The sequence below is a fragment of the Vanessa atalanta genome, chromosome 21, assembly GCF_905147765.1.
Source record: "Vanessa atalanta chromosome 21, ilVanAtal1.2, whole genome shotgun sequence".
Classification (NCBI taxonomy): domain Eukaryota; kingdom Metazoa; phylum Arthropoda; class Insecta; order Lepidoptera; family Nymphalidae; genus Vanessa; species Vanessa atalanta.
Window position 1 is genome coordinate 6,276,034 of NC_061891.1, and position 288,358 is coordinate 6,564,391.

Genomic DNA, 288,358 nt, shown 5'->3' on the forward strand with positions numbered 1-288,358 from the left:
CTTATATATATTTACTAAGGAATAATATGTAACCATTAGCAATTCCAATGAATTGTGATTAAAATCTTTAATCTAAAAATATATGTGGTGAGAAAACAATAAATAAAACTCCATTCACCCGTAGAGCGTTCGATTCAAACCTGCGACCACTCGTTGAGAGCCAGCGAGCGCAAAAAATAAGGAAAGGGTTATGATTGAAACAGTCATTGGATGCTCGTATGAAAATGTTTATTGATATCACAATCAAGTCTACATAACTACCGATACCCATTATATTCGTGTACGCGGCGAGTACAGATGATAAAATACAATAGCTCGTCACTCGTACACCATAAACACGGCGTGTTCGTCAACGTCCACGATTCAAACATTCGATACAAAATAAACTGACTAGGTACAATAATTGGAAATGCAAAAAATCCTGTGGCGTGCTATAAAAATTTGGTAATCTCTAAGCTAACATACCATGAGTCATGACATCAAACTACGTGTCCACAACAATTTTATCGTGTTAAAGTAAGACTATATTTTTGAATAGAAAACAGTCTACTACTAGTCAGTACAAATATATTCTGAAGTGTTAAAATTAAATTGACAAATACCGAACGAAAAAAATATAGTAAAATGTAGCTCATTACAAATTACAATGCAGTAAAAATTTAGACGCTTATGTAGATCAAAATTTAATTATATTCAAATGCATTAAGCAATTACACATCAGGGACTACAGTCAGTGGCGTACATTTTACAGACAGACAAAATTAACAATAATAATTGCTATCAATCTCAATAAAAATTAACACAGGTACTTAAACAGCGCGTTTTAAGAAGCACATTAGTCGTAATATTTTTGGTATTTTTCATACAGATGGATAGCCGTACAGATTATTGTAGTGGTTACTCTTGGCACTGTGTACGTCACCGACTGGAGCAAATGAGAAGTTATTGTCTTTAAAACACTTCTGAACCAACATGCAATAAACACGAAACATTATATATAGCTAACACGGCGTCGATCCGCTAATATTCAGTCCGAGGACTTGAAATAAATATAACTACTCATTATATTATATACATTTACAATAGAGTATTACACTTAGGCACATCAATTGTTATAAAATTACGATTTAATTCGAAAACGTGATCCTGTCACCGATATTCAACTATGCTACCACAAATCTAGTACATTTAAGTGATTAACAAATAATTTATAAATCGTGTGAGGTTAGGTTTTACAAATTTTTAAACATTTTATGTATCACTGAAATTTGCAAATTATAAAAATCGAAACTTTACGAGTTCATCTAATACGACATTTATTTAACATTCAAAACGATTTCAATGCAACGTCTTTATCTTATATATTACTAAGTATATAAGAAAAGAGCTTAAAGCGTTCGAGACTGGGGAACGATTGATAAATTTGTACTTTAATTTCCCCCCATCCTACATACAGTGCTAGTTCACAGCGTACGAATACCGACTTTATAATATTTGTGTTCCGAGATAAGTATATTTAAATTACCAGCTAATTTGGTCGGAGACCTACATTTACTGAATCTATTCTAGCATAAATAGGTGTAGGTAATTACGTTTGCGACGCGCTATTTCGCATCACAATAATTTTAGACACTGATAGACAAAATCTCACTGGACGCTAATAGGATATTCTTAAACGTATGTAATATAGAAGACAGCAAATATCGAATAATAATCTGGACATTTAAATCACATTTTACAGATATAATCCTTTTAGATATTCTATCTAGACTGGCGTCATCTAATAGCAAAGGCGACATGAAATCTTAAATTTGTTAAATATACAAATGTATCTAAATTAATGAGTAACTGTTAATTTTTTTTAAAACACTTTTAAGAAATATTTTATTAACAAATTTTAATAATGTTGATACAAAATTAACATACAGCCGTAGCCCTAACATTTAAGTATGTATTAGATTGGAAGAAAGTTTTATATTTCAAGATAATTTTTATGAGAAAGTTGAAAGGTGTCGACCGAATTACGAATGAAAATAATTTCGCCAGTGCTCACACTTTGCACTTGTTACGTGCTTGAAACATTAGATTCATATTTTTTGTAACTAAAATACCTGTTGTATATTCATATTCGAGTGAAAATTAATAAAACAACATTACATTATATATTAACCTATGCGTTCAACACTACACCCATAGCTTTTATAAATCTTTGATAAGTTAATTAAGACGAAAAGCCTCTACACTAACATCTCCCTGATATAATTTGGGTTCAGTGACTTGATTGCTGAGTCGTACGTACATGTATTAAATTTGCGAAAATGCGAACGTTGCAATATGGTGATTAACGCATTTTTTTTTACAGAAATCGGTCCTTATGTTTTTTAATGACTTCTTGCTGTTGATTACAAGTTTTAGTTATGATTAAATTGCGTTTAAAATTTGTTCAGAAAACTATATATATTACGTAATGTTTGCAAGGACATACTATACACGGGTACGACTCGACATTCAGTTCACAGCTTATTTTAATTCGACTACAGCCCTAAACCCTCTATAAGCTCTATATGAATATAAAATACTTAATCATATAATATAGAATTTTAAAAATCGGTTTGGTGTCGAAATATGAATTGTAATTCAAAATTAAATATGTTAAATAGTAAATAGAGCAGTCCAGCTGTCTGTCTGTCGTACGCGAAAAGGTACGAAACTTGGACGGCAAAATATTTTGGTAAGAACAGACTTGTGATACGATTTTGAACCTTAACGCTATTGGTATATATAAACACAGTGAAAAGCATTGGAAAAACTATTAACTTCATCGTGACGTATCGAGATATTGTAAACATGGAATTAAAAAACTTTTACATATCCCTAGTTTAGTTTACACATTAAATACCGGAGCGTAGCTTATTACTTACTGAAATTGAATTAGAGATATATCGACGAACTGGACCGCGCAATAATCTAAGACGTTACAATCTACAGACAAAATCACATTTATATTAATAGACAGTGTAAAAATAATATTTATAAACATTGGCCTATGAGATAAACATTAGAATTCATTGTACTTCATCTAGTTGAAAGCTTAACTTTATTATCACACATACCTATTAGGTAGATATAGAACGTCGAATATATAAAAGTTACAACTAGAATAGAGCTAGGATCCGCAGCGCACTACCTATCGAATACTACAACGTACCTGAGATCAGACTTGTGATTGCCAGAAATACCTTATTATATTGTGAACGACTTTCGTCCCCCTGTAAAACGATGCCTTTACTAAAACCGCAGGCGTTTTGATCTGTCTTTGATATTGTTTCTTTTATGCTAAAACTTTTCAAATATTATTTTAAAATCAATACAACACCATTTTGACCACATTATTCAGAAGTTATCGTGGTTCGGAGGCAGTCATAATCGTAATATTATACCTTTTATATCAGAAAAAGTGCACGTATTTAATGAATCGTAGAAAATCACTTCACTGAGCCTACTAATAAGTGCATACATCTAGTAAACGGTTTCTTAAAAAGCTGCTTCTAAGCACTTAGAGTAGGTAACATTCAGTCAATATTAAGGTACATCAATGATAAATAGTTTGTTATTAAATATCAAATTTAAATTCTAAAATGAACATTTATCAATAACTTACCAATCTCTCATTAAACTTATTTATAAATACTAACGAATAACTAAAATTTTACGATTTGTCACTAATACATTTATAATTTTTACACATATTAAATTGTAGTGAATATCATTCAAAATATGTATTATTTTAATGCAACCACTACTCATTTCACTTTTCATCCCGAATTAAAAGAAGTACATATTCTCACAATCGTAAGTGGTATTATTTATTTTTGTTCCATATATACGAAATGATTTTTACTCATACTTTTGTAGATTTTCCGCAACAAGAATGATGTAGTTTATGAATCGCTGAATATTCTAAACTTCTAGAATGTAGTTAACTATGTCACTAATAAGGGGCGAACGGAACTGACTACTAAGAGGCAAATAATAAGAATGATTATTGTCTGACACTGGGTTATTGTCGAGACAGCAGCTCAGGCGTCGCTCGCCACTATTGACTAGAGGGCCACGCGACTACGGACGCAGGCCAGGCGACCATGGCCTTTATAACAAATGTGTTAAGGTATAAATATGCGGCGCAATATTCAACTACTAGTATTTTATATGCAGTATTGGAGAGCGTGAAAGACCACAATGCTACAATCTGTGTAAAAATAAATAATTCTAGACAGGCCCAAATAATAAAGTAAAAAAAAAAACAAACGTAAATAAAGGAAAAGGAACAAAAAATAAAAGTAAAATAAAAAGGGGTATCTGGATGTTTATTTACAATAATTCTTTCATAATAACTATGTGATTATTAATGAAGAGAAACCTTAAGCAACATCAGTGCTAGCCCCTGATCACCAAATTTAAGTTATGTTAATGGTTCACCGCCTGCAAAGACACGAGCGCCTACAAACTAAAATTAAAACATAAAATACCCATTATTATATATAATTAGCTCTCAGCTCGTACCAACAGGTACGTATAGTTCAAAGGTTACATGAAATCATTTAAATAGCAAACGTAGCCTTAAATTAATTTATACGGAGAAGTGTAATTAAATATAAAAAATATTTTAGTAGTTTCATTAGAATCACAGTGAAATCAATAAAAAATAAAACACAAATGTGCGTTTGGGGGTGATGTACGAACTAAAGCAGTGATCGCGGTCCTCGCGCTTAAACATATTGAAAAAGAAATTAGTAAAACAACTTACAAATATGTCGTATTTGTACATCATGTCGGCCGTTACATTATTATTGTCAATAGTTTTAACATTACGGGGCGTACAGCTGAGGAAACAGACTACAACTAAATAATCATACAGTCGGGGCATGATTACGTCCAGCTATTAGCATTTAATTTGTTTTCAGTTAAAATTTATTGCAACAACCCAAATTTACAATAATCAAATTTTTCAAAGTACTACGATCGATAAAAATCACAGAAAAGACGGACTGATAGCATTTGTTTTATGTTTATAGATCGAATATGCCCCATGTAGACATACGCTTAACATTTAATTAATAAGGCAATAATAATTCACGATAAACGATAAAAGCTGGTCCTATACAAACTAGGAAAGAATACATTCAAATAAAGTTAACAATACATTTGTTAATACACTTAAAATAAACCCCAAAAATTCCGCAAATAAAACGTATTAATTAATAACAAATTAATGAAAATTAAATTAAAGGATATAAGACTATCAGAGTAACACATTTTTTTATATTCTTAAACCACAGATATAGGTACAGATTACATATAAAAGAAAAATAATAGCAAAATCGAAATATTAAATAGTTTAAAATAAATTGGACATATTATTTTATTATTTGTTATCATATGTTACTTTTGATAGTCGAATATCCTATTTCAATAATGCTGTGCTTATTGACGACTGTGGGGTTAAGTTTGTTGAAAGCCTTTAGGGCTCAGAGATCATTGATTTTGCGTGATCACCGATAACTACTCAAATTATATGACGCGTCTTGTAAATAATGTACACATTTTTTTTTAAATAAAATGCATATCATGTCACGTAACAATTGTTTTCTGCTATAATTCAAACTTTACATTTGTCACAGTTTAAATGCAAACTTTGTTAGATACTTGCGTTTCCTTGTAATGTATATTGATGTGTGTCATCATTTTTTATTCTTTGTAATACATTGATTATACAAAAAAAGACGCGTCACTAACAATAAGACAAGCATTGCACAAAATAGACGAAAAGTTTATAAGAGAGAATTTAAGTGATAAACGGAAAAAGAAAAAATAATAAAATTAAAAATGAAGTTAATAAATTTAAAAGTTCAGAATATATGTAATACCATTTGCGTATTCCGTACAATGCTCGAAAATATTTAAAATAATTAAATATAATTGTCTATAATAATATTACAGGGTGTATTAAACTATAAAGTTATTGTCAGGCAGCAAACCTAAAATACTAATATAAAGAAATGTGTGTTGTCATTTCGAAAACGTTTGGTAGGACATTACATCTGCATCGATTACATTATAATGAAATCCTAAATAGTACCACAATGGTCATTAATCATACAGGTTAAAACTCTTAAATAACTAATAAGAAAAAAACTATCGACAAACACTAAGTGTGAAGGAATTCAGGATAATTTTTATAATAAAATAATAGTATACTTCTAAACTTATATACAATAGCAAAATCAATAGTAAAAGAAATCTATAAGTAAACCAAAGTGAAATTATACAAATGATATGAACGATGTGGGCCTGTCGATATGGCTTCCAGTCATGTACCCAGGCTTAGAACAATGTTTGAAGCGAAATGTAACAGTTAGCATCTCAAAGTATCACTAAACACCAGAACAAAATAAGTATTAGCAATAAGTCTTCAATGACAAAGGATATTTAACAGTATTGTTCTATCTAACTTTAGCGTACATGCACATTAAACATGAAGTAATCTATAAATGTTTATTCCGTACTAAATATTTTATAAAACTCTTAAATAACCATTTTTTTTATTTTGTTTAATATTGAATCTAATTCTATACAAGTTATCCATCACCGCGCCCTACACACGTTACGATTATATCTACATAATTCCAGTTAATATGATTAAATAGGTAATAAACACAGCATGTTTGTTTGTTTGATTAAACAGACGGGCGTGGAGCCCACTACGCTACATGATATGAAACGTAACATAAAACATCGATAAATCTCATACCAAAGCGGATACGCTATTATACAATACAAATAAAATCTAGATGTAATTGACAAAATCAGTGTCACGTAAAAACTAAAATACCTACAAAAATTATACATATCGCGTTATATCTAGAAATAAAATCAACTCGTCAGTGCATTCGACGATCGCTTCTTCACGAGGCGCCGCTTTAATACATACAAACTCCCCAACTGTTTAAATGATTTGGTAGAAACGTTAAGTCTACGATAAAATATTAGTAAATGCAACCTACTCGCTTCGCTCTCGCAGCAAAATTACTTAAAAATTAATTTACAATCCATATACAAGTAAATAAAACTTTCGTCACTAAATCTAACGCATACATTGCGTATACATTTAGAAATAAACATTGTTTTTTTTTTAATTTAAAATTCTTGCAATTAACTAATTCACATCTAGAAAAGGAATACATTAAAACAACAAACACTCAATACTCACTCAAGCTAACGCGAATACGTATCGTAGGTCGCGTACAATGTGAATAATATAAATCACATCTAATTTGTACAGAAATTGATTAACTATAAACACAGAGCCTTAAGACAGGCCGCGGTACACAAGGAACTGTATTTAAAACACGCGCGCAAAACACACTAGTCACAGTTTTGAATTAAAAATTGCAGTGTGAATAGAAACGGTCGATTTTGTTCCTCGAGGGACACTCGACCGCCCTTATGGACAAAGGGGTCGATATATCCAACCATATATTTGACTCGTTCGTCAATAAGGGCAGCGAGCGTGTGCGTTACATTAAATTCTGTGCTCTTAAATCTATAAACGTCTTTAACACTTTCGTACTGATGCACTTTGTCAATATCACAATTCAACTCTTCTTTATCTTCCAATGTCGATTTTCGTTCCAAGTTTTGCTGTATCGATTCGCGTATACCGCCAGCAAGCGAGAATTTATTAATCGCCATCCGATTTTTTACGGTATTGGATTATTTATTATATTTTATGAAACTTGATCGCATTTTAGTTTCTTATTTGGAGATGACATAATCGTTCAACGAAAAGTCGATTATTCGATTACTCTCGCAACTCGATCGCTAATACCTTGACCCATATTTGGTCGATGACCCAGCGAGACGGTAGCTCGTCTACCCAAATTGATGATAAGGGTTTTGCATCGCTACATGGTCACCCCGGTCCAGCACGCCGGCAGATACTCAGTCGGTGTACCACAAGTGCTGCTGCGGGTGCTGCGGCACGAGGTAGGTGGGCGAGTAGGGCTGCAGGTAACCGGGCAGCCTCGCTCCACTGCCGTGGTGCGCGGGCGGCGGACCTGCCACTCCTCCCACGCCACCTACTCCTCCCACTCCGCTGACACCGCCACTGAAAATAAGTTGAGTTATATTTTAAAATTAAAAGTTTAACAAGATTAAAAATATATTGTAAAACAATAATGTTATATCATACAACATCTCAAATCATACACAAAATGAAGATACATTAAATAAGAGGTCGACTATGTAATATAGATGGTACTCACGTGTGGTAGTGGTAGGTGGGCACGTACAGCGGCGGCGGCAGGTAACCGGGGGACACGCCGCCCGGCGATAGCACGCCACCACCCGCTGCGCCTGCGCCGCTTCTTAAATGAAAAAAATACAAGCGTATTAAAAATTGTATTCAATAATAATATAATAATTTAAAATATAAGTAACGGGCCGTAAATAAGGCCGAAATAGTCAAGTCTATTCAAATCGAAGAAGGAATTAAAATTAACAAACCTCAGGTTTATTAATCTACGGATTTAGCATTGTGCATTTTTAATAATTACGCATACTAATTAATATTAACATGCACTATCAATGAGTTTATTCATCGATTACAGTCTTATGAGTCCCAATATACGTAGCTAGAGCATCCAGTGAGTCTAACTGCATATTAGGTAAAGCTCACAGCTCAGTGAACTATAGCGGGACGGGTCTCACTTGTAGTGCGGGTGCGGGTGGTGGTGCCACGCGTGCGGCGCGTGCTTGTGCGCGGCGGGCGGGCCCACGTTCACGCTCATTCCCATTCCGCTCACTCCGCTAACACCGGTTACTCCGCTGACACCGCTCACTCCGCTCACCGCACCGCTCACCGGTAGATATTCTCGACAGCCGCCGCTCTGAAATTTTATTATGTTTGTGATCACTACAAAAAATTCAACCTTATTTTTCGTAAACCAAAACATGGTATCCATGTAAAATATGTTGGGCAAGATATGTCATTTTTTAATAGCTCATGTCGGGTCCGATAAATGGCGGTGATTCAATATATCACCCTTCCGAGTCGCACTATGCGAGGTCAGGTATTCGCTACTGAGTTATAGTGTAAAAAAATAATTGTAAAGCTAATGATCAATGGTAAGCCCTTTAGTTCTTTTAGTATTTGCTTAGTAGTACAATTGCAGAGTAAGAGGTACTAACACATGAAATTGTTCAGTAAACATAAATCATGTTGTTTTCATAAAATATCTAATTTATGGCAGAATTGTTATAACTTACGCTATCCCTCTTATTGTGTTGCGTGGGAACATATTGATTACATTGATAGTCATTCGTCTGGCGTACCGTCGAACCGCTCTGTAATAAAATAAAAATAAAAACTATGAAATCATTCGATTGTCGATATCGATTAAGTATAATATATAGAAAATTGAAATAAGTAGCAAATGCTTACTTTGAGGATTAAAAATACAATTTTGCAATTTTTGCTTGTTTTTAATGTTGAGTGATAGGCTCTCGTTTTGCGCAGGTCTTATCGAGTCTGAACTAGATTTAAGTCACCTAATTGCTGGGAAATAAGCTCGCGCCTGTGTTTGTGTGAGTACTCACATTGTAGTGCGCGGCGGCGGTCGGCGGGTGGTCGTGGTGCGGCTCGAGCTTGGCCTGCGCCTCCTGCTGCGCGAGCGCCAGCAGGCGCTTTTTCTGGCTCTGCGGCGTGGCCTGCGGGGGCGCCGGCACGGCTTGGCGCTGCGGCGCTTGTTGTTGCTGCTGGGGCGGGGCCTGCTGCTGCTGTTGCTGTTGTTGTTGTTGAGGGGGAGGCTGTTGTTGCTGTTGTTGAGGTTGCTGCTGTTGCTGCTGCGGTTGTTGCTGTTGCTGAAAAACATACAAATCGTTTAGAGTTTGTTTCAAAATAATAGACTTAATTTTAATTTACAGATTTTTTTTATTGTATTTAGTTTTGGATATATAAGTAGCAGTTAGACATGTCGGCCTCACACGACTGACTATCATACAATTTTGACAATTCATAAAAATAATTAATATTTGATTTACCGAAAATTATCTAGTTTGAGGAATGTTTAATGTCTTAAAAGTTTAATAGCATTCTTACCGTGTGATGATGATGGCAGGGTTGATGGTGTGGCTCGTGCTTGACGTGCCGCTCGTCACGAGGCGTGCGCGCGCTACATATAACGCCACCGTTGCTGCTGACCGTCACGCCCGTTGCCGTAGTTGTTGTATTAGTGTTGCTGTTATTGCTGTTGTTCGCATTGTTGCTGCTAACGTGAGCATTTGGTGGGCACTCGCCACTACCTGTATGATAATAAAAGATATGAGTCCTGTTCTTTTTTAATTATTAAATTTTACGTTTAATTTTTGCACTACATGTACATAATATACAACTATTAATTTATTACGTGCTTGTATGACATTTGCGGTCGCGACTACAATTCGAGTGGTATTATTGTATTATTATAGCAGCTCCTCCTACCTCTATTGGTGCGTGGTTCCGCGTCGTCGTCGGAGTCAGAGATGGTGATGACTGAGACTGCAGGTGATGGCGTGTCTCGGATGGTGATGGTGTGCGCGCCACAGCCAGCCTCCCACGCGCCAGTACCGCCACTCGCTGCTGTTGTGCCGCCACGCACTCTACATTTGGAAATGTTTATGTGATTTACGAGATGCTAATTTACTAGTTAGTTCATGTTAGTGATATTAATTAGTATTGTATTTAAAAATTAAATAATATTCGTAATTAAAAATATGTACAAAACAAAGAAACTCGTTACCGATGGGTGTTTATTGCATATTTGTTTATTACGAAAAACAAGAAAAGTGGTACGAACGAAAAAGCGCTTTTTCCTACGCGAAATATGTATCATATTGAATAAATATCCAACGTACGTGTGATCATGATGTCTGTGTCGTGAAGGTGGAGTGCCCTCCTTGACTCGCTTCTTGACCGGCGACAGCTGAGTCGCCTCCTTCTTACCGCCACCGCTCGCCATGCTGAGTAACCAAAAATTGTTTTTAATTTCAACACAAAATTGTGTCACACTTTACATCAAAATTAAAGTCATCTCTTTTGAGCATCAGATCATAGTACCGTTATAAGCGTATTACCAGATTATATTGAATGTACCTATCTTTAAAAATGAAGACTCTTCTGAGAAGAACCGACAAAAAACGCAATATTAACATCTACTACTAAATAAAAAAGTACTAATTACACGCATTTTTATTATCTATCTAACATTATAGTTAGTAATATGCTTTATTTATAAATTTATTTACATGTGTTAATTTATGTTATGAGTAAAAATTAAAAATACCTTGATATTTTACAAATAAAATAAAACTCTCATGTTCTAAATATAGAGTCTTATTTTTAATAATAACCATGTAATCAAAGGTAATTTTATAATATAATATGCTAAAAGTATAAAGCATAATAAATAATGACTATTAACTTCAAAAGTTTACACTAAAATATACTAAAAATGTTATGTTTTTTTTTGTAAAATACTAGCGACCCGCCCAGACGCACGAGTGCTATTTATTCATAAAAATGATGATTGGATCATAAGTCCGGGAGATTAGTACCACTTTATAATTTTAGTATTGGTATATATACTTTTTTAAGTTTTTTATATTTCTCTTTATGTTTTCTTTTATAAATATAAAATATTAAAGATGTATATAGTATTATTGTATGTACCTGTACTGATGCGCTTGGTGATGCGGCTGATAATGCGGCACGGCACTCGTCTGCTGCTTTGTTGATCTGTCGACAATCGCTCATTTTTTTAGTCTATGAAATCATCATGCTACATCACTAGCGTTTTTTAAATAATTAAATATATTTACATTCTAAATGTATTTGTTTTTTTTTTTTTTAACATAATGTTCACGGTATCATTTTATTTCACGGTCTAGGTAATACGAAATCAGTACTTGAATATTGTTATCAATCAGTATACTCTAAATTAAGCTACTGACCTCTTGTGCGGATGGTGGTGATGTGCGTGGTGAGGGTGGTAATCCCACACGTCGGGCTCAGGCAGTGGCGCGGGCTCCACGATAAGCGGCGCACGCCACTCGCCCACGTCGCTGACTCCCACACCCACTCCCACGCCGTGCTGGTGGTGCGCTGCCGCGGCTGCAGCGGCGGCGGCGGCCAGCTGCTGCACCTGAGATAGATACGGAAAGGTTCATATATGACGGTCGTGATTGTTTGTAGATATTAAAAATAAATATGATCAATAATTAGTCTATTATTTTTACCATCAAAAAACGAGAATACTACAAATACCACGAATAACTACACTCGTACATTTGAACATTTAATAATAAACTATAGCATGAACATTAAAGTAAGCATAATGGATAGGCAGACGAACTATCCGATTGCCACTAATCGGCACAAATGTATGCAAAATTTGAGAACAATCCGTCGGTTCACGGTGCCAGAATCGAGGCGCACATAGGAAGAAAACGCATGAGGTACCTGGTAGGCGGGCTGGCACAGGATGGAGGACACGAACTGGTGCGGGAAGGGCTCGGCCGCGCGCGCCGCGTACTGCCGCGCGCCGCCCACCGCCACGCGCCCGCCGCCGTACAGCTGGTACTGCGCACGCCGCCACACGCGTTAGCACACGGGTAAAGGGGGCGATATTCACAGGCGTATCATTTTATTGTTGAAAAGTAAAGTCGAAATGTTAACAAAATATGACTTCCTACCAGGTTATCGTATGGCGCGGCTCGCAGCCTCTGCTGGTTGATGGTGAGAGCGAGGTGGTGCGCGGAGGGCGCGGCGGGGGCCACCACTCCGCCCACGTACTCGCCTCCTCCCACTCCCACTCCGACGCCCCCGACGCCGACACCCACGCCACCGACACCACCGACGCCTCCCACTCCGCCCACACCGCCCACGCCGCTGCCGGAGCGACGGCATACCTGGTGATGATTATAATTTAATAAAGAAATACAAAACGTATTTATTACTAACGCTGTTTAACTCGCCGTATTTTTTTTTTCTCTACACTATTATTTTCGTCTTCGCCGTCTTATATATAGTTACTTCTTTTTTCCCAAACAAAATATTTATATAACTATAAAAAATGTAAAAGTAACCTTAAAATTGGTTTATACCAAAAAAGACAATAAACAAAATAATTTTTAATGAAGGACGAATAAAAGTTTTGGGACCAAAATTACAGATTGTTTTATAACCTAGCGAGGAGTACAGTAATACACCCAATTGAAATAAGATTAATTTGTACAAACCAATATTATATGTATTATATATGTTATAACTAACTTTGTCTGAACTAAATAAACAGTTATTTTTCCAAAAATGATGCAAAATAAACAAATAAATCACCTCCATCATCTGTACGGAGGCCTTGACGTTGTTGCAGTGCGCGTAGTCCACGAGGTGAGCGAGCGTCACGAATGCGTGGTTGAGCGCTTCGCCCGGAGTTATCCTGCGTTCCTGAAAACAATAATGATAAAGTTGAGTATTTTTTGAACAATAATACTAGTAATATCCCTTTTTAAACAAATTACTTAAAACCCCTATTTTTTTTAGCTACGCATCTATCTTTTGCTTAATGGCCCGCGGTGGTAAATCCGTTGCACTGATAAAGCTACATAATATCTACGTCGAAATAGACACCGTAATGACAGATATAAATATAACATATAAGTATAACATTATTTCTCATTTTTAAAACAATATATTATGAGAAATATGTATGACACTACGTATAATCGCTAAGTAAGTAAGTTCTAAAAAAAGGTTCAAAATCCATAATTACATTATTATCATTCTGTCTGACTTTATATTTAAAGAAACTCGTTGTGCTAATTTTAATACCGTATAATATAATAGATAATTTTGTGTAGTATCAAAATTATTATTATATTTTATTAATATTATATATAGATATGTTGTCTGGGTATTTGTTAACTAAACTAAATATATGTCTAGATTTACCACAACAATTTCAAAATACAAAGAGACAGAATATTAGTTTTTCAAAATGATTAGTAAGTTATGTTCTTTTTTTATCTATTTCAATGAATCATAATATATAGTGTATTGTGACACGTATGAGACTGACACTCCAAGTGAATGGCTATGAAGTGCTTGCAGACTTGAGACGTAATAAAAAATTGTAACAACTCACTTGGTCCATTGTAAGCATTCTCTTCAGTAAATCAATGAATTCCCTTCTATCAGCTTTCTCGGCCAACAGTTGGCCGCCTTCAAGATCCGTTGGTACGTTTACCTGACGAAATAGCAATAAATATAATACACAATTAATTATTTGCTAAATTTAAACATATAATACTTTTGTATCAAACGCGTACGACGGATGGCTAAGGAAGTTCAGAAATAAGTATGAAACATCAAATATCCACTAAATTTATGCTGTATTTTAATTAAGTCTCTATCCGGCATTGTTATTAAAATTATTCACATGTTACTTAAAGAAATACTATTTAGGTTGCAGTCTGTGAACTGTTATTGTATATATTCTTTATACCAATTATTTTAACAATAAATAACCATAGTCAGAGCCAATTTTTTTTTTCTAAGAATATTAATAATGAGGTTAGTTATGTGTGTAACTCTTTTATATTAATCAAATAAACTTGATTTTTTTTAAACCATTTGCCTTTGATAACCTTCGTTAACTTATGTAGATGGTTTATTGTGAACAGGCAAATGGGTCACTGGATGTTTAGTGGTAACCACCAGACACTGACGCTGTAAGAAATATTAACCATTCGTTACACTGCCAATGCACCACCAAACTTGGGAACCGAGGTGTTATGTTCTTTGTGCCTGTAGTGAAACTGACTAACTCAACTTTAAAAATGAAACACAACAATACTAAAATTGTTGTATAAAGCCCTTTTTACTCAATTATGATAATTTTACAATACCTTATTATAATTTAGTTTCCGACTCAATAAATTCGTTTCTATTAAATAATTTGAATATTTTAAACTATGCTAATAATACATATAAATTTATTTTTAAAACTCAGTCACAAATAAGCATATAATGCAAGGTTATTTGAACTGAAGAGAAAATTGATCATATGTTTTGCCAAAATAGCATAAATTTATTTATTGTTCATGTCAAAGGCACAGGCATTCTTTTCAAAAACTTTTTAATTAAATAATTCAAATCTATGATACCTTCTTATTGTTTGATTAATATTATAAGTTTTTTTTTTCTAATAGTTGTTTGACGTTCTATTTAGAAATAGTACTGACTTGTCCAATGTCGTCGAGGCAGTTGAAGATGTACTTCCTAGCTTCCTTGCTCTTGATGCCGGTCTCCAGCTCGTGCTCCTCGGGTGTCTTGAGGCGCCAGAACGGATAAGTACTGTCCACGTCGCGGTAGAAGAACTTCGCTGTCTTCGACGCACTGGGTATTTCAGATATAATATAAAACAATTGCATATTGGTTTATTTCTTTGATTTGCTCGGATTAAAAAAATATAATATTATTAATGACTTAGCTTCTTTCGTTCATAATATTTTTTATTTATATATATAATATTTTAATATGTCGTAAAACCATTTATAAGTTACACTGTACCTGTTGAGCATGTGCTCGGTGGGCAGGCCCTGCGTCTGCGAGATGTACCGGATCTGATCGTACTCTGAGGAGCCGGGGTACAGCGGCCAGCCCAGGAACAGCTCGGCCACCACGCAACCCAGAGACCACATGTCGATCGCCTCGCAAAACGCTAAGCCAAGGATTATCTCCGGCGCCCTAAGTATGAAACAAAAATATGATTTAAAAATATTGTATCGCTTCTTTTAATTCGATTTCAACCATCTTGAATTATATTGAGTTAACAATCTTTTGTTGGCGGTTTTTTATATTTACCCTCGCTCTCTTTATTCGTCTTTGTCGCCACATATAGAATTTGGCTTTGTATATGTAATTTGTTTCTTTTAATATTGGTTTACTTGTTTGATAATAGGTCTTTTACAGGTTGTTGTTATTTGTTGTTAGCCATCGACGTAGAGCTCACTCGCTCACTTGTGGGCTTCGCCCTATTCTATTCTGGCTCCGACGCGGAGACGGAAGTTACGACCGCGGCGAAATGTAACCCGGGCAAGCTCAAGGACTTTCGAGCGTTCGCTTTGGAACAGGTTGTTTCGGAAGTCCGTAAGTAGTGATGGCCGTAAAAATGACTTGGACCCCTAGTTTTGCGCGGAAAAACTTCGGGTGATGGTCAATTTGTCAGGGCTCCCTCATCAGGGCCTCCCTCGAGAACCGTCTCGAATTGGTAAATGTTATTAAAGCTCCCTCATACCGATAGTATCTGCTCTGCAGGTACGTGTTGCAGACAGCTTTGCTGACATGCGAGGCGCTGCCGAAGTCGATGACCTTGACGCGGTAAGGTTGCCGCGCCGGTTCCACCAGCATGATGTTCTCCGGCTTCAGGTCCGCGTGGATCAGGCCCAGTTGCTACACAACCATCATAAGGGAACAATATAATAAACTATAAGAGCTGATGCAACACTTATATTGTTTTAATATATAAATTATATTATATTACATCTATATTTACTTTTTTTATTTGGATAGTTTACCAGCTTACCGTGTCACCATGATATGATAAAAAAAACTTTTCAAATCCGGTTTTGTGTTTAATCCTATGTAGAGGCATATAACAAACTATTGCGTCGTTTTTGACTTTATAAATATTTTGTAATTTTAAGAAAATAAATGTTAAATTCACCTTAAGTTTCAGCAGCGCCGTCAGAACCTGCTGCAATATCGGGCGGATATATTTGAGCGGCAGCGGCGAGAACTTGTTCTGTTTGAGGAAGTCGTAGAGGTTCTGCTCCAGCATCTCGAACACGAGACATGTGTGCGAGCGATGCTGGAAGCATTCGTAGGCGCGGACGAAGTTGAACTCGTCCGCTGACTCTTGAGACAAGCGAGAGAGGATGGACACCTGCCGGAGGAATCGATTATGTTTAAGTGTTACTATATTACATCTCTTTGAAACTTCATTCCTCATAAACACTAGCACATATTTTACGTGGTAGCCGCATGTGTTATATTTGTGTTTGCAATTAGAAGGATTATTGAACTTTTACGGCTGGCCACCTGTCAGACGCCGGACCTCTTTGGCGTTTCATTTTTATTATAATTGAGACATATGGGGAATATCGTGTATAAAAACCATTATGTAGGTATACGAACGGGCAACTATGTCACCTGATAAGTGGTCACTATCATATACATTGGCGCTATAAACAAAATTAACCTTTCCTCATGCCGCCAATGCGCCACCAACCTTGGGAATTATGATACAACAATATTACTGCTTGTTCATATCAACATATATTTCCAATTTCAATCGTTCTTAAAGGTTCTTACATATTTTTTGTCCGACAATATATTGTATCACATTTTTTGTAGATATATTTTTAATTTCATTGTAAATGTTTAATTAAATAAAAAGGTAAAACAAAAGTGTACGAGTACCATTAATTCCATTATATTAAAGGAATACCTAAATAATCACGAATTTACTTTTTATTTCGTCACCATTGAACATAATATTATTTTTGTTCAATCTGTGCAAATAAAATTGAGGACGGCGACTTATTGAGTTATGAAGCTGTTTCATCATATCTCAGCAATTCTGAAATGTTTCTACATATTTTTATATAACAGTGACATTGAAACGGTATCATTATTACCGTATTTTATGGAGTGAATATTAAATATAAGAACTGAATAGAAATAATGAAACTGAATCGAGAGTAATATAATATTTTTAAAACATTATTGTCATAAAGTTTATTCGTCTGTTTGTATTTGAAGATTTGATTACTCAATTATCGGGGCACGTTGGGATCTTCAAAGCGATTTATTTCGCGGCGAGAGCGCTTGGTCGAGTAAACACAAACATTCCGATATCTGGACCGTTGCCAAAAACAGCGGCTATGTGTAACGACGTATGTATAAAAAATAACGTTGCTTTTGAAAAACAACATACAATAACTGATACCTATACCTAAACTTTGAGATTTAAAACTAACAGCCACTAAGCTGTTATCACGTATTACTTCAGTACTAGTCTTTGTCAGTACAATCCGAATACAAATTTTGAGTCTATATTTTTTTTTATTCAGGCTGGAAAATGGGTCACCTAATAAAGAACCTCTCGGCAACTCGGATGTTATGTTCGTTAAACCTGTCGTTACACTGGCTTATTAACGCCTCAGGTCGGAATATAACAATAGTAAGTATTACTGTTCAGCGCTACAATATGTGACTGGGTGGTACACACCCAGATGGGATTGTGCAAAAGCCTGCCTCCGAGTAAAACTTACACTAATAGTCTGTGGAGGATTTGAATTGTGAGTGGATTTGAAGAGTAATTTACTTATTATCACAAGTATTTCATAAATTGAAGACAACATTAAAAGTATACGAATATTCCAGTTACCAGGGTAGCTACTGGATATACAAGTCATACTGATGATTCGTACCTCAATATCACTATCAGTGAGCGCAATTTAGAACTAATTGCTACCAAACTATTTAATGTTAAGGTTTATTGTAGTATTTATTTTTAATGTAAATCTCACCTCAATCTGCCCCTGACGAGCATAGCTGGGATGGTTCTTGAGGATCTTGATGGCAACTATCTCGTTGGTGCCCTTCTTCCAGCACTTCACCACCTGTCCGAAGGTGCCTCGCCCGAGGAACTCCAACACCTCGTACCTATAAGAAAAATTGTTTAAAAATAAATGCAATTAAGTTAATTACTAAAAGTGATGAAAAATCATAATACAGATACTATATATATATATATATATATATATATATATATATATCATAATACAGATACTATCTGTATTATGATTTTTCATCACTTTTAGTAATTATATGTGTTATTGATATTTATATTATTTAATTGTAATTCTATGCAGGACCTCGACAGGCAGCTGAACATTTAGAGAATGGTACATGGAATTGTAAAATGTCATAAAATGCGTCACAAGTTCGTATTACAAATTTCACATTTCACACCATCCCATATATATTATGTCGTTTATTTATAAGATCTTTTGGTTCAGCTGAAGCTCCAAGATTATAATAAATCTTGTTCCATATTATTTGAAAAGCAATTTAAAACGCTTTACTTTTACTGTTTTTTTAGTTGAGAAGTAGGACGAAAATACTGAAACGTCACTAGATAACAAATTAAAATAGTTAAGTTTCACGTTACTTAGTTTTACGAATACCATAATTTCCTGATATTGGTTTTTCTTAAAGTAAAATATACTTTGCTACAATAAAATTAAAAGATCATCAACTTACCTATTCGACGAGGAGTAGAGCACCTCGTGCTGCACCAGCTGGTAGTCGCCATCGCCACCGCAGCCGGAGCCTGTAGCGTTGTCGAATCGCATCGCAAGACATCGCGTGACATCGCATTAGTAGCGTCACGACGCCGCAAAGATACCGCACCCGCATGAAAACATAACGCAATAACATTAGCCCCAGGAATTATAAATAATAATAAATTATTGAATTATACAACTAATGGATGACCAGGTAATTTATACGATTACTATATTATTAATATAAATCTTTTATTTTCTTCTATCGCGTCATTGTAACAACCAAAAAGATTTATGTGATATTATTAAATCGCGAAAAATATAATAAAAAAATAAATAAACAAATAATGTTGCTTTATATTAGTGTATGCATTTAATTAATATTTATTACCAAGGTCATATGCAAGATTTGCGGTCAATTTAGTTTAAAATTATCCTTATTTGATCTTAAATTTAAATAATTTAAAAGATTAAATACATATATGTGTTTTGAATGTGAATCCTGCATTAATTTTACACTTTTAAACAACATCAGGTAGGGAGTAGTGCATTAAAATTCAATCAAGCTAGAGGTCCGACAACTGCTCAGAGCTGTTACCTCCTACTAGGTTGTTTGAAATTTATACAACTCTCCGCTATCCCTGCGCAGGCGCAGCACCTTATACGGATAACTTGTCTTCATTTTAGTATGACCTAAGACTTGTTTTTATTTTGAGTACATAATGAAGTTGTTGATTATATAGGTAAATGTAATGGCAAATGTCCTTGAAAATATTATGACTTCAAATAAACATTATCGGTCATGATGTGTATTATGTACTTAAGAATGTGTGTATTTTTTTTTTCATCAATAATAATTAATTACTATGATAAACGAATATGAAACTGTTTTTGATATGCGAAGTACTTTAATTACTTTTGAAAACTCACTAATATTCGTTATGTTATTGGAGGAATCGTTCGTTACGTCAAATATCTGCGTATAAATTAAACAAAATATCGTTTTGCGTCATACTCACGTGTTTATAAAAATATATATATATTTTTTTAATATTAATGAAGGCATTAACTATAGTGCCATATTAAAATTAAATAGATCTAAATACCACGACTAACGAGTGTACAAACACGTTCGAACTGAGGCTCTCTGAGTGTTCACAACTTTGCTAAAACATTTATTTTCTAAATAACTATTTTGAGGCTGAATGACGCTATACCTACCCCGCCTAAACCAGACATAGAAACTTGAATTTTGAATAAAACCTAATATACATTTGAAAGGAGACAATCAAACAGTTAAATGTGTCATTGTTTTTACACCAAGACATTTACAAAATGTAATAATATGCAAATATATTATTTTTTAATTCTTCGAGGAAAGCCGCGGTCGCCAGTCTTATATATCTTAAACGTTGAAATCATAAATGTACAGTTGTTGCCAATGTAATAGTGATTGGCACTTCTGACTTTTAAATTTATACCAAGGTTATCAATAACAACAATATATTATTTATGTACATATATCGTTTTAATTCATATCAACGCGCCATTTACTTTTATTTCAGCCAATTAATTTTTAAATGATTTTATCTGTCGTTTTTGCATAGTGGTTTCTTAATTCAAGGCATGCATGAGACAGCTTGCTGCCTTAATTAAGAAAGATTTGTGCCGTTATGACTACTATGTATGACAATCTTTTAGAAGACTTCTGATGTTGTTCTCTTATTCGGACTATTTATTTTCAATCGAATCTCTCTTCGCGTCATACATTGTTACCAGCAGTATATACATTCTTCATTATAAATATTCCTAATAGGTAATAATATATTTATATATTTAACTTCACATGGGCGAACTAGTTCTGACGTCGGGGGCGAAAATGAAAGTATTGTTCTCATGAATGTCGAATGTACTTATAAATTATTATATTCACAGCAATAACGATTTTTATGAAATATAATATTTCTTATACTGTGGACGATAATTAACAAAAATTATAATTGTGGCTATAAATACATTATCTCTTGTTCATAACCCTTATAAAATAAAAGTAGCAAATAAAAAAAATTAAGTCCCAAAAACCTGCGTCAATCATGTGTATTTCTTTTCTATGTTTTCTACGTTAATTTACTCAGAGAGATTTGGAATGTGATTATTAAAATTTTGTTGTGTTTATGCACATGTGTGTGTGTGTGTATAAATATAATAAAATGAGGTAACAACAATTGGGTGATCATACGTTTGTTACCTTGCGGCTGGGCCGGGTGGTTGGCCCCGCCCGCCGCCAGCTGCTTGCTGTGCGCCGTCGTCGTGCCGCCGTGCCCGCCCGTCCTGTGCCGCGCGCTGCCCGCCGCGCCTCCCGCCGCCGCCACCGCCTCGCGACGTGATCTGCTATCTCCCACACTGTGACAGACAATTATTATGTTTAGAATACCAGTGGTGGGACTAAGTGTAAGCTCGCCTGGGTGGGTAACATTCACTCAACAGTTATTCAACCGCAAAACATCAATACTTTAGCTTGCTGTGTTCCAGATCGAAGTGCGAGTGACCCAGTGTAATGACAAGGACAAGGGATAGAAACTTAGATCCCATGACTGCTGGCACATGTACTGAATTTCCAATAGGTTTTAGGTGTTGATAGACTTTAATAACATCTTATTAAAAAAATCGGATACCGCGAGGAATTTGAACTAAAATTGGCACTGATATATAATAGCTTACGAAATATCATGTGTCACACTGAAAAATAATAATGACTTATTCGTTACACATTAGGTACTTTTTACACAATCACGTGCATAGAATTTACACAAATATATATAATAATCGAATTAATTTTAAAATAGCTTACGTTATACCGAAAAAAAAACCACATTTTTTCCCCTTTAGCTGAACCCGATAAATTCGACGGAATATAATTTCATTAACTTCGACATTATAACCTCTTTCGTGTGACATTTGATTAATTCCATATCACGCATGTTGTATTGTGCAACAATAACAACTGTTACTGGTATAGAAAATTAATTATATTATAAGAAACGTCTGCTTTAATTCGCATCTTATTGTCGTAAGAATTACAATTTTAATAATAAATATAATTGTTTTATTGTTTGTGAAGCTATATTATAATTAACTCGTACAATAATTACATATGATTTAACACTGTACATGTCTGGGAAATGGGTATTTGAATTGACAATGTTATATACTCTCAAATAGTACAAAAGTGACTTAGTGACTCGTTAGACTGTTTGTCTGTAGAAGAAATCAATGTTGAAGTCACAATGCAATCCTATTATATTGAGATTCTTTTTTAAAATTATTGCACTTAATATCGCTTATTTATCTCAATATACATTGAAATTGCCATTGAATTTATCAAACGACAGAGGTTTTTTTTTTTAATTTCGTTTTAGATAAAAGAAGCAATAGCATTTTGATAGCAAGCTACATTTACATAAACGTAGGTCATAGGATATATTGTTTTGATTTGATGAACTACACAATTGCGACTACATAAAAAGAACGACCATACATATCATACCGCTGTACCTAAGCTCTTACTGAGGAGAAAATTTGGAGCTGATCCATCCATCCAGCTCCAATGGGAGCGGCAGATTCTAATCCGACACGTGTAGATTACCTTACAATGTTTTCCTTTACCGCTGAGCAAAAGGATGAATTATTAACACAAATTAAGAACATGAAATCTGTGGTGCTTACCCCGGGTGAACCCGTAATCGACTGACGTATGCCAACCACTGAGCATCTCAGTTTTATAAAGCGATAAGTTAAACTCGATAGATAACTGATTATGAATATTTATTTGTTGCACCAACGCGTCTTACATTTAATTTATCTTAAAATACATCTAGTTTATTCCTTCAAGTTGACATAGTAATGATGCAATTCAGTAACTTAGAAGCATAAGCAAATATGTCATCAAAAAAATCTTCGATAAGAAAACACGGAACTGCAATCAAAATCTAAAAACAATGCTTTACAAAATGATACTTTATTCATCCGATGTACTGACGCTACACTCCGTAACCGTGTCACTCCCAATTCCCAGGCCAATCTCGTTGGTGTCAACATATTATACCCCTGGCAAAAGTTCCTTTGAATTTCGCGAGCAATTTGTATTTTGGCTTTTATCTAGCTGGCGCTAACAACAAATTATGTTTTAAAAGGTCAATAAACGAGACACACTACCCTTCCGAATGTTACGCATAAACATATATTTGAAATCTATGTGAAACCGATTTCTGTACAGTTTACAAGCAAGAGGTGAAGTTAAAATCTTTTTGTTAATTTTTAATTTTTTAATTTGCATTAGCTGTATTTGGTCACTTGCAGTTGCAATCATTAAATACGTGTTTATATAATTTTTATTTTATATATAGGGTTTTGTTATTTAAAAGATTGACTTACGCTTCTTCGAGATTAAATTCGGCTTCAAAATAATCTTCAGCTTCAAACTTTATCCTAGGTATGGACAAATCCATTTTGAACACACACACACAACCTATCTACACTATATACATTTATAGGGTTACATTATAACCTAAGATCAAAAAATATTTTTAAATAAACTACACTGCACTCTATTCGTCTGCAACTTGTCGAGCTGCGCAGGCGCATATTCGAGGGTTGGGGGTAAAATGACGCCATTAAAGAGCTCCGGGGGTGGCAAGGGGAACGCTTAGAGTAAGCGGAGGGGGTACCAGGTAGCTAGGGGTCGCATAAATCCCGAATTCCTCGTATTATTTAGTTAGTAATAATAAAAAGAAATGCGTACGCGCAGTTAGCATTGCCGACGAGATTGTAAGGTAGTTAACTGTTTATTTCTACTTGTTTGTAAAGACGATTCAATGGAACAGTTTATATATTTTGTTGAATTGTTCTCTTTGCGCACAGTATAAACATTGTCGTAAATTACTTTTCTATATCGAAATATACATTTAATTTACATACTAGTATGACTTTACAAATACATAATTAAATAAATTAGACGTTTAAAACATATCATCGCTTGAATGTAACGTGCTCGAATCTTTTTATGTAGACAAACATGTGCATTTATAACAAAAATATATTTCACTGAAAGCAAAGTATTTCAAGCACTCGTAAGCATTAACGTTACCCTCATACTTATGTAACGGATTCCGTTATCTTTTCGATAGGGGTAAATGGTAGCTTATCAGTATACGATAACGGACGTACTGAAGTTTTATATATGCATGAGAAGCCGCTTCGAAAATTGATTTTATGAATAAAATAACACTCGGCTCGGATGGTATTATACTAATAGCCGATTCACATAGCACCGCTGTTAATTATCATTACTTGGCTTTCCATAGTTATGTTAATTAAAAGCGGCGTTAACTATTTCGCTACGCTCGGAGTTTCTCGGAAGGTCGCATCAAAAATGAGGTAATTCGAAAGGAAACTAAAGTAACCGGTACAGCTCAGCGAATTAAAAAGTTGAAGTGGCAATTGGCCGGTTATATCTGCCGGAGGACCGGTAGCCGATGGGGTAGACGAGTTCTTACTGGAGACCACGTCTTGGTATACATGAGAGGAAGTCCGCATACTAGCCGGTGGAATAACGATATCTATACGCAAAATGCGTTTAAAAATAAAAGCCGAAGCTCGTACCAACGTACCAAAAGAGAAACCTACGCCCATAGTTGGACGAACACAGGCTGATGATGAAGTTGAATTAACATCCCATTTTGATCGTATTCGCACAAATGTTGTCTATTATATTAATATTAAAATGAGTACAATGTGAACAAGGATGAACGAACTATTACTGATTTTGTGCGAATTCGTCAGACTATTGATCACTTCATCATTAGTTAGTCTACAACCCAAACGGCAATACTTTGCATTGTTTCAGTTTGAAATGTATGTCATATGATCATTGGTGTTATTACAGGGACATAACGTCATATTGCTCTCAATATATGCCGGGACATTGATATTTTTTATAGAATCTTTTGGTGGATGGTAAGTGGTCACCATCGCCCATAGACATTAGTGCCGTAAAATGTATTAACCTTTCTTTATAGCTTCCTTATACTTGAAACTTGGGGAACTAAGATGTTATGTCCCTTGTGCCTGTAGTTACACTAGCTCACTCATCCTTCAAAACGGGACACAACAATACCATTAGTATTGCTGCATGGTGGTAGAATTTGTGTGCGGGTGGTACCTACCCAGACGGACTTGAACAATGTGACGTGAAGAATAGTTGATTTTGTTTATAAGCTTGATGGCTATGTGGATTAGTGACTACTTACAATAACGAAATTGATTACAAGGAAATTGGATACCAAAAAAAAAAAATATAATCTTTTTTATTTTTTTAGTTTCACTAATAGCGTTCGTTAGCTAAAGACTTTCAGGTACAGCATTGACTAGTAGTTATATACAGAGAAAAGATAATAATAAAAAAATACTGTGGAATAGATTAGTATAAATTCTAATAAAAGAGAATAATTGAGGAATATCGAAAACAAGTTTTGATTTAGTTCAATTAAATTCTTAGTTTAATCGATTTTAATCGTGCTGTCAGTGCACAGATTATTTCGCCAATGTCACGTACGATGGAGAAGACACGAATGAGATCGATCGGTACGGTTTGATTTAGTTAGCAATTAATTAGTAGAACCGTCAATGTCAAATGCTCGAGCTCATTTCATTGTAAGATTTATATATATGAACGTTAATAAATACGGATAAAGGATACACAAAAAGATAAAATTAGTCTTGGTAAGGGCGCATTTAATTCGTATGTACTTGTACTGTGTGGGATTATCAAACTTACAAAAGTAAACGATTTTGCCAAACATAATATACTATTTAATTTCTTTCTGTTTACGTTCTACGGCCATTAGATAATGCGGCGTTTTTTATTGTCTTGAGTTGAATATACGAAAATCTCCGTGCGTTACAAACAGTAAATATAAATTATTATTGTTTTTGTTCGAGATTAATATTATTTTTATTATATATGTATATATATACAGCCGATACGCGACCTTTTTGTAAAATATATTTAATGGTGCACATAAAGCAGCAGGGGTTAACGGTGTGTACTTACATACAAACCAAACGAACGAAAATAATTCACTCAAAACTATTAAATTATAATAAAAAAAATACATAAGCACACAAAATCTCAGCTGGAAACTTAAATATACTTATATCATAAATTAGATGAGATTAATATAGTTATTGTTAACATCATGATATATAAACATGTACAAATGTATGGTTAGCGAAGGTCCGTTAATATCAGACATTTAACGTGGCAGAGATGTGTTTGGGTCCGTTCATATCTACAGACAATATCGTTTATTACATACATCGAAGCGTGAAGCGTGTGATGTGTCAATGTCTGTAGATATCAACGGATCTATTTCACTTGAAGCATTGGACGTGATATGATAAAGCAGGCAGTGAGATGAGATCGTGTAAGTATTAGCTATGCTACGAAATGTGAAATATAAGTAATGTGTTTATAATAAGGTTTAGCTCATTATTTTTTTGTAATAAAATATTAAGTGTTGTCATGTAAAAATCTTTATTTTTTTATTAGTGATCATTAGCTAACACACTGGGCTCTAACGACTCATTGATTATGTTTAAATAACGAAAATGGTTAAACAATTACGCTTATGTAAGTGTTATTATATTATAAATATGTCTACACCTAGACAAAAAAAAAACTATTCTCAAAGTGTGTCTAAACCTTGAATTCGAACAACATGGTGTCATGGTCGATCTAGCGACCATGCGAGTCGCCAACCGACCTTCTAACATTAAGCCATTGCGGGTATTTGCGTAATATGAACCATTTTGGTAAATATTTAATATATTTAACACGGTTTGTTCTAGTTTAATATTTAGTTACCGTGGTTTTAATGAAACGGAGCTAAATGGCTCTTGACAGTTGATTTAATAGATGATATAAAACGAAAAATAGAATAAGTATGGGTCTTTAAGTTCATGATGTCCTAACAAGAATAACCCATTACACAGAAGGTATTATGGTATTCAAGTGTGCCAAACACAGATGCACTCTTTATTTTATCACTCTAATAATCCGAAATTACGATAATCTGCCGCCACCGAAGACAGTTCAGGCGCAGGACCAATGGAATCCAGACAGCAGCCTAACGAGCATGCCATTAGACGGATGAGACAGTTCAGTGAGTTTTATTTAATATTAATAAGGCACTCAAAAATATTAACTAAACTATAATGTTTTTCAAGTATATTAATTATTAATCATTGGTTTTATTGGCATTTTTTTGTTTAATGGAACAATGCCGATCTAACCTCACAAGCAAAATTAAAAAGTTCTTTAAATTAATTTTAATGTTATGCAGTTTAAAATTAATTGACATTACAAAAGCTGATACTGAAAAGATAATTAATATTAGATATATTATCATGTAAAATAACGCACGTGTTAAAATGTTAAGTGCATAAATCCTAAACAAAGATAGATAATATAGTAACATGGATCATAGATTAGCTCACTAATGAGATTTTTTACATGTTTACAATTCCATGTCATTAGAAAGTGCGGCCTTTAAATTAACTTTAAAAACTTTACACATGACTCCCTATGATGTGAATTTATTTTTCGAAAAATAAAATACATACACACATTAATACAGCTATGACTATTAAAAATGAACCTTTAAACAATGAATTGCTAAACCCAATATAAACAAAACATCTTCCAAATCACATTACATAACGCCTCATATACAAGTCCTTTTATATTTAGTGGTCACATTACTATGATCTCCTCCCATTATTAGCATGACACGTGCACATCTCAAATGATCGTTTACAATGAATTGCCACGTTAAACGACAATGGATACAGTAACGAACCTTTACTGTATACTGACGTGTTGTCGCTAGCGCAGCAGGGCCTGGCGCAAGGCAGAGCGGGCGGGGGCTCGGGAGGCGACCGCTCCGCATCGCACGCGCGACTCGGCACGGCGGGCGCACAGCAACCCGCCCCGGCTGATGACCACCACGCGTCCTGGAATATACGATATTTGTTTACATTGGGAGTCATTCGTATGGATCACTTGGTAGTAAGTAGTTCCTTCGCCCCTACACACTGATGCGTGACATATAAATCACTTATGTTTGTTATTACATTGACATACACAATTGCTATTTGGAGAGAAATAGAAGCAATTTATTTTAATGAAGGTAATATATTTTACTTTAATCTAACAGGTACACATATATACCATATGTCATTTTTTTTTAAAAAATAGCCCCCAAGTAAAAAGTGGTTTTATATATAATTTTTCACATTGACCATTTGATATAACCGCATATGTAATATTTTTATTATTTCGTTGTAATAAGTTTAAATTTCGAAATTGAAAGATGATGTTCATCTAATATGTATTGAAACTATCCTATGGAGTTTCATTACAATTCGTCGAGTCATTTTAACATGATGACCACACGTATCCATATAACATTTCCAAATTGTTCTTTTATCGTGTGTCTATCACAATATATTTTTTTCAATAATATGTTAAGAATTTCAAATACTAGTTGTCCGTCTTGACCTTGTTCGGGTAAAAATCATAAAAAGTGACCCACTTCATGTTAAAATTTCCAAAAACCCTTTCTTTGTCTGCGTCTACGTCGCGTAAGGAATAGCTATGTTGATTTCAAGTCAATTGGACTTACATTTATAAAAAGACATTTTATTTATAAAAAGTAAAAACAGACATGGAAGTAAGACGTAAAAGCCCGTCTGGGTAGGTATCAACAACTCATCATAACATAGTCTAACTACTGGTACAAGTGACACATAAAATAATATATCTTTTCGTCATGGAGCTAGAGCTTCAGTTGCGTCCAAAAAAAAAATACACTATTGTATTCATATTAAAAATTGGATTCGCAAGTCGTCAAAAATTGAAAATTTTCCTATTATAAAAACAATATTTACTTACACATTAAGAATAAATCAAAATATATAAAACCGGTGGCAGACTATATACATGAAATAAAGAAATTTAACTCAAATGAATAATCAGAATGAAAGTCATTTTTCAAGAGAAGTTAGACCAGGTTCCCGAGGGAAATTCTAGAAAACACGGTGTTATTTATTAACATCATACAAGCTCAGTTCGCCAGGAAACAATAAAGTAATATTACAAAATATCATAATTGCCCTTTTATAAATCGAACTGTACTTATTCTGTAGGTTGATAGATATGTACCTATGTATTAAATTATATTTGTCTGTGACTGTTGTTGACTGTAATACACATTTAATCTAAGCAGTGCATGTAGATTTTCTGTAAGAACTCACTTCGTATCCCACTCGTGAAATTTTCAAAACTGACTTACGGTGATACGCTTTTTGAAATCCGTACATCCTTTAAATGTTATAATTAAAGCAGTTATTGATTAAACTAGTCCCTTAGTTAACTTAAAGCTAGTTAGTGTCGGAGTTAGCATCCGGTGGCAGTTTGTTTCGAATTTCGTGAAATCATAATGTATCTTTACCCTGAATGAATGGCCTGATACGAAAATTTAAATAACAATAACATTGTTTTAGCTGGGCTCTTTACATAGGCAAATATATGTATGAAAGTATAAGCAAATTTGACGTAATTAATAGCAATGATGTCTGATGTTATCAAGCAGGTTTTCGATAAAGGTATTAAGATAAAAATATATCAACTTTCATGATAAGGGTCAATCTAAAAAAATAAAAAGAAAGAAATTCAGTTTCAGCAATTGAACTGTTAGATGAAAAGAAAATAGTGGTACCTATTCACAGACGGTGTGACTAGGGTTCACCTAGCACATCTATGGGTGTGTTCGTTACACGAGGTATTTAGGTCCTACTGGGAAAGGTTGTCTTATATAACTTACGTATGTACGCCGTATTGTCATTAATATGGACATTGTAAGGCGTCCTCTACATATTATCACCGGAAGAGAAACACAAGTGTCATCAGGCACAAGTGGCGCTTTGCAGTGTCTTAGTCGGGAGCGGTCGGCATGCTTTCAGTTCAGTCGCTCGTTGAACGCAGGCCGTGACACAACCGCCTGGGAACGTCCCAGTGTTCAAACGCTTAGTATTTAGTGACTTTTGGGTATATTTGTTTTGATAATACCATCATTTTGTCGAAACGTTGTCTCGTTCATTTTGCACGATAGCCACGTACAACCACACAATGTCTTCTGAAAATGAAGGCTTTTATCCATTTCTGACCACATGTCATAATCCTTTGTACTTCGTAAGTGACCAAAGCCAGTTACAACTACGAGTTTAACGGTTTTTATTAAAAAAAATAACACTGTATGCGGTTAAAATTTTAACTGCAAACAGTTAGGTATAATATATAATCGAGTATAAATTATTAATCAAATTTTATTTTATGAATTTACTAATAGATGTTGCGTACAGAAACTGTGCTTCGGGGCGAGATTTTTAAGCGATGTCTCAAGCGATTATTATCGCAATCTTCCACTGCTTCAAACTGCGTACTAAAAATATATATAAGGCATGTTTTTATTTTGTATTTCTCCTAATATTGAAACACGTATATCACACCGCTGACGTCACATTGACCAAATGAGTAAATACAAGTTCATATCAAACCGACAGATAACCTTCCTATCTTTGTATTTAACTCGTTTACATATTGTAATAAAATATTAAGGTAAAAGCACTGTACATATTCGTACAAAAAAAACTTATTAAGAGTAAATTCAAACAATAATGTACCATATAATAATTATATAGTGACACTATCACCATAAATGTATACAAAATTGCAGCTCAATCGGATAAGGCCTGGTTTAAAATTCGACCTACACTTAATAGGATGAAGTAAAATAAAAGCTTGTAAAATAGTTAGTCGTATACAACATTTGTATCGTAGATTATTGAATAACACATAATGTATGCTTTCGATGCTTCAACAATGCGGCAGATTGAAAAGCTGAGAATAGTTGGTATAAATATCGTAATAATATTCGGTATAAGCAGAATATTTTCCTTTGAACTGACGATCCTACACTATGTATTCTCCCGTTCTATAAATTGAGCGATCTGGATTTGTGATATATAGAAACATCTTATTCAAATTTATGCGTATAAACAAAAATACATAACTCTATTATTCAGTTGCTTCACAAACTCCTTATTTTTATGATGTAAATGTTACAGTTTCAAGCGCCAATTTACTTTTAATGTTAATATACCGGGTAGGTATATATTGTCAATGGAAACCAACCTTAAGATATTCTACGTACGATAAAGTTTAAAACTCTATAACTATAATATTGTCCGTTATAAATATTATTTTCAAATATGTTTAAAATAATAACAGTAGACATACTTTGTCTACGTAACGTTTTTATATATTGGATAAAGAAAACGAACCAGTTGTACCAATATACGATTTCGTATCTCGTAATCTTACTCTAAAAGATAAGTGAAAGAAACCTTATTCGGAAAAAGCAAGTTTTCATCGACTATACATTCATTATACGGTATATAAGATTAACGGTCCGATGTCGTCGGTTCGAAGCCCGGCGAGCTGCGACGTGCGCGACAAGAAATGTTGCGATGCAATAATAGAGGTCAAAGTACTTTGTTACTAACTCTGTTATAAATCGAATGACACGCTGCGCATTACAATATCACATGAAACATGAACCCGTCTTGAACTATCTGCTCTTACTTCAATTTAAACAATGAATTTAAATTAATTTCTTATAGGTTTTGCAAGTATCGTTTTTTGTAGTGGTACCCGTGAGATTTCTGTCACTAAAATGATATGAATCTAAACGAATGTAATATTTCTGTTTAAAAGAAATAAAAGCGCTAGTCTAACACTATTAATGGAGATACATATTAAAATCTTATTTTTCGACGAAGCGTCGGAATCGCAGCAGTAGCTACCTACCCAGTACTCATTATAAGTTTGTATTTATTTAAGATTTACAAATGATAAAACCTTAGAAAAAAAAATCATAAACATATGTATGTGTTAGTCAAGTATAATTTGTAAAAGTATTTAATATATAAAATTCGTTATTATTCTATATTTCTAAAAGCGAAATAGCACTCACTGATTTTACATACAGGGTGTAGACATCCGTTTATTAACGTTAAGAAAGGATTCTACGAAACTGCACCCTTAAGGGCGTAAAACTCTACTATGTAAGCTCTTAAGATGGTGTGAAGGTACACTAATAATGTAACTTTAGAAATCAACAGGGGATGGTAGATTGTATGAAAGTCCAATGTCAATGAAGTTAAAGTAATTATGGCAGAAGTATTTTGAATGGTAAGTATAAGAATTATTGAAAACAACTACTTACTATATTATAAGGGGGGAAGTTTTATTATAACAATAAAAAGTATACTATCGTGGACCGTCCGGACCGAGTCGTCCATAATAATATTATAAATAAAGATTTGTTTGTTTGTAATATATAAAATCTGAATCTGTTGAACCGACTATCCAGCAATAACATTTTATTTTATTTCAAACGGAAGGTACTTTGAGGTAGTATAATATAAAAGGCTTCTATTATAATTTAACAAATAACAAGTTAATATTTTGTTAAAACGAGCTTTCTAGAAAGAACTAACGGTTAAACCGTGGTTCAATGTGTCGTGGCAAAAACATCATTAATCAAATATCGAGGACCGCATCAAGATCACGTATGATTTATTACATACCAACATATTTCTAGTAGCTATCACTCATTTTAATTTCTATCATACAATCTTTCTTTCAATCTGAATAAAAAATATTAGACGTTTTTAATTTCCAAACGTGAAAAGAGGGAGATACCTATTTATAAAATTTACATAAATATTTTAGAAAGAAGTACTAAATGTCGTCTGTACACAGTTTACTTGGTGGTAGGGCTTGGTAGGTACCAGCCACTCGTCTGATAATATACCAACAAACTGCATTATTGAGTATTGTTGTGTTACGGTTTGAAGGTTGAGTGAGCCAGTGTAACTACAGGCATAAGGGACATAACATCTTTGCTCACAAGGTTGGTGGGGGCGCGTTGGTGTGATGTAAGGAATAGATATTATTTCTTGCAACCCCAATGCCAATCAGCTGGTTCATTTGATCGTCTGCCTCTATATTACATAAAAAAAAACACAATTGGAAATAACTTTATTAACACTTTATGTGATATTAATGATACTACAAATATTGTAGTACATTAATATGAACGTCCGAAATCGATTTCGATACGTGGCGATACAAAAGTGTTTATACTTATATTATATATTTATAGTTAATATGAGACTAAAATAAACTCATGGAATTAACTTGGACAAGTGACGAAATTATTCATGTACGATTGTTTTTTATACGAAGCATAGACATATCTTTTTACAAAATAATAAATAATGAGGCATCACAATGCATGCCAGTTATAAAGCAATATATAAAGAAAACTGACAGTGTTGCGATAAATTACGAAAGAGTCGTACTACTCACCACTTCAATAAGTCGAATATTTCGAAGTTGTAATTCTAAATAAAATAAGGACAGAATATATTGAATTATCATTATTTGAATTTCATACCTCCGATGATATATTTGAACGTGACGTCAACGTATTGCTATATAATTACCTTGGACTTATGTCATAGAATATACTAGATTTTATGTTATACTAGCGACCCGCCCCGGCTTCGTACGGGTGAAATGCTGCCCCTAAATATACTACAGAATGTAGTATGTAGTATGTATGTAGTATATATGTATGTAGTAATGTATTCAGTCGTTATACAATACAAACCGATATGTCCCTTCGTTTTAAATCTGTAATATCTTCGAAAATATTCATTTAAATGACATAAACAGTAAAGGGTCATATTGATCTATATTAAATGCACAATCTATGTAGCGCAAAAATTTTGTTTATAAAATCTTTTTTAACCTCTAAAATTATCACTGTTTCTCTACTATATTGTGCATATATTATACATATAAACCTTTCTCTTGAATCATTCTATCTTTTACATCAATTAATAACAAACCACACCAAAATGTGTTGTGTAATTTTACAAATCTAAACATACATAGGGACAGACAGCGGTAAGCGACGTTGTTTTATACTATGTAATGATGATGTCCTATTTAACTGTGTTTGATACTAAGATAATTATAATAATATTATGAGGAAATAACAATATTACCTACTACAAGCCATATGTAAGTCACGATGTAAATATGCTATGTTTGTACATAATGAGTATAATATCATTAACTAATCAAATTAAAATCCCAAACTTAAAAATCTTAACTTTAACCTTTATACTCCGTACACTAAAGTATAAATTTGAGATTGAATTCGAATATAATAATAAATCCAGTATTGAATAATTTATAACACATATATCCATTTAATCATAAAACTTTTATCGGATCAAATTCAAAACTCCATCACGGGACATTACGTGAACCTGTTCAAATCATTGCCTGCCTTACTCTGCGTATTAAAATCATTATTTGCATTAATCTTTCAAAACCGTATATTCTGATTCGAAGTATCATTTATTCAAATATCCTTCGATGTTGAGTTAAAAAAAATAAAAGATATTAATTGAGTGTTCCGTCTCCGTGGCCTTAAACATTCATTGATTGTCTAAACAATCTATTTTTTTCTTTAAATCAATTGCTTTCGATTGTTATTATTAAAGCTAACCAATGAAGGTCAGTCGCACCACTTTATGTCGCGTCGATGTGCAGTCGCTACGTGTGTAGAGACTTTATATAAATTAACATCGACTGCGATAGTTATATGAAAAATAGTTTGATTCAATTCATTATTATGTCGCCATATTAAGACGACACGCGACTACGACTATTAATATATGAATACTGATACAAAAAACTGAATAAAAAAGGCACATTAAAAACATATTTCTGAACACAAAGTGAATATATGTTATAATTAATGTATTACGAAACCGAAAAGGGTTACGACCTGATGACTTAAACTAGCAATAATAACACTGTTGTTGTACGCGATGAAGGGAAAAAGAAACACAAAAATTAATACGTAAGTATCGATTGCATCTAGCAATACTAACAATCGCCTTGTGCCAGTTTTCAAGTTTGGACCTTGATTAAAATAATCATTACGAAATTACAAATAAATTACAATATAATTGATGTTATTTTTTACCGATCTCAGGGTACTGAACCAATCAAATGACTAGTTAACATATCAAAACTTTTTATTCGTTAAACTAACTGTTAAAATTCAATTTCAAAACACCTTTGACGCTCTTAGAAATCCTGTAAAATGAAACTAAATCAGGTATGTACAGTGTAAAATCTTCTATAAAAAAAAACATAAATACGGACACTTGTGTCCACTCACACAATTTTTACTGATTTAAAAATATATTACGTCAAATTTGACAATTACCTAAGTATCATCAATTGTATGAAAAGTACGAAATGTATTGCTTCTAACTTCGCTTAAAAAAATGTTCATAGAGGTCATATAGTCTAGTGATCATCGATCGTATTCTGCATTATAGATGTCATGAACTTCCACCACCTGTCCAAACAATTGACATAATAATCGGCCTTCAAGCTTAACTATTCAATATTACCAAGTTCTAAGGAAGTTCTAAAGAATGATACTGTTTACGATGAAATACGAAAACTACGAGTCCAATGTTACCACAATTAGTGTCTAGGACAGTAAAAATTCTCAGTAATGATATAACAACAACAGAATATTTTATTTTAATAAGTACAAGTATTTTTATTTGAAACTTTTTTTTTTCAATTTAACATTGATGCACTTTTGCGAATATAGTTTATTTAAACAAAAGAACTTGCATTAAAATTTAAAGTAAAAATATGTCCTGAAAATATATAAAAACAGTGGGTATAAAACTCACTGCCTATGTAAATATAATTTCAGTTATAATGTCGCGTCGTAGGAATCTGCCCCGCAGCGATAGACACTGCGGACAGCTAGTAATGACGCATATATGTTTTAGAAAAATAGCACACAATGAATAAGATGAAAACGGAAATGTAATTTCAAAAAAAAATACTAAATGTATAAAAGCATATACTTATGCACTGCCTATTCTAGAACTAAAAATAATGAAAAATTTTAACATACGTTTCGAGAACATCAAAATGTGATCTCTTATCCATATCTTATCGTCGAGAATCGAGGCGCGGATGAAGCAACACCAGTAGGTACTTTGAGAGAATATTGTAATTTAAGAAGTATCGATGGATTTAAAATATCTTGTACATTTTCATGAACGACATAAAGTAAGCAATTATAAAGAGATTATTCGAAGAATTCAAAAAAAAATTGTACACTATAATTAAAAGACTCGATGTTTATTTTAGAAAGTTACATAAAAAATGTTTTTAGATGTAAATCGCGATAAAGCGAAATTAGTCCGTGTATTACATGTCCCAACATTAAGTGTGAAAACAAAGTTTTTTCGAGCGTATTGTGCGACTGGCTCCCAAGCAAAACAATAGCGACTTGGCAGAGTACTAGTTTACCTACTGCGGGCTGCAGTTTCAAATAGACATCATTAAACCAACGTGCACAAAATGCAATGCTGCTCTATTTTTATTTTAATTATTTCTTCTTTTCTAGCAACATTGATATAAGACTCTAAGCAACGGAATAATTAAAGTCTAAAATATAAAACTCTAGTTATTGCAGCGGCTTTACTCGTTTTATGAGTTGCACGTCATTTGTTAGTTATAAAAAGTAGCGTATGTCCTTTCAAGGGGTTCAAGCTTGCTTCTTACGAAAATTTATCGAATTCGGTTCAGTGGTTTGGTAATGAAAGTGTAACAGACAGAAGGACATACCGAGTTAGTTTCACATTTATTATAGTAGTATAGATTGAAAGACTTTCCAGGTGATTATTTTTATGCAGATAACAATAGTACTATTATTTTTAACAAATGATTACTTGACATACATAGTATATTATTTAGATTTCTGTACAAGTAGAATCCCAATATTTTCATTTGATGTTTACAAATTTATTGTTTTGTTTAATGTGAAGAGGATGTCAGCGTGCTAAGAATTGTTGGCGCGCCAACCAGGTCGCCATTGACGGAATTTCAAGACTCGTCGTAAGAAACGGGTTCAACTATTTGACTTTACACGTCCTTAAACATCGATTTTAAATATATTTTATACCCTTCGCACATTATTCGAGTTTTGGTTGAATCATATGCAATTAAAAACTATAGTATAAGAATAATTTTCTAAATACAGTACAAGTGTGTTTAAGCACGGATATGATACTTGGGTAGAAATAGAACACAGTTAAATCGTTTCAGTTTTTCGTAATTTTCACCACAGTTACTTTGTAAGTGCAATGCTGAGTACGAGCGGAGATGCGGTGTTAGCGTGTCAAGGATCGCTCGCGTGCCATACAGGTCATTCCGAGTCAGCTCTAGACTAACCTTCCAATAGATACGTAAAGCCACGGAATGCTTTCCTATTTAATCTGCCTCACTCTCTCTCCCTCTCTCCCCCATATTTTGAATACACTTACCTTGCTTGCTTACACAGCAGCTTGGTGTCTCCATAAATTACCGGTCTAGGATTAGAAACGTTAACGCTTCGGAGCTGTGACTCCACTGGATGGCTAGTCTAAAAGGTCCGGTCATTCACCCGCCTGACCTCGTAAAACTTAGATAGTATGAATTTATCTATATAGCTTCACGTAGAGTCTAGACCCTTTGATCTAGATTAGGTGATTCTACTTTAAAAATAGACACTATATATTAATACGCGAACACCAAATATTGTAATTTATTACAGTATTATAAAATAAAACTAGTAATCATGACACATAAATAACTAAAATCATTTTTAGATGAAAAATAAGATCGCAAATATTACGTCTTGGGTGTATTTAAATAGCTATTGTCGTTTTGACAGCAAGTTGTTTGCACCTGCAGATGTATTATAATAAACCGGTTTAGAAATATTTAAAAAGACAACAGTGTATTTTAATTAAAATAATAATAATTTTGTGGATTTCAGTGAATTGACTGTGAATAATTTGTAAAAATAGCAAAAAGTATAAAATAGTTCCTGAATAAATAAATGCTCATCGATAAGCATCGTGCCAACAGTCCTTAAAGGAGATTGTCGGAAGTGAACCCCGAACCGCAAACAATCACAACTTTCTACGCGTGAGAGACTTGCGACACGACCTCATTTCTTTGTCTGCTTGCAGAATTGACTATAACCTTAATAATATTCGTATTCCAGTTCGCACATATGAATATACTTTATAGGACTTACTAAACTGTTTATATTAATAAATTATTTATAGACTAAAATAGACATTTTCAATCCATGCATATGTCTAGACTCGAACAAAGAGTTGAAGCTGTAAAACGAGTATTTTATTATTTCCGGCGCCGTCACAATTGTATACTCACAGCTTAATAAGGAAGTCGATGCGTTTTCTACGCTAATCAAATAATAGTTATAATGTTCAAACGGAATTGTATTAATTAATTAAAAAAAAAAAAAAGTAAATCGATATTCCAAAATCATCAACAATATTTTGAAGCCGACTGTACTTTGTATTAAAAGGTTGATTTGGAGAAACCGCAAATGGCTTTTGAGTAAACAAACGCTTGTTACAATGGATAAAACAATTTCCTGGATCCGCTACGTTTCGTTCATTTCAGTATAATAAACGCGAAAGTACGTAAGATATTTTAAAGCAGCATACTATTTATGAGTTTAATTTAAAAGCAAAAATATATGCAATTGCGAAAAGAATTAAAATTAAATTCATAAGATGCGAATCTGAACGTTGCCCATGCAAACAGGAAATGACTTGCATTTCTTTCGAATTAATGGCTTCTGTTTATCCTATTTTAAAACGGGACCAGGTATTTATTTATTTAGAATTTCAAAAAATTTTACAAGAAATATTTAAGCCACGGTGGTTGCATTTTCAATGCCAAATAATTCTTACACTATAATAATTTAAATGTGATCCGTACAAAAACGCTCAAAAATATTAATAAAATACGAAAGGTATTTTTTTATTGGAATTTAAATGCTGTTTATTGGTAAACTTCATCTTTTATGAAACTATAACAACACTGACCATTTAAAAAATTAAATTAGCATAGTGTCCAAGTCGCAATGATACACTTAATAAAGTGAAATTGAATACCAAACCTGATAACTAAATAAGGTATAGGAGATAATTTATCATTGGTTATCATTTCAAATCATTTAAATTATATTAATTTATAATCAATAAAAATAACTAATTAAATTGAATCAAGGATTCCAGTAGTGGCGTACGGACGCGGCATGCGCTGTCAACCTTGTGAATTGCAAACCTACAAACAATATCGTTATACATATATGAATTTTTATCAATATTACTTCCGTTACGTACAATTTAATAAAGTGACATTCCCATTGATATGACTAAACTTAATACCTAACGCGTTACAGATTTTGTACTTATATATCACCTTAAGCATGACAGTTCATTAATTTTAAATTGATCAACTGTATTTGATAATTTCGAAATGTATGCAAAATGAATTAATATTGTTATATTATTTAGAAATATATGCATTTAAAACTATTTATAAGGTAGGTATATTATATGTTTTATATTTATTTTAACTCCAGTTTGTACTAGGAGTTGAAAATGTACTTGTACTTAGTGGTAGGGCTTTATGAAAGCCCGCCTGGGTAGAATGCACTTATAACATCGGTATCGTATCCTTGATCCTTGCACATTTGCAACTTTTATTATTGGTCCTCAGAATAACTATACTTTTTTAAAATTAAATTACGCTAAATTTGTGTGTAAATTACAATTAAAAAAAAAATAGTTTTTATTTATTTTATATATAAAAAACCTTCTTTAAAATGTATTACGACGCTATAACGTGTTTGTAAAAGTGCATTACATACAGCAATTATTCGTCGCTTATAACAAATTACATCTTTATATAACAATTGCGTCGAAACATGAGTAACGGAGTATTGCCTAGCTCGGAAACTTCCTCCATAAAGACCTCGTTTCTTCACCGCAAATCATGATATGTCTTTTTTTTCTGTAACATTTAATATGGTGATTGAAGTTAAAATAACACTAGCATTTCTCAATGTATACGTAAGCTGGTCTGCATTATTAAACAAATATAAATTTGTGTCTTCGAAAGTCTTTTTAATTAATTCGAATAATGATCCGTCTTTGTTTGTGTTTATTTCAATTGACAATCATGTAACATTTATATTAATTACGATACACCGTTCAGTATAGGTTATCAAAAGCAGAGACAACCGTCAGAATCAGTGGCTGTCAGTTAAATATGATATTATTTACGGCTGCTTTGCGCTGTGGCTGACATTCTCAGAAAATAGTTTGACATTTATTAAATACAAGTATTAATACATATATTACGTAATCAAATAACTATGAGAAGATAAAGATTTATGTATCGTTCGATTGCAGTTTAACAAGCAGAAATAATGTCATTTCAAATGGATATGTTTTACAATATAATTCCCTACAAAGTTGATGTCACAATTTATCTTTCGTTACCAAAACATGATATATAAATATCATCCTGACTTTAAATGTAGTTTTGTTTGTGCGTCAGCCAGTCAAGATTATGTATAATTAAAACTTATAGATTAGAATTTATTTCTTAGTTTACGATAAACTTGAATGCTAATATTCAAGTTTATCGTAAAATATAATAATTTATAATAGCTAATCTATAATAGTACAATATTCGACTATGAAACTACAGATGAGTATTGTGTATAATATTAGTCTTTTAATAGACAATAAAGAAATTAATTGATCACCTTTTAGTGACTTGTCAACAAGCCAAATGAGTCACGGTATTGCAGATATAAGTCACTACAGACGTCTGCATACCGACGGACAGAGAATTGTCAAGGTAGGTGGCTAGATTAACATCTGAGATTGTTCACTTCTCATTATAGTAAATATTTTCTTATAAAACATGTCCTATATATTATGTATACAACGATCTATAACGTATCTACCGATGTATCAAGACACACCACATTACTTTATTAATACCGCTCATAGAGTCCTGTGACTCTATGCGACAAGCTCTATGTAACTCTCACTATATAGTGATCTATGTATATATAGGCACTAAAATATGCGATATTTAAGCTAAGTATTATTATCATGTTAAATGCTAATATGATGTCAAATGTGTCACCGGGGGACAAGTTCTATATTTGTCTGAGAGCATGTCTTAAATTAATATGCAGACTAAAAATACAATACAAAATTCGAACCAAGTTAACAATATGAAGTTTGAATGAAAAATATTAAAATGAAAATAATTGATTGAGACGCTTAAGTGTTAATAACGTTTGTGCTTTATTTTTTGTCACTCCGATGGCAACAGCGATTTGTTCAAGCCCGGCTTGTAGATACCACTGAAAACGCCACGGTAAAAAAGTCTCTATGACTTCTTTTACCGCCAAATAGCAATACAACGAACTATTATATTCCAACTAAAAGGGTTAGTTAGTCAGTCTTACTTACTAGTACGTTAATCAAAAGATGACGTTAAGAACGGACAACACGTGTGTGAATAAGTATGTGGATATTTAAGAGAAAAAAAAGTGTTTTTACATAATGTTGTCTTAGATTTTCGCGATTATTACACATTGAAATAAAACTAGTTTTTAACGGATTTAATCGCGTATATTAATTATTTTAACATCCCGACGTTTCGAGCACTTTGCAGTGTTCGTGGTCACGGGCAGACTAAGGTGACATTTGTCTGTTTGAATTAAAAAGAAATATTATTTATTATTTACAATTAAGAAATCGTTGGCGGTAGTTGTAAATAATATTTCTTTTTAATTCAAACAGACAAATGTCACCTTAGTCTGCCCGTGACCACGAACACTGCAAAGTGCTCGAAACGTCGGGATGTTAAAATAATTAATATACGCGATTAAATCCGTTAAAAACTAGTTTTATTTCAAAGTGTTTTTACATTGTAATAATGTTAGTTAAAAATATTCATTTTATAATATGATTGTCAATGTATATTTTTACGACTGTTTTAAGTTCGTTTACCTTTCATAAAAGTTATAACGAAATGGAATATAAGTGTCGCTGCCATAAGAGCTCTCGTACAAACTGAGCCAACGGTTATTTTTACGTGGGATTATTTCATCCCGACGTAGGCAGCGAATGATTCAACCATCTCACTCCCCGCCATCTGACACAAACTTAAAATACTTCAAACCAAGACATGTTTAAGTAACTTTCGTATTAAAATAACTAAAGGCCTTTAACGCGTCATCCTTCTCATTTTGATTGAGGAAATGTTTAAATTTTGATATTTATTATATTATCTGTGCCCTCAATCGTTTGCAATAAGATCCGTTTTATTTTTGATAATCACCTTCGTATGCTTATATGGAACACAGTGACATACAAACATGAGAAACATAAAATTATTATGCTATTAAAGTCTTAATTTATAATATATATGATGAGTATAATCATGGTTACGTGACGATTGTCGACGTGTAAACCACTGATTTGATCACTTGGATTATTGTCTACATCTCTAGCATAAATTTTACGTCTAAATAAATGGAAATAAAGAATTAGAAATTCCTAAAACTTTTATTTAATTGTTTTAGCTAAAAACGTATATCGATGAAACCAATGTATGAAAGAACAAAAATACCTGTACACAAATAAGTTACTCAACAATATTTCTAAAGTAACCTAAATAACTGAGTAATAATTTTTCATCATAACAGAAGTACAAATTCCACGCGAACGAGGTCGCGGTTAGCAGCTAGTTACAAGAATCAGTTTCAACTGGCGCAAAGGTTGACATGTAAAATTAAACTCGACGAGTGCCAAATATGGCTCGTGTAATCGAATACAGAGCGAAACATTCCTAAATCTAGTTTCATTTCGATGTATTAAAAACTATGTTATATACTGAATTATATAAAATCACTTGTATTTTCGTTTAGGATTGTGATGTCACTGTTTCGTTCCGCATACGAGATTAATAAATCCTAAATTATATAACAGCAGTTGCCAACGAACTTACTAGTGTCTCGCCTACTTCCCCCGTTATTCAGTGGCTTCTCCAGACCCCCGCATCGATGAGTCAGAACAGGAAAGCCCGACTTTATAACGTCATCGCTGAACAAAGTTTTTTTTTGTTTTCTTCGTTGGAACTCGTATAATTTAGTTGATAAGGCACTTTCATTTTCTTTATAGTCTAATTAGAACAAACACAAAAAACAAACTTGTTGACAATGACTATTGTTCTATTTCATTATAAAATATGAACAAGATAGGATTTGTAAGTTTGTTATTACATTTATTTTGAACTGCTCTTATATATTTGCACGAGGCACATCATATTATTTTATGTTAATTATGAAACTATCTTTGTTAGTCCATTTTGAAGCAATCGAAAGAAAATAGACAAAAATTAAATGAGATAAGTATTACTGATAATTTAAATATTAATATTAAAAGACCAGCCATATGCGCGATATTCCAGTGCACAAGTGAGTGCGTTAACACAGATGCACTATCTGTACCCTCACTCACATAGTCCGACGGGACGGAAATCCGAAACGACCGGAAAGTTCAGGCTCTGGACCAACGGCTTTACTTTTGAAAGGGATTGTAACATTGCCAACTTCCTAACACTGCACTGCTACTGAGATTTTCTTGACAAAAAACCAAGTAATTCTTTTATCGCCTCGAGCCGGGATTTGAATATCGTACCCATTGATATGCAACCTTTTAATTAACAAATAGGAAAACAAGACCTTTAGTAAATTGTAATATTTATCTGTAACTCGATAACTCAAATTACAGAACGTAGAAAAAATATACGTATTGAACTAAAATATTATTAAAGTTAGATTTAACTCTATTCTCAAAACTATGTTCGTTTAGTATTCATTCGTTTTATAATAATGACGCAATGCATGCGTTCTACATGTGATATGGTTTCTAAACATAATAATCGTACCGTACAAAAACGTGTGAATCAAAACCATCGATGTAAATTTTTCATAAGAAACATAGTCTTAAGTGAGTTCACGTGTATCTTTAGACATAATAGATATTATGTAATTAATGACGACAACCTACCAAAGAGACGTAAAGAAAGGCAGAAACAAGAATAACAACGTCATTACGTAGTCTTACTTGATTAAGCTTCGCATTATACCAAATATTAGGTTTTATATTAAGTGTTTAAAAACAAAATTTTCAGAAATGTTTTCATAACCCGAGCACAATGTTGATAGCAGCTGGACGGAGAACGTCAGCATGTTAATCATAATAACGTCACACCTCTTTAAACAAATCTGTCGGATTTATCTTTTAATTTGTACTTATTCCAACATTTTTGACGTAAATATATTTATTTACATAATGTATTAGAAATTCACACACGAATAAATGGAACGAGACAAAAAACATAATATTTTTATTTTGCCATTTAAAATAAATCTCTATAATTAAAATGTAAATAAAAAAATCTAAATCTAAAACAAATGACACAAACCTGTCATAACAATAGCCATTTATGTTATTCGACTAAACCTATTCTCCTAACCTTACTACTATATTCTGTTGCTGTCATTTCCAATTTACTATGACAAGTTTTCATTATGTTTATCGTACTTGCATTCCATCTCAGCTTCATATAATTCATTGAAAAAGTAGTACAAATTGGATTGAACCGGATTATGACAAATGAAACAAAAAGTTGAAGATAAATTTCAACCGCTAAGATTACCTCAGCAGTATTAGTTTATTCATCATCCACTCTCCATACATATTGGTCCGCTCGTAAAGCGTTCTAGCTCTGTTTATATCTGTAATAAACTCGCAAGTTTATCTTTTCTTTTTCAGAGGACATGCAGAGGTGGTTCGGAGGTCAACTTTACCGCAAGGATATTCAACATACCAATATATATATTGCGATATTTGAAAATAAGTATTGTTTAGACTTAATATTACCAGAGAACATGACCGGTTTCAAAAGATCGCTGACCCGACAAAAAATATATATTATTTAAGTTAATTTCGTTATTTGCCCCAATTAAGATTTCAATTATAAGAATGCGCTCTGTGTTATTCACAAAGGCGTGTAGCAATTCCAGTTAATTTACGTGCCTTAATGGTTTAACATTAACTAGGATTCTTTTTGAAAACAATATACAATAGTTGTAGATTCTGATGTACCGACACAACAATTTATTAAAAACGGCTAAAATATATTGCTATCTCTCGCGTGCGGATAAAATAAGACTAAGTATTGTGTCCAAGAGCATACGAACCATTTAATGTATTGCTTACGTGAACATATGAAAATCCACTTTAAAATTGTAAAACTGTACAAAGGTTGTTTAAATTATTTATATAAGGTAATGACACCAATTTCCATTCCCACGGATTAAAGTCATGCATTTATCGATCGACGAAACTCGAATTTTAATATGAGGACAGCTTGGACATTACAGCGAGGTTGAAATATGATACGAGAGTAATGAGTGTAACGCGAGTATATACATACATAAATTAATTTCTTAAATATAATAACAATAAATTGATTAAGAAAAAAAAACCTACTGAATAATTTAATTGATATTTATTACCTTTGCTTTTTTCGTTAATACTTATCCGTTACGACTCGCGCGTCTCATTTTGTACTTTTATGGTCGGGAAACTTTACACACGTCGTCAATATAATAACAACTGTACAAAGTTTAATTGAGTGAACGATACATCGTATATGTAGGTACAGATAGGTTACGTAAAAACAAGCAATATATTTTATATATTAGAAGATAAACAGACAAATATAATTTAACCACAAACGCTGGCAATGTTTAATCACAAACAAACTGATCAACATTTGTGTGATTAATAACATTTTATAATGACCAACTGACATACAAAGCACAGCCTAAAACAATGGGTTTAACACGATGAAATTTTGCACAAGAATTTAATTAAATATGGGATAAAAACAAATCTATGAAATTTCTTCGTATCCGGTGTTAGAATGTATGGGTATGTCGGATTCTATTAATGCGTTAAAATACATTTTAAAGTTTTTAATAAAAATGTATAACCCACAAGAGCGAGGAAGAAAGTTTGTATATAAGTTCTTAATTTATGATAGATAAAGGGATTCGATATTTACACTTGTGAGGAAAAATACAAATCCAGATTTTTTAAAAACATCATCTAATAAGGTGAAATAGGGTATTCAAGTTTATATTGAAGTTACAAACATGGAAATTAGTCATTTTATTTTCATTAGGACAACCAACAGTAGATACAATATTACATCCAAAATAAAAAATAAATTACATTTCAAAATGATCTAGGCAAAAGTTCTATTACAACTTACAGGTAGTCTCACCATGCAATATCATATTACATAATGTATGTATTAAAAATATAAATTAACATAATCAATAACGCTTTATAATTAGTATAATGCAAATTAAAAAATAAATAAATTACAATACAAGAAAAAACCGGTGGGTTTCTGTACAATCTTCCAATGGGATATTCCATCGGGTACACGGCTACTGATCAATCGTAGTAAGCATTTTTTTATCCTTGGATACTTTACCTTACGTACAAACTTATGAGTACTACATAGAGTTCATAGCTATAATACATATATGATGAGGTCTAGGATTTTTTGAAATATGTGGCATATACATCCTCTCGCCCAAATGTAATATATTAAAAGCCGTTGAATATTAAAAGGTTATTATTTTATTGTTGATTTAACCTTCAAATCATTATCAATTTCCTTATACATATTATTTATTTTAAGTTATTCCAAGCATACGGTAGGTAAAAATATATAACATTGAGCGTTTTATTGAGATATCGATATACGCGATTAATTACGTCATTGTAATAAAACTGTTTATTTTGCCTTTACATACATCAGAATAATAAGACCCACGTACTCGAAACTTGAGAAATGTGTAACACAATTATGTTATATTAAATATTGTTAAGAACGGGTTTAATACATAAATAATGAAATAAAAAAGGTTAGATTAACACTGGCTCCTGTGATACTTAAAAGCCGAGAAATCGATTGCCATGGTATGAACATGCAATAAGGATGAATGTAATTTAAACAGGCAGCGTGTTCGGAATGAATGTATAAGAAGATCAAAAGTATGTAAATATGTATACATATATAAATGAAGATATATATGATTAAAGCAAATACATACATACAAAGCATAGCAAAGCAATGAAAGATAAATGATACTGTACCGATCAAAACAAAAAATACGAGAGAATAATGACGACAATAATTGCATAACTTTCACTAATACACGAATAAACCGTAAAACATTAACTCAAATACGATTTGGTGGCAATATTTTTCTCACCAACGTCGACTCGCGGTAGGCGATTGTTTATACGTTGGAGCCAAATACAGATTTCTGACTTTATTATTAGATAAACAGGGATGCAGCTTAATTTTGGCACTTCGTATGCAGCGCTGTAATAAATTCACGCTCTCCTCATCGTAAATTGTAACCGGCTGTCGTGAGTTACAACTGATAAATTCATTACTATTTTAGTTATATCTTTTGCTAAATATTTATAACATAGGATGACCGCCAACCGAAACTGACGATAGCAAATTATCCATATGAGCCTGCTCCGCCAGAATCTTCAGGAATGAATGAACCTGAGAGAGACCGATAACAACTCGATTGTCATATTCACATGACACAAAGAAGTGTTCAGACTAATAGCCCTCAAATAAATAAAGAGAGGTAAGATAAAAAAAATAAGAATAAATCAATCTTAACTGTATGGTTATTTATTGGAAACACAATCTTTAATATATCGTTTCAGTGAAATAAAACTACAAGATTTCGTATAGTTTAAGAGAAATCGAAAAATGCCGTACCGGTTTATCTAATTGCATGTAAATTCAATCACAAAAATGCATTCAAAAAAAGATCTCGTCCTAAGCGCGTGTGGTACGAACATGAGACCGTTAAATGTTATGTTTATGGTCTGAGCTAGACAGATAAGGTCGTACCTTCGGGTCAAGTCGACCGGCGACAACTGGGGCGTCTACTCTGTATAGAAATGGCTTTAATATAATACAATTATATGTGGTTTGGGTCTTTGAAGTGGAACGAGGGTTATTATAGAACCATTTTTCATTACTTATAGTTCGTTGAAATTACACAGGTACGATGAATTAAAATTACAATGTCATTTTTAAATTCGTTTACGTGTCAATGAGCTTTTTATAATCTGTCATTAGTTAATTAGATTTCGTTGAATAAGTAAATTTAGATTATGATAAAAGCCAAGATGAGAGCGCCTAGAACACGTGTTTCTAACTGAAGCTGAGCTATTGCAGGTTCCATCCCGGGCAATCGCCACTGAGATTGCATGTTCTTAATATGTGTTTATATTTTATCTCGTGCTCAGCGATAGAGAAACCAAGCCTTCTCCAGCGAAGCCCGGCTAATACCGATATTTACAATTATTAATTAGCTAAATTGGAGTTAAATTGATATTTGAGTGCATATTATAAAAAAGAATTTTACAATAAAATGAAAACGCCATTACGATAACTATGATTATCGGTAAATGTTCGTGTTATATAAAATAAATAAACTCATATTTGTTAATGCGGGCGACAGTGTAATTAAGGGACAATATAACATTTGTTACAATCAAATAGTCCCGCATTTGGTTTCAACTTTTATCATCCCACGGTATGCCATTAATAAGATACATTACAGTTGATTTTATATTTTTATTTTTTGGCATTTATTACTCAGGGAGCTCCCCTTTCATATATGCTACAAATTGCCTTCTAATACACATATATTGTTATTATAATTTACCCAAGAGAATAATACGATTCATATCGCGCTAGACGACCCTCTTCAGTGTTTATATCACAGTAAAGCAAGACCAAGGCTTCTCTTATCTTATGAATTATATAAAGCATAATATTTTATAAACGAAAAATCTTTAAAAATTTTTGAATTTTTTATATAATTCTAAATTCATTTTGCTGATGTGATATGTAATGATAAAGATCTAATGACCATTACCTATATTTACATTGAAATAAATATATTTATTAGACACCTGACTATTTTTTTTTTATGGCATTGGTTGTCGGACGAGCATATGGGCCACCTGATGGTAAGTGGTCCCCACCGCCCATAGACAAAGGCGCTGTAAGAAATATTAACCATTCCTTACATCACCTATGCGCCACCAACCTTGGGAACTAAGATGTTTTGTACCTTGTGCCTGTGATTACACTGGCTCACTCACCCTTCCAACCGGAACACAAATAATAATATTTAAAAAAATTATGCTATTTGAGTTGTATTTAAAATTAACTTAGATTTTTATATTTCGGTTTTTTCGCCTTTATATTGCGACTTTTTCTGTTGATTAATTCATAAAATATAAAAATTCAAAAAATATAAAGATTTTAAATGACATAAATTAAAAAAAACAAAATAACGGTAGCCGTTGTTTAGCCGCATTTATTTTAGGAACAAATAAAAAACAAATTTCTCCATCCATAAATATAAACTGTATATCCATTTTTATAAACTGGTTAAGCAAAGGAGGCGTTCAAATTTAAAAGTGAAAACGTTTTATAGTTTTTATACAGGTTTGTCACATTCTGAAATCAGGGTTTAGATTTGGAATTCAAATAACAAGGTTACATGGAGAATCACAGTGAGAAATAATAAAACGTTGAGATTGTTTAAACAATTTAAAATTTCCGTAAATTTAGTAAAATTCAAACTGCATCGAATCAAGGAAGCGGTAGTGTACCAATACAAAGAGGTGAAACAAACAAGTTTTTATATCAATGAGAAAGCGTGCAATTATTATCGTCGCGATTAGTAAAGTTGAGTAACCACTAAATACATATAAATGGCTATTTGGTTTTAGTATTTCATTTTGCTATTTATTGTTTGCTAGGTTTACGTGATTTAATACAGCTATATAGCAGGTACCCATTGGAATGCAAGCTTTATGACGATAAAACAAAATAATAAAATAGTTTCAGTCGATTGGACCATCTAAATATCTTACATTAATTGATTTATTATTATGAATTATCCTAATGATTAATATTTATCATAATTTCTTTTGTATTGTATAAAATGCTTAATGTTTATAAACTAAGATCATACAAAAAAATGAATAAACAAAAATTAAATAATACTCAAGTCGCGGGATTACCATTCACGTGTTTCCAGGATAACATCCGAAGTCGTGACTGACCTTCTAGACTAGACTAGTAGAGAACCTTGCGTTAATTTGAAACGAGACTTCCCCTCGACCCTCTAATACGATAACACGCACATTTCCTTGAGATTTGTAATCAAAATTCTTTTAAAGTTTTTTTTTATGTAGAAAGCTAGAAAACAACTTTAATTAAATATAGAATGTTATTCAATATGAACAAAAACTACCATATACATACCAAGAGCCTATATTTATAATTTAGATAGTTGAAAATCCGTTTCATGTGACAAAACCTTGAGATTGAATTGTACAATGAGGAACGGATCAGACTCGTGACTAGCGTGAAACGAAACGTGACTCCAAAGCACAGCGAGAAACGGGGCAAGCGGGTACAAGTATGGACACTAGGATACAATTACTAGTCTCTAACCTAACGTCGAACGAGCAATATTAGTCTTTGTATCGTTATAAATAAGAGCTAAACAACAGGTGCGTTCCGTTTGCAAGTAACTCTGACTTATAACGGACTAGTAAATTGAAGAATTTTCTTTTATAAAAACCCTTTTCATAGTAACTGTTGCCGCTCGTTACACCCAATTATAGTTTTTGTCGATATAATTTGTACGATGGAAAATTGTTTAATTAAACTACAAACGAGTACTCGGTTAGAGAGAAATCGATTTTCATCTGACAACTTAATTTGTCGAGAACATACACGCTACTTAAATTCTATTGATATAAGACTTAATTATAAATTCGTGTCACGTTTTATTTTCGTAACGATTTTAGTTTAACACATATTGAGTTTAAAAGAGTTATACTTAAATGCTAAAGGCAACTTATAAATAGTAAGAGCGTAACACGTGAAATACGATACAGAATATTTTGAAAGTGGCGAGGCGAAGCGACGAGACGCCGGCATTGTCAGCAAAAGAAAGGTCCGTTCATACCGACAGACGGAAAGTAAACAATGGTATTATTCACGGTATACACTTCGCTTTCATCTACCTGTTTATGAAACGAGACTTCACACAAGATGTTTTAACTTAACGAAATATCATATTACTTAACGCATGTCATTGTACTGTTGAATTGGTGTTATTTTTAAGCAAAATTAAAAACAAGGATTGCATACATTTCTTATGTATAATAACTATATGAAATAAATAAGGTAATTATTATTAAAAAAAAAAAAATTGAAAGTAAATTTACAATTCAAGATTGCGTAAGGCGAATAGATCAAGATTTGCAAATAAATAAAAAGGTATTTGAAGGTAATTTCCGCGTTACTATTATTAAATATTAACCACCGAAGCAAATACTATTAAAGCCTTATAAGCTAAGAAACTGTAAACTATATATATATATATATATATAGTTTACAGTTTCTTAGCTGATGCTTTATAATGATGATTACATATGTTTGAAATTTATTTTTATCAATGAGATTCGATTCAGTAGTCAATAACAGTTTTGTGTCCGCGACTATTAACTGCTATTGGCATCGAATGGACAGAGTTTGGCAGACTTCGTACTTTCGTAACGGCCCACTTTCCTACACCACTACTATGTCCTTAGAACAGAGAATTATCGAGTTAGCTTGTCAAGAGTTTCTAAATTGTTCAATAATAATAAACTTATTAACATTACTTAAAGTTTATTTAAAAGAGAAAGTACATATTATACCAAGCTACACGGACTATTCATACCTAATGTCCTGTTGCTTGATGGTACTTCTAAGCTCTCCGTTCTATGTGTCTATTAGTAGATTAAAACGCATTGTTAACAGATTCACAACTACTAACGTTCATACTAACCTTGGGTGACCACGTATCGTAATAAACTATTGTTTATTGTTCTTATATTTAATGTCAAGAACAACCCTTGTTAAACATTACAATTGTTCGACACATGCTCATTACACGTACAATTGGTATATATATCTGACATACATATATCCCGTGAATTATATTTTATAAGATACTAGCGACCCGCCCAACTTCGCACGGGTGCAATGCTGATAGTAAATATACTACAGAATGTCTTACAACGTTCATAGTGTTTCAGGCACTAATGCCATGCGATTTGTATTCTCTAAAGAATACAAATCGCATGATAAAAATGGTTATTGTGGGTTATCTCTAAGAGATAGACATATACCATCTCAGACTTTCTTGAAGAGCTTTTAAGGTGTACAATACTACAGTACATTATTTTGATCTATCTCGTAGGGTTAAGTCAGCGTTTGCAATGTAAGCTCAAAAAATGTGTTTCTTTACATCACTTCAGAAACCTTTTGGTGTATCTGTACTATATTGTGAATAAATTATACGTATATCTATTAATAATCATCAAAATCGGTAATGATCTAAGCATGCACAGGGACAGACATTGGTAAACGACGTTGTTTTATATGAACTATGTAATGACTAGGTCTTAAACTTTACGGCCTGGATCATAGCGTGATGTTTATGCAGTCCCTTCAATTAATCTATAGATTTTCTAACTGATTTAAAAATATTTTTCCGAATGGAATCAGTGTATCCTAAGAACAACGCATTCAAAAGACAAAACCTTAGCTTTATATATATATCAGTTAGAGTAGTAAGGATAGAAAACGCTTCATTTTAATGTCTCTAATAGATTCTACGTAGAGGACGTAAAGGCGATTTTGTTTTATATCAAATATATTTTTTTACAATCTTTATAAAATAAATACAAATCTTAAAATATTATCGATGCAATGAGATAGGAGACTTAGATAAACTTCTACAACAACAAATTAACATTATTTCGTTACGTGAATTTTATTATTATTATAAATTAACAGAAAAAAAAATTCAAAATCGAATGAATAGCTCATTCCAGACACATTTGTAACAAAATCTGCTTTTAATATAAAAAAGTAATGAAACAGGCGGAACGTAGATTTACACAACGTAAGATATTGCGACTTAGCTTAATGTGCTCCCTAAACCCCATTAGATTACGTGGATTTTATGTCTTATTACCTAAATCATAAAGGTTAGATTTGCACGAGAGCGTTTTGCCTGAAAATTTGTATATAATTTCGGGTATGTCCCACAATATGGTTGTGTCGCGATAACTCCAATGTTCGTTTGTGCGTACATTCGATAGCTAATCGAAATTCGATGAAGTTGACAAATTTCAGTCCAAACAAATTTATAGGCGCAATTCATAAATGCGTAATATTTGACTGATGATGACAACTTAGGTACCAGTTAATCTAACGCCGTATTATTCAGTGTATTATTGTATTTCCTGTGTTTTGTTTTAAATGGTTAAAGAAATTAAAGGTCAATGTAATTACAATCACAAGGGACATTATTATTTTAGTCCCTTTGGTTGACGGCACAATGCAGTAAGAAGTGGTATACTTCTTCGTCTTAGGCTATAGGCGAAGATGACTTACAATGAGATGCCGATGACAATGACCGGTACGTCTTTAATAAATAAGTTCAATGAAAAACTTACTGTTGTTATTATTATTAATCTATCAGTTGTGTTGTTTACCTGAAACAGAAACAATAACATTAATATATTCGAAAATAATTCAACCAATAGCGTTACATTATATTCAAGAGATTAAATAGACAAATGATACTAGATACTATATTTATACTAATATTTAGGCGCTAATAAATAGAATAAGCTAAACTAAAAAAATAAACAGGGAAATATCACTATGATTTCGTCCACTTTACACGAGGAATAAGGAAATATGTATCGAACAATACGGCGATTTATAATCAAAATTAAAAAAGGTATGAAACCGCGTAGCAATACTATATATAAATATTATAAAATAATTCCTATCATTAATAAGAAATCAAGATTGTTTTTGATATCCACATTAATCATGATTGAATAATTATGATAATTAGTACATTAAATTTTAATGAAAAATAAAACGTTAAATTAAAAAAAAAATTGCAATACACATTATATACGGCCGCGTTTCATATCTTTACCGATGGGAGTATATGACAGGCTGTATATGCCATGAAAAATGTTACAAAAAGTTGCGGAAAAGACGACTGACAGCAGAATCCACTCCTATCTCATCAAAACCCGGCAGCGGCTGTAATGACGCGGCGCCGGTGCGAGATTGCCTGTCAATTGAGTTACCAATGGGAAATGGACGCTGACAAGGCACAGGATTCCACACAGATGGACTCTGATATTAATCTGAGGTTAACAGAGAAATATTTCTGCTGCAATAAATGTTCATTATAATTCTCCTCTATCATTCTTTAAGTGAAATAAATACTATAAGCCTAAATGTTAATCAAGCAGCATTTAAGAGTAAATTTATAACCTAGAGACGAAAGTTTGTTTCTTCAGTTGAAGTTAACTACAATACTGTAAAATGTTGAAATACACTTGAAAATGTATTTCTTAGAAATCTATTCAGCAACATATAATTAGCTAAAGAGTCATTAGTTTTGACAGGAAACGAACGATGCTTACAGTAAATCATCTAATTTCCTTCTTCGATGAATTATTAGTTATATAGTTTCAATTATAGGAATACTAAGTAACTCTTAACTACACATTACATGTAATAATCACGTTTGACATTTATTTTATTTATAATATTCAAAGTGTTCTTGTCGACACAGGAAATAAAACAGTAAAACAAACTATAAGATATTTTTTAGTAAGTTGAAAGATTATCCAAAATATGTGTTTTAAAAGCGTTGAAGTTTTTAAATAGTAATTTCAATTCAATTCAAGAACATCTTCAAATACGAATACTAATTTTTCGTATTCATAGAATGAGAAAAGTTGAAAACAATGATTTTACATTGTTATCAAATTTTCTTCCCAGAAAGTGGTCCCTACTAATCATAGACCGCCCGAAAGTACGATCCAATTCAATCCAACGGGCAAATTATTCATTTGATCATTGTCTGTAGATTATCCAACGCGGTGATTAATTAGTACGTTTCGTTCGGAGAAATAGTCTTACCAAATTATTCTTGTAAAGCAACAGAGTACAATATAATACTGACACATCCTTGTTTCTTTTTAATAAACGTTGACTGAATGTTACATATTATATGACCTTTGTGGATATGTTCTACAATGTATTACACTAAGCATGTAGTGATATGAAAAACATATGGAAATAAGTCTTATTATGTATGTATGTATGTTACTTTTTATTCTTGTCTATTTATAGATATTACCAAACAACTTCGCTTCGACGTAAATTAAGTTTAATTAATGATTTATTTATAATTAAAAAAGCACCGTGTCTTATTCCGTCGTATAATGATTTCTATGTCAAACTTTACTAGAATCTGACCAGCTATCCAAACGTAAATGAAACAAAATTATTATTTATATTCAAATATCGTCTTACAAGTTTTTTGAATTCATTTCTTGCCCTTAATTGATTAGATAACAAACATCCAAACACACAAACAATGTCAGTACAATTATTAAACTAAAATTAGGAGCTCCTCAATACATAATTAAAATAATCTTAAATAAGCATAATGTAGTGGTTATATTTTACAAAGGAAACTTGCCATTTTCTAATAAACCATTAAGTTTATGAATACAAATTGATATCTTAGAAACAAATCGATTGTATAGACAATCATAAAAAAGAAAATACTTGTCTTATTACCTTGCACATAATAATAAACATAGAAACAATAATAAACAGTTTACAATTTGATTACGAAAAATAGTAGTATTAAATGTATTTCGTCAATTTATAAATGTTTAATTTAAAAATCATTCAAAATTATTCGTCGAAGTATTCTAGACTTGTAGTGAATAATAAAAAAAAGCCTAATTTGTACATCGCAATCTAAGTAACATTGTATAATTTGGACTAATGATGTGTTTCTTATTTCTGTATCGCGTTCGTTAATTTTACCATTTGCATTTAATTACCGATCTAAAATTCTCCAACGTTTATTAACATTCATTTCTAAGTTACTAGAACTTTTCGTTTGATCTCGACTTCGTTTAGCAAATGGTTTGATTAATGTATGTCAGCGACACACTTCTCCTAAGTCCATTTTAAATGGTCTTTGGTTTTAAGCACACATGCGAGTTTTAATACTATTTGACATATAAGCTCATTATAAGTGGTTCATTTCGAGTTTTATTTTATCTAATACATACATACATTAAGATTGGTTCTATTTTTAAAATATATTTATAAAAATAAATTATATATTTTAGGGTTGTTAGACGTTCCGAGGCAAAGTGTGTGCATCTGGACTACTAGGTATTACAATATGCCTAAACAACAGATACGTTTCTAAAGTCGTAGAAAATCGGAGATCTCTCCGGTACCAAGAAGTGCCAAACTATTCCAGGAAATTTTTGAAGTCCTCCAGTACCTCCAGGTCAGAGCACTACTACGGGACTGTATCAGCGTTAAATTGGATTTTATGAAGATCAATGCCCGGGTATCCCAGATGAAGCACAACAGCCGTGACCCCGGACGATAGAGCTTTGTCCAAATCGCCCCAAGGCCCATCACCAACAACGCCATTTGCAACTTCTAATAGTAAACTCCTTAACTCTTTATTTAAAAAAAGGTAAATTCTGAAGAACTTTGATTTACACATTGACGAAACATATAAAATATTTTCGGATCAAGGCCTTCATTCGTTTCGAAAATAAATTATTTAAAACGTCTACTTCACGTTTTGAGAATATCTTTACATTTGTTGCATTATATTGGTTAGTTGTGTAATACGAGGAATTCACAAAAAGCTTTTGGAAGATGCATAGGTTATGTTATTTTAACGTTTGATATCTTCGCACTGGTGATAGATTTTCTACCAATAAAATCAAGTGTGATGCCGATACATCGAAATTACATTTCGACTTTGAATATACCAAATTAGAATTATTTATCAATATTGAAGGAATACATCCATAATATCTCCCTTCTACTAATAAACCTTTTCACAGCCTTTCTACCTCGCGTAATATAATTCGCATCTCATGTTTCTGTACGTTATGTTTTATTATAAATTTTATAGTAGACGAAATAGAAATATCGGTTGTGAATTTATAAAAGTTGAAAGTAACTTTAGTAGACAATAATGCGTCTATTGTCTGCGTATGTGTGGGTAAGCCTTATGGGGGTAAAAAAGTTATTTCTAACAATGACGACGCATGTACAATTCACATAATTAAAACTGTGTTTTGTTACCTCGTTTAAATTGTAGTTTATGAACTTCGAAATTACAAAGCTTTATAATGTTACAAAATTACCGTGTCGATGTACCGTAGTCTACCCGACAATAGTAAATGATTAATAACGCTTAAAATAGAATAACACAAGTATTATTCCTATTGTTTGTATTAATACCGTCGATGTATTTAAGAATCGTACATAATTATATACTCATTGTATAGCTGACATTTCATCCCAGGCGATATTGTAGTAACAGTTTATTAATCCGACTCGTTGTTAGAACTTGCATCCTTGAGGATCAGATTATAAGCTACAATAGATTAATCAAAAAAAAATTAAAGCACTTGCAACTGAGTACAGATTTACGTTACGGTTGGTGAAACACCAGGCAACAATAGTCACACCAGGTATATTGCTGTACTGGTATATACCAGTACATATATTAACTACGTAGGCATTCATTTTAATGGTATGTTTTAAAGACGTTTATATTTTGGTATATTAAAAAATAAATGGGAAGTAAAATTTTTAGCCAAAATGTATGTAATATAACTATTCCAAAACTAATTATTTTCATGTCTAACACTGAATATTGATATTAGAAAAAAAGCACGACATTAAACAGTTTTGATGCTCTATATTTCTTTAGAGCCGAGATGGCCCAGTGGTTAGAACGCGTGCATCTTAACCGATGATTTCGGGTTCAAACCAAGGCAGGCACCACTGAATTTTCATGTGCTTAATTTGTGTTTATAATTCATCTCGTGCTCGGCGGTGAAGGACAACATCGTGAGGAAACCTGCATGTGTCTAATTTCAACGAAATTCTGCCACATGTTTATTCCGCCAACCCGCATTGGAGCAGCGTGGTGGAATATGCTCCAAACCTTCTCCTCGAAGGGAGATGAGGCCTTTAGCCCAGTAGTGGAAAAATTTACAGGCTGCTAATGCTAATATTTCTTTATTAATCCTCATAGCAATCTTTTCAAAAGTATCCAAGTCAACGACAGAACTGTTTTATTTTTATTGTATGTACAAATTATTTCCTGACTAGTTTGCTCCCGCGGCTTCGCTTGCGTTTTAGGGGTTGGTTGTCATGTGTTAGGCAAAAAAGTAGCCTACGTCCTTCCTTGGAGTTCAAGTTTGCTTCACACCAAATTTCGTCAAATTCGTTTCATTGGATTGGCAGTGAAAGAGCGACAGACAAACAGACAGACAGGGTTACTTTCACATTTATAATATTATATTATTATAGTATAGATTGAATATAAAATATACAAGCGAGAGAATGAAAGAGAATATAAAACTTAAACGGATTTATGGATTTAAAAATCTCTACATAAATCATGTCGCGCACCGTAGGAAATTTCTTATAATTCACTATCGAATGAAATCGATTATGCCGTAGCTGACTAGCTAAGGTCATTTATATAACACACACAATCTTTAATAATAATAATTACTATTACATAAAGATAATATAATATTTCATAAGCTTTGTTTAAGTCGGATCTTCGTAGGGTCTAGCCACTTTCAGCGTGGCCTTTGAAGAGAACTAGTGTAATTACAGGCATACAACAGTTTGGATATAATCAGTAGGGATATAATCATATAGCACCTTAGATGCCGTAGTTGGCGACACATTGACGGAGTAAGGAATGCTTTATATTTCATTCACGAGTTGGAAAGCAGTACTCTATTTGGTCAGAGGCCATTTGGAACAATTTCCTAAAACTTAATAAATTCCACTAAAAGTAAATAAATAAACTTTAACAAATAATTTAGAAAATTTAATCTCTAGAATTTAATATAAAAGCAGTTGATATTTCACATTAAACTCCAGAAAGGCAAATTGTTCTGAATGTGGCACGACAATGGCCTGAGGCGGGGTTGAACTTACGACATCTACCAAGGTCAACCGTATCTGTGTTTTATTTTGATATTATTCAAACGTATGAAATAAGTACTTTCGAAATAAACTCTTATAATGGAAGGTGGGTCATTGTATTATGATACAAGTTTATCTGCAATTTATAACGATAATGTTCTAAGCGACATAAAAATATTTTTAGAATTAAACACTTTATTAAAGTCGCCTTGTTATAATGTTTGAAATGAAAACTATACATACGGCAATCGCTCATAGGTTGCCGACTAAAATAATAAATCAAGATAAAAATCTATATTTTTTTTAACTAAAAATTCAGATGGCATATAATATACGTTTTTTATGTTTACATATATTTATATATATTACACATAATATTTTTGTATGGGTCAGGTTTTTTATATTAGAATTATTTAACTTAAAGCCTTAATTATATACAAATAAAAATAGTTACAGCACAAATAAAAACCATTGCCCCGTTAAATGACAATTCCGATTCTGTGGACATTGAAAAACAAACCAGTGCTCCTGTCACAAGTAATAAATATATATAACACATACTTACGTTCAATTACAATAATTACTATTTTATTTCGTTATAACTTATCGTTTTTATTTATTACTTTACGTAGTACTTGCAACACTGGCGTAATTATTATTATTATTATAAGATATATAATATCTTCTGATTAAACGCGTAATGGCATACAAATCCGGTAAAAACCGCCGTTATTTTCTTAATATCAACTGTATTATGCATAATTTTATTATGAACAGAATTGCACGCGTATAGCCAATGATAGCGGTGAATGTGTACACCACTCGCCAATCCACCAACGTACTAGTTCACACTTCTCATTACATTTATTTTACTGTTTAATTTATTTAAAAATTACATCCACCTACATTACGTAGTGATTTTTTTTCGATTAGCTTATAATCTTAACAGCCATTAACTTTAAAACTGGGCGCCATTATCGTACTGTGGAATGTTTATGACATTTCTTCAAACTCGCATCATATAATGAGGCCGTAAACTTTCATAATTGCATAAACACTGTATAGTTTAAGATATATTTTTAATGCGAGGACATTTAAGAGGAAAATTTAATATATTATAAACAAAATACCGAAATAAATTTTTAATTCCGTAAGACTGGTCAACTTTATGCTATTACTTACTGCTTTTTATACTTATTAATATTTCAATATCCATATTCCGAAAGGGGCTGTGCGACAGCAACAATTTAAATATATATAATAATGCTTATATGAACCAATTGAAGGCGAATTCACGTGGTTCATTGTAAGTTTGATACAGAAGAACAAACATTACTTTTCGTGTTTGTATTTAATTATATAAAAATATAAATATTTTACGCGAATACAGGAAATCATATGAAAGAATATCATATATATAAGTAAAAATAAACACTTCACTCATTTGTCGATATGACTATCGAAATTTTATTCTAAAAGATATTATTAACTGAGTAATAAAGATACATAATGAGTAATGACTATTACTTCTTAAAGTATTATTATTCAATATCGATTTAGTTTATTTTACTAAATATATAATTACATAGTAAAAAATAATTTGTTTCAAAAGTATTCCTACTACATATCGATATTTTTTTTATTTTATCATAGAAACGAAATGAAGTACTGTTTTTACATAAATTAATACCTAAATAATTTAGACACAATAGATTTCCAAGAAAAATAACTAAGTATTGATTTAAAAAAAATTAACGGCTTTTAAGGAGTTACTTCAATGTAAGAAAAATAGGTGTAATTAACCAAAAAAAAAATACATAAAAGTTATCACGCAATGAGACGACGATAACAATATCCAACATGGTAAGTAGCGCGAGAAATAAGAGCCTGTTTTAAAACAACATTGTTGTGCTGGTAATTTTAAAAACTGGACGCTTATCTGATTACCTCAAAACCAAATAAACGTAACGATTGGATCATTACTTTTTAAACGCGAAATCTCGTGACCCTGCTGAAGCGTAATGAGAATTACTAAGTGAGATTACAGATATTTTAAGATAAATTACTTTAGAAAGTCAAAAGGAACATTTTACAGTCATTTTATTGTTTAAGAGTCGGGTTTAAAAATGATTAAACTCCATATGATAACGAATATGAATATTAATACCATAATCATGTGATAAAAAAGTATTTTTGATTTGTTTTTTACAGCAAAACTCGATGAATATAACTAACTTTGACATTATTTTAATTTAAAGTTTCAATATGTGTTCTGAGAGATAGTTAAAACATGGTTTTATTTCAACATATCATTTTTAAAAATAGTTGGCGGTTGCGTTTTTTTCAGTCCAGCGAGGATGGGCGCGGATAGATCGATTCGTTAAACACTTATTGATTTTAATATTTTTTACCATCTTTTCTTCCTCTAACATTTTGAAGAAACAACATTAAATATATATATTTAATTTAATATTCAAATATAATAACTATTATTATTAAAAATAGAATTTGCTGATAAACCTGAACCGATTCGATCCGAAAAACGATTTTAGCAACTCAAATAAAACCAGACCGTTCGTACGCCCACGGGTATCATTACGTGTAATTATTTCTAGATTCTGAGCTATAAGTGGACATATCCTATTAGGCATAAACCACTATAATCGAAGATCGGATCTTCTGTACGGGTTACTAACGCCCCCATACTCTGTTCATTGTTCCGATTGAAAGAGTCTGCATATTTATTGTGATTGCTATTACGGTGACTTAATAATTCAATATTAAATAATTAGATGAATGTATTTAATCTAAATACATTAAAGCAATGCAATATTGTATTACCTATACATTTTACCGGGACAAACAGTTCGTATTACAGATTAGAGTGTTTTTATGGAACCAAAAGCTATCATCAGTTTAATTATTTTCCAGTAGCTCCAGGTGTCAACATCTTGTAATCAAATGTCACGACAAAATCTTCCACTCGAGCGCCAACGCCTACAAGTCCACTCTAATATTTCTAATTAATTGGCGACCTCCAGCTGTCCATCGACCAGTTGGGAAACTTAAAGCGTTTCAAAACATTACGCACTCCCAGCACACATACACACACATAAATAACATATAAGCGACTTGATTATTGAAATGAGAAAATTTTATACTTCAAGCGGTATATTTCTTACGATTTTCTATTTAAGATCTATAATCTTTCAAAATTAATATGTATCAATACAAATATCGTTGACCTTAAAATTATATCTTAACAGCTTAACGCCCACTAAAACAAGCCCATAACATCTTACAGTTACCAACGACACAGTTTAATATACTTTTCGTTACACGTACAATCTCTGATCACGGGATCGTGCATGTCTAAACAAATAATTTTATAGCTGTAGGTATTCCTTCATATGGGCATTGTGCAATCGAATTCAAATTTTTACGAATACGAGTTTTATAAGACAAAAATAAAAAACCTATTCGGCGAATTTTGTGTTATTCGTTCATAAATAGAAGGACAAGGTTTTAAAAAAACTTGTGTTTTATGCCTCTAAATCGATAATACATCGTTACATACACAAGCTTAATTTTTAATCATTATATGTATTGATATGAACCTATGTTAAGAAATAAAATTAGTTCCTTGTACCCTGTCCACACCTGTCGTAGAATTGGCCTTAGTTGAATTAACTTTAGTAGAATAAACTAGCCGTCCAGCAATGCTATAGCAACAATATTTTTTCTTTTTATTTCGAATTCGTTAGACATTGATTTATCGTTAGCTGTTCTCTCACGTGCCAAATCGCTTTAACGATAAATTGTATTTCTATATTAAGTTGCCTCAAATATTGTACTTTGGCTTGCTTTTAATCACTCTTGTAGTTTTTAATTAATATTGTAATTATAAACCCAGTAAGGTTTACCTCATAGCATGGCATATCACGTGACACGCCTACACAAGTCAATTTCTACGTGCTCTGTCACGATCGCTATAATAATTATTTATCGATCAATACTTCAACGTGTTTTTGAAAAGAAGGTATTTAATATAAATTTTCCTTGTTATATCAGAAGCTTCTACTGGAATTTTATAAAAAAATAGAAAGATTTTTTCGTCTTCAATTTTTTTTATCGTAGTTGACGTCTAGAAAAAAAGAAACTATTTAGTATTTTCAGGACATGGTCGGCATATATCTGGAACGATATATTATTCTCTCAGCGATCTTGTGAAAATATTTTTTTTTAAATCGGTTAAATCTGTCCGAGATGATGACGTCCAATCATCCAAACTCAATAGCCATGCTATAATAAATATTAGCTATACACGGGCAACCTCTCCTGGAACTATACGACATTTCTGAGATGCTTCTGATTTACCTGACGGTGAACCTATAGACGTGCGGTGTTAACTTTTCGTGCTAGGAAGAAAGTTCGCATACAATTTCACGTTTCTTACAATCCTTTATTTGAAAAATACACTTCCCATGACACCTTATAATTTACCTCCTTGAGTTATAGTTAGTTTTACATTTTACTTTTACATTTACTTTTACTTTTAAATTTACTTTTAATTTTACTGAGTATTTAGCTCAATTTTCTTTCAAAGTTTCATTTCCTACATTAACCCATACTTATCATAGAAAAAATACCTTTCATAATTCTTATATAATATGGGCGTGTTACTTATATATATGGGTATATAAATATAAACTCTTGTGTCAAACTTTATGCTTCTAGAGGTACCAGCCCAAGCTCTGTAATATCGGCCATTCAATCAGTGCTAGAAGTCTTTATAAGAAGATATAGGATTATATAAAATCCTTTTATCCTAGTTCTATTTGTATTAATTGTATGTGCCACGTGTATGTGATAATTACAATGAGCGATAAATCTCTATCATTAATCAAAGCCACGACAGAGACAGAACTAGTTTAATGAGAATCATTCATGTCTGACATTCTTAATAATGACGTCTTAACCAGGAATTGTCTCGTCAAGAGTGACAGTTTGTCAATGTACCTCGTTAACATTCATTAGTAATCGGATGACAGCCCTTACAAGGCGAACTCTTTTCCTTGATGTTTAAGTCAAGCTATTGACATATTTAAGATAGTTAACCTAAATTAAGGTATGTTTAATATGATATATAACAAAAGGTGAGATTCTTTTGTACATTTATTTACAGGACTAAAAATGTTGCTTGGCAGATACTGCTTCTAATTTCAAGAAGATTTAAAGGATATGGTGCACACATACATACTTATTAAACAGGTGGACTTAGTAAATAAAACATATATTATGTATTCTGGTAAATAAGAAGAAATTTTGTACACGTACATAACTATCGAATTATTAATGAAACACTCGTTGAGTTTTTACAGACTGAAACGTTTTTATTTGAACGGAAGACACAATGACAGAACAAATTGGGTTGACATACCTAGAGACAGATGTTGCTAGTAGTAAAATTATTATTTCGTTATATAAATTTAACAATTATTCCCATAACAACTCGTACGAAATCGGAGATGCAGCAGCTCGTCTTAAACAAACTATCAATATTGATCAATACAATTAAAACGAGAAAAGTTACGCTTCTAACTTGCTATACGCCATACCGTATAACAAGTTAGAAGTCTTAGAAAAACATTCCATTGTTTGTGTTGATTTAGACGGTGCTATAAAAAAAGCATACAATAGCCTTAAGGATGTGAGAAAGGAAAGCAAAGGCGGTGTTTGCGAAACAAAACATGTTGAAACGATTTCGTGTGGACGCAAACTAAACATCGACAAGAAACACGATAATACTACGGCCAGTTGAGAAATAGTGCAGGCCGTAGTGAAAAATACAATACGTGATACAATTATAACCTCGCCGGAAACGCTAATCTTGTGACGAACAAACGAACTGGCAGTAATCATCAATGTTCAAATGTTTTCGGCGATAGGTTTCAACTCTCAACTGATCAAAATATTACGAGGAAATTTGAGACAAAAGAGTAGTTAGCTTACGTGCTGTAGTTAATTTACCATATATTGAATCATATTGACATCCAATTTTATTATTTACATTAAATCAATTATATTTTAAAATTAACTTGGTAGTGGCGCTTGTGAGGGACCCAGTGTAACCGTAGGCGCATGGGAGATAGCATCTTAGTTATCAAGGGATGGTTACTGATTATTACTGACTATTGGCCCGTTTGCCAGACTGCCTACCTGTCTCAAATTTAAACCTTATACTTTAGTTATCTGAGAATAGTCACTGCTATTTTTTACTTGCAGTGTTTGATTGTTTAATTCAAATCTTGCAAGCTGAATCAAATTCTCTCTCTCTATCCAATCGAGAATGAAATATTTATATGTTAGTTCATTTTCTATGACAGCGCATTTTTGTGATACTTCAACGGCAAACAGAGTATACAACATTTATTTTATATAACAGCTTATTTTTAAAAATGTTTTTAATATTAATATTTGCTTTAAAATAAATCATTGGAATCGAGTTGTTTAAACTAGAAATAAGATTAACCGTTATGATAAAAATATTTCATTAATTACCTACATTAGAAATAGTACTTGTACTCAAATTATATTTAATATGAAGGATATGGATTTTTTTTTTATATTAGAATAAATGTTATAGGTAAGCCAAGATACTAGCTAGTTATTATTTTCATCTTTCGAGTAATTCGATAAAAGTTAATATATCTCATGCCAAGGCAAAATAATATATAATAGAGAACATTTACTTCAAGAGCAAATATGTACCTATAATTTAACTATTATAACAACTGTATCTGAAATCGTGAATTATATAACAAATAAATTTACCTTCTAGCTTAGTTACTAGTAACTATATGGTAGAACGATGTTCATTACCTGAAATAAAAAAGATTAATTAGCAAAAATAATACAAAAAATATTCCATTATGAACCATTTAATTTCATCCTATCGAATATAGAAATTTATCCTGTATTTCTGAACGGCGTTCTCATATTTTAGGTCAAGTTTGCTTATAACAAACATTTCACGTAAGCTCATACATAAATTTGTATGTTCTATCTGCGTTGGATTGAAATTTGAGATGTAAACTTAGGTAAGCGAGTAATTTCGTTTGGCGCTCTACAAATTTAATCCTCTACACATACAATACATTGAATATGCCATTGTTTGATTTCGAAATTAGTTTTATACGAGCGAAAAATCTATACATAAAATTCTTGCTTGAAAAGGAATAAGTCCGTTTTATATAACTAGGCCTACAGACTCAAACAAATGCAATAACCTAACGATTCCTAAGAATTATGCTACTCATGACTGTCATGATAAAATAGCGAACCACTTGTTTCTATTATACACTTTTGAATATAATCCAAGTTCTAGTTGCATATATTAGTTTATCTCATCCAGCATAAGAGCACCATATTTGCTGTGTACACAGAATATTTTCCCAACGTAGTCCTTTTGTTTTCTGGACTCAAACAAAGAAAACTCGCTAAAGCCCATTGCGAAGGTGACTAACCTCTCTAGAAAATAGGACACCTCACAAGCTAAAGAATTTATTCTGCGGAATTTCCCATTAGGAGATTAAGATTTTAATTCATGCTAGTTTAAACACTTTTATTGCTTTACGTAAGACGGCTATACAATATACATATATATTATAACCCTATTAATAAATAAATTGAACAACAACAACTCGTCGATTGCAATTTATGAATATTTTAATAAGTTTAATTTAAATAAGTTCTAAAAGTTAATCTATTTATTTTATACTGAAGAATGAGTATGTTTTTATATTTGAATTTAAAAAAATACTTAAGTTTTACCGCGACAGATTCTTATCATAAATATTACCATACATAAGCAATGTTTCAACAACAACGCATTTGATATTTTTAATTATTTTCTCTTATTTAATATTCGCTAATTCACGACGTTTCTTCTTTTGTTTAACCACTAACACCACACCCTGTATTGTAAAAGCAATTAAGCTAAAGGCTTAGAGACAACGACCCAAATACATATTGTAGGCACTGAAATAATTGTATTTCTTTTAACAAGATAACTCAGGTGTTAAAATAGTCGTGTATACTAACGACCATATTAATTATATGTTTACTTCGTAGACGGTTAAGGTATTAGACAATTCATTTAAATAGTTAGGATTTACTATAGATCATAAAAATGTCTACATTAAAATACTAACGAGTAATATACCTAATGTTAAAAAATCTGCAATTGTTTTCATGATACAAAATATTCAATTTTTTTGTAACCTTTTTATTAGAGTTATTAATTTTTTATTGAAATAATTAATAAGATATTAATCTTTTTCATACTGATTTTGCTAAAAATTAATATTATTTTTATTGTTTATCTTAGTAATTTTCAAGGTATGTTTAAATTATTACGTATGCCTTCAATTTAACGAGGCCAGCAATCAGTGTTGTTGACAGTGGTTGAAATATTAAATCTGTTTACACAAAATAAAATTATTCCTTAGCAAAACAAGTTCATGTTTTATAACTTAACATAAAATTATGAACACGTCTGCTGTAAATAATGATGTCATAATAATATAATTTATTAATGAAAATAATTTGCTTGGTTTTTAGTCACGCAAGATAAGCTTGTGACTCAATTTTAACAGCTATAAAAAGATTTAAAACTTTCTTAAGCTATAAACAATATTTACACTGTGTATACATACATTATACGTATAAGTAATATTATGAGGCAATTAAAAACACGTCGAAAAGAAATCAATTATAGTATTGATTTACTCATATTTGTGATTTAGTCAATAAAAGAATCATCGCCTCGGTAGTATAAATAAGTTCATTAAATAATAACTAATGCATTTTTCATCGATAATTTTATACGATTAATTCGGATTCAACACATTGAAATATAGGAACGAATATTAGTCATGAATTTAATTAATATACAAAAAGGAAGGTTATTTTCAAGGTAAAAGGATAGTCAATAATTTAACTGTAGTGGTTTCGTTGTACATATAACATTCAATCATCAAACACAATATGTGATTTGTAAAAAAAAAAATCTATAGATCGGAATATAAAAGAAGTCATAAATGGAACCGCACTGGAGTGAACCTTGAACTTATCATAACATAACACATTCATTAGTATTTTGTACGTCATCCAAGGCCACTCGTCCATCGATTTGCCACGTCATTCACCGGAGGCTTCAAGCAGACCCTATAAAAACGCCTTTACTATAATCACGTAACTGATGAATCATACATAGTAAGAACTTAGAGTGTATTTATTTTAGTACAATATAATAGTGAGCTAGGCGACAAGATTATGTAGTCTGATCTCACGCCTTGATATATTACACGTGACAAGACTATAATGTACAATAACGTCTATTAATACACTTGTTGTTTAAGTTATTTTTAACTTTCATAATAATGTCAAATACTATCGACTACGACTACTTTGAATATGTATCTTAATTTGTCTATCCATTACATCTAACAATTTCATTGAAATGTAATGTAATTCATATAAATTTTGAGTTAACATTTCTCATGCGAAGAAAATGGCAATCCGAAATAATCAATTTCATCTCTAGATATTTTGTGTTCTTAAAAACGAATACGATGAAAATTTTTTTATGCTATGGTTGGCAAACGGGCTTGATGCTCATCTGATAGAGAATGACTGCCACCGCCCATAGACAACTGCAACACCGGGAGCCTTGAAGGTTGCCAGATTTTAAGAAACGTGTACACTGTTTTCTTAAAGTTTCCCAAGGCGTATCGGTTCGGAAAAACCGCCGGCGAAAGCTGGTTCCACAGAGTGGTCTTTCGAGGTAGAAAATGCCTTAGAAATCTAGATGGTTTGGGTGGAACTGGGAATTTATAATTTATTTGGAATAGTTTAGAGAACTAAATAATGAATTTCTAATATTTTATTTAGGAACATACATCCTTGCCAATAAACGAATGAAAAACTCTCACCAAGTAGTAGAATATGATGTAGATAAAACGTCAATGATTATAAAAGACAATTCAATTATCTTTTTAGGGCAAAGTAGCAATTAAATTACAACTACAAATACATCGACAGGAAATAACTCATCATCCAATTAGAAGATTAAAGAGGCCTCAGGAGTAGCTACCACGAACGACCGAATATTTATCTATTTTAACTTGACCGCGGTTTTGCTCGTAGACTTTCGCAAGAAAAATAACAAACGAATACCTTTAATACTTATTCGTTTATTTTATGTACAATTATATACCTAACATTTTTGAACATGATTTAAAAAAAAAAAATTTTGGATAGTATCTGTTCGAGATACGATATAATGTAATTTATTTTAATTTTGTAAACTTATACGAAATAAAAAACATCTGATTGTATTACTTACATATATCGGCTGAGACACATTTACGGCAAACAAAAATAGCCAGCCCGGACACCTACTGCGCACCTTTTTAATAGAATGCGGTAATCTATTTTTAGTTTTAGAGGCAATGTTTCCGTGTTTCTATGTAAACTACTAAACTTTTAATAGTATGCGAGTTAAAAAATACAATTAAATTATATGTAGCACTTGTGTACATTGAATTAATTATATCTAAGAATAAATCCAATCAACCACTACAAGTTAAGGGAGCTGGGACCAAAGTATAACATTTTCTATTATATTATTTTTTTAATTATGATTCATTTTACTCACGACATACACTGAGAAGCATGTGCATATATCGTCGGTTAAAGAGGTCAGGGAATAATAAATACCAGTACCGTAAGTGATCAAAATTCGCGGCATTGTTTGCACAACTTTAGTGCCTATCCAATATCACATTATAATACACTAAGAAATAAAACTTTTCGAATGACATAAAATTTATTCTCCTCCATAATGAGTACTACGATATACATATTTTGTTATATTTTTATTATATAGGTAGGCGGATGAGGAACTGGGCCATCTAATGTTAAGAAGTCACCATGGCCCATACACTGTAAAAAATATTAACCATTCCACCACCAAACTTGGGAACTAAGATGTTATGAGGTTACACTGGCTCACTAACGCTTCAAACTGGAACACACTAATACTGAGTGAGGCTTGATGTTACAATACTTGACAAGTCGGGTTCGCACAAAGCTACCACTAAGTTTTAAGTTATTACAATATACCTTTAACACGCTGAAACGATTTTAAATTAAGTTGGTTTCATAAATGGTTTGTCATGAATGTTTACTGCGTTTGTTGGTCGAGCACCACAGCCTCGTAGCGACACACCCGCTCTCGAAAATAGATTGGAAAACCAAATAAAACTCGGAGACAGCGGAACTAACAACCATATGAATATGAGAATTGTAAAGAATTTGTTACCATGTAAATTTTACGCTTCGAACACAAATTTTTATTAATTCATAAAGTTAAATAAATAAAAATACATAAGTATAAACTTGAATTATTTGTTTTTGAATTATTTGCCTTTATTTGAAGACAAATATTTTAAATTATATAAATATGTGGATTTAAAATTTTTTGAAAAAATATATTAAATGAACGTATTTATGAGCTTTAGGGACTTTACTAAATTTATGTCACGTTCTATGTAATCGAAGACATAATAAGATTCGTAACAATTTCATTATAAATGATGAATAGGTCGTAAAAGGAATAGTAGGCTCAAATCACGTAATGTCTATTTATTGATGTCGAGGCTTTGACGGCGTCTAGCGTTTATCGATCGTGCTAGACGTCGCTTATCTTACTTCTGTCTATATATCCACAATATTTTCTATAAGATATCACCTAAGCGTTTTAGCTAAACTTAGCGTTTTTACAATATTTATTATATTCCTTATCTACAGTGACAGTTACCAGCTCAATGGGCCATGTAACAGGATCCCTTTAGAATGCCGATACATTTTCCTGACAGCGTCGTTCGATGGAACAGATTGGTTTTCACAAACAGCAATTTCTTATCGATCACCGACTGTTTCCGTAATAACCGGGTCAAGGCGTCACTGTCCAACTCCTACGCCCTTTAAGGGAAATTTTACTGTCTCTATGTAGGTTGGAAAGAAAGTATCTTTCATTTTCTCTCTTAGATTTCTGCTTTCAAACACAACTTGAAATAATATTTCAAATAATATTTTAATGGAAATGTATATGTATAAATTATTAAATATGTATAATGTATATAAATTGTTTTTATTGTATCGTTTAAATGAAACAACTTTCTCAGTAAATATTTTTGAACTATCTAAATACAAAGTTACAGTTCAGTTCACCGCATGCGAAACGAAAGGACAAATATATAAATATTAAATAAATAAATATATAATGTTAAATAAATATATTTAATAATTAAAGTATTTAAAGATAACGATGTCAGTAAGTTTCTGTTAGTATCGATTGCGCAATGACGTTTATATGCTTACGTACCTATGACAGCAGACATACATATTGTCCATTGAAATATTACAATATGAAGGCCAAACTGAACATTTTTTAGAGAACGCAACTTTATTTATGGAACATGTAGGGGTGGTCAACTTTTTTGCTCATAAGTTTTTAAATTTTGGTTTTATGACAATAAGTCATATAAACATAATTGTAGGCAAAGCGATTTGCTACAAAATATGTTGATTCATATTTTTTGTAAGATTGATAGTTTCCGAGATATCGCGAACAACGTGTTTTCACCCCCTTTTTCCAAGATGGCGGCCGGGGGACAAGAGCGGTAATCCCACAAACTTGGGGTTAAGCTTGTATCGACCCCCTACACGTTCCATAAATAAAATTGCGTCCTCTATAAAATGTTCAGCCCATGTAACATTTCAATAAACTAATATACATATTTTTATACAAAGAAAATATTCTGAATTATATTACAAATTTACGTTAAAACCTATATGTAGGTTACAAGGTTTCTCTATCAGCAAGCTGGCAGGTCGCCTGTCTACGTGGACAACGACAAAGAAAAACATCATTATTATGCGTCCGATATGCGTTTTAAAAGGTCGTAGGCAATAATTGACTTAGGTAAAGGCGAGATTTATGTTGTATCAATAAAATGCTATGTCTATAATTTTAGTATGATAAAAGTATAATATTTTTGAGTTTTGACAAAATTCTTTAATATCTCATTACTTTTTAAATATTTCAAAAAAGTCAAGATGGATCACTCGCTCCGAAGGAAAAACGACCTCCCACATATTTTAAACGTATATGTATACTTGAGATTTAAAATTCGACGCATCGTGCAAGCGCATACACGCATGTGCGTGCTTGACCGGCCGAACTGACGAGTCGAGATCTTGACTTGTCCATTATATTCTGACCTCTCATACGTTAAATAAGTGTTACGGTAAAGTTTGAAGGAAGGGTCTGGTTAGAATGGTGGCGATCAGCGTCGATGCAACCGGTTCCCGATCCGGCCGTGCAAGGCTGAGATAAAACGTGATAATGGTTAGCATTTGTGTTTCAAAGGAAAGAACAACATGACTTTGTTCTTTAAGTTGTTACAAATTAAGAAATCGTAGAACTGTAATAAGGATTAATCGAAGAATACTGATCCCAGCTCTATATAGAATTAATTAAATTAAACTCAGTTCAGTTTTTGCTTAATTAAAACTATAACATTTATATGTTTATGAGTATTTCTAAATTTATTTGTGTTCATAATATTATTACATCACACAAACGACCCAGTATCGCTAGAGAGGTATGTAATTAAATTTAAAATCTATAATATAACACATATTGCAATCAATTATATTTTCAAGTCTTACAAAATCACTTATATCATTATACAAATTATTGAAAAAAGTCGCGATGTTTTTTTTCTGCATTTATAATGAAGAAATCCGGGTCGACAGCGTTCAAAAACCCCACATGTCATATAATATTACGACATTAATTGTTAAGAAAATACAATACAAAGACATAACACGATATACCTACTCTGTACATCCTAGGCCGGGCGTTTATTTATTTTAAATATAACATACATAACATAAGCAGCCCGTAAATGTCCCACTGCTGGGATAAAGGCCTCCTCTCCCTTTGAGGAGAAGGTTTGGAGCATATTCCACCACGCTGCTCCAATGCGGGTTGGCGGAATACACATGTGGCTGAATTTCGTTGAAATTAGACACATGCAGGTTTCCTCACGATGTTTTCCTTCACCGCCGAGCACGAGATGAATTATAAACACAAATTAAGCACATGAAATTTCAGTGGTGCCTGCCTGGGTTTGAACCCGAAATCATCGGTTAAGATGCACGCGTTCTAACCACTGGGCCATCTCGACTCAATATTTTAAATATGATGTTTATCAATCTGACGCTGGCGTATTAAAAAAACTAATTTCTAACCGGGCAATTTATATCGCGCGTATACAGACAGCACTTAACAACTTCGGTTTCAATTGCTCGCAACATGACGAGCTTGTGATTTACTTATACCCATTTGCAAAATTTGAACTGGTAGACTATTCTGAACAAGAGGAAATTCTCAACAAGCTGTGTTGCATATTCTGTACCCTAGTGCTAAAAGGACCAAAATACATTTTGCCATTTACCAACATTAAAAAAAAAGTTTTTAAACGTCAAAGTTTAAATACACTTATAAAAATAATACTAGGCAAAATAACATATTATGTTTATATTAAACAACCAACATCTGGGAATTGTTTCTATTGTAATGGTTATTGATATAGCTCATTTAAATACGGTTCAGCGATTTGTGGCGAAAAACTAAGTAGATACTACGGCCACCAAATTTTTTTTTTCTATCCCATTACGTTGAACTTGTATATCGCGCTTGGTCTCCTGTAGAGCTATGCTGAAAGAAGAAACTCGAAACTCATCTCAAAACAAGAGTGTTAAGTGTAAGGATGTGATATAGTCAACTATAATTATTAGAAAATTTAAAGAATATACCTATCAAAATGACATATCACCGTAATTCGGTTGTCAACATGGCACAAGTGAGATACAAAGTGAATTCTTACAGAATTGGACTACTGTACACTGTTATAAACAAGTTGTCCGTAATCAAAAAGACACTAACATATTTTTGCAGACGAATGGAACAAATTAGTAAGACAATTCTTGAAGTTTTGCGAAGAACTGTGACTGTACCCTTCTATGTGTAATAATGATTTAAGAAAAGGTTAAATAAATTGATTTTCTTTTAGAAGTCCCGTTATATTTAAATGTTCTTATCTAATATAATTACATCAGTTTAATTTTGAAATGAACAGGAAAACCTTTCAAAATCTAATTTGCACTTGGAAATGATAATATCTTAAATTAAACGAACTAAAAAGTCTTATAAAGACTTAGAATGTTCAAACAGTATACTATATCTATATCGGAATTTGTGTCGACAGAAAATCTAGTCAGGCATATAGCTCGACCGGTCTCGGAAAGCGGGCGCGCTCTGCGCTGTCCTCACATGTCTAAGATTTCCCAACGTGGCCGCAAGTGGAGGTGAAGATAGAAGAATAAGACTAGGCACGCCATTCAGCTATTATTAACATCAGAATTATTCCCAGCGGCCTCCAACTGACACGGTATCGTCTATTTTCGTTTCAACTCGCGTGTTCGTTTTTGCGTCGACATAATGGTAAGAGTTGGGTGAAATGTTTCACAGTTAACTAGTATTTTTATGAACATCAACTTCATAATGCTAAGCTCTTTCAAAGAAAAAGCAAATTTCAGAAAATAATAATAAAGTAAAACAGCAATAAACTCTGTCACTGACGTTAAACTTACGTATTCGAAGCAAACATTTATTTATAAAAATTATTAAGTCTATACGAGTTGGCATGTTTTATTTAAAAAAAGTTTTTGGCATTTAGGAAGAAATGTGAAATAAATGTGTGATATTAAAGCTTATTTAAGTATGTGTGTATGTGTTTAGTAGTTTTTGTCGTATAGGTTAAGACGATTATAAGTAAGGTGGAATAGGATACATTATGCTTTTAGGTTTATAATTCTATAAAAGTTTAATTTCCATTGAGCAAATTGCGGTAACGGTTTGCATTCATAAATAGTAAGTAATTGATAAACATGAAGACTAAACAGCGCCCGTACATTTGATACGTTAGTAATTCAAACGAAGGCACGTCTCGCTATAAAAAGACGTCTGCTTATCGAGCAAACATTACAAATACGGCCTCGGCAATAATTTATAATGCAACATTAAAAAAAATCATATTTAAAAGTTAAACGTTTCAATTATAAATGTGGGTCAAGAAACTCGCAACGCATGATACTCGTAACTAAACACATAACTGATATTTTTCGCAGCAGGTATTGTGAGTTATTGCGAGACCCAGTTTCTAATATAATATACCTACATTTTATTAATATTAAGGTATTAAGATATACAGGGGATGTACAACAATTTAAGTTTTTATTAAGATGCGAAGCTGTTACATAGGATAAGGGTATTTGAATATATAATATCTTAATGGTGCTGAAAAGCACTTCCATCGTCAACCATGTTGTATTAATGAATAGCGATTCTTCCTTAATTTAACTCACATAATATTGTTGTTATCTCGATCAGACTTCTTTAATATTAACTAAATAAATTCAATAGGAAACCGTAGCACTAGTCAAACTATTACATAATACATAACTACACATATAATAACTATCCTTAGAATAATAACTAAATTGGGATTATTAAAAATAATACATTATATTTCTTATTAACAGTATTTTCATACGTAAATAACATTTAATATATTTGACATAAGAAGTAATGTAATTGTTTTCATGAAGATGAGTAATAGAAATGAAGAGAGGTATACATACTTTCAGATGCCAAGAATGCTCAAGTCACAATGCATACGATATATTCGGACGGTGTATTTATTTAAAGCACGATTTTTATACAAACGAGCTTGGGTAATTTTGTTATAGCAATATTAAATATGTTTACTCGTTGTTATACTGGCTAGCTTATAGATTTTCAGACTCCGAGGTCTTGGGATCAAGACTTGGATCGAACAATAAGTTTTCTGTATGTAAACTTTGAGAAGCAGCTCAAAGTTTGAAAGTAGACAATGCTTACACTACCATGTAAAGCATATACCGTCAGACCTACGCCTTAACTCTCACCGATCGTATCGGATGACCGTCGCATCTGATATTGAGAGTAAAAGACTGAACCAATGTTTATGCTCACACTAGTGCACTATATCTCCTGCGTCGTTGTTTAGTCTCCCTTGACCTCCTTGACCGAATCGGTCCGGAGGGGATTATCATCATCAACACCGTTAAACAAGTTTCTATCAGCTTCGCATTGTGGGTGAATTGGTTGAATAAAGATATTACAAAAATGAATCATGTAGTGAAAATTATTTAATTTTGGAAGAGTAACTGTCACATACTAACTCTTATTTGAATTGTAATTTTAATTTTTGTAGTTTTATTTATAATAGTATTGAAAATTAAATACACAATAGTTGTTTACAAACGCATAGCCGAGTTTATCTCAAGTCAATTTTAATGCTATGTATATATGTATATGTATTTTATTTACAACTTGATATAATCTAAGTCAAACAAAGAAAATAAATATAATTGGAAACATTGAAAGACTGAACAACTACCTACCTTTCACAAGAAAAACAAAAAATAAAATTAATCATAAGAAGTAATTCAAAAACAACCATAAAATTTAGTCACAACATCATTGGATGAGATAAAAAAAAAGGTAAGAAAGAGCGAAAGGTAAAATTTAATCACGGACCAAATACCACTAAGAAAAAGCGATGCGCAAATTTATTTTTAGTACGCACATGGGGAGGTAGGGTATATTTGGGAGGCGAAAATCAATTTGGGACCCGTGCGTGGCCGGGGTGAGAGGGAGTCACGGCCAAGGTCGGTCGTCCCCCTTCCACCCTCGGCTACGTCGATAGCGATACCAAGCCGTCTAGTAGGGCTGTCACTTCTCTTACTTTTTATAATTTGGTACGCACGTTTAGTCGTTTAGGTTCCCTATTTTATAAAATTATTTGTATGTATTAAATGTTTATATATTCATTATTCGTTTAAACGAATATTTAAGCATATCGAAATACATATATTATATATATTTATTTATTCTAAAGATAAATAGTTTCATCTTTTATCGTTATTCTTTATACAATAACATATTACGATCTTCGCATAATAATTACTTCAGTCTAAAATAAAATAATATTATATTAATTGAAAAATGAACGAATAAGAGAAACTGAATAGCGACAACCCTAAATCCGACTCAATGAGTGCTCACTCACACAAGCGTTTACCGTCGCGTTCAATATCGTTGTTATAATGTACTTTATTCCTTTACAATAAGGCCTTTCAGTGATCGTTCACACACTAATGCGCTCGTAGGCTGCAATAGAGCGGCACATATTCACCGCAGAGTACTGTGCCTCTATGACCTTTAAGATACGGGAGACGAAGCTGTCACAGGCAATTGATCGTTAGCTTATTACTCGCAAACTGCGCATGTAGAAGCAGTAAATTGTCACTTTATAGACTTTATATAACCTATAGAAAGAATAAGTCGAGACACGTATGCAGAAATATCAACTATGCAACTTGGGTACACTACAACGAGAGAAAGAGCAGGCAGATTGTTTTAATAATCAATTGTAAGTAAATTTACTTTAACGAAAAAAAAAAAACAAGACAGTCATATGCAATCAGTCAGTCACACAACATATTGTGTTTTAAGAAAATAAAAGATACAATGAAACAAATAGATGGTTACCGTCCATTTTTTTCTCGAAGCTACTCACAATGACATAGTGCAGAATTCAAAGGAAATCAGATCGAATTTTATTAAATTGCTGCATAGTCATAAATTGAAACTGGCACAAATTATACGTGTATATTAAAAAAAAACAAGTCATGAAAGGTAGGTTATAAAAAAATACTACTTTTACTTCAATAACACGAAAAGGCACTTTAAGACAAAAATTATGATCGTAAATAGATTTGCATTAGTTTGTACCGTTCATAGTCGATATTTGCAGTCTGGAAACATGAAAATATGCATTAACTGGTTAACACTGAATGTGTTTTTTATCTCTCTAAGTTACTTATTTTATTATCTTTAAAATAAAATATATACCAAATATCGTTTTATTTCTAGACTATAAAATTGCTTCTTCGGTTAAGAGGGTAACTTATACGGCTGCAGATCAAAATCCCAGGTCGTACCAAAAAAAGGGTCGATGTTGAATTTTCTGTCAAAGAATTTTCATCCATTGATCCTGCGCAAGATCTTACTTTGGTCGTGGAGAATCTGTCTCATTGGATTATGAAATAGAGAGAGAACCTGTTTTAAAAATAAATTGTCCACAAAAGCCCATTTTAACCAGACATACTTTCTACATTGTTGTTTGTACATTCGAACTAAACTCTATTTTTTTTATGCCAAGAATGTTTTTAAAGGACTAGAGGAGGAAGGCGTCGCTCGATAATATAAAACCAAGAACACTCTGTTCGTCGGCACTCGTAAATAGATAACATTATCAGTAAAGCTATTATTCGGGCGTATCTCGACTGATAGAGAAGATAAAACCGTTACTTTATACTTCAAACAGCTATAAGAATACTTTTTTTAAGGGAATGTAAACTTTATTTATTTCAGCATAAGAACTACATATTCAAGTTAATGTATCTGAAACGTACTCTCAAAAATTATACATATTAAATATAATATAAACACGAAAGTATATATATTTTTTCAATTTTTTCAATATCCAGTTATATAAATATTATTTTTAGCGATATTACTCACTCAACGTAAAACATAAACTAGATTATAAAAGCTATTGTTTTATAATCTAAGGACTTAAAATAAAACACTCATGATGTTTTATTTAAAAAAAAAATGTGTTTTTTTTTTTTATTTAACACAACTAGACCTACTAAGTTTAACGTGTTTATATTATATATTATTGCAACCGTGAACCGAGATTGTAGAAACTGTTAAACTGTTGAGGCCATAATAGACGTTTCATCAAAAATAGTTTAGGTAATATATGTATATCTTATTGCGTATAATATAAATGTGATAACGTTATTAACGTAGGCGTACACCTAGAACGGAAACTCGAAATATTGAGCAACAATCATCTAAACGAGGCCGGTTTCACCTTTAGTTCTGTGGAAACTTGCACCCAATTTAACAACGGAAAATCGTAAATTGTTTGCAAAAACTCAATTACCTATTAAAAAGAATGAAAAAAAACTCAATTGTGGATGATCATGCACAAAAGATTCGATAAAATGTTTTATACTATTGGTTAAACGTCGAAAATCCTATGCCACGTTTTTCATTCAATTGAAATATCTAAGTTATGAATCTAGCTCAAGGCGGATCCAAACAGACAAGATTGCGCTAGCGATATTTTCCTTTTTAAATAATAGAAGACTATAGGAAGAAAAGAAACAAAAAATTGATAACTAGATTGTCCTGGGTAGTCAAGGGAGACTACTCGACTGCGAAGCACATATTAATGTGCACAAACACAGGTGAACTTCTTATTCTTTCTCTTTTAAAATCCGATGCACATTCTTTACATTAAAAAATAACAACAAAAAATGACACTGACTATGACGAAAACCGCCCGCTGTCGTTTAAAATTTCAAATTGAGCAGCGATACATCGGATCGTTATACATTCACGGCACGAGGGGACGCGGTATACAATATGTATGAAGGCCTATGAAATAAATTTTAAATTTAAAATTCGAACAAAATCTCTCAATTTTGTCATGTCGATACAAATATAGTATTGTATTCTGATGTTACATGACACGTTGAGGAAAATAAGTTACATAAGCAATCGAATCAACTTCAACCACTGAGATGATTTGATTGTCTATATGTGTTTTATGAAACAAGCTTACCCGTCATTAACAATTGCGGAATCATTCGATTTCGAGTGTCACTTGCTCTGACCCTCTCTTTTAGACTAAAAAGACCATGGAATTTAAACCTTTTTCTTCGACTACAATAATCACGGACTTCCATAAAATTTTTCACTCTTAAGGGAATATAAATAAAATAACCAACAATACCGACTCAAAATCTACACCTACCATCCAAAAACAGAAGGCGTTTAGCCATATCATAGAAATAAGAGTTGAAATCACATTCAATCTGCATTTAGTATGAATAATTATAAAAAGGCTCATAACGGTTTCGTATTAAAAACGTTTAAATTTTTTGCCTCTCATCACGTCACAGAATAAATATTTAAACTTTTGCAAGTGAATTCACAATACTGTTGAGTGCTATTGTTTCGGGCGGTATGCAATGAGCCTTGCTCGCGACTGATAGCAATACCTTTACGAAATACTTTTATTTAATAAAAAAAAAAAAACAACAAAATTTAACTTATTAAATAAAAGTTAAATTAATAATAACTACAGATATGGTTTGTAAGTAGAACGATTTTTTTTATTCGATAGGATTCATGCACTACCAGTTGATGGTATTATACCAAACATTTTTACGAAAGTTACAAAGACAAATGTACAACATATCTACGCAACTCATACAGACGAACGATAAATATAATAGAAGGCTGTACGAACGAAAACACATTAATTCTTTTAAATATTTGTTTAAGTTCATTAACCCAAGAGAAGGCCAGTTAAATGTATTGTAGTAATAATGAAATTAAAATCAATTAATTTTTTCGGGATTCTTTTTAATATTTTTGAACAATACATTAAAACACCAAATATTTATCGCGATTTCGAAAATTCTATAATATTTAAAATCATTATTGAAAAACATTAAAATCAATTAACGTATTTTATTAAATGAAAAAAATTTTACATGAATGAAATGAAATGAAATACATCACATAAAATAAGCGTATTAATATAATAAAATAATAAATACGAGTAATTATACAGCGTCAAGTATTTGCACGCCGCTTATTTCCACTACGAGAATACGAGATGAAGTGCAGTACAGTTTTTACGTGCTGGTGAAAATATAATTACAGCTTATGCCAGTGTACAATTTACATTACTGAATGAAAGGGGGAAATTATGCGACGCCATTTTGAAATACATTGTATAAGTGTTGCTTGCAGTTATTTCATATCAATTTTTACCGGAATGGCGGTTGTAATTTTACCTTATTCGTATTTTTTATGTAAGTCTAAAATATGTTAATAGCAATTTTTTTTTTCTTCTGTAAATCTTTGTACTTATTTAATTTTAGTGATTCTATAAATCTAAATGTAAAATCATTGCCTCAGAAATATTAGTATTTCGTATGTATCTCATTAAACTTTTGAGCTCATACATTCACAACTATATCTACTACAAAATCGTACTTTGAGACCTTCAGACACGGAGGTCATCATTAAGCGATACCCGGGCGTCTATTTTTAGTGCAAAGGAGAACCAGGATAGGGGGTTGTGACGTCACGCCCCTTCCCTTTAACCCCACTCCCCCGACGGCTCCTGAACGAGACGAAACATGTGTTAACTTTTCTAACTTAGCGCTGTAGTAGAAAAATTGCTTTCTGATTGGTCTGATACTGTTTTAATCCAAGGATCATTATTAGAAAGGCTTTTGTATCGACTTTATTTTCTGTTCTGTTCTTATGTCTTCAATATTATTAACACCCACTCCAAGCCTTGCACGGATAGCGTTCATCACTACACAGATTTTTTTCATTCAGTAGCCGATGCTAGAATTTGGATATTAAGTATAAGTCTAAATTATAAGCGATATTTTTAGTCACCTACTGATTTGTTGATTAATACATAAAAGACTAATATTACATAATTCTTATTAGTTTTATAGGGTCGACATTGATAATGGTATTCCATTTCTCTAATTCCATTAATTAAGAATAAATCTTACAAGCTTATATCTCTAACAAAAAAAAAAAAACAAATGACTCAAATACTACACACTCTTTATGTTTAAAGTTTCGAAAACTTAACAATTTAATATATGAATGTCCTTTAAAACAACATGTCTTCGAGTTAATTGGATCATCAATATGGTCAATATTTCAATTTTTAAATAAACCTAAGTATAACGAATCATAATTTAAGTAATTATCTTTTAATATCTAGCCTAACATTCAAAAATAATAATTCCATAGAGTATTTTTAGACAGCGCCATTTATGTTTCAATATTTTCCAATGAATAGAAATATATTATCAAGAATCGCATTCAAACGAAATGCTCACTCAATTCATTTAAAATGTACGTCTAGACCGAAACAAATGTCTAAATGTAACTTAAGAAAAGTGGGTGCGGGCGACAACGTATAATCGGATAAATACCTCTTTTTAAGTGATTTTACAAAAACAATTTAGTTTTTCTATAATATATATATATATCTGATAATTATTTCTTATATATTACAGAAAAAAAAATTGCTAAACATTTGTGAATGTTTTAACCCAAAACATTTAAATCTGCAACTATATATCTTTATACCTATATAGCCACTTGACCGACAAAGCATTCAATATGAAGTGAAATACTGAATGACATTCGAACAAAAATGCCATCTAGAATAACATGTACGACGCTTTCGAGTGAGAATTTACAGTAAAATTGTATTAAACAAAAATTGTTTCGAGTACATGTGTCAGTTTTGTAAATATTTTCCTCCTTTAATAGGAATCGACTGTACACTGTGCTATTGTCTGCTTTGTGACCTTAGCTTGGTAATTTATTGTAACGACTAATTAGGTGGGATATAATCACCACTCGAGTGAACCATAACATATTTCACAATGCGTCGTTGTAAAAACAAAAACCAAGCAAAAAATATTAATCGTCCCACCATAAGTAATTGGTCTATTCGTCTGATAAAAGCTTTATTGCACAAAAACACAATACATTATAGCAGAATATACTAAAAGAGTGCAAAGCCGGCCTTATCTCTACATCGATCTCTTCCAGGCAAGCCATTACAAAATGTAAAAAAAAGGACAATTTACTTATTCTGTTAAATACTATTTAAAGTATAATTGACGTTACACTATATACTCCAAGTCGGGTCCGGTCGATCGGGTCCAGTTCACAGGACCATATACAAGTGATAAATAGTTTTATTTGTTAAAAAGTAACATTCAACCAATAACACATGTACCACGCGATTCCCACACTCAGCGCGACGGGTGGTGAGAAACACTATAAACATCACTTGTAAGGACTTTACCTAAATGTATGACTTGCTTTTATTATTTATATTTCAAAACAAAATCTAATTAACTACAAAGAGTTTATAAGTTATACAATTTGTTTTTTAAAGTATAAAAAAGAAACCTATCAAGTTATTTCAATTAAGTTTCGAGTGGAAATTTTGAAAGACGTTATAAAATTTTACTCTGGCTTCATTATTTATTCAATTCGGAACGGTGAAACAAAATTTATATAAAAATATCTATATTATAATATAATATATAACATTAATACATTGCTTTGGCGCTAAATAAATTGTGATAATTCTGATGAAACCAAAATCAAACTGACAGGTCTTATGTATTGCTGTTTACTATCCTCAATAAACCCACACATGGGAAGTTAGTGTTTATTCAAAATATACGATATAATGATCTCCGTATACGACGAGAGTAAAACAGGGTAAAATAATGCAATCATGACTCAGACCTACGACACTACACTATTAACTGTATACGAACTAGCGATTCAACTATAAATGGAGCATTGAGAGCGAAGTTTTCCGTCAATAAGAGACGGTATATAGGACAAATGCACATACATTACTACATAAAGATGTTACACATAATACGACCAATGTTAAACTACTATTAAATAATAGTTACAATAAATGAAATATGACAAAAGATACAAAATATAAGTATACAAGTAGGATTGTGTAGGAATCATCCTTTTTAAAATCTTATCAAAACAATTAAACAGAAGCCTCATATAATTAATGACACTGTTCTTAATTTGAAATGTTGATTTGTTTATATTAGGAAATCATTGCTATTTCGTAATTAAAAAATAAAACATTTTTGTATACATTCGTCACATCATGAATCACGAAAAATCATGAAAAAAAAATGTTATTATAAATGCACGTTAAAATATGCGGCCTACGAACCAACGAACTAAATAAACTACATTGCAGTAAAACTCGACTCAACTTTTGTCTTGGATGTGTGTGTCTGTAAGTATCAATGATTTTCGCCATGAAAAATGAAATGTTCCACATGTAATTCTTAATGGCAAAGCATTATTTTCTAATCAAACGCAAACCACAAACGCGTTCACAGCAGGTCGTATTATACTAAAACGATATATCGGTTGAAATGTGTGTATATATATTGTGTTTATTCACACTATCTTGACAATGTTGCCTGATTATGATCAATTAAAAAAAACAAATATGTACTTAAAAAAAAAAGAAAATATTCTGACAGTTAATTATATAATTTATTAACAAACAAGAATGGTTTCTCCATTGAACAGTCAAGTCAATAATTGTATCTCGTCTCCTATAACTGTCCAATGATAGAATAGAACCATGTCAGGATAAATAACATTAGGTAATCCTTTTAAACCGCTCCAAATAAATCACTTTGTACACATGTTCTCAATTCTACAATAAAATTGAACGAGCTGATTGGAGTCCTCGATACTTACAATGCAAATTAGCACAATCCAATTAGAACAAGTATTACGTTTTTATTTTGTAGACAGAGCCTTAATGTATTTTATCTCGCTACTTAATTACATTTTTAATTGTTCTTTAATACATTTAAACAAGAAAAATTCAATGTAGATGTGTGACTTCGTTGTAAATGTACTTTACAATGAAATTAAATCTCTCATATGAATGAACGCGAAGTTTCGCCGGCGACACACTAGTTATTAATAAAACAAATATACACGTTTTTTGACTGTATTCAAAAGTAAATTTCCGAGAGATTATAATATCGTATCAATGCTCGTTTTTAGCTTCTAGACTGTTAAATTAACGTTTCAAATGTAATTATTACATAGCATTCGCTCTGATCTCCACTTTGTCCCGTTTGTCACTAATCGTCTACGCCAATCGTATTGCAGTAAATGGTAAATAATTTAATTAAATTCACATGTCGGGAGACAGTGAGACACAATTTGTGTTGTTGTTTACTGACCTCAATCTCGTTTTGAAAACTGCTTGTTTGAATAGCGGGTTGTTTATATAAAACAAGAAAGCATCACGAACCTAGATTGTTTGTTGATACATTATGATATTTAATATTTTAATTTAATTAAAATAAAACTGATTTTATGTTTCTTAAAATGAATCTAAAAAATTCACACACACACCCACGTTTTTGCCTTTTCACGTCTAACCTATAAAGGGACATCGATCGGAATGTAATAAGGAGAGCTATTGGCCAGTCCGACATGTCTGGCTAAGGAAAAATCCGGCTTAGCCATCGCTAAGGAAAAGTGCGGCTAGGTTATTCATCGACTAAGGTTTTATTAGTTCATTTCAATGTATGAGACGCAATTGCGACGTTTTCCTCTAACCAGCTGCATTGTTTACCGCTTATTTATAGCAGAGTTTAATGGATATGAGCGTTTTATCTACTCTTCCATAAGCTGTACATAACGACGCAATAGCGAAGATATATACAGAGGCAGGAAATTATAAAAAGTTTAAAAGTATGAAGTATGACAATTAGATAATTGAATTGTAATATTAATTTAGGCCGAGATGACCTAGCGGTTAGAGCCCGGGCTTCTGAACCGATGATTGCGGGCGGATGACTCCAGGCAATCACCACTGAATTTTCATGTGATTAGTATATATATATATATATAATACAATGTATGTTTATAACTTATCTCACCGCGGAGGTAAAGGAAAACATCGCAAGGAAACGTGTATTAATCTAAATACAATTCTACATGCGTGTGATACACAATACGCATTGGAGCAATGTGATGAATTTCTTTCCAAAACTTTTCCTGAAAAGGACAAGTAAATGCAGTAACCTAGCATACGGCATGTACAGACTGTTACGTTAACTACTACTCATTCACTCATTAAGTAAAATTAACAAAAAAAAATTTTGAACAGAATATCACCAAAACACTGAAAATTTGATAAAATTTAGTATGAATCTAGCTAAAGTATGTTGAGTAACGTATATACTTTAGTATGAAGTTGTAACCCCCAGGACGAATATAAACTGCTTTTTAATGCCGGCGACTAAACCCCTCAATGCAAGCGAAACGTATTTATAATATAACGGTTTTTATAATAACACACAACGACGTATAATGACGCAACAACATTTAATAACGCGACATCTAGATAAATGTTGTTTACAACTACAACGTACTTATACAAAATTTAAACTAACTTTAAACAACTCAAACATCTTATAGTATTTCAGTTAAATGTTTATACTTATAGTATCGCAAATTATCAGTTTTCATTTAATAAAGACTATTTATTATAAACTATTTAATAATTTATAAATGTAAGTACATTTATAAGTGAAATACGTTATTTTCTTTATAATAATATATAAAACATACAACTTCTGATGAAAAGATATATAGCAATAAGAATACCATTCAAATATATATAGAGATAACATTAAATCTACGGTGGAATCTAGTTTAAACCGAATAGGTACAGTGAAAACAGATTGTACTATTTTAAGACCAGGTTATACAGACTATGCTAATAGTGTAATAGATACTTAACTGAAGTTGATTTAATATAACGTATACCTCGGAAGTAGAAAAACTGAGTGGAGCAATATTATATTAAAATTTATGAATATCTACTATACCTATATATGTATATATATATATATAATGTGGTTATAAAGTAGATTTGCAGTCATTACTAGTATAGTTAAGACAATGTGATCTCTTCACCATATTAAAAATACATTCAGTTTTTAAAATCTTTTAATTAAACTGAGGTTTGATATATTTATATATATCCTTGAATAGAATTACAATAATCGAGGCATTGACACGAAAGTATAAAAGATACAACGGTGACATAGATAAACGCAGTCGACGTTGTGCCCTATCTAATGTAGCATTAGTATGAAGAACACGCGCATGCGCAGAATAATGCACTCATAAAACATGTTTGGTTCAGAATAGACATTATCAATGCTATCGATCCCGTGATAATGGTCGCTTTCATACATCAGTCTTTATCAAGCCCTCAATACAAGGCAAAATCAACTTTAGAGCCATACATTTAAGTCCAAAAATTTACGAGCATTTAGTAATTAATTCAACTGCTTTAAGAGTAACGAAACAAAATCGACTTTATTATCTAGGCATGAAAGTACAATGTGGAATGTTGTTGTGCAATTTATTTCGTTGTATCATGTTGGTGTTCAGACTAATCGAATCGCGCTCGATAAAACATCGGAGAAAGCAATTAACTGCATGTTTTGTCTGAGGGTAGATTTACAAATATTTTCTACGACTTTAGAAGTAGGTACTTTTGTTTCGATTTTAATGTTGCTTTAGTTTTTACCGGAGGAAATCGATCTTTCGAACCAATGCGTTCCCTTTGTTACATTTAGCTTTAGATTTATTTTATGTTTTAGAATAGAAAAGTCGCAAAAGATGTTTTATTTTACTAAAACCATTAACATTTAGTTAAATGGGTAAAAAAAAAAACTACAAAACTGTATGTATGTTTTTAATTAAGATTTATTTTGTTACGTGTGTTGAAGTTCCAATAAGTTTTACCTATCGATTGAATGAAATATTCGATGTCCTTAGATATATTATTTATTAGCGAAAATGCAAACATTCTATAATCAAGTCATATAACTCAGTAATCGTCTAGTACATTTATAACTAGTGTCCGTCGTTATCAACGAACGTAGCAAATAGACAAACATGTACTAATTGTCCGTCTGAGTGCATTGCACTATGTGCAGCGGCCTCGACGACGTGCGTCATAGTTAACAATACTGAATTATAATTTACTTAAAATTGTTAAACAACGAAACTAGTACCAAGTACCCTTGGTCGCGGTACATTGACGTTGACGGGAATGGTCAATGTTTTCTTACTGTGCTAATGACTTCTCTACTGTAGTATTCAACAGGTAGATGAGATCAGGTCAGCCAGTAAGCTTAAGGTAAAATAATTGACTGTTGAAATTATCAAAATTAATTTACAGTTAATTCCAAATAATAGATATACAATAAACAGTATTTAATCAGCTTTCATATAACCCACGCATTGAGCTTTCACCAAATAGGCCTGGTCCAACAGATAAGTGTACGGACCACATTCACAGCACAATAGATAACCGTCCACCTACAGCGTACAAATGAACCAACGCGTACGACAGACGAATACTTCTGAAGCATCACAATTTCGTTTCACATACAAACATATATAATGCTTATTGCCTTAACATAAAGACTATAATGCTGATGTACTCTAACGGGCAGCAGAAGTGTTAGATACACGAATAAGACATGTAACGTGCTCTTGTAAATAAAAAAGTAAAGACCTTAACACTGCTCTGTGATGTCTAGTCGAACTATAGAAAAACCTACTAATTGTATAATCGAATAGATAAGTCATAGACACGTCAACTAGATAGTGTTGATCAATAAAACAATTTTAATGGATTATTATCATAAGTAACATTTATTACGGTCGAAGAACAAACATTTTTGAATTTAAAGTTGAAATAGATGCAAAATAATACATCAAAAGTATATATTATACTATCAATAACCTCAATCCACGATATCAATTGCTAAACCGGTGGCAATGATCATGCCTCGGTTACACGAGAGACGTGATCGCCATCATGATATAGTCACTTTCGATACATCGAAACGCTTAAGGCTCGTGGGCCCCATTTTTATTTACACAATATATTAACACATGAACGTTATGAAGACCATTTTACATTTATATCGCTAACAGTCATTTTACAGCCATTTGCCGCTAGAGTTACAGTTAATATATTATATGAAAGTATTATTTTAAATTAAATATGACAAAGTTTAAGATAATATGTATTATTGACAAGATAGATATTTTTATAATTTTATACCATAACCTTACGTAATGTGTACATTATGGCCATTTTTAATAGTTGGTTTTCTACGCTTATCTTATTCTGTACAAGTATTAGCATGTCAAAACCGTTATTAAAATATTAATTAGTAATTAATAATAATCGTACCATCGTAAAAAAAGTAGTTTAAGGAAATATATTTAACACCTGCTTACGATGAAATAAACAACCGTCTCAACCCGTGGATTTCATAAGAGCTATGTAAGGCAATTTATGTAAAGTGCATCCAGAGTCCCAACCGCGCTAATGGTGGCGGAGAACCATGATTCCAATAGAATCATTCCCACGAAAGCATGGCGTCAGACAGGCGATCAGCCGCAAGTTACCAAATGCATTCCATACAGTTTACACATTTCACCGATCCCTAATAACTAACATGCGAATGATGATACAACACTACAAAGTAATTATGTACACACTTTAATTAATAAAATAAAGTTTACTTTTATTAAGACTACAAATGTATACAGGTACGTCTTCTAATAGAAAATAGAATCTTCACGATTTCAAAGATGTCGTCGTTCGTTAAATTAACATAAAGTCCGTAGTAATTACTGTCTAACTCAATGGGTTTATTTCTAATTGATTACTTAAGTCATTAACCTAATAATGTGAATTGAACGCGTGCCTGCTTGGCCTTAGTACCTTCATTATTTATTAAACTTTGAGTAATTAAACGCAAACTTACACAGCAATCGTTCTGTGAGATTTATATAATAAATACAAATATAAAGAAGATACAAAACAATAAGAAATACATTTCCATTTATCTGGTTCCATTCCTGGTTTATTTACCGATGAAAAGAACTTCGTACAAGACAGCCCAGATAAGCACCACACACTCATCAATTATTCTACCGCCACACAGCAATAACAGCAAGCTGTGTTCCACTTTGAGAGGTGAGGTAGTCATTGAAGTTATGGCCTGTGGCAGTTTATTGACGGTATACTTAAGGCACGGTATTTTTCAATATCAATATATATATATATATATATATATAGGCAATAATAACCCTTAACTGTCAGGCGATAAATTTGCTTGTCTGCCTTCCAATTTAATAGACGATAATAGTTGTTTTACAATTCAGTAGTCGAGTTATACGTCTTTCGTCTTTTAGTTACAAATAATAATGGTTATTTCTGTTTCGGCCAATTTTGTCGCTAAATATGTCCCCGAGTTCTACAAATACAAATCATATACTAACCTACATTTCACATGTAACATTCGCTGACGTGTCGTGTATAGACAGTAGACAGGTAAATGGCATACTTCGAAGTTATTATGGGTACCTGCAGGCAACGAATACACACACAGACGAGTTGGAACATGTTATTTACTTTTTAATCTAATCATTTCAGGTTGAATACATTAGCAGTATCTCTATAGAATCTGCTCTCCGATCCGGCAAAATATTTACATTTAATTTTATGTCAATTCAAAAGTGCTTGTAATAAACTACTCGAATAAAGTATATTTTGACTTTACAGTAAGGTCGCCTGACGCCATATTCGACTTCTGTTGACGATAAGTAACACACTTCTACGATATACGTAACACATTTATAAAAAACTAATCAAAACTTCAAATGTTTATGCCTTAGATAACATATACATCATTATTCAGACCTTGATATTTTGTTAATAAAAAGTATGTTGTACATATGTTTTTTTAATTTAATGATTACTATTAATTGTGTGATTATAATATAAATTTAGATTTTTAAACAAAGGCCTATAACAATAAATACAAAAACATATATCGTTTTCATTCAATGCATCGTTTAGTAGACAAAAACAAAAGCAAGTGTTGATTAGAGGTTCAAATGAACGATAGACATATGTACACATATAGCGTACGAGGCTACGGGTTGGTTGTATCATTAACTCCACAAGAGGGTCAACTAACACGATAGCTGCGATGAACGAGACATTATCCAAGCGTGGAAGGGCGTGTACAAACATATTGTTTTCGCTTTTGTAATGAATACACACGTATTGATAAATACTGGTACGGTTTGTTGTTCGTAATTCAAAGCGAAATTGTTCTACGAAATGGCAATAGACTTTTCTGATTGTATTCAACAAAATGTTTTTAATACAAATAGAGAGAATACTTGAATCATCACACACTCAATATTTCATATAAAATAGGTATTAAATAGATTAAATAATCAACTATAATGATTCATATAAAAGTGCAATTATAGTCCATGTCTTACCGTTTCTACTAATCTACTTTTCAAACCATGGCATTACTTCTTACATTCTTATAAGATGGTTATTAAGAAAAGAAAAAAAACCTTTACCAAGAGCTACCTAATATTGGTTATAACGATATAAAAAAAAGTTTTAATATAAATTTAAATATCACCTTATATTATGTCGTTAATGTTTCTTTTTTCTTTTATAAATACAAACAATGTTAACTTTCTAAACGGAATGTTCATTTAACAACGTTCAATATTTTCAAAGCATGTCCAACAACGTATAATCATAGAAGATCGACATGCGCATACAACATTACTGGCAGATGTAACCTCAATGTCTTGCAGGCATGTTTGACACAGACTCGTCTACTAACAACGATTAGTCTATTATGCTACATGCATATAAGAAAACTGTTATTCTATATATATTTTTTTACAAACTCCGGATAAATCCTAATGTTAGTGATTAAGGATATTCTTTAACATGTGAATAAAAAAAATAAAACTATTGATTAAAAATATATTTAATCAACTCAAAATAACAATTAACAGTACATTTTTCCATTATTAAAAGATATATATATATTAAACTTAAAGAAAATGAAGCGTCTGGTTTAATAAAATTGTTGTGAAACAATTGTTCGAATTGGCCAATTGTTCACGGCCGATGTCGAAATTAGCGGACGAAACAGCTTGTTTAACATATGGGAACCGAAGCTAGATATGTGATATCAGTCTCAAGTCAAGAGGCCACACAACAATGACCGATGTAGAAGCTAATCGAGAACCATACATTCAAAAAAGCAAGGAGAAAGTTTGTGACAACCACTATTCAATATGACGTCCGCAGTTTGGTCGATGTTGCCAAAACTTTTGAATGATGAAACGATACATCATGATGTTTTTATTGAACGAAAGTTTCTTGTGTACTAGTTAGGAAACGATTTTTCTTATTCATGTTACATCAAACTTGATATATATTTCTTGCATAAAGTCACTGCAGAAATCGAAGCTCGGTAAATACAAACATTTCACTTATAAAATACAATTGTTTACAATTGCAGATCGAACAAATAGTTAAGAATATTTAATTGCGTGATACTACCATAATAAAAACTTAAATAATGCATATAAAACAATTCCATCCCTGCATCCATTCTCCGTATATGACCATTTAATTATGACGCTAGCGTAGTCGTAATAGCGGCAATGTTTATATTTTATTATCTTATTACGCCTCTTCCACGTGATGGCACTAACATTAAACAATGTTAGCTTTGTTATTATTGTTTGCACCGACAAAATATTGTAAGCCGCAATGTCGTTTTAATTACGTATCAAATATTTCGACTCGAAAAATAAATGTGTTCATTTTGTCACCTAAAACTTAATTTTCGAATGTAGTAAAACATATATTAGTTTATTATTTATCTATTAAAACAGCTTGATAAATTTATTGTAGTTCAATACAGTAGTGCATTAACATGCCGTTTTATTATAATGAGTAATCATCAATTAAAATTGGTATCTCCATAACTGTCAACGCTAACGAATTCATAGCATGTACCTCGTTATAATATCGATACGTTCATGTTAATGACAAATTTATTACCTCTAAAACACATTACAAAGTGTGGAGACAGTAAAGACCGTAGCGGCAAGTACCAGGCTCAAATAACAAACGAAGACTTTGGCAGTGTCAGTATGGCAACAGCGCGGTTACGTAACGCGAAACGTGGAGCGGGGGAAAAGGGTGACTGACCTGTATGGTCCGCCTGCCAATTTGCCCATCGCATCACATCACGAAATCTGCGCTGCATATAATGCAAAATGTACATGTTACGATACAACAAAGTCTGGTGGTACGTGTTAATATCAGTCTAATGAGGACGAAATAGAGACGAGTATCGACTGCATATACAACAAGTATGAGCAACAATGCGTTAAGTATTAAATAAACAAAATGATACACAAACACAACCAACAAAGCATTTTCAAGAAAATACTCCACATATGATTTTATATACGATTTCATATAAAACAAATCTATACAACACAAGTACAATTACTTGAATAGGAATTGATTGAATTCTTCAAATATTACATGGATTACAATATACAAGTAAAAAATGTCTCTGTAAAAATATTTCATAACACTTGTATCGTGACAAAATAGCACTCTCGTTTGAAACAACCAAGCGTTTCAATACATTTCCGCGTTCTTTAAAGAGATTCGAAACCAGCCGAAACATAAGATAAAATAATTGGTCGTTGATCGAAATTCACGTCCGGAAGACATATCCTTGAGTGGGTTCCGCTCAATGCTTTGACGACAGACTTTTTGTGTATTTTTCCGCAACATGGCACAAAGTACCAAAAGTGGGCGCAAGGCAATCAACAATAATATCTTTATTACTACAATTAAGAAACGAACGATAAGGAAGAAGGCACGTAGAAATAGAAGCCGTATAAATTTGATACCTTTTCTTATTAAATACACATCAGTGCTGACATGATGAAAAACGAGATTCGTATCAAAACCCCTTGCAAAAAATAAGTTGCGTCGTTGCGGTCTTGTTAACCATCGCCGCGCCAAATTTGGCTCAACAGCGACTTGGCAACGCCGTGCCGGTCGCTCATGATATGCACGTAGCCACTTTACTGGGCGTAAACAAATAGTATTGCGTCATAACACCTAATCAGCTAAATTGCACCTAATGTTGATAGCTGTAAAGCTGAAATTTCATCGAGACTATGAAGTTGTTATTCACGATTTTCTTGCTATATTTTTGAGTAACACTTAAGTAATTTCTGGATGAAAAAGAATTTCGTTTGACGAAATTACGCAGCTAAATAGCAGCAAAAACAACAATATACCCGTTGCCTCGTTTTCAAAACCTTCAGATAGATTTAATCGCGGTATAACAGATTTGGCGCGGTACCTTCATCGTTTTCACATCTCTAACTAGTAGCTAAATGACCTCGTTATCATAGATTTCTAAAAGAAAAATAAACGACTTTTGTCCCGTGCTCGATAGGTAAAATATTCCAGAGTCACGTTATCCTGTCACGAGGCCCAATCTTTGTTCCACGTGCCCGCCGATCTGTTACGCAAACACAATATATTTTCCATCTCGAAATGTGTTAGGAAGCGTGGCCTGAAGCGTGATGTTTTACAAAACCCTGAATACATAACTTAAACTAACGAAATGTAAAGAGTTCGCGGGGCATATCGACTTGTAACAATGCACGTTTATCACTTAAGCCTGCACACTATTCGCAAGTGAATTTTGTAAGATACAAAATCGACACGTCTTTTCTTTCATATTATGCAACCAACGATTCTTTTTAAATAAATTCAGTCACTCTTGTGTATTTTTCCTTTAGTCATTGTAACTGTTTAGTTAAAATATTGCAAAATACGATTGATATCATTATATCGATAATATAATGAATGACTAATATAAATAAGTTATAAATACCTGCTATTTCATTTGAAATTACTTCATTACGATAAACAAAATACTCGAGAACGGCCTGAAACAGTAGAACGGACTGAAAGTATCAAATAGCGACCAGTTTAACACAATAAAGGTTTGCAATCCAATTTCGGTTGGCGCGTAACAAGAGCCGAGTTACTTTCAAAACTGCCCCAGATGTTAGCTAACGGTAAAGACCATCTCGCGACAGATTTACAGGTCTTTGAGTTTAAGGTGAAAAGGTTTGGGAAGGATATTATTGATTCAATCAAAAAATATAATTATAAAATTAAAAAAAAGAACAACAGATCAATAATATACTTTCTTAACTAAACGTTCGGCATAATCTTGAGGCCCAGTATTTGACAATTCAGCCCTCTTTGACGAAATTGTTCGAAATTTGATTAGTTTGGCTTAATATCATATATCTAAAATGAAATCGTATGTATTCAATATCCGGACATATTGATTATAATAATCAACATAGCCAATATTCCTTACTTTTCTACATAACATAACAATATTATATCGCTGTGTTTTTTGTTTTGTATTTTATATTTTTAAAAGTCCACAAAAATAATGCTTAACGCTTGTGCTAAGACGAATTCCAAGCGAGTAGATGGTGGAGACACAAATAATTTATCATTTAATTCTAGTAACATTTACAAAATACTTGTGTAACCAAAACGACTTCTGTTTCTTCTGTGATTCAATAAAAGGCGATTCTTGGAAAATTATATTTTTTTTAGACTTCGCCAAAGTTTTATTAATCACAATATTGAAAAAAAAACCACAGCTATTAGCACAAATTAACATTAAATTCATGCTTCATTTGTCTCACTGCTACTTCCAACATGAATATTTATATCATGTTGAGATTGTTTAATATTCATTGAATATTTGTCATTTAACGTTACGTTCAATTTCATTTAACGGTGCATACGTACATAGATAACATTGAAATGCATTGTCATCAAAATTTTTTATATTCTTTTCATATTATAGTTTATATTTAGTATAAAGAGTATACAAAAAAATCCATGTTATTAACCATAGTGTCAAATTTTGGTTTGGTTTTAAAGTAAATTGATTACATAAATATCAACGCTGTAAATACGACCATGATTAAAAAAATTACCCTGCTTCTGTTGTCGTTATCAAGAAAACATTTAACCGCAGACAAATTTATCTTACCGCGATAAGTCCTGGTGGTTGGATATCTTGTTTTGATATGCGTATAACGGACAATCGAGTCTTTAAATCATATTTTTATAGGAAATTCTAAACCGCAAGATAACCTAATTTCCATTTGTCCATTTCAGTTCGACGGTTAATAATCACGTGAATTATCGTCTCGAATACCGAGAGTAACAAAATCTTCATTCAGTTTTACAAGAGAAGCTTATTTATCACATGACATACAAAAATCAACTCAATTATTTGCACTGACTAACAAAAAAAAACATTATCTAAAAATGTTAATAAATACATAAAAAAGAAAAGGCATGTTTTATAATATCTGCCGAAAGTGTATTTTAGTAGAAAAATGTGTGGGTAAATAAATAGGTGCCAATTATTAGTCTTATTTCAGTATATATATAAACATAAATGATTTTTATATAAGAAAACTGAAAATCAACATTACGAATAATTTGTAATTTAAATATTTCTAAGCCTTGATCGTATTGCATGGTACTAGATAGAAAGCTAGCTTACCTTGCAACGAGTGTTGTCAGATAGCGTATGTTGCGTTTGCTGGTTGTGCTGCTGCGGACTCAGCACTCGGCGCTTCTTAGCTGGTTGCGCCGGCGACTGGGCCGGGTGGTTATCTGACTGATGGAACTGACTGTTGCGATACTGGGTCGGCTCCGGGTACATGACATGCATTCCCTGAAATTGAACGACAAAAATCAACTTCTTCGTTTGTTATTATTTACAATTAAGTAAATAACGAGAATTGAATATTGCGCAACGATACGCACTTTAATTACAGCATAGATAAATACACTGTATATTATAATAATAATAGTAGTCGAAAACTAATCAAGTCCAAAATTAATCACTTTATAAGACGAAGATTGGACACTCCTAATATTTTCGGCAACTCGAACGATGTAATTTCGCTAAAAGCGTCATAAAATTGAGTTTTCATTTGCTAAGAGCGACTATTATTGTGAAGTATGTCAACGTACCCTCAATTCTCCGGTAAAGAGACCGTGGCACGAAAGGTAGGAAAGACTCTAGTAACGCTTCTTTTATTCAGATAATCATAAAACAAACGATTTGTCAAGAAAAATAAAACGTTTTTTTAGACCTTGATAAGAACCGCAAAAAACTTTGTGAATTATTTACATCATAAATAACGAAACAGGCTGATATGATATTCATTTGATAACAGTGAAATGTGAGTAGAGCTACGCAATCTCGAATAATATTGAAATTCGATTCGACGAGAATAATCGACGGGCTTTAAACCAACTTAACTTCAGTGTGAAATCCGCTTATTAAGATAATAAAATAACCGACGAGAACTTGTAGGTTTTCACTTACACTAATTATGCGCTACGGTTCTATCGATTTAATAAAAACATATAACACTTTATGAAGGAAGTATCGTAAAACATACATCACTTATTTTAATGACATTGAGTTATTTTGTAATGTAAAATTGTCATCTATAGTAATAAAAGATAGAAAGTTAAATGTTGACAATAATAACACAGTTATTTAACAAATGTTCTAATCCTAGTAAAGCTATTAAATACGACGAAATAACTTATGTAGTAGTTTCTTGGCGTCAAAGTTTATTTTACAGTACTATTTTTTTAAAATTTCATTTTGTAAATGATATTTATTTATTATGAGGTTTATAATAAATAAATAAATATTATTATATGTTATAATATAAATAATAATTAAGAAAATATTATATCTCATTTAAAGAGAAGTTATCGACACGCTATTGAATACTATATAATAATATAATAAGTTTTCGCTTGATAATGGTCTTATTAAACACTTATTTTATTGACGCTTCTAAAGAATAACATTATGATTGTGAAATAGAATAAAATATATAAATTCCTAAAGTTGGATGAATTTAAGGAAAACTGCATTTCTCGAGAAGCCAGTGAAATGAGATTCGCAAGCTTTACGACGGACGTGTGTCTTTGGAAGCGAAATTTCATCTTTGAATAATGCAACTAAATGTTCTTGCTGAATACATTCACCACATTTCTAGGATGTTAAATTGTTAAATTATTTGGGTCGTATGAGGCGAAATTATTTTCAATTAAACAGGAAATAAGATAACCATAAATCATAGGCTATACAAAAACAAACCTTGATGTATGTATAAGTCGTAGCTCTGCTTAATTATCATTCTCAGACATTCGTTTAACACGCTATGACTGAAATAGACACCTAGTTGCTTTTAGAAAAATATTTCAACAAAATCTATAGTCATTTATATTTATTAAAAGTTAATTTTGCTCGGAAATATAACGTTATTTTGCTTACAAAAATAAAAAAACACAATATAAGATGTATTATTAATTATTTCCTAATGCGCTTATAATTAATAAGTAATTCTTAAACCAGAACGATAATAGTATACGTATATTTTTGCTTTTGAGATTCCTAAGAATAATTAGGATTATGAAACCATATCGGTCTTCTCGTCATAGACAGAAACGAATATGTAACGTATATTTCTAAACGTTATATAATTGAATTTTCAATCGCATAGTCGCCGCTATTATCCAGCCAACAATACACTATGGTGTACCTACCATTAAGGGTTATCGCCAAAACTATCGTAACTTTCTAATCCAAATTACGTAGGTGGCGTTACAGTAGAATAGGCAGTTAAGATGGAAACAGAAGATATGGCCACGCAGCGGACGTGTAATTTGCAGATATATGTAAATTTGGAGGAAAAAAAAAATCGGTTGTTGCAATCGGAGGTCGCTTGCGTGTTTTTATTTTTCGATTACCAATTTACCATACATGGTATAATAAATTTCCGTCTCGTTTTAGTTGTATACTAGTATCTGCTTCAAGTAGGCCTAAACTAAATGAAAAATATAACTCGCAACACATTTTATAGCCTCTGTCAATAGTAATTTTGAACTTATGATAAATGTTATACAAATCCATAGAAAAAGCTTATCCTTAATCTTCTTATATGCTTATATAGAAAAAGTAAATAGGTACATATTATTTTAAGTAGTAAGTGTAGTGAAACTTCTTTAGTTTTTGTGATTTAAAAGACGATAAAAAAACATTTAATTTAATTATAAAATATCACTTCTACCATGTGTGCATGGCATGAATACCATTCTTTTATAATATCCAAGTACACTAATTGATGAGCCAATTGATAAAATATGGTCACAGTAGTTTGTATGCATCAAGAAAAATTTGTCTTTATATATTTAAGTAATGACAACTTTAAGATGATCTTACCATCCATATTGGGCAGTAAAATGAGTTGTAATTTGATGTTACCTAACCAGAATAGTCTAAACAACAGCCATACAAATAAAATGAATCATATTCTGATTTAAAATAACTAATATTAACACAGTAATATCAATTTCTATATTGCAACAGTCGTAGACTAAATTGCAATACAGTATCATAATATATATTCATATCAATTACTCTATAAATATATATATATGTGTGTTTAATACTATACCAACAAGTATAAATATGTTTTTACATGTACAACGGTACTTATTTCAATATTTTTATCTATATCTGTTTTCTTTGTAGTATGTATAATAGAATTCAATTCATAAATCAGTAGTAGCACCTACTTTTGTCTTTCAGACATTTTGTTGTATCTACTTTCTATTAATATCATTATAAGACTCCAAGACAAGTTCAATAGACATTAATGGCAATTAGTATTCCACAAACATAGAGTTAAATTTGTGCATAAACTTTATTAAACTACATAAAATATGTAAATTAAATATGAACTAAGAAAATTAATGTTCTAAATTGGATAAAGCATAAGTAGAACAATGAATCGTAGGTTATTCTACTGTTAAGGTAAATTATGATGAATGAAAAAAACTTTACTGTTTGTGTATCATATTAGTATGTATAAAATTGTAGTGTGTATTTAAATATTTGAAGTATAAGAATTTTAAATGAAGTTTTACTGAACAGATTTGTTTTCAGCAGGTTATTTTACAAACTAAGGTAAAAAACAAAATCAAGTATATAATTTAAAAAACAGATATCTTCGCCTGTCGAAAATTTTGTAAAATTGTTGGAATTAACATTCAATGATTTCACAACTGATTCACAGTTGATCTCGAATTTATTTGAGAAACTTCATAAATGGAAATTATACTCACTTACAACAGCTACCATTTCTCTAGCAGTTAAAAATTTACAGAGCATAAAATATGTCTAAGCGTCGTTTTATCCTTTAAGATTCGACTTGAGCGACAATAGTTTGCGACATCGTGCGTGCTCGCAGCACAATGCCGTAAGTTTGCCGTTACGCGTTTCGACTGAGCCGGCGCAGATAGCTAACGGTGCCCGCGACATTTCACGATCGGCCGAGGTTCGATTTAGCACGACCTCTGTTCAGAAATGTACCTCGACTTTTGTGCTGTTGAATATGCAAACAAGACGCGTGTGACCCTGGCAGAACAAAATCTTGGCAATAGGCTCTATATAAATCCTGTCTGTTACATATATGTTATTACTGTACATATACAATACAGGATGCTTACATTTTAAGATATGCTCAAACAGAAGTATATAAGTATACAATATAATAATACATTTTATTATATATAGCAATATTAAAATCAATCCATTTCATTTATACTTGAATAAGTTTCCCGTGAAAGCAAGTATTTTTTTATTATGTGCAGTTAAAAATAACAGTATTATATTTATTAGGTAGGTACTTCAACAGATTCAACTGTAAAATAACTGGTTTCAAAATTTATCAACATTATTTCTTTATATTTAACTAATGAAATAAAAATTTTAATAAATATTATAAAATCAAATTTAATTTTTTTATAGTATTTTCATCAAACTTTTTATATCATCATTGAGTAATTAATTATCATTAAATTATTTTGACTTTTTCCTTGAAATATAATGACTTAATGATGCAAAAAGAAAGTAGATTATTTGCCACACATCAAAGAGATTATTTTAATACTAGTTATTTTAAGATATTCAGGTCTAAAGAAATGTTTTAATTGCTACTAATTATAACAAGTTATAGTATCTATACTGTCTTCTCTAGAAATATAAAGCTAATACAAATTCACTAACCTATATAACTACATATGTATATCTCAAATAGTTTCACTTATTTAAATCTTATTCCATAACATGTTAATATTCAAAAATAACGAGAATGACAATTGACTTATTATCTATACTGTTGATTGAGTGAGAAAAGATAAAAGAATAATGTTAATTATTACTGAGTAAAAATAACAATAATTTTATCCATATCTAAAAACCAATAGGAAAAACATTCTATATTTATAAATTAAGCATATGAGACGCAAAACTAACCTAAAAGTTATAATATTACCTAACATACATATTTTGATTGAAAAAATCTTATGAAAGTAAACGAACATTTTCAATTTAAGTGAATTTAAAATGTTCTTAATTAAGTTTTAAATACATATAAATCTTATAAGATAATACGAAGGATTTATTTTTTCCAATGTCATATGCTACTTGCTAGTAAACATATGATTCGCTTCATTGCTGCATAACAAATCTACCCATAAACATTTCAAGTACGAAGTAAGATTAAAAAACAAATTTCAAATATCAAACAGAAATCGTTCGTTATTACGATATAACAAGCCTCGAAACCAGATTCAATGTTTTTAGAAACACGTAGTGAGCGGTATCATATCGCCTGTATAGAAAGCAATAAACGACGCCACATTCAACTGAGAACCAGTAATTTTCCACTCAACTTTTTCACTCCGTAATATATATAGAAATATATCTCACCTTTTAAAGATAAACTTTTGTCTGTATGATCCCACTATCATGCTGGAAAAGCACACGAAAGCGGACAAAGGGTCCTTCAAAACACAGCCATTTTGAAACCGTTCATATATAATGTTACGTGTACTACGTTAGCTTATAGTTTTAAAGCTGATATTAGATACTATATTATCCGTTCGCACTCATTTTGGTTTTACAGCACAGTAAAAACTTACACTAAACATTTCACACACTATTAGTACGATTTCACTTCATACTTTCGCACACACCCGTACACGTCGCAAAGTCCGTCGAACGGAAGCGACGAACTCACACGAATGGCGCTTCAATTCACGAATGGCGGAGCGACGGTACGAAGCTCAGTGTTGCTATTACGATACAAAATTTGATACCATAATCATATTTATTTTTAGTCTGTTAAAGATAATCTGAAAAAATATGTTATTTTGTTTAAATATTTTAGCCCTGTACAAATCCCATTATTGTATTTCAATTATTTTAATTTTATTACCGATAAATCCTTTTTGTAATATAAATAAAGTTATTTTATGTGTAATACAATATGATTGCAAATACAATTAATAGAAATATCGGATTGGATTCTATGAAAAAATACACATAACTTATCATTATTCTTCTGAAACACGATATTTAAGTTGTTGTACTTAATACAGGCAACACATAGTTCAAAATTATGTTTTCCAATATATAATTATCAATATACTTATATAATAAAACAATCAAATTATGAACTAATTTTATAACTTAATATTCAACATAATAACACTATTTTTCCAAATATTCCAATATAGATACAGTTCGTTTAAATATTTTATACCTTATATTCTCTGCCATCTGCGCCACTAACATTTGACAGATAAAAAAAAATTAAATGACAATGAACGATTGCGCGCGTGATTCAATTATGTTGCTTAGCAACGTGTTAATAATTCTAAAAGCACAGTAGTGTTCAGGAAATTAATACAGTAGGCTGTTAAACGTGAAGATGTTTATTTCTAAAATCCTTACGGGTTATAACAAAATATTGCTCGCTTTTCATAATATTTAGTGTTACACTAATCACAATGAATTCTTTGTTGTGTTCATACTTTACGAAATACCAAAAATACATTTTATGATAATTAAATAATCGCTAGCAAATAATCTTTAACAAAATAAAAGATAAAATATGTGTATTTTTCACTTTTTAATACTAAAATTAGTTTTAACTCTTTTCTCAAATACTTTCGCGAACGAATTGGAAAATGAAGATAAAAGTAAGTGTCTTAAAAATTTCCTCATCAATTCTAATATTACTGATAAGAAAATAATTAACTTATTTCCTTTGTTAAAAAATTCTAAATACTGCTTTTTTATGTGTTTACACAAAGTTGTAAAATACATAATTTATTTTTCATAAAATGTAAACGTTATAAATATAAATAAAGAAAAGTATTGTAATTAATCAATATTACAGTACCTGTTCTTAAAAATATATGATAAATATATATGTACTTGCGTTTTATACATTTACTTTGTAATTAATGAAAAAATATGACTACCTTTTTTAACCTGTTTATTATATATATTTATGTTCGAAATATTATGTTTATAAAATAAATAATCAATTAAAACCAAATCACTTTACGGTTGGCTGCGCGTGCGCCAGTGCGTTGTCATCCATCCGCTGTATGACAAAAGGTTGCTGAGTACCCGCATGTAACCGCCGAATTAAACCGCTTTTATATGCATGTTTATTCGATTGTGCGAAACACGGTTATGGACAGGAAGTTACAACCTACAGACCCACCTTCCACTTTAATGGGTTTTAAGTGGTTTAATTGGTATAAATATTTGTATACATTTGTTGTTGCATATATAACATTCTTTGATACGTTGATTAATTAAGATCTCTGTTAAACTTACAGTACAATAGAATATCGTCAACCTATCATATCGTGGGTGTCGTATGAGCAGACAATGATAGTTTCGATAAGCTAGTTAATCGAGCCTGTAAACGCTTAAACAAGTGGCGAGCGTCCGTAAAAGTCTTGTAAATATCTTTTATGGACCTTATATACTGCGCCGACTCCAGATCGATGGGATGTGGGCAAGCAAACAATATTTTATTGTCCTTGTACTTGAAATAGTGCTCTTTCTAACTAATCATAAGTTACAGCTAAATATTACCAATAATATAAAAAAAATGTATAAAAAATAAACGACGTATTTTCAAATTAAAATAGGACAACACTGGAAGTATAAACCCTCCCAAACAAAAAAAAAATCTAAATCGGTTTATACCTAAAGGAAAAAAAAAGAAATACATGTCAGTTGAAAAATTCAATAGTGTTTATATTTTGCAATTATAGTACATTATTCTGAACTTTCAAAATTCGTTTCATAAATCTTCGTTAAAAGGTTATGGTTCAGAAACGTTACGTTGAGGATAAAATATAACAATATTGAGGAAATGCGTTTTCTTTTACCTGAACCGTAGTTGGTACGGGGTGGTACCGAAGCTCCTTTCTAACAAAATATTGTGGATTAAATTAAGAGACCAAACGTCTTACAATTACGAAAAGGACTTTGTACAATCAAAATATAAAATATTTAAATTGGAATGTTTAATCAACAATTAAAACCAGAATAAGGAGTCGGATCTGTTGTTATAAATATAATGATTTGTAATATACGTGGATATTTGTAATATGGAATAGTACGTACTTTTGAAGATTTGATCTTAGTCAAATGTATCAAAATTTACTTTGCAGTATAGTGGGACCGGGTTGCGAATTATGATTCGGACTTAGATAGGTCTCTGTTGATAGATTTTTATATATTTTCCGCTATCTTTCATATCTTGTGCCGCACAAAGTTATAATAGCTTACAGTCTACAGGCCAATAAACTGTAAGACCCCATTATTCGGGAGATCACGCGATTCCCTGATGTTTACCATCTTGTCATTACGTTAACGTTTCCCTTTACCCGGCCCCTTAAGTTTTCCTATTTCATTTTTGAGGTATATCGATACGATTCATAACTATCGTAAAAGCTTATAAAACATTGTTGTTTTATATACATATGATTTTACTAATAAATTATCGATCAACTCATTTCCGCCTTGATTAAGCCGAAGTGATTTTAATGTAGCGATGAAAATATAATACTTGATATGATATAATACTTCCTTCTTTTTAATATTTATAAATGATTAAATAACGTAATTAGAAAAAAAAACAACCAAATCTAGATTAAATAATGTTTTTTTTATGATATCAGTAGGCGGACGAGCAAATGGGCCACCTGATGGTAAGTGGTCACCACCGCCCATAGACGATGGCATTGTAAGAAATATTAACCATTCCTTACATCACCAATGCGCCACCAACCTTGGGAACTAAGATGTTACGTCCCTAGTGCCTGTAGTTACACTGGCTCACTCTCCCTTCAAACCGGAACACAACAATACTGAGTACTGCTGTTTGGCGGTAGAATATCTGATGAGTGGGTGGTACCTACCCAGACGGGCTTGCACAAAGCCTTACCACCAAGAAATATTTACTTAAAAATGTAATTAAAAATGCTTCATTGCGTGAGGATTTTTCATGTCAGTAATTAAGAATATCGAGTAGTTAACTGAACATAAACATCCTAATGTCATACAACGATAAAGAATCTATTTAAGAAGTAAAAATTTTACATAAGAATTATTAACATTAAGTCCTTAAATATATACAAATATGTATTAAAAATAATTACTGTATAAAACTTGACCGCGTGCAATGGTGGCAAGAATGCTAGCAGCATTTCCCCGGTGAATCGCAATTCCGATCCTTTGGGCAAAACACGAACCAGTGCTCCTGTCACCAGTCCTGTCTTTTAACGAAATTAAATTTATTCAATTTAACTGAACTTTATGATTAGTTAATTTACTCAAACCAAAACCAAATAATTACAAAGCAAGGAATCAATTCAAGTCTAGTGACGAATTAAATGCTTTATATTTTTAGTGTACTTGCTGGTTTCTCCTGATCAACACTCGCGAACGCCTCGCTTGGAAGACTTTTTCTGGACAGGATCTGGAGATGGACCACCCCCGCCTGACTTATCCGAGCCAGTGGCCACACCGAGTACACCAATTGTGCAGACTACGACTGTTCTTGCTACGGTGTACTTGGATTCATACCCACCGCAAGTAAGTATCAAACATAAGCTACCTGCCTCCTAATTGATGTTCTTATAATAATCATGAAGAAACCTACACGTGGTAGATGCATATTGCGTTGAAACAGTTTAGTGGGGCAGTCTCCCAACCTTCTCAAAAGGGAAAGGAGGAAGCGTTTGCCATGCTGTGGGACATTTACGAGCTGATACTTTTTTTGCTAAAGTTACTTTCTTTTTATTTAGGCGGTGACCGATAAGTCAAGCGGGGAGTGTATCCTGAACTGCGATGTGACGCCAGATAGTCTGGAAACTGAAATCCCAGAAGACAGACGCTACTGGCTTCTAACAGTCATTCAAGGCTCCACTCCTGACAGCTTACAGTTACGACTTGCCAGGCTATATCAAAAAGCATTTCTAAGGTAATCAAACTTAATCGAATCATAAGTAAATTTCCAGTCAAATAAGAAGAATCATACAAATTCGAACTATAATAAGGTGCAGGAATTAAGACATTTTCCCATTTCACAGGGTTCTGTTGTTCCTTTTTAAAAATATTTATCTATTTGTGATATACAATAAAGATATAGAAACTTCTTACAGGCAACAAGAACGACATCTGGGTATAATTAAATCTCTAGACGCACCGACGACGAGAAAGAAACACGAAGTTCATTCATTCATCGTTAATAAAGATAACAAATTCAATGATATAAGTACCAATACCACCAAAACACCACAAAAGATGTATGATATCCAAAGTTCAATGGTAAAACTGGAAGATTTAGCCGTTAACTCAGCGTTAAAAATGAGAAACGCGGGTAAAAGCGATGATTTAGAAGACGTAGAAATGTTTCTAGCTGATGACGACGCTCAATTTACTTCGACCAAATCTGAAATAAAACCGACAAAATTAGCTGATACTGAATCTTGGATACTAGTTACACCAACGATTATACGAAAAAGAAGTGTAGATGATGTCTTAGAAAGCGATAAAGAAGATTTGATCGATTTACCGCTTGAAGAGGAACCTAACAATGGTACAGTGTTATATAAAAGGGAAATCATTAAACCTGAACAACAACCTCCCGTTCAAGTTCATATACAAAATATAACCGAGGTAAAGTATAGTAGCTATTTTTTTATAATTAATAATCATTACATTTTATATTTGCTTAAAAAAAGAACATAAAAATATGTCTACATATGTTACTGTAAATAAGAAAAACATAGACTTCGTAACATTCGCAGTACAGTTTATCATTTCAAAATGTACACAACATTCACAATTTTTAGCAACTACTACCTACTACAAACTAATTTTAAAAGGAAAAGACAAAGAAATAATGATATGCATAAAGTCTATTCCGAGAAGTGAATGATTTAAATCGTGTCTATTGATTTTGTCGATGCTACTCGTATGGATGCATGGAGTAATCATTGCCTTCCTTCACCTGTGTACTCAACTCATAAACGGCTGGTCAGTCGTCGTCGGGCAGCGTGCAGATCGTGTACGTGGTGCTGGTGGGGGGGCGCGCCGTGCCGGCGGCCGTGGCGGCGCGCGACATGCGGCTCGTGCGCGACGCCGAGGTGGCGCGCGAGCTGGGCGCCGTCGTCACCACCAAGGCCGAGCGTGAGTCTATACAGCGGCATTGCAGCTCGAACAGCGATACTCATTATTGCTGTGCTCCGGCTTGAGGGGTGAGCGGGCAAGTGTAAAACTACATGTGGCGCATTGTCTATGGGCAGCGATGGCCGCTTGCCCGTTCACGTACTAAACTAAATGCACACTACGGGCGAATCAGAACACACTTCAGTCGATATCGGCTCGTGAAAAGGGTCTCGGGAACTTACCGTTATGAGGAATCCTAAGCTTATAGAAATTCAGTCGTAGAACTTTAATTATTTATTAATAAAAAGAAAAATTATAATTTTAACATTAAAAATAGATTGCTATTTATTTGTACGTCATGACAATCGACTAAAAATTACCTCCCTCCCGCCAGCAGCGTACCTGAAGGCTGCCGAGGGTCTGGAGGGCGAGGCGGGGACGGGGGTGCGGGGAGCGGAGCTGTGGGCGCTGGCGGTGGGCTCGGTCGCCGCCCTGCTGCTGGTGCTGGCTCTGCTGCTGCTGCTGTTTGTGGCGCGCAGGTGACGTGACACCAACAACCTTTATCACAAATACTAAGAGCCAAGCTCGTACGATCTTGACTGCAATTCTTCATCATATTCTTCTCGATTACAGAAAGAAATCTATGAAATCAGCAGCGTCTCTACGAGCGTACAGAACGGAGATGATAAGAGAAGCAGAACGTAATCAAATGAAGCAAATCAACGACGATAAAGATGCTAAGGTAAATATTTCGTCATATTTAAATTTCATTGATATTTTATTTTCATGAATATTACTTAACTAAATATAATATATATATATATATAATGTAAAAATATGATATGTTAGAAAAACCTCTTTTTGCCAAATCAAATTTAACAATCATTCATAACTACTTATTCCTTGATAATATAGTGTAAAATTTTCCTTGATAATATAATTGTCTTCCTTCTTAGTGACTGAATGCTACAATTAAATAAATAAATAATTCAGAATCCTAAGGAGGGCTCTAGGAGACCCAAGACATTATAGTATTTTATGTTGAATTAATTAATAATAATCAATTAATATATTTCAGAGGAGAATAAACTGATCTTGGATAGATTTATTGCAAGCTTTATAGATATGTTGACGATATTGATAAAATATTTATGGTGAATTTTTAATATTTTAGTTGGTAAGTGTGGTGTCTCCGAGCAGAACGAGACCCAGCAGCGTCCTGTTGCCTATTTATAGAGCCGGCAGTGCATCGGGGTGAGTTATTTTTATGTTAAATAAGACAGTTGCAGCCCACTTTGAGGGTCAGATTCGACCTTGTAGGCAACGGCCTAGAAACCCGCGTTGTATGCTACTAGGTTGGCAAATATAGGGAAATAAGGATTTATTTTAATGGTAATGAAATTGTTCAAGATATTTTTTTCCCCTATTTGGATAAAGTTATGGCATATCATCCCAATATATCAAAAATATCTTAATTTACAAGATTGTGGTGGCAAATATAAATTCCAAGAAGTTAGAAAACGGTTAAGGGCCTTCTAGACGTGTATAGCCTAGAGGCCCCGAGATATTTAAGCCACCTTATCTTTTAGTACCAGTAGTAGTGATTTCCAGTAGATTAAAATAGAGAATCCCATCTCAACCCGCGAAATACCGACAAAGGAAAATACTAATGGGGCCATCTGCCATTACTGTCTTAGGTCTGTGTGTTTAGGGTCTTAAAACACACACATAAAAGCGTGAACCAAGTCATACATAAACAAAAGCTTTTATTGGTGGAAGGGCTTTGTGTAAAGCCTAGGTTCGTATCTACAAACCACTGATGAAAGATATTATATCTTTCAGTTTCAATATCTATGAATTACGGTGACCACTTACCATCCAGTGACCCATTTGTCAGCCTACCTACCAATTTTTTATATTAAAAATATGTGTTTACGCATTGCTAACTCTGTCCATAACTATTGGAGCTGGAATAATGCCAGGCATTCCTTACAACATAAATACGTCAAACTTTTACTTATCATACGAGTGTTGGATAGGTAATAAAATTTCTCATAGTCGACTAATGACACTTTCTCGATGACTTCGATTGACAATCGACAAGATAATATGACATTTTATTGAGCAAAAACCACACGACATTGAGAAATTTGTATCCATAAATCACAGAATCACAATTAATAGCTTTCAAAATAATCTACGTAGATTATACTAAAAATTTTCTTCTGGAAATATAAATCAAGAAGTTCGTCAACTTCGTCATCTGGCGTATCGGAAGTTGCAGCTGCTTTGAGAAGACGGCAGAAGAAACCCCACGCTTTGAGGATGCCACAGAAAAAGAGAGGTTTCTTTTTTATAATATTTTCTTTTTTACCAATTTCATGCATCTTGACTTGTTAGTATGTATGGTGTAAAATTATTGTCTAACTTTATTTTTGTTAATGATATTTTACTTTTAATGACTGTAATATAATAAATATTATGATTGAATTAAAAATTGTAAATACATTGTGTAATTAAAATAAACATAAGTCATTTAGTCCTTTTTAAAAACGTGCTTTGTATGTTTTTTTTAGTTGGCACAACGGACAGCTTGCTGGAAGCAGCAGGGGTCGACAGCTCTGATAGCGGTCAGCGATCAGCTCCGCCGACACCTACCTCATATCTCTCTATGCCTTCAGTCAGTGCTTTCCCCAGGTAACTATTTACTAACTACCCATAACACTGAACCTGATGTCAGGATGACATACTGGCCACATTGTTATGGGAATTTAGAAACTAGCCAACTAGGTATGTAGAATTCTTTCAATATACATATGATACATGGGTATTGCGAGTCTGTTTCTGTATTTTTATACAAATTCAAACTATAAAAGTATAGATACATAATTGGATTTTGCTCTTCCTACCACATTGTCGTTCGTCCGCTAATCTTCAGTGTCTTGGGAATTTTTTGTTTTAAATATTTTTTCAAAAATATCATATTTGGCAAGTAACAATTTTGATCAAAAATACAGATATATGTGAATGTTGTAACTATAGACAAGGAAATTTCAATCAAATGGCAATGTTGGCAAGTAATTAAAATTTTCAGGGGAAATATGGTAGAACCACTCTCCAAAATCCTGGAACCGGTTTCCGTGAGACATCTGGATATAGATTCCCCACCGTCCAGCCCCAAGCAGACCAGACTGGGCCAGGCTAATGTAGTACCAAGAAGACAAATGCCATCACAATTGGTACGCCTTGGCAGTATAGATAAGGATCCTGGAGTTATCGGACCTCTGGTGTGGGACTTGCACTGCCAGAGAATTAAAGATGGTAAGTTGCTTATTTTACAATCTGGTGAAATTGTCTACATTAAATTTTTACCCTAAATGTATTTTAGTAAATTACGGTAGATATTTTTATCATGACACACTTAATTTACAGCAGTACCGGATTAACCACGAAGCAAGAGTAGCAATTGCTACGGGCCCTGAGGGGCTCTGCATATTTAAACCCACTTACTCTGCCTGAGCGTATTTTTTTGAGTGAAACTTATTAAGATGTGTATATTGAATTTACTTGACTAAGACAATCGACGTCAGACAATTGGTAACCGACTATTTTAACACCGAATTTCATGTGGTACACTCATACATTCTACAAAAACTTGCTTGTATAAACGTGTGGAATTTCATTCAGACCTATAATCAGCTCTACAAAAAGTCTGACGTTTGCAAGGACTCTTACCCTTTACCACATTATACTTAAGAACCCATAGCAGGTCAAGCGCACTTAGAAAGATTTTGCTACGGGACCCGCATTTGCTTGATCCAGCACTGATTTACAGCGATTTTTAAAATCTCTCTGAATCTTGAAAATTTTGGACATGACAAATGTTAGCTTTATGTATGTATAATTATTCTGTCAACGACGAGTGTGACGTGATAAATATGAAATGAAAAACAAGATCTAGTCCCTGTATCTTTATTATTCTTTTAATTGCTATTCTTCTTAATTTTAAGAAGATTTTATTTTTGTCTAAGTCAATTTTTTCAAGCAATTACAGATATTCATATTTTCTTCTCTTATTATGCGCAAGTAAATCTTTTGTAGAAATTAGAAAAACAAAGACCCAGGTACTTTATCAACACTTTGGAAACCCGTGCTTTCTCTAAATTCAGGGGTGTAAGTCTAATATAAGTTTGGTGTAAACTTGGTGTAATCTGGCATCGCTAATTTGCTTCAGATGTACAAAGAATTGTAATTTAGTCGTCATAATACGAATCTGTTACCCACTCACTTTTATGTTTCCAGTATCCAAGCCCTCCAGCCCAGCTAGATCTACAGCCTCAGCTTGTAAAGAACCATCATCATCCAGGATGAGAAGGCGGTTCAACGAGCTGATGGATGACGCCTTCACACTCTTCGGGAGTGCATCCAGTGCCAATTCCCACGAGACGTTCACAATCGATAAACAAGACAGTCAAGAACAAAATGGTAATATAAGTCGAGTCCTAAGTCCAAGTCCTTTTATATTTATCTATAACATGATCGTGAGATTAATTGCATTGTAATGTGGATATCAACCTACCGAAGCACTAATAAATGCTGTGAAGATTTAAAAGAGCAAATCACTTTTATGGTTATAATAACCCTGTTAAATGATATATGCATATAACTTTAATGTTATGCTTATTATTTTAAAGACATTTCATAATATTTTTCTTTTATTTAATTACAACGGATTTCGCTTTTAAATCATAAAAACTAAGAAAATGTAAAAGCACTAATCGTTCTTCTTTTGGTTGGTAAATTTCTGCACTTGGTGGTAGGGCTTTGTTCTAGCCCGTCTGGGAAGATACCACCCACTCATCAGATATTCTACCGTTAAACAGCAGTACCCAGTATTTTTGTGTCCCGGTTTGAAGGGTGAGTGAGCCAGTGTAACTACAGGCGGAAGGGACATAACATCTTAGTTCTCAAGTTTGGTGGCACATCGCTTATTCCTCAAGCCCCAAAAAATCGGTTTAAATATATTATATAAATTTGATATGTATATAATAGTGGATAAGTAACTTGTATGCCCTCCCCCGCAGTGCTGCAGGCGCGCAACCGCGACGTGCGCGTGCCCCACTCGGCCGGCCCCGGGTAGGTACTGCATTCATTTTGCTAATAAGGTTATTAAAGGAAGATTGATTTATATTCTAATGATTCTATTAAATTTGGACAATATTATTGTATGAATGATAAATTCGTATATTATTTAATGACTAGCAGTAACCGCGACTTCCTGCGTGTTTGAATTTGACAAAAAAGTTATTCTTGTAGCCTATGTTACTCCTTACTACATCAGGTATCTGCCAGTGAAAAATCCGTCAAAATCAGTCCAGCCGTTCTAGAGATCGGCCGGAACAAACAGACAGACAAAAATTCAAAAAATGTTATTTTTATATATGTACCTACATATGCATTTAGTAAAAAGCAGATATTTTAATATTACAAACAGACACTTCAATTTTATTATATGTAAATAGAAGATAGGGAAGGGTTCTCGATATCGACAACTGCGGCACTTTCATCGAAGCTACCCAGGAGATATTATAATGGAAACTTGTGTGCGCTCGCTGCGTGCCATTGATTTTTCTATCACTCTCTTAGTTCAATGGGATAGAAATACTACACGACCGGGGTGAGACCTGGCACAATGTTCCGAGACACGGAACTGTACTCGGAGCATGACGTAAATTCCTAAATCCTAAGGTTGCTACTAAAAATTTCTTGCCGAGATGACCTTGATTGCTTATTCGAACGCAGACGCGCGCGCGAGAGTGCGGGCGGCGCGGGCGGCGCGGGAGGCGGGGCCGGCGCCGGCGGCGCGCCGCGTCCGCGCACGGCCGCCTGGCACGCGCACGCGCACGTGAGTCCGCTTTCAGATATTGCCTTGGACTCAACGCCATTTATACGTGTACGCTTAAAATAAAAAGGGACCAACGTTTTACCCCTGCGAGACACCCATTTTACTACAGATTCAGAAGAATAATGAAAATTTTGTTACTACTGTAAAAGATAAAGCTGTATTCTCTTTGTTTACATTAAATTAAATACCCTTTCGAGCGGTACAAATTAAACAACATTGATTGTTGTTGATAACGTTACCAGCAATACAGCTTAAATCAATCGCTTTATTAAAATGAATCCTTGATTGTTTCGATCTTTTCAATTCTTTAATCGATGAAATATTTGTACAGAGAAATAATTAGTTTTACGTTACATATCCAGTCAACGCAAAGACTGCCTGCACCGGTTGTGAACACAACACTGATCACCGCCGAAGGACGCCTCGCTCCGGACGATCCCGCTCTACCCCTTATCTCGGCTATCAAAAGCGAAATACAACGTATTAGAGATAACGCAAAACCAACTTAGAAGTATTCATACACTCATTACACTGAGCTCAATGACATTTTATCTCTAAGCACTCAAGAAGACAGAGTCAGTACACGCCCACTGACGACATAGTTGTGTTCATCTTAATATCTACTTATATAGTGGAAGGATAACTACAATGTTATGCACTAGGATTAGTCCATAATTAATATATATTCTATACTTTTTGTATTTAAAAACAGCGTCATTTAAAGCATCGTTCAAGAATGTTCACCGAGTAACTCGTGTTAATTTGGAAGTGGTTTTTTTTTATCTTTTCTCTTCTTACCCCTTTTATAGGCTATACACTAATATTAACGCGTGCAAATAACGATGAAATATTTAACAATAGAGAAATAATTACATAAAAGATATCTGCAATATGACATACAGAGATTCATAAATTTCAATATGTCCTTGTTAATGAAGGACCACAACTTTTCTAATAACATAATTAATTCCGTTAGTGTTTAAAGATAAAATGTCATTACTGAATTTTAAATATTTTGATAGTAACAGTAGTATAACAGCAATTATTAGGAATGTAGGTAATTAACAGTTAGGTGATTTACATTTTATGAATAAGTAATTTGATTAAGTCACGTTGTTTTTAATTTTATGCACTTTTTTATTGAGAGCCATAATGGGACAATTATTGCAATACTCCCAGCGAAAGTTTTATTTGTTAATAATTTAGTTTTTTTTAGCATAAAATACATATTCTTACTCGTAAAATAAGAAATGTAGTATGTCTATGAAATCGAATTGTTTTCTCATCGTGTACAATACTCAGACAGACTAAAATATATTCATAACATTTTCTACGTTAATGTTTTTTGTATTCGACCCTTTCATTTCCGAATATCTTCAAAACATAGGCTGACGGAGTAATTCTGAGCTCAGTTTCAGTGTGTGTACTAAAATCCTACTGGCACAAAAGGTACACTATGTCTCAGGTCCGTTGTAAGCGATCTGCGCCTCCATGCGCCCCAGAAAGTGTCTAAAGACCTTTACGGATGGGAATCGCCAGAACGCTACTTACACTCGGGTGTTTATTATGCTTAAGTCAGGACTGCAACGTCTGGTTTCTCTTTCCGGAGTTTTGTCGATTTTTTTGGAATTGTCCGTACGATGTACATCTCGTAGAAGCCTAATAAGAATGGAAATAAGCGAATCCCGCGGATCAGAGTTGAAAAATAGTCGCTAATTCTATGTACCTACTATTTACACGTAGTCATAATTATTCAAATTATTTTATAATTTATATTAATCGCTTTAGCTACAATTAAGTCACGGGAAATAGGAAAAATGGTTTATACGTGGGAGTTTATTGTAATTACTCTTACCGTCCATCTCCGCCTCCCAAGCATTCACTGCCAAAACTTTAAGACCGGTTGGGTTGAAATGCAAAACAAAATAGAAAGTTTCAGGCGTACCATACCTGTATGGCTTCTTAAGGCCGCCTCTGATCAAATACTTGTGTCCGGTCTGTTCGAGTTTTTGTCAGTATAGTACACTTGCACGTATACGAGCGAGAAGCAGAAGAATATTGTAATGTTATGTTCTGCTTAAAGAAAAAAAATTATTCAGAACTTACAAGTAGAGGCAGAATTTTAAGATGTAACATTAAAATAGGTAGTATTGGATAAAATAATTAATTTACAGTCAATTTTGTGATAACAACACATACCTTACTGATGTCAGAAGTAATAGAGATCATACAAGTTAAATGTATTATTAGAATTTTTAATAATAAAAATACGATATTGTGCAATATGTATATTTTGTACTTTGCAATATAAAAACCATACATACTTAGTTTTAATTATATTTAGATATTTACATAAATACACATTACACTAGACATACCCCGCCATAGTTAATTAGACCAATGTATCTTTGACTTACACATATGATATTTCTGTTATAATACTACCACGTCCATCGTTTACAGCAATTTATTAAAAATATATGTGTAATAATGTTATGGAAAAAATACAATGATTTAAAAGAAAAAAAAAATCCGAAACATTTTACAACTAAACTTTGATTGCAAACTGTTGCATTTGCATTACTGTAATAGCGGAATCCCATATTTATTACACAGACACCTATTCTTTTATATTACTACAAAATATTCTGTCTTAAATTAGATATGTGTTACAGAGTGAAAAGTCAGAAAAATACTTTACCAGACCCTAAAATATTACATAGTAAGTTTGTGTTTATAAAACCAGTTCACATAACAAACGAATAAATCTTTCACAAGACAAATGATCTTACATACTTAATCAGAAATTGTACAACTAAATAAAAAAAGAAAAATAAGTAACATTTTTTTTAAACTGATTCCATTTCCTTTCATTTTTGGACATTATTTTCAGACAGTGTTGTCTTAACTTGAACAAGGTCAATCTGCAGTAAAGAAAAATAAATAATTGTAATTACATATACTCCTTTTAAATTGTAAACACACTATAATATGGAAAAACATTTAACAATATTATAAATAAAAACTTAATACACTAATTATTAAAAATACCATGTTTTAAATCTATTATTACTAGGAATTCGTTAAACAAACCCACATACCTATATTGCGAAACTTCTTATCTTATGTTCAAACTGATTGGAGATTAGTAATAAGGTTATTTTTGGTAATGTTATTGTTTATCTAAAATCTATGTATATATTTAATTTATAAAATATTATTACATTAATTCAAAATAAAAAAATCTTGCATTATATATATTTCACTAATTGAATAAGTAAATGTTATTCTAGTTATGACCCCATAGTAGTCGCAGGTTCGAATCCTGACAGCGTATCAGTCTTTTAAGTGCTTTTGAAATAAACGTCATATAAAACTATAAATTTATATAATTCAACGATACATACATATCTTTTAGTAGAGGTATCAAAGTAAAATTTTAATATTTTTCATACAGCTTAAGTCATAAATTACCAGTATTCGTAAAAAATCAGTTTCTCCAATTTGTCACTTAACTATTTACAATTTAATTGTGATTTCGAAACTTGCAAATTCACAAATCCACACTGTAATAGTGTTCCTCTGTAATGCTCATCCAACATTGGCAACAAGAGCCTGTTTATTTACTTTGGTTGGTGATAAGCAACTTCAAATTGCTATGTGGACGTTAAGGGTTGTGGTGCGAGGCGCCGCCATGTTGTTTGGTTTTCTTGTAACTCTTCATCCTATGAATATAAAAAAAAAGTTAATGATGATATTTAAATAATTGATATATAATATGTATTACAACATTGTCTAACTTTATTATTATTATCAATACTCAATAATAATAAGTGTGTTTACTTTACACTAACATAAAAACATTTCTATTATAATGTACCTGCACTAAATCATTTAGAATGGGTACTAAATAGTTAATATTTAATGAAGCTAATTACTTTTAAATGTTTTTGTACAAAAATCATATAAATTACCTGGATTATTGTGATGGAAACTGTATCTGGCTTGATGTCTTCTAGCATCTTTTGTGTTGCAGAGGTCTGATCTACTTGCTCCATGTTCCTGTAGTTAATTAAACAATTTGATCAAACTAATTGTATTAAAACATGTATCTATCGGTTTTCACTGTTACACTACTACTAATTATAATTATGAGGTTATTATTAATTCTCAAAATATAGTAAAATCATTTATTACACTGACTTCCTGCTGCCAGAGTTGAATCGACCACCTTCTCCTCTTATTCTATTCATGGCATGTCGATGTCTGGACTCATGAAGGTATTTCTGAAATAAAATGAAAAATATGACAATTACTAAAATGGCAAATTTTTCAATATTAATTATTTACAATAAATTTAAAATATCTTACTCACAGGTCTCTCTTTAGGTATCTTCCCTTGTTCATGCAGCTTAGCTCTCGCGGCACGTCTCCTCAATATACGCTTATACTGTCTAGCATTCACATACAAGAGGGGTTCTTCGTCTGAGCCTGCTGTAGAGGAAGCAGCACCCTCTGATGATGCTGCAGAAGTTGTTGCACCACTGTTTCCGTTCACCATCTGCAATTAGTTTGATCATAGTTATCTATATAAATATCTACTTGAGATTGCATTGAACACATTATTTGTTTCCAAGGATGTTAGAGTATATTATGAGCTACCTTTTATTTTTATTTTATTTTTATGATATAGGTCGGCGAAATGGAAATGGGCCGTCTGACCAAGGTCCCCACTGCCCATAGACATTACCGCTGTAAGAAATTTATACTAATACTAATGCACTAATATATTTTAGATATCTATGGTTGTTTCATACCTTTGTGGAGTTAGAATGGTTATGTTAAAATTGGTTTTTTGATGGGAACATTATTGTGAATCTATTTTACTTACCATTACAATGTTGGGCTGATTTACAATTTGTTGTGGTTGTACTGCATTGCCAACACCCGCAACTTGGACAAGGTTTCCATTTAGATTGATAAGTGTGCCTGTAATAAAAAAGTATATAAAATTAGTTTTAAAGAAAAACAGTGCATTTAAGTATCTGTTCAACATGTGGAATATTCTTTAATATCTTTAATATTTATATCATAGATCATAAGCCCAAATTAAATATTAAAAATTCAAAATATCATAAACATGTTTAAAAGCTAGTTTACCTGGCTGGTGTATGATCTGGTGCTGATCAATCTGAGGTTGGGAAGTTCCGGCTGTAGGTTGATATATATATGTCTGTCCATCTGGTGTCTGTACAAGCTGCATTGGTTGGATGTTACTGCTTGTCCCTGCCACATAAAAATAAATAGTAAATAAATAAAGGATATCCTTCTTTGTACATGTAAAACATAGTACATAAGCAAATAGTCTTTAAATTATATTTATTAAATAATAATAAAGTTAAAAGCATTAATATATTAAATATTGGTTGGTTGCTTACCTTGAAGGCTTGACAATGGCAAAACTTGTAATTGTTGTAATTGCTGGCCATTTGGAGCTGCCACCTATAAAATATTTATAATTCATTAAGCATGGCAACATCATTGTTATGTTCATTTTTTAAATTATATTACAAATTATTAGCTGCCATTAACATGTATTTCCAATAACACAACAACAATATTACAAAGCTGATACTACCACCTGGATTTGAGGGGCTCCAATCTGATTGCATGTATAAAAAAATATATGTAATATTAAAACATAGTAAATATGGCATATTTTTAAATTTTATAATATATCATAAATTTGCCTACAGAATCAATATAATAGTAAATGTTATTTCACATCAGTATCATCACAATCACAGCAATGATAACAATAATTGATAGGAATATGATTATGTTTCAAAGATGTGAGCAAATAATATGTTTTAAAATACTAATGGAAATTTCTTTATTATTAAGTTAAAAAAAAAAGTTGCTTGAATTTAACGTCTCTATGCTGCATATGAAATGGCAGTGTTTTGTATATATAGGAGAATTATAAAAAGAGCAATAATGATTTTCAAATAATTAGGCTTAGTTGTGCATAGAAAACTAATTTTCCTATGGAAATAAATTGTAATAGATATTTGCAAAGATAAAAACCATTAATTACCTGAATTGTAGGTGCTGATGATGGTATTGAATGTATGACAATATGTTGTCCATTTGGGCCCTGTATCATATGTGGGCTGTTATTCATCTGTAAAACTTGTAGCTGTTGTCCGTTGATGGTCATCACTTGTGAACCATCTGAAGTCTGAATCTGAGCATGCTCCATGGTTCATGACTGGAATTGATAACAAAAAATTATTAAATACTAAACTAAGCTATTAAGATGCCCTAAAATATTTTTTATTTGTATAATTTCTATAAAGTCTAGAATCATTATTTTTGGAACATATTAAAATACTGAAACAGATGTTTTTTTTTGTTGTATCTATTATTTCAGAAAGCAACACTATCGGATATACCCTGTTTGTCATCACAACCTAGAACGAACTATACTTAATATCAGTAATATTATTGTCAAATAAACAGAATTAGAAAAAAAAAAACTTTTTTCTTTTGTTGAATTAATAAGTTTAGTATTGTTGGATGTTTAATAATTTATTTTTATGAACTAATGCTAAAGAAATACTAAAGAGCTATCTCTCTTTAAAGGTCTTCGGAAAATTAGGAGTTAGTTGTGTAGAAGACTTGCCACATTCTTTAATGATGATAAGAAATAAGTGGTATTCTATTACCTCAGGAAATTATTATCTGAGAATATGCCATACGTCATTCAGCCGAGGCCAGCGAAGCCAACGTAACCAAGATGGCTGCTTTTTAAGTAATTTCATTATACACATCCAAATCTAAGACTTGGTAAAGAAAATTAAAAGTAATATTGAATAATAACACCGACTCAACCATCGCGAATAATAATCGTCAAATATTGTGGACTTACATTGGATATTCCTCACTGGTTTTTCAATGATTGGTTGACAAAGAATAGACCAATGGCCGATGTCAATGATCACAAGAACGCAGTAGATTGGTTCGACACATTACCACTCCCAAAGAAGCGCGACTGTTCTGCCATCCAATGCTCTTCCTCATAATTAAAATATTGTCTATAGTCCGATAAGTGAGTATTAAGTTCTAATTTAAGTGTTATTATTATAAATATTTATTAGAGTACAACGACTTTTATTTTGGTTAAAAAAATATTGCTAAAGCAATCAAAAAATGTAAAAACAATTACTATACAAGGAACAAAGTCGTATAACCCCATAACCAAAAATTAAATTACAAAAAAATATATTTATTTAAAAATTGATTTATCGAATAAATTAAATTATATTTAACAATTTCTTTTTTTTTTATATAATTTAATTATATGTGGATGATATTTATTATGAATTATTTTACAAACCTATTTGTATTTCAAATATGAAACATATAAATAATATATATGAGTTAAATACATTTTTATTACTAAGAAATTGTTTTCATTTAATTAAAAACATCAATTCATCTTTTATTTTTTATTAATAATTTCATAATTCGAGACTGTTTGATAGCCGGCTTTGGTGACTTTAGCTTTAAGAGTAAAAAAGCGACGCTTTAGTTTGTCTATTTCTGTCATTTTATTGTCAAACAAGTTTGTTGTGTTGATCATAGATAATATTGGTTTTGATTGTTGGTCAGTTTAATATATAAATTTAGCCTCATTTTTGTTCAATTTTGAATGCAATTATTGTAATAACATATGTTAATTTAGCTATTTACGGAAAACGTAAAATGAATTCTACAATTTCTGACGACTTAAACCGTGAACATTTGGCATTGGAAGCATCAAAGTGTTTAAGTAGGTTAAGATTGTTTGAAAATAGAAACTTGTCAATTTCTTTTGTTTAACAATTGTTTAATATCAATTTATTAATTTTCTTCCAGAAAATATCCTCTCAAATACTCAAAACGTCACTTCTCTACATAAAGAAATTTTGGAAATAAATTTATCAATCACTGCATACATTGAAGAAAGTAAAAACCGCTTAGAAGCTCTTCGTCTTGAGTTAGCCCGCCAAGCGACAAGCTCGCATAGAGTTGTAGATATACTAAGTGAAAAATGTAAGTACTAAAACCAATAATTCAAATAGTTGTTGTTGTTGATATTATTTTAATTATTTAAACTGTTTTCAGAACAAAATGTCAAACTTTGCAAAAACTCCTCAAAAAAGAAAAAGCAACTACAGGAATATTAATAACACAAATAGAGAAACTAATAACAATACAAATACTCAACATTTGAAACAGGAATCAGCCAAAAAATTGATTGTATGGTATAAGCAGTTGGTTGACAATGATCGCCAGAAATTCAGTTTATTTTTGTCAGATGATGTAACACTGGAGTGGTTTGGGAGGACTATAAAGACTAGGAAAAAAGTTGCAGCTTTTGTTAAAAATGACATTCAATGTTCCCGACATGACTTTACGACTGTACAAAGTATTGAAAAAATTGAAACAAGAAATGAAAGATTACAGAGGTGATTTGAATTGAATAATTAATTTAATTTTGTAAAATTGAAATGTTTTTTATACTCAATTACTATATGTATGTATTTATAACATTGTTTTATTGTTTTACAGAAATAGTGAAAATATTTTAATCAGTCCTTTACATTCCCCTGAAACTAGTAACATTCCAAAAACACAAAAATCAGGTAAAAGAAAAATTCAAACTACATGCAACAGTCCACAGTGGGCTGAAGGATGCAAGCCCAATGATAATGATGAAATTGAGTGTAAAAGAAAAAAAACAGACATCAATTTTGGAGTTAATGAACAGAGATATCATATAAGAGAAAATCCTGAAGTTGATATTGTAATAAGCAATAATGGTGATGGTATAACAGAAAAAAGCAGACATAAAAGTTCCTCGATAACACCTCCAAATGTGGAATATGGTCAGGGTGATTGCCTTCCGTCTACAAGTGGTACAGGTTCTGAGAGTTCACATGAGGCATTAAATGCCCAACTACCTAAATTAGCTGTTGAATGTGATGGTTATGTTGAATTTAATAGAACTAGAAATAGTCGTAGTTCAGATTGCATGAAATGGGATAGGAAATGCAAAGTACAAATTAGTTACTCGGAGGATCCTCTTAATATAGGAGAGTATATAATTTGGGCTTTACGATATAGTGACGAAAGTAAGTGTCGTAGGAATTTATTAGCTGCATTCGAAGAAGCAGCTTCAGATTAATATGTTGTGTACTTCTGTATACACTAATAACTATATTTTATAGAATAAGCCTTAAAGGTTTATTTCTAGAATCTTAATTTCCTACAAATAATTTTATTTATCATGACAAACTTTCTTATGGATTATTATGTAGCATTATGTACAAAAACTTTGTTTACATGTGCCTTAGAATTAAATGCCAATCTTGAAATTTAAATGTAATCAGTATGAACAGCCTTTTTTACTATGAATTTCTATAATATAAATTCAGACACAAAATAAACCATACGTTACATAAAAAAGAACATGTCTCAAAGTAATATTATTTAACTGAAAAAAAACATATTTGACAAATAAATACTATTTATACACATACCTTTTTAAGTAATCTTTTCTTTTATGTATGTGTTCATGAAAAGAACTGAATGAAATATATTAATATTAAAATATACCTTTAATAACATAAACAACTAACAACTTTCAACTGTTTGTATGGTAATGTTTTAAACATTACGACAGAAACAGTTAAAAGTTTGTCATAAATGTGTGCCTTGAATCGTGATGGACTTTGTACTATATATAAACTTTTATTTTGTGAACAAAGTAATTTGACCATTTACTTGTAGCCCTTTGCTCAAAATCTTGGTTATGCCAATAAATGTATAACAAGAGTATTGTTGTTTTGATGATTGTGATTTTCTTTTACTGCGATGTGAATGTTGAAGTAGATGAGAGAAATGGATTTGACATGAATGTATGTATTAACAAGTCATATCTGAGATAAACCACACACAATATGTTATATACATTTTCAGTCAAATCTTTACAGCCTGACAAAAAATCTAGCTATTAGACATCAACAAAACCAAAATTTGATTTTGAAATTAGATAAGTATTTTAAATATAGAAGCCAAGTTATGTAATTTTTATATATTTTCTAAGCTTAAAATAAATAAAATCTCAGTGAAATACCACTGATATCAACCTGTGTCTGAATAAGAGTCATAGACACTGTTCCATACTATTTTAGCCTAGTGTATTATGTAGTCGATATTTTAAATATAATGCGAAAATTTACTCACTATAACATTGTTTTTATATGAATATTGTTATTAGCGGCTATTCATAAAATATGATAGTAAGAAGATAAATATTTCGAAATGTAATGTAATTAAATTAAATAACTTATTTTTTTTATGTTGCTATCATCACATAAATGTGTTACCATGTTCATAATAAATGACGATGCATTGATATTTTTCGCCTCTTAGAGTTGTACTAAACGAGGCAAGACTGGAATGCTGATTTTGTAACCGAATAATTTTTCATATTTCATTGCATTTATGCTCTCTAGTATTTCTGTCCCATTTTGCAATGACAATTATTGTTTCTTGATATGCCGGTACGCATTTGGTGGTTATTTTTATAGGGTTATGTTGTCACAATTAGTTTATGGTATGACTAACTTAATGTTAAAAATTAGATGGATGCCATTATTAAGAAGTGTCAAGTTTCTTTACCTATAACTACCTAAGTAAAAAAATTATAAGACATGTTTCAAATATTTTTAGACTCATTGTTAGATTTCTATAATTACTTAATTGAATAGCTCACAACATTGTAAAGTTGTTATTGGTTATTTGTTCATTTCAAATTGTGTTTTTTTTTTAACTAAAGTAAAATTCGTGGCCATAGTTATGTTTAGCTGATAGTAATAGTTCGGGCTGCATGCAAAACTAATTTAGTGGAATCCAGTTTGCGCATTAAACTGCTCAACAGCCAAAACACAAGAAAATTGGCATTTTTTACAGATTTTATTGAAAGAACAACAGCCGCCTTTACAGTAAAACAGTATTTTCATATCAACACTAGTCACTTATTAGCCATTCAAGTATTACGTAAGCAGAATTGGCTATCGCCAAACGTCATACTACTCCTTTAGTTGCACGTACTTAGTGTCCAACTGATGGCCACTACTTTTTTTGACGCGTTCTCAGCTTGAGTCTATTTAGACGAAAAAATAATCAAATTTACTATTAAACGTGATAGTGTTAAAGACCTACAGACAGACAAGAGTTACTCAAGCATTTATAGTATCAGACTATGTATGATAGATGACTAGAACTATGTATAGATAAGTAATTTATTATATGAATGACAAATAAAATCTACCAATTCTTGCAAAACATAGCAAGGCAAAGCCTTTCTAATGTTTATTTAATATTTGAATGGCCCCCTTACATTACTATACTGGTCGAAAGCCAATTCAAAATTTAAAAAACATATTTAATAACTGTATCGTATGGTCTGTACGCGTGCGCCGGTTTTATGGCATAGCTTCATAGTCTACGCAAACTGGTTTGTACAAGAACGAATTGATATTTGATCGTGTGGCCTATCGCATATTCTTTACCTATTTTAAAACATTACTTGTGAAGTAATATGTTTTTGTTTTTCGTTTTATTCTTAGCAGTTTTAAGAAATAAAGTTGTTTAGAAATACGTTACCATTTTTATTTACTTTTCTCATAACTTCGCTAGAAAACCTGCATGTCGGATAAAAATCTTCTACGTGTATATTCACCTATCCGAATTAAAGCAGAATGGTGGAATAAGCTCCACGCCTTCTCAAAAAGTGAAGAGGCCCATTATTGGGATATTTAAAGACTGTTACTTTACTTTTGTTTATTAATCAGATACTTTACTCTGTACTTCTGGTATGGCAATTCAAGTGGTGGCATTACAGTAATAAAATAACTAGTTTTAGTTAGATCATAAAAGTTTCCGCTACGAGAGGCGGGTTGCGATAAATAAATAAACATCCGCATGGATTATAAAAATAAAGTGTATAACGCCCGACCAGCGCGAATCCAATTACATTTTTCACGATTTAAATAGTAGTTTTTATCAATAGAGAAAAGGTAATGAAACTAAAAGAATAAAAAGTCCTATATAAAATTTAATCATCAATACATCTAGAACTAATTAAACTAAAAATTGTAAATATCTAAAGATACGTCAAAGAACATCACGGTGTTTTTTACAATTTTTTCAGTAAAACTGGTTTAAGAGAAATGTCTCTATTGTGTAACGGAAATAATATATGTAGTTATATACATAATAATACGAAGTCGAAATCTTCTTTTTTTTATTATTAGTTACATGTGGCAAAAAGAAAACATAAATAATTTACCTAACACCTCTAATCAAAAACTAATTTTACAATATTTTAAAAATAGATTAATTAATTGAAAATAGATAATAAGTGCTATTTATAAAATAAGTAACTAAACCAATCATTGCTATATGCCACAATACTTTTTTGCCGTGTTAGTAGTGTTTATATTTTTTATTATAACATTTTAAAATCGTATTGCTAAAAAAATTATGGTGGAATTGTCAAAAACATATTCCAAATAATGTTAGAGAGAGATTGGGAAAATTTAATGTTTACATTTTTTTTTAAATATTAAAATTTTAACAACTATCAGCAGATTATTTTTGATATTTGATAATTTAAAAGAATCAACATCATTATGTATTACAACATTAACATTTACAATGCAGAACATATAATAGCATTATTACATAACAGCATGCACAATTGAGCAAAAGTTTGATTAATTTCGTTTGTATTTGTACGGAAACATATCAGTGTACTTAATGCATTTTTATGTTTAAAAACCATGAAACATTATATTGTAATCATTTCGGTTTGTATACATTTTGTACAAATTTCATTAGAATGAGTATTAAAACTTAAAATGTCAGATTTAACATTGTGGCACCATCATGGCATAATTAACTTAATAAAAAAGCAAAGTATTATAAACACAAATATTGCATTTAAATCCTTGCTATTTTATACAAAGAAATGGTAACTAAACAATGTTAAGTGTCATATTTGATAAGTTTGTGATGTTTATATTATAATGCAAAACAATTAATGCACCAATATTCTTATTATACAATATTAATTATGTTACTAATTAATTTATTTCAAATCAAAGACATAATTATTATTGATTTGAGACAAATTTAGGTAATCAACAATGAAAATTTAGTAAACGAAACATCTGTTTAGTATGAAATGCTTTTTTATATTAATATTGGTATATAGATAGGTAAATATTGTTAGGAAATACTTAAGAATTAATTTGTAAGGTTGTGTAATGTAAATTTTGAATGAGTCTAATTTTTACTTCGAAATTTTTTAGTAGTCAATTTTGTTTATATAATAACACAAGAATATAAAAATACTTCGATATGATTTCCAGTAATTATTAGAACAAGAAATCAAATAAAACAATTGTTTTCATGAATGCTTGGTGAAATGAAAATTTTAAAGTTTCACTGAAGAGCAATTTTTTTTACCCGTTATCTAATGTTATTTTCATATAATAATGTTACACTATAATTACTATTCAAAATTAATAAAAGATTCTTCTCTCATATATAAATTCAACAGAATATAAAAGTCTGGGCTTTCAATCTGAAGCCCTTTAGTCACCATACATATGAATCAATTTTCATTCCATTTGCACTTTTTTATTTAATAAAATGAATATAGCTATGGAATTCGCACCATCTTCATTATATCTATAAGGACTAAAAATACTTATTATAATTAATTCGCATATTTTTCTAATTATTGTGTACATATTATTACATTATTGCTTTAAAAAACAAACATTATCATCAAGTCCAACAATAATTTTTGGCATAATTTTTGTAGATAAATTGTGACATTTTAAGTAAATTTTATAATACTTTGCTTATAATACAAACATTTTAAAGAAAATGTAAAGCCTTATTGGTTTAGAAATGACAAAAAACATTTTATTGTAATCAATATTCATAATAAGATTGCATTGTCCAAAATATAACTGTACATTTGTTAAAATAATATTATTACAATAATGAAATTTAAAAGAGAACTAATTTATAATGAAACATATAAAATACTAGGTTCAGATCAATATTGCATACAGCATTAACTTACTGGCTCAATTCATTAATAGCAAAAAATTACTAAAGACATTATACATAAATCTGATATAACAAATTCTACAAATGTAGCATTCTCACAGTTATTTTTAAAATTGCTGTAAAATAACAATTAATGTAAATATTTAGTAATTTTTCGCAAGTAATGAGTTGCAGTAAGCCAGATGATAGCTATTAGTTTTAATAACATACCTCAGAAGTAGATATCACAAATGTGAGATGGTTGTAGGTTGATCAATACTATTTTTGATCAAAGTTATCTACATCATTTAGGGCACTCGGATCTTCTATATCTTCCTTAGCATTGTTCTCAAGTACAGGCTCATTAATGGGATTATTAACATTTAAAGCTGAACTAAGTTTTGGAGGCTGAGCTGCTGGTGTTACTTTTGAAGATACTGCTGGGTTTGGAGCACTTTTGGTGGTCATTGAAGACTTCAATCTAGCAATTTCTTTTTCGAGATCGTCAATTCTGTTCTTTCTTTCTTCTAATTGGGCTGTTAACGTTTCCTTTTTCAACCTTAAGGTTTCTAATATAGCCGACTTACTAACTTGCAAGTTTTTCAAAGACTGTAATTCAGTTTTACAAAATTCCACATCTACTAATGTTCGATTCACCTGAATTTCCGATTTTGCTAATTTAGTTTTTAACTCTGAATAATTGGTGCTTAATTTCATTTTTGAACTTTCTAAATCGCTTACTTTCGTATTGTATATGTCTCGTTGTTGCTGATATCGTAGTGACTCTTCCATACATGATGTTTGTTGTCTAGAACACTCTTGTAGTTGTCCGGTTAGCTCTCCAAGTCGGGTTTGTAATTCGGTTTCCATACTCCAACTATTGAGTAGTGAAAGGGTAAGTAAAATGCATACGGCGAAAACAATGTACATTGGCCAACGACGCATGTTTTCTATACCCATATTACTTATGCACTACAAAAATTTATTGGCTGTTTAAAAGACAACTGTATTAAAAATTTTTAAATGTTTTTTTTTTTCAGCTATACTTAATTGAACTTCACCAAGAAAGCTTCAGCAGGCTACTCGTCAGACATCAAGCGGTCAAATGTCATTGACATAGAAATTTCACGTACATTGGCACCTTTAAAATTATTTGTATTATTCTATTCATTTTCAATTTAAATACATAATTTATTTAATGTTCATGGAAAAAATAACAATGAACATAAATATAAAACATAATTAATTATAAAAAGTTTCGAAATGACAACGTTTCTCTTTAAAATAATAGGTACGCCAAAATCTAATGTTTTAATTTTCCAATATCGAAATTATGTGCAAAGTTGGTTAATTTTATTTTAGAATTATACAATTAATATGAATTTAAGCTGTAATATTGATTTAAAATTCTACCCTACTAAAGTGGCAATATTGTTAGACAGGTCACGTGATCAGGTTGCTATAGACTAAAATCCTTCATCGACTTCTTTGGTTTATAGCCACGAGGTTTTTAGCAATATTTCAATTTATTAGTGAAATAATAAAAAGAGAATTTGTATTCTTTTGGGAAAATGCCACCCAGCAATCCATTGCCGCCTAAAGAAAATGCTCTTTTCAAAAGAATTTTGGTAAGTGCAGTTGTAAACATTCAATTCTCTTTCGAGTGGCTTGTCAATCTCACCTATTATATCCAAATAAAAAATAATACAAATGATATCTAAATTTTGTTAGACTATTATCTTGTCGCAAAACAGTGGATTAATCCAATAAACTTTTTTGTTATGACATGAAACCGATAATTTATTTTAAACAAAAAAGATTCTATGTGCGCTTTTACAATATTTGAGATGCGTCTTTTAATAAATAGAGGTTAAAGTATTTAAATTATAATTATACCGTTTTCAGCGTTGTTACGAACACAAACAATATAAAAATGGGCTGAAGTTTGCAAAGCAAATATTATCCAATCCAAAATTTGCAGAGCATGGAGGTCAGTATGAACAGCTTTATTAATAATCGTCTTAATAATTAATTAAACTCATCGTATAATGAATGTAAATAGTGATATATATGTGATTTTTTTTTTTTCATAAACATTTTAGAGACTCTAGCTATGAAAGGCCTAACACTGAATTGCCTTGGCCGTAAAGAAGAGGCATATGAGTATGTCCGTCGCGGTCTGCGTAATGATCTGAAGTCACCAGTGTGCTGGCACGTATATGGACTTCTTCAACGATCTGATAAGAAATATGATGAGGCAATTAAATGTTACCGTAATGCATTGAAGTGGGAGAAGGAGAATATACAAATTCTACGTGATCTCTCCTTACTTCAAATTCAGATGAGAGATCTGGAAGGCTATAAAGTAAGTTCTAATATTAATTTCTTAAAGATAGCTGATATTAAAGTATAAATAAATTTATATTACATCCTTGAGGATATTAAATATTTTTTTATAAATAAGTCTCAAAATTTTTTTATGCATAAACTACAATAATAATGAATTTAAATGTGTCTAAAATAATATATTTTTTACGGACTTTGCCTTATATTACAAAAGATTCTTTTTTAACTAAATATTAATACTTATTTAACATATGTGTTTATTAACAGGATCAGCAATATAGTATATTGAAGAATAAGACTAACAATAATTTATTTAATATATTTTTTATTAATTTAACTATAATTGTTTGCTTAGCAAGAATGCATGAAAAAATTGGGTACTATATGAATCAACATCTTTCAGGATACTCGATACCAACTCTTTATGTTGCGACCGACACAAAGAACATCATGGATTGGGTTTGCTATGAGCTACCATCTACTAGGAGATTATGAAATGGCAAATAGCATTATTGATGCTTTTAGGACTAATCAGATGAAGGGTCCCTATGATTATGAACAATCAGAATTGTTATTATACCAGAATATGGTATTAGCCGAGTCTGGACAGTATGAAAGAGCTCTGCAACACTTGCAAAAATTCCAAAATCAGATCTTAGACAAGTTATCTGTTAAAGAAACCTCTGGTGAATATTATTTGAAATTAAAGAGGTATGTACACAAACTAAAATGCTTCACAAGATTTAATCTAATCTAATTATAATTATAGATTGCAAAAATTTGATTTGTTCAATAAATTAATGCTTGATTTTATAAATTAAATTAATTGTTTCTATGGGGAAATTAACTTATTCAAAACATGATATATTATCATTCTGGTAAATTATATTTCTTATATGTAGGATATCTCGGTAGCCTTATTATGTGTTATAACAAGATTATGCTCGATTTAGTAAAAGTATCTTCCCTCTAATATTCCAGAATTATATCCTGCTAGAAATAATGTATGTTATATTTAATGACAATTTTACACATAAATTACTCTCATTGGTCTAGCTTGATTCCACAGAGTACATTATCACTATTATATATAAAGATAAATTGAAATTACATGATGAAAGTGAAAAACAAAAAAAAATATGGTTGGGCGGACTGGCTAATAGGCCACTTGATGATAAGTAACATAGACATTGGAATTATAAGTAATATTAACCATTCTTAATATCACCAATGCCTCCAACCCTGGGAACTAAGATGTTAGTTTTTTTTATGTTGTTTTGACCCCTGTGCACCCTTACACTGGCTCACTTACCCTTTAAACCAGAACATAACAAAACTTAGTATTGTTGTTTAGAGCTAGAATATGTGATGAGTTGTTAGTACCTACCCTAAAAGGATTTCAAGACAAGTCCAACTGCCAAGTATTGTAGACCAATTAAAAAAATATAATTGACATGTACATAAAGTTTGTGTTTCATATTTTCAGGTTTAAGGAAGCTGAAGCGGTGTATGAAGATTTGCTCAAGAGGAATCCAGAGAATGTGATGTATTATGAGAAATTAGTTGAAGCAAAACAGCTTAGTAGTCCTGATGAAAAGGTGGCTTTCTATGATGATTATAAGTGAGTATGACTTGTTAAGATTTTCCATATGATCTAAAATATATATATATATATATATATATATACCTCCATAAGGATACACCAAAAAATTTGAGTATATAGAAAGTTATTAAATCATGAAGGATCTTTTGACACTTCAAGGAAACAACTTTTTTTCAAGGTTCAATGAATTGTTATATGTTTTCATGATAGAGGAAATTAATTCAGTTACTTTTTAGTAATTGTAGGTCTTGCTTTTCCTTAACTGAAGGAAGTGTCACTAAATTGTTTACTGATTAACTTATTAATATATTTTTTTCTCTGTTCCAGGTTAGAGTATCCGAAAGCAATTGCCCCCAGAAGGCTTCAGCTTACTGAAGCTTACCTGCCTGTTTTTGAGCGGCTCATTGATGAGTATTTGAGGCATGGCTTGCATAAAGGCATCCCTCCATTATTTGTGGACTTGAGGTTAGATTATTACATAGCAAATATTACCAAGCATAAGATTATTATTACATGATAAAAGATTACCACTCTACCTAGTACTTATTCTATAAGGTACATATAATAATTACTTTTTTTATTTAGTAACATGATTTCTTATGTTACTAAATAAAAATTATATGTTTAACCAATTCAATTGGTATAGATTTAGATATTTAATATATTGACATAAGACATTTTTAGGTATCACAGTTCCAATCACATAAAAAGTTTCCATGACACCAGAATATCCAAGCAAAAAAAAAATGTTAAATAGATGTTCTGAATATTACCATCATCTATGTTATTTAAGTTAAACCCATATTAATCTTTCCAGGTCGTTATATGTAGACGAAAGCAAGGCAGACACAATAGAGAAATTAATACTACAATACATAGACAATTTGGCAAAGACTGGTGTGTTTAGCACTAAGCCAGATGAAGTGAAACAGCCAGCGAGTGCATTACTATGGGCGTATTACTTCGCGGCACAACATTTCGATTACAAGCAAGATACAACAAAAGCTCTATTTTATATAGACGCGGCGATAGAACATACACCTACATTAATAGAACTATTTATTGTCAAAGGAAGAATATATAAGGTAAATATTATATGTCAGATAATATTTTAGTGTATATTTATCAAGTGATGTGTATATTGATAACCACATATGGTCTCAATAACAAGTAAAGCATTCTCAAGGCGGCTTGCCGTAAAAATATACTTAATCCTTTCTATGCAGATTAAATAATTCATCAAAAAATAAATAGCAAGCGAATGTTTATGTTGATGTATGTAATGCCTGGCCTATTTGTATTTTGTTATTGAAATAGAGATTAGTACAGTCAGCATGATATATAAAGTAATACTTAAGATGACCAAAAACAAAGAATCTAAATCATCTAAAGTAATAAATTCATACAAGTAAAGTCATCTAAATATTTAAAATAACCATTTTGACCAAATTGATCGGAGCAAGATTATCTTCAAATATATGAGTTCATTAAAATCATCACTAAAATGGTAACAAGAAAAGTACCAGTGGTTTGTACTAAGCATGGAAAGAATTCAAAAATGAGATATAGTCTAAGGATTTTAACTATCTCTTTCGTTTTAACAGGTTCTTTTCTTGTTACCATTTTAGTGCAGATTTTAATGAACTCATATATACATCATTGGTTTGTCTTTTGTTATATACTATTTTTGTAATTAAAAATTGAATGAATTTGGTTTAAGATATTTGTGATTGAAAAGCACAAATTAATTTATTAACAATAAAAAATATAATTTAAAAGAATGTACTTATGTAAATAAGCTGTTATTTTTTGAATGTCCCCATATATTTGGGCAAAATACTTGTTTTAAATATTTAGATTACTGGTTGTATGAATATTATTGATCACTTTAGATATTTCTACGTTTTTGGTAACCTTAACTGTCACTTTATATACAATGCTGACTGTATATAATTTAAGGTTACTAGTTATACATCATGCATTATCATTTTTTAATAAATTACATCGAAAGCTATCAAAACTCATCGACTCTATAGAATTAATAAATTTACACTATTTGCGAAGTAACAAATAATAGAGAGAATCCACAGTAAACTAGAACGTCAGTGTCGTCATGTATGTGTAAAGTAACGTGTTGGTGTCGGTGTTGGCAGCACGCCGGCGACCCGGTGTCGGCGTACGAGTGGCTGGAGGAGGCGCAGGCCATGGACACGGCGGACCGCTACGTCAACAGCAAGTGCGCGCGCTACATGCTGCGCGCCGGACACGTCAAGCGCGCCGAGGACATGTGCGCCAAGTTCACCAGAGAAGGTAGCCGCTCGGCGCCCAGCCGGGGATGCCAGCTTTGAGTTTTGTTACCTCCAAATTTAGGGGAAACGAGACGTGCAGGGATATTTTAGAGAGATTTTTATTTTTATTATTTTAATTTACAAAAGAATAGTAAAAGTTTTAATCCTTATTTAGGGGAATTTGAAGTTGGTCCTAGAGGGGACAACTATAGGAGTTGGCATCACTGGTTTTCCCTTTGGGAATGCTTTGTGGATTGTTGTCGTGCTGATGATGATATTGCTGAGTACATTTAATCTCTTATTTGCTTCTCACGACACCTACGGTTTGAGATATGCTGGCTCCTTTCCTTTGCTGCATACCATATGGCAAGAGAGGGTATTGCCTTATCTATATGTTTAAAATAATAACATATGGTGGTGTCATTGATTATAAACTGGCACACACTGTGATCGTTGTTTGTTAACTCTTAAGAACAATAAAAAATGTCACCTTAAAATGAATATCAGGGTTTCAATAATTTTAATCAATTGATTAGTTACTATGAAGAAAATAGTTTTATTTAAATTATATGAGAGTTCTAAGCAAATATATTTTTCAGGTGTCCCGGCAACAGAGAACCTAAACGAAATGCAGTGCATGTGGTTCCAGACAGAAGCTGCGGCTGCTTATCAGCGCTTGCAGCAGTGGGGTGAAGCTTTAAAGAAAGCACATGAAGTGGATAGGGTAAGATATCAATGGAAAAATTATTCGATTGACTACATGAATGATATATGTATATGACACTACCAGAATGATCCATCCACCACTATTCTACCAGTCTCCACGTTCTTTTCAAGGAGATAATGTTTCGGCTCTAGCCGGCCATCCAAATCACGACATGTCGAATGAAGTTTCGGGCGAGTTTAGTCAAACGTGGTAAACGTTCTTCCGCCAGCACTTCTCGGAAATAATCGAGGACCAGTTCGACTTCCACTCGTACTGCATGCGCAAGATGACCCTGCGCTCGTACGTGGGGCTGCTGCGGCTGGAGGACGTGCTGCGCTCGCACCCCTTCTACTTCCGCTGCGCGCGCGTCGCCATCAGCGTGTACCTGCGCCTCTACCAGCACCCGCTGCAGGACGTGCCGCAGACGCAGGAGCCCGACACAGGTCAGTGGGACACACCTTACCCACTCCCCACACCCCGAGACTGCTGGCCTATTCCGACTGCAAGCGGACCAAAGACAACTAAACAATATTCTTTCGATTTTGAATTGTCGCGATATTGGGCACATTGCTAGAACAATCGACTATTCAATTATCGGAATTTGGAAATAAAGTTAAAATATATCAGTCAAGTATAACGATATACTAATCGAGAACTATTTGTAGGGCACAATGTAGCTGATCTATTAGCAAATTGCATTGAAAACGTAAAGCTACAGTTTGCTTATCTTTATTGCCTCCTATATTGGAATAGGCTAGTAACACCTGAGTCGATACCCGGCCTAAGAATAGATTAGACAAAGTAGAACAACAACCATTTTGTTTGCACGCGGTTAGTACGCGGGGCGGTCGATTAATATACAATATTGTCGGTGTTTGCGTAGTGTAGCCAGTGTATGAAAAATACTCCCGATAAATCCGATTACTATTTTATCGATACGTATACGTATGGTAGGAGGTATGAGTTGGATGATCTGTATTTTATATAATGTATGTATGATAATATGAACGTAAATTGTATTTTTTTAGTATTAAATATATGTGTGTGTGTGTTTACGTATGGCAGTGTATGTGTGTGTATATTTATTTATTTATAAAAAATATATTACGTAAAAATCTTAGCTTTCTGTTCTTCTTCATATAAACGTTAACTGTGCCAAATTTAATATCTCCTCTTCCGATTTATTTACGTAAAAAAGTGTATAAAGTTTCTCCTTGATATATCATAAAATTTAAGACATTCAATAATACATGTCAGCCTCGTTGGTCTAGTGGCAAGATTTCAGCCCACAGATCTCGAGGTCCTGGGTTCAAATCCGAGGTCGGACCGATAAAAGGTTTTTTTTAATGGCATAGGTTGGCGGACGAGCGTATGGGTCACCTGATTGTAAGTGGCCAGTGGAATTTAAAAGTAGGAAGTGTGTATACTACCGTCCCTTCGATAGCACGTAAAGCCTGCTCCTAAACTCTTTCCGGTCGTGTCGGATTTGCTGTCGCATCGGATTGTGATAGCGAGGGAATAGAGAGATAGTGTGTTTGCGCACACCCTTGTGCACTATGTCCTGCGTAGTTGGCTGGACCCACGAGATTGGCCGCCGAGCCCGAATTCGGTTAGGTCATTTTTTTTACTTTTTTGTTATTGTGTTTAACCATATTTTTATGACGCAATACCGCAACGCGATCGCGACTGGCAACACAGCTCGCGAAATATGTATTGCTTTGCTCTTTGGGTATTTGGTATAAAATCAGCTCAACCGACTATTCAGTTCGTCTATCTTATTCTTTGGTTAGTCGTTACGTATTTCGTGTCTTTAATAACATTGGCTCACTCACACTACGTGACTGCATAAAAAGCTTTTCAAGCGAATACATTCCGATCTAATCTAATTACATACTATTTTAATAAATAAATTGTGTGAAAAATATAACAAGAATCAAATTATTAAAAAATATCTATTAATAATTTTTGATTTCTCATTGTACTAGTATGAAAAAATGTAATAGGTACCAATTTTACACAATGTTTATCTATTTTCTATTTATATTTCAAAAGTTAGTTAATAAAATTTTATTGGTAGTTTCTTTTTTTTTAATTGCTTTTAGTTTTCTTAATAGCCAAGTAATTAATTGTGGTTAGTTGTGCAATGTTTTAATCACTTTTAATAACGTCAGCGTTTGTGATCTAGGTAATATAGATTTTTCAAACATTGTACAATAAATTAAATTATTTCTATTTACATTATTAGACTTTTGAAACTAAAAACTTTGTGAAATATTTTGTATAAAGTATTAGTAACATATGATAAATGTTATTATTGTGATTACAAAGAATAGTATGAAAAAATAATCGGAAAAGAATAATAGTTATCATATTATTTTAGCAAGCAAATTGGAAAGGAATTATGTTAAATTATTTATTGGTCTGAAAATAAACAAAGTGTATTTATTATTAAAATTTTTATTCTTAATTAATCTTTTGTTTAAAAATACGTACAAAATCACATTTGCTTGTTATTATTTAGTATAAGTGTGAAATATAATAACAATTTGTATTCATCATTACATCCGTAACAACGCTCACAACATGCCCACACGCTACAGTATCACATCTCATGAGTTCAATACTGACATACATTAATAAATTACCTAACGCTAAGCTTGCACCACAGACACTAAACAATAATTTAATAAATAGTTTTCATAAACTAATCAGCGTTCATTTGTTTCACAACAACAGACGCGGCTCACTGCATTTCAATAATGCCTTAAATATTATGGCAAAGCGGGCCGTCCCGCTAGTCTTTTAATTCTAATACTACTTAGGACACTTAAACATCACATTTGCTTTGTATTTACACGATACGTCGATCTCGACGGCTGTTTTAGTTCAGACTAGAGCTTTGGTTTCACCGTCCGTAGCCGGGTGATCTGTACCTCTCTCGGGTAGCATGCGCAGCCTGCGGCGTTAGGAAATACACGTGTGCGCCCTCTCCGGGCAGTCTGTACGACACGTACGAACCCGGTCTTCCTTCGCCGGCCGTGTTTACCGGACCTATCCATTCAGCATTCTGATTTACAGGCGGCAGGGGCCTCCTATAATTCACGGCTGTGTCTCCGGCTAACGACGGCCTATTCAAGTCATACTGTTCACCAGTATACTGAGGCCGTTGTACCTGCGTTTGTACTCTGTATTGTTGCGCTTTTCTGTAGCCGGGATTTGGTATTGGTATGAACTCGCTGTCGGGATTTATTTCCGGTCGAGGATATCTGTCGTTTACTAAAGTGTCGTCTAGTAGTGATGGTGGTTTTGGCGATTGAACCAGTCGAGCATTGGGTGATCCTTGATGTATTGATTCGCTGTATGGATTAACATTCGGACGCGGTAATCGGTCATTGACTTCTGTATCTTTGTACAACGATGGTTGGTTAGGACTCTGCGAGTCGACGATTTCATAGGCGTATTGCTGGTTTAGATTATTGTCAATAGGTGTTTTTACAGTTTCCAGTGGAGGTGTAACTGCTAGACCATTAATATCACGAGTTCCATCTTCTAATTTCTGGCCAAAAACATCAAAGGAATTTTTGGTTATATCATCAAAATACTTTTCATCTTGCTTTGTGTAGTAACCGTTACTGATCGGGTTAGGTGTAGTACTGGGGTGCTTATTGATGTGTGGATTGGGTTTACCTGTTTGGATTGGAATATGGTTTATATTGTTATTCGGAGCTATGTCTTTGTTGTATAGCGTGTCTTCGTAATCTTCATCTCTCGGTTTAGTTTTAGGATAATATCTTGATGATGTCGGGCTTTCTGTTGTAACTTGTAAATTTTCAACTAAGTATTGTTGATGGTATCCAGGTGAAACGGTAGGAGAAATAGCATTAAATTCGTTTTCAAAATTAAATGGCTTACTGTAACTGACCATAGGCCTGAATGGTTCGGGATCTAGTTTTGGCGCTCTGAAGGTTAATTTTTCTTGCCGAGGTTTTGTGTCATAGCTGAATTGGTATACTGGTTGGGCTGTTACCGGTTTTTGTTTATTAGCATGGGGCCTATGTGAATGACTTTTCGGTCTTTTTGTTGTGTACAACTCAAGGGTTTGTTGAATGTCAGCTATTTGTTGATAAAACGGATCCGGTCGCTGTTTCACTTGTTGTACGTAAACCTGGGGTCTAGGTTTTTGTACGCTGAAATATTCTTGTGTGAGTGTTCGAGAACCTTGTTTTTGTGGCCATAAAAATAGAGCATCAGCTTGATCAATCGACCCGTATGCAACGTCTACTGATGGAGAGAATCCAGATTGAGAATTAGAGTTTTGATTTTGAATCTGTGATGTTTGACTTGGTACAGTTTTATAGTAATTCCTTCCATCAAAGTAGGTTTCAGGTGTTGGAGAACTTTTAGGTTGCTCGTCGAAGAAATAAAATGAAGCAATTGCATCTTCATTTGGCCTCCGGTTATACACAGGTTGCAATTTAGTTGTGGGTTCGTCATTTTGAGTGTAATATGATCTTAATGGTATCGACGTTGATGTTATATCTTTAGCGACATCATTCGATATTTTCTGTGGGATTTTGTAAATAATGTAAGGTTTTTCAGTAGTTGTTGGAGTCTTTGTATCATAAATCTGGTCTGGATAGTCGTAAAATACTGATACCGAGAGAGGTTTCGATGTAAGTTTTGTCCGTGTTTTGTATACTGGTTTTTCAGTTTTCGGTTTTGTTACTATTTCGTCAGGAAGGTTTTGAACTCTGACAGGATTTCTAACTGGTGTTGGTATAACACGTTGCGGCTTTCTCTGTTTTGGAGTTGTGACAATTTCTGTTTCTGGAGTTGTAGGTATATCTGTCATTTTTGTCGACTCCGGTGTCGTCGGTCGTGTTTTATATTTGCCTCTGTATACCACAGGTACTGATGAAGGTCGTTTGGTTGTTGTTTTCGATCTAGTGTTTGTTGGTATAGCAGGCCTTGTCTTAACAGTATCTGTAGTTGGTTTCTCTTCAAGAGGCGCAAAGAAATCAGGTGGAGGTGGTAATATTATTCCAGGTACTAAAGGTCCAGCCGGCACACTACTCTTGTAGTCAGTGTGATAAGAAAAATTGTATGGCGGCGGATAGTAAATCGAAGGGTCGTCTTCGTCGTATAGGTCTGTTTGGTTGCTGGGTGGTGGTAGAAATGCTGCGCCCGGAGGAAAGCCTTCTGGAAAAGAGCCGTTTATGGATGCGAAGTAAGGGAATGCTCCTTCGCTCGCATTCCCGGGTAGGAATGGGAACGGAGGACTTGGCAACGGCGCTCCCCCGGAAGTAGAGTTTCTCTGATTATCACTCGGGGCGTAGGACGCTCCCGCTGAGTAAATGAATGGCGGAGAAGATAAAGTGCCTTCGCCTTCTCCTGCAGGGAAGGGTGGGAAAATGGGCGCAGGGATACTGCCGTTCGGTGTAAGGAAGATAAGCGGTCCGTCGTCGGAGAGTCGTACTGGAAAGGGCGGTGGTACTTTAGGTTTCTGTGGTAGTTTTACTTGCCTTCTAGGCGCCTCATAACTATCGATTGGTGGCCAAGGTCTATTTTCAGCTTCTTTTGTACGTTCTGGGAATGAGCCTCCCTTTAAAACTAATAAATGATCTTCTGCAAGCCATATTTCATCTTTTTTAAGACCTCCAAGGCTCTGCAGATTATCTTTAGACCGAGTTTCTGAGTTAGGTTCGTAACTCAAAATTCCTGGGCGCTTAGGAGCTTTCGAAAATATCTCATTTTGTATCAAGCCATATTTTCCTTCGGCCACCTGATCCGATAACGTCTTTTTGTCCTCGTCGTCCTCTTTCATTTTTCCCGTATCACCCTTTCCTTCGCCGGCGCTTGACATGAGCATGCCGTCATCCCAGATACCTTGATTCCATCCTACGGTCCCGCCCGACAATTCTGGCACAATAACTCCTGCAAATTTACCACTTTCACTTTTTGAGTCCAAGTTGATAGAATTTTTGGATTTTCCATATTCTCTTTCGGATTTAATTTTCATATGTCCCCCTATTAAACGTTTGATCATCCGCTGGGACTCAGCGGGGTCGCTGTCGGGTCGTGGGCCGAGGGAGCGTTGATCGCGCACGAACGAGTCGGGCGGCAACACGTAGGTGGGCACAAGGACGCTAGCGTGAACGATGCACGCCCATGCCAGCGCTAGCGTAAGCACTGACGTCGCCCCTCTCACCATCTGAAAGTTTAGAAAACATCACTTCTTAGTTTTATTGCACACTTGACACTTTTATAAACCATCTAACACATGCACAGATAATGAACTCATCTCAGATAGCGATTATTTCTTTGTTACTTCGATATACTCTTTTGTCGGTCATGAGCATGAACGCACGAAGTGAAAGGAACTTGAAATAAAACGTTCGGACAGTGGTTAAAGAACTGGCGAGCCGCGCGCAACCACCCGCCTTTTATTAATTCGTACGAAGTGACCACCTCCGAGCTAGCTGGCATTGAGAATCAAGCGTTTAATTTGGAAATTAGCGAATAATCACCACGAGGCAGGAAGGCCGCGGGGCCTGCGACAAAATCGACTGTCATGTTTTAATTTAAGGCTGAATTACTTAATCGGCCATTCTTTTGTTTGTGCATGTAACGTAAAATTAGTTTGAGGTTGTACGACTTGCTTGTTAGTTGAAATCGGTAACGGAATGAAAACATTTTGAAATGCTCGATAGAATAATGTGTAACAAATTATACATTTTGCCTAACTTCCCGATAAACATAATCAGTTTTTATGGTTTTTTGAAGATAAAGCACATTTTTTTATAGAACTCAATTCCCGTAGTAAATACTAATTCAGACAACGAAATATTTAAGGATTGGTATTTCACGAGGTCTGGGTGTGTCTAGGGCCATGTGAAAGGTGCTCACCTAATTTCATTTTACTTTCGATACGAGACACTTGTTTGTCAATGAGTATGACAAAATATGGACCAGAATAAGCTCAGTCCAATGGCCCGTGCCTTGCGAAACACTATCGATATTTTAATTATTTTTGATCGTATTCAATGCCATCGATATTGAATCTCAGTAGGTTATCGTGACCTTTGTTATTTATTTGTAAGTTATTTTTTACTTTCCATTGTAGATTAAATATATGTAAATGGTTATAGTCATTCGACTCATCGGATTCCGGATTCTTACAGAATTTATCGATGTGCGATCAAAATGAAAACTTTAGTACCGGCTTCTTATGTATCTGAGTCATATCAATGTAAATAAAACAACCTTCGTTTGATTAAATAATGATGTGTTGATATATCGATTTAAATAATGTACAAAAGTACATTTACATCATTGAATTAACAGAGGAATTTCAATATTGCAATAACCAGCAGTAAGTTGCAAAGTTCAAAGTAAATGTTTTATAAAGTTTGACATTTGCGGGGATCATCTTGAATGTATCCTTTCGTTTGTATCACTAGTTAACCTTCGAAAAACATGCAATTGTTCCTTGTAAATATTAACATCTTTCCTCAAGTCGATTTGTATTTTAAAAAAAATACACTTAGACTTTATTAAATGTAAAGTACACGTAATTATTTAACATGACCGATGGTATCGATGAAAAACGCGTGACCTTGGCACGCAAGGTGCTTGCTATTTTTGCGGACAATAAAAAGCGTGATTTAAAAAAAAAATCTTTAAATGGCCCTTTTTTAGGTATACATGTGGGTGAAAACTCAAACGGATATATCTATAACGCTAATCAAAAAGTAATATAGAATTTTATATACAATAAATTACTACAATTTACTAAAATTACCCAATTTTCATTTCCGCTACATGAATATGTAATGTATCGTGTAAGATACACAAGCAGGCTTTCTTAATTCCATTCGCTGTAACAACGTTGAGAAACTTGTATCATTGCCGATGATTTGTATTCAGTGCTCGACAACATCAATCAGACAACTTTCCATCGCCTTTGTTTGTCAGCGGACCTTAAGATTATGCTGATTGTATTTTCACTGTTTTATAACAATTTCTAATATATCAATTGAACTTTAAAACAATACTCTACATTGCTCGTTATTTTCGATACGGCTTATGACTTGAAGTCGTTTAATATGTCCCTGTATTCATAACAGGATCTAGGCAATGTTTTACTTCAAATACGATAGTCGATAGACGTTCCGAGTGGCAATTTACGTAATTACCTATATCTAGCCTTCAACATTTAACTTATAGCTAGTCTGTAATTGCATATTGATCTCCTTGAGTTTGCGGAACAGAATAACCCACATATTAGACTATACGTATACGAACTGTTTTCAAATGTCTCATAAGGAACTTTTGCCGCCTATTTATTGCTGTAGTTGCCCCCGGCTACGCTTGTTATAACTTAATTGCACTGACATTTCGTAATAACTAAGTAACTATATATATTTCGTAACACATAGGACAGTTTTTGTTGTAATCTCTTTGAGTACATTACAGGATTTAAAACATTAAAAAAGTTTATATTTCCTTTGAAAATTATATTGTGGTAATAAAAAATGTGATAAAAATATTGCCAATGGGTGGGTATATTGAAATTTGAGAGGCTAATTCATGTGTCGAAATTCAAGCAAGTTGAATTCATTTTCTTGCCGCAGTTTTGGCACGTGTCAAGATGATAATCATAGTAATCGGTTTAAGGCTTATGAAACCGTAGCGAATTACGGCCTTACTTATAAACGTTGATTAACGGGCGATTAGATAAACATTAATTTATCTCTTTATCTCATCATTGATTTGACATTTAAAAGAAGGAGACAGTATTGTTTAATTATACAGCACCTAAAAAAAAATCTAAGAATATTACCTGATAATCTTTTAATAGGGAGACATTTGCGGTATGAAATCTGTTATGACCAGTATTTACGGAATTCTTACAAGAAATTAACTTACATAATCTTAATTGGTTTTTTGTCTGTTAAATGTGATTTTCGTAAGATCTACTTGTTATTTCCGTTTTAATGATATACATTTAATTTAAATTATTAAGTATTTTTGTTTTTATATTTACATTTATAACCAAACATTTATCTAATTTTTTTTATTGAATTTGTTTTTATAGAAATGTTTTTACAATCATTTCCAGAGCACAAAGCAATCCATTGTTAACTTCTAGGTGTGCTTGTATTGGCAGCTCTAATGATGCATAATTATCTAGCGCGTGCCTGTTCTTATTGACTGTAATAATATAAAGGTAAAGAATAATTACGTCGCTGATAAACAGTTTTGCGTTTTTTATTGAAACAAAATCGTGAATATCTTTCGTTTCGCCAATGATCTTGTTTTTTTTGTTTAATATAAAATATGCTTCTATCAAATATTACTATTTGTATCTTTCACCTTTGGTTTCTTGTGTTTTAATTGTGTATCTCGATATCGACAAATATTAAAGAAATGTCGGAGCTCGTTCTATAATCGTTAGTGTTCGGTCAAGGTGAAGCCTTCTTGACAACTCGCTTGGAATAGTTTGTTGCGCCTTCAAAAACAAACCCGTTCATTCTGTCATCTTAGTGATAATTTAAATGCAAAATTTGGATGGATAGAGAGATGTCTGTTACTCAATATCGCCAGAACGGTGGGCGGATCTGAATGAAATTCATAGGCTACTTTTGTTCCGAAAAAAATTACCCAACACCAGCAACCCGCATAAATGGGGGAAGCCGCGGACTGAAACTAGTCTTCTATAATACTGCAAGATGTAAAGATAATTCCGAAATTAAGAGTCTTATCTCGTAACCTTGCGTTTTTAATGTGAGAATTTTTCACAGAGCGACTTGTTATTAAGTTTTATATCGTGTGTCTCAGTGCCTACGAATACGCTGTACCAATGTTTATTGTATTTAAGAATTTATCAAGTTTAGCAATGTTAATATTGCGTCCATATATTTCGATGTTTTATTATAAAAAAATATAATTTATTATAGTTTGTCAGTTTGTAAACTGTTTTCGATTTGAACATTTTTTTTTTATTTTGTAATGTCAACTTCTCCATTTTTAAACGGCGCGTTAAGGTCATTTTACAAAAAACTGCTCCGGTTCATAGTCGTGACCGGCGGTAATACAGTTGTGAGTGCGCACGCGCCGCCTCGGGGCCGAGTAGCTAAGTATTTCGAAGTTTGTCTATGTTCCTGTCATGCGTTTCATTGTTAGTGGATTTATGATTTATAATACCTACGCTATATTTGAAACTTACAAGGTTAATATCGGAATTGTGCAAGCATTTCGCGGCTGCATGCCTAATAAGTAAAATTGGTTATTGAATACTTCTATTTCTAACATTAGGATAATGTAGGTTTTAATCGGATTGTGATATATTGTACCATTTAGCAAAATACATTACTATTAACGTTTTAAAGTGGGTGACAAAGAGGTCCCTAGCTTAAAATTTTCTTAACCATGTATTCTAGAACTTTTGAAAAGTATAACAGTCAATTGTCTTTAAGATAAGAAAAAATGGAGTAAAAGACATTTCCATAATAGTTTTCCATATATAGACTTCCTGCTATTTTAAGATGACATTAAGATTTTATATTATATGTGTTTTATTATGAAAATGGCTATAACTATGTATTTCGAAGCGGTACCTCTTGTAATGGGTGTGCGCTTTCTTTTCTTTTGTTAGTTTGCGACTTTCTTGATTCTTTGTTTCGTAATTCCTCTGTGGACACATTAGTTATTGCGTGTAATCTTCTATGTAATACTAAGTTGTTTACTCTCATGTCGTTTGCCTAGTAATTGCGGTTACGACATCGAAAATTTTCGTATTTTTCACATAATTTAAAATGAGCTTTGTAAATTGAACGGCGCAGACGTGCCTTCTTGACGAGTCTCAATTACGCTTAAATATTTAAACGTACTTTATTTCTTATATAATCAATTAACCTTATTATTTTTTGTTGCAGGTAAGAATAGTTACGTATGCAAGGTGCACGTAAGTACAAGTAGTTTTATCGAGATAGTTTCAATCGGATGGACAGGGGAAGCACTATGGAGTAAATAGCAATTAGTTGATTTTAGATAGATAAAGACTATTAGTTTTATATTGTTTAATATGAGTTGCTTGTGTAATGAGTTTCAAAATTTTTCCGCCGCTGTGGGCGCTACCTTTTGATGATTTTCGGAGCGTGGCGGATAATAGGCAACCTTAGATTGCGCCCGAGTCCTTCGCTCGTCGTGCAAGGAAAGCTGCATATTTTAAATGCGAATTTTGTAATTTCGAATAATTATTCCGAATGCTTTGTAATTATCTGATCGTAACTTGAGCTAATTATTCTCAAGGTGGTATATTTATATTCGTTCATTTAATGTTTCGCGACACTTGATTTTGGTACCTAACGACTCGTAAACCCGTTGCGGACGAGTCATTGTTACACTACAAAATATAAGATTCGTACACATTGTTTTCTTAACACTTCTTGGTATATATAGTTTAATATCGTGATAAAATGCTCATCACGACGTATAAGCCGGATTCGTTTTTTATACAAACGTACATGAGAGGTGACGCAATCGTTAATTTGTATACACTGACTTTATTATTATAGATTCAAATGTTTAATAATTTGCACGAGAACATAAACATTGCACGCTCGACTGATAACCATTGTCAGTTGTAATTAGCCGAACGTTTTAGACAAATATATAATAATTATGAACTTAAATGATGTCATTTGTGTTTTAATAGTATTGAAGAGGTTAAAATTAGCTTATTCGGAATGACGTGTCAGCTTTGTATCCTGATTCATATTATGCGACCGTCTAGACAGGGACGATGATAGGGCTGTCCGATAGGTTAGCCTTAGCAGGTGATTGTTGTGTCATCGTGCACGTAGTACCGTAGTTGGTTATGCGACATAGCCGACATAGCTGTGTACACTTTTCTTAATGCCAATCTTATTTTAGCTCGGAACGGTATACTATAAAACTGGTTTCACAGCTAATGGCATTTGATGGTAGCCTTCAAAGTTTCAATAGAAGGTGAATAAATGTAACATTGAATTTTTCTGTGACTAGATTTATCCTTTGTTCCTTTGTAATTCGTGTTCGGGTTTATTTTATATTAATAGGAACAATTTTGGTCTAATTATTTACTATTTTTATAGTTGATGTCTTGATTTCAATTAATATAATTATTTTTGTCAGAATGACTGTATTAAAAGCAATCACATTTATCAATCTCGACAAGGTTGTTATTTAGTTTGACAGTAGCGATTAAATCTTTTTACGCATTGGTAATATCACTATTTAAATCGTCAGCTTCTGAGATATTAGAACGATAATATTCACGTTCGTTTCCAGCATCCGCTTTCGTAAATATTGTTATTTTGACACGATTTAGAGGATTTGATTCGGAAAATCATTATCGATATATCGAATGGCAACACTTCCTTCACTTGTAGCTTGACTAATCTGAATCGTTTCCACTGTCGGCATTAACGTGTTCGAAACAGTATGTGTCAATTATTAACGGTATTATGTCATCATATCTGCACTGATATAACTTGGTACACTTTCATAGCCCGTGCTACTTTCATCTCGTTTGTTTATCGATGTACCTTTATTAATGCTACTTCATTGAATGTAATTGCCGTATTTTTTATTCGATGTAAATATTATAAATATTTACATCGAATGAAATGATTTAATAAAGTTTTAGTTATTCGTAATATTATTTTCTAAAGTATTGAAGTTTTTTTTAGAGATTTTGTTTGATAGGTTTGATAAATTATATTTTAAATGGTATTGGATTATTAAAATGACATCGTCATAGCCATTGGCTGAATTAAGTGTGTAGTCACGTAATAATTGAAGATACGTCAAATTAGTATGTCTCAGGCGTCTTGTCGTGTTTTCGAACTCCCGTTACGCGGATGCTTCAAATTTGTTGAGAGCTTATTTTTTTTATTTATCACACGATATTTATTTTAATTATGTATTCCGTGAGTATCGTCGGAAGTTATTTAGTGGTATTCCCCTGTTTTGCCTTATTATTTGAATAAGATGTTTACGTCGCGAATTTATTAAGTTGATCGTGTTTATTTAATGATACATACGACTGTGAATAACAAGTTTCGAAATAGAATGATTACAGTGAATTAATTTTTCATTCAAAGTCCTTTATTTTATGACATCAGTATTAATGCCGCGTGGGCCGATTTTTCTAGTACTAGTGGATCATAACAAGTCTTACGAGATAATATACCGGTATATTATATTTAATCTGAATATCACGTTTTATTTATTCGGAATAATATTCCTGTACTAATGTTCGTTCACAGAATATTTAACTACACACGTAACAATTCATTGAAATGCTTTTGTTTACTTTTTCTCACAGGTGTTTCTTTATACGCGGCCGTCATTGAATCTCATGCTTTAGGCTAGCTGCGAAATTTAAATTTAATATTTATGTCACGACAGTACAGCATTGTTTCTGGAGTTATTGTCAGTCCGGCGTCAGCATATACCCCGTGAGATCTAGGTCGAACACCTATATACGTACTTGTACTAGCTTTTTGTAAAAAATATATTAATCTTACATTTACTGTTAACGGTAGAGGCTGCGACTGAAAAATCACTTGATGTACACTCTTCAGCACATATCACGAGGGTAGTGGTAATGTCACTTCACTTAAATCACTGGCGTTCAGTCACTGGCACATAGTATAAGCAAATGGGTTGTTTTAGCTGTCTCGTTGTGTCGCAGAGTCGCAGGGTCACAGGCTGTGGTGGGGTGCGCGTGTGTTCAGCAGGTCGCGCAGCGCATGAGTGGCGGCGGTGGTAGGGGCGCGCGCGTAAATACGCCGGTGTAAGCGCGTGCGCATTGCACGCACACTAACACACAATGTGACACACACTACGCCGCGCCATGCATCCTATTTAATACATATAGTTATAATGGGACGAGTTTTGTTCATCCCACGAAAGTACCACATTATTTATCGATAGCTATTAAATATGTAAGAATGTAAGTACCTAAGTACATACATTTTTGATATTTATATAGATCCGTGTCTGTATTCCTTTTACTCAAACTACTGATGTATTTTTTAAATATGACAAGTATTTAAAGTTGCGTTTGGTTTGAAGCCGTTAATTAATTCCTTAATTAGTGTGAACATAAATACAAGTTTTATCAACGTTAGAAATTTATCATTGATGTATTAATTGTAAGTAAAATATCAAATGAAAACGTCATTTGATATTTTTCGATATGTCGTAAGTTTTCTTGCTTGATTTCATAAATCACGATTAACCTTTAAAACATAAGGGCATTTTCGAGGATCTAAGATACAGTAAAGCAACTATTAAGAGGTATTAAAAACAATATTACTCATAAACTAATTTCAATAAACTAAAGCTATTTTTCACGGTGAGTTTTCGATTAAAGTTGCTGACGACAGTATCTACTATATTTTTATACTGCTAAACATATTTATCCATAACATACGTCTATATTCATTAAAAATATTAATTAATAAATCGAAAAAGCTTTTGGTGAGCGAACGTCCTAATCATAGTGTCATCGACATCGGCGCGTCCTCGGAAGGTCGCCGGATGAGAACGGGACCGAGAGGCAAGCTGACCGTCCATCGAAAACATAGCAATGTTATATTTATAGAATAAAATTTCATTATTATTATTTACACACGCTTGTAAATAATTCATAATGTAGTTCGAATTGATTTTTTCAATTAATTAAATTTTTTAACTTAATTTTAATTAATTTAGCATTAAAATGTAAAAATCATATTGAGATTAAGCCGTAACGATGTTTCAAAACTATTCTGTGATACGTATAGTGAAATGAATATAACTGGTAGGTACATTTATGGGAGCAGCTTAAACATTTTTTGTTAAAATAATTATAAAATATATAATTAATTTAAATTTGTAAAACATTAATATTATTATTTTCCAAGAATCGAAAATTTTAAATAATAATACTAAAAAACGTTTTAAAACAAGAATGTTGAAAAAGATAAGATTTTTTAATTTTTTAATTTAATTTTAGTAATCCTTAAAAGTTATATTTTATACCGTTGCTCGGCGAATCAATGTAGTGGTGTGTTAACTTAAATCCTAAATTCTTTATTTTTCCACTGCGATTGGTATTTAATCATATTATTTCTACGAGCGGCATCCCGGATCTTTTTTTTGCATCTCGTTTGTAGAATATTTATAATTGTTAAGTTCTCCGAACAAGTTGTGGTATTTTACGGTGTGTTTATGAATATATATGTATATATAAAAAACATAATATTTCTTTTCGAAGCCTCTTCAGCTTAATAGTTATATAAGTATATAGTATGATTTTCGTTAGTAATGGTTTAATAAGAGTCTGTTAAAGGAAGGAAAACGTGGTATTTTTTATTACCTTCTATCACTTTGATTATCTAAACAAAAAACAGTTTTAATGCTATAAATATAATACTTCATAGTCATTATTAATAACAACCTACTCTTTATATATTTATTTTTATAATATTTTAGAGTTTGCACTGTTTTATTATTTTGCGTGTACTGTCCGTAGAGTCGCATCTCATCGCGTTTTAACTTCTGCTATAACCCTATTTGACTAGAATAACGCAATCATTGTTCGGTTCACTGTTAGAGAATCGTTCGGATAGAAATTATATAGTACCACCACGGCCATATTGATAAATCTAAAGTCATCGTCACGATATTTTTTTATGTTAGAAATATAAAATATAAATAATTTCGAATCGTTTCGCGCAGCGGTACTTTTTATTGGGTTTAAGAAAAAATCTGTAGTATTTGGGAATATTATTTATGCAGCTACATTCCACGACATGGAGGCGCTTAGTTCATTTAGAACATTTTGTAATTCAAACTTCACTACACTACTTTGTATATATTTTATTGATAATAAATAAATTAAAAAAAAAACGAAGAATTAATTAAGAAAATCGCTGCTAGCTTGCATGAAATAAAACTTTATAATTCATTTGGTTTGTTATGTTCGATTTTATTTAATATGTTATTTGCCCTCCTCATATCAAAATGTTACGCCTTGGTTATTTTGGCTTAGCTACTAGTGAGTAGGCTTTACATCATTGAACATAGCACTATAAAGAAAAAGATAGGCCAAGAGTATTCATTGAAATATATTTTATATATTTATTAAATAATGAAGTAAAACTTTCGTACGATAAAAAATAAGCTTGACATATTTACAATGTGTATCGAAATGATAAATAAGTTTCGTCGTATATTCGCAAGGGTCGCGGAATGCCAGCGCCGGCGCCGCGAAGTTGGCCGGATGCGACTGGCGCGTCTCGCCCGCGTCGTCTGACCGCTTGAATTATGTAATTTTAAATTCATAAAGTTTTTTATATTTATTGTAGTATTTTTCCTTTGTTTACGAATTTTATCTCACATTTAAATCAAACGACCGCGAGAATTCCTCGGCTTTCTTAATAAAATAAACACTGAAAATGTTGACGGTACCTGCCTGACACTTTTGACTGTTATCGATCTTTACTGATCATTTATCACTTCAACCAATATTTTAATCTCAGCTTACTTATAGAAAAACTAGAACAAAAACTATTTAGTAGCAATAAATGTGGAAATAATACAAAAAAAATCACCACTCAAAAATTAAATTAACTTCGAAACTATAATTAATCCCTTCGTAAAAAGTTATATTTATGTTGTAATAAGGTGACGATAATCATTTTGAATACTGTAATAATATACTTTTTTTTTAAATTATTTCTAAGTCTATTTAGCTATTGAGTTATTTGTAAATATTGTGTAAAAGATTCGCATATATTTTTAAATATAGAATCGATCATTTAAAATCGACAAGGTCGTCGCCTGAATTAATCGAATGGCTAAATTAGCTAATATTATTTTAAAGAACATAATTCTAGATGTAATGACCGTTTTCTTGGCGCCGTCCGTATATCAAAATATCGATCGATAAACACTGTCGCTGTTATTGTTTATAAAATGAGATGTCTTATAATAAACGGTACATATATTTGCGTGCGGTTTTCCTTGTCTAAGTTTTGTCGCTATTTCTCATAAATTCATATCTAAACTTTCGACTTTTCTATAGAAATTTCTAGTTTAAATTATCAAAATATTTTCCGTATTTTATACTCGTAGGTATACTATCTAAATGTCAAGGTTATATCTGGACCGTTCATTGATATTTATAAAACTATCAATCGGACAGTTTGATATATATTTTATTTATATAGATCAGAATTTTATTTAAATTAATTAATGGCGACTCCTTTCCAAATTATTCCTTGACGTCTGCCAGATTTACGACGGTCCCACTATTAATTTTTAAAACGGACTTTGGTTTTTTTTTCTGTGACAGAATCTCGGCGTCGAAGCGTCGCGAGATTCATAAGATTCCAATGTTTTGTACTTGTTTCGATAACTGGTTCGGGGTACGGATTTTTGTCTTCCATCATTTTTCTGTTCATATTTTTTACTTATTAGAAATAATTGTTAGAGATGCAGGATAAGGAAACAACATTGTGACCTTGAAGTTTTGATCGATGAAAGTTATTTGAGTGTAAACAAAAATAAGGATAATTCAAATGTATTGATTGATATTATTTAAATAAAATTACAATGTATCAACTAAGTCCTATATAACGTATAATTTTCGTATTATTTTTAATCACATATTAATTCAGTTCATTAAAAAGCACTTCATTATTAGAAATATAAATATGACATCTGTTTATTAATAGTATATGTTTTTGTGGGTATATATATGTTAATTGCACAATAATATTAGTAACGCCAACTGGTGCTGTCCATATGCTCCGGTAACAAGTCTCTGTTATAATCTTAAGTTGTCAATAAAATCTTATATAAAATTGCATAATTGTTGGTAACTTTCTGAAGAATTACAAACAACACAACAGTTGCAAACACAAACTTGTAATTAATTTAACGGAAAATTATCATTATATATATATGTATACATTGAACACATCCATTTTATTGCATTAATAGTTCAATAACAACCTTTTTTTTTTTTATTAATAGGAAAAATGACTCGACTATGCAAATCATGATACCTTCAATTGAATTGTTTGATCGTTCTATGCTTTCCGACATTTCTCATGATCTGTTGCAATTCAGGACCTTGCTCTAATTAGATTGGTTTTAGCACTTCTTCGATGTGAATATTAACATGGTCAGATTCTGTTTTGTTATGTAATATAAATTATCGCTCCACGATGAATGGAAACCCTTTTAAGCAAGTAACCATAGCATTTGTTACTTATATGATGTGTATATATATATTTTAATGACACATCATTTATCAAAACAATCAAAATACTCTTTATTGTACACCAGTAAACATAAACTTGAATCACATTTAAGAAAGATGCACAAGAGGCGGCCTTATCGCTAAACGGCGATCTCTTCCAGGCAACCTTAGGGTAGAGGAAAGAAACAGATATAGAAAGAGGTAGGGGTGTGCAAGGCAGATATTAACATAATATATGAATACATTACAGTGAAATAATAATATATAAAATAATGTACATATATGAATAACATACATACATATATAAATAACTGATTACAATATTAGCATTTAATTTGTGTTTTGTTTAATTACAATTTAGTTTATTTTCGGTGCATGATTTTATTTTGAAGTAACTGATATGAATATATTAATCAATCAAAAATTTGAAATTTTTATATTTTACCAAATTTACAAACAAAAAACCAGCACGTTTATATAATTAAGTCTTTAGCAACATTAACACTGTAAAAACTCAAGCAAAAAGTTAGGCGGCTGATAAATAAACTGACGAATAGCTTCGAAATCGTACCAGACTTTTAATTCATTATCATTAAATTACGCATGACTATGATATAAAAACAAACAATGAATACTAATTATTATTACGTAAACATGAGTGTTTAAGTGGACAGGAACACATGCCCTACAATCGCCACGAATGTACGGGTTTTCTCACGATATTTTCCTTCATAGATTAGCATGATATGATAGATTTATTGGCTATTATACTTCGTGACATGACCAGATATACTCAGAATCGATTACACTCTTTACGTAAACCTGGAACTTTTAACCGCACGAGGCTTTTACGATCAAAATATAATATGTTTAAGTATCGAAACAGTTCTGAATGCTAGCATTCTACAAGATCAAATTTAATTTAAAGTTCCCGTACTTCAAATTAATCAAATACGATTAAATAAATATATTACTACATCAAAATATGTTACATGGTACTATAACATAAAACAGTTGTTTTAACAACAAAAACTACTCCAAGATTTTTTATCAGTTACACGTATAATATTTTATTGAGTAATATGCCTAATTTTTTTTTATTGTTGTTTTTTGTTATAGTTATAAGGATTTAAAATTATTATTTGGTGAAGTTAAATGTATCTGATGGATTTTATTATGGTAGCAATACCTTGTTCGCAAAAGGATAAATTGAGTTTGCCAAGGCTAAAACTTGGTGTTAAAAGATTGTAGTTAAATCTTGTGTTTATACATTTTATGACACTGTTTCAATGAATACTTCAATTAACAAATAATGTAGAATGCCACTGTTAGTATCCCAACTTTGCCAAATACCTACATACTTTCTGGTCTGATCCGTGAATACAACCAGTACGACACTTTTTTTTTTGAAGAATTTATTCTCTTTGTAAAAACTTCTGTAAGCATGTTTCTCAAGAAATAACGCAGGATATTTTTAAGTTTTGAAATAAATTTAGCAAGTTCCAGTTGTCATCCCGCGGTGCCCTTGCTCAACTTAACGCCAAGGTCGTCGTACTGGTGAGATTGCGGATTTCATTTTAAATTACTCCGTATATTTAACTACCGACGTTCATAAATGCTATCGCGTTGTAAGTTAAAGACACACCGAAATTCCTCGGGGAACTTGATTTTATGGGATTTCCTAATCAAATGGACGAGATAAAAACGAGTTTCAAAATTAACGATCAAACACTGACCTGACAACTGACTGTTTTTGGAAGGATATTGCGAGCAGTTTATCGTCTCGTAGCTCGTGTAAGGAATACGTTAATTGTTTATCCAATAATTTATGTTTTTATTGTATCGATTATCCTCGAGTTGCTGAAACCTTGATCAAACCCAAATTAATTAATAATAATTATTTAATCTGAACTCTTATTGGTCGCCTGCGTCGTTGCGTCACCGACTGCCACCTACCTAAGACCATTCTGATTGAATCCAAATTAGTTAATTCGACTTTAAAGTACATTTGAATTAAATCTTTCTAGTTTCGAACTGTCGCGGTAAATGAGAAACAGTCAAAGTTGCCAGTTGTAAAAAATGTTTATTTATAAATAAGTACCTCTTTAAATACTTTGAAATAAATATAATTAAGTTTTGTTATATTTTATTACTTTTAAAAATATGAGCGTTTAACTTTAATTGGAAGGTTCGTTGTATATATTAATTACACAAACGTTTCCTAAAGTTGTAAAATTACAATTAATCGATTATTGTTTGATTGTTTCCTGTTATTTTTTTATCTCGTTCTGTTAATGATAACATTAGAAATATTATAAATATAATTATTTTATGCAGTTAATTTATTACACTCATTTATAATTGTCACTTGAATTTGTTATGAGTATTGTTTTGGATGTCAGTTTATCGTGGTGTGTGTTAACCTTTATCTCTAAATCGGTGGGATGTACGCGGATTCAGGTAGCGTTAATGGAACATGTATGTTTATATGCACGTAGTGCTATTTGTAGCTGACTGTTGCGAGCCGACTTTGATACTGTAAATAAACAGTCTTATCAACTCGGAGTGTAGTTTTACATTTCTGCTTTCGCTGTTGTAAGTGAACGTTTGTTTGATATGGCAGGATATATAAATAAGTCACGATTGGTTTTGTAGGTATTCTTTAAGGAATAGAAGTAGGAGGAGTCGGGCTAAAGTACAGTTTTAATTAAGAAAATAGTCGGTAATCGCAACAGCTATAAATTAACGAATGTCTCGGTGGACTCCAAGCCGGACTGCTTAGATTGCGCATATTGTTGTTGACCTACAATTTGCGATCACAGCTTTGTAGAATGCATATTAAAATTAATAATAAATTTAGTAAAATTGTTGAATATATTTTTTAGGGTTATTTCATTTTTTATATTAATTATTATAATGATGCCGATCTGTTCTCTGAGTCTGCAAAATTTAAAATAAATCAGAACAGAAGTATGAAGCAACGGATACCTTTCTACACATTTCCTTTATATGCGATTCATTGACTTAAGATTATGATCTGACTGAAAACCATCTGAACAAGCTTGAGCAACTTAACATATTACTGTTCGATTCATATTTTGCCTTCGAAAATATGACCATGACTCCGAATATCGTTCAAGACTCAAGTGGCTTCGTATACGTCTTCGCCGCAACCTGCATATTGTTTAATATTGATAGATAACCAGTGTTTAATCGTTTTTATAATTCAGAAGACAAAATATTTTGAAAAAAGTTAAAAAACGTGATAACTCAAAAATGGTTAACATATATAAAAAGTAAACTTACTTACTTACTTGTATAAAAATACATGTATTATTTATATTTTAGTCATATTGTAAACTTTAAACCCTATGTGATGTCGTGCATTAATAAACTGCTAATTTTTTTTTAAACAATATAATGATCTGATCTCCGAATTAATTTAATCCCAAAATAATAACCTAATCTTATGATTTTATCCTTACTATTAATCTTAATACAATAAATGATAAATCGACTATAAGTCGCGCTGATATAATTCATTTATGACAAGACGAAATAGATCGTTGGTTTGTGTTTGATTGAAACATGTATAAAGGGATATTATGTAATATAAACTACTAAAGCGAGTTCCTGCGGTCTGTCTTTTATATATAGAAAGTAGATAAACATAGAAAAGTTAGAACTTCCAATCGAAAGGGACCTATTACAATCTCCGCTCCATTTACGAGGCTACACTTTATTTATCACATCGAATAGCTCCAATGGTCTCTACAGCAAACGAAAGTGATATATTCTATCGTATCCCGTTGATTTGAAAGTGGCGGATACGAGTGTTAATTATATCGTTCGTTTTTAACGATTGATAGAAGCGAGTTAGTATGTTTGTGGATGTCGCGATAAGTTTTGTAATGTATTATTTATAAAGTAGAAAAGAAAATCGACGATCTGCAAGTTATTGCCGTATTCTCTAGACACCTGTTGTGTCTACGATAGTGAAACGTACGTACATATGTAATATTATATCTATACCTACTGTTTTGTAACACACAACGATCTGGTACTACTATAAAAGTCTGCAATATCCTTCAATCCGCAGATCTGTCTGAGAATATATTTTCCTCAAGGAGTTTTATTTTCTAATATTTAACGAAATCACGTGCCTTTTGACGTTACTTGCGAATGCTAAATTGTATTATAATATTTTATAAATATTTCATGCATAATTAACTCGCCTCAATCAAATCGAACATGTAAAAATTATTCAAACATATTTATTTATAACGGAAAAATATTTTAAATATATCTCCGACCGATAATTATAAATACATAAATTAAACTTTGAACTATATACCTAATATAACCACATTTAAATTAATAATAAAAAAAATTAACTTAATTAACAACACGGCCATGAACCGTACTCAAATTAATGTAACTATATAACAACTAAATTCAAATGGTAACGTAGTCTCGTGCGAAACGAGATACAATCGAATTCAATATATTGTAGATAGAGGTTCGACGTCGGTTATTATAATCAGATGTTTTTTATATCTACGTCAATCATCTAATATGCGGGCGCCGACGCGGCCGTATGCTAATTAGGAAGGTAAAATATGCCGAAAAGCGCGGTCATCTCCGCATTCCACGCGGGCCACAAGCATGCGACGCCGGCCGGCAGGAAAACCCACCAAAAACATATGCGGATAATATTCGATTAACAGCTCTCCAACTTTGATAATACGATTTAAATTCGAATGAAAACACTATACTATCACCAAAGGACAAATTTTACTATGACGTGCAAATAAAATAAAACTTTAATCTAATATATTTAGGGTGTATTGGCATTCGTCGAGGCGAGTGGCGCCAAGATTTGTAAAAAATGGAATCCTATGATCGGTACTGTTACCGATATGGTTAAAAGCGATATCACACTGTTGACATAAACACCGCTAAACCAGATCCGCTCGGTAGGACGGTGGACTCTGATTATATTAGCATACCTATTAATATATAATATTGTTATTTTATGAGCCGGCAAACAGGCGCCTTTATAATATATTTACATATTTAGGTGCAATTTTTCACGCTGAATCTTTTTCTAGAAAATACTTCATTCAGTTTTAATTTCAAAGGTAATATTATTATCTATAAGGCGATGTCCAGATTGGCTTTGTCCTATTGAACAGCTTGCACTATTTGAAAATATTAACTTTAATAGGCTTTTTACATTGTATATTTACTTTAATTCATCAATATAATTGTATGTCCCTGACCTTTATTCATTTTTTTTTGTTTTGTGATCTTTCGCTCCGTTAATTGTGAATTTAAATTTTAATACACAATACACCTTCAATAACATCATCATATACATTAAATATAATTTTTCGTTTTTGTTTTTTCTACTTGGTACTGTATGCACGCTGACGTGTATGACACATCTCATGCAGCCAAATAAATAGAGGCATTTAAGCTTTTCGGATTATACGAACGTATGGCGCTGAAAATAAAGCGTTCTTTTGTTTTATATGATGGAGAGGTAATAGTTGTTATGATGTAGATGTTTTTAAATATATGATAATAAGTAAAACTTAGATAGTACGTAAACGTAATGATACATCAAAATTTTTACAAATAGTAGCTTCTCAAGGTTCAAAGTCGAAAAATTTGTAACAAGCTCTTTTATACTTTGTTAAAAATCATCTTGGCTAGTTGAGATAGCAGATATGAATGAATACAAATTCACATAGAAATATAATGAATGTAATTGAATGAATTATAAGATAAGCTATTTATTTATATCAAAATGAGCCATCCTACCCCGTTATCTAAGATTTTCCATGGGAATAACATCATAATAACACGGCCTTCGCAGTGACAATGAAACACCACTTTCTACTTTCCCGCTTTTTCCCACAAGATGGCGGCGCCGCGAAAAGCGCGCGAAAAAGTGTTCATTATGATTTCACTAAACATTCAGAATGTAATGTGTCTTTGACATGCTCTTATTAATAAATACAATACATCATTTAAATGTTCAAACGTGATTAATATATCGGTCGATTGAATCGCCTAAGTTAATAAATCTTTCCTGAGCTAAGTATTCGTATATCCTACGTTAGATCGTATTTTATCGATAAAATCAAATCGCATATATTTTTAAGATCGCTAATTATTAAATTTAAATATTATATTGTAAAAAAAAATCCATAAATAAGCCATATTATTAAATACAAGATTGTATAAATGATAAAAAAGCATAATGACAGAATTTTTAATTTTTTATGTAAAATACTTTTAAAAAAAATACTTGTAGCTATTAATTATCAAACCTTTGTAATTTAATTGGCTACTCTTTATCTACTAAGTTTTTATTTGATTCCTCTCAGTAAATTTCCAACTGGTAGTATCACTACTTTTATAACATTATAAAATCGCGATTTCAAAGTGTTTCTAAGAGCATACTTGATTGAAGTTTATTTTAATTTTGAATATTCTATGAAATTGCTACGACAAGATAAGTATTTGTTCTTATAGTCTTTGTTTGTATGAAAAGACGCCTTTACCATGGAAACATTTCGCTCGTATGTCATAATATGTTCGCCGTAGAAACGTTTTACTTCGAAATTTAAACTCACTTCTATCGCTTCTTTAAAATATCAATGAATCTGTCAATCAAAATATTCGTATGATCATAGTTCTGTTTTTAAAATTGATATTAAATAATTGTTTGGATTACATCGATATTGCACTATCGATACAAAAAGTATTTATGTTAACGTTTGAATCATAACTTTTTTATGTTCTATCTCGAAAAAAAAAGCTATTATGGAGAGGTTATAAAATCCCTTGAATTACGTGATACTTTTTCTATTCTTTATTTTTATTGTTACGTTTTAAAACATTTCTTTGATAGCCTTACTAAAAGATGACGTTGTACTTCTTTTTAATCCAAACCTTCGATTGATCCGAGTTTTAGTACACCTATATATTGATTTCGACGTGCTGACTATGAACATCATATAACATACCCACCAAATTTTTAATGAAATTTTAAACTAATGGAGTTTGGTGAAATGTTCTCATTTGGTAAACTGTCTTTACATGAACATAATGGTATATACCAAAATTCAGATCAATCGTGATGGGCTAAGCATTGTTCCAAGATTATATATAAAGCAATAAAAATAGTAAACATTATAAGAAGAAGGTTAGATTACTTTGTATTTTTCTGTAAATAGCATAGCATCTCAATAAGGGTTGAACAAATAAGACTTCTTTTCACAAGAATTACATATTTAAATTAAGGCCTTAAATATAAGACTCAAATATTATGACATTTGATTGGTTGATAAGTTTTTCGAAAATTCAATCGATTCGCTTCTCATTAATAACTGTGGAAAGTTTCCAAATGATTTGATAATCGGAAGTTGGTAAATGTAATTGAGTTACAGGAGAACATACAAACTTACTCAACTTAACTTACTCTTACATTCATAGTAAAGGATTCGAAACTTATTTTATATATCATATAGGTTATTTACGGAATATAGCCAGTTTGGTCCACTGCTGAACTCAAGTCAGAATTTCTTTAGAAAAAGTAATTTGAACATGCTGGTCTTTTACGATATTTTCCTTTATGAGTTATTCATACGATTTAGAATATAAAAATGGATCTGAAGGTCACGTTCTACTGGTCTGGGCGTGTTACAAATAATTATATTTATAAATCTGACGTAGAATTTCAGGTGACGATCATTTTCTAAAAATATTCGGCTTCTTGGAGGATTTTAATCACATTTATTAAATTTTAACATCTGAGTACAGTAAATCTGTGATGATGCATACACCCCTGTGCCAAACTAATATATCTGCTTTGAGCGGTGTGTCAGAATATTTTTCGTATCATGATTATATATAGACTTTAGTTCATATATAAAATGTTGTTAATTTCTTATGAATTGAATTCGTTTTTTAATATTGTCTGTTTTATCACAAAGTGCTTAAAACTTAACCATTGACCGTAAACATATTTGTAGACTTTATTTTTTTTGTGATTTTTATTTAATTGACGAATACTTTAACCCGTAACTACTCAAGCAGATCGTTGAAATTAATGTTTTTTTTTTATATAATGAACGGTGGTTTTTATATGTTTTTAATTTTTGTTTTTATTTGAGAAAAAACATTTATAGGTCGAGTTTCAAGTGCGACGTTGTAATATGAAACGTTTCTAGCGTAAAGTATTACTTTTGTCACGTGTAATGAGTGGCACGTGATCTCTTATTAATTTACTGTTTGCAATTGCATTGATCATCGGTTTTGTTTGAGACTTTAAATGGAAGGCCTATTTTACTAGTAAATTGACACTTTATCAGAATTGAATCGAATCGTAATCGTTGACGTTTAACCGTTTTCCTGTTCTACTAACATAACAATCCAGTTCCGGTTCGGTCAAAGTTGTATCGAATTAGAATCGATTTAATATCGAGTTGAGGTTTCTTTTTCTGAGGAATAGTGTTCGGAACGTTATCGCAATCGTTTTAAATTATTACAATTAGTTAAGATACTTATACTAATTCGTATGAAATATATTCACGATAGCAAACAATTGCTTAATTCTATGTAGTGTCTAATAAGTTAAATGTTTGACCATGAACATATTGTAATCAATAAATAATATCAAAACAAATATTTAAAAATCAGGTTATACACAACTATGTAGTAATTGATTTGCTTACGTTTTTGTTCAGCCGTGACTTAGAATTGTATCCATATTTAAATTTTTTTTTAAATTGTACGATAGAAACAGTTTTTTTTCGTTTAGATTTTTTTAAATTTTTCATCATGGTGTGTAGTACTGGTAGGTATATACATACGCACATTACATATTTAAATATTTATTACAAAAGACGAGAATGCAAGTATTGAGTAATATTATTGTTTTTTAGTTTGTATCATTGGATTGTGCCATACAAATAAAATAGGCGAAATTAGATAAAAATTAAAGGTACATATAAATCGTCATGCTATCAGTCAGAAACGTTCAAAAATGTTTAATATTTTACACATAAATGTCAAATCAAACATAGTTTAATGTTTGATTTTAGTTATTTTAGTTTGTCATAGTGTTCCAAAGAAGCGTCAACTTAGATTAAAATGCACGCCATCACACACGGTATTTCAAATAACCAATGAAATATATTACATTATAAGTATATTAGGGCAGCGTGTTAAACATACATGCAATAGTAGAATTAATAAATTTAACGCCGATTCGTTCACCTCGTCCATTTCTTGTTACGACATTTAATAACGGTGTAAATTCCTATATTCCTCCCATACGATGTTACACTCGGTGTTTCTACACATCGTCTAATGGTACGTTACGGCGAATAATCTAGACCACTAGGCATTTCGTACTTTATTTACGTAATACACATATGCTTGTGTATGAACTAATGTTGTGTTTCTCTTCATTCAATGTTCATTTGTATTTTAGTTACGAGTTACGTTCTAAGATTATTGTTTTTTCAAACATTTTCTTCATCGTTCATGCAATTGTTGTTGCTTTTATATTCTCTTGGAGTTCGTAGATACGCATAAGGTTTGTACGATTTGAACGGAATTAGTTAGTCAGTTGATATTTTCACACACAAATAACTAATATCAAAATTCCAAATCCAAGAGTGACTGAAACTTATTGCACGAGTCCTAATCACGCGTTTGACTTGGTATTGTATTTTTTTTGCATTCTATTAACGAGTTTTTCGTCAACCTAAATCAAAATATACTTTATATAAGCACATTCCTACTTTGTTATCGATATAATTTTGACAAAAATATTATATTTGTGACAATGTAGAAAAAATAGTCGTAAAAACTGTTAAGTAAAGGAAAGGATAACTAACTCGCATACCAATAAAAGCAAAAGTTTATAGACCACGACGATGGAACAAGAATTATCAAAAGTTTTCTGAATTTTACCTGACCTGTAGGGTGTAGACATCCACTAAGAACGGATTTTACGAAACTTCACCCCTAAGTGGGTAAAACGTGGATCGAAAGTTTGTATTTTATAAATTTCGCGCGGGTAAAGCGCAGCTTCCGCTAGTATTATTTATACATGTATATGTATTTCTAATGTTAAGTGCTTATAAGTGACGACTACACAAGTCAGCGATCAAAGTGCAACGCGGATATTCAAAGTTTTACAAAATTCCATGTCGTTGCAAAAAAATCAAAACATTCATTTGCTTAATGATATGAATGGTAAAACCCGCACCGAAGTGGGGATTTTCAAAAAAATACTTTAACATGAACACGTATATTATACATATGACCGTGTTTTGACATTATAATATATTAGGGGAATACCTTTATGGTGTGTAAAGAAAACATTTTGTGTTCTATTTTCAAATAAATGCGTGTATATATTATTTCGTTTCGATTGTGCGTCAATGAAAAGTGCGAATGAATTATTTGATTATTAAGTTAAGAGTTTGTGACGTTGGATACAAAACCGATGACTGAGTCCATGTTTAATCCACTTTGAAAGAGATTAAGAGTCAAATGGAAAGTTATAATAATGATATAATTATATTAGGATTCAATAATGTAAAAATTTGTTTCTTGATACAAAAAAAAAATTGACAAATAGAGAAGAAAAAGTTGTTTCTTGATGCAAAAAAAAAATTGACAAATAGAGAAGAAAAAGTTGTTTCTTGATGCAAAAAAAAAAAATTGACAAATAGAGAAGAAAAAGTTGTTTCTTGATGCAAAAAAAAAATTGACAAATAGAGAAGAAAAAGTTGTTTCTTGATACAAAAAAAAAATTGACAAATAGAGAAGAAAAAGTTGTTTCTTGATACAAAAAAAATTGACAAATAGATAAGAAAAAGTTGTTTCTGAACTGTATATATGTATATAAATTTATTAAACAATCTTGTTTCAATATTACCGCTATTTACAAACCCTATTTATTTGTTGTCGATTTTTCAATTGTATAATTATATAAATTATTTTCTTATAAATATTATACAAGTATATCAATGTATACATACACACGTATGTTTTTACAATGGTACCTGCAAAACAGCTGTCAGTTAAAACTTAAGAATTCAAAAAACATGTTGTCATACTATGACGTAATATATATAAACAATGAATGTTGTTTAACGAACAATTGTCCTTATATTTGTGTTCGTTAGAAAAATGCCTCAAATTGTACTCGTAACTGATAAGTGTACTACTGAAACATGTTTTTATAGTAATTGTTTACTGTTCGTGACTATACGAATGCTCATCGACCTCATATCATAAAATACGACGAAATACGTATACAAACAAAGAAAAATATTATTAACAGATGTAAACAATTAAAAAAAAAAATTAAAACTATTCGATATTTTTTTGAAAATGTTTTCTACATTTTTGACTTAGACTGAAACAGTTATTGGATTTTTATTCCACGGTGTAAATGCGTAGGTATTTCAGTCTATTTATTTAGCTTGTAATTTTTAAAAGGAATGACGTCGTAGTTTTTAATTTTTATCTTTCGCTAACAGATGAAATACCACAGTTGATATTTTTTTTTAATAATTCGTTAAATATTTACATACTTTAAATTTTGAACTAACCCTCCCTGTGACATTAGTGAAGGTAACGTTCAATATAATGTTGATTTCTTGCAAAAGAGTAATATATATTTATATATTTTGATCTATAATCATGACTAGTCAAAAGTTCATTGTTTATTTTAACGAACGTGTTGAATGTAATGGAATATTGGACATAAGTCGTTTGTCTCATGTGATAAAAATTATTTTAAATTAATGTTATGCTGATACATTTTTCTTCGATTTTTTTTTAAATGTCTTATACAGTAACTTCAAGGTTCAAGTATATAATAGCAAACTAATTAAATGAGCTTCTATAGGAGTTTTACGACCGTAAAACTAACAGTCAAAGGCCAGTGCCGTTTGAAAGTGTTAATGGATTATAAAATAAAGTTAAACGATTTACCGCATATAGATATTGAACGATTAATGCTATAACGCTATTTATATTCGCTAATGGTGAGACAATTTCCACAAGAAGAGCTTCTCTTTAATTATTTAATTTTTATTTGCTCACTGATATTTAAATGAGAAAGAGAATAATTTATTTCGCCTACGTTACATAGAATGGAGAAAAGATCGACTGGTACGGTTTAGTAGAGTTAATTTTTACAGAGTTATTGCTAACTGTAAAACACAATACTTGAAAAAACTATAATTATTTGCTACAAGGCTCCTGAGGTTCACCTCGGAGGCAATGCTCTCTAACGACATTTTAAATTTGAATATTTGTGTCACAAAGGAATTTCAATTAAATAAACAAAAGACTAAGAGCGTACTTTTATTTTAATGTATTTTTAAAATTATAAGATAATAACCATACAGTGTGAATGTCATTCGCGGGAATAACCAAACAAGAAAATGAAATACATGTAATAGCTTTTAGACAAAAGGTGTGGCGTGTGACCCTCATACGCGTCTCGGTTGACTAGTTTCTAATCTTAACAATGGCGTAGGAATTCCATCTCGGCCTTTTTGTTCCTGTTGTTATATTTCAATAATACCATTTTATTGTTGTGTACAACCAACCGTAAATGTTTTAAAATTCTTGATTTTACTTTCGTCGGTATAAAGGTTATTTTTAAATGATAACGTTGCGCTCGCTGCTACCGATTGTACTGCGACTTGAGAAGTGGTCTTGCCTTTGCTGGTTTATTGGAGACGAATCCAAATATGTCGACTGCAATCATTGTTTCGTAAAATTGCTTTGTTTAAGTCGCCACTTGCGTGGGAGTTCAAGTTTTTGAAGGTCCTGCCGCTGTGTTATTTGTTAGTTTTTTTTAATTGTATTTATTGCTATTAAAATCTGATATTTTTTTGCATTTATTTTTGTAAACATAAATGAGTTTATTTTTGATAATGTCAAAACGAAATGTCACGTTCTGATTCTTGTTTTCGGTAAAAAATATAAAATAAAGTTTTAAAAGAAATCAGATCAACTTTAAAATCAATATCTCAAACTTAAGGATCGATGCAAATACATTGGAAAACGATAAATAATGAAATATGTCGGTTATATGAGTACTCGTAAAGAAACCTCAATTCTTATAATACGGTTGTAAACGGTCGGGTCAGAGATGACTCGGTCAGCGGAGCGTGGTGCGCCTTGAACTTGGCGATTATGATGCCTCGACTCTCGCCGCAGGCTATGGAATCTGTTATCGTAACACATCAGAGGAAATACTGACCTTTGATGCTGCGTCCATTAAAATACTTGAAAAGGTGATTGAGAATGATGAACTTGAACTAATCAGGAAAGATTGAACTGTAGGATATGATTCTTGACGTCAAATGACCTTATTATTCGTTTTTATTAAATTGAAGATAGGTCAGTGGACACAGCTTACCTTGTATGTGTTCTTTGAACTTCTCTTCAACGGTAAGACTTCGATCTAGGATCGTAGTGTATGAAGTTATATATTTAGAGATTAATAGATACGTTGACCTCAGTACTTCCTAGCATTTATCTTGATCATAATAAAGTCATAGCTAATTATGTGTAGGACGTCTGGGAACTGAGATAATACGTACGATGATAAATTGAACTTAAGATAAATTGAGATTTCTACTTACAATGATGTCAGGTTATAATTTGCCTTAATTTGTTCTACCGGGGAAATCTTTCTCTTTGCTTATTCATAATAATTACTGACTATATAAGTATTGATAATTCTCTTCGGTTTTATGATATTTTTAAAAATGTCAAGTAGAAGTTAAGCACGAAGCTATTGAGTATTTCATATAAAATTCAAATTTTAATGAAATCGCAATGTATTTTGTTCCAATTTTGTTTTGTGTCGGATTTAGAGCTATTAAAATTACCCATAGATCCGAAGTTTATCCTATGCCTATGTTTGCGGTTTACAAAGAGACAAGATTTATTTTATTGACTTATTTCTATGTACGTTTGCTACTTTAAGCTAGTAGGGATGTATGGACTATTACTATACGTATTTCAATTAAATCTACGGACTCTTTTTATTCCATTAATTGAACATTTTATTGAAGGTACTTCTGAGTTTCGTCGATTAGCATACATGTTATTGTGATAGGAATCTCAAAATAAAGAACAATATTGTGTAGGTACAAATCGTATATGGTAATTACTAATATGGTACGCACTTCTCAGTTATTTAATGGGTGACTCCTCTGGCTACAAGATAAAGATATTTATGTTAATCGACGAAATCTTTCTTGTATTATTATTCGTTTAATATATTCAGTTCCTTGAGTTGACATTTGATTTATAATATTGGAATGTTATGTAGTCGTAAAAGAAATTAGTTCTCTTGTTTCGTGTGATTTATAACTGTTGTTTTATCTTGTATTAAAATGCAAGGTCACACATTTGCTTGGGTTTTTATCGTATTAATTTATGGATAAATATGTATGTGGCATATGGTTTTGTACGAATTTAACGAAGTGGAATTTGAGATAAATTATTTGAGAATAAAAAAAAAACGATTGTAATTAATAACTTTATAATTTATGTTGCTATGTAAGTTTATTTTACAAAGTGTTTATGTATTTCATTATGTAATATCGAATGCATAAAAAGATTAAATTAAGTTGCCTTGTGGAACGATGACCATATTTGATGCGCAACACACGCGCCGTGAACTTGACCAATTCGGCGGATGCGCGTGCGTACCGGTCGGCCAACTCCGAATACGGTGATCAGCGCCGGCGCATATCTGAAACGTCTCTTAAATACGTTCAAAATATCTTGTCTTACATTGTCGAATTTTTCGAACTAGAATAAAGCTATAAAATATAATCAATGTCATAATCGTTAGTCTACTAATTACGTGCATACGTCCTTATAATGGTACCAATATATCTGCCATCACATATAGTTCATATCAAAGGTCGTATCAATAAATTTATTTAATCATATTGACAATAAATTTTCGCGTAATTGGGGCGCGTTTATGATTTCCATTGTGTTGCTTTGACGTATGTTCTTGTTTGTTTTGTTATATTTTGTAGCGATTATATTATATTGATTTTGAACACTGAAATAAATAAGACGTTAGTTACTAAATATATATATATAACGTAATTTTGTAAATAAGTTTTCTTTATTTGAAAGGGTAACTTTAACGTAATACCTCGTATTTCAATACTTTTTTACAATGTTCTTAATAAATAACATTGCTCTATATTTATATGCTTGCATTATTCTATGTTCTACATTAACATATCTAAGCTCGAACATCGCTTAGATATGTTCAATGTTCACATAGAAATTACTAGTCTTATTGTGTGATACGGCTTATAGTCGCTTTGTAGTCTTATTTTGATGTCATTAAACTATAGTCTATATATTTCAATGTTTTTTTTGAATTTATCGCTTAATATAATTTAAGAATCTTTAATCTAGAAGTTATAATATATGGATAATAAATGAAGAGATCGAAAAAAAAAAATCAAGATTTATTTACATCAAAGCAATTCTATCAAACTTATTATAATTATTAACATAATTTATTATATTACACAATATTTACTCCATATTTTACGCAACGTGTAATTTGTTCTCGTAAATCATTTAGAGCAATGAATACCGATAAGCCTGTGGTTTTATTACATTGCGCTACACATTCAAATTCTTGTTACAATCGGTTGGGCTGGTCTAGCTTGGTGCTCTAGGCGAATAAAAATAATTACTCTGGAATTGCTTAAATAATTATTCATTAAAGTAAGTTTATGAAAATGTTTCTATGAAAAGTCGTAATGCAAAATATTCTGATGCTCAAAATCTGATGATTTTCGTGTCGTTTACATGATTTTACAAATGCAAACATGATTATTTCTTTCTTTCATAACAGCTTTTTTTATTAATTACTCGAACACTAAGGAAAAATTAAAATATATAATTTGAAAGAAAATGCTGCTTCCAAATTCGAGAATCTCGGTCGGTCGTGGTCGTCTATTCTGTCATTTCAACAAGGCTACTATGAAAAATTGAGTCAATATTGAGTTATTGTAACATACCAACGAAAATCTACAAATTTGATTGAATTTTATTTATTTCAATAATCTCATTCCTCAAAATAAACAAAACAAGTACGTATTTCTCAACAACTGAATGTTGCTAAAATTCGAGTCGACTTAAATGTAGATCGGCAATCATTGGTAAATCACTGCTGTTTGTATTTCCGAGATAAATAACAGGTGTGTTATATGTGTGCCAATGTCGGCTGCAACGTTAATCCGCTATTACTGACAGTTACGTTAATTAAACGTTGTCCGCGTCTCCGTTCCCACAGCCGACCGAACAGATGCGAATGCTCTCACTTGTTAACTTTCTGATTTCTATTTCTACAAAATAAGTAATTCATCGATTTTGAAGCATTATACTTACTTAATGATAGTCAAATTCAACACTACCACCGGTTCGGAAAAGGAAACACCCTGACCTGAGAAGAACTTGCGAAAGAAACTCAGCGGGTCTTTTTTTTATTTGCCAATCAAATTAAGTACATATATTGAATATGACTTTTATAAGTAAATATTGATTCGTCAATCACTTTACTACTGTAAAGTTAATTCTACCAAAATAATTGTATACTTACAGCGTACACTTAAACCATAAATAAAAAAACATCTATTTAGTCGTATATGTACACGATATTGTACCTCCACGCAGCATTACTTATTATTATCCATGTTCCGTTTTGAAGGTTAAACAAACCAGTGTAACTACAGGCATAAGGCTCCTTATTTCCCATTTCATTTCCTTAGGTAGATGGATTATAAGTGTTATGACGAATGATTAATGTCTTTAAATTACCAATGTCTATGCAGTGGTTACCACTTACAATCAGATGGTTAAATTGACTAGTCCATCTGTATGACGCAAATAAAAAAAAGGTTATCACTGATTCCATGCTTTTCAATGGTAATTGAATTATTTTTAATTTATATCGAGATTATAGTAAAATAAAATCACAGATTAATTTTTAACTTACACGAAATAAAAACATTAAAGTAATCATTTCGATAGCATTGACATCGTTTTGTGTTGTCAATCGAGATGATTAACCGAATGTTGGAATATTAAATAACAGATTAATTGCTGTTTTCCGTGCAAGTGGACAGTTCACTCGCTAGACCTTAGATAAATGCTCTAATAAACCTTAAATTGTCTCGGAATGCGTTACCTACGTGATATAAAACGTTTCAAGGTTTGTGGCGAGTCGTTGACCCAGTAAGACGTTAGAAAACGTGACGGTCGACGTAACGTTACGGTACTGTTCTTTACTAAGAACGAGTGTGTTGGGGAAGTGGCATAGGGTACATACTTGTTGAATATTCAGCATGTATTCGGTTGTGGGTGATGTGTAAGAATATGGATTTATGTATATGTAATATGTGGTCTGGTGGTGTGACTTGTCGGGTAACGCGACGCTCATCTGTTATTGGTACGTATTGTTGGGTTGGTTATTTCAGAAACTAATGTAATATTTTTTTTGGTCCTATCGTGTAACGATAAATATAATGTTTATATTCACGGCGTTAATGTCTATGGGTGGAGTGAATCAATTACTATATACATTGACTCAACTAAAAAACATCTAAATAAATTATTTATGTCCATAAATTTCCTGTAAATTTTGATATTCAACTTAAAATGAATAACTAATATAAAATGCAGTTGAAACCGCTGGATCTAACAGTGATAACACAGATTAGAGAGACATCAGGTTTGCTATGCTGATAATAATAAATTCGTTACAAAACTTCCCTTCGATTTTTAAATGCGGGTGAAATAGAAATAAATATTACGAGAACGTAATTTGATCAATACCAATTTGTTTGAACAAATTGAATTATAGCGAGTTTCCACATAAAATATTTAAGTAGGTACACCATTTCCAAGCAATTTAAATTCCTCGGTTCATTCTATCGTAATTATTCGACGTGGTTTGATTGCAAACGGGCCTTTTTTGGACAAAAGTTGTCGTTTTATCACAAGACATTTACGAAATAATTGTTGCTGAGTATGGTATGCTTTGATTGCATATCTGGATGAAGCTTTATTATTATACAAGTCACTGTTCACGATACTCTCATTCATGATAATAATAATTCTACGATGTTATTATGCATGTTACTCAAATTCTTCATTTTGTAAAATAAACATGAAGCTTGATGTACTGATACGTAGGATAACTTGATATAGCAACTTTTAATTTTATTGAAAAATACAATTTTAATAAATATATTTTTCCAAGTAGGTACTCCGCTTTTAATAAATATAAATATTAAATGTTTCTTAAAAAATATAAAACAAAAAACACTTTTCTGTTAACTGCCACTCATATTTAATTGTTTTATGGTCTAATTACCAAATTTTGAATTTCAAAAAATATTCTTTATTATCATTTCTATAATTAACATTTATAAATGTAATGTATCGGTTTATATTGTGTATTTGCATTATAAGTGTGCGCAATATTTCAGATCGATCGGTAGAGTGGGTGGAATTGATTACAAATTCAGTTACAAAATTTAACCCACTAGTATCACCGGGTGAAGTTAAATAAAAGCTCAAAAAGGAGCAAATATCATCCGATAATCAACAATAACTTTACCTGAATCGTCGTTTTAATGTTTTTTATTGGTTCAATTTTAATGTAAGCACTTTTATTTTTGTTTTGTTAAATGTCATACAAAAAACCTTTTAAAATCATCCGAAATACTTTTTTGGTATAAAACAAAATAAGTGTTTTCGTATTAACGAGTGCATTCGCTATTAAATTTAATAAGTAGTCGTTGCAGTTATCTTTCAGATTATGGTTACAACAAAATTTTTAATTATGTATTTCCTTGATGTGTCAGTTTGAATGTGTATTGCCTTTACGAATGATTAACAACAACGTACGATGTGTCTAAAATAGATCATTTGAGGGCCATATTATGGTCTTGAAATAATTATATTATATAGAGGAGTAACGTGATGTCTCTCTATGATGTGATGTCATGATCTAAATTATGACATTAATAAAGGTAATGCAGTATTTTTGTTAATTACTGACGAGCTCACTTGAGACCAATATTTTTAACTTAATATAAACTTTTCAGTAGCTCTGTTAGATTTTTATGTATAGTGTCAGTGTTTAATAAATCGACTACGTGTAATATAGTCTGAAAACTCAATTTTATACCAAATGATTTTGTTTATGCAACTAATAATTAATATATTTTCAAACCTTGACTCGGTAGCGATGAATATCTCAGTCGCTCTGGACGTATTCCAAATAAAACAGAATTCGTGGAAACCATATGAATAGTGTGACTATTTAAAGATGAACTTTAATGTTTGTTGTCGCATTTAACGATATAACGATGACTAAAAACGAAACTGAGAGTCACTTTAATAATAAATGATTATTAGTTAAGCTCGTCTAGTCCGCAGCTAAATTATAGTGAATTGGACGTGAATCATGCGAATAGATTGTAGGGTCACGCAAGGTTATGAAATTACCTTTTGTCTCGACGAGGCGTAATAAACAGATGTGGCACGGTAGAGCCCTCTCGAACGAAACGTATCGAATTGCTTCATGCCTTTTTATTGATATCATTATTATCAGCGTATAACAACACCGTTATTATAATTATTATTGAACGACATGCGATACAATGTACAAACATAATGTCACAAAGTTAATACATTATTCATGTGTGTATTATATGTGTCGTATTATCAGATCTTAATTGACCAATGATATTATATGGCAATATTTAAAAAATATAATTAGAGTTTAAGTCAACATTTATAGTTATTATATATATATTGACTTGAACACTATAATATATAATGTAAGTATAACACTACAATGTATAAAAGTTAGTTATTTTTAATGCATTAAACTAATGTTGTAAACTATTTTTGAAATTATAATTAAATATTACACACCGTATTTAGTAGTGGTAAATAAGGTCACAAGGAGACAAGATTTGTTTCTCTGTTTGAATGGATTCAGATGATAATAGTAACTACTTAGTAATCTGAATGATATATAATCTTCGCAGCGTATATGTTTGCATATGATCATAGATCATATGGTCATTAACTTTAATACGTTGTGTTTCAGATATTGTCAATGATGTCAACGAAGTAATTGAGATAAACGAAATGTTCAAATTAGCTATTGATACTGACTATTCCATGCCATATTACATTTTTTTATATAATAGTTTAATTAATAGGTGCAGATATATTTCGCTTTTAAATTAAAGGATTTTAAGAGAGTCCTTCTTCCACTAAGGCTTCATTTTCGGTTATTATAAAAAAAATATATAACAAATTTTGATATATAAATACCTACATTAAACTGACTCCTCTCAATCTCAAAATTATTCGGATACATAAAATATTGACATTTAATTCTTTAATCACAAAATGCGATCTAATGTTAATGTTATAATTTTAAATAAAATTGGAATTATTAAAAATAATTTATATATTTGTTTGTCCCAATTAAACATATAATGAAATAAAATAAAACATTTAGAACGAAGTTTCACCCGTATGGTGTTTTATATAAACATGCTAAATATCATTATTATTGTTACCACTGCTGAGATCGCCCAGTGGATAGCAAATGTGATTCGTAACAAAAGGTCGCGGTATAATTCTGTGCAGGTATCTACAATTAAGTCTTCTTGTTTTCCATCAACCCGCATTGGAGCAGCGTAGTAAAATATGCTCCAAATCTTCTCCTCAAAGGGAGAGGAGGCCTTAGCCCAGTAGTGGGAAATTAACAGGCTGTTAATGTAATGTAATGTAAAATGTTAGTTTGGATTCATAATTCATATCCAGTGGTGAAGAAAAACATTACTATGAAATCTACCTGCATCGGTAGACGTTTGACACATGTTGTTTCACCAACTTACAAAGAATTAACGGGGTGGAATTAATTCCATAATTTCCTCGTTATAGAAACGGTTGTTAACTCAAATGATTAGAGGTAATAAGAAAGAAGTGCCTTCACAATTTATAACAATGCATTTAAAATATTTGAACGTAATTTGACCTCAAAATATTTGTTTTCGTGTCACGTTTCAAACCAAACCGCAACTTTTCCACACTGGAATTCACTTTCTTCATGTCTTTTTAACATTTTGTTGCCACAGTTGCGATAAAACAATCATTATTATCCATCGGTCAAAATATATTTTGCGTTTTTAATTATTTAAATGCCGTATAGGTACTTGTTGTTTTCTATACATTAACGATTCTGTACTTTTAATATTTACAACAGTCTCAATTTTGGTTAAGAGCCTGATATATTGTAAATTTGAGGGAAACATATGTAAATTGGCATATTTTGTTCATTTTTTCTAAAATTTAACACTATAGTTTTTTTTGAAAATATAAAATATAGGGTTGACAAACATAAGAGAAAAAGGAACTGAACTATTTTGTCTTTGCTTATTTATATACTAGTTGCTCGTCCTGACTTTGCTCGGCTACATTACAGATTCGATTCTGTCGTACATGATTTTTGCGAAACTTTACCGTTTACGCCCAGGCAAAGAAAGCTCTTAAAAGGAATATTTCCCCATTTTTGCAACATTTTTCATTAATGCTCTGCTCCTATCGGCCGTAGCGTGATTATAGCCTTCCTCGATAAATCTAAGCTATCTATCAATGAAATGTTTTTTCAAATTGGATCAGTAGTTCCTGAGATTGGCGCGTTCAATCAAACAAACAAACAAGTTCTACAGCAATGCAATGTTAGTATAGGATATTCATTCCGTCTGTCCTCATAGGCCGTGTATTGTCCAGCTTGTTAGATATCTAGATTTATATTGTTCGTTATTGACATTTACTTGTATCCTGTTGCCGTTTCAGTTACTATTATATTAAGGCGTGGTTCTAATTTCCTTATATCGATGCACGATTTAGGTTTTAAACGAAATGTGATACGAGAACAATAGATTTCGTTTCGTTTATGTTATTACGAGTCGAAGTTTAATAAGAAGTAAACGAACAATAACATTACTGGGTAGTTATTGTTATCAACGCTTAAAGTGAAGTCAGTCAGTAAGTCTCTGTAACTGCAACGCTCGGTAAATGTCCCCCGACGAAAAGTCTTAGGACTTATTTTGTCACTGCTCAATGCGTATTGTGATACAAAGATAGCAGAACTTTATCCTACATATGTTTTGTTTCATCGCTAAATATGAGATTAGTTATCGCCGACCATCAGTGGTACTATCCAGGCTCTAAATACGGGGCTATCGCATTTGTGTTATACTTTATACTAGGGTACGCGTTGCGGTGGCAACGGTGGCGGTTGAATTGTATTGTATGATAATGTTTGACTAAAATCCTCCGAATCACGCTGAATATAATGGCTAAATATTTAGTGATTTTTGAGTGATGAGAATACAAAAACACATCAAACTAAAAAAAAAAGTTGAAGATGCACACTAAAAATATTAACGATACTTCGCAAGTGTCAATGTGCCCCTAATTATGTGAAGTAAGTTGTTCCTGTGTCTATTACAGAGTCTAATTAAATAACGATTCGTTGATTGTAGTGTATAATACAATATTTCTGTCAATTGAATTATGTGGTTCATATGAATGGAACAGCGAAGTTTATACGACACATCTATTCAAACTTAAGCGACCTCGATGTCTACGAAACGAAATATACAGTTGAATTGGTTTACATTCATTGAATGCCGCCGTCTAACGTCGCTTTGATTCTTTTCGAGCATATTAAAATTAGTTTTTTTTTTGTAACGTTCGTTCATATATATTTTCTCAGGCAAAATTGCCTTCTAGCTTTTAAATTATTAGAGAAATGGCGATACAGAAGATAATGTATCGATTGTATTGAAATATGCATAAGCGAATACCTTAAACGTAAGAGATGTTTTGTAGGTCTGCATGATTAATATACACATTATACAATAAAATGCAGTTAATTATATGTTTTAACACTATCGAGACGTCTTTTTTTTCTTCTAAATATAGCCGGTATTAGCATAATGGTAATGGTTAACGGATGCATCGACGACCTTGAAAACAGCATGTTCACGTTATAGGTGCATGGTACGACCACTTCTCTTACATAATTTTTGATTATAATGATTTTCCTTAACATTCATATCGATTGTGGTTTTAGAAACCACCAGAATGATTATTATTAAATGTATTAGATAACCACGTATAGTACTTACATATTGAAATTAGATACTTACGCTGTTAGTTTTCCGTAAATAATACTATTCTTAAATATACGAGTTGGATGTAAGATGTAAAATCATTACATAGAAATCTCCGTGGCAATGTTGATATTAAAAAAAGGGATGTATTCATAATATGTATTAGTGCTGATATATATATTTAATGTGAACATTACATGTATACGTTTGATGAAAAAGAGTTATTCTTGAGTTTTGACTGGTACTTTCTGGTAGAATTTACATTCTAAAAAGTAATAGCTTTAATTTATCTATCACGTAAATTTACTATGCAATATTTTTAAGGTCCTTGTAAACCACATCGCATTTTACAGTGTATTGTTTTGACGGAGTCTTAAGGAGTAAAAGATAAAACTATATATATCCTATATAGATATAGTTAGTATACATGTATATTGTACTCGTAAACGTAATTCGTAAACGGCTGGATGTTTTTGAGCTATTTTGAGTTAATTTTTTTTTTAGTATAATTAATTATTTTACCTCCACAGACGTGCTGTCCATGCCATAGTTGTATGATATTTATAATTTGTTTTTTATAATTTAAACGTGTATGCATGATTTTTTTAATGTCAGACAGCATCACGATTGAATTTTTTGGATCGCAATTTTATGACATCATCATTCTACTACGACGACTTCGTCATTGACTCGGGAGCTTTTATTTGTTGAGTATACCTTCCTGGTATTATTAGTGGTATTCTAGATTTCTCAGCCTCATGCTACTCGGCGAGTCTATTCATAATCGGGTCATCTCTAGTAATCCAGAATTTCTTTGGTAGCTGCTATTTGTGCTCTCTGTGTGTTTGAATTAGTCCCTGAATAGGTATGTCCATGTGTTTTCTAGGTATTATTAAAAAACCATCTTATTTCACCTGTATGAAGTCGGGACATGCAGCTAGTATGTCATATGTCTTAAGTGTAAGTACCTTATCTTACTTGGCGATAGAGCTTTGTGCAAGCCCGTCTGGGTAGATAACACCCACTCATCAGATATTCTACCGCCAAACAACAGTACTCAATATTGTTGTTCTGGCTTGAAGGGTGCGTGAGCCAGTGTAATTACAGGCACAAGGGACAAAACATCTTAGTTCCCAAAGTTGGTGGCGCATTGGCGATGTAAAGTATAGTTAATATTTCTTACAGGGCGGTGGTGACCACTCACCATCAGGTGACCCTAGTGATCGTCTGCCAAACTATGCCATAAAAAATATGTACGGGTTTGGTAGTGCTCTTTATATACTTGTCTATCAGGTAAATAAAAGTAAGTTAATAGCACATGTTTATCCCCCTTTTTTAAATGATAATGTAATTGCTACATAAAACGCTCTATATACGCGTCAAACAAGAACTTATCAAGTTGGTTGATAATAACAGTGTTCCCGTCAGACTGGTATGTTAAACCTTACACGTCCGCGTTGATTCACTTGTCTAATTAAATATGACGTTTTTAATAGCGATTTTATTACGTTCTATTAAATTAATCGTTTATTTAAGTAAGCTAAGAGCACATATAGATAAGCACTCATAAAAACTTAAATGTCAGAATTCAATGGAATTTAAAGATCGGCAATAAAGAAAAATCGTCAAGAAAGTCTGTAGTTATGCTTTTTTATGTTAATCATATTAAAAAGGGAAATAAAACTTATATGTATCACGTTAATGGCAATCGATGCTAATGAGTTGGCAAATTAAAATTAACTTGCAATGCTTATACCAAATATACTACAGAATGTCTCTAAAATTCATTTTTCATCAGTGTTTCTCTACTATATTGAGCATGTATTAAAAATATAAAACTTCCTCTTGAATCATTTTATTTATTAAAAAAAAACCGCATCAAAATCCGTTGTGTAATATTAAAGATTTTAAAATCTAATTTTAAAGATTTTTAAGCATACACAGGGACAGACAGCGGTATGCTACTATGTAATGATTGGAGACTAAAAAATGTTGTGCATTAAAATGCAACTGATAAGTTTCACTATTTTATATATTGTATTTTATATGTATGTATGTATGTCCGTTATGCTTACACGGCTCATCAAATTTGAAATTTTGTATGAAGCAAGCTTGAACTCCACGAAAGCACACAGACTATTAGATAGAATTTGCCTGTAAAATTGAATAATGTTAATATTATAATTAACATTACAATGTTGCTTTTCTTAAAATCATAAATAGCAAAGTAACAGCGAAGACTGCATTTTACTTGTGGGTCAGGTAAATGAGATAATGTGAAAGTTTCGACTTTCTATCCAATCCGTCTTACGATCTAGACTTTTGTTTATAGTTTAAACTTTACGTAGATTATATTTGAATTTTATTTACTTCCCTATCGCAGCACCACCTACCCGACCCAATCTAACTCACTCAAATGCACTAAAAAAACATCGAACACGTGTATTAGATTCATATAAATAAATATATAAAAAGATGTAACTGTATTTTATCTTATGTTAAGCGCTCAAACTATTGTAAAACATTTTAATCGAAACGACAATAACTAATAAAATATAATAGTTCTTAATGTTTCAAATTGTATATGAGTATAATTGGATCTTGTTACTCTTTCTCAGTACCGACGTGTTGACTCAAGCATATATGTATATGTGAAGATAATTAGCATTTAGACTACTTAGAATTGTTAAACAACTGGTCTTTAAAAAAACTGCATAAAGGAATTCCATAAAGGACGTATAAAAATTCAAAATCAACTTTTATTACCGCATTAAACAGATTTCAATTCTAAAGTTTATAATTTAAACGATATTCATAGATCAAGTATGTTTTTTTTATGGTTAGGTACTTAGAATGGAACAATTAACGAGTTACGCAAGAATGTGTCAAGCTCACAAGTATACATACCGGTTTGACGAATGCAGATAGAATCTACGAACTATGGGAGCCGGTTTGTATAGCGAATTTCGTATCAGAGAAACATACATTACAAACACACGTATACATAATACATACATAGTTTAAAATCATTATCATTTGAAACTTTATAGCTATAGAGCTTCACTCGACCTCGTCTTGAGCTTTCTTTCACGATATGTTCACACCGCAATCAAAATCAACTTTATTCAAGTAAATCCTTAACATTGACTTTACACGTTAATTAAACTTAAAGTTCTATATAGAGCGTATATAGGTAAGGAATAAACTTTTACAGGTACTGCATGTACCTATATAAGGTTTTATATGAATTCATTTTTTTTTATGTCAAAAGATGGCAAACGAGCAGGAGGCTCACCTGATGGAAATCATTTTTTTTTGATGAGGAATACATTTTAAAAAAAAATATCTAATTCGGAATAAAATTAATTTTATTCACAACAGTTCCCTTTTTAAATCATAATGACCGCTTAACATTTGTTAGCTTACGGTTGTCTTCTTCGGTTATAAAAAAATAATGACAAAACTGCAACAGATTGCTAAATGCTATATAACGAATTGCTTCATACAAAATGCGCAAATGTTACTCGAATAAACTTGTAAACCCCACTTATCTTTGTTTTCACTAAGATTGATATCCTTTTGTTGATAAAGATTTCCCGTTGAAAAAAAAAAACTAATGATATTGACGTGATTGTTATACCATCATAAGTGGACCTAATCAAATAGTTTTACTTGATTGACGCAATTTATAACGTCTAAGCTCCTATTAATTAATTATCCAATGATATCGATTTTTTTTATTAACGCTAATTGGTGCTCTATAATTTTCTATAATAAGAATCATTACTTAGTTGACACTTCCTAGAATCGCATCTCTAGATGTAATCGGACATCAAGTCCATGTTATTTTTAATCATGTGTTTATTAATTGCATTGTTATTTTCTCCATTAAAATTATTAATAATTTGCTCATATTATGTTTTAATCGTGTGATTTTGTATCCATATTTGTTTTGTATACAGTTCAAACAAATGAAATATTTATCGAAGTTAGATTTATAAAATATTTATGTAACTCCACCTGTTAGTTTATATTTGGGTCAAAATTTGCAACTGAATTTTAAACTAGTTGAAACGTAATCCATTAAAATTTTGCTTACGCTTTTAATGAAAATTTATCTAGTGTACAAATTTTTATTATTCTTTTAACATATTAGATGCAATTTGTGTCTACTTAATTTGTGTAATGTGTGTTTTGTATGTTTGTGTGGTCACAGCTTTTCAATTTCACGAGTATCTTTTATATCTGTTGCTTGTTTTACATTTTGTACGAAACGCTTTCTGTATGTCAACTTTCTTCTATACAAAATACAATAATATATTGTTTCGAGAAATTAGCGACGGGTTCATACTGAATATATATGAATTATACCATATGAATTACCATTATTCCGTGATTTTGAATATTTTTATGTATGTAAATAATATTTTATTGTTAATATTTAAAACATCTGAAAAATTTGCTTAAAAGTATACTTGTTAAACTTTCACAATGATTACTGTGCTACGCATCAAATCAAATCATATCGAATCAAATCAAAATATACTTTATTCAAGAAGGCTTTTACAAGCACTTTTGAATCGTCATTTAACAAACTATATTATGTAAAGCAGCCACCGGTTCGGAATATAGATTCTACCGAGAAGAACCGGCAAGAAACTCAGTAGTCATCTATCACATTATTGCATAGGTATAAAACTTAGCTTAGGTATCGTTCAATATAATACTAATAAACCATCGATAACAATGATAACCGTTCACCAGATAAAATGAAAGAGTCCTCGAAATCAATGCTTTCTATCGGTACTCTGAATTAATTTCTTGTAGTCAATCAAAGTCAAAAGTCCAAAAAAAGATGTTGCCAAGACGAGGCCATAAAGGATTCGCATTGTCAAGAAGTTATCAGATCTCATGTAGAGCAAAGCTTCTAACTCTATATTCTATGTGTCTAATGTTCATTACTTTCTGTTATACAATAGTAACGAAACTGCACCCAGGTGTAAGTTGGTCTTATACTGTGCAAGAATTTAAGAGTTTTATTTATACATTAATAATGTTATATAACATACTAGCAAATTCCCGGCATGCAGCATGTAAAGAGTCTTTCAATTAATTTGTTAACGATAACGATCCGATACGACTTGCATTTAAATGTTTTTCTTGCTCAAATGTATATAGTGTGTTACAAAAAAATTGATAGTATGAAAAAATCTTTGTGAAAAATTTTCATTGTTATGGGGTAAGAGTGAAAAGTAGAACTTAGGTGAAAATATGGATTGGGTGACAAGGCAACCGCCAATGAACTCTCGGGTAATCCGAAAAAACACTTATATTAACTCTGAAAACTTACCTAATCTATTTAATATTTAGTCTTCATAAAGCGAATGCGTTCAATGCATATGAAACTCTTGCATATATATTTCGTTAATACTAAAATAGTTTTCATTCATCTTTTATTTACTTTGTTTCTGTAATAGGATCGCGTTTCGAGATGAACGTATTTTAATTGGGACTTTACGTAACTGTGTGTGATGGTATTTTTCTCATTATTATTCTATTGTTATGTTAACTATCGTACGATTTCTTATGTATACCTTTGGATAGTTTAAAATTTGTTGTAAAAAATTGTTTACCCTGTAAAATTATCTACGTAGACGGGGAAATGATTACCCTCGTATTTATTTATTACAATTAAAAGTTTAGTTATTATATACGTATGAAAAAGTATGTATGAGATTTTAAAGAATTTCAATATTTGTTTATTTTAATAAATAATAATTATAGTTATGAATTATGAATGCGATTTTTGATGAGCGAGTTTAAAAACTACATGATAGATTTTAATATAAGAAAATTCTACTGTGTATAATAAATGTACCATAGATAATCCCTTTCTTGATGTGTTTTTCTTTCAAAAGTCCATTAGATATGTCTAAAAAATATTTTTTTATTTGTCAATGTATTAATAAAATCACAATTTCGTTTCAGGTACGATAAAGTCGTTTAAACATGCTACTGAATTACTGGTAAGTTTTAAATTGGATATTCACATCGTTATTACTTTTTATATACGTCAATTGCTTGGAACTATTATTGTAATTTTATTTCTATTAACATTTATTGCGTTTATTCTGATAAATAAAGACAATCATCAATTTGCATACATTACCTTTGATTTGTTTTTTTTTTTTTTAATAAGTATTCAGAATAATGTATTCTAATGAAACGACGTTGAATGATTGCATATCGTCTCCATTAACTTGTAACAGTCGAAGTAAACTTCGCTTCGGATCGACAACTTGCGAGTCAATGACTTAATTGTTTTTTGAGTATGTTTGATTTTTAAGAGAGAAAGTTATTGTTTGAAGATTTGTCACTTTCACGCTCGAGCGACTGAATGGATTCTAGTGAAAGTTTGGATAGAGAAAATTTTTTCATTAAGTTCATTTGCTGGTAACGCTTTGTGCAAGCTCACATATTAAAAATTCTACCGCCGAGCAGCAATACTTGTATTGTTGGGTTTTGGTTGAGTGACTCAGTGTAATCACAGGAATAATATCTTAGTTTCCATAGGTGTTTGCACATTGGCGATGTAACTTGATATGATTGACTATCTCTATATTTGTCTATCGAAGGTGGTGGGGCCAACATGTGGCTCATTTGGCTGTTTGCTTATCTATTAAAAATAATTATTAAAAGTATGGAAAATTCCTCAAATATATTTTGATTTTATTATGTAGGTTTTTTTGGGACTTCGAAACTAGTCAAGTTTTATCGTTTTACGTTTGAGTCGAAAACTTTATTATTAACTTTAAGTAAAGTTCATCATTTATATAAATTATAATTAATTCCGTGCTGTGAAATTGAAATGGCGTAATAATTTACAATAGATGCGGATGCTTAGAATAATCGATTAGTTATGTTTATTGTTCATTTTATTATTTACACAAAGAACTTGAGCTATTTATTTCATTAATGTTGTGCGAAAATACGACAAAATTTAGCTTTACCCTTAATGTATTACGTAAAGGGTAAATATTTTCAACGAAATTTGTGAACATGTTATATATTAGACGTGAACAAATCATGTGTGATTAATTTAGTCATTTAGCAAATATTATTCTCAAATTGAACAAGGTCTTCTCATATTTGTATATAACAACATAATATTATTAAAAATATACATAAGTATTTCAGGCAAACTTCATCGAAGAACGCCTGTTAAAATATGACAGAATTTTAAGAAAAATCGTTCTAAATTGTGTATTAATATTTGGTACTTAATAATTTTTCCATCGTAGCAAAACCCGATAAGTTTATTATTTTGAGTGAACACAAAATAATCAAGATGATTTTGTAAAAATAAAATTATAATAAAAAAAAAAAATCAAATATATTTGATAAACAAATGAATAAAAGCTTCTTGATTTAGTTATTTCCAATTGATCTTGATAAATCTATAATGAAATTTAATTTGAAAAGAAATGAAAATGTATTTAATTTACACATTACAGTATTCGAGAAGTTAGAGAATTTATTTAATGTATAAAGACCAAGTGACAGAAGGACTTAAGTTTAATTTATACGAATAATAGTTTTACTTTCGCATTGAACATAAAAATTTAAAGCTCGCCGTCTGCTTATCCGTAAATGAAGTAAGAACTTTAAATACAAAGTTATAAACAGTTCTAAATTAACAAAGTAATTTTTGTTTTGAAACCAGTGACGATTCGACTCATAAGATTATTTAAAAAAAAACCTTACAAAATATTAGATCGAACAACCATGTTAACTTTTTTTGTCTTTTAAAGTTTTCCAGTCGATCGAATCGATCAATTCCTATCAACAAATATAAGAAACAAACACGAATGTTTGTTTCGTACACAAAAACAATACTACTTGATTTGCTATTATGATTCTTACAATCTTTAATTACCATAATTATTGCACTCAATGTCGCATATCAATAAGGTATTATTTTTGTATTTCACGCTTGTATTAGACGTTGAATTAGTTTTTACAGAATGTACTCGCAAAACTTGCTTGAATACTCGATTGACAGGTTATTTTGCGGTCGTATGAATGTTTATCAAAGGGTACGGGCCTTATGTAAGTCGATGCAATGCCGTTAAACTTGATTGAACACGCTATCTCATTATGGGATACTGTTATTTATAAACGCATAACTAATAGCTATATACACACACATGAAAGGAAAGTAATTAGGTTTTCCCCCATATTCTATTAATATAAGCCTGTCTAGTTGGTGGATATATGCATACATTGATATATTGTCGCAGATCCCGAGGTCCTGGGTGCAAATCCCAGGTCTATTCGATAAAAATTTTTGGGTCTATCTATCGAAAAAAATCTCACTCACACTCACTCAGTAGCCCGGAGTCTGTAAGTTGGTAGTGTGTAACCTGAACTCTTTCCGGTTGTGTCGGATTTGCCATTCGATCGAATTGTAAGAGTGCACCTGTGTTTGCACACACACACTCGTGCACTATAATATGTTCTGCGCAGTTGACTGGACCCACGAGATTGGCCGCCGAGGATGAATTTATCCAGGACGAAATTATCATAAAATTATCACCATCATTAATATAAGTTAATAATGATTTAATTTATGAGATCTACTGAAATCAATTCATCCTTTTCTTATTTATGAACTTTATTGCAATGGAATCCACTGTTGTTTTTTATTTTCCTCTTCTTTAACATATGCGAGTCGTTATATATGGAAAAGTTTATTTTTACAACGACACAGCGAGAGTGGAATCTTAAATAAGCGATCTCAGGCATCATATCAGGATGCGATTTCTAATCAGATCGTATCTTATCTAAATATAATCACCATCCCATTTGGCAGTCGGCCATCGTTAATGTTAAAATGGCAGAGGCGCCAGCAACTACGCCTTCCGCTTATCTTGAGAGATATGAAGTCATCTCTAAGTTTTTAAATTTTAGTTGAAGTTTGTTTTTATAAAAATCGTCTTGAATAAAGATTTTTTATTTACTTGGGACAGCGTAAATGGTCCCTTTAATAATTGCATTACGATTTTTTCTGTTAGAAACGCGATTAAGTGATTTTCTTCAGCAACGGATGTTTATTTACAATTATTTTTTTTGTAACAATTTATGCGTGATTTTCATCTCTTCCTTTCTCATTTCCCTTTTTCCTCTTTGTTATGAGGTGGGGTCAAAGTCATTTCAAGTAGACTTAATCGAAAATCCGCGGTCATAGAACTACTGTCAGTATTTAGACATTATTATAAATGATAAAATGATTCGACTAGGAAAATGTTTGTAAATAGGTATTCTAATGTCGTTTCCCATAAGATCTCAGACTCCTTGTTAAATTTATTACACGGTCCATGTGAAGGGTTATATACAGTATATAATTAATGAAGCACATCGGGTACCGCTCCTTTTTTGTAATACTACTAAGTCAATTACTGAAAAATCAAAACACAGCAATACTACATACATACAAGTATCCAAATATCCACCAAATATTACGCCAGTTGTTAGTGTGTGTCTTATTTATGTTTGAATCATGATGATTGAAGTCATCAAAAATGTAGATCAATTGAAACTATGAATTATTCACTTCCGAGTTAGGAGGTTCATTACTAACGAAAGTATTTACAAAAAAACATGCATTATGTAACATCGTTAACACTATTACATGATAAAAACATTCGTTACCATAAACATATAAAGTATACTATATCATGATACTCATATGTTAGTTAGTTTAGTTGCTAATTGCTACATTCGAGCTTTAGTGCCTGTTGATTTTTTTCTATAAACGTCGGTATCTTTGCCTTTATCGCATGTTAATGAGACACAGTATCTTGTCAACAAGGTATCAGCTTCCTCGCAAAAAATATATTTAAAAAAAAAATTTACATCCGTTCGTAGTGTTAACATAAAAGGTGATAGAATGTTAGTCTTGAAACTAACTTGTAATTGTTGCATTTTAATTAGTACATTTTGCGTAATATCGATTTATTGATTGGTTTGGTGTTTGTTTGTGTATTTTTTCATAAAGGATTGACACTTGAGTCTTAGATAGTATTACGTAATATGTAGCACTTAGACTGAACGGGTAGACATCCCCTACTCATCGGATATTCTACCGCCAAACAGCAATACTTAGCATTGTTGTGTCTTGGTTTGAGTAAGCCCCCACACAGGCTCAAGGGACGTATCGTCTGAGCACCCAAGGTGGGTGACGCGTTGGCAATGTAAAGAATGTTTAATATTTCTTATATCGCTTATGTCTATAGGCTATTGTGGTCACTTACCATCAGATGGCTTATTTGTCCGTCCGCCTATCTATTCTATAAAAAAATAAAATTACGCACAAAATTGTATTTACGGCTGCACTTAGAGATTTAACTGTTACTTAAAGCGCTCCGTAGTATAGATTTTATTAGTATACAAAATTATATTTTGTATATATAATTAAATGAGATTTAAGAAATAGTCGTGTATTTCATTGATATAATATAATTAGTCATAACTATAGCTGGGTATCAGCTTAAGGTTGCAGTAGTTTAGCAACAGCAGGCTTTGTTCCACGTACATCATGGCTGACTGCTTCGTGATTGCGCGTACGCATGTTGTGCGCGCCTTAATTTTACCATTTGATATTAAATTTGCAACTATGCTTCAGTTAATAATACTAAACTATGTAGATGAGTATTTAAATTGGGTATTGTATTTGTCTAAATTATGGAACAAATTTCTAATTATAAGTCGTAAAAGTATTCCCGATAAAAACAAATAAAATTATATTTTATGATTAATAGATTTTAGACATGTAGGTTTTATGTTTCAATAGCAAGTAATGTAAAGGGTTAGTTATAAAAAAACACGAATTTAATATACATATGTTAATAACATAATAGGCGGCTTACAGTTAATATTTTATCTCTTATAATATTTCTTATATCTCAACACACTGTAAATTAACAGTATGATATAACTGATCTATCGAAAGATTTATTATTTCACAAACACGGATATATTCCCTTATTTCCCGTCGACGGTAATCCGATACGACAAGAAATAGATCAGATGCTGGACTAATGACATGCTTGCCAATTTCTTAACTTTTGAGCTGCTACTAAGAAACTAACTTTCTTTAAAGAAATATCCGACAACTTTTCAGATACGTATTTTCATATTGATAATCCATATACATTATATACATAGTACATGAAATTAAAAAAAAAAGTATTGCTTGATACATTGCAATGTTAAGCCACGTCGTGACATGCGCCGTGCGAAAAGCGACTGACCTCCAATCTATTCGTGTCAGATTCTTCGGATGTTTGAGTCTGGCGACGATAACTCCGTTGATAACAATTTCAAGTATTGCATTCGATTATTTTAATATAATTTATATTTCATTTTAACTGCCATTTAAACGCCCTTTTAATTTTTTTCATTGCTTTTTGTTTTTATATTTATAGAAATATATGAAGGGCGGTAATGTTAAGTTTGATACTATCTTTTTTTCTTTAATTACCTCAATTTTTAAAGGTCCTCAAAGGATTATTTATATATTCATAGTATTATTACACGCGATGTTTTTAAAAAAATATATTTTAATAATCTTAAAATGTTTTGGTAAAACGTTGATCAAGTAATTTCATATCGATATGTCACAGTTCCAGTTCGTTTATTTATATAAAATTACTATTTATTTACGTTTCTTAATAGTAAGATCTTATCTATAGTGTTACAAGTTTTGTTTAGCTTTATGTTAAATGAATACAAATTATTTCAAACGTATCCGCAAATAATCAAGATTTAGATAAATTTATCAATCGAACTAACCGGATGCAAACACGTACCTAACTATGTCCACAGTCTGAACAATCTTGACTTCAACTAGAACATTATAATACTTATTCCTTTAATCTCAAAGACATCCGTTTATGACTCGATTTATAATGTATAGAAAATGACTTCGCTGTTTCACTTGCCAAGAGATTATCTTATACTGAATATATAATTAATTTTAAATGTTACTTCGTTATAATATATAAATACATTTATATTATTCTCGGGAATTTGTAAGGTTATGTTGATGAATAAAGAGGTTGTGATCGGAATGGAAACGTTTAAAATAACCTGTGATGATATCGTCGACGTGACTTTAGTTTTGTGGTAAAGGTGACGTTATTAATTATATATGTCATAAGGCAATGGAATTTAAGTAAGGTCTTTGTGTACATTTTCATGACACTATACAAATAAATAAACAAAAGAAAACGTTTATAAATGATTTAGGTAGTATGACTTACTAACCTTTAAGTGTACGCATTGTTTCTGTTGTTATTTTGTGATAAGTGAGCCAGTGTAATTTAAGACACGAGGAACATGTGCAATTTGGTTTGTGGAAATAGTGCGTACCTCATTCCTTTTTGTAAACACGGTTAATCGACAAATACCAACACGTAATCATTTGCTGCTATCCATACGTGATAATGAAAACAAAAGGTTTAAATTAAAAAATATATATGCAGGCGCTGAACGGTAATAAAATATTCAAAAATAAATAATATGAATATGTTGCACATTGTTGATGACCGTAAATTGCATTTTCTTTAAGTTTCCATAGGTTTAAAAAAAATTAACAGTCTGTCACACTGCTAGGCTAAGGTCTCCCCTCCCTTTGAGAAGAAGATTTGGAGCTTACTCTACCACGATCTATGTTACTCCAATACGGGTTGATGGATACACTTCATTGAATTAGACACATGCATGTCTCCTCACGATGGAAATAAATTATAAATACAAATTAAGCACATGAAAATTCAGCAATGTTTGCCTTTCGATTTCGATTTCGATTTGAAGCCGCAATCACCGGTTAACATGCACACATTTTAACCACTACACCAACTCAGATTAATAACTGCTTAGTTAAAGAAAAATAGCATAATGTTACCTGCACTTATCTGCTGAAATTCAGTACAGTGGTTTGGTTGTGTGCTTTTATTTTTATTTCTTTCTTTATCAGAGGAGAATAGTCATCGGATATGGGAAGATGAGGCTTACTTTACTTTTTATAAGATTGTGACACATGTTCAATAGATTGATAAATCATTGTACCAATTGATGTCACATTAATAAGTGTGAGGTCTCAATGGAACAAGTGAGATTTATGAGGCTGTTGATAAATTATTATATTTTGATAAAAAATAATTGAAGTGTTTTGAACATTAAAGAGCGCCTGCTGGTTTGTTAATATATACTAATGCTTAGTCAAGTTATTAACTCAAATCATATACATATAGATCGAATAATAGCGGAGTATGAATCGAAAAGGATTAGTACGATCTGTTATCTATTGTGCGTATTTTTAACTTCCCTTATTCTATACAAGGAAATGCAAACGACCTTAGTTTCGATACGAAAGTGCAATGAAGAATAAAGATATGTAAGAATAGAATTAAGATAAGAAGTTTTAATCTTACTAGGAAAATATTAATAAACGAAAGTTGTTGTACACCCGGTTAGAATGAAATTCTATTCTTAGTAATATATAGTTAGAGCGAAATAGCGAGACCAAGAAGTCCATGTTACTCAAAACTTTGTGGCCTTATTATGAATTTAATCATATATTTATTATTCCTTAATCGTAGTGCTATATGCAATAAAGATTCTTTGAAAGCATATAAAAAAATCTCATCCGCCAAATATAAGCTTGCCGCTCGTGGCTCGATCAATTATAACAGATTACTACAGAACTTAAAACAGATACAGAACTTAAAAGGACATTAGGTATAAAACTATTCATTCATGCGCGCTCCTCCACTTTTAAATTAAGGACATTTTAATGAAATAAATAAATATAAATACCTTAGTCGTTTCACGCATAATAAGATACAAATCTTGTAAGATTTATAAGCATGTGCATCGCTCACTAATAAATAAGGTAAGTTAAGATTAAAATTGGTTTACTTCTAATTACTTTTCTGTAGAATAGTCCTTGTAGTATGAAAACGACCAATCCACATAAATATATTGCTAAGGTGTAGAGTTTGTGAAGTTAGGCCTTGTAGAGTTAGTGCGTGCGTTAAAAGCTTAGCTGTAAATGGGTACTGATAACTTTTTCCAAGTGCGAGTTATATGGTCTCGACTTGGCAATATTTACATGACAATGTTTTTGATGGGAACCCTCGAACCCACCATTAGTTAATATGTATGTTGAAAATGAATTTCGAACATAAGCAATATCTATAGGCTGTATACCTTTTGTTTAGATTTATGTCTGTCGTCCTATAATTATTTTAAACTGTAATGATCTCCTGTTATGATTTTGTTTTTTCTTTGTATTACACTGTAATTAATGTTAATGATTTTGTTTACATGTGAATCAACAATTTACAATTAGCATTACGTTTAATTTTCTTATCTCAGTTTAATTTCAATGAAGTGTATGCAAACGACTTGTATGATTCATATTGTGTGGGTCGATTTAGTGAGTCCTTTACTGTTTAAGCCGTTTCTGTGCCAAGGGCGGCAATGTAAACACTTTAAATTATAAATGCATATTATCTTTGAAGCTTTGTGTTCATGTCATTTGAGCGTCTCGTCGCGTATCGATAATTTAATTTGAAAATTATAATTTGTATCTCACTTGTACCGTTATTAAAAAATACATTTTTTTTTAATGAAGCCGTAATAAAAGCTAAACATTCCTCACATCGCTAATCCGTCACAATCCCTAGAAGCTGAGATGTTATGTCCATAATGCCCGTAGTTACACTGGGTCACTCACCCTTTAATCCGGAACACAACGACACCTAGTTTTACTGTTTGGCGGTAGAATGTATGATGATTTTACCCACTCCAACGGGCTTGCATAAACCCTACTACCGAGTAAAATGTCTTGGCGTACTGAACATAATATACTTTTAAATCGTCCGATTGAGCGCCTCTATTTAATTGAAATTTCGTAAAAATATTTCTTAATAATTGTGCCAGAGTCATTACGAAAGATTTGGTCTGAGTGTTAAGTATCTATATATTATGGTTAAAGACGTGTGGTAATCGGTCGGAACATTGGCATAGATTATATTTTTACGATGTGTTTGTTGACATTATTTTATTAATTGATTATTTATTCAGTTAATTATTTATCGTTTCCTTAATTAGCACTTAGAACACATTTACTGATGCCCTTAATATTTCGTATATTTAATTTAAAAAAAAATCATGTCATTTTATGTCCTCCAAGGCTTTAGAGTAACGTTATATGTTAATTTTGTATAATTTCTGGCAAATCATATTTCTAAACCTTAGGTACTAAGGTGTCTAATAAAAATAATTTATATCTTATTTATTTTTAATTTAAGAATCAATTTTAAATTAATCAATACTACCTATTTATAATCTACCTATTTCTTTATTTATTTATTTGGGAAACCAACATTTATAATAAATTTTTGAAATGATGGTTTATATAATAGACAAAAATCAATTGAGTTTCCACACATAGCTGACACGCATAAAAATCATAATAACAACCAAAATATCTATTAATATCAAGATAAAAGAATACAATAAAAAAAAAAACCAATGTTAATATAAAGCGAATATAAAAACCAAACATAACCATAATACAAACAATAATAATATGTTTTCAATAAAATAGTTTACAATTTCTGTGCGTCTAACTTTGCAATTGGTCGAGACGCAGCTTTAGAAATATTTTACTAGACTATAAGGAAGGCAATAAAAATAAACAATATACATTTTACGCTTTAAATAATGTTATTTTTATACAAAAGTAAACAACATAATAATTTATGTTAGCATTCGAGAGGTTCTGATACTTGAACGTTGGTTTTTAAGATTATTTTATTGATTTATTATTGTAATTACATTGTTATCATATATATCCGTTATATCCGGGTACGTGATGGCACTCGCCGTTAAACAAACTTTTGTTATTCATATTTTTATTGAATGAATATTAAATTTTATGTGAGCAAGTTAAAGTTTATGCACAATATCGTTTTTATTGTAAACATCGATTTGTTCCACTGGTTTATTTGTATAATGCTATCAATAAAATCCATTTTTTGATATTATAGTTTTGCTGAATTGTTATAAATTATAAATAAGTTTAAAGATAATTATTATTTTATTACGTATATTGTTATGCGTAGTAGATATATGAGTGGGTGGATAAAGGTGACATTTATTGTATCGTTAAATTAAGTGCAATGATGACTGAGTCAATTGTAATTGAATGTGTAAGGGTATAACAATCCGAGAGCAAAAGTAGTGGAAAATATAAGTAGGAATTAATAACATGCAAAAATGTCTGAACAGAGTATCCGATTACAATTCGGTAGCTCATTTACTTAATTGCTGTCGTGGTTCGTATAAAAAGTTATATATAGAGTCGTATTTTATTTTATGGTGAGATAAAAATAGCACCCGCCTAAGTTTATATATTAATATTATAAATGCGAAAGTCACTCTATCTGTATGTTAATGTTTGATGAAATTTGCTATGAAGAAAGCTTTAACTCCAAGGAAAGACATAGGCTACGTTTTTAGTTTCTAACACCTAACTATCAAACCCTAAACCTACGACTCTAATATTAAATATGAAACGACTTTTTGCTTTAAAATTAACACATGCAGATAAATTATAACGGATATTGTTACTGTCTACATAAAAAAAGGTACAATTGTCACCATATCCTATTATATAAGAAGTCGAGTATTCGAATTTATGGGTTCCTTCATAGAAAATGTATGTCTGTAAATTCTCTGTCATCCTCTCATCTCACTTTTGTTAGATACCACTTCTCCACTAGCATAGCCCGTTCACGCAACCTTTGAATTATCAAGTATAATTAATTTTATTTTTACTCTTAAATAAAGTTTGTTCTCAATCACACTCAAAAGACTTGACGCAATGTGAAAGGCTTAAAAATATATTATGTCGTGGGATGAGATATATTTATTAAGCCATGTATAAAAACACATTGGATTTGGAAGAATTTGTTGAAAAACAGAAGGATATATGAATCAGTTTAATTGGTTGAGTAAATCTGCTTTGATATTCTGTAGCAGCATCTTATCTTACCCACACCCACATACTATATACATGCGATTTAAAATAAAATATATCGTACACATACATATATTGTGATTTCCGCTCAACGAAACAGTCAGTTCATACTGATTCTTTTTTATAATACTTATTTGGATTTTCCATATTAAAGGAAACTAAACCTCGCGATACTTTATTGTGTGTAAATTACAGCACTCATGTCAAACTTATAGGAAAACCCTTTATTGTAATAGTTGTTTCAAACAATAACATAGTCTTGTCAATGCTAGGATTTATTCATTCCCACCGACAACGCCTGCCTCGGGATCTGAACCGTGTCTAATGTTCTATTCTTCAACAAGTTCACAAGCAATTAAGACTTCCTCGAATCGAATTACATGTAGTTTTTATTCGATTAACTTAACTCGTCAAGGGACATAAACGAGTGACATGTTATCGATTCTGTAATACATCTAACGTGATAGTCAGTCTCTTAAATTTTGAGTTAATCATTATCTACCGCTGGATAAGGCCTCTTTTTCGCCATCCGCATGAATAAAATATAATTTCTGACATAGTGCTATCAACGTGGAATGATGATTGCTCGAATTTCGAAATAGATGATAGCTTACAAAAAAATTGAGAGGCACAACAATGAATGCTAGCCATCTTTTACTGTTCAATAAAAACATAGCGATAGGAAACTTTAAAAAGTATTTATCTGCTGTATTCGTTAAACATTTCTATGTTATGATGTAATGCCATAGCGTTATTGAACATAATCCTCAGGGTCGTGGATTCTGAGCCTCAGGTTATTTATTAGACGCATTCTTCAACTTGTTAACTAAAAGCGTTTTCACATGGAACTGTGCAGTAGCTTTTTAAGACAGATTATTGTTATAGGAAAATATATAATAAATATGATCACTTATATAAAAGGCAAAAGTCAATTATGTTTTAATTTATATGATACCTCAGGTATATATATAAATATAGGTGCAGTAATTCTCTAAATGCATTCACTGACGCAGCTAACGTAGGGATCCTTAAAAGGGACTGTACTGTTTGATGACGGAACATGTGACATTCCTTTCTGTATTAGTTTATTTTAACTCACATAAATACTTTGTTTACCACAAACTATTTAAAGGGGTTTTCATCATTGGGATTTTTTTAATTTGTCGATGAATAATCGATGGTGCAATCTGTTAGTCTTTGGACTTTATTTTATTTTTTTAGTTATTTACTATGTTTTATGCATGTATGAGCTTTAAGTAATTTACGTTCCAATATATCAGTCTTCTAAGTAATATTCAAGGTAGGATATTATATATTTAAAATAATATTAATACTTTAATATTTAAGTTTCTAAAAGTATGCGTTCATAAAATACACTGGCTAACCGGAAAAATAGGGGTTCATAAAAAAAAGATTATACTAAAGATTTATATAGAAGAAAAAACATATAAAATATTTTTAGGAACCTTCGCTATGTAGTAAATACATAATAAAGGTCACCAAAAAAATTCACCAAAATAGTTTAGGAACGCATAGAGAACAAATATACAAACATTTATTTTGAGACGATGCTCACTTTAGTAGAAATTATAAAATATATTTCTAAGTGCATTTTCATTGACTTATGTCAATGGAATGGAATGGAATATTCCTTTGTCATGCTGAGTTAAAAAAAAGAATATTTAATAAAATCGAAGCATTTAGGTATTAATACTTTATTTAATACGCGTCTCTACTTACGAAACGAACATCTCCAAATTTCAAGTTTCAAGGTCTTGTCAATTTATATCTCCATTTTATGATTGCTCCTATCTATCTTCACCGAGGACGCCTGGGGAACCAGCAACCGAGTGCTAATCTAGAACATAAAACCTATCTTCAAGTGCAGATGATCCTGTGATGAACATCCATGATCGTTAGCTCATGCCCCGACGGCTAGCCTACCTCTGCAGGATTATTTTGCTGGGAATATTCTCAACCATTACTGGAAGCATGGCGCCGTCTTCTCCGTCCTCGTTTCTCTTTGGCTTAACCAGCGATTGCGGTGTGGCTTTTTGGATTTATTAACCAAACCGTATTAAAACTAAACAAATTAAAATAAACTTTAATTTTTATTATTGTATCCGTTTGCTGATAATGCGTATTCTTTGCATCGTTATCTCTATTCCTCGAGTATGATAATTAGGATAATAACAGCCATTACGTACCCTCATCTCTGTACTTCCGGTTCCTTTATGTCGATCCTCCGCCACGCAATGACGGTCATTTATCACTTAAGAAATATTGCAAATTAGTCATCAATGACCATTAGCGATGATCGCTACAATGGTAACCTGTAGTTATTGTTTCAATGACTCAGACGGACCCCTGTTTGCGTTATGTTTGAGGTGCCGTCTGTCACATTCTTTGTCACCATTTTGCTATGCTATGACGTTTCTATTCAAATCCTCTTAGCCTCGCATAGCAATGATGTCATTGCGGTTTTGCGAGTGTACGATTATTTATAGCCACAATTGCAAATATCTCGTGTCGTCAGTGTTACGTCGAATTATGTGGGTGTCGAAAATGTCCTTTATCGGAAATATTTTATGCTTTACTATCGCATACTCTCGGAAATTACATTTCCTGAGAATATAATAGAATAGAATCATCAATCTATGATTGTTAATATTTCAATGTTATCGTGAAACAAGTACTAATTCAGTTTTCTCAAAGAAAGAGAAACGGTGGATATTTAATAGTCAGACGCGTTTACTCTGTGTCATTTAAGTAAATATCTTATTCCTCTAACAAACCATGTCAGGATAAAAAATAAACCAATTTTGTTTTTTGTTACATTATAGTCATTTATTTATATACATTGCGCGTATCGTACGTCACGCCTACGTTTCAAGTTATTAATTCTTCCCTATGAGGTAGTACTTAATTCTAGGCACGCGGCGCCTACGCAGCCACGTCACCGGAGCAACCTTTGGGCATGCGTCTCGTATTCGTCACAACGACTCGTGTGGGTTTTTCTAGACGATGTTTACGCTTTACCGAACATGTAGCAGAATGCGACTATAAATTTAATTAGGCATCAGGTACTGGGTACGTTGATAAAAAAAGGCATGTTGCAATTTAAATTGGGTAATTCATGGGTTTTTTATTATTATATCGTTCCGACGTTTGTAAAACGTATTACACGAATTAAGTGTTATATATTAAGACACTGCAATTGCAGAAATGTAACACGTCATAAAATTCGAAATTCACTAAAGTATTGTTAAATATTACCGGTTTAGAATGGTTTAGAGTGGCGATGCTAATTGGCAATTATTATAATGTTTGCATTAACTATGGAAAAACTTAACGGTTTACAAACAATTTTATGTATGCAAGTGTGCAATCGATTTTAAAGACGTACAGGTAATAAAATGTGTAGCATATAGCCGTTAGATGGCAATAAAGTTTATGTTAGCATGTGAAACGCGTTAGTCGTTACAGCTATGTGAAAATTCCTCTTAGATTTAGTCTTTGTTTATTTATAAGGTGCTAATCATATGTTCGGGTTCAAGACCGTTCATCGCGCTTTAAAAATAAGGATTGTGCTAAATGAGACGTGCCTAAATCGTACGCAAAGTAACAGCTCAGGCTGAATGAACAAGATATGCTCTATTATATTATTTATAAAATATTTTTTTGTAATTAATTTTTAATTTTATGTTAAAATGCCCTATGAATCTGGTAGAAGACTAATACTGGCGATACTGAAATTAAAGTTTGAGGACACAAATATCGCATATCGCACATATCCATCAAAATTGTAATAGAGATAAATTAAAACACCGTCAATATTCCGTTAGAATCGGGATGTGATTTGTTATGTACCATTCTATCTGACATTACATAGGCTCATTCCCCTTCAAACAACAGCACAAATCAGTTTTGTTTGTTGGTGGCAGTTGAATTGTCATCGTGGAGATAATATTTGTCACAATCATCATCGTCATTCGCAAATACTTCTTATATATTGTCTCGCGTGAATAGCATTCAGAAGATTTCTCACCAGCATAAAGGCAACTTAAGGCTAAATGTTATTGAACTTAACAAAACATATTTAGTTGGAGTCGAGATTGGGTGACTTTTCGATTCGATTCTGGCGAAAGTATGCGTTGTGTATATACCGCAAATGTGACTAAGTATTTTTTCCACGTGTTTGTTCCCTAATCCACCAACTCTTAACCAATGTTCCACAGTCCAATGCTTAGGGACTATGGTATGGATATTCTAAAATTTTGCTTTATTGTTTTTGAAACTGAAACTAAACTAAATGGTCAGCGTCGATTTTGAGTACAACGTGTGAGTACGGATGAATGCAACGTTTCTGACAGAAAGTTGCACTCGCTTTGTTTTTTGTAATCTTGTGTTAATATAGAACAAGGTGCGCGGAATTAAAAGTTAAATTTAATTAGCATGACGCCCTTTGTGGTTGCACGAAACTGGTGTAAGGTTATAAGCTGTTGCTATTCAACCCTTTCTCAACATTTCTTTTGTTTAATCTTGATTCCACTATACATTATAATCTCGTATTGTATTTTCGGTCCCAAATTCAAATTATAAATCTTAATTACTATTTATAAATGCAAGGCTGAATTATATTTATTTTACTTAGATTATTTTATTTATAACAAGATATATATTATTATATTGCTATATGTTTTATTAAGTATGAACGTAGTGCAGCGATAGGTCGATTGACCAACAGTTATGATTTTGCTTAAAGAATTTATTCGCTATTTATTATCAGACGTGACATCTAATCCTCAATCCTATATCCTGTACCGGAGATATATTCTCAACATAGATCCGGGTCGGTCGCGATCGTGCAAACTGCTATTTTGTGTATACGTACATATATTGACATATTACGGCAATCAGTAGCGCTACAGCAAACATGAACCTCTTATATAACTACTATTATGTTTTTTTGTTTATTTTTAATGCTTCCTTTTGAAACAAATTAATTTTATGAAAGTCGATGTGGCCGTGGAACAATTGAATTTTAGCTGAACAGAGTAGATTGGAACTCGGGCAAGGTTCAATGAGTTTATGTGGAATGTTAATCATCTATGTCCTCAGTGGTGAATTAATATATTCTGACGTAACCGCCACATGTGCATCCTGCGACATATAAGCAGCATAGTGGAATAAGCTCCAAACCTTCGTAAGAGGAAATTATGTATTTGGCCAACAGAGGGACATTTACAGGCTGCTCCTTTATTCCATTTACTTGGTCCGCGCAGTTTTAAGCACTTTTTTATGTCAAATAATGAAGTATTATCTTCTTGCTTTCCCTTTTCCCTGACCGTTTGCCAAATATTGGTCGTGTGCCAGAAATAACGACATACGTGAAACGTGAGACGAATTATGTCGTGTACTGGATTTATCTTAACACACTTACCTGATCCAATACCGATATCACCGATAATTTCAACCTATTTATTGTCCGCTCGAATGAGAACTTCAGAATTGATCACAATTTCGTGAAGCGGAACTTTTGTTTATTTGCTATTATGGATTGTAATTAGGTCATAAATTTGATTTAAAAGTGTTTCAATCAAAAATCGATTTAAGTTTATTTTTAATTTTCAATTATATTATTAGCTTGGGGCTTAACGTAAATCTCAACGAGCAATCATTAAAATATATTTCACATATATAATGATATTAATCCTATTTCAAAAGGCATTTTGGAATAATCCAGTGAGCGATATCTATCTTTTATAAATATGTTAAGATTACCCAAGCGTATTAAATGTATAAATATTTTGAAAACGATCACAACAGTCTGTTTTGCCCTAATGTGATATATATTCGCGATAAGGCAACTATTAAAACATTCTTTACATATATTTATTTCAGGATGCTATAAATTTTAATGTTCTTGGCACATATCTGACGTTTTACTTAAAATATTTCATACCAGAACTTAATAATTTCAACTTTGTTATAATTGACACGTACGATCACTCTCGTATGCATAGTTGTTATAAAATACAAAAATATTCGAGTGTACCATATGAGAATGAGGTCGCTTTGTGAAATACACGTAATGCTACGTGAATTTTGTCGAAATTAGTAGAAAAATGTATTATGACTTAGTAATCCTACTAAGTCATAATACATTTTTAATCGTTGCTACCTAATAGGATTTATTTTACCTTGAAAGCAACGAGGTGATTTTTTCTTTCTAATCAATTTATCGAGCAATCGATTTTGTGGTTTAATGTGTGCAATTCTAAACGGCTGGACGAGGTTTGTTTTACACTAAAATCAATTCGAGTTTAATTTTAAACTATTTTAAATGATAGAAAGTGTACAAATAATATATACCTCTATTTTTCTTAACTCCTACAAACATAAACTCTTTCAGAAACCCTTGGAAATATGAATTATTAGAGCTTACATGCATAGAACTTAAACTGCAACAGTTATAGTAACGAAAACCTAGTAAGTCACTAGTCAGGCCACCTGATACTTGTTACTTTTATCAAGTGGCTCCGCTGTGATATAAAAAGTAATAATTCAAAGACGATACTAAATACTTAATACCTTTTACCATTAGTAAAAACAATAATTAATACAAATAAATATCAACATACTATGAAAAAAAAAACAAAAATTTTAATCGGAGTCCTTAATTTATTGTTTAGTTTTGATAGCTTACAATCATTTAAGGAATTAGTCAAAGAAAAATGTTTGTTTCGTTTGATACGAATTTTGTAGATAAATCGTTGATTATTTTCTATAATAACTAATTCTGTAATCAAGATATGATATTACCGTTTAAGTGAAACTCTAATACTTTGTACGAGAGGAAAGAACACTTTCCCTATTCACGATGTCCGCGCTATATTTAACACGACCAGCTCTCTTAGAAACCTGTTCGTAGCAGGCTCGCGATCAAGGGCAACAGGAACATGATAGTTACTTTAATCTATGTATGTGTCTCACAGAGATGGAAATAACAGTGATATAACCGAGTCCCTTGGTATGTATATATAAACACACGGAAGATAGTTTCATCGAAGTAATCGTAATGTTTGAATTGTTTAATGCCTAGGGTAATATCATTTGAATACCTATATATTTGTTTAATGAATTGAGTAGATTACGTATCGGTGTTTTTATATGTATCTACTTAACCAACTACCGTCAGTTTGATTCGAAATTTTACAAAGGAGGAGCTTGCGTAAAACCCAGTAGTTTCTCTTATACAAATTATTTTATTTTTTGGTACATTATAATGAAAACTTGTTTGTAATAATCGTATTACTCATTATATCTCAGTCTCCTACAAATATCGTCATATTTCAGCCTATATACAGAGAACTTTAATGAATTATCAAAAAACATAAATCACGAATTACTGCGTCTATTGATGAAAACCGTATGGAAATCCATCGGATAGTTATTGAGTTATTTGCTAAAACAGACGGACGACGACGCGGCGAAGGCGTCATGTTTTACAATACATATGTCAAACACTAAATCAGCTATTTTTCATTTCATTTCTATACTACTAATCGTTCTATGTATTCAATTTCCAAGTGATTACATACAAAGTATAGGAAAAACATCGTTTCGAATAGATTAATAACATACGTATTTAAAATTCCGCCCGAACGTAATATCTTTAAATTAATTCCCTAGTTTAATTAAAACGTCCTGACATTAGCTTACAAAAGCCATTAGCGCGATCGAGTCATTTGTCATAAGACATAGGGTATAATTACATTCGATCATATCATCGTGATTGTAAACTGAACTCTCAATATAGACGCAGCCATTAACACGATGAATCAATTTGTATTACAATAAATACATAGTTTATATTCATTAATATTCATATTAAATGTAACAATCGTTGACTATTCTATCGATGCTGAAGACTTCTTCTTCCAGAAGGGACTATCTATCTATTTCGAAAGTTACCATTAATTAAAAGATGAAAAAAGTATAGGTATCATATTCGTCCAAAAAAATATCCTATTATTAGTTTATATAAAAATACGCTACGATTAAATGAATAATATATTCATGCCTTTATTTCATATCAATAAAACATCGATAAATAAGACAATATCATTAAATAAAATACTAGGGATATATGAATAGTTGTCCCACAAAAAGTTCTATTCTATTGTAGCTGATATGATGACCACCACATAACATTTTTACAATTTTCATTATGTACACCGTTTACACCGTTTCATTATGTAGATTCTACCGATTCTCGGTAAATTTATTGACGGTTTCTGTCAAGAAATTCTCGGTAAAAGCGCGTTGTTTGAAATTTGGCGGTGCACACAATTATGACTGTTGATCCTACGTCTGATCTCTATCAGACGTAGGATCAACAGTCGATCGTTCGGGTTTCCATCCCATCGCATGGATTAGAGAGTGCATCTGTTTGCACACACCTGTGAACTCATAATACCTTCCGTACATTTCGCTTTGAGATTGACGCCTGTGATCGAAAGTCGATTAGTTAACATTTGCGCCTTCGTCATCATTTGGTAATAAAAAGTTAAAAGAAAAGTTTGATTTATTCAAATATAATCTAGATCTATGTATGTTAATTACTATATGTTAAGTGTGTAGTATTTTTCATTAGCTAGCCTATTGTTAATATTTTGTGTAATGGTGTATTGCAAGGTACTAACGTAATATTGAATAATATGCCGATGATGTTTGTTATATCATAAAAAATATCTAGAAATTTTCTTATAATATTCTTTTGACGAAAGGATTCGTTGTAATTCTTAATTTTAAACAGCCAAATACTTTGGTACCTCTTATTTTATTATTCGTAATAATCCATTTAAGGCATTACACTCATTACCCCGTTTCCAATTCTCTGTTTAAAGAATGCGTTGGTGCAATCACGGAAATTGTTCATTTTGATTGCTCTATGTCGCTAGAATACCTAATATTGCGATACAGTCGGGTGACGGTGCGACGGGAAAGTTTGTTTAGTTGGAAATATTTAACTTTCGATAATACATAGTTGCGCTCGCCCTTGACCGGAGAAAGCAGACATTTATGAACTAGTATTTTAACGACAAATAATTACAATGTTATTTATATTTTAATTATTTTGTTCTGAGTTTTATTTTTATTATTTGAATGTTTTTATTTTTTAAATGGACTGTCAATGACTTGTCGTTAAAGTATAATGATGATTAGTCAATGTCATTCACTGCATTCATTAAAGGTAGTGTTGAAGTTTCGTTCATTGTATTTGAGAGCTTTTGCTTTTGCTGTTTTAATTTAATCTGCGTGCAATTGGTATCCGTTGGATTTCTAGATCGAGTTATTAAATTACTGTTATAATGTTGTACTTGATGTAATTCTGTTCTTTTCTGGACAGTGATTTCTTGAATACTATTACGTCATATTAATTTTAAAATGATATCTTTATTAATCTTATACTTTTTGCTAACCGAACCGAACTAGCGAATATTTACAGAAATAATACATAACGGAATATGTTATATTGTCTAACGATTAAACTTATCCAAAACAACTAAATGTAGGTATTATAAATATACAAGGCACGTTAACACATATCCGCTAAGATCACGATTTCAAGACATTTAGATATTCACTGAGTCATAAGCACCCTTTCAAAGTAATGTTTGGTTCAAGGTGCGTTTTTCTGAAAGGTCAGAACGGATAGTAATTATGTCAATGCGGAAATATCCGGTAAGATTCTAATAAGCGGAAGTTGTTTCAATCTTGTAGGACATTTTTGATGGATATGTCACGACTTGTTCATTGTCACTTGTAATTAGTTAAGGTTATTATAGGTAACGAACTACTTACTCCAGTATACAGATATACTATACAAAACAAACTACCCGAAACTCAAGTAAGAATACGAACGTAAAATGACACAAAATTGATACGAAGCATTGACTATAATAATCAGCATTTATAGAATATGCTAGTAATATCAAAAAAACTTATCATCGGTTTTCAAAAGCTCACGAGTGAAATACGAAGTGATTTCTTACTGAACTGAGAATAATAATGCAGTCGTATTTTGTAATCTTTATTTCGTTTCGTTTTCGTTTTAAATATTTCGTTTATTATAATAAACATGCTCCATCAATCTCATAATAAGTCTGATTGAAATGGATGATTTTTCAAATAAATCTTATCTTTTAATTCTTTAAAAGTAATTTGTCTTTTAATATAAATCTCATTATATGATTACATGTTATATCGTTTCATGTTTAATGAAATGTTAAATTACATGTCCGCATTATATACGGTTCATTCCTGTCTAAAGGATTAACAATCGTGACCACTGTTCGTAACGTAAATTCGAGACAGAAAAGGTTAATTATATTGCATACTTTTGAGTACCTGTATATTGTCCTTATTGTTTTTATACATTGTGTATCTAAAGCAAAACTTTGCGTTTATTCAAAAGATTTTTGAGAAAGTTTGAAACTTATGACATACTTATGAGGTTTTGTTTTGATTTCATTTCATTGTAAACTGCAAGTCAATCTACATTTGGCACCAAATTGATGGAACCTCTTTTATATGTTTTTTTTTTTCAGTTACAATGTTTACGTATACATTTTATTTCCTTATACAGACGTAGTACTGCTCTTTAACCGGCCAGTAACTTTTTTCAGCTCTTTAAAATTAATTATTTGTTAATCGTAAAAAATAAGTTAATTTTTTATCAAGAATCTTCTTTCATTTTCTGCACATCGACGGCTAAAGCTCTTCAAAATGAGACGATAGTCTCACCGATTTTTTATATACAACCTTCGTCCCATAATCACTGGGACAAAAATCGGCTCACGCTATTAATCTATAAGATATATAATATATATTATATTATCAGATAATATGATATTATCAGAGATCAAGGGACTTGGCATCCAACATGTGATGGGCTGAAGAATACATAAAAACGCTAAAAAAGGAATTTGTCTGTGAAAAAAATGTTGAAAACTATTTCTAACAATTAAATTTAATTATGGCGTACCAATATTCCTACTACCTGCCGATTTCATTATCAAATTACCTTAACGGTATCAAATAATTGTATTGCTATCTAAATTACATTTGGAATTCGTTTACATTTAGATTCTAACAACTAATATGTAAAAAAACAATTAACATCCATAAGTAATATAAAGCTTCTAAAATTCACTTATTAAAACTTAATTAGAAATTATTATATATATAGTCTTATGTTTGCTTATACCAACACGCTGCTGCTCCAAAATTACTCAATCTATGCATTTTCGGTAAGGTCTTTGAACACAATAATTTGTGTTCAGCTTTATAGCACATTACACATACAAGTGGTACTTGCTTGCTGCTATATGAACAAACCGTCCATTAGAGCATCTCCGCTAGGCTTTCACTAACCGATCTAATTATAAAGGCCAAATGTATGATGTTAAGGAAGTGAGGTAAAGACCTATGAAGGATTGGGGCTAACTCCTATTAGTACAAATTGTTCCATCGGAATTAATTCCACGATGTGAATTAACCTCGTTACAATAAACACAAACAATTTTTATGAAACCGATTCGTAATCGATTCGTATTAATAAAAGAATAGTATTGTTGTCCGCAGGTGGTCTGATTTCGTCATTGTGATCGGCTTATCATTAATCTCCTAATCTTAATGATTATACGACGTTAAGAAGTTAATGTCTTGATTTTATTTGAGATTAAATAATGAGATTGGATTGCTTCATATAAAGGTAATTTGAACGGTTAAAAATAAGGAAAAATTGAAAATATTTTAAATAATTCGAAAACAATTAAGTTAAAAGGAATGTTTGGGCTATTTTGATTAGTGGCTATATCTTACGAATATTATTTATATCTCAGCGAGTATTCAAATAAAATACAAGTCAATGTGATCGAGATTATGATATTTTCTTTGTAATATTATATAAACGTTTGATATTTCCTTTATTTAAAAGTTAATAAATCAAGTTCGCATTAAGATCATCATCTTAGACTTAGTTTTAATTTTTTCAATCACAAATAACACATCGCAGAAGACGCATTAAGTCGTCTATTATTAAATAGAATTATGTCATCATTTATAACATTTAAGATGATCGTTGAATGCATAGGGCAGGTGTAGTTCGTATCGAATAATTAATTTGTATCGGCGCGTGCGCATGTCGCAATCTATCGAGCGTGATGAACGCAACATAAGTCATCAATTTGCTGATAAAAGCGGTCACATATGCCCGAACGTGCTTCTTGCGTAAGGTTATCTGATAGATATCTGGGGCACGTGTGCCAGAGTAAGTTTTTTTTTTTTAATTCAGCGGTGCAGTTGAAAAACGAAGGTCAGTCGATGCTTTGAATTTAAATTCGGTATTCTTTCTACTGCTCCCTAAATACTACGAAAGGCATTCTCGCTAAAATAAGTTAATCTATGTTTCACTGGCTGAATTTAATGTAGACGGTTGCATGATTGAGACAAAAACCGCAAGCTTACATAATGCGGGGTTATACTGATATCACTGCACGAGTGTTGCGTCTCTATGAGAATATTCAAAGAAGTTTTGCAGATTCGAGATGAGGGCGATTGATATATTTCAACAACAATTTTTGTCGTCGGTGTCGCAGAAATCAAAATAAGTCACTCATGTAGTCGTTACAAGTTACACAGCTTCAAGGCTTATTCGGTTTGAATGCGCGCCACATATGGAAAGAGTCGTATTATCTACCATGAGTGTGTTTTAAATTTCAAAACTTTGAACCATTTACCACAATCGTCTCACTTTAGCTAGGTAGTATATTGATTGAATTATTACAATTCACTGTATATTAATGAAATAATCATAAATAATTCAAAGATTAATTATTATTAAAGATAATTGTTATGAAAACATGCACTTTTGTTTGTCTGTTTGTAAAAAATATAACATTATCTAAAGTAGCATATTTTACTTATTTGTTTAGTCAAATTAGATTCAACAAAAATAATGATCTCGATTTAAATTGAAATATTTTAGAAATTGTTCGTGTTTATTCCAAAATGGCCTGTCTATTCGCATAGTAAACGGGAAACCTGACAGAGCAAGAACTTGTTCGGTCTAGTTTCGATGTTGCGACACTAGGGCGTTGTCAGGGCTACTATTGTATATGAAATTCTGATCGGACTGAGCGCGTTTAATAATTTCCGAGCGACTTTTGGGCCTTTGTACTTGTTTAGTATTTTAGAACGCCTAGTGCTCGCGGAATGCCTTATTTCGAAATTTCTGCCTGCACCTGTTTCTGAAAACGTCAGTCTGCTCCAAATGTCTAGAAAATTATTGTTTCTTTTATAATATGAGACATAAATAAACTAGAAAATGTATATTAAATTCCTTCTTAAGAACCTTCAAGGTCTCAAACGCTGATTAAATTAGGATTAATTATATTTTAATATCAGTAGGTATTAGTGGAGCAACAAAGGCGACCAATTAATGTTTATACCCTGAAGAATAGATTACAATACATACAGATACAGACGTTGTCCTGCTTAGTTTATTATATATACACCCAAAAACCTTCTCCGAAACGCGTTGCATCTTCTGGTATTATTTTCGTATACATTGGTTTAGTAGTATTTTAGTTATATACATATTTTAGTTACATACAATACAAAAAAGTCTTCTTTTTTATAAATATACTTATTGAATTTCTTTACAATTACGCAAAGTGACTTCAGCCTAAATAACGTCTCAAATTTGATGTAGCACTAATGTAAATACCAATAATTTTTCTATGTATAAAGGTGGCTGGCACGTACCTTTACTTTTGCATTTACTAGTCTTACGACCATCGTATTTACAGTTATCTTTTTTTAATATAAAGATATATTTCACATTATATTTCTCGTAGGTCTTTAAACTATTTTAAATTATTTTTAAAGACGTTGCTCAATTGGAGGACGCGTGCAGGTTCACTACCAGCACCGCGAACGTGATTATAAGCAAATTATGAGCATAAAAATTTAGGAGAGCATTTCTAGATTTGAATCCTCATATTATTACAATCAATATTGAACTTTGCCTACTGTACCATTAGGTGGTAAATTTAACCACCCCCCTATACTATTAAAAAATGCTTTATGTAAATTTTTAAAATTCAAATTTATTAATTTTCGGTCTATTAATAAGTCGATATTATTAGTGTCATAGTTCTCGGTTTAAATGTCACTTAAATATAAAAGGTTGACATAAACGCCTGTAAATAAATACTTTTGATCAACAGGATAATTTAATTTGTCAATTATATTTAAGAAATGGGATCGTATATAATCGCGTTGGATTATACTATCGTGACCAAACGAGTCTTTAATTAAACAGGTCACTGTATGTTGTACACATTTATTATACCCAATATTACTTTGTCCTTCTGCTGGATACATTATTTTTATCCTTTATCGGACTATTACTTTAATCAATAAGGGAGTATCGGTTAATCTTAATCTTAAGTTTATCGGTGTTAAAAATAATAACACCTGTCTTGACGCAAATTGAAGTTCACATTTAACATTAAACACTGAAATATATTTAAGAATGAATGAAATTAAAATATACAGGAAATATATATGGGATGATTCTTCGTGCTCCCTCCCTCTGGCTTCTCGTACTGGTAGGAACATGGGGTCTGACATGTCCTTTAGCCTATTACAAATTATTCTCTAATTAGTCGTTTTACGAGATTAATTTAAATTTAAAGCTGCCATTGGTTTGGTACGTAAATTTTAGATTAATGTAGATTAGACCGCGAAGAACCGGCAAGAAATTCAGCACTAGAACTAGAATGCGAAAACCCAGACCCTCTTCTGATCACTCCTAAATCTATTGTAACTTACTAACTCCACATATCTTAGTGATTAAACAATCCATTATTATATAACACTATTCATTACTTATAGAACAATTTCAATTTTAAATGAATTTTTAAAAACAATATAACAACTGTAATTTACACACAAGTAAAAGCCATATTTCTAACATCAGATAATAATTTGGATTTCCATACAAACTTTCCCGTTGCGCCTAGAGTGTAGCAGATGAATTGAGAAAGTCCTTCCTTAGTGGTCCTACAGTCTATAAGTATTTTCGTCTTGTTAGACCCTTCTAGTAGGCTGGCGTTGTTATAATATATAGTTAATCGCTCCTTAACGTAGTTAAGCTATGACAATATACGTAGTCGACCCTTGCATCCGGTGCAAAGCGCGGCGCACGCCTCGTGCCAGGGCCGCGATTTCATTAGTTTTGCGAAACCGGTGAATTAGAGCTGCAATTTGTGTGTGCGACGTGTCTTAGGATTAAGGCACAATGATGTTACGTAATACGTCCGCTTTTATTAGCTTGTTGACTTTATTTTATTATTTTTGATTCAAGGGTTGTCACGATTTGTCGTTAAATATACGTACTAAGTATTATATACAACTTGGCAACGCTGAAATTAATATTGTATTGTGTGAACCCATAAAAAGATTGTAATAAAATTAAAAAACAATATGATATAATATTAGTTACAACAGCCGATTTTGTTTATCTTTAATCTAAGGTTTTTTCAATACATTTTTCGATTCCATACACTTTCAAATTTATGTAATTCTTTAAACATAATATCGATATTGCCTAAATCAGTATGATTTCATTTTTAGATAGTTGTGAAGATTATTTGGGTTCCGTTTTTGCGTCTTGCGTTCTTGCGTGCCACCATTTTTATTTTTCTAACTTCTCCACGACCGTAAGACCGTCCTAGAGAAGTCTTACTGAAATGTTGTTTAAGTAAGACCGTAATTTAAAAACATAGCGTTAAATAAAGTCCTCTCCCCGCCTCAAAAAAAGGTATCGATTCAATTATTATTTATTGGCGTGTACTATGACAGACGATAATTTTGTATTTGTTTATTTAATTAACTAGATCATATAAAATTATATTTTGTGTACAATAACACATTGGTATGTTTTCTTTTATCCATTTTTTTAATTTTGTTTGAATTTTATGTTTATTATTATTATATTTTTTTTTGTTTCTTTACATGGAGACACCACGAGGGAGCTCTTAAGAAAAATTAATTATTTCCTTTATATAGTAAGGCTTTGTGTAAGCTCGTTTGGGTATCATTCACTCATCGCATATTCCATCCCCAAACAGCAATACTCAGCATTATTATTAAACGGCTTGAAGAGTGAGTAGGGGGTCAATGTAACTACAGGCACAAGGGATATAACGTATTAATTCCCAAGGTTGGTGGTGCATTGGCGATGTAAGGAATGGTTAATATACTTAAGGGCACCAAATAAAGGGAACAAAATTATCAGGTATTGTCTCAAAAATAAATTAACATTAAATATGAATAGGTATATAACTATGGCTTTAGTAATACAATAAATACATATAGAAATAAACAAATCTTTTCATAATGTAATTGGGTTAAAAATGAATGTCTGAACGTCTACAATTATCTAGGTGGGCCGGATGCAATGCAAATCCGCAGGTGCGTGAATATTGTACCTCAATACAAGTCTAGTTCCTAAACAAATCGAATATTGACTCTTAAATTAAATCGACTTTAATTTTAATGGAAAACTATGAAGACATTTATGCGGTATATTCAGTTGTTTATACACATACGAATAAGGATGTGGTCAGGTTCGAAGTTATTTACTTATATATATATATTTTGCACCTGTTAAACATTACCTACATAAATGTATGAGAAAATATATTGATTATATGAAGCTTAAATTTATAAATAATTTATTTGTACGTCTAATTTTCTAATCTATATTATGAATGTTGACTTTGCCATTAGAGCTTACGTAAATAAAAAAAATGGTTCGAATATGATAAAATTTTGTACAAGAAATCAATAGCGAGATATTGATCGTTGCAAAGTTAGAAACGTACGAAATCGCCGGTAACATCTTGTTTCTAATAAAGCGACTCGTTGAAAAGTACGTGGGGTGTTATGTTCTGAATCACGTTGCAAATACTCGCGTTTCTCATTAAGCTATGTATCGTTACTTAAACGTGACTCGGTACAGATTTTATGAACAATGGTCTGCTATTCCGATTGCCGATTTCGACAGGCGTTAATCGAAAACATGACTGTAAAAGTAGATTCTGTATATATATATATATATAATAAGTACTCAGTTTTAATATAACGCGTCTGTATGTTCCGCATACGTATTACTAAAAATATTTTTCTAAGTTTTTAATTTGTTAAGCAAGCCTGTCAATAACAGTAAATGTTAACTCAATTTACACGTTGAGGTAACTTGGGACTGAGAGAGGAAATTATACGTACCTCATCATCATCCTGAAATATAAAAAATTACCTATGTACTTATACCTATGTATATTAAATAGAAATGAAATTTCGCGAAAACGGAATCGAGGGGAACACCTATGCAGATTATTATAAATTATAATTATTGAAGGGAAATTTCGTGCTACGAGATAAAATTCAAGGTCAATTTTGAATGCAACGTTTCCACAGCGAAACCTTTTCACATTTTGAAAAGGTTTCGCTTCTGATACGTGAAACTGATTGTACGCGCTTTGGTTTTTTGTATTAATTAAAAAAAGCGGACTCTCGCGGGTATTTTTTTTCGATCACGGAAGTACATTAAATAGATTGTTTATTGCATAAAGAGTTAATTTATAAAAAAATATATATATGTTAAAATATTCTATACTTTTATATAATGAAGTCAAACAATAAAATCACCCACAACATTATAAGTGGTCACTACACCTTATAAACAATGGCACTATGAATAATTCCCCAAACCATTAGTCCTGTAATTACATAGACTGACTCACCCTTCGAACTTAAATAGCAAACCCCAATACAAAGCGTTGGTCTTTCTGTTTAATGGGCGGTATCCGTATGGACACCATACAAAAAGTGAAAATGAACAATTTATACCTACCATACAATCCTTGTTCATTGATATTTTTAATTATTAAATTCTTAATTTATATATAAACCGCTGAACCCTTCGATTAAATGGTCGGTATGGACATAGCTTGGGTTACGGGGAAGAAAATAGGCTACTTTTATCAGTTCACCCTTCGAGGGGTTAAAGTATGCTATAGGTTAAGTTTTATAAATTTCGCGTGTGTAAAGCCGCAGGTTCAGCTAGTGGACTATACATAACAATAATGAGTAGATTGATGTTTATTTAATTTACGTCCCGCGCCGACCGTATATTAGTAATTGATTGTAATTGATTTGGAATTGGGTCATTAGTTCCGGCGATTACCCCTTATTATATTCATATACCAATCATACGAACAAATTTTCTTAAACAACTATGAAAATAGTGAATGCCAGCGGAATAAATGCAGGAGATCGAGCACAGTGGCATACGTGCGACTGTTGATGAACACGGGCTGGTGATGCTATTAAATGGGCCGATATTCTTGTTTGAAAACAAAAGCTTTGTTGTTCTCAATGATTAAGATATTTAGAGAAACTGTCACATGAGAATGAGCGATCGTTATAGACAATGTGTGTGATTTTTTTTTCTAATTCTGGAACAAATTTTAGATAAAAAAAGATAAAACATAATTTTATTTCGGAATTAAACCTATTTGAACTATATCGCTGCCAGAGTCACAGATTGATATCTTAAACATCTTCATTACTTTTTCAATGCTGTTTATTGTACAACCTACGTCACCTATGACCAAACTCCAAATTGATAAAAGTATACTTGTTTACATAACCGCTGAGAGGCGCGTTTCTTTGTTAGGTACTACTTTATATGATCTTTCCCATTTATGCACCTTAAGTAAAAACTTTTTTAATTCACGATTATTAGGTATTTGAACAACAGAAGCATGAAAATAATTCTAGCTATTGTCATACGTCGTGATATTCCGAAATTAGCAAATAGTGGTAGTTAATACCACAATGGTCAGTGACCTTAATGAAGTTTCAATCGTTCCATTGTGTTTGCAAAACATCGGTAACGCGTGCTGGCAGGTGCTCATGTCTGTGTAGGTGTACGATTATTAAAACTAAGAAAAAATACACACGATTATTTTTTACGATTGTAGATAGTTTATAAGTCGGTTTATTGGTTCATTGAATAGAACTACGACAGGATCGTGTTTTTGTATGGAATTAGACTTTTTATTGTTCGTTGTGATCGTCTATATCTATGCTCGTAAAATCATGCCGATTGTAATCTGGGCACGATCTTTAAACACTAAAACTGGGCTTTAACCCCGTACACAAGAAATAAAGATACGTTTTCAGTCCTTATTTATTTTTTGCATAGGCATCGTATGGTGATCAGCATTTAATGTTGACATTATTGTTATCTGTAAAAATCATCTTTTAACTATTGGCTATGAAATGAAATAAAAGTATAAGCCTAAGCTTAATTCGACTTAAATTTTCTCCATTATTGCAGTTTTCTTCCAGAATTGTATCTTGAACATGATGACAATTAAAAAAGTGCCCGTGATTTTATGGTCTCGTAGCAGATATTCAACTATAAAAAATAGTAAATAACAGCAGGCAGTGACCAATATTCATTGTGTGATTCATTTTATTTGTGTCAGTAAACGATTTTTTTCAATAACAATCATGTTAAAATTCTATACTTGACTTTACATAAACAAATTAATGTTTATAACATTATATAAATGACTTAACTAATACTATACGTTTCATAGCAGTCGCGGCCTCGTATTACAATCAAATCATAATTCCGCGCGCGCAGTCCGCTCTACTTCAATCAAAGCCGACCGGATCTGATGTCACTCATGATCGCCGCTTACAATGCACTTTTGTACAAAATGTAAACGACAGTGGCTAGGCTAAGGCGGTCGATTCGATTTGCGAGGAGAAACATTTTTATTAAATTAATTTTGGTCGTGATAAGTCAACCGGAGATGGGGAGAGTTTAATAGAAGAAATAAATAATAATAATAAGTATTTTATAATATTAATAAGCACCTATATATAATAAGTAAGAAGACGAAACTTTTGTGTATAACTGATCCAGAACAATTTTATGAACTGTCACCACTAGAACAAGCTCTTTGGAAGTAAAATTCTATTATCAATAAGCATGATATTTAAGAAAATTGACTTTTATATGCAGTTTTTTGTTTATTTAAGTATTTAAGCAATTTCATTATATGTTTTTCGAAACAAACACCTGACATCATGTAATTAAAATGGTGGAAAAAAGTAACTCAGTAGGAGTTTCTTGCCGGATCTTCTATTTTGAAAATTGAAAATTGTAGCTTTACTTTTTTTATTTTAGGACGCTGTAACATGACGATTCAAAAGTGCTTTTATGAGCCTACTTGAATAAAAAATATTTTGATTTGATTAAACAAAGTGAAGTAATTTAGAGTAGCTACAAAATTGGTTTGTTGAGTAAAAAATCGTCGATTTCAATTAATTAAAAAAGAAAAACCACATCTACATTATTTTTTATAAAAAAAACTAGTTTTTCAGGAAATGTAACCTTTAAGTTTTGATGTATTCGTATAGGATTTATAAATATAAATTTGAGACGAACGCCTCTGTTTGTTGCTTATACTGTGGTTGTTTTACTGACGATGAATGATACTGATGTAGGAATTATCGATTGATATTATTTTATCACTGAACCAAATTCAATGTAATTTTGTATGAAGCAAGCAACATAAAAAAAAAGTTTGAACTCCTTTCAAGGATAAAAGCTACTTTTTAACCGACTTCTAAAAGGAGGAGTTTATCAATTGTCTGTATTTTTTTTTGTCTTACGCCTGACGACCATACCTTACAACGGGAACGAAGCCGCGGTCGATAACAAGTTTTATATAAAAGTTTTAGCACTTGTATACCTAGCTGGAATTATAATTACCTACATTATTTTATGTATTCATATCATATAGATTATTATAATAAAAATCATAGCTTTATTTTCATCATGTGTACAATTACATCAGCGCTTATTATAACATTGAGAGATTGCTCAGTGGATACAAAACATGGATTTTAGCCGAAAGATAACAGGATTCAAATTTGAAAATGTTTTCAAATATCGCCTGCGTTATTTAAAAGCATCATAACTAAAACCTGGCTGTGACGTCTGTTCTTCTGTCCGCTCTTTTTATTGGAACAACTTGGTGATATACGCTCCAAGTATTATGTTTCTTCATCTAGAGGGAGTGAGGTTTACTCAGCAATAGCAACAGGATGTTCATCATTAAAGCGACATTTATTTACGTGATTGATCGCGTAATTCACTTCATCTTAATATTGACAATTATCTCCAATTATTTGTAATCTTTGAGTGTACTTAGGATTTGTATATTGGAATGCAAATTGACAATTATCGTCTGTAATTGTTGTTACACCGGAGGCGGACCTGATCCTTATATCGTGGAAATAAATCTCGTTTTAATGTGTTTGGTTCACGTTACCATAGTTTAGTAATTGATGTATATGTTTAACTGTAGGTATAAATTATAACCTGAAGGTCGCGGGTAATCGGCGGAAGTGTTAAGAAAAATATGTATTTATGGAAGATATAAAATAATTATAAATTCGTTTTAATACGTTTAAATATCAATTTTTTTTCACAAGAATTTTTTGATTCATCTCCACACTCATCAAATTGTTTTAATTAATGTATTATGTGTAAAAGTTATATTTTGTTTCATAATAATAACTCGTCCAAAAGACTAAATTTGTATAGTTCTGTTCTAGTGCAAATAATGTATCAAAACCGGTATTTATAAATATGTCGTATTTTTATTACAGAAAATCTCGCGCCATCGGAGCTAAAGAAACTCAGAAATAAACAGAGGAAAGCGAAACGCAAAGCTGAACAGGAAAGTGCCCTGGCGGCACAGGTTCAGGTAAATATATTTGATATTAAATAAATTATATAAAAAGCAAATATTGTCGATTGAATACGTATTGAGACAGATCCGATCGTGAAATTAACGCGTCTTTTAAGAATAATGACGCCGAGATCTTACTTCTGATAAAGGATAATGGTCGTTATGAGAATCAGCCATTGTATTTGTGAGTATGTGTATAAATAAAAAGCAAATGTATCAAGCCTCATCGTAAATAATGACTGAGTTTATTTCAACATTTTATTTTATCTCAATTACCGTAATTATAAAACAGGTGACTTAATTTCGACGATTTATTTCCTGTGCAAGACGATTTTATTTATCGCTCTTCATTCTTTTTACACTAATTGTTCTGGAAGCTGTCTAAAATTTTAATGTATTAAATTTCCAGGTGAAACGTGAACAGCACCATAAAGCGAGACAGCAGCAAGAACAAGGCGATCCAGAAGCTCCACAGCTTGATGAGCTCGTTCCGGACAAACTTGCTAGGGTGAGTAGTTTTACCCAACAAATTTTAATAAAATTTCCATTGAAAATATTTTATAATATTCCCCTGTATAATATATCGACACCAACAATTTATACTATGATAACTCGAAAGTGTGCGCACACTCCGCTAATAATCGTTAGCGTAATATAAATCGATTTCAAAAATTGCCTTTAGTTATTACATTAACAGCCTATAAATTTCCCTCTGCTGGGCTAATGCCTCCTCTCTCTTTGAGGAGAAGGTTTGGAGCATGTTCCACCACGCTGCTCCAATGCGGGTTGGTGGAATACATATGTGGCAGAATTTCGTTGAAATTAGACACATGCAGGTTTCCTGACGATGTTTTCCTACACCGCCGAGCACGAAATGAATTATAAACACAAATTAAGCACATGAAAATTCAGCGGTGCTTGCCTGGGCTTGAACCCGAAATCATCGGTTAAGATGCACGCGTTCTAACCACTGGGTCATCTCGGCTCAGCGGCCGCCCTTAGTTAGCGTTGTATAAATTTGTTACTTCGCTAATTTTGTATATTTCTTCACGATATTTATTAATAAATATAAAATAACATGTTTTAAGCAACTTGGCACAAAATAACGATTTTCACTAAAATTCGAGTTAGCGTAGTATAAATTGTAGGTGTCGATATGTAAGTAAATCATTAAAATACACTATTTGAATCAACAGCGAATCTGAATATTAAATAAAGTTCTCAGAGTAATTTTCTATGTTGTCTTGGGTCTGGGTGTTTGTGGTACCGTCGTTACTTCTGATTTTCCATAACACAAGTGCTTTAGCTACTTACATTGGGATCAGAGTAATGTATGTGATGTTGTCCAATATTTATTTATTTATTTATTTATTTATTTACAACTCACTTAGAATGAACTTAAAAAAGACTAGTTACTGGTCCCGGCTTCCTGCAAATAAAATAATAACCTACCGGGCGGTAGGGGGAGCTGTAATCGGGTTTCAATCCCACCTTAACCTTAATGTGATGGTCTTCATGTGGTCATACGAAAGAAATTAGTCCAACGATACAAATTAGACGACAAACCCGAGCGAAACTATGGGTGACAGCTAGTTATTTATAAAAAAAAAACAAAGTGCAGTTTACTTGTATATCTTCCCTTCCCTTTTGAATATCACAATAAAATAACGGTAGTATCAATTTATTTTGAAATATTTTCATTTCTGTCGTTTCGAGTTGCATCATTAAATCATTATAAGATTTTCGACGTTGAAGTGTGTAACGTGTCATTTGTGACCCACTTTTACTTAACAATGCATGTTTTATATAAACGTGCCATGAGTCTCATGAGAGCGGCCCGAGGCGGCTGTCTGTCTGTCACTATGATAACGTCGATATACAGTTGTATTAATTATCTTTTTACCGAAGATCAAATATTTAATCGACTACGACGAAGCAATAAATCACGTTCTCTTCGGATTCTGCACGCCAAACGAATCCTTAATAAGGATTAAGGATTCGTCTAAGGAGACGTGATCGTTACATGTTTAGCGTGGATAGCGCAAAAGTTCGTAGTTTTGAATAGACGGACGAGATAATCTTCTCACGAGGAGCGACCACACCGGGTCTGTAACGTGAAGCTTCTTTTCGCCTCCTATGACAGGAACATCGCAGGTAGTTCAAAACAGATAGATCAAACAAAACCAATAATGCATAAAATATTGTTGTCGTTTCCCAGGCAGAGGATCCGTTAGAGCAAGCGTTAAAGTTCCTGCAACCGTTGCGGACGCTCGCCGCGGACCGAATAGACACTCATCTCATGGCCTTCGAAATATACTTTAGGAAAGGTGAGTCCATGGGTCTTCTTTCTGTATAAAATTGCACTCGGTTAATACGTAATAATACATATTCACGATCGTATCAATGATGTCTTACAGAAAAGCCGCTCCTGATGCTGCAGAGCATAAAGCGCGCGTGGAGACTCGACAGTCAGAACGAACACCTCCACGACTGCCTGCTCCGCTTCCGGACCTGGCTGGACGACAAGCAGGCGGGGCTCCCGGCCGGCGTGACCACCGTCATCGACAAGGAGACGCAGCCGGTAGGTCGGCGAGCGTGCGACGCACCGCCGTCGGGCCGACAACGGTAGTCACGTTGGCGTCGTCACGTTGCAGATGTTCAAGGGGCGCAGCCCGCAGACGATGGCGGAGGAGTTCGTGGCCGGGCCGGCGCTGCGCTCGCAACGCGGCGCGCTGTGGGGCGCGCGCGCGCTGCGCCGCCTGCAGCCCGCGCCCGCGCCCGCCGCGCTCGCGCTCGCCACGCGCCTCGACCTGCCCGGCCTCTCCATACAGGTACCGACATACAGGACCGTCATAATATATTCTAACGCCAAGCATCAATACTCAGTAATGTTGAGATGGACATGAGTACTTACTATGCTCGTTTATTTTAGTACTTTTCATAGTCTTATGACATATGGACCGTTATTATCGGGCAGATATTGAAATAATATTTATTCTGCAGAAAAGAGCTATCCAAACTATTGACAATATTAGCTCTAGGACATAATTACGCGAAAAATTTAAAGAAATAGGTGTATTAACAGCTGCTTCACAATATTTTAATGATAATTTATTATTTATAAACCACTTAAGTTTGTTTGAAAACCACTTAAGATGTACCAAACACCTAGCAAGTCTATTAGGTCTTTTTACGATTGATTTAAAGGAGGTCTAAATGGACCCTGCATCTACTGGATCCCGCAAATATCTGGATTTAGCGAGACTAAGATAGTTCGGTTCAGCAAATATTTGGATTGCAATTATTGTAAGGGATTATATTTCATAGTTAGGTCATTAATGTAAATGAGGTAGATAAAGAGACCAATAATTGATCTTTGTGAGACCCCACACCAATAACCTTGAAAATATTTTCTGCTTACGTCAGCCGTCTGAAATCAAGTATCACGAAGATAAGAATCGCTAATGCATCTTGTAAAAGATGGTGTGTTAAAGATTCTTAATGAAATATAAATGTTCGTAAAGACAAAGCGGAAAAGTGTGTAGAGAATTATAAATATTTCCAGGGATGCGTCGAGGTGCTGGAGAGTCTCCGCGCGGGCGACTTCGGCGAGTGCGAGAAGGAGACGGAGCAGTACGTGCAGGCGTGTCGCGCCAAGTTCCCGCACGCGCTCGCCTTCAAGCCCGACGCGCCGCCCGCCGACGACGCGCAGCCCGGGGACTTCGCCCTCGACAACTGAGCGACCACGACTCGTTCTCACCCGCACATTGGAGGTGTCGGTCGGTCGGAGAGGAAGGAGAAAGAATCTGGCTTCTCGGTCGATATGAACCCTGATGTGCCCTCCGGTCCCGCTTCACCGGATATCGGATTCGGGTCGTCAGCGGTCGTTTGAACTCATCTTTAATAGTAATGTCTCTCATTGAAAACTACTAATAAGCTGAAACGGTTTGGGTGTTTTGTCATATCAGTGTCACAAAGACTATAATTGGCCAGTTGATTCGAATACGAGTTGAAAACGCGACTCTTAATTACATACAAAATAAGTTATTGATGTTAGTCGACGACGATGAAGCATAATTTTTTTCTGATTTAAAAATTTTTGGAGCTAATATAATAAAAAGTATACATTTTTTCTGCTGTTTAAAATTTAATATGCCATATAGAAGACTGTAGATTTGCGATTCCGAAAGTAAATTTTATTGACTATCCTTATTGTAAATCTTCATTTCATTACAATATGAAGTATTACTTAACAATAACATTGATTTTAATTTTATGATGAAATGGGTCGACATGTTCCTTCTTAGATTTAAGTCCCATTCGCTTAAAAATTTGCTGTTATTGTTATTTTTTTTTTTGTAATAAACGAACGACTCCATTTACGTAAATTTATTTAAGTGTCAAGACTGTAAGAACAAAAACTGTAATATTTTATGACGAGATGATAAAAAAATTGTAGGTTTTTTTTATTCCATTAACAAATCTTGTGTTCATCGATATTCAAATAACGTATTATATAATTAGGATTTATTAAAAATGGCTGGTTTTTGTAAAAAAAAAGTGTGGCAAATTCTTAAACCTCATGCAATATTAACTAAACTGAGGTTTGCTTTGTAAATAATTCTTATAATTAAGTTTTTATTGTACAATAAAGTTAGATTCCCAAAAGTCTTTGTCAACTTAAAATTTATTGACTGTGTGGGGCGTAGAATGAAATTTGTAATCATTTGATTGACAACATGGATAACTGTAATTGCCTTAGGTTTTATTGTTTTTAATTTCATTGTAGATATGTGTAAAGTTTGGACAATAATTATAATTATTGAATACACGAAAACTTCATAACCACTTTACTGTGTGTAGTTTGAAAAGTAAATGGTTTTATCTAGTGAGATGTTTCGGCTATCTTCACTGATTGCAGAACATTAAGGCAAATATATTATGCTATAAAACATTTTCGGATACAAATAATCAAGAAAAAAATGTATTGTTTTTTAATTATCGAAAGCCATCCTGTTCTGCTCAGAGGAGTTGCATCACATTCAATCTTTCAATGTTTCTTTGGAACAACCATGTTGATTTTTTTTTTTTAGTTTGTGATTGGAGTATTTTGTACCCCTGTCATCTTGTACATAAAGTAATAAAATTTTATTTTACAAATTTATTTACATGTCTCTTTTATTTATTACATATCCTTACAAAAATATATGAAGTCAAAACTTATAATTCATATAAAAATATGTCCAACAAACATCACAATTGCTTTTAAAAGTTCTTAAGTATATTTATTGATTTGTATTAATTAATACATAATTTCGATGAGGTCTTGTTGTTCCAGTCAATTCATGTAAATTTGATTACAATGGTGTCATTCTTTGGTATAAATTGCCTGGAAAAGAAAGTAAAATGAGTACTGCATTAATTGTTTTCATTAAGTTTGATGTTATTTCAGATCCATTGATAATTGAGATTTGACTACATTGTTAATTAAAAAAACAAGCATATTTATTGGAAAAAAAAACGATACATATTTTAAAGAGTCCAGAGCTGATATATTATGTAGGAAGTTTATTCAAAAAAAGCAACCTTATATAAGGCACTGAGTTAGTTGACTTGTTTTTATAGATTGGATGGTTAAGTAGAACATAGTCCAAATAAAAATTTAATGTCTCATTACTAACTGAAATCCTTTCAACAAGTAGGTTTAAAGCTGCTCTAATGCAGATAGGATACAAATGTGGTAAAATAACAGCTGTCACATGTAGATTTTAATACAATTTGTTTCTTTACCACTAATGAGTATAAAAGATGTATAAAAACAAATAAAGTACATTAAAAACTGTGGTAACCGATCTCCAATTTTTGGCTAAAATTAGCATGACACAACTGGTCCATATTGCTCAACAAATTATTGATCGGACTATTTCATAGAAAAAGATAAAATTTTAATATTTCTGACATTTATTATACAATACAATACGTACCAGTAATTTACACCAGCGGCATCAAACATTTTCTTAGAGGCAATGTACATCGGCTTGTGTGCTTTTTCATCGGATAGATATACAACTTCTCTGATGCCAGATTGTATTATAATTTTAGCACACTCATTGCATGGAAAGAGGCTCACATATATTGTGCAGTTATTTAAATCAGCAGAATTTTTGTTCAATATCGCATTCATTTCTGCATGACATACTGAAAGAACAACAGTTATTATAAATAGATATAGATAACACTAAAAATACACTTGGTGGCAGAGCTTAGCCTAGGTAGGTAACATTTGTGTATAGTTAGTGGTGAACTCGTCAAGTGGCGCTCTTGGCAGATTATCTATGTAATTTAATAAATTAAAAAAAATAATAAGAGTGTTTATTGTAATTATGTACTTGAATGAGAAGTTCTACTACTTCAGTGTCATTAAAAAACTTTTTAATTGCATGTCATTAATTACAATAAAATGATAATCATCTACTTATTAAAAATAATATAATATATGTAATTATAATAAATGCAATTTTTTAGTACTAACAAAACCACCACTAATAAATTTATTTATTTACGATTTAAATTTGTAATAAAATAAATATTGTAAAGTAAGATAAGGTGTGAAGTTGTCTAAATCGAAAGATATTACACTTAATCTGTGTGTTAGCAAGCAACATTATCATTTAGTTGTCACATCACCGGTGTAAGTGCAACATAAAAATAACTTTCACTTTGTCATAATGCACTAAAATAAGTATAATTCAAAAAAATCTTCTTTTGATTTTTTTTTTTACTGTGTCTGTTTCCTTTTTAGTATTATGATAGAACTGATTTACTGAATAAGTTTATTTATTATTACTATATCGGTAATTTCCCAATCTATTTGTTAATGATATTCATAAAAATATCATAGCATATTGTAATTATTTATAATTTAAATTATAAGTGCATTTTATATGTAAACCTTGAAACCTTGTCCCTTTTGTTGATTTTTCTAATAAATAAACAAAATAAATCACATAATTGTTTGTTATAGCTCACTCAAATTCAAAATACAAATATTGTATTTGATATTAGTTAAAACAATCAATCTAATCATACATAAATATTTATCTTATCAAATTACAGTCCATTTTGACTGTCATTTATAATTTTTTGAATTATACTTAATTTAGTGCATTATGACAAAATGAGAGTTATTTTTTAAGTTGCACCGGACAACTAAATGATAAAGTTGCTTGCTAACACACAGATTAAGTGTAATATCTTTCGATTTAGACAACTTCACACCTTATCTTACTTTACAATATTTATTTTATTACAAATTTAAATAAATAAATTTATTAGTGGCTGTTTTATTAGTACTAAAAAATTCAGAAATTGCATTTATTATAATTACATACATTATATTATTTTTAATAAGTAGATTATTATAATTTTATTGCATTTAAAAAGTTTTTTAATGACACTGAAGTAGGAGAAATTCTCATAAAATTAAAATATTATTTAATTTTAACTTACCATAAAGGAATTTACTGTCCAATGGTGATGGTGTATTTTTACCCCATGGAAAATCGTCATCTTTACACCCAATTGGGAAACCATTGTACCTGAAATTAATGTAAAATATATATTTAATTTTATTTGTTATTAATTATATTTTTCTATAATTATTTTCAACAATTATTTGAAGTATATGAATATAAATCTATGAATTAGTGTTTCAAGATGTCCTCTATTATAATTTAAGTAAAATTATTTCTTATTTTCAAAGAAACTTAAATTGTAATAGAAAGTACAAAATGTTTGCATTTTCCGTGACATTTTAGTTGAGTATTAATAAAATAGTTACGGTAATAATATAATGCTTGTGTATTCTATGAAGCTCTACTAATTCAATTTCTGTTCTATTACAATTTTCATAATTTTGGCAAGTTATAGTAAAATATAAGAAAAATGCAATAAACAAGAGGTCACAAATTTAGGCTTGGGTACAAATCTTATGGCTTTTTTAAGTTATTTACCAATTTAATCACATATATTAATTTTGAAATGGTACAAACTTAATATTTGTGTTATATAAATCCGGTCTGAGTTGAATAAAATATTTAAAAAAAATACAGGGATATTAAACTGGGTATAATGGATAAGTAATTATTATAATGTCTAGATATGTGTTCACCGTCCTGGAAAATGTTATTTAATTATTTGAAATATTTACCCAATCCCAAGTATTTTGTTTTCTTTATTAACAACACAGGCTCCCACTTGATAACTTGGATCTTTGCTTCGCTTCGCAGCTAAAAATGCTATTGCCATAAAATATTCCTTCCAGCCAATATAACCCTCACGTTTTGTTTGAGTGCTGTTTTGAGCGCTAAAAGAGTTAGGTGATTTAAGTTAAGTTACATTTTATCGTATTAAATTCTCATCATCAAAGAAATTCATAATACTTATTCAACGAAAGGTTTTCGATTTTTTCCGGTAAGTCCATATTTATAGTTTTTGGTTGGGTATTTTTTTCACTTAAACTAAAGTACCATGTGGAGTCAAGTCGGAAATATAACGTAGAGTAAATATTTAATTAGTGTTGTTGAATACAACTGAATAATTGATTAACGGTTATTCGCGGGTTATATATACTCTTTCATGTTTAGTTACATTATAGATAACATTTCCATTGTTTCTGTTTCACTGTAAAGTTATTGACAATTCATATTGACAATGACAATTGACAATTAGTCACTGGAACAGATTATAAGACCTAATCAGCTTAGTGCAATGTTGCTGCTCTAACTACTTATTTGTTAAGTAACTTCTAGCATCTGAAAATATTTTCTCCAAGTATCTTAGTGTCGTAAAAATATTACATTAGATTATTTTTCATCTCCTGAGAGAGATCCGCTGAGCAACGTACGGAGCAATGTGACATGCTCATCATCACAAATTAACAAAAGATCCTGCTGAGTTTCTTTTGCCACTTCTTCTCAGGTAAGGGATGTTTCTTTTTTTAGAAAGTATTTATAGACGCTATGATAATTATATAGCCATACATTTGTGCACTATTTCTTCTGTGTTGGTAAGCAAGTAACAAAAAATAACGGGTGTCACTTCAGAATCTAAAATTGCTCACTGAACCAGAGACTATTTAGTATCTATATTCTACCGCCAAAAAGCAGTACTGTTGTGTTCCGGTTTAAAGAATCAGTGAGCCAGAATGAGATAACATCTTAGTTTCCAAGATTGGTGGCGCATTGGCGATGTAAGGAATGTTTAATACTTCGACATTGTCTATGGGCGGTGGTGACCGCTTACCATCAGCCAATTTGCTCGTCCATCTAGATATATCATAAAAAAACCTATACTTTAATTTTATATAATAATATACAAAATGTCCTTAAAAGTTCAGTTCACTTCTGGTAACGGCCTGACTGATTTACCAAAAATATTATGTAAAACTTTATTGTAAACCTTGTTGGTCTAACAGGATAAAATTTTGCACCGTAATTCATTTTGGAACTTAGATGACTTCCTTATCTCTTTCTTCTGCATATCAATGACTTAATGCAAATCATCAGTATTCACTGCTATGCAGACAACCGTATTGTAGACATCTTATACATCGGCCGCTGTAATATTTCTTGAGATCACGTCGATGAAAACCGGAACAAATGTATCAGAACTCGAGTTTTTAAAGAAAGTCTTGGATTGGGGCCGACTAAACCTAGTTCAATTCAACCCCAAAAGAACACATATTGGCGCTTTAACCGCTAAGAAATCACCATTTGTCGTATTTTCTCACTTTGAGAACATTTCCCTTGCTGCCACAGCCAGTATCGGAATACTTGATGTTGATATTTCGAGCCTCGTTCAGTTCCGCGATCAATTGGAAGGTAAAGCCAAATTGGCATGTAAAAAACTCGGTGTGTTCAGCAAGGCAAGATGGTACTTCATACTAAACGATATATGTCGCAAATTCGACTTCACATGGAATACTGCTCTCCCCAGTACCAGCTTCTTTCATTTGACCGTATTCAATGCAGAGCGGCTCGAATTATTGACGGTCAAGTTTCCAACCTGTTTTGAAGTTTTGGATTTGCATAGAGATGTTGGATCACACTGCATCTTCTACGGTATTTTTCACAGAAAATATTCCAAGCTATTGATTGGATTAATCTTTGCCGCTGAATTTCACATTCGGACTTTTAGTCCGAATTACAAGTTTCATTCGAACTACCTAGATGTCCGAAAATCCACAACAGCGCGATTTTAAAGGCATAATATTTTTTTTCGCTTAACCAACTTTATTTGGAAACAGCTTTCACCGGCGGCTCCCGAGCCGATACGACTTGGGAACCTTCAAGAAAAGAGCTCATTTCTTAAAAGTTCAAACGGTGTTGCAGATGTCCATGGGCGGTGGTAGTCACTTTCCACCGGATGAGCTTCCTGCTCGTTTGTCACCTATTGCATAAAAAAGGCCAATAAATTTCACAAAGGCCAGTGACGTACTTGCAATCGCCTCGTTGTTGCTGATGTCCATAGCCAGTGGTCGTGACTTTTCACCAGGTGAGCCTTCCACTCGTTTGGGGGCGGTATGACGTGGTTGTAGTTAAATAGGGGGGAGATGAAACTGACTAACTCCAACAATCACTGCCATCACGATTTAGTCTCTGCCATTATTGTCATTTTTATGGTGGTACATTTGGGGCTAGTCAGCTGTAGTGAGTCAGTGGAATTCCATTTTAGATGAATAGACTGGTAGCGTTTTCATTATCACTCGTGTGTATACATGTAATTTATGTTATCATTCTCATGTCATGTCTGAATTTCAGACATGACATGAGACAATGAGGGTTTTGGCATCCCGACATTTGTCGGGATGCCAAAACCCTCATCATTAGATAAATTTCAGATGGAGAATCAACGGTTTGATATTACTAACAAGATGTTACGCTCTAACATACATATATAACGTAAAAAAATTGGCGTAGGCCTTTACGCAAGTCCGTCTGGGTAGGTATCACATACTCGCGTCGCATATTCTACCGCCAAACAGTAATACTTACTATTAGTGTTCTAGTTTTGAAGAGTGAGTAGGCCAGTGTAACTGCTGGCACAAAGGACATAACATTTTAGTTTAGGTTTGTGGCGTATTGATGGCGATGTAAAAAATGGTTAATATTTCTAAAAGCGCTAATATCTTTGGGCAATGACCATTTTCCATCAGGTGGTCTATTCTGTCCGTCTATCTATTTAATATAACGAAGTTAAAGTGTAAATAAAATGTCTGTTATAAATGTTTAATTAACGATCTATACTTTAATCAGAAGATTAAATTTATTAAATTATTTATACGATTACAATTTTTTAATTAGTGTCTGCATTTTTATTACTTTCTTTGAACTGTATTGCATATTTTATTTATTGACGTAAGGTAAATGAAATACAATTAACGATAGTTTACAGGCTTACCCGTTTATACCGTTTTATTTAAAGAATTATAGCTGTGCCTCACGATCTTACACACGTGCATTTTTTTAATATGCCTAGGTACACGGTATAATAAAAAATATTTAAACCTAAATATGAATGAAAAATTAACGATTTTTATTTAGTCTATATTAATATTATACTTGATAAAATAAGAAATACATATTTAAATACATATAAGTATGTTATATAATTAGTACGACGAAACGAATCTTTCGTAAAGTTTTACCGAGATTTAATTTATTCATTTGATTAAATCCACTTATTAAAATTAGTAGTAAACGCAACACATTAACCGCCTTTGTGGGTATAGTGACCACACGCGTATTTCAAAACAGTGGTTTTATTAAAAAGTATATAATAAGTGTCGTGATCTGAATAAAAATGAACCTAAATGTATTTGTTAATAACTTGCTCGGTGTCATTCAGTCCGCTAGGGATATTCCATGGTTGCGATGGCTCCTCAGATTTCTGGCATTGTCTCAGGCGATAGAGCCCGTGGGATGGCCAGCTTCCTTCCCTTTAAAAGGTAATTTTAACAAAATAACAGTTTTTAAATAACAATTAAATTGCATGAATTGCGTGGTTATATATTTGTATGAAGTATAATTATAATCATTCGTGTAAGAACAATGCGTATGTCACATGTTTTCGTCTGTATATTTAACGCGAAGTAGAGGAATCTTATATTATTATAAAGTCTTTGCTTACTATAAGAGGCTTTGATTCAGCAGTGAGCCAATAAGGGGCTGATATTGTATAAGAATATTTTAAAACTTTCGTGCATAAACAAGTATTTAACTATCTAATTGTGATCAGGACCGGGTTCATCATGCCGGAGCATCTAGGCAATGCACAAAGCCGGCACCAACACATATGGATCCGGCCCTGATTTTAATTGTTGCAATTTTTTCTCAAGAACATATACTACCTTGAACATTTATTTCAATACCAACGACTTTTAATTTCAAGTACATAAACATAGTTATTATTACAAAACTGTTATGCTACGTTCAATATTATATAAACATATACTAGCATTAACATTACTAGCATTTCAATGCGATTTTGCCTGTTATTTGTACGTTTGTCTTGAATAAATTATTAAGAACGTGTTTTATTGCTTAATACAATTTATTGACATCCTCTTTTTATTTCGATTACATGTAACATTTTAATTTTAAATTGTATAAATAATAAGGTTCAAGGCCATTAGGGCCTTGTAATTTGAGATTCTTATAAAACCATACATCAATTTTAAATTATAGTCATAATATTTTGAAATTTGAAGATTTTATACGAATGAAGATTGTTACGAAAATATTAAGAGTTCTTGTTTATGCTTCGTAAAAATATTTATCATTAAATATTTTATATAAGTATAACTATGATAATTGTTCATTTCAATTGATTAATCATTTTTATTTTCTCCTTACGAGATTGCGACATGCCCCAGCGATAAGAACAACACGGTCGAATTAAGGTTAAGGAGAGGAGGCTTTAGCTCAGCAGTGGGATATTGATAAACCGTTGCTTTAATTTAAAGTTACCATCGCGTAATCAATTAACATTAGCTTAATAATAAAAGTTTCACGAAATAAAATATTTTATTACTTTTATGTAGATGGCGACTCATTCGACTTCATAGTAGTTGGCGCAGGTTCTGGCGGCGCCACTGTTGCTGCTAGGTTAAGTGAAATTCGACAATGGAAGGTTCTGCTTTTGGAAGCAGGAGGGGATCCCGCAGTTGCTGGTGTGGTAATAAAAGTTCAATTATCTTAATTATTATACGCACCATTTACCTATAATGTAGATCACTTATTATTTAAAGAGACTTTTCCAAGCAAAATCTAGAAGCAAAAACTCTATTAAGAAGCTTTAAGTATTTGCCACAGCTTGATAATATCTACATTTAAAAAAAATCTATTATTAAAATGGCACAAGGATTCAGGATTAAATGCTAAGTTTCGGCTTTATATACATTTATTTCATACATTAATATTTAATACTTTATCGACAACATTTACACTAAATTCACTTTGCAGATACCGAGTTTGTTTGCAACACTCGCTCACACAGAGTATGATTGGGACTATACTGCTCAACTCGATGAAGGGATCGGTCAAAGTCATCCCGGCGGGAAAATATTCATGACTCGAGGAAAAATGTTAGGAGGGTCGTCTTCCAATAACTATGAAATTTATACTAGAGGTGTACCAGAGGACTACAACGAATGGAGTGAAGTAGCTCCCGGATGGGACTGGAATACTGTTCTTTATTACTTCAAAAAACTTGAACGTATGACAGATCCAGTAGTACTCAGTAATCCTTATAATGCTAAGCTGCATTCAACGTCTGGACCCGTCGCAATATCAAGACCTAAAGCAAACGCTGTATTTGAAAAAATAAACGAAAGAGTTCTTAATGCATATGAGGAAATTGGAATAAAGAGAGTTTTAGAAAATAATGGCCCAGAAATTGTAGGGGCTTCTCGACCACATTTTACTTTTGCTGATGGTAGAAGATCAAGCACAGCTGAAGCGTATTTAAGACCAGCTCAAGACAGACCAAACTTTTTTGTCACGAAATTCGCTAGAGTTACTAATGTATTAATAGACCCTTTAACTAACAGAGCTCATGGTGTTCGGGTCATACTTAATGCGTGTGAAAAAATAGATGTTTTTGCAAATATAGAAGTGATTTTATCAGCAGGATCTATCGATACACCAAAGATTTTAATGCTGTCTGGTATAGGACCTTCCGAAATATTAGAACCGTTACACATAAATGTTATAACTGACCTTCCAGTGGGTAAAAACTTACAAGATCATAGTTTTACTCCGTTAATTTTCACTGGACAAAGAGGTATTCAAACTGCGATTCAGAATGTATACCTCGCTTCTGAGCTAGATTCTTACCCAATACCCCTTCAGTGCGGTTTTCTCAAAGTAAATTCTTCTCTTTATAATGAAAAAAGAGAAAAACCAAATATTCAAACTTTCAACATTCACGCCGGAGCCACTGCAGTTCCAATTATATTATATGGATGTCGAACGATCATAAACCACGATGATGATTTTTGCTTTTCGATGAGCGAAGCGAACGTTTACTATGAAAATGATATTACTTTTCTCATTCTTCTACACCCATTATCTAGAGGACAAGTAAAATTGAGAAGCAATAACCCGTTTGATGCTCCCATTATAGAGTTAGGATACTATAGAAATAAAATAGATGTATCTTTAGCAGTTGAAGCTGTAAAATTTATGCTAAGGCTCACCGAGACATCCTATTACCGAAAAGTGGGTAGTAAAGTAGTGAAACTAAAAGTAAAGGGTTGTGAAGGTCTCGTATATGGAACAGATGAATATTGGAGATGTTATGTAGTGAATACTGTTGATTCAATGTTACATCCAGTTGGGACGTGCACGATGGGACCGGATGGTGTTGTCGATGAAAGATTGAGAGTCTACAACATTAAGGGCTTGCGGATAGTGGATGCTTCGATAATGCCTCTCATTCCTAGTGGTAATACTAACATACCGACAATAATGATCGGCGAAAAGGCGGCTGATATGATTAAAGAGGACTATAGCTTCACTTGGCAGTAGGGTTTTGAGGAAGCCAACCTGGATAGTAACTTCTCACTCATCTTGTTTTTTACATGCAAACAGTAATACTTCGTAGTGTGTTCCGATTTTATGTATGTAACTACAGGCAATTATTGTTTATTTACATTTTTTTTATGCTATTGGTGGCAAACGAGCAGGAAGCTCACCTGATGGAAAGTGATTTCATACAAAGACTTCGTGGTCAACGTTTCCGCTCACCCGAAGAAGCGGTTGAAGCATACAAATCGGCTATTTTGACTACCCCCATTTCGGAGTGGAATAAATGTTTTAAGAACTGGTTGGAACGCATGTAAAATGTATTAAATATCGCAGAAAATTCTTTGAAAAATAATAAATGTTAATAATCTATTAGATTGTTTATACTTATTTCAAACGGCACAACCTAAAAGGTAAATTGAAATGCGTCATTCGTTTAGTGCAAAAATGATAATTTTAAAGTAACTGATAATACAAAAAACATAACAAACGAATTCTTCAGATTAAAAGTTTTGCGCGTCTTATATGCGCGTCTTTGGACAACCAACAGTAGATACAATATCACATCCAAAATAAAAATAAAAAATTAAACTTCATTATTACCTCGGCAAAAGTTCTACTACTTACAGGTAGTCTCACCATGCATCATTAATTATCATATTACACAATATAATAGTTGAAAATATAAATTAAACATAAGCATAATAATTAAAAATAATAAATATAATAATTTTTTTAAACTATTATATAATAAATAACAATTAATAAAAAAAATAAGATAAACCATATGATTAGAATTGAGCACAAATAAAATTCTTTTTTTTTTTTTAATTCTTTATAATTAGAACATTTAAACGAAATTAGTCAAGCGTACTTTATTGGAGTGCTGATTATAACACCACTAGTTCCCAAGACAAAGACTGTTTATAAATTTGTATTACATACTAGTCTTATATTATTTTCCTTGACAGCGGATAGCGTTATTCAGAAAAACGAATAAAATCAACCACGTCATATATTGAACTAAATAAATGTTTCAAAATTATACAAGTGCTGTCTATGCTGCGTGTGCGTTATTATGCACTATGTTATTATATTGAGCTTAAGCTAACTGCTGTTTGCATCATTTCCAGCTTTCGCCGGCGGTTTTTCCGAACCGATACGACTTGGGAACCTTTAAGAAAAGAGCGTACTCTTTCCTGAAAGGCCGGCAATGCACCTGCAAGCCCCCCGGTGTTGCAGATGTCCATGGGCGGTGGTAGTCACTTTCCATCAGGTGAGCCTCTTGCTCGTTTGCCACCTCTGTCATAAAAAAAAAAATCAATAAAAATATATATACAAACCGAAAATATTATGTTATTTTTTTTGTTACAATAAATACTGATCAATACAATTTTCTTTAGAGAAAAACTTTAGATAAAAATAAGCGCAAATTGAGATGTAAGTAGATAATAAGTATGTGCAACAACAAACATTAAGCAATTGGAGCAACTTTCAAGTGCAGTCTCTACAACTTATTTTGATATATTGTATGTATTAATTATACGACAATAATATGATATAACAATTGGAGTGTATACAGTTTTAACGATCTATTTTTATACAGTCGATCCAAGGTGTGAAAGGTCAAGTTTATGTGTATGTACAAAAACAAAAATTACGTTTACACCTTTGCACCAAAAAAAATCTAAGAAGAATGCGTATGGAAGTACAGTACCCATGTCCAGTGTTGCGTCAAGTCCAAAGTTGTTTCGGATGTTTGTGATATAACCAATAACTATTTGCAGTTGTTGTTTTGGTAACCAAAACCGGGGTTCTGAAGTAGTCTTAGAAAACGTAACATAGTCTCAAGGATCGAAATAGTCGGTTTGCTTACGTTCATATTTCATAAACATTTTTCTTTTGCTTTTCATGAAAATGGAGGATACATCATATGTCAGTTGGTAATAGATAACAATTTCTAACACGTAAATATTTAATATACGTATGGGTGTATCGTCCTAATCGAGTTCGGCCACGGTAGCCAGACGTAAATTATTTTTTTTTATTTCGTAGCTAGGCGGACGGTCAAATAGGCCACCTGATGGTAACTGGTCACCACCACTCATAGACATACATTACAACAATGCCTCACCAACCTGTGGAGCTAAGATGTTATGTCCCTTGTGCCTGTAGTCACACTGGCTTGCTTCTTCAAAACGGAACACAACAGTATTGCTGTTTGACTGTAATAATGTAAATTCGGGAAACCCAATTAATTCATTTTTCGTTGCACTATTAGTTTCAATATAAAATATATGAAAAAAAATTGCCGCTGCAAAAACTGCCGCCCTAGGCGCCAGCCGACTCAGCCTGCTGCTAAATTCGTACTATAGACAATATAAAATGTCCATTTTAAGAAGACTTTTTGATTATCGTTGCAAATCTTGGCAATTTGCTCTGCATCGATTTACCGCCCAATGTTTTCAGAATACAATTAGAGATCTACAACAAAGAGAAAAACTATATTAAAGTAGTAAAAAAAATAAAAAGGCCAAGTTTAAAAAAAATAGAAGCGTTCTTAAAAAGTGGCAACCATGTTTAACACATGGATATTTAGTTGAGATGTTAGGAGTTATGGATAAATAAAACAATTTTATACTGAGATGTAATATTGCTTATAAAATATAAAAATACCATAATACATAATATTATTTAATTAAAAAAATAAATGATCCCTCAATGACTTTTTGTTCTTAGCATGTATTTTTTTACTCTCAAAAAAAAAAGTTTGATCACCTTCGCCACTTTTATTCCATTTTATTTATAGAATTGAACGAGCTCGTGCCTCGTGGTTTTATTCGCGTTATTTTTTTTAAACATATATGGATTAATTAAAAGAATCCTTAAACCTAATAATATAATAAAGAAAAAAAAACAGGGCATATATTGTGCCAAATAAAATTTGTTATGGAAAAGTAAAAAAAAAAAAAAATTAGTCATTACTAAAAAAATTATCGTATTATTGTTTATTATTATTATATACTTTTTAATATTATTGAATAAAAAAATATTTTAGTTCATATTTCAATAAAAAAAAAAATACTTTACTAAGACAATTGTCTTTTTCTTATATTATAATAAACTTGGATATATTATATAAACTTAGTAGACGGTAAGGTGTAGACAGACGCGTATCTTTCGTAAAGTTTTACAGACATTTAATTTATTCATTTAATTCAACCCACTTCATAAAATTTGTAAATGCAACACATTAATCGCTTTAGTGGATAGAGTGACTCCACACGCGTATTTCAAGGCAGTTGTTTTGTTTTAAAATAAAAAAAAAATAACATAGGACGTAAAAAAACAGACAAAAGTGAAGTGATCTGATTAAAAATGAACTTAAATGTATTTGTTAATAATTTCCTCGGTTTCATTCAGTCCGTTAGGGATATTCCATGGTTGCGATGGCTCCTCAGATTTCTGGCACTGTCTCAGGCGATAGAGCCCGTGGGATGGCCAACTTCGTTCCCGTTAAAAGGTAATTTTATCAAGATATCATAATATTAAAAATGACAATGAATTATAATTGTCTTGGGAAAAAAATAGTAATTATGTTTTTAATATTAAAGTTTTTTTTTTTTTAATATTATAATATTACTTTATATTTCGAGCCAATAATTTTATTTATGTCTACTGGAATCGACGTTAATCCTGTGAATCAATTTATGATCCAATTTAAGATTTTAATGTCTGTTGAATATGTACTAGTTTAGGCAGACTTTTAAAAAAAAAAGGTGAGATGAGAGGCTAATAAAAATGGCGTAGCTAGCTGGTGACAAAGATGAATATAATTCATAAATCAATGAAAATGAAAAAGGATTATGTGAAATTTTTTATTAAGCAATTAAAGTACTTTGAAACTGTAGAAAGGAGTTTTCTCCCAATATGTACTTTGTAAATTGTCTTAAGGTCGCGTTTAAAATAAAAAAAAAAAATCGGTTTTATTGAATTATCGGTATAATTAACACAGTTTTCGTTTATCCTGTTTTTGAAATAAAAATATTTGCTCAGATTAAAATGCATATAAAAACATATTGATACATAGTTTTATCAGCCAGTTGCTTATGAAAATTTAATTAATAAGTGCGTGCTAATTTAACGCGTAAATCTTGATCGCAAATTGTGAGTTGAAACCCTGACAATCAATTTGGATATTTATTTTTTTATTATCTCCTGCTTGGTGTTAAAAGAATAATTGTAAAGTCACCAGATTGTATCAGATATTTTCCCTTTGTATATTCCACGCGCAGTAGAGCAGCGTCGTGTTAAAATAAAAAGTATGCTCCTCTTAGAAGAGATCTCGGCCCGGCGGTGAGATAATAAAGGACTGGCATCGTGTGAGAGTAATTTTTGTATTAAATAATCTAGACTGTTATTGTAATTTATCCTCAAGAACATATACGGTTAACGTGAACGTTTATTTCAATACTAACAACTTTTATTTACAAGTACATCAACATAATTATCATTACAAAACTGTTAAGCTATGTTTAATATTAAATGAGCATATACGCACTAGCAATCGAATGCGATTTTGCTCATTATTGTACGTTTCTGTTAGAAAATTAGTTATAAAATATTATTTACCAGGGTTGGTCGCGCATTGGCGATGTAAGGAATGGTTAATATTTTTGGCTTTTAGCTTGTTCACCTATGTAATAAAATATATATGTATATATTGACTACCGATGATACGTATAAAAGAAATGAAATAATTTTTTTTTATTAGATCATGGTTAGTTCAGTTAAATATAAGTTAAGTATTCAGAATAATACATAAATTTTGAAACGCTGTAAGTTTGTCTGTCATAATCTTTTTAAATTAAATTTTGAATTTGAAATTATTCTTACGAATGATGGTTATTACGAAAATGTAAAAATGTGTTCTTTCGTAAATAAATATATAATTAAAAGTTATAGTGTACATATAAACATAAATGAATATATAAACATTATTAGTGCATGTTATGTATTTTTATAATTCCTTAAGAGCCGAGCTGGGTCAGGGATGCCAATAACATCACTGAATTCTGGTTGAGGAGAAGAGATATTATTAGCCCAGCTGTGGGAAACATAACAAGCTGATACTTAAATTTAAAATAACCATCGGGTTATCAATCAGTAGTAGATTATAATAAAAGTTTTCATGACATAAAATATTTTATTACTTGTTTTCATAGATGGTGACTCATTCGACTTTATAGTTGTTGGCGCAGGTTCTGGTGGCGCCACTGTCGCCGCTAGGTTAAGTGAAATTCCGCAATGGAAGGTTCTGCTTTTGGAAGCGGGAGGTGATCCCCCAGCTGCTAGTGTGGTAATAAAAATTAATTACCATAAATACACGTAAAATAAATACATAACAAAGATAATTAAGCATAAAAAGCATGCTGTTTGGCTAAAGAGATTTCTACAAGCAAACCTAGAAAGAAAAATTATATATATATTAAGAAGCTCCAAGCATTTTTCATAAACTATGGATGATAATATCTTGATTTCAAAGATTTATATCATTAAAATAGCACGAGGATTCACAATTTAATGTCAAGATCTTTATTGGATATTATTTATTATTTACATATTACATTTTAAAATAGCAAAAAGTTAATGTTTATTGATTTACCGATAATATTTAGACTAAATTCGCTTTGCAGATACCGAGTTTGTTTGCTACACTCGCCCACACAGAGTATGATTGGGACTACACTGCGCAACTCGATAAAGGAATCGGTCAAAGTCATCCCGGCGGGAAAATATTCATGACTCGAGGAAAAATGTTAGGAGGGTCATCTTCCAATAACTATGAAATTTATGCTAGAGGTGTACCAGAGGACTACAATGAATGGAGTGAAGTGGCTCCTGGATGGGACTGGAATACTGTTCTTTATTACTTCAAAAAACTTGAACGTATGACAGATCCAGTAGTACTCAGTAATCCTTATAATGCTAAGCTGCACTCAACGTCTGGACCCGTCGCAATATCAAGACCTAAAGCGAACGCTGTATTTGAGAAAATAAACGAAAGAGTCCTTAATGCTTATGAGGAAATTGGAATAAAGAGAGTTTTAGAAAATAATGGCCCAGAAATTGTAGGGGCTTCTCGACCACATTTTACTTTTGCTGATGGTAGAAGATCAAGCACAGCTGAAGCATATTTACGACCAGCACAAGACAGACCAAACTTTTTTGTTACGAAATTTGCTAGAGTTACAAACGTTTTAATAGACCCTTTAACTAACAGAGCCTATGGTGTTCGGGTCATGCTTAACTCGTGTGAAAAAATAGATGTTTTTGCAAATATAGAAGTGATTTTATCAGCAGGTTCTATTGACACACCAAAGATTTTAATGCTGTCTGGTATAGGGCCTTCAGAAGTATTAGAACCGTTACACATAAATGTTATAACTGACCTTCCAGTTGGTAAAAACTTACAAGATCATAGTTTTACTCCGTTAGTTTTCACCGGACAAAGAGGTATTCAGACTGCGATTCAGAATGTATTCGTCGCCTCTGAGCTTGACGCATATCCAACACCAACTCAAACTAGTTTTCTGAAAGTAAATTCTTCTCATTATAATGACAGAAGAGAAAAGCCAAATATTCAAACTTTCAATATACACGTCGGAGCCACTGCAGCTCCAATTATATTATATGGATGTCGAACAATCATAAACTACGATGAAGATTATTGCTTTTCGATGAGTAAAGCGAACGTTTACAATGAGATAGATGTTACTTCTGTCCTTCTTCTACACCCATTATCTAGAGGACAAGTAAAGTTGAGAAGCAAAAACCCGTTTGATGCTCCCATTATAGAGTTAGGATATTACAGAAATAAAAAAGATGTAGCTTTAGCAGTTGAAGCTGTAAAATTTATGCTAAGGCTCACCGAGACATCGTACTACCAAAATGTGGGTAGTAAAGTAGTGAAACTAAAAATAAAAGGTTGTGAAGGTCTCGAATATGGAACAGATGCATATTGGAGATGTTATGTTGTAAATAGCGTTAGTTCAATATTACATCCAGTAGGGACGTGCGCGATGGGACCTGATGGTGTTGTCGATGAAAGATTGAGGGTCTACAACATTAAGGGCTTGCGGATAGTGGATGCTTCGATAATGCCTCTCATTCCTAGTGGTAACACTAACATACCGACAATAATGATCGGCGAAAAGGCGGCTGATATGATTAAAGAGGACTATAGTTTCACTTGGCGGTAGGGTTTTGTGAAAGCCAACTCAACTCACTAGTGAGTGAGCTAGTGTAACTACAGGTACAAGCATAACGTCTTAGTTTCCAAGTTTAGTGGTAACGTCGACTTACCTTCAAGTGGCCAATTTGCCTACATATTTTAAAAAAGTGGTATTATTACCCCGCATGCACGCAATCATAAACTGAATATCTGGAGTAAATATATGCATGAATGGAATATTGCGTGTGAACAAGAAATAGATGCATAAGTAAATGGTCATAATGACAATATGCTTTATCATATTTTTTTTTTATTTTTTTTGGATTTCCATATCCTTAATGCTTAACGATAACAGTCCAACAATTAATTTTATTTATCATTATATAATATAATTTATAAGCGAGTTCTAAAATTTTTAAAATGTTGGTCTCTGACTTAAAAAAACATATTTAACACTTATGTATATCAATATATATGTAAAACAAATTATTTCAATACTAAAAGTATTGTAGCTTTCATGATAATTCTTAGATTTTTTTACTTATCTTCCAAGCATTTAATATACAAAATATAACTGGCTCTATGTGCAAAAAATAATTTCTAATAAATAATAACATAGTATACGTATGTATATAAATTCTTTTGTAACTAGTAACTGAAATGAGTCTCCGAAGATCTTAGTAGTAGTAGATAATTTTAAGGTACCAAAGAATTATGCACATAGCACCAAAGGTAGGACTTATCATAAAAGCTTTATTATTAAAATATATATAAAAATTGTATAGATTACCTTCTCAGATACTTGACTTTGACTTAAGGGCTAAACAACATTTTAGACATAGAACATGACATATATGTGTTATATAATATACTAGCTGTTGTCCGATTGGTCGTTAGGTATTAGGCAAAAAAGTATAAACCTATGTCCTTCCATGGAGTTCAAGCTAGGTCGTGACACAGCAACGGACAGACAGAAAGACAAAGTTATTTTCGCATTTATAATATTAGTATAGAATGATATATTTTTTACCTATGTTCTTTATTATTATCGTTCAATTTGATTTCAAAAGTTGTCCATATTTTTCAAGTCTAATTTAATATTGTAGATCATATCGAATAGCTAATAACATCATTAGAGGTTTTAAAACGTAACGATACTGTATACTGGATGAGCGAGCTCTTGAGAGTCATTTAAGTTTAACGCGTATTATAATTTGTGTAGAATATATTATCTGAGTACAAACTATATTTATATATAATGATTGTGATAAAGTAAATAGAATATAAACCTAATTATTATAAGAATAATATAATCTAATAAGCTATTCGAATTTTATTTGATTGCTCGATAATGATTTTATCGTGTTAATATGCACTATGCTATTATCTAGAGGTCAAACAGCTGACTGCAGTTTTTATCATTTTTATCCATCGATAGAACACACACAAGCCGCCTTAAAATTACGTCATGTTTTTTTTTTGTCACTGAACATACTAATCTACCTATTTTTACTTATGTATGAAGTGATAGACTTGACACCATCAATTCAAATCAAAATATACTTTATTCAAGTAGGCTTTTACCAGCACTTTTTCATGCCCTTTCTTCTACCGAGAAGAATCGGCAAGAAACTCAGTAGTTACTCTTTTTCAACATCTAAAAATACAGTCATGTTAGTTAAATACAATTATATATTATGTATGATATGTCTCCTTCCTGGAAGTCGATTGAATATTGATTGTCGAAGTGATTAGAGGGCGTTACTTTACTAGACGTTATCAAAAACCCGCATTGAAACAGCCTAATGGAATAAGGTTTCTGGTACATTTATAATGAGGTAAAATTTTAGCCCAGCAGTGGGGATATTAACAATCTATCACCTTATAAATATATAAAGGTCAAAATTTCCATAACAAAGAAAATATGATAATGTATCGTTCCTACTGAGTGTTTTCTTAAAGTCTGAATAATATAATCTTTATAGCTTTCGTAAAGTACATTTCTTATATAAATACTCAAAGAAATGCTTATTATCAGCCTCTACTATTTTTAGGGCAATATGTTCTGACATTCCGTAGTAATCAAATTAGCGTATTAATTGAAAGGTAATATAAAGTATGACATCATTAATTAATTTGTAATTTAAAAAAAGAATTAGTTTATAGTCAATTTAGAACGAAATAATTACAGAAACAATTTAAACAAGGCTAATAGTAATGAGGCGATAAAAAAAACGGTAAATTAAAACGTAATCAGCTTCGATGTGTCGGTAATAAAAAACTATGAAATCATTATTAAGTGAATAAAACTCACATAACACGCGATACAAGATATACTCAAGGAAATAATGAGACGATAAAAATGTCTCTATCAATTATTAAAACAATTACCAAATACAGCGCGACAGTACTCACTTAGTCTTGTTTCCATGACAAATGGTAACAAGACTACGTAAGTACTGTCACGTAAAAAATATCGCAGTAATTGTATCTCGAAAGTATCTGAACTATTTCGAGGGCTATTTCTAGAGGATACCGATAGTAGAAACCGAGGTCCCGGAGCGATGTAATGCCATTTTTGGATTTACCGTTTCGAATTCTCAGATCAGTAGAGACTGGAAGTTAGGGTCCTGATAGTGTGGCATGTAATTTTCGTCATGCACCAAATTTATCACACGTCATGTTACTGATGTCGGGTATGTTCCATCTGACTATCAGAGATGGTGAATCGAGAGTGCACCTGTGTTGGTGCACGTTCTTACACACTGGATATTCTGCGCAATTGGTTATAGTTTTTTAGATAGTTCACCATGAACCAGTATATGAGATTAACTACATAAGTAGAAACTTATTAAAAAGTAATAGTCAAATTCGTCACCAAGACCACCATGTCACCGAGTACTATTCTGAAACGATAAACGAGTTTGTTATTACTTCTGAGTACTAGATGGCGTTATGGCAAATATTTGATATTTTTCCATAGCGATGGCAAGATCCTCTATCTCATTTATAAAGTACATTGGAAAGATACATACATAGACGCTGTAAACAGTACGGTCAACAGAAAAACGTAACAATATAACGTATATATCTATCAATAAAAGAGAAATTTTTCAAGGTCAAAAATCTTATTCTAGAAATCAAAGTCATTATCCAAAGTCCTTCGTGTAAACACAACGACATGACTCGTTTAATTTTAAAATTAATTAACCTTGACCGATTATCATGGGTGTTAATCCTTAAGATGTAAATTGCTTACAAGGTTAGTATTTGAATTTAAATAAAATATTATAATTTGTTTTTATATACGATCGTAGCCTTGGTTTTCCTGCTTAAGATGTATCTTAGTCCGACTAAGATTATAAATGACGCATGTTTCTTGAATTCATGTCAGGGTTCAGTTAAAAAATTCAACATTTGTTTAAGAAACATAACGATTAAAAAAGATTTTGTAATCGGCACCTTTTAATGATATATTTTTTGTTTGGAGTCACTGGGGAAAAAATGCTTAAATTAAATATGAACAAACAAAAATGGAGTCAGGTGTTTTTTTAAAAGCGAATACCAGATTTTGTAGGCCCCTTTCGTGCATTCCCCGGAGCTGAGGTCCCGGTAACCATTATGTGATTCCTGCTCTGATGTACATTTGACTGATTATTATCTCTAGTAAAGTTATAATTTAACTAAAAGTGATGCATGATTGTATAACATTAAGACAAAATCTAATGGAATGTTAATATTTTACAAAAACACTGTGATACGACTGTTTTTCATTAAGGGGGATTATAAAATAATTATACATTTTCTTATATAGTATACTGTTGCTAAATAGTAGCGGGCTGGGTAATGATGCGTCGATTAAATGCTACTGGGGTTAATGTTCCGAACAGTTAAACGCAGTCTAAGACAAAAATGATATTTACCAAGGAGTTTTGTACTTTATGAGCCTATTTATCAATATTACTTTAAATATAGAAGGATATGTATATCAATTATTAAAAGTAACCCTAATATATTTGGTTAGTTTATAAATTTGAAGAACTTTTACAAACCCTGGTAAGACTGAATAATCGATTCATTTAGTTCTACCCCAAAATGTTTTCGCCTTACGGCTTGGTATTGATTTTTTCCACTTGAAGGTTAGTCAGCTAGCTTAGTTACACTGATTTATACGTATCTTGTGCAGAGGCATTTTTAAGACCCATGCTTATGGGGTATGGCGTGGTATCTTATTGTCGTTTTCAATCATTTAATTATGTATTTTTACATTTATACCGATATAACTGATACCACTTGGGAACCTTCAAGAAAAGTGCGTACTCATTTCTTAATGGCCGGCAACGCACCTGCAAGCCTCCTGGTGTTGCAGTATCCATGGGCGGTGGTTCTCCATGTGAGGCCCAATTAGCGATTTGTATAGTCTTAAATTTAATTAGGGCCAGATTTCAAGGTCACTGGGGAAAAAATGCTTACATATAAAAAAAGGAAAAAATATTAATGTACGTTTTAGTTATTGTTGATTAAATATTTATAGCTTCACTTAATTATGAAATAAATAAATCATCATCACATCTAATATGATATGATTAGTCTAGTAGAAAAAACAAAGGCTACTTTTGTTATTTGTTATTTTTGAAACGAGCCCATGTTTTCCCATTACACGAGGCCGGAATTTTTAAAAGCTACACGGCTTATCCACAATCTCATTTGCGTGAGCCGTCGGTTTCCCAGAAATTATTCAATTTAATGCACAATCCGCTATTTTTCGCCCATTATCGCCTTGCCGACTTTAACATAATCCCAGTAATAAATATTCCGAAAATTGATTTGGGATCCACTAAAGACGGTGATATTTTTATGTGGAATTTATGTTTTAAGTTGGAATAGATAAATATTAAAAGGTCCATTTAATGCGACCCAAATAGCTTAATAGCTGTAATTCTAAAGTTAGGTAAATTGTTCGTATATTGTGACGTCATAATAATCACTTAAGAACTATAATTACGATTAAAAAAGCATCAATTATTATTTCAGCATCAACTTCAATGTGATTATCATTACTCCTGCTTATTCCTATGACAATGAAAATTTTATATATATAAAACGTGATATTTTTTTATTACTAAGACTTATTTAAGTCATTTATTTATGTATTGCTACAATATAATGTTAAAGAATTAAATATCAGTACAATATAACTGTATGCAAAACAATTTATACTAATTAATCGAGCAGAGTCATAAATCATGCAGAAAAAAATGACGTTATATAGCATATATTTGTTTTGCAAACTGTACTTTTTACGTTTCATTTGTCAGGCCTGGTTACTGGACGTTTATATTCAAATTTGTCGTCATAGAATACTGGTAGTGACGTAAGATATGAGATCGAGTGCATTTAAATTAATAAATCCAAAGGTATTCGTAAATATCAGCCAGTGGGCTACAAGAACAAGTACAAGGAAAAATATTAAGAAAATATGATCGCAGTTTTTATCAATTACAAATAATCTACTAAATGATAGTATCATGAATGCATTTTAATGCAGTGCCCTTCAAAAGGTCAAAAAACTTATCTGATAATACCCAATAATCATTTATTAGATAATAAAATAAGTAATGCAATGCAAGTGCATTTCTGTATATTTGCAAATATTATCTATGTAGTTCCAAAAACTGTTACGACGTGAGATAAGAAAGGTCAAATATTATGAAAATAAGGTCGTTTTGTTTTTGGTGACGTGGATAAATTAAACACAAAAACTTTGGACACATTGTTTTCAGCCCTACTATGTCTTATAGGGCAATGTAAAAAATGTTCTTTTTAGTTGTGACTATTAAAATTTGAATATATACGGTAGCAGAAGGCCTTCCACCCACATTTTAGGCAAATGCGTTTTTTCTGTTAGCGTGCCCCAGTTTTTTTTTTATATGCAGGCCTTGAATGCAATAACTAAGTTGGCGGGTACACGCTCAGCTTTGTCGCAACTTTTCTAATAATATTTGAAACAGTTGTGTCATTGTAAATTTTATTAGACGTGTCGCATTATGTTACCATGCGAATTTTCTAGGATATTCTGTTGTGGGAATTTTTCACTTTTGCATATTTTTGAATTTTTCCCTTACACGAAACGCAATAAAGCGTGGCCGGTGGCTGGTGAGCATTCTCAGATGCACGCGGCGCTGCGCGGAATACGTAATACTTCTTAAGTAATGTTCATCTCTATGTAGCGAGACTAGTGAGTTTTGGTCCTCGAAGATTCGTTACGATCATATCAAAGATTCCCTGGACTAAGCACTGTCAACGTAACTTTCTTGAACCTTAGAAAATTTTTTGAAGTTGGCAGTTTTAAATATGACACCCGTATGGTTCCAAAGAAAAGGCTATCAAAGTGTCATGTATAATAAATAGATTAGATTAATGTCATCATCCTCCTGCCCTTATCCCAATTTACTTGAGGTCGGCGCTGCATGTCTTCTTCTTCCATACATCTCTGTCGGACGTCATCTCACAAGTAACATTCTTTCTAACCCTATCGTCCTTCACACAATCCATTAGATTTCAAATATAGAATCAAAGATATTATATTAATTTATTATTATTAATTTAGATATAATTTTGTAAGAGTGTATTTGATCATTTAGAGTTATAAGTGTAACTGATGAATACTATTTAATTGGTGGTAAGGTATACAGTCAATATAAATTTTACCACGAATAGCAATATTTAGTATTCTTGTGTTCCGGTTTGAAGGGTACCAGTGCAACTACAGACACGAGGGATGTAATATCTTAGTTCCCAAAGTTGGTGGCACATTGCTGATAAGAGGAATGATTATTTTTTCTATATATAATGTTTATAGGCAGTGACCACTTACCATCAGGTAGCCTCTTTGGCAGACCGACTAAAATGTCACAAATCCGAGTATTACTCTTCAACATCGCTATCGACAAAATTGTTGGAATTGTGATTCTATACTTGCACGGGGGGCCCTCATATAATTCGGCATCTTAGATTTACTTTGTTTAGTTACTTCAATTCTCTGCTTAGTTTTTAAGTTAAGTTTGTAAGTAACTAATTATATATGAAATATTTTTGTAATAAATAGTTTTACAAGATGCAATAGAAAATGATTATCTCAATAAGAATAAGATACTTGGTGGTAGAGTTTTGTGCAAACCCGTTTGGGTAGGTACCACCTACTCATCAGATATTCTGCCGCCAAGCAGCAATACTTGGTATAGTTGTGTTCCGGTTTGAAGGGTGTCTGAACCAGTGTAACTACAGGCACAAGGCACAAGGGACATACCATCTTAGTTTCCAAGGTTGGTAGCGCATTGGAGAAGTTAGGGGTGGTTAATATTTCTAACAGCGTCAATGTCTATGCGCGGTGGTGACCTTACATCAGGTGGCCCATTTGCCGTTCCGCCTAGCAATTAAATAAAAAAAAATCATTGCTAAACTTAAGCCGTACATTATATGAATAATAAATGGAATCCCGAATTAAGTACTCATTATTTTATTAATACTTTCTTCATAGTTGAACTTCGTCAACAGTAGGGGCCGTAGAGTAGCTCCACTTGCACAATTGTGGGCGATAAGACAATTGCACTGTAATATACAATATATTTAATGGGATGCGAAACCAAGATAAAAGATATATCAAGTATAGTAGTTAATGCTATTCTTCGAAGCAGAACATGCTCACTTCTTAGCTCAGAATGGTTGAAATGTAAAGAAACCTCTTAAAAATGATGTAAGTTTCTGATAAATCCAAATGTGTTGAAATACTTGAAGTAAAAAATATTTTATATTAAAAAACGAAAACAGTCATCAGAAACATGTTTAATTCCTTTGTGTACAGTTTCCCACCAACCCGCATTTGAGCAGCGTGGTGGAATATGCTCCAAGCCTTCTCCTCAAAGGGAGAGGAAATAGCCCAGCAGTAGGAAATTTACAGGCTGCTAATGTAAAAAATGTACAGTTTAAATCATGTCAAACTATATTATATGCATTAAAGTAATATCATACATAAAAGGAAAAATATTTTTTTTACCGCGCGTCAATTCTCTATAGATGAAGAATTTTTACGTGCTTCAATAGTCAAGTGTAGCATATAAGTGAGTTGCGAGTGAATGCAATTCGTTTCCTTGCGAAGCAAATCGAATATTTATCAATACGTTAGGGACTGGCTAACACTTGTCGTAGATCAAACGTTACTGCAGAATTCGTTCACATGTAAACGGAATGTTATGCAAGCTAGAATGAGAAACAAGGTCACAAATATTGGAGGCCGCAAGTTCTATTCAACAAAAACGTGTGAATTATCAACCATATTGATTCGTGAATATATCTGTAAATAGGTTTCGAATAATACCATAATACCAAAGATATGACGTGTCGCAAGTGCCGATTATTGCTTTATGTAACACTTAAAAGAATGACATTATCGTCTTAAGGACGCTTTAGTCAAGTAGATGACGCGGTGACTAGATTAGAGTCGGTCACAGATTGACAGAATTCATTGGAAAATAAATGAATTATAAAAAAAAAATATTAAAAGAGAATAAACGATTTTAAAAGAGTAAGATATTATTATTATTATCATCTTATCCATCTAATTACGAATCTGATAACGAGGGTATTTAATTATTTTCTTTATATACATATATATATTTTTTTATTTATTTAAAGTATGCAGGCTGACTAGCAAATTAGCCACCCGAAGAGAGGTAGTCACTGTCACTCATATATATTGACACTGTACTATTAAGGATTCTATTACATCGCGAAGTCACCACCAACCTTGGGAACTAAGATGGTATTTCACTGGTGCATTTTGTTACACAAAAATTTGACGATAGAATATGTGATGAGTCTGTGGTACATACCCAGGATTTGCACAAATCAACAAGCAAGTAAAGTTCAATGCCACGGATTGCCACGGATTGAATCGAAAACTATTTATTATAATTTAAATAATAATAGTGAAATGTTAAGCAAAGTAAAGAAAAAAACGCTTATATCATCTGAATATCAATGTTCACAAAAGTACAAATAGTATGTTCTATTCAGTGACAATGTTATTACAGGTTTTCAATAATTATCTTTTATATTAATGACGTATCGTTTTACACAAATTAAGATAAAATCTATTTCACCGATAATAGGAAATAGCCGACTGTGGTAGTATAGTGCTCATGTGTGGACACACACAGTTGGGCTCACAATTTCTATATTCGCATACTGTGATGGGACGACAATCCGTCACAATCGGAGAGAGTTCAGGCATAACCAACTGAAAACTAACAAATAACTTAATAACAATTTATTTGTCTGACCTTGGATTTAAATCAAGAACCTCGGGATCTGAAGACTTAAAATTTAGCAGATAAAGCAGTCAGATTGATATATAACTATAGCTTTACAAATGGTTATAGATCGTTTACTATTAATGTTATATTATGTGTTTGTGTGTGTTTGCTTAAAGTAAATATTTTTTTGCCTTAACTATTATTTTTTATATGATACTAATCTGATTAGCTATTAAAAAATTTGAAAGTGTTCTCTGATAGCGTTCTTCCAGTGAGAATGTTGCCAGACGAGTGTATACGTTTGATATAATGTTTTAAAATTTTTAAATTTAAATATAAATATAAATATTGGACAACATCACATACATTACTCTGATCCCAATGTAAGTAGCTAAAGCACTTGTGTTATGGAAATCAGAAGTAACGACGGTACCATAAACACTCAGACCCAAAACAACGTAGAAAACGAATGAACTTTTTCTACATCGACTCGGCCGGGAATCGAACCCGGGACCTCAGAGTGACCTATGAAAACCGGTGTACACACTACTCGACCACGGAGGTCGTCAATTGAACAGATAAAATATTCTAGGAAAAAATTATAGGCCGTGGTTTGGTTAGTTACCACGTAATAAATTTATAAGGATGACTGTATAAATATTTAATATAAGTTTGGTTGCAGCGTTCTCCTATTTTTTATTTTCAGTTTGAGTTAAATCTTTCGCCTTTGACGTGCGGTCTTATAAACAACTTATGCTTATGATATCTATACGTTATTATTATAGTTGTTAAAGCTAGCAAAACGTATATATCTAGTGCGTTAGAGTACCATTCTTTCGAATAAAAATATGAAAATGTGGTACCAAAAATAATAAATCACAATTATAACTCATTATTCATGACAAAGTAAACAGATCTATACTAATATTATAAAGAAGGTAAAATTGGTTTGTTTGTATGTAGGGGGTAATCTCAGGAACTAATAATCTTATTCTATTTTTTTTTCACTCCTGGATAGCTGCATTATTCCTGAGTGCTATTTGGTATAATTTATGTTTATGTTACATTATTTTCTTTATTACGCGAAACCGGGTCGGGTTGTTGGTCTAATACAAAATAATAACACTGCATAATGACTTAGTGTTTGAAAAGTAACCTTTTTTTTTTTTCGCTGGAAAAACGCGTTACGCTTTTCCCTCACGTGGAAGTGGGGGGTATGTGGGACTCGCCGGTGCCCAAGATGTTAGCGGCACACCGGAATACCCACTAAAAAACCAGCGGTACCCTCTCCGTCTCATCGGTAGGCGCCACGGGATCGCTTTCGCATTACCGTGACGCCTTGACGGTCAGCCAACCTATGCGGGCCTCCAATTCCTAGGGGGGATTCCCGGGGTACTGAGAACCCTCCTAGCCCCTGTGGCGCCTATTGAGGCGGGGGGAGAAGGTGCGCGTAGCGTTGTTTCCTCCTCCCCGGTCTTCTTCGGCGGATCGGGTCTGCAGCAGTGTCCACCTCCCGCTCCCGTTCCGCTGCCTCCTTCTGCGACATAACGGTTTGAAAAGTTACCTGAACAAGTAGCATTACATAAATATGCTACCATTTGTTAAACGCCTACTGTTATCTCGAGGCGACTACTCGGAACTAATTCCACTATGATGCACCAATGCGAGTTGGATAAACACGTGTACAATAAATACATTTAAATTATGTTATTTCCAAAAGATACTTTAATATAATTAAATTATTTATGATTATATTGCTTTGTATATTATCGTATGATATATCTACATATGTATATAATTAATATGTATTTTTTCATCGTCGACGTTATTCAATGAAAATTAACTGATATATTTTGCATGCTTCAAGGCTTTGATTAAACAATCGTTCGAATTGACTGATGCTAATATTGTTAACCTACTTCGGAGTTAATAGCGTGTTTACAAGTTTAAGCCCTAATTAACGAGACATTCGAGATCGTGAGACTGTCTCTATGTGCGGGATTACTTGACACATATATGCTGTAATCCCAGTTTTAGGAGTCCTTTTAATATATTTATTTATATACATATATTTTAAATTTATTATAAGGTATATATATATATATATATATATATATATATATATATATATATATATATATATATATATATAGGTAAGATCAAGATAAGAATTAAAAGTGAATTGAAGTGGTAAAATATATACAAGTATGAATTAAAAATAGTTATACTGTATAAATCTTTTAAGCGTGCTATGGTGGCAAGAATGTTAGCAGCATTTCAGCGTTGAATCGCCATTCCGATCCTCTGGGCAAAAAACGATCCAGTCCTACAGTTACCAGTAGAGGCAATAAGGAGTAATATACAGTAATTATTTTCATATCATACATACGAAATTCTTGATCCACAGACTCGCACTCGACGCACTCACACACGTACACACAACCCTATAAATTGTCACACGTTTGTGTAATTATCCAAGCTTTTAAAAATATATGTCGGCTTATCTTTATTTTTTCTATAGTTTCTATAGTTTGATTTATCATAATTGCATGAAAACAAATAAGTTTAAATAACGAATAAAAACAATATTAAATTGAGTAGATTCGTGTTAGAATAAGTCCCTGCAGAAGAGTGAGCGTCGTCGTTTTTCAATCACACGCTAAGTGTATTGTTTCGCAAAACCATTTGTCTGGCCTTACGTCCAATTTGAAGAAACGAGAGATTTTCTACACGTGCCCTTTTATAGTGAAATTGTAGACGAAATCAATAGAAAGATCTCTACGTTTCCAGCGTGTTGTTGAATTAGAGTAATAGCTTGTGGATATATGAATTGGTATAGAATATGTTACAGTTAGGAAACTTATTATGCACGTCATTTATAAAAATTGTAAATTAAAATGAAGCGCAGAAAAACAGAGGGTATTTCGTATCGGTACCTGTGATCTTCTGTTAAAACCTGCTTCTGGTATCCAGTGGGCAAGTGCAGCTCGCATAAACGTTTATATACTTTATTTTTTATAATAATTAACGAATTATTTATTCCAATTATAATCTGATTGATGTGAGACAAAGAGTTAGTATGTTATTTTGATCAAAATTTTATTATTAACGTTTTAATAAGTACCTAATTTAATCGTTACTTTATTTGATATTTTTTACATAAGTGTGAATCTTCTGTACGTGTATATTTATGTGTAAATGGTTTGATTTATATGAATTAAATTTTTGTTATGTGCATTTTTGAGTGTCCCTGGATGCAGTATATAACATGTATTCCACTAAGTTTCTATAGCCAGTTATTGATTCGAATTTTAAAATAACGTTGTTTATAATATAAGATGAGATTCACAAATGTATCGTTTTATTTTGTAATAATTACAATACAATATATTAATTAATAAAATAACTCACAGTTCATAATTAATAACATCGATTGTGTGGAATTAATTGAATAATATAATTGTTATATAATTGGAGCATTATTGCTATTTTTTTTAATGAATTATATTTTCATTTTTTTATTTCATAGACTTATGGGCCATTTGATAGTAACTGGTCACCAACGTCCATAGCTTGGTACTGTAAGAACAAAAAAATATCCTTTACGTCGTCAATGGGTCACTAACCTCGGGGACTAAGATGTTATGTCCCTTGTGTTACTCGTGTCCTCGTGTCCCCTGTAGTTATGCTATCTCACTCAAACTGGAACACAATAAACACTAGGTAGGTTTTAGGTATAATAGCCTTTCTTGAGTTTCAAGCTTGTTTTATAAATTTCAGCGATTTCGTTACAGTCTTTGGTCGTGAAAGATTTACTGACAGCGTTATTTTCGCATTTATAATATTAGTATAGATTTTGTTTGACTTATCTAACTAGTTTAGTAGAAATTAACACTTAATGTAAATGCATAACAAAAGATAAAAATATACTAGATAAATAAATTCTTCTGTATAGCGAAGTGTCACAATTTTTCACATCTTTTCTGTATATGGAATGAACTCTATACACATACCACAGTCAGACACAGACCGGGTCATCTATACCAGTCCATAGCAATATATCCTGGTGGAGCCATCGTCGGAATGGGGCCCGACTAGCGTTATTTATGCACGCGCCCTTACGATATCCTGCCCCTTGAAACTGATTGAATTTGTTGCTTTGGATACATTCATAAGATCAGCGATGAGCGATATAAGTAAACATATGATATTAATACTAAGTGACGGAATGAACAATAATTTGGGTTAATTTAATCGTAATAATGAACTATTAATGTGTGAGTTAGCATATTTTTGTTATTCGATATGTACGTTACCTATTTTTTCGCTTTTCTCAACACAATGGTCTCGCCTTTCACTTGTGTTATTCCGTAGTCTTGTATTATTAACCTGAAGTAGAGAGCTGCGTCTTTCCTACCTCGTTACGACATTCCCTCACTCTGAGATAAGTTTCAATTACATTAAGGCTCCTATACCGATGGCGTTGTGTGAAAAATAAGTTGGTAAGTATTTATTTTGTGATTTGTATAAAATAATTCGTTCGGTGGATAAAATAAATGCAGATAATAATAAATGTTTTATGGTACTCAATGTTTGGTCCAAGGTTTGTTTAAGAGATTTCTAAACATGTGTGTGTTTGTTTACGTATCCATATACAACGTGTGTGTGTATTTTTAACTAACAATTAGTCAGGCATCTTTACTAAAAATATTCTTCCTTCTGATCATGAAACTAATTATCCTAAAGTGTATTCCAGCCATAAGTGGGTAAAAACCAAATGAACAACATTTGACATTTAATTTACGCGATATCATTGGTCGACAGTTTGTGTGACAGTATATGGCATTCATTATGGTTTTGCGAACGGCGTTTTAAAGTTGACGAAACTGTTATCGGAACTTTAGAAGTAAAATTTAAATGCATATATACTTATAATATAAGTAGTTTAGTAGAATAATGTCGTATTATTAATAGTATTTAATGTCGTATTATTAATTGTATTTACTATTTATAATATAATATATCGAGATGTCTCTCATAAAGAACATTGAACTCTAAGTAGTGCACAATAGCTTAGCTATTATTATTTGCAAATGGCGTGGCATACGCAAATCTATGGTTTGTTTATCTTTATTCCTGTTTTGGTTGGAATAGACTATATTTTTTGCGAAAAACGTTGTCATCTGTAAATAATGTGATTTTTTTCTATGAAGTCACGTAAAACGTAACTGAACGTATTGAAAATATGACATGATTGAATATGTTATGATTGATAGATTATAGAGTATATGAGAATATGTCCAATCGATACGGTCTCGTCCTTATATCTTTGTATTTATTTTTAGAATTCCGTTAATTCTAACGAATTTAATCCATTGTCTTTGTTTAATCATTGAGTATATTCGACAGTACGACAGGAGGCTATGTATGAGTACGGGCTATGCCGGAGGCTCTGTAATAATAGTTAGTATATAGTGTAATCAGTTAGTAAACAATACAATAACTGATCAGTGATAACAATACAGTAATCATAATTAACATTTATTATATTAACGAATACTAATGACAAACTCTATTTATCTTAAATTATAAACCGTCAAGGAATAGGTTTATTATTAACAATGTTTTCCTTATTTCTTTTAATTTAAAATACGTTATGTATATATATTATATTTATATATATAGTACTTCGTATATACATCTAACTATATTATTACGTTTAATTCATGGCGTGTGTTGGTGATCGTTTTTGTATTTATCTATTCCTCAATAACGACACTAATGAGCCCAGATAATGTCACGAACGATCAAAGATAAAATAACCATATATTTCCAAAACAACAAGCTTTAAGCAGTCATGTTCTGAATTATTTAGTATCAAAATAAAATGCTTAGTTGATTAGTATTAAGTGAAAATATAAAGTATATGATTTAAAAAATAGCTGTATTATTACTAAAGAATATTAACAGTTTAAATTAAATTACCTGAACTTAATTAAATAATTGCTTTTCTTCTTCTATACGGTGCATTGCTATTCTCGATCTCACTCTGTCTCAAGCTTCGCTTCTTAGAAGATCATATATTCACATCTTTATAGCTATGTGGCTTACTTCTGGTCTCTTGGGAGGATGTGATCAATCCCGTTCCACATATAACGAATATTTAACTCGATCGATTTTTTATTGCAGTGTTTTAAAAACTAGTTGTAAGTAGAAAGAAGGATATGTTGCAAACTGGTGTTGGTAACCAGCTTTCTGCAACCACCACCAACCACGAAAATGTGTGTGTTATCAATTATTATATATCAAATATTATTTAAATTCCTAGCTTGTTTGATCCAATAATGGCATATCGTTAAAATGTGAACGAGTGGGGTTGAATGGGAAGTATTTAAGTGCTGTTAGATTAGCTTCAGAAGACTCTGAGGAGAATTTCGACGAAATTTGACGAGTGAGATACGAAGTGAAATTTTATAGAACTCACTGCATAATCGAAGGATAAATTTATCGACATGTGTGTTATTTAATTGGATAACAATTAATGATTCCCCGTTTAAATCGATTAACGTGGCTCTATCACTATAATAAGTCACGTTATCTTTGATTTACATTATTTAACAAAATTAACGGAACTATATATTGTTACAATGACTTACATGTAACAATAGCTACCCGAGATAGCCCAGAGAAGAATGAAGACTTTAATTTAGAATACTGTAATTTCGGAGAAGCACCTCCGAATGTTCATATGGTGAATTTGTGTTTATAACTCATCTCGTGCCCGGAAGTGAAGAAAAACATTAACAGGAAATCTGCATGTGTCGGTTGAAATTCTGCCACCACCAACCTGCATTGGAGCAGCTCCATTGTTGTGGAGTAACCTCCAAAACATTCTTCAAATGATCCTATAGCAGTTGGACTTTTTTTATTATATCCATTTGAAAAATCAATATGACATAAATAAATGGGTAGGATATATTAAAATGTGAGGAGTGAGGCGAAGGCATGTGTTATGGTATAAATTATTGAAAAGTCTCGCAATAAAATCGGGTGTAATCCGAGTGCCGGCGACACGTTGCCAAAATGTGCGAAGTTGTGAATGTACTGCGTGTAACTGCTTGTATTTAGGTATGGTCAAATGACAAGCGTTCAGCGGAAAGCAGATAAAATTTAAAACTATTTTTGTTTTCAATAATTTTTATTCGACTTAAATCGTTCATTTTAATTGTATTCATTCTTGATTTTTGAATACATTGCTTTAAAAACAACTTTATTATAATTTTATATAAGTAATATTTATTGATATTGTTGCTGCGTTTAGTTAAGGCTTGTTTTGATAAAAGTACGCGTCTTGGTTATTATAAATGTACATAATAGTGGCTAGATTAAAGGGTTTATAGGGATTATAGGTAACTTTCTACCGCCAAACAACAGAATTTTTGTTAGAAGGGTAAGTGGGTCAGTCTAACTACAGGTACAAGGGACATAACATCTGGGCTTCCAATGATGTTGATGTATTGGTAATATAAGGAATGATTAATATTTCTCATAGCACTTCATCTTCTGAATCCAGTCGTGTCCAGCCAACTCCATCGGGTCGTCCGTCTGGGCCTTCTACGCTGCGTTTGCCGATCCACGGTCTAAGACTCGTCAGTTGTTATCCTTCAACATGCGTGACCAGCTCACAGTCACTTTAGTTTGTTAATCATACAAACCATGTCGGTGACTTCGGTGTTACCTCATATAACCATTTTTGTTTTTATCTTACAAAAATACTTCGACCACATCTCGCTCCATAGGACACTGCGACCTTTATAATGTGGACTAGTCCTGAAGTTAGTGTTTACTTTTCGGAACCGTCTATCATGGCAGGTAAGACGCATTGGTTGAAAACTTTCGTTTTCAAACATTTATCACCCATTTTATTATGTCGCGACAGCTTTTTAATAGTTCGGCTTAAGGCCCTATCTGACAAAAGCGATGGTAGTACCTGCCGAGATTTTTGATGAACTGTCTCTTGTCAGTGAAAGACTTGTGAGAAGTGTTATGCAATATTTCGACCAGCTTATCGGTTTTTTGTCAATACTAACTTTGGTTTCTTTTCGGAACCTTGAGCAGCTTTGACCTGATCATGTGGGATCTTTCGGTTTTGAAATAAATATTTAGAATAAAGTTAAACCAAGTTATATTAAGTTTAATATCTCCATTGAGTAATACATTATTTTTGTCACGCTCAACGCTTGTTACTTCAGCCCGTGCATTCCTATAGTTTTTTCTATAAGCATTTGCTTTACGATCAATACTGTAAGCATATGACAAACATTTGGTTAGGGATATAATCAAGGTAATACGAGTATCGTGTGGAACGAAATGTGTCAGTCCATTACAGGTGGGGATATTTTATTGTTGTACCGCTTGTAATAAATTTTCACTTCGATTGAAATGAATTTATTGATAGGTGAGTTATATTTTTGATTTATAAAATTGTTTATAGTAAAAATACACATAAAAGGTCTGATATAATATCGTAAAATATGCTACCTTTGTAACGATGGAAATAAAAAAATATATATGTTAGTAGAATTTAAGATACACTGATACTTATGTGTTACGGATCAAATTATCATTGAAGCAATATATCTAAAAATTATTATAATCTTATACCTAGAACTATTTATCTATGTTTTCAATTTAATTTTATAATAATTATTCAGGCTATATAGCATAAATATTTATATAAAACGCAAAAAGAAACGCAAACGTTTGTGGAGAAAAATGTAATGAAAAAATACTCGACTGGTGATTCTTATGTTAATATTATTAATCGATATATAAAATTTGAAATTAATTAAAAATGATCAAAGAAATAGGAATATTACATATTATAATACAGCAATGGTATATCTTAGTTTTAAATTGAAATATTATTGTCCGGCTAGAACGTAGAGGCTGATAAACCCGAGGATTCGTAGCGCTATTCGAAGCTATAATAATAAAATAAAAAACTTGAAAGATGTAATTAAATAAATTCAATATACTAAACTTGGTAAAGAAAAAATACCTAAAATTATTCATTATACCTGCAATAAGGTTATCATTTCTGTAATCAAATCTCGAAGATAAATGATGACAACGCTAGGAGTCAGCATTTCATTTTCATGCAATTTATTTAGATTCAATTGTAAATAATAAATCTGATATAACCTTCAATTGGTAAAATGACATTAATACTGTAATTCTAGTTAGTAATGAATGTTGATTCAACAAGAAGGATGTTAAAATCCACATTCCTTGCTATAAATGTCAGCCTCACTTGTAAATGGCGGTTCTAGCTTGCTTGAATTATATACATTTAGATTTTGAACTAAATGAATCTCTATATTCTATCTATTCATTTATCTTACTTATTACATCAAACATATAAAATACATAAAACACATAAAAGTAAGAAAAGAGATAATATTAGGATATAACAAAAAATAAAAAATTCCCGAAGAATTTATTGTAAATCGAATAAAGACCAATAAAGACCAGCTAAACTAAGCTTTTGTTTTATTGAAATAGATAAAAACGTTAATTTATATAGTAAATCGTTTAAATATTAATTATCGGTGTTATTAAAAAAGAATATTTATTTTATATTCCGTACTAAAGCTTTATCTCAATCGCTTGAATAGAATTTCGATTAATCAAATGGCTCATGAATTCAGAAGACAACAATCAACAATAACAGCAAACTAAAAATATTTTTCAGTAAGTTTTACTTATAAATATATTATTTAGCGAATCGTAGCATTCAGCCTTCAGTGAGTAGTTAGTTTCATCTAGGAATCCAGTCAAAAAGCCCATAAGCCGCTTACACTGCCGCACCAAGGGGCTCTCAAATTTATTGTCGTGGGGAAAATTTTGCTCGGCAGATCCTTTTAGTGTTTGTAATTGGACCATTGTCAGCTTTGAAGCGGTTCGTTTAATTTCTATAATTGTCGGCTTGTTCTTGTTTGACGTTCGCGTTCATTTGCTTAAGTTGAAACAGTTTGTACCAACCGTTTTGATTCTTTCAAACAATACCGTCTGATCTGTTCAATTACATTGATAGTCAATTAATTCCGCAACATTGCTAAGAAACAAATTTAAAATGATCGATTATTATATTGTTTAAAATTGTATATTCTTGTCGTCTATTCAAATGAACGAATACCGACATGAATCTCTTTGAAATATCAATGTTATATTTAGTACATAATGACTTTAAGTCTTATAAGAAAATGTGAACATATTCCGAAATATTAAAGACGTATAAAACAATGGCTCAACAAAACAAACAGCCGGTATCTCAATAGATACGTCATACAAAGCGGCGGCCAGTCAGCCCAGCGAGGATTATCCGCAAAGATTTATTGTGCCTCAGTCAGCATCCCCGGACCACTCTCCACCAGATTACAAACCTATCCCTTGGCTTGCAGGACTACTTTGAGAGGATTTCTTACTTCTATTGTCAATTGATATTTCGCTACATATTAAAAATAAAATCTTTATTTATTTTAACTATTATTGTGATTTAGAAATAAATTCTTTTATCTTTTTTCTCTCTGATTTAAACTAGATGTTTTAATATTAAAAAAAATAGTGATTGTATTAATAGAAATAAAATAAGCTGTAAGATTTTTGATTGAATATTGAAAATTTTAACGATACTTTTAGTTACCTTAAAATCGGATTGTCGCTGAATAATAAATCCAAAATATTTAAAAAAAATCACAATTAAATAGTAGTATTATGCATTATTTAATATTTTAAAATAATAGTGGTGGCGCAGTATACGCAGAAAAAATATATACCTCCTAATCTCATAACTCCGATATACGCAATCTGCGTATATCGGAGTTATGAAATTAGGAGGCCATTTCAAGTCTTATCAATTTTAAGTCACAAGAACATTAAATTTAAGCTTATCACGTAATATACAAATTTAAAGAGGGCGACACTGCGAAACACACATATATCATAATAATATTGTATATGTACCTACTAAAGCCTTGTCTGAAACACGCTGTATGTCCTGGTATAACATTAAAAAAGGTTTTATATTAATTTATTTAAAAAAACAACAGGCATTAATAAAAGAGGATTAATTTATTAATGCAGATAGATTACGAATGTACAATCATGTCTTGTATAAACACTAGCCGCCAATCTAATGTATTAAAAGTTTCATAATATCCAACGTAAAGTTTACCACACAACAATTTTGCCAGTCCACGATTGTATAACAAATGTAACGGAAGTTTCGACGTCTACATCCTGCCGCTATAACTGTCGTGAAACGTCACATCCGTTTTGGTATTGTTTACAGGTTCGTTTCTGTGTTGATTGTTACGAATACTAGAAGTAATATTTAACAAAAACCCTCCTTTATATCTTATATAGGAGATACTTTCTAACATATAGTCTTGTAACATTTATCTATACTAATATTATAAATGCGGAAGTAACTGTATATGTCTGTCTGTCTGGTCTGCTCGAATTTCAAGGAATGCTATATTTTTATACCTACCAACTGACCCAATCCCTAAAACGCGGGCGATAACTGGTTTAAAATAAAGTAGTAGATGTCGCCCGTGGCTTCGCTTGCGTTTTAGGAGTTAGTAGACATGTGTCAAGAATAAAAAATATCTTTTCATGGAGTTGAAGTTTACTTCATACGTTCAGTGGTTTTGTCGTGGAAGTACTGGGCTAAGGCCTTCTCTTCCTTTAAGGGGAATGTTTTCATCTTATTTGACGACGCTGCTGTTAAGAGGGTTTAGTGGATTTCTGTGAGAGAATTTCACTGAAAATAGACATATGCAGGTTTCCTTAGGTTGTTTTCCTTCATTTCCGAGCACGAGAAGAATTGTAAACACAAATTAAGCATAAGAAAATTTACTGGTTATAAATATTACTTGCCAGAGTTTGAACCCACAATTATCGGTTAAGATGTACGCGATTTAATCACTAAACCACCTGGTCTCCGTATAAACGTATCATCAAAGAATAAATATATTAAAACGACATCTATACATTGGTCCTTATTATTAGAACGCGCATAAATTTACTCAAACATAAATTTGAACAATCAATAATATCTTGAATGAAATATTTTTTTGAATAATAATTTAAATTCTTAAAGCAAGTCTTTTGTAAGAAAAACTGGACGATGCACGACCATTGTTATGTTAAATTGAATTCAAAATACGTACCCTTATTTTACAAGGAACACCTTGTATTGACTACTATACAATAAGGCTTAGAGAAAATCTTTTAAAGGATATTGAGTTTTATTGTAAAGAACTAAGGTAGATAATTATATGATACATTTCATATATTTATCTTTGAATTTCTGTATGAGGATTGTCATTGCTTTATTCTTTGTAATCGTTTGTCCCTGTTTATTAATTTTATTATAAACTAGTTGTAGCCTGCAGTTTCACTCGCGTTTTAGGGTTTGGTAATCGTGGTAAAGGCATCAAAGTAGCCAATGTGCTTCCTTGAAGTTCAAGCTTGCTTTATATAAAATTTTATCAAATTCGGTTCAGTGTATTGCGCACGAAAGAGCGATAGACAGACAGACGGAGTTACTTTCGCATTTATAATATTAGTATAGATTTTAAAGTAAGGTTAAGTGAATAATTCTTTAATTTTTATCATTGTTTATTGGTTTGGTAACTACTTTTGAACAATGTTCTTGAATTTCAAACGCCAAATACTTAGTAGTCCAGTTTGAAGGGCGAGCGAGCCATTGTAACAGCAGACACGAGGGAAGTAACACCTTAGTTCGCAAGCCACGGCGACAACTAGTAATAAATATAGGTGATGCTCTTATTGTATAGCACATAACATGTAATATTACATAGTATAAAACAAAGTCGCTTAACGCTGTCTGTCCCAGAATAAGATATATTAGACAGGATTTTGATGCGGCTTTTTTAATAGATAGATTTATTTAAGAGGAAGATTTGTATGAATAATGCACAGAATAGTAGAGAAACACTGACACTGATTTTAGTTTCCTACAGGTTTCTAAAGCGATGTCGTCAATAAATATATTTTTTTGCGCTTACATTGCAAACGGTGGCTGAAACCTACGAGATAGATCAAAATAAAGTACTACAGTGTTGTACACCTTAAAAAGGTCTTCAAAAAAGTCTGATGATATATGTTTATCTCTTAGGGATAACCCATAGTAACTATTTTTTATCCTTTACGTTTTACGAGAAATAATGGCTTATTTTCGAAGCGAATTTAAGTAATACAGCATTAATCTTTATCCAATTAAATACTTTAAATACATTGTGCATTTAATATAGATCAATATGGCATGTCATTTAAATGAATATTTTTGAAGACATTACATATTTAAAACGTCAGGGTAGCGGTTTGTATTATGTAATTACTGAAAAATTGTGAATGTTGTGTGTAGACATTCTGTAGTATATTTAGTATCAGCATTGCACCCGTGCGAAGCTGGGGCGGGTCGCTAGGTATAATATGTGTTTAATAAAATTAATACGGTCCCTTATTTTTTATATTTCGCCTATATCGGAAATTAAATAGTTTTATTAAATTCCTAAAATGATTTTGTTACTCCTTCGATCATTACACTTTACACATGCGATCTGTGTAATCTATCCTAGAGAGAGGGGGCGTATTAACGATATTGTAATCACTATCAAAATGTAGGCAAGTTGGTAGTTTATTATGGACGAGGTCCGCCCGTAAGTTTGTTTGGGTCTATTTCGTATATGGATACAATGTAGTTTTGACATCTTGAATGCTCTTGTTTACACCGGGATAATAATCATATCGACATTAGGAATAAAAAGCTATTTTTTATGTTTTTGTTGTTTTTCCTGGATTTACAGTAAACTATAAGTTACTGTTAGATTTTTTTTAAACACAAATAAGCACATAAATTATCAGTGGTGTTTGCGCGGGATCTTCGATTTGTTAATGAATCTCTGGGCGGTCTCGGCGTGTGGATTGGTTAATCTATTATCCGAAAGCAATGTAAAATTTAGACTACTTTCAAGATTCAAATTCTTACAATAATATTATTGTATTTCAAACGTTTTAGTAAAGGCACTGTAGTGAATACTACCTCATTATTTTCTACGGCTTTCTAGAATTGTCGCAATTAAGGTGCAGTTTAACAAACTCTTAAGACTGTTAGTCGTATAAGTCCAATCATAAATAACAACGAAGTAGTAAGTTTCTTAACTCTAATAACAAAATTCCGTAGGATTATAAATTTAACTTGTTTTGGAAAGGAGAAGAATATCTTTTAAGAGTTCGTTTAAAAAAAAAAAGATATATTCGAAGAAAGATTTCTTTATTTAAATCACGTGGTCATGTCATAAATAAGAAGTTATAATAACTCTCAAATTCCTAGGTTCAAGTCCCGGGCAAGACTAATGGAACGTTATTGAGGTTTTCTCTCGATAAAACTACGTAAGTAGCCCGTAGTTGTAAATAGCAGTTGTATTGGCGCCTCACTTCTCCACAGAGCGCAAGGGAGAAAACAGTTGGCCCCGTGTTAGAAAGAGAAAGTGGTTTTTACTCTTCTGCTATAATAAAAACGCACGGAATGAATAGTAATCGGTTTACGGTAATTATTACTAATTAATTGCATGTTATTTTTAACAACACTCAATAATAATGAAAACTGTGTGACACGCAAGTAATTAGTCATTTATCAGATAACTGTTATAAGTTAGCAAGTACAGAATGATCGGAACAGGTAAAACGAGATTTATATGTCAATGAAATCAGCACTTAAATTCTCAATTCTTATAAGGAATTGTTATTTATGACGAAAATGGCTGTAAATGAGTTTAGTATACATACGTGTTCTTTTTACTTAGATTTCTTAACTACGTATCATTATCTACATTACGTATTGTACCCCCTAACAGCAATGCTTAGTATGGTCGTGTCCCAAGGGCGAACATAACCCTTAAATCTTAAAAAATCTTAGTTCCCCAGATTGGTGATGGTGAAGTATATAAATCACAAAATAAAGTACAGATTGACAACGCCCTTTTTTTTATAAGCCCACTGTACTATTAAAATCCCTTATTTTATTATAATTTTCTTGGTGAATTTACTGTCTTTGAATGGTATTTTAGTATTAGTTGAAAAACACACACACACATATATGTATACACGAAACGCGCGCTATCGATACTAAATTGAAGTACGCAATTCTCGATTTTAATTAGTATTTTCGTAACGTTCGTTCATATAAACCATTTAAACTGTAATTGAGATGTGGAAATGCGTTAATGTTTAACACGGAACAGAAAATATATTAGCAATGGCATGGAGCATCGGCGGTTTTTATGTGATTAAATCACGTACTACAAAGACAAAGACTGCCGTTCGTCTAGACTCTAGTTGCTATGTTATAAAGCTGCCGACCTCGAGATACTGCGTTCAAGTTCTGGGTGCTGGATTGAATTCGATTAAAAAAATGTGTGTTAATTTTATTGTACCAGCTTTTGATAAATATTCCAGAAGTATTGTTGATTAAACAAAAAAAATAATAATCAATATCTCATCATAAAATCATTCCATATTTGGATTGCCGTATTTTTTTTAAATTGTTCTTTATGTTAAATACAATGAACTTAAACTATACAGGCCAGGAACCAAAACCTTATTATTCAGGACTAGTACTTGTGTCTGGTGGCCCCGCTCTTCCATATCAACATATTATATAAGTACAATAATTTTTTTTTTTTTTTAATGTCGAGAAGACCATAAATGTATTGTAACTTTACGGTGCCAATGTCTATGATTAGTATAACTTGCTGGCACAGGTGCCTTTCCATTTTCCTAATAAAAATAGTCCAATGGAACTTCTATCGGTATATGTTCTGTAACATATGTATGACAAATCCTTTATACATAGTTGGTACCATACTAGAGTCAAGGCGGTTTAGTGTTTAGCGTTGCGTTGTAAAAATAGTGCGGTTTTGTGTGTAAAATTTATATGCAGCGGTTCATTGTTAATCAGAACATTAGCTAATCTCTATTTGTTTTGAAAAGTAAAATGTTTATAAAATATTGTGTCGTTTTCATTTATTTTTTATTATACGTAAGTATATTTATTGTATTGTATATTTTATTTCAAAAACGCAACGAATACATAAATAATATTGACTATTAAACGTTTTTTTTTCAGTGGCTGTATATTTTTATATCTTCGATCTAGTTCATTAAAAGACGAATTTCTGGTTTCAGCCCTTTTTAATATAATATATAATTTGCTCCAAAAAATAATACAGCAGTAAACGCGGTTGATTGTCTGATATTCATTGAAGAGTTCTGTGGTCTTCATTGAAACTAATAATCATATCTTAACGAAATTTAAATGACAGAAGATAATTTCAGAATAAATCTCTTTTGAATAAAAAATAATTCAAGAAATCGGTTTATATTTGAAGGAGTTCTTATTATATTAAAAATTAAACATCCAAAAACCTTATTTTTGGAGTCGGTTGAAAATTGTCTTAACTTCTATGGGAATTTTAAAAAATAAATATAGAGTAACAAAATGAAGGTGCTTTATTACGGATTTATAATATGTTTTAAAATGGGCAGCATCATAGAACAATTGAAAACAAACGAGTTTTTCCTATTAGAAATATCTCAAATCTATTAAAACATTTTAGTTTTATGACCGTCTGTTATCTTGAAACCGAGATTTAATTACTCGAAATGAACTGAGTGCGAGAACTTTTAACACTTAAATGAAACAAGAATGCAAAATTTAATCTAAGCATACAAATACATTGTACGTTTTTACGATTTGGAGAATTATTCTTTATAGTAATGGAAGATTTTGTAAGATATATAAGATTTGTACGATGAATATTTAATTGCACTACTTTTTCATGTATGCTTAACGCGTTTGTTAACAAAAATGTGTACGTAGCCGAAAACAATGAATAATAAATGTTGAAATAATATTTTCTGTCACTATCCTCATTATATACGGTAAAATATGTATCTAATATTCAATATTTGTGTGAGCTTGTAATATGCAATTATACTAACTTATTGTATGCTGAGATTAAGATTATGACTAATGTTCATTTATCTCTTTTACTTATAAACGTTGACATTTTTTTTTGTTATGCTTTATTAAATTAAATTATTATAAATAAGTATTATTTATACTTATAGATAATAATTTAATTGAATGGTAAATAATCAGTAATGAACTTTTTACTTTTAGGTTTACCTGTATATTTTATTTTTAGGAGAATCAAATGTCATAAAACGTCCTAATAAATAATTATAATGTGCTGTTTCAATAAATAAATGGTGTTACTCACACAATTTATCTAAGTCCCTTATTATATTCCATATGCCTGTTTATGTACATTAAAAAAACAAACGTCCATAATTATAATTTTTCAATGCTGGGTTGTAGATAGCTATGTCATAAGTTCACGGTCTATTGACCTTGAAAACGTCAGTTGCCGGGCGTGCGCCGTGCTAGCCCATGCTCCATCCGCAGAGAGGGGATAAAATATTCAAAACAAAACAAACCTCAAATTACAACACACAAACGCGAGTTAAGAACGTTAATAAATAATAAAACCTACAATAAATTTAGTTCCATGTTAATAATAGTGAATCCAGTGTTATTTGCAAGATATTTTTGTTCCAGAAAATGATATTTCGAATTCATTGCGCATGCGTAAACATACCTTACTAAATTAAAAAGTCGTGCTTACGGTGAATCTGCTTGCTGTTCGTTTGGTTGGATTATACGGATACGGAATGTCATGGCGTAACAACAGGTGCGCTTCATGGTATAAGAGCGAAAGTCGTGTAAACACAGAGTATTTTATTTTAACATTTTATGTAAATTTAATATATTTTGAATTAAATTATTGTCACAGACAAAAACTATCGAAACAATTAATAATCTGTACTATAATAAAATATGGTTAATAAACGAACTTATCGCAAAATATTATGCAAATTATTTATAATATCATTTTGTGGTTCGTCTCGATTTTACAAGTGAACAAGCAATTTTTTAATACTCGTTCTTATGGGCAACATATTTTAATATTAATGCCGATGGGTTCTGTTTGTGATATTTAAATGTTAATTAACATAATAATTTAATAACTGATGATAAATCTCACAAAAATATTAGACATGTAAGTATTTTAAGCCAATTTGAGTCAGTCAGTCGTCAGTTTGAGTAGGTGCATGGAATCGTGACCCAAATCTCGCGGGCTTTTCGCTTTACCTTGACTATTCCTAAAATAAAGAAATTGCGGCATAATGTTTCAGTATAAGCATATTTTATGGAAAATATTAGTAAGAATTGAAATAATTATAATAATAATAATAAATTAATGTAACTTCAATTTATTTTTGTAAATCTTCGTCGTATTCCAGACTTAAAAATTTACATAGTATCTGACGCAAGTGCACTCGCAAATCTTATAGTTTTGTTTATTCTACTGACAGTAAAGGTAAATAAATAGCTTTGACCTTGAGTCCACGTGAAATCACTGGTTGAGATCTAAAATAATCTATGGTATTCATTATGTGTGTGGGTGTGTGAAATTGGCGTTTTGAATGTAGGGATCAGTAGGGATGTGATTTATGTGACATTAACTATAATAATTTTAAATTTTATGCGATAGACGTATCAAAATGGCGTATTACTTAAAGCCAGTTGTCAATATTTCACGAGTACCTAAGATACGAAGTGAATACTTACAGAATCGTACTGCTGACTTTATTTTAACTTCCAATTTTTATTTTATATTATCTGTATGTATTTATCTATTGTTAGAATAGTCATTCTGATTATTGTAATAATGTAATTGGGTACCACTTTTTTAATAAAAAATACAAGTTTTATTTGCATCACTTATGACCACGTTGAATTCGAAATTAAAATATTTATCATAATAATATTATGAAGCGGTTAGTTTAGCGATTAACTTTTCATGATGTTTTTTGATTTATTTATGTCATTTTATTTTTTCAAAACGCATTTACTATTGTATGTTTATAATTTGTATATTATATGATAGTATATAGAAAGATCATATTGACCATTTTTATGTTTATGAATAGTGGCACAAAGCTAACAATAATGTTGTTAAATTTATTTACGTCCTAAGTCACTCTGTAAATTACGCACACATTGTCAAGGACATAACAATAACGTACAATTTTAAATGGTTAGGGTCTCAAATCATAAATTAGAGCGCGTGGAATATTATAGAATACAATTTGATGTTACTTTTTGTTAATTCGCCAAAAGAACTGACACTTTAATTATTAATTATTGACGTATTAACAACTTGTTAATAATAATTATTTTTAATTATTAATTACACCCACTATCACTAAACATATTATGAGACTTATTTTTCTCAAAACTGAAAACAAAAAACCTCGACCAAATCATCGTAAAAGCTCGTCGGAAGAGGATTCCTTAGAACGTTGTACCGTAAATCTACTTTCCACGCACACTTGCAAAAATAATTCTGTATATCTTCTGTTATAATGTTAGGCAGTAAAACGAGATTGTTAAGCATATTTTAAATTATACTAAAATTGCTTTACTTGTTTCAGACATCATACCAAAATACAACAAACATATCAAAATTTCATCGTTTATTCAAAAATACTGGCGGAAAACTCGTAGGAATCAAAAATTAACAAAGTTGCTCGAACATGACGCGAAGAAGATGCCTCGTCCCATATCCCTGCGCTTGCGCCTCCTGACGTTATTAAGACAATTATTCTCGATAAGATTACTCCTAATTATAACATGTATTAGCTTTATGATATCAGTTATTTGGATCCAATTGGTAGAGAATGATAATTTAATTATTGATAACGAAAGTTTAGTTAACGAAGCACTTGAAAATGTTGCTCGCGATCACAGATACACAGAAGTGTATAGGAAGGTGGATAGATTGCAGAAAGATGTTAAATACATACTCCTTTGGACGCCCCATAACTTTGCACCATTTTATTATTTTGGGGACGGTCAGAGAGCGTTTATTGATAAAAACTGTTCGAAGATAAATTGTTATGTCACGAGTGACAGAAATTTTTTTGGTGGTGACACATCAAAGTTTGATGCAATAGCTTTTAATGGGCGTAACATTGACACTCTTACAAAATCACAATTACCCAAAACCCGATCACAGCGCCAAAAATTTATATATTTTAACATGGAATCAGCTGATAATTATCCAGTTTGCGATGATATTTTTGATGGCTTCTTCAATTGGACTTCGACGTACAGACTAGATTCAGATATACCTTACCCATACATTCAAATACGGAATTCTGATGGAGAAGTTGTAGGACCGCGAGAGAAAATGAATTGGGCTGTGAGCAAGACTTTAAATGATGAATACTTAGAAACAAAATTACAAAATAAAAGTAAGGCTGTAGCTTGGTTTGTATCACACTGCTCGAGTAGAAGCGGCAGAAGAGAGTATGCTCATCAGTTAAGAAGAGCGCTACGTGCCCATGGTTTGACGCTTGACATATACGGAGCCTGTGGACCACTAAAGTGTCCACGACATCAAAAGAATAGTTGCGATTCTATTTTAGAGAGTAATTATTTTTTCTATCTCTCTTTTGAAAATTCCTTATCTACAGATTATGTAACGGAAAAACTTCTAACAGCATTACAGCACGATGCAGTACCTATTGTTCTTGGTGGGGCTGATTATTCTAGGTAAGTTCGTATTTTAGACGATTTAGTCTATAACTTGGATAATCTCTTTAATTTAAAAAATATATTATATTTTATACTTTAAAAATGTTTAAGGAATCGAAGAACACAATTAAAAGATAATAAATATACTGCAGGCACTACTATTAGTGTTAATAAAAAATATATTACGATTATATTAAGGAGATATTCCAAATAGTATTGATTTTATACATGTTATTTTCTTTTACAGATTCCTTCCACCTGGATCTTACTTAAACGCCCGCAGTGCATCACCTACTGCATTGGCAAATATGATAGCTAAACTTATGTCAAGCAAAGAATATAATCAATTCTTCCTATGGAAATCGTCTTACACGTACTATGATCCGACCGAAACAAGTAATGTTTGCGCTGTTTGTGGAGCTCTTCACAACAAGGAAATATTCGAAAAGCCAAGTGTTTATAGGAATTTAAGAAGGTGGTGGCTTCCAAACTATCAAGATAGATGTAAAACGTGATAAATTTTATATACATCCTATAATTAATTGCCGATTATAATATAAATCCTATCACTGCCAAATATTTTAGGATTAGTTGAGACAGTTTTTAGTGATTCATGGAATTGCCATTATCAAACCTTCGGGGCATTTGTTGATCACTGCTGGTTTACGTGATCATTGATTTAGTTTTGGTTTAGACAACTAAGACAAGTTTTTGAGTTTTGTTGTAAAGGACGAAGTTTCCGTTTAAAATTAAGTAGATTTTAAAAGGTTAGGGATATATCTATAACTTATCCCAATCACAGAAGGAGTAGAGTACCAATATAGAACTTTGACATTGAGTTGACGAGCTATTAAGATTGATCGAGATGTGGAATATTTTATGGTAAAATATGGCGTTAAGAATATCGGAAAAGTTATTCTTTGTACATGGGTAGTAAAATTAAAGTAAGTATTACAAATGTTTACTTTGTTTATTTTGTGGTGCATAATATTAGCAAATCGTATGGAATTTGTTAATGTAAGGTTTGTTTATCTTAACTCCTTCTTTGATTGGACTATTACAATAATGTAAGTATTATAAATATGAAATCCTTTTTGTTGACATATTCTTTTTTCATACAGCATCGGAGAAAGCACATATCGATCTATGTTCTTTTTCCTAGTCATAATCTACGGGCTGGATAGTTTTGTTCTGAAGAAAAAAATATGCGGATTAAACTATTTACTAGTTAGAGATTTTAAGTTGTTGTTCAGATACTTAATTTTTGTTTTTACTTATATTCTGTGTGCTTAAATACTTAAGATGTAGCATTAGTTTGTAATTAATTATTTTTTCAAGTATATGAATTGATTAGTGACAATGGGTGCTAAAAATTAATAAATATAATTATATGTGTGTGTTATGATACTGTTCTATATATGTTATTGTGTATCACTTTATTGTACTTTATAATAATTAAAACACATATTTTAAATTTTGGGAAATTCCTTCAAGACATTCATTTTATTTTTTTATGAGGGCAATAGTATGATTAACTGTTTTCTAGTTTATTTTATTATAAATAAGATTAATAAACAACGTCCTCTATAATACAAAAATATAGACATATCAAGTAGTTTTATTAAGCTTTTCGAGATAAAGTTGGGCGAACTAGTTGTTTGATTACTAATTTTATTGCATCTTCAACTTAATTAAGATTTTATACATACGAGCGACATAATTATGAACTATGTCTACAGGGAAAAAATATCAAAATAAAAGTTCAATACGTCAAAAGGATGCATCGTTTGTCGGATGCGGTAAATAGTCCAATCATTATATACCTACATTTGGAATGGCAAATGAACCGAGAAGTCTGATTTTTTATTTTTACGCTCGATAACTCAATACAAAGAACGGTAGATTAAAAATGTGTAGTAGATACCTTAATTGCAGAGCATAAATGAAGCAACAAAAATGTATCTTATCGTAACTCTCGTATCATGACGCACAGCCGAGTTATTGAAAAAAAATAATTAAATTTACCCTTTTTCCAAGATGGTTGCAAACACACCATCGTCGACAAAGTTGACAATTTCAAGCTTTTCTTTGCCCTCCTTGTGTAAACATATAAAAAAATCAACCGTCTCGGTTCATTTGCATTTCTCGGCCATTTTTTTGTATATAATAGGCTATTTGACTAGTTTTTAGAATCCATTTTATATTATTTGGTTGAGGTTAAGGAATCCAGTAAAAGTTGTTTTTGTTTTGAATTCTAGTTCATATTTGCTGATAAAAAATAAAAATAAAAATTCCATATTTAAATAGCGCGTTTAACCAGCAAGTGACGTCATCATAAGCCCGACCAATCAGGAGCGTTTCGTGTCACGTGTATTTATGGATTTTTGAATAAATTAATTATTATTTTCAACTTTCGTTAATAAATAACCATTTTTGAACTCATAATGTATACTGATTACAATAATTAACACTTTATTTTTCGCATTGTCAAATAGCCTATTTTATATACAAAAAAATACTGGACTAAAATCGCATTATTTAAGACGTCCTACATTCGTGCTCTCCTGAAACGACTACACCGGATTACATGCACATTTTGATAGCTCAGAGATTTAAGATAGGCTATATATTGTGTATTCTGTGAGAAGTATACTATATGGCATTTAATTGAGCTGAAAATCTTACGAATGTTTTATATGTGTGTGTGCGTGTGTTTTTTACGCGTATTCTAATTTTGACTATCCGAATGATGTTTAGTTACATTTTAACATTGAAACAATGATGTTTAGTTATTAACTAGAATTTCGAACCTTTGGTAATGAGCAGTATCTTTTTTGTTGATAATTAGGCTTAGGATACACTTTATAAATGCAAAATGTTACTTATTAGTATTATCGAAAATTTTAGTTCAAGCTTATTTCTTGGGATTATATTAAATGAATACTAGCTTAAGTTAATTTATTACTAAATACAGGAAAATGCAACCTTCAGAGATCTGTTAAGGTGAACAATTTGACGTTCTCATTCGTACAGTATTACCTATGTCGCGTTTCAAAATAGTATTGTTATTTTTCTTTATTATCTGTGTTAAGAATAATTTAAATTAGTCTTGGCTTATATTTGTATTCTATAGTATTAAGTCTTATTAATTTTTGTTACGGTTTTATTGTTCTTTTTTTTTAACGTCAACTGTTTAAATTTATTTTCTTAAGAAAAAAATGTATTATAGGTTACTTATATGTCATTTTGTTACCTGGGGAAATCAATTCATACAAAAATTAATATTTAATAGAAATTTGCTCTTATGAAAAATTTACTTCCTGAATCAATTTTGCTGATTTTTGAAAAAAAAATAAATATAATAAGTGTCGGTGTCTCGCTGTGAATACCATTGAATTGATTTCAGTCCACTTTCCTAAAAATAATAAGTAAAAAAAAACACAAGGAAATTACTTAGTACCAATATTTTTCCACTATTTTCTGTAGGTAGCTGTACCTTATCTTAGTTTTATTTAACTGGATTACATAAATACATAGTGTGTTTTAAGATGTAACATAATCAGTAAAAGCCTTATCTTGTTGATATCTGTTTAAGCATTTGTGATCTAAACGAATAGTGTAAACGAAGTGAGTGTTAATAATAATTTTGAGAGTTGATAACTTTGTTTTATTTATATATTTTATGCCTAAAACAAATGAATAAAATACAAGAAATAATTGTAAGTAAATAAGTAATAAATTTCGCAGACATGTGTCAGAATTTTACCGACACATATTATTATGCACGTGAAAACTAATTGCTTGCACGGGTTTTTATGTCAAGATTCACGTGTTCTGTGCTATATTGATTCTGTTTATCCGAATTAAATGATAGTTTAATAAATAGTCTTTAAATAATTGTTTCAATATGTAATTTGTTACACGGACAGTGTATATATTTTTTTAAAATAAAGGCACGCAGAAGACCAAATGGGCCATCTGATGGTAAGTGGTCACAACTGCAAAGACATAGTTTTGTAAGAAAAATTAACCATTCCTTGCAAAGCCAATGCGCCACCAACCTTGGAAGTTACACTAGCTCATTCACCCTTCAAACCGGTACATAATATAACATAAGTTTGGCAGTAGAATATGATTGCGTTGTACCTACCTATATGGGCTTATATAAAGCCACAAGGGAAATATTTAATAAAACTGATCGTAGTATTTTTTTTTCACTTTTCCTTGGCATATTGAACTACTTTATTTTTTTATGTTCGATATAACGCATTTAGTGTCGATTTTTAGACTTTCAAGTAAAAGAGACGTATCTCACCCGAGCACTTATGATTTAGTATGGTGCTATTTTAATTGTCCAAAAACGGCATCAAATAACACTATATAAATGAACCAGAACGTAGATAAGCCTTTCTAGTTATGGATCCATACCGTAATGATGTATTTAACATTAAAACCCTAATGCTTTGTTTCGTTTGTTTATTTTATTTAAATTCAGTATTTTTACCAGGGATAAAATTAAACAACTTTTTTTACACAACCTAATTAAAAATAATTATTTGAAGATGTTTTCACATAAAACATCTAAGGAAGCATAGACGAATAATATAGATGAAGATTTAGTTTTTTAAACTAAGCTGTATAAAAATAAAAAAATGAGATATTTTGAGGTAAAATATCTATGATAACTTTCACGAATCTATTTATGCTTTACAGTTTTTATTGAACTTGAAATTATATTACTTTGAAATTTTAGTTCTGAGTTCTGATAAAATTTATTTATTAATTTAAAGTTTGTTTGGATATTACAGAAAAAGCAAATGAAATGGATTATACCTACAGCATGAAGGAGTTTTCTAATTAGGCAAACATTTTGGAACATTTTTCACGTTAGTCCATATCTTTAACTTCAAAAATAACTATACCGAGTAAGTAAGTAAATTCTAAATTCTGATAGGCTTATAAATATACAAAATAGTTTAGTTTTAAAAAAGGAAAAAAAGGTAAAATGTAATGATAGACAATTCAGACTTAATCATACCACAATACTTTTGGAAAATATTTTAGATTCAAAGTTTGAGTCGAATTTTGTCATATCTTTCAGGTAACGCAGCTTAGCAACAAACGGAGTTAGAAAGTTAGGTAACAAAGTAACATTGAGACTGCTTCATTAGTAAATTTAGTTTGATATAGAAACAATAAAAAATGTCCATTTTTTATTGATTTGTCATAATCTAACTGGGGTTATTTGTAATTTCTTACTTAGAAACAGAAATATTTATGGTAATGTACTAATCTGTACTACCTATTTCTACCTGAATTAATTAATTATAATTGAACAATGTTATGAGTAAGGTCTTTAGCATGGACGTGGATGGTTATAGAGGAAGGGAACGACCAAAGAAACGATAGATGGATTGTGTGAAAGACGATATGGCTGGAAAGATTATTACTTGTGAGATGACGTCAGACAGAGAAATATGGAAGAAGACGACATGCTTCGCCGACCCCAAATAAAATTGGGATAAGGGGGATGATGATGATACTTAAATAATTCTTCCGTACATGAAAAAAACAGAGAACTCTTTCTAAAATGTTTATGGATAGTTATTATTATTTTAGATTAGATGTTGAATAAATTATATTTTTAATTTTAATTTTTACCATAATATACTACAAATTTAACAATTGTTTTAAGCATTGTCAAAACATATAATTAGTTTTCGACATGTGAAAAAGTTACGTAACTCCAAGATGAGCTAAACAAGACGCAAACGTGTCGGAGAGAGCTTCGAGACAACGAACTACAAAAGCCACTTCGGTCCGAACGTCGTTAACGAAAAAACTTTTAGCCAAGTTAATTAGAAAAGTTTCGCTCGTTTCAACACACACTGGAAGAGGGCTCTTTGGCTACTATCGGTCTGACGTCGAGATTTTCTAGAATTACGACTTGATGTAATGATGATTTTGCAAGTGAATTTAGCTTTTGTTTTTATGCACATTTAATGAGACGTCGTTCACTCTACTATACAATACATAATACTAGTTGTCGCCCGCGGCTTCGCTCGCGTTTTAGGGGTTGGTTGTTATGTGTTAGGCAAAGAAAGAAGGCTTTGTCTTCGTTGGAGTTCAAGTTTGCTTCATACCAAATTTCATAAAATTCGGTTCATTGGTTTGGCAGTAAAAGAGCGACATACAGACAGACACAGTGACTTTCACATTTATGCTATTATAATTATAGAAGTATAGATTATTCCTTACAGCATTCCATATTCCTCCAGGGGAGGCAGGTGTTAGATATTTTAGTCATCTGTATCCCTGAAAACAAGTATGTTAATTTCTTGATAAACGGTTCAGCAGTTAAAGCATGAAAGCGTAACAAATAAACAAACTAACTGTCGAATTTATAATATTAGTTAGGATACTGATAATGAGAATGAGATATGTTATATTGTGTTCTTTGCTCTTCAAACTAAAACATAAATATATATAGTATAATTATCTCGTGCAACAGAATAAATGATGATTTATGAATATTATTACCAAAACATTTAAAATTGTCAATAATAAAACTGCGGCAGTTACATATTATACTTAGTAATACAATCAATATCCCAATGTATAAAAATATTTACTAGTAATCGAAGTCACTACCGTCGACAGATCACTTGCCTGTACTGCACTATTAGCGTAAAACTTTCTGAAGTCGAAACAAGAAACTTTTTATCGAAGACTCGTGGTTGAACCTCAAAACGTGTCAGGCATACACATTTTTTTACAAGAACCTAACTTGAATTTCCGAGTAAAAGTTTATTAAAACTACCTCCTATAACAAAAAAAATTAAGTTTTTTTTTCATAATTTTAAATACGTTATGACGTTTTGCTATACGCATTACCAGTTCATATAAAACGATATCATGCACCCTATATTTAAGGAATCGTTATTGTTCATCATTATCTGATTGTTTTTGACGAGCCATGAGCCCTTAAAGTCACATACATACGTGCCCGTTAAAACGAAACGTTTTTTATACGTTTTTTATATTATATTAGGTACGTTTCTGAATTACGTCTTAAAGTACATTCCCATTAGAAGCAGTGTCTAGTTTAGAATTTAGAACGTAATTAAAATTTTGGCAAAAAAAGATTTTATAATTAAGATAATTTGAATTTAAACAAAAAAGTACGTGTTCATTATTATATTTTTGAAATCTCAATACAATTTGTTGATATTTAAATTTAAAAACCTCATTGACGATTAAACAATTAAAATTCTTCCAATCCAAATGTTCAGTAGTAGCATTGTATCTTTAATCATTCAAAATATTTTTATAATTGGAAAAGGATTGCTCCACATTCTCTTAGGTAACGTATAGGGCAGTATTGAACTTGTGACGTTATGACTGCTGTTTCGTTCGATTTCCGACCGAAACAAAAGACGCGAGGCCGTTGAGTGCGCTCTAATAGTCGTGCACTTAATAGGTTTGGCTAGCAATAATGTAATTACCTAGGTTGCCTACCTAATAAGCAATGACCACTGAATACGCTAACTATGCAAATATGTAAATGCATATAATCCGGTCTCTTATTATAATCTAAATACTAAACTAAGTTCTTTATTTAGTACCAAAATTACTAATGAGAAATGAAAATTCAAAATATCTAGAATAACTAGTTTTTTCTTGGTCGCTTTCTTTTTGTAAATATAAACAATTTTGATGAAAACTGTTATTGTTTTGTTACGTTTTGGTTTTGCTTCAGTTTTTCTTGGTCTCTGCCCGTTAAGCATTAAAGCGCTTATCGTAAGCAGCTATCGATAGCTATAAAAACCGCTGTGTGAGTATAACATTTTCGATAAAAATCTCTGGATGCGAACGGGAGTGCCTATCGCACTGTGATGTCATTACGAAGGCCCCAAGGCGCATAAGCGATATACATTCATCTCAAATTATTGGATAAGGTATTTTATCTCAAGCTGTATCCTTCATTGGTCGATTAGGAAAACTCATACCATGTAAACCATCTTTAACCCTATTTGACTGCGTAAGTTTTTCTTAAAAAAGGGCTTAGACTGCGACTAAGCCTTACATTTTAATACATTATATAAATATGAATCATTGAATATTGAGCCGTGTTAGTTTATTTCAATAAAAACTGTACATTTAATATGGATCACCAAAAGTGTATTTTTACATCCCCAGCTTGGATTGTCCAGCAAAATATTGTTACAGCAATAAATAGTTGCTCTGTGTCTAATATCCACTAATTAATGGTTTAAAAGTATAACACCTCGCCTTATTACCTCTACTGGTGACAGGAGGGCTGGTACATTTTTTGGCCAGAGGATCTTAATTGCGATTCAACGGGGAAATGCTGCTAGCATTCTTGCCACCATAGCACGCGGTCATGACTTGTGCAGTAACTATTTTCAGTTTTTATTTGTCTATATTTAAGGCCTTAATGTTAATTCTTATGTAAATAGATTTATTGATAATAAATCTTGCATTGAAACCAACGAATGCTAACAATTGCCGTGTGTTTATATACGCAATATTTTCTAATGGGGCATTTTATAAAAAATATACCTTACATATTATGGTTTATTATACAACCATTATTTATTGAAGATATTTTTTAAACGGCTGCTAATAAATTCTGCTACGTATTTGATTAAATGTTTTGGGATGGTTTCGTAGATGAAGGTTTCGCGATAGTCAATACAAAGAGGATGTAAGTAGATTTGTGGAGCTTCCGCAAACGACACGCGCCGCGGGCTGGCATCATTCAATTACTGGCTCAAGTGACTCTGTGTAGACTGGAAAACTGCCTGCCTGTATTACTTAACAAAAGTGCTTGGGTTACAAACATCGTCTAGGTTGAATAAATATTACTTATTTAAAATATTTTTTGTTAGATAAGATAGAAGCGTACGGAAAGAGTTTCTAGTATAAAACCTTGTTAATTTAAGTCGTTAGCAGTTTTAGTAATACTGAGAACGCTGCCTACAGTAACATCTTGCGACTTTAGTTATAGTTGTTTTGGTTGTAATTAGTTAAATAAACTTCTTTTTTCTTCTTTCGACTGACGAATCTCTAATGTAAGAAAGAGAGACATAAGTGTCTAATACTCTTTAAATATCGCCGTTAGTTTTCTTAGTAATTATATTGAATCATTCCCGTGGACGTTTTCATGCGTATATGAGATGGCACACTGCTGTACAGAGATATAAAGCTAAAAATGTCATATGCCTGTTTAAATTCTGCTACACGTGTATTCTTTATATCAAACCTCATTGGAGCAGCGTGGTGTAATAGTTTATTATTTTTCTTTTTCAAACCTTTTTCTCAAGATGCAATGAAGCCTTTGTCTAGCACAGAGAAACATTAACGTTCTTTTAAGAAACAATAAACATTTGTAAGACATATTTCTTGTTGTTTTTGATAAAATTATATCTTATAATAAAAATCAATTTTATTTTATTTTTTCGAATAAAAATGTATTTATATATCAACTAATACCATTGACAATAAACAGGTTCGATAAAATAAATCCCAAAAGGCTTAACTCCATGTCACCCTCCCAATCAGGCGTGAAGATTTTTATGTCCGTGCTAATTGTTCGAGACGCCAACAGCGGAAACGATAAAAGTTATTAATTGGTTTCCCGCCATCCCCCGGGTCGGAAGTTGTAAATACACCACCACTATTTCCGGTCAATCGGACGACCTTTTTGGAGGAAACGTGAGTGAGCATGTTCAATGGTGCTTGGTTGATGGGTTCTTTGTTTTGACCTTACGAAGGATTGAGTGATTTATACAATCTTTAAAAAAAAAAAAGTGACAAGTCATGTTATTTGATGTTTATTTTGAACAATGTAAAGTCATATTGGTTGTTGTATAAGTTTCAGTTATAAATATTAAGATTGTTTAACGGAAAGCATTATAATAACTTGCATTATATGTAACATACATATTTTGTCACTTCTTATCATTTAAATAATTAAACCTCTTATATTTAAGGGAAGCAGTGCTTTGCAAGTTGTGATTCGATTTTCATATTTAAAATATAATATTGTTTCAAAGACATTCAAATTAAATAATAAGGTGTACTTTTAATATTTTTTTTTTATAGAAATCGTGGTATTTATTGTTATTTTCTTAAAAAAAGGATGTTAGGGATATTTAAAAACTCAATGAACGAAACACGCTTCGGAATGTTTTTAACATAATTATATTTACAATAATAGTACAAAATTTCTGTCCCTACAAAGTTAATTGGCTTATTTCTTGGCCAAGGTGGCCCACTTGTTTTGGTTTTAATTTTATATAAAATATATTCTCGTAATATCTAATAATGTACTTACGTAATAAAAACGTAATTTTTAAACTTGGTACTAGTAAAGCTACATTCGTAATTTAAATAATTGAAAAAAGGTGTTACGCACAGAACCCATATGAAGTCACGAAGTAATATTTTGATGTTTTTTTAAGGTGCTAAGGTTTTTGTAAAAGTATCTTTAACACAAATGGAAAATTCTTATTTCCTTCCATTTCATACTTGGTCCTCCACGTAACAATTAATAGTTAGTTTAGTGGGTTTATCGGTTTCAAAATTCGGACATTTTTTTGTCTGAGTTCGTAAGATGATATTCTTATTATGACCGCTAAAACTCAGTCAGGAGGTCTTCATTGCTGTGTTACAGTATAAAGGGTAACAAATTGAATATAATTTAGTTAGAATTGTTGGTAGTGCATTGGACCTGTTAATCTTTAACAATGTTAAAATATCTAATCAGTTAGATGGAATAAAGTTTATAAAGAACAATTGAAATAAATGAACAATGTTGCCAATAGCTACCAAGGCATCATAAACTCAAGCGATTCGTTTAGTTTCTTCGTTATTTCTAATAAAAATGCAATTCGATTTTAAATAACGATTCAATATAAGCTTATAAACGATATGTTTGTTCCATTCATACTCCATGCTCCAGCGGTATCTGCTATTTCTTATCAGCTGCCTTATTCCTAATGTTTGTTTTGACTCGAGACACAAACTGACAGCGACTTTAGATAATAATAAAAAGTCGTAAGCGCATATCCTTAGTTGATTACTTCGTACCTTTCTAACCAATTAAATTGTAATTTTATTTGTGCTGTACTATTTTAAAACAACATTATGCTCAATTTTGGTCATTGTTTTCCAGAAAAATAATCAATTTTGCCCTAACTATTGCGTTTTTTTTTTGATACAGGCAGACTAGGTAATGAGAGAACGATGCGGTGCCAACCTTGCGAGTTAAGATGTTATGTCTCTTGTGTCTGTAAATACTATAAGTCACACACCCATCAAACACACCAATACTAAGTATTTCTTCTTGGCGTAATTATTTCTTCTTTACCCAGATGGGCTTTTACAAAACCCTCATCCACGTGAATACCAACAAAATCCCATTATTTAACAACGGGTTTTTCGAATTTTTCTTTTTTTTCCACAACAAAAAAACATATAAAGATGTCACGAACTCCGTACTGAGGCCGATTGAGTCCTACAAATGTACGTGAAGCACGTGTGTGACAAGCGAAACTGAAAAACCTAATTAGCTGCACGCAGCTTTATGCAACATTAATTTCTGAATTTGATGTCTATACTTAACTCGTGTTACCGAAATAATATATAATAATTGCTATTCGAAGGCAAAACTGATGCGTACTATATCTTATGACTTAGACAAATCCTGAACCCGCAATCCTACTTACAGTCACAAGTAATTGCGTTGAACAACATAGGATTACCAACTATATATATTCCTGCAAAAAGATCGCGTAATTTACTAAAAGCATTCTGTTGTTGTAAGAACATGAATCCGATAAGACGATTTGTCATGATTCTTTGTTCCAGTAATTATCATTTCGTATTCGATTTCAGTGAAATTAAGAGGGTAAGAATGTATTTTTAGATTTTAAAATACCTTTTTGATAAAAGTTTACATTAATGTTTAAAATCAGCGATAAAATTTATGTCTCAAATGATAATTAAATTTGTTGTGTCTGATATTGCGTTCAGTGACAGATATATTCTGGCTTAATGGTTTGGTCTGTATTCGATAAATTTATATTTGCTGGTTTTAGGAATCAATTGAGCAACAATTAGTTTATAATTATAATAAAACAAAGTATTTGTGTTGGGGTTAGATCAGCAAGGGTAAGATCGTACTGACCGAGGTTACGTCTGGTTCGAGCTTTTATTCAAAAAATCAGACTCAATAAAAATCAAAATACTCTTCACTCAAGTAATTTAATAGAAGTACGAGTACATAGAAGACGATTCAAAACGTCATATTAAATTTAGAATTAAAGGTAAAGCTGAACCGACAAGAAAATCAAATGTTTCCACGATTTAAATTTTAATAATTTTAAGTCAATAAAGTATAATTATTTTTGTATATATTCTGCCTAGAAATACTAAGTTCACAATTTTTTATCATTAAATTAATTATTTAAAGCTAATGTAATGTTCTCTAATCAATAGAAGCAGTTTTATTAACTTGTACAACAATATCAATAAAATGTTAAAATGTTGCCTGTTAAAAAAATTTAAGCTCATGTCAAAATAACATTTCAATTATTCAATAAAATTTATCAATTTTATTGAATATTTGAAAATATTGTACAGGCAATACAAATTAATAAAACTGCTTCTATAAATTAGAGAAAAACATTAAAAAGTAATCGGTACTTACGCCATTGCTGATATTTCTCTAACTTAGCCTGATAGATAAAAATCATAATTAATTTAATTCAATTTTGATTGATATAGTTACAAATGTTGATACATATTATGCTCCAATTGTTTTTTCTTGGTAAAAAATCTTATATAAAAAAAACAAGAATAGGCTTAGTTATCGCCTTGTAGACCTATTGTGTCTTAAAGTTTTGATAGCTCGACGGACCAGCTGGCGATCCTTTATAGACGACCAGATTGTAGCCGCAGCTTCGTATACGGATTTGTAAACTACGCACCGCTTAATCTTATTTTCAGGTTAAATATGTAGAATATGTTTTACTAGCGAACCGCCCCGATTTTGCAAGGGTGCAATTTATTTATAAAGAAAATGAAATGATATACATGATAACATAGCAGTTTGGAATGTAGAAGCTTTTTAACAGTAATAAAAATAATTCCAAACATTATCCTCTACATACAAACAACTTTTACCTATTTATAATATCATATTATATGTTATAGAGTACAGTACAAAATGCATCTTAACGAATGATTGCGGGTTCAAACCCAGGCAAGCACCACTGAATTTTCATGTGTTTAATTTGTGATTATAATTCATCTCGTGCTCGGCGGTGAAGGAAAATATCGTGAGGAAAATTACATGTGTCTCATTTCAACGAAATTCTGCCACATGTGTATCCTCCAACCGCATTGGAGCAGCTTGGTGGAATATGCCCCAAACCCTTTCCTCAAAGGGAGAGAAGACCTTAGCCCAGCAGTGAGAAATTGACTGTTACTGTTCTCTACGGTTATTTTATGTATAAAAATTGACGTTCTATATCTGCTTAAGATTTATAGACTTGGACACCGTTTGACCGGTCATGATTTGGCCGGGATTTTTGCTAAGCGCAGTTATCAATTCTTCAGCAAAACCTTTAAAAGATTGGCAAGTGGAGCACAGTCTACCAATTTTCTCTTGCAGACCAACTAACCTAATTATATGGGATGATCGAATGATGGTGATGACGATGCATTAATGGTGACAGGGCGTTGAGTGAGTCAGGGTGTTAATTCTACAAAAAATTATCACTTTATCACAATCGAATCGAAACATAACCGTTGCCGTTCATCCGTTCCTGCTCATCTAACATAACGTTCTACTTGTTGTTCGGTCAAAGTTGTATCGGAATACAATAAAGTACAATTAGTCCCGAGTTGCGTTTAAGCTGAGGTTCGTTTGTCTGATCAAATTTCAAATATTCGTTCTCTTTGAACTTTGATCGGAATATAATCGGGTGCATATCACAACTAATATAGATTAGCAGAATTGGCCCCCAGTTTAATTACAGGCACAAGGGTTTGCTGATATAATCATTTGAAGGATCATCGATCATGTATGGTATGATATCCGATTTTTTACAGTGTTTATAATTAGGTATACGTATGTATAGATTAAGACCAATTTCTATTCGTTATTTTCCATCTAGATAAAATGAACAACTTCATAATTCCGTATATAGCTTATAGCTAGCTTATTTTAATATTAAATGTTGAAAAGAGTAACTACTGAGTTTTTGCCGGTTCTCCTCGGTAGAATCTACATGCCGAACCGGTGGTAGCTTTACGCACTATAGTCCTGTATAATGAGGATTTAAAAGTGCTTCTAAAATTCTTCTCGAATAAGGTATATTTTAATTACGCACGCTCTTTCCTGAAAGGCCGGCAATGCACCTGCAAGCCCCCCGGTGTTGCAGATGTCCATGGGCGGTGGTAGTCACTTTCCATCAGGTGAGCCTCCTGCTCGTTTGCCACCTTATGACATAAAAAAAAAAAAAAAAGTTTATGCAAGGCGCTTACGTTACAACTTCAATAATAATTGAAGTAAAATATTAAAACAAATTAAAATCACGCCTTTCTTTTATACTGTGAAATATATTTCACTAAACTTAAAGTAATATATATTATTAATAAATTATGATAATTAATTACTATGGAAGGGAATATATGTTTTGATCTTATTGAAACATTTCATCAGATATTTTTATGAGGATAATAGAGTGTACTGTTGTTTTTTTCCTTTATCTTAAAACAAGTTCCTTTGTGTGATTAACGAGGACACCGCTATACTGGTTGGTTTAATTAATTAAGCTTGAAATATATACTCTGATTTTATTTTATTTATTAGATAAGAGGCGTTTTTAAACTGGGCTCAGGACTATATTATGATAGTATTGTTATTCTAAATACTTTGATAAAATAAATTACGATAATATTTACCTGGCTCCCCATGTACTCAAGGCGAAACAGATTCTTTGATCCCGCGGTAAGTGAGCGTCGCTACGTCAGACGAGTGTCGGAAATCACTGTAATGGATGGGGGTTAGGCAGCAGGGTTGTTGTTTGTTCGCGAAAAAATATGTCATTTCATGTTTTTCAAATTGGATTCATATGGAATGTTTGGTTTTAGCGTCTGCATACTTTGAAACCACCGTCATTTGTTTTAATCACAATTATCATACAATTCGTTTGTGATTTAATTAATTATCCAAATAATCATTGGCTATTTATAGTCATACCATATTAATAATGACGAATATATATTTTTTATAATTAAATAAAAGTAGCTTAAAAAATATTTTGTCATATTCAAAATAAACTAACCAAAGATCAAGTTGAACACTTCTATGAAGTTTACACGACTATCAATATGCACAAAATTTATTTTTTAATTAAAAAAAAAAAGAACGCCAGCCCTATTCTTCGTTTCTGCGGCTAATAGATATCCATTACTGGGCACTTGTCTCTTGAGTCGAGCACGGAATGCCCTTACAAAAAGATTAAGGCCTCCGAGTGCCTCCGAGTTACTAAAACGCACTCCTTCTTACTCACTCGTATTACATTTATTCCCGTTCGTTGGCGGTTTGTGGGAAGGAATAAGTGGACTTTCTTGATTACAGAAATCATGAAACATCGTTAAGATGTTAACACGAAGTTAGCGTTTAAGTGCATCTTTATGAGCAGAAGTTTTTATTCTATGTGATATTAATGTTAGAGTTTTGGCTATTTAAACAATTATTTAATTAACCTTTTTCATTAGAGCAGTTGTTCAAACTGTTTTTGTTGCTAAATGTAAAATTTACTGTAGAGAAATGCTTGTGAGAAATTAGTTCATAGATGATAGCATCCCTGGGGAATAAAAAGATCGCCTCTCGGGTAGTTTTTTCTTATATTGAAGATTATAAGTTATTAAAAAAATATTTTTTCTTTGATAACGATTTTTACTTTGCCTAACCTGCCTGAGTAAGTGTAATGTTTATATATTTAATTTTAATTTTACCTTAATACGATACTAAAGAAATATTCTTAAGAATTCCATTTTTTTATGATTTAGATAGCTTGAGGTTCAAATGGACCACCGCATGGTAAGTGTTCAATAAAACCCATATAATCATTGACGCTGTAAAAAATATTAACTATTCCTTACCATCCAATACGCCATCAACCTGGGGAACTAAGATATAACATCCATTTAGTTACACTGGCTCACTCACTCGTCAAACTGGAACATAATACACAATAAAAAGTATTACTATAAGGCGGTGGAACTTATAGTGTTCTCCAACACGCTTGCACAAAGCCCTATCACCGAGTAGTAGATCGACTATACTTAAAGGGAATAAAACATGTTTACCTTTCTAGAAAACACATCTACTTAATGTTTTAAGGGTTGGAAAGTCGATTGCTACGAAAAGTAACTTTTTTGGGACGACGTCCATAAAATGAATGATCTCTTTACACTGTATGTTTGTTATGTGAACAAAAGAATTGTAATGGGGAGTCTATAATATGTTTTTCATAGTAAGATATTATTAAAAGTATTAAATTACCAAATTTAGAATTATAATAACTCTGTAATATAGTGATTTATTTAAAACAACATATCAATTAAATTTACGTAACAATTGAGACACATATTTAGGAAGACAGGAAGTTATTACTTACTTACTTACTTATTTATTTTTAAAATTAATAGTTTATAGTTCATCTCTTGTTCCGTGATTATGTATATCAGTGCCGGATTAATCACATAGCGAAAGTAGTAATTTCTACGGGCCCTGCGAGAAATGGGGCTTACGAGAAAGGAGGCCCGCGAGAAAATGCTGGGCCCCCAGCATTTAAAAAAAAACTGATCTCTGCTTGAGCGTAATTTTTTAAATAATTTGTATAGTATCATCAGTTTTCAATAGTTAGTTTTTTATCAAAATAATTCTAAATTGCTTGGCAATCTCATCTATGGATTTTTGTACGTACCAGAGCCTAGCAGGACCTATTATAATCTACTAGACTATTAATTACCCACAAAGAAAACTACAGATGGCAAATAGACGTATTGAGTAATAAATTTTTTTTACTGCTTGATAATTTAGAAACCAAATCTGGTCAAGCGCTCTTTGAAAGAATTTACTACGGGCCCCGCGCTTGCTTAATAAGACTCTGAGGTATATGTATATATATAATGCTTACTTACGGGCTCTCACTGTATATTTATATTTTAAATATATTATCTTAACGAGTTCAATGTACAATACCTCTATACGCTCGCTAACTGTTCGTTTAACGTTGGCGTAGGCAAAAATCTCATTTCCTGAGTTACAAGGAGAGCTGATAAAGGCACGCCTCGACTCGTTTCATTTAACATCGTATGTGTTAACTTTCAAGTTGAAACGGTTTGTGTTTGATTATAAAACGCTTTTCGTTTTTAAAATTGTTTAATTGCATTAAATTGTTGTTGAAAATTAAGATGAGTTTAATTCTATTCATTTTAAATATTATTTATGGTAATATGTATTGTATTTTTATTTCGCAATAGATACGAAATTTTAAACTAGTCAGATATTGCGAACACAATACAGTTTTTTATTTGTTTTGAAAAAAAGAACTTACGTATAAATAAGTTGTAGTTTACGTAAGGTGATCAGATGGAAGTAAAAAAAAATATGAAATGTTCTAAGAATCAATATCACATTATAAGGACTTTACATATTTAAAAGGTAACAACATATTTAGGTTTATTTTATATAATAATAAAAAATCATATATACATATATATATTCTGGCACTTACTACGATTCGCCTTCAATTAAATGATAAGCTCGTACCAATTAACCTTTTGCGCCTAAGCTGTTAAGGCTTTATAAATAAAAAAGGCAAGAAGTAATTAAAATTTCATATCTATTAATATTTGATCTTACTTTTAGACAATAAAACATACTAAAATGCACTACCTTTTTAATTAATTAGTGACCCGCCCCGGCTTCGCTCGAGTGCAATTTATTAATAAAAAGAATGAAAGGAGCGTTTAGCAAGAAAATATGAAGTAGGTATATTCTATGTACTAGTTAATATAAGAATGTCATCGTGAGTATTTAATATAAATAGTGGTTTTAGTCGTTATTTTATTTAGGAGCATAGATCACAATTTTTCTACGGGAAATTTAAAATTTCACCGTTATAGCCAGTTCCATTCGAACATTCGTTTCATAGTGAATGCTTTCTTTGGAATCGGTGATATATTTTAAAGTATGAATTCAAATGATATAGTGTAAACGATAATTTTAATTTATATTATATAGGTACCTAACATATTTATTTGAATAAGGATAATGTGGAGCCGAGATGGTTCAGTGGTTAGAACGCGTGCATCTTAACCGATGATTTCGGGTTCAAACCCAGGCAGGCACCACTGAAATTTCATGTGCTTAATTTGTGTTTATAATTCATCTCGTTCTCGGCGGTGAAGGAAAACATCGTGAGGAAACCTGCGTGTGTCTAATTTCAACGAAATTCTGCCACATGTGCATTCCACCAACCAGCATTGGAGCAGCGTGGTGGAATATGCTCTTTAGCCCTTTAGCCCAGCAGTGGGAAAATTTACAGGCTTCTAATAAGGTTAATGAATTAGTGTTCGTGAAAGACTTTCTGATACCCTATATATTTTTACTTATCTGTGGTAGATAATATAGTTATTATGATTGTATCTTATGAGTTAGACAGACAGACAAGCCTTTCTTATTTAACGTTCTTTTTATTAATAAAAACCGAAATTTAATCCGTTGAGTTGTTCAGAAGTTAGGGGATATATAGTTTATTGTTTTTTTTTTTACACACAAATAGAAGATTCACAACATTATATTTTAAAAGTTATTTCAATTAGAACAATTCTCAAACAGCGGTAACAGCAGTAACAACAACAATAGTAGCAGCATTAAAATCCTAAACAAACTTAAGTATCAGTTGTTTTTTTTTAATTTTAGAATATTTAACAGATTGTTTCAACATTTGTACAGTAAGTTATATTTGTACATAAATATATTTCCACGCACACAAATTGAACTCCAATCAAATACTGAAGTCTATTCGATAGTACTTAGTCACAATAATATTGGTGGGTGGCGTTCATTTCTCAGCTCCGGTCGTATTGATATTGCTGGATATTACGCGCCGAAAGCTGTTGGCGATTCGAAGACTTGAAATAGTTTAGACATGGACCGCTATTTAATGTGGCAGGGTTGCAATTCTAAATATCATTTTAGTAAAAAATAATTAATTTGTCTGTGTCTAAATCTCACTGACTCTGATTAGATGGTATATATCATATTTGACAGTATGACAGAAGGCTATGTTATAGTAGGGTTGATGCTGGAGGATTCTGCAGCACTAAAATTAGTATGTATATAATTTAAATATTAATAATAATATAACTAAACAAGAATAAGAACTCAATATTGATAATTTTACAATATGAGAATATAATTTATTCGGGAAGTATATTTTTTAATATCCTTTAATACTTATTATACGATCTGTTTCGGTAAATATCATACGATTTATAGCATACAATAACGTCATGACTCTAATTTTACGATAACTTAATAAAATAGTTATATGAACGCTAGTACCTATTGATTTACTTAAAGCGCAAATAAAATCTGTAC

General features: G+C 31.9%; 11 protein-coding genes across 14 annotated transcripts; 6 read left to right on the forward strand and 5 right to left on the reverse strand.

Annotated features, from left to right (window-relative positions):
- Window positions 1–5,335: 5,335 nt before the first annotated feature.
- Window positions 5,336–103,122, reverse strand: LOC125072483 (homeodomain-interacting protein kinase 2-like). 2 transcript variants are annotated; one of them, XM_047683139.1, is made up of 24 exons: window positions 102,800–103,122; window positions 97,496–97,669; window positions 28,385–28,521; window positions 21,698–21,852; window positions 19,427–19,496; window positions 18,691–18,826; window positions 16,824–17,042; window positions 16,395–16,549; window positions 15,668–15,844; window positions 15,340–15,493; window positions 14,241–14,342; window positions 13,433–13,543; window positions 12,790–13,005; window positions 12,557–12,676; window positions 12,049–12,239; window positions 11,768–11,833; window positions 10,954–11,058; window positions 10,541–10,698; window positions 10,160–10,362; window positions 9,658–9,921; window positions 9,328–9,405; window positions 8,770–8,948; window positions 8,325–8,426; window positions 5,336–8,167 (listed from the first exon to the last, which is right to left on the reverse strand). In XM_047683139.1, exons 2-24 carry the CDS (start codon window positions 97,664–97,666, stop codon window positions 8,002–8,004), a joined length of 3,435 nt encoding a protein of 1,144 aa, XP_047539095.1. In that variant the 5' UTR covers window positions 97,667–97,669; window positions 102,800–103,122; the 3' UTR covers window positions 5,336–8,001. The 2 variants fall into 2 exon arrangements, with proteins under 2 accessions (XP_047539095.1, XP_047539094.1); XM_047683138.1 differs by having other exon boundaries at window positions 21,689–21,852.
- A 687-nt stretch (window positions 103,123–103,809) lies between these two features.
- LOC125072214 lies at window positions 103,810–114,434 on the forward strand (the record flags this gene model as incomplete). Its single annotated transcript, XM_047682740.1, has 14 exons — window positions 103,810–104,073; window positions 106,812–106,996; window positions 107,209–107,384; window positions 107,566–108,082; window positions 108,448–108,595; window positions 108,969–109,113; window positions 109,208–109,316; window positions 109,749–109,828; window positions 110,821–110,918; window positions 111,151–111,271; window positions 111,669–111,895; window positions 112,877–113,059; window positions 113,659–113,710; window positions 114,377–114,434. Coding segments are annotated over exons 1-14 (2,187 nt in total), but the record flags the coding sequence as incomplete, so codon positions are not given.
- Window positions 114,435–116,754: 2,320 nt separating this feature from the next.
- Window positions 116,755–121,554, reverse strand: LOC125072292 (nuclear transcription factor Y subunit alpha). 3 transcript variants are annotated; one of them, XM_047682865.1, is made up of 9 exons: window positions 121,411–121,554; window positions 120,577–120,750; window positions 119,918–119,981; window positions 119,640–119,765; window positions 119,371–119,468; window positions 118,855–119,040; window positions 118,683–118,765; window positions 118,454–118,541; window positions 116,755–118,204 (listed from the first exon to the last, which is right to left on the reverse strand). In XM_047682865.1, the coding sequence occupies exons 2-9, from the start codon at window positions 120,739–120,741 to the stop codon at window positions 118,136–118,138; spliced, it is 879 nt and encodes a 292-aa protein (XP_047538821.1). In that variant the 5' UTR covers window positions 120,742–120,750; window positions 121,411–121,554; the 3' UTR covers window positions 116,755–118,135. The 3 variants fall into 3 exon arrangements, with proteins under 3 accessions (XP_047538821.1, XP_047538819.1, XP_047538820.1); XM_047682863.1 differs by having other exon boundaries at window positions 118,677–118,765; XM_047682864.1 differs by lacking the exon at window positions 121,411–121,554 and adding an exon at window positions 121,208–121,373 and having other exon boundaries at window positions 118,677–118,765.
- A 546-nt stretch (window positions 121,555–122,100) lies between these two features.
- LOC125072451 lies at window positions 122,101–126,173 on the forward strand. The gene is made up of 4 exons (XM_047683085.1): window positions 122,101–122,313; window positions 122,400–122,576; window positions 122,649–122,992; window positions 123,096–126,173. The coding sequence occupies exons 3-4, from the start codon at window positions 122,655–122,657 to the stop codon at window positions 123,709–123,711; spliced, it is 954 nt and encodes a 317-aa protein (XP_047539041.1). The 5' UTR covers window positions 122,101–122,313; window positions 122,400–122,576; window positions 122,649–122,654; the 3' UTR covers window positions 123,712–126,173.
- Window positions 126,174–126,692: 519 nt separating this feature from the next.
- Window positions 126,693–129,750, reverse strand: LOC125072302. Its single transcript, XM_047682877.1, has one exon. It carries the CDS (start codon window positions 129,615–129,617, stop codon window positions 128,937–128,939), a length of 681 nt encoding a protein of 226 aa, XP_047538833.1. The 5' UTR covers window positions 129,618–129,750; the 3' UTR covers window positions 126,693–128,936.
- A 379-nt stretch (window positions 129,751–130,129) lies between these two features.
- Window positions 130,130–221,416, forward strand: LOC125072359 (N-alpha-acetyltransferase 15, NatA auxiliary subunit). Its single transcript, XM_047682969.1, has 16 exons — window positions 130,130–130,285; window positions 130,563–130,647; window positions 130,760–131,022; window positions 131,407–131,714; window positions 132,490–132,624; window positions 132,934–133,071; window positions 133,424–133,691; window positions 134,760–134,916; window positions 135,494–135,618; window positions 135,830–136,043; window positions 216,170–216,267; window positions 216,662–216,760; window positions 218,471–218,579; window positions 218,670–218,833; window positions 218,907–219,083; window positions 219,818–221,416. The coding sequence occupies exons 1-16, from the start codon at window positions 130,229–130,231 to the stop codon at window positions 219,989–219,991; spliced, it is 2,571 nt and encodes an 856-aa protein (XP_047538925.1). The 5' UTR covers window positions 130,130–130,228; the 3' UTR covers window positions 219,992–221,416.
- LOC125072358 (adhesive plaque matrix protein) lies at window positions 138,396–149,410 on the reverse strand. Its single transcript, XM_047682968.1, has 2 exons — window positions 149,175–149,410; window positions 138,396–141,811 (listed from the first exon to the last, which is right to left on the reverse strand). Exon 2 carries the CDS (start codon window positions 141,809–141,811, stop codon window positions 138,506–138,508), a length of 3,306 nt encoding a protein of 1,101 aa, XP_047538924.1. The 5' UTR covers window positions 149,175–149,410; the 3' UTR covers window positions 138,396–138,505.
- Window positions 221,417–221,431: 15 nt separating the features above from the next.
- On the reverse strand, window positions 221,432–224,952 carry LOC125072360 (deoxycytidylate deaminase). The gene is made up of 5 exons (XM_047682971.1): window positions 224,694–224,952; window positions 224,462–224,617; window positions 223,762–223,850; window positions 222,237–222,450; window positions 221,432–221,641 (listed from the first exon to the last, which is right to left on the reverse strand). Exons 1-5 carry the CDS (start codon window positions 224,732–224,734, stop codon window positions 221,596–221,598), a joined length of 546 nt encoding a protein of 181 aa, XP_047538927.1. The 5' UTR covers window positions 224,735–224,952; the 3' UTR covers window positions 221,432–221,595.
- Window positions 224,953–228,114: 3,162 nt separating this feature from the next.
- LOC125072215 (ecdysone oxidase-like) lies at window positions 228,115–231,341 on the forward strand. The gene is made up of 3 exons (XM_047682741.1): window positions 228,115–228,259; window positions 229,355–229,488; window positions 229,776–231,341. Exons 1-3 carry the CDS (start codon window positions 228,115–228,117, stop codon window positions 231,339–231,341), a joined length of 1,845 nt encoding a protein of 614 aa, XP_047538697.1.
- Window positions 231,342–234,716: 3,375 nt separating this feature from the next.
- Window positions 234,717–238,600, forward strand: LOC125072216 (ecdysone oxidase-like). The gene is made up of 3 exons (XM_047682742.1): window positions 234,717–234,861; window positions 236,564–236,697; window positions 237,035–238,600. Exons 1-3 carry the CDS (start codon window positions 234,717–234,719, stop codon window positions 238,598–238,600), a joined length of 1,845 nt encoding a protein of 614 aa, XP_047538698.1.
- A 26,823-nt stretch (window positions 238,601–265,423) lies between these two features.
- LOC125072295 (alpha-(1,3)-fucosyltransferase C-like) lies at window positions 265,424–270,030 on the forward strand. The gene is made up of 3 exons (XM_047682867.1): window positions 265,424–265,732; window positions 267,558–268,662; window positions 268,892–270,030. Exons 2-3 carry the CDS (start codon window positions 267,656–267,658, stop codon window positions 269,157–269,159), a joined length of 1,275 nt encoding a protein of 424 aa, XP_047538823.1. The 5' UTR covers window positions 265,424–265,732; window positions 267,558–267,655; the 3' UTR covers window positions 269,160–270,030.
- Window positions 270,031–288,358: the final 18,328 nt, after the last annotated feature.

What these genes read in the sequence shown, in the direction of transcription:
- LOC125072483 (XM_047683138.1), bottom strand. Translation starts at nt 97,666, where the DNA reads ATGCATGTCATGTACCCGGAGCCGACCCAGTATCGCAACAGTCAGTTC. An exon ending in CTGACAACACTCGTTGCAAG is followed by an intron (nt 28,522 to 97,495) that starts GTAAGCTAGCTT and finishes CGTATATTCCAG; the next exon opens with GACGCGTGGTGGTCATCAGC. An exon ending in GAATGCTTACAATGGACCAA is followed by an intron (nt 13,544 to 14,240) that starts GTGAGTTGTTAC and finishes TATTGTTTTCAG; the next exon opens with GAACGCAGGATAACTCCGGG.
- LOC125072292 (XM_047682863.1), bottom strand. Translation starts at nt 120,741, where the DNA reads ATGGAGCATGCTCAGATTCAGACTTCAGATGGTTCACAAGTGATGACC. An exon ending in CATCAGCACCTACAATTCAG is followed by an intron (nt 119,982 to 120,576) that starts GTAATTAATGGT and finishes AATATTTTATAG; the next exon opens with GTGGCAGCTCCAAATGGCCA. An exon ending in AGATACCTAAAGAGAGACCT is followed by an intron (nt 118,766 to 118,854) that starts GTGAGTAAGATA and finishes ATTTTATTTCAG; the next exon opens with AAATACCTTCATGAGTCCAG.
- LOC125072451 (XM_047683085.1), top strand. Translation starts at nt 122,655, where the DNA reads ATGTCAAACTTTGCAAAAACTCCTCAAAAAAGAAAAAGCAACTACAGG. An exon ending in AGAAATGAAAGATTACAGAG is followed by an intron (nt 122,993 to 123,095) that starts GTGATTTGAATT and finishes ATTGTTTTACAG; the next exon opens with AAATAGTGAAAATATTTTAA.
- LOC125072302 (XM_047682877.1), bottom strand. Translation starts at nt 129,617, where the DNA reads ATGGGTATAGAAAACATGCGTCGTTGGCCAATGTACATTGTTTTCGCC.
- LOC125072359 (XM_047682969.1), top strand. Translation starts at nt 130,229, where the DNA reads ATGCCACCCAGCAATCCATTGCCGCCTAAAGAAAATGCTCTTTTCAAA. An exon ending in GAGATCTGGAAGGCTATAAA is followed by an intron (nt 131,023 to 131,406) that starts GTAAGTTCTAAT and finishes AACATCTTTCAG; the next exon opens with GATACTCGATACCAACTCTT. An exon ending in CGCCAAGTTCACCAGAGAAG is followed by an intron (nt 134,917 to 135,493) that starts GTAGCCGCTCGG and finishes TATATTTTTCAG; the next exon opens with GTGTCCCGGCAACAGAGAAC.
- LOC125072358 (XM_047682968.1), bottom strand. Translation starts at nt 141,811, where the DNA reads ATGGTGAGAGGGGCGACGTCAGTGCTTACGCTAGCGCTGGCATGGGCG.
- LOC125072360 (XM_047682971.1), bottom strand. Translation starts at nt 224,734, where the DNA reads ATGGACTTACCGGAAAAAATCGAAAACCTTTCGTTGAATAA. An exon ending in AACAAAATACTTGGGATTGG is followed by an intron (nt 223,851 to 224,461) that starts GTAAATATTTCA and finishes CATTAATTTCAG; the next exon opens with GTACAATGGTTTCCCAATTG. An exon ending in GCCGCTGGTGTAAATTACTG is followed by an intron (nt 221,642 to 222,236) that starts GTACGTATTGTA and finishes TTTCTTTTCCAG; the next exon opens with GCAATTTATACCAAAGAATG.
- LOC125072215 (XM_047682741.1), top strand. Translation starts at nt 228,115, where the DNA reads ATGAACCTAAATGTATTTGTTAATAACTTGCTCGGTGTCATTCAGTCC. An exon ending in AGCTTCCTTCCCTTTAAAAG is followed by an intron (nt 228,260 to 229,354) that starts GTAATTTTAACA and finishes ACTTTTATGTAG; the next exon opens with ATGGCGACTCATTCGACTTC. An exon ending in ATCCCGCAGTTGCTGGTGTG is followed by an intron (nt 229,489 to 229,775) that starts GTAATAAAAGTT and finishes TTCACTTTGCAG; the next exon opens with ATACCGAGTTTGTTTGCAAC.
- LOC125072216 (XM_047682742.1), top strand. Translation starts at nt 234,717, where the DNA reads ATGAACTTAAATGTATTTGTTAATAATTTCCTCGGTTTCATTCAGTCC. An exon ending in AACTTCGTTCCCGTTAAAAG is followed by an intron (nt 234,862 to 236,563) that starts GTAATTTTATCA and finishes TTGTTTTCATAG; the next exon opens with ATGGTGACTCATTCGACTTT. An exon ending in ATCCCCCAGCTGCTAGTGTG is followed by an intron (nt 236,698 to 237,034) that starts GTAATAAAAATT and finishes TTCGCTTTGCAG; the next exon opens with ATACCGAGTTTGTTTGCTAC.
- LOC125072295 (XM_047682867.1), top strand. Translation starts at nt 267,656, where the DNA reads ATGCCTCGTCCCATATCCCTGCGCTTGCGCCTCCTGACGTTATTAAGA. An exon ending in GGTGGGGCTGATTATTCTAG is followed by an intron (nt 268,663 to 268,891) that starts GTAAGTTCGTAT and finishes TTTCTTTTACAG; the next exon opens with ATTCCTTCCACCTGGATCTT.